Source organism: Gouania willdenowi, chromosome 22 (genome assembly GCF_900634775.1).
Source record: "Gouania willdenowi chromosome 22, fGouWil2.1, whole genome shotgun sequence".
Taxonomy (NCBI): Eukaryota; Metazoa; Chordata; class Actinopteri; order Blenniiformes; family Gobiesocidae; genus Gouania; species Gouania willdenowi.
This window is the reverse complement of record NC_041065.1, coordinates 15278717-15567074: the sequence shown is the minus strand read 5'-3', so window position 1 is coordinate 15567074 and position 288358 is coordinate 15278717. Positions and strand designations below refer to the sequence as shown.

The 288358-nt window shown below is 39.8% G+C and overlaps 11 protein-coding genes and 1 non-coding gene across 26 annotated transcripts in view; 7 read left to right on the top strand and 5 right to left on the bottom strand.

The window, feature by feature from the left end:
- ppp2r5eb (protein phosphatase 2, regulatory subunit B', epsilon isoform b) overlaps positions 1-20657 on the bottom strand; it is a 37903-nt gene extending 17246 nt beyond the window's left edge. The window contains exons 1-2 of one of the 7 annotated variants that reach the window (XM_028437712.1): positions 20157-20657; positions 8708-8871 (exon numbers count right to left, since the gene is read on the bottom strand). In XM_028437712.1, coding sequence (XP_028293513.1) covers positions 8708-8871; positions 20157-20185 — 193 coding nt within the window. In that variant the 5' untranslated portion in view covers positions 20186-20657. Of the gene's footprint in view, positions 1-2333; positions 2555-8707; positions 8872-15057; positions 15155-20156 lie in introns of those variants that run through there. The other 6 variants (XM_028437713.1, XM_028437715.1, XM_028437714.1 and 3 more) reach the window with 6 other exon arrangements.
- Positions 20658-21259: 602 nt separating this feature from the next.
- Positions 21260-26938, bottom strand: wdr89 (WD repeat domain 89). Its single transcript, XM_028438869.1, has 3 exons — positions 26866-26938; positions 23798-24297; positions 21260-22114 (listed from the first exon to the last, which is right to left on the bottom strand). Exons 2-3 carry the CDS (start codon positions 24284-24286, stop codon positions 21491-21493), a joined length of 1113 nt encoding a protein of 370 aa, XP_028294670.1. The 5' UTR covers positions 24287-24297; positions 26866-26938; the 3' UTR covers positions 21260-21490.
- Positions 26939-30052: 3114 nt separating this feature from the next.
- On the bottom strand, positions 30053-40203 carry sgpp1b (sphingosine-1-phosphate phosphatase 1b). Its single transcript, XM_028438868.1, has 3 exons — positions 39352-40203; positions 33731-33820; positions 30053-30915 (listed from the first exon to the last, which is right to left on the bottom strand). The coding sequence occupies exons 1-3, from the start codon at positions 39988-39990 to the stop codon at positions 30373-30375; spliced, it is 1272 nt and encodes a 423-aa protein (XP_028294669.1). The 5' UTR covers positions 39991-40203; the 3' UTR covers positions 30053-30372.
- Positions 40204-48634: 8431 nt separating this feature from the next.
- Positions 48635-68671, bottom strand: syt16 (synaptotagmin XVI). 5 transcript variants are annotated; one of them, XM_028438858.1, is made up of 7 exons: positions 68556-68671; positions 58148-58381; positions 56066-56275; positions 53849-54108; positions 51988-52434; positions 50922-51111; positions 48635-50444 (listed from the first exon to the last, which is right to left on the bottom strand). In XM_028438858.1, the coding sequence occupies exons 1-7, from the start codon at positions 68566-68568 to the stop codon at positions 50131-50133; spliced, it is 1668 nt and encodes a 555-aa protein (XP_028294659.1). In that variant the 5' UTR covers positions 68569-68671; the 3' UTR covers positions 48635-50130. The 5 variants fall into 5 exon arrangements, with proteins under 5 accessions (XP_028294659.1, XP_028294660.1, XP_028294661.1 ...); XM_028438859.1 differs by having other exon boundaries at positions 50131-50444; positions 53849-54084; XM_028438860.1 differs by having other exon boundaries at positions 50131-50444; positions 53849-54081.
- Positions 68672-71246: 2575 nt separating this feature from the next.
- On the top strand, positions 71247-73719 carry yipf6 (Yip1 domain family, member 6). The gene is made up of 2 exons (XM_028438174.1): positions 71247-71662; positions 72929-73719. Exons 1-2 carry the CDS (start codon positions 71330-71332, stop codon positions 73274-73276), a joined length of 681 nt encoding a protein of 226 aa, XP_028293975.1. The 5' UTR covers positions 71247-71329; the 3' UTR covers positions 73277-73719.
- Positions 73720-74940: 1221 nt separating this feature from the next.
- trnak-uuu (transfer RNA lysine (anticodon UUU)) lies at positions 74941-75013 on the top strand. Its single transcript has one exon. It is a non-coding gene; the product is annotated as a tRNA-Lys (tRNA).
- Positions 75014-75456: 443 nt separating this feature from the next.
- On the top strand, positions 75457-80107 carry LOC114456421 (uncharacterized). Its single transcript, XM_028438154.1, has 4 exons — positions 75457-76331; positions 77101-77304; positions 77373-77583; positions 78997-80107. Exons 1-4 carry the CDS (start codon positions 75626-75628, stop codon positions 79247-79249), a joined length of 1374 nt encoding a protein of 457 aa, XP_028293955.1. The 5' UTR covers positions 75457-75625; the 3' UTR covers positions 79250-80107.
- A 137-nt stretch (positions 80108-80244) lies between these two features.
- LOC114456786 (uncharacterized) lies at positions 80245-94768 on the bottom strand. The gene is made up of 19 exons (XM_028438769.1): positions 94506-94768; positions 93346-93469; positions 93073-93209; positions 92699-92868; positions 90522-90717; positions 90178-90428; positions 88738-88823; positions 88602-88663; positions 88133-88371; positions 87775-87964; positions 86326-86476; positions 85897-86038; positions 85671-85823; positions 84170-84260; positions 83783-84100; positions 82594-82781; positions 81703-81820; positions 81477-81546; positions 80245-80776 (listed from the first exon to the last, which is right to left on the bottom strand). The coding sequence occupies exons 2-19, from the start codon at positions 93467-93469 to the stop codon at positions 80448-80450; spliced, it is 3015 nt and encodes a 1004-aa protein (XP_028294570.1). The 5' UTR covers positions 94506-94768; the 3' UTR covers positions 80245-80447.
- A 15707-nt stretch (positions 94769-110475) lies between these two features.
- LOC114456568 (D-aminoacyl-tRNA deacylase 2-like) lies at positions 110476-115658 on the top strand. Of its 2 annotated transcripts, none has more exons than XM_028438426.1 (4): positions 110476-110942; positions 111808-111877; positions 114767-114879; positions 115382-115658. In XM_028438426.1, the coding sequence occupies exons 1-4, from the start codon at positions 110874-110876 to the stop codon at positions 115580-115582; spliced, it is 453 nt and encodes a 150-aa protein (XP_028294227.1). In that variant the 5' UTR covers positions 110476-110873; the 3' UTR covers positions 115583-115658. The 2 variants fall into 2 exon arrangements, with proteins under 2 accessions (XP_028294227.1, XP_028294226.1); XM_028438425.1 differs by having other exon boundaries at positions 110484-110984.
- Positions 115659-116771: 1113 nt separating this feature from the next.
- nubpl (nucleotide binding protein-like) lies at positions 116772-122979 on the top strand. Its single transcript, XM_028438261.1, has 11 exons — positions 116772-116915; positions 117660-117804; positions 119528-119562; positions 119648-119738; positions 119863-119902; positions 121282-121372; positions 121445-121538; positions 121740-121825; positions 121889-122009; positions 122086-122168; positions 122701-122979. Exons 1-11 carry the CDS (start codon positions 116790-116792, stop codon positions 122761-122763), a joined length of 975 nt encoding a protein of 324 aa, XP_028294062.1. The 5' UTR covers positions 116772-116789; the 3' UTR covers positions 122764-122979.
- Positions 122980-134190: 11211 nt separating this feature from the next.
- On the top strand, positions 134191-166567 carry arhgap5 (Rho GTPase activating protein 5). 3 transcript variants are annotated; one of them, XM_028438919.1, is made up of 7 exons: positions 134191-134430; positions 146745-150615; positions 152463-152613; positions 160519-160596; positions 161590-161721; positions 161826-161931; positions 162381-166567. In XM_028438919.1, exons 2-7 carry the CDS (start codon positions 146899-146901, stop codon positions 162697-162699), a joined length of 4503 nt encoding a protein of 1500 aa, XP_028294720.1. In that variant the 5' UTR covers positions 134191-134430; positions 146745-146898; the 3' UTR covers positions 162700-166567. The 3 variants fall into 3 exon arrangements, with proteins under 3 accessions (XP_028294720.1, XP_028294721.1, XP_028294722.1); XM_028438920.1 differs by having other exon boundaries at positions 134191-134666; XM_028438921.1 differs by lacking the exon at positions 134191-134430 and adding an exon at positions 136435-136680.
- A 4487-nt stretch (positions 166568-171054) lies between these two features.
- On the top strand, positions 171055-286831 carry akap6 (A kinase (PRKA) anchor protein 6). 2 transcript variants are annotated; one of them, XM_028438918.1, is made up of 23 exons: positions 171055-171169; positions 176571-176734; positions 177361-177532; positions 188120-188229; positions 188301-188442; positions 188834-189295; positions 191008-191316; positions 191435-191575; positions 191647-191775; positions 192145-192405; positions 199578-199700; positions 206721-206817; positions 207915-208105; positions 231759-231880; positions 234465-234585; positions 249257-249403; positions 254378-254602; positions 271442-271525; positions 271611-271763; positions 276021-278444; positions 279820-280728; positions 282836-282928; positions 284112-286831. In XM_028438918.1, exons 2-23 carry the CDS (start codon positions 176607-176609, stop codon positions 284154-284156), a joined length of 6588 nt encoding a protein of 2195 aa, XP_028294719.1. In that variant the 5' UTR covers positions 171055-171169; positions 176571-176606; the 3' UTR covers positions 284157-286831. The 2 variants fall into 2 exon arrangements, with proteins under 2 accessions (XP_028294719.1, XP_028294718.1); XM_028438917.1 differs by having other exon boundaries at positions 188831-189295.
- Positions 286832-288358: the final 1527 nt, after the last annotated feature.

Here is a 288358-nt window from a genome sequence, read left to right as displayed (position 1 = left end):
TCATCTTATTTACTTTGTATGTTAATAAAATGTTGAAGTAATCTCTAGTGTCTTTAGTTTTCAGTACAGATGCTTTAAAACTGGCAGTTTGAAAGCAAATTAAAAAAATCGTGATAATAGAGAAATCGGACGATATGAAAAAATAAATCGTGATAAATTTTTTCTCCATATCGCCCAGCCCTACTGTGTACTGTATTTTTTATTTCATATTACCTTTTTAATGGCTAAAAAATAACTAATTGGATGATTAAATTACACTAACAGTCACTAGTAAGAATTAATTCTAACCGTCAGATTCACTTAACAATATTGATCAGCAACTGATATGCGTTAACATATAATATTATGATTGCAGAATCCTATGAACAGCTTTGTAAGACACTTCCAACATGTTCAACTCAACAGCAAAATGTGCAAATTCTCTTAACTGCCTAATCATTTAATCAGTTCAAACATGGTTAGATTATTAGATTACTAAAGTAATTGTTTACTGCAGCCCAACACGGTAATACACCTTCACCCACATGTTTTGGGACAATATTAGGCATTTCCACACTATTTGTCACTGTAAAACAAGCAGCCTAATGTCTATAAAGTGCTATTTAATCTTGCGTCATTTCAACTTTTGCTTTTTTTGGCGCTCTTCGGCAGCATAGAAATATTAAACTAATAATGATAGTTAAAAAAATTTAACTCTTTTAGGCATGTTTGGCACGAGTTTCAGGAATTTAATAGCCAGTAATTACATGTAATTGTAGGGAAAGATGATGAAAAGGAAACAAAATGGAACTCTGAAAGAGAATTGTGGAAATTTTAAAACAGAAAATCAGAGGCTCTAGAACAGGAATAAATCTTTGATATTGGCTTTATGTTCTGTATAAGTACTATAGAGCAGAGTTACTTAAGAAACCTTAGGGAAGTCATGCAGCTGTCAATAAAACAAAGTCAGGTAATCGATTCAAACAGCTGAAATCAAGCAGTTTGAACCTGTTGTAAAACTGATCACACTATGGAAACACTGAAAGTGTCTTTACGCACAACTGACAACATTTACAGTACAGTTATTCTCTGTGTGTGTGTGTGTGTGTGTGTGTGTGTGTGTGTGTGTGTGTGTGTGTGTGTGTGTGTGTGTGTGTGTGTGTGTGTGTGTGTGTGTGTGTGTGATAAACATACAGTATTTGCACAGCAGCCAGATGTGCACTGATGCTCATGACAGCAAAGTTCATCCTAATTCGGGCAGCCAATGAAAAGACTTAGTGCTCAAAGGTTCAAATGATGCTTTTTTTCTTTTTTACATTCGAACCAAGTCAAACATGTTTCCACACAAACTAAATATATGAAAAAAAAAAAGCATTTTAATTATAGAAACTGCTTCAAATCCTACTTTTCTACAGATTGCTTTTATCCGTATATAAACTTTACACTAAAAGCATTTCCACTGCCCTCTACAGTGCAACAGGATGCCATTCTGATTAAAAATAAATAAACGCACAACATTTCTAGCTGCGTCTGTCCATGTCTTCAACAACACTACAATTTCATTTAGCAGACACTTTTATCCAACGCAACGTACAACACGGGTAGTTAGGGTTAAAGGGCTTGTTCAACAACATCACAATGATGACCCAGGTTGGATTTGAACCGGTGACCCTCGGATTACAAGCCCATTTCCTTAAATGTTAATCCACCACCGCCCATGAGCACCCTAAAGTAGATCGCAGACCTAGGAGTTAGGAGCCATTAAAGCCTATTTAGTGATTATAAATAATTGCTGTGTTACAGAATGATGCAACACTTCACTCTCTAACAGTTCACTTTGTGGATCTTAAAATTAGGATTTTGGTATTTATAGAGATTAAATGTTTCTTAATCAAAGGGGGAAAATATTGATCTCTGACAGACTCATAATAACAAAACAACTGATAATAAAGGGTTGTGACTCACTGAGGGGAAGCGAGTTTTGTCAACCAATCGATGAACCAGGACTTACTCTTCCTTGTGCTCGATGTGAGAAACAACACAGCCCAACAAACCCTCTGCGGAAGTGCAATGTAAAATAAAACCGAGCTGAATTGAGGTGTTAGAATGATCAGATTTCTGCCAAATCAAGACAAGTCCTGGAATGTCCCGGTCTGAAAGCCAACCAAACTTCTTTCCACACCAAATCCCAAAACCTTGAAGGGAATACGATGTTCTCCTTTCCACTGTGAACTTTCCATTCTCCTCTTCAGCTCGGGAAAAAAACTCGTCTTCTGTTACCAGTCCATTTTAAGTCCAGGGCCTGACAGCTAACTTTAACACACCACACTGCTGACAAAAAGGCCGTCACTCACTTGAGCTTCCTCTGGCTGCTGCCAACCCTCACTGACGGTCCGGGCCTGACATGAGGCCGAGGAGAAGGTCGCCGGAACCCACGCTGCTCCGTGTTTGTAGCGAGTGTGGCTGTAAAGTGTAAAGAGACACGCCGGGGGTCGGGTTTCTCCTGAGGGGAAGTCTGGGTGGCTTGTCGGTGGGCGTCGGAGAGCAATTGTACATCCACAAACTGTCTGTCTATTTTCTGCCCACAGAGGTCAGAGGGAGATCAGGCCAACCACACCAGGTGGAAGGAAGGGAAGAGCAATCGGTGCCAAACGCACAGAAACCTATAGGAATTCACTGACGAACCAAACTTCCCAAAATGTGACTGAACTACAGAAATCTTTTAACAAATCTTTTTCACACAAAGTATGAAAAAGTGAATGTGTTACTGGTAAATTCTATAATCAAACAAAATGCATTTCAGTCCCATTTATTGTTTTCCAATAGTTTTATTCTTTCTAAATTTCTTTCCAACACAGTTACCACTATGTGAGGTGGTGGTGGACCGATCAGCAATTTATTTATTTCTTAATAGTCTCCGATAGGCCTGGGTGATTCATCGATTTTTTAAGATAAATTTAGGGTTAAATTTTATAAAAAAAAAAATCCATAGTGTTCATTTTGTTACATTTGATAAAATAAAATCAAAACTTGTTTTGAGACATTGCTGTCATTTGTACATTTTGTCTTCTTTAAAAAGTAGGGGGAAAATTGGGAAAAATTGTAAATCAATTTTTTTTGTGAAAATCGTAAATTTAATTTTTAGGTCATATCACCCAGCCTAAATCTCCGACAACCAGATAAAAGACACTAGGCCAACCAGTACCACTACTACTGTGCTACTTTTATCATTTGAAATGAGAAAACAGCCCTACTAATGGCAGAATTATCTAGTGAATAAACATATGTATTAGACCAGCGATTCTAAACTGGTGGGTCGGGACCCAAAAGTGGGTCGAGGACTTGTACTAGGTGGGTCACGGACAGCTGGTCAAAAATGAATAAACAGCCTACTAATATCTCTCATATTGGACTTGTCTTTTATTTTGAAAAAAACTTTCCTTTTGACAGGCATGCTGTGAAAATGCATGTTGCACAGGAAAATATATAGATTTATGTTTTAAAAAAATATGATGTGTGTGTGTTTTCAACAGCTATTTTTGAAAAACTAAATTTGGTTGGTTGAATTCTCAAAAAAAAAAGAAAAAAAAAGTGGGTCGTGATTTAATGACTGTAGCCAAATGGGGTCCCAGGGTAAGAGCAGTTGAGAAACCCTGTATTAGACGTCCCTGTAAATGCATAGTGGCTTTTGCTGGTTGTGAGTAGAGCTTTGTGCATATTTAAATTAAAAAATAAATAAATAAATCACGGTACTGCTACAATGACATTACTCGATATACGAGTGTTCTTAAAAATGTCTTTTCCTTTCTTTCGTTTCAGATGTAAAAAGTATAGATACGTTCCAGTCAAACTGAAATGACTGAATGTACAAACTAGAACTAAATCATCCATAAAGGCACATCTGGGTGTGACATGCAGCTGTTTAAGTGGAAAATCAGATGCATTAGAATGACAAAGAAACTTCAAAATTATTATTCAAACAAAATAATACATTAATAATTAATCCTGTGATTTTTAATGTATGCCAATAAGCGGAGTATGGCATGTGACTTATAGGTTAGGCATTTATTATCTCAAACTAAGTGAAGTAGGGTAAATTTATGATTAGAAATCCAGTTCCATCGGCCCTCAGACCTACGTCATGCTCCGCTTAGTGAGTTTATATCAGTATCAGGCCTCATTCTGACCGCTGGTTGAAAATATTCCCCAAAGGCCTGAGCCTCAGGATGACATCAGAGCCCGTCGGCACTGCCTGGCTCGTGCACAGAGGTTACATAATGACGAGTAGCCAGAGTACGGGGATTAAAAAAATAAAAATACACATACGGGTGACAATGCAATCCTGCAGGCAAGAATATAAATATTCTATAGGCTCTTGTGCTTTATTTTGAAGGCGATTGTATACTATATTCAGCATTTACTACATGACACATCTACAGTATCTAATTATGAGATATCATTTTTCATCCTTAAAAATAATACAGTATACACTCTTTTTTTGGAGTTTGTGAATGACAATACTTTTAAAGGAATTAATTTCATCCGCAAATATCAACAAAAATAAAATTTTACAGCTTCTTCTAGCATGAGCAGTGATGTTATGATACATGGGTTATATATCCAACTAAACTCGTCATTCAACCATTCATTTTCTGACCTGCTCATTCCTGTTCAGGGCACCAGTCCATCACAGGACACACACACACACTTACATTTACACCTTAGTATTTGGATTCAACCTAACATGCAGTACATGTTTTTGGACGGTGGGAAGAATCTGGAGAAAATCCATGCACAAACTGGGATTGAACCATTACAGCACAGTGTTGCTAGAGGTTTCATTGTGTTCATTGTCTGTTAAATTTCTTTAATTAATTGAGCTTTCTGCTAAATCTGGTCATCCATACATGCGGACCTTTTAAAAAATAAATATATCCAGAGGCTGATCGAGTTCTGATGATTTAGTATATATATATATTATATGACATATTATATATATATAATATGAATGAAATGACCAAGCATGCTGCAAGGTATCAGTGATGAAATAAAGTTGAACTCATTCAAACCTTTAAAACCAGGAGACTCGTGTGCACGTGCAGCGCTCACTCTTATCACGATTACATCACCTGATTAACTCCAAGGTCACCTTCAGGAGCTCACTTATCTGCACCTCTGACCATCGTACACTCTTCCATCCAAATCTGTAGCTTTTCTCTGATAACTCAGAGCTGAGAATACCATAACTTTTAAAGAAACAAGAACTCACCATTACTAATGAGGAACACATTAGGACATAAAAGAAGGAAGAGATGTTCTTTCTTTTATCCAAAAGCTCAAACGTGCAACTATCCAACAAAGTATCCAACTGTTTTTAATATATAGAGATATTCACTATATTAGAGATATGCCTGTTTCTCTTAAATAGAAATCAGACAGTCCAGTTTTTATGGATAGTTTTATTTTGAAATCCTAGTTGTTAAAGCTACTACTTTCCCAGTTTTTCTTTCTTTCACCTTTCTGCCCCGCCTCGCTCCCTCTGAGCAAACTGCCCTACCCTCGCTCTCAGACAACAATGCACACAAATGGCAAGTGGTTGTCCAATGAGCAGCAGAAAAGTGCAATCTGTGTCTGTCATTTGTGTATTTTTGGCCATTACATTGTGTATTTTTGGCCATCATTTTATGTGTTTTTCGCCATTACTTCCAGTGTTTATATTTGTTATCCTCCCCAAAACACAATTTTGTTGTTATTTGTGGTCTGCAATGGAAATGGATGGTAAGTGTGTGAATGTGTGTCGGGAAAAAAAGTCACTGTGCAGGCAGAAAACGCTGAAAAGCAGTTCATCCTAAAGTCTGGAGCGCCTCTAATCTCTTCCAGCATTTCCATCAGCAGCAGAAGCTACAATATTGAGTGTGTTTCTACTACTTCTTGAAATTTCTTTCAACAGTGATTGGTAAAATACCAACCCAATACAAATATAACAGTTTTGCTTTCAATATGTTTCATATGTTATTATGTTTCCCCTTTCCATCAGGTTAAGAGTCTGGGTGAGCTCTAACTGGTCCAGAATTCAGCTGCCCATATCACCAAAACCCCCTCCATTCATCACTAGTGCAGCAGCTCCACTGGCTCCCCATCAAGATTATTTAGCTAATATTCAAAACCATTAGCAAACTTATTGTTGCTTAGCACCAAAATATACTTAGATTAAAGCTATAAAAAAAATGTAAGCTATATGGTAACCACTGATACGATAATCATAGAATAAAAGGTGGCAGATATGGCACAAAAAGAAAAGCAGCATCAAAAATAAAGATTTTTGAGGGAGCAAAAGTAGTATCGGTTCCAAATATCGTCTCAAGAAAATCGGCAGCCCGTATCGATCATCGGCTTGATGGAAAAAAAATGAAAAAAATAAAAAATAAAAAATCGGTATTGGCCCTAAAAAAACAAAAACAAAAAAAAAAAAACCATATCGTCTATCCCCAAACACCGCCTAAACTGCCAAAAAAACGACGAAAATCATCACTGACTTAAATATAGAGCCGACAAGTACCCGCTTATTTTGTTTCCTCACAGAAGTTAAAAATTAATATTTCTAAAAAAATTAAATAAAATTAATCTGGAAAACACAGAATTTCAGAAAAAATAAAACCCTAAGAAAGCATTTCAGCCGTCGTGTTAGCAGTGATGACACTTTGAGGAAGCCACAAACACGAAAGTCTGTGGAGTTCACAGTTCAACACAGTGCTTGAAGAAAACAGTTATTCCTTTCTTCTTGGATTATTTCAGCCCATGAACAGTATTAAAACAGGGTAAGACAGAGCTGGAGGTTAGGTTCCTGTCGAGCTGCATTCCTGTCATCACCGTCCAACCACAGCTGTATTTGCTCAGGCCAAGCACAAAGCAGAGCCTCATTGTGCAGAGTTACACCCAGCTGCATACCACCAATACCTGAAACACCCCGACCTGCTCCATGCAGGCAGGCCGTGATGTCTGCAAGGCTCACGGCACAGTATAAACCCTGCTGAACAGGGTTTAGTCTGTTAAAGACCTTTCAGAGGTGAGACACCGACCTTACTTAAGCATCATCTGTGACCCAAACAAAAGAATATGTCCAAATTGAACAATCAAACCTAAAAGAAAACGTCTACTATGTGCAGACAACCAGCTATAGGGATGCGCATCAATAACCGGTTTCGTTTGGGAACCGGTTCTTAGTCAAAAACCCTTTACGATTCTGCAATCAGTTGTTCCCGGGCTGCACCGCCAATGTAAACAAACGCACCCCACTCGCAAATTTACGATGACGTCACACACGCACACACACAAGCGGCTGCAGAGATGAGCCAAGCTGCCACATGCGATGCTGTAGAAAAGACCCCAAAGTTAAAGATAAATAAGTTCGGTTGTTTATGGAGGTCTCCTTTATCTATGTCCGATGTATGAGGAAAATGTTATTCACCGTTAACACCAGAGGTGAGTTTACTCACGTGAGATCAGATCAGTATGATTTCCAAATGGGTGTTACGCAGAAAGCTGTTGATGAGCTGACTAGTGGGCTTTGGCGGTGAAATGATAACTTAACTAGAAGTTATGTGTGCGTAAATGAAAACGTGATTACCCAGCTCTTATATAGTTTGTCATATTGTTGGTGTTACCTCATGTTGATGTAGCTTGGTTAGTTAATGTAAATGAAAGTGGTCATGATAGCGCACCTGACTCAGTACATACGTCATGTCTAGTTAAAAGCATGTTTCTTTATGCACTTATAACGTAGTGTTAAGATGGTTCATGTTTGAGCAGTAATTTGTAACGGTTAGTGTGAATTCAGTGTTGTCACTCAGGCTGCTATTCAGTTAAGCTTATTCGGTAACAGAATGTAGTAGCATACCTGTATATTTCACAATAAAAGCAGCCTGCTGGTTTCGGCAGTTAAGGGATTTATATACTGGCTAACGATGTGTGATAATGATAAAGATTAGGTAATTTATTATCCTAAGCCAATATCTACTTGACTTGTGGACTCATTTAGGTATTGTTTATTCTTAGTGGTGAATAATTAGGATTTATATTAATAAACCTGATATTTATTTTATTAAAGCAGGTTGTATTATTTTCTGTACTTATGCACAACTTGTTTTTCAGCCTATTTGGGAATCGATAAAAGCAGGAATCGATAAAAGCAGAAATCAATAAAGTATCGAAATCAATAAATCCTTATCAATATACATCGCTAACCAGCAAATGCTCTGAGTCACCAGTTACAATGAGGCACCACCAGATTTAAAACACCCCCGATCACCAGTTTCACCTCATTATCACAAAGTGTAACATTGATGTGCATCTTTGTGTAATTTTTTTTATACTTTGTCTTTTATGGGGGGTTTTTTTTAGGTGCATTTGTTGTTTCTTTGTTTGTGTTGATTATATTGTTTTTGTGACTTTCTCTGACGGTTTCAACTTGTTTCATAGTCGTGTGCAACAACAGACAAAAAAGTAGGAGTTGTGTGTTTGGTCATATGTGTAAAGCTGCTACCCCTGCACTGTTTCTGCTTCCTTCGGCTGTCTCGGTCATTTTCCCAACGGCACGGCACTATAAAATTCGCAAATATCAGCCCTGATTGCATCAGGACAGGCCCAAGAAAAATGCCACAAAGAATCCAGGGAACAATTTGAGCGACAGGAGACCTGGAGCCCGGGTTTCTGATGCTTCCCTCCTTACCTTTGAGCAGCGGCAGCGGCGTGAGCTCGATGGGCTTGTCCTGAGAGCGAAACTGGGACGAGCTCTGCGAGCGTTTCTGCTTGGCCTTCCTGACGGACTTCCGGGAGAATCCGTCCACTTTGTCCACGGATGGAGACGTGGTGGCTGCCGAGGACATAGCCCTGCTGGAAGAAGGTGGAGGTCAGGAAACAGTGATCTGTTTGTTCACTCAGAAAAAACACTATTTGTTTATTGACTTTTTCATTAATAGGATGAACAAAACAAGAACTCACAAAAACCCTCCCTCCCTCAGCAATATAAGATTATCGGTGATTATAGATAAGTAGAAATATATAGAAAATAAATACATGCAAAATACATGAAGAACAAAAATATTATAAGAAAGAAAAAACTCAACTAGAGGTAAAACAGCATATCACATGGATTCTATTTGAATGATGGTGGTGGCACCAGTCCTTGACTAGTCGCAGGCAATAACACGTTTAGGTCATCCATAAAGTACAAGAAATTCCACAGATTTGCCTCTGATTATACAAGTCAGTTTGTCTAATGCTAGATGGCATTTCTTTAATCCACTGACTGCAATTAGGTCCCTCAATATCTTTCCACTTTAAAGCAATCACATGTTGGGCTAGCAAGACAGAAATTGATAAGCAAAAACTAACTTACTTATTAATTGATAAGTTTGCATTTCTTTACATTTTCAGAGAGGCCTCCAGGGTCAATAAGAGAAAACATTTATTTTTTAAAAAGTTGACGAGGAGAGTTGCAGGAACAAAGGACAAAGTTTGACTGATCGACTTTTCACCAAAACACAGTTGATCGATAAACAAAGCGTGTGTGACACCTCTGATGTAATGAAAATGTTTGACTGACCTCTACGCCATAAACCTACACCACCACCCATGACATCAGTGCATCCTCCTCCTCCTGTGCACAACAAACCAGCACAGCTGAAGAAAATCACTGTGATTTCCCAGCACAGAGAACACGTTTGGACTCACATAAACATAAAAATTAGCCATAACAATGGAGCTACTCCAGCCTCAATGGGAGGAAGTGCAGGAAATGTTCACCCTGCAGCGTGTTCGATGCTGATAAGTCAATTTAAAGGCAATCAAATAAAAACTACAGAAGATTACAAGATTATTTTCATCCATGATGGCTAATTTCTTTTTTTTTTAATCTAAAATACAACACAATGAAGGCAAATTCACATAAATGCCTTAGAAATATGCAAAATAAAAACAAAAAACTACTTAAAAAAAATCTACCATCCCTCCTTGTATTCTCTCAGACTCAGACTATAAACAAAAATACACAAAAGGATGGATTGTCTACTAACTTTGACAGGATCAGGCCTAATTGTGCAGAGTCATGGTTACAGCATTGGTGTCTTGGAGGATTATGTCTAACACTGGTGTGAAAGTCACCTTGACTCAAATATTGTTTCACAGCAGGGAAACGAGCTGTAATCATTGCCAGAGAAGCAGTAATTTAATTATATCTGCACATTCCACGGCTTAATTTGCAGCAGAAATCTAACAATGGGGGACGGCTTTGTAAAAATCAAACACTAATCAAGACCCAGAACAAAAAGGATGGCAGGAGGAGACAGGAGTCACAGAGCTCGTTATATATTACGTAACTTGGCGCGAATGAGACGCTGCAGGCTGCATCTCTATCGCTCCGACAAAGTCACACAAGTATCTGTGCGCACAAAGACAACACACACACACGGACCACCAGAGAGACTAAAGGACACACACACACAGCTTTGTTATAAACACACGCATGTGCGCACAGCACGCTGCAGCCAGAGGACAAGGTCTACTCTGCACTGATGGCATTAAACACATACAGTGTCCATCTGTGGGGAAAACTTCAAGACCCACATTGACTTACAGTATGCAGCTACTTTTTAGTATCAACTACACAAATGAATTAACACTAGGGTTGTGAATCTTTGGGTGTCTCACAATTAGATTCCGATTCGATTCAAAATCGATTCTCGTTTTTAACCAATTGTCGATTCAAAAATTGATACAATGCATAGAGTTAAGGCAAATTATGCCATCAAAACAATACAGTTTATATAAGATATTTTTAAGTAAACTGATTCCAATGATATAACAAAGGCAAACTTAAGACAAAAGGCAACACTTATTCATGCTAAACAAATAAAAAAGTCTCAACTCTCAGTGACTACAAGAATAAGCTCAAGGTACACAGAACAAAACTTCTATTCATAGATAAAATTGCCTAAATAAAAGCCGAGGATCACTGAGGCCTTTTTCACCCAGAATTTACAAAAATAAATTCGACACAAATAACACAAATTGGTGTTTTGTGTGATTTTTTTCAAAATAGAAACTTTTTTTTTTAGTAAGTCTCAATTCTCAGTGACTACAAGAATAAGTTAAGGCATACAAAAAATAAAGCTTCTGTTCATAAATAAAATTGCCTAAATAAAAGCTTAGGCTGGCTCTCTCAAAAGGTGCCCATTTCAAAATACACAACAATGAAACTGGTGTTTTCTTTGATATTTCAAAAATAACACTGTACAGTCTCAGTCAGTAAAGCACATTTAAGACCCATCTGATCTAAATTTAAGACAATGTAATACTTTTTAAGGCCTAAAAAAAAAATTGTGGATGATTAGAAATGATAAATACTTTACCAGAGAAACACACAAGTGTAAAGACAGCAACCAAGATTTAAAAAAAAAAAAACAAGAGACACTTTGAGAAAATAATTTCAGGCTATGTTGTTTATACACCTAATAACACATGGGCCACATGTATGGAGCCAGAACCATGACTTTAATACTCGGCATCGAAAATGAAAACTTGGAATCAAACAGTGACTCAGGTTTATTACAAGCATCTTTGATGACAGGTTAGAAATTCTGTCAGAAAGTCCCACAGACCTCAAAAATAACAAAGACAAAGTTGGACACCACAAATCAGAACAAATGTAATGAATTCTTCCCAATCTCACAAAAATCAGGCACAGATTGGAAGAAAAAAAATAAATAAATGTAAAAAATTTTTTAGTTTTTAAGAGCTTTTTTTTACCTGGTTTTAAATATGTAGGTCTTCTGCTGCTTTAACATTAAGTTTGACTAGGGTAATTCGGGACTTACCTGAACGGGTAGAAAAAGGCTGATAATTGTAATACCTTCATTTGTTTGGGTTTGCATTGACACTTTCAAAGCAAAGAGCTGCTTGCTTTTTTACGTAGTGTATTGCAAATTGTAGAGTGTTGAAATGCTTTTCAGGAAAAACATTTAATAAGCAAAGGCAAAGCAAAACAGTAATCAGTGAGTCACTGACCTTTATTTGCTGTTGTTTTATAGCACTGTGTGACTCCACAGCTGCCTTCTGTCCGTTAAACGTGTTAAGATGCCGTGATGCAACAAAATTCATGCCACCAAAAACGTTCGGTCAAAAATGTCCCAAAAGTGCATTTTCTGTTTTCGGCCGATGCACTTTTCTCACCGAAAAATGCAGACTGAAACAGGATGTTCTAAAGACAAGAAACAGCGAGGTCTGGAAATGGTCCAACTTGTCCGCAGACTCGCGGAGCGGCTGTATTTCAAATTCAATACATCTGAGCACTTAAGTGTATTCTGAGTAGAATTGTTGGAGCAGTTGTATTTTATGTTTCTGTGTGACGGCGACACTAGAGGTCGACCGATATATGGACTTTTTTCAAGATCGGCAATCGGCCAAAAAAAATTATTTTAGCTATTTTATGCTATCTAATGCATGAGTGGGATCAGGTTAAACATTTTTATTTTTATATTGTGCATTGTTGGAATGTCAGTGCTAAATAAATATTTGATTTATTCTTTGAAGCACAAGTTTTATGTTTTAATTTTAGTGAAGTTTGTACACATTTGTACCCATAAATGCATTGGTAATAATAATTTGCGTCATTAATTCTTTTGGTGTTTAGGTTTTCGGCCTTGGTTTCTACATTTTTGGTTTTAATTTCGTTGCATTCCTATTCAGACGTTTACGCCACTGTTTGTAGGTTGTTACTCAAATGTCTAAATGAAATGTGAGTGAATAAGTTCAACGTTACTGTGAAAGCTTACAGCAAAGCAGATCTCGATCTCAAGACCACCGTCACTCAGTTTATCTGCAGCTTACATGATCAGCTCTGACGCCATCCTTCCCTCCTTGGACACCCTCAGGTTATATCGGCCTAAACACGTTAAACCCTCAACCCCTGATCTCCTTTAAGTGATCCAAACCTTTCTGTGCTTGATCTTTAGACGCTGCATCGCTGCCTCTGAGCAACAAGACCACATGCAGCTTCAAAACCATCCAAAACTCACAAAAAAAAATAATCACAAAATTAGATAAAATTATTATTTTTTAATTCACAAAAAAAATAAACTATTAAAAAGCACACACAAACAAAAATACACAAAAGGACAAAAGAAAAACAAAAGGACAGAAACTGTGAACAGTTCCTGTCAATCCATTGTTTATTTGACTTTTTACTTATTTAACTTAGTCTCTTTTTGTTGACAGCAAGGCCCTTGAATCAGAGGATCACATTTTTTTCAACATTTCAGTTGGTTGCTGTCTTTTTCAGACTTTTTTGCGTTCCGTCCTTGTGGGTTACCGTAGCACGATGTGAGCCCACCCCCTCTTTGTTTACGCCACAGTCATGTTTAATGTTTTACTCACACTACGCTGAGATTCTAAGGGAAGAGTTTGTCATTTTTTTTTAATTGTAATGTTATATGTTATAAAATGTATAATTATCTGATTATTTTTTTTTATCAGAAAATTGAAGCTACTGTGAAGTTGCTGTTGCACTTTTGCTTAAACATGGGTTAAAGCTTGAAATTGTTGAATGATAGTCTTATTTGCTTTTTATTTTGGGATTATTCTATGCATTTTAACTCTTGAGGACAATCACAGCATTAAAGTTGCACTTTTGACAATATATCTGATGTCTGCACTCATTTTTAAGTGCATTAAAAAAAATTTGACAATCGAATCGAAACTCAAAAATCAAGATTTTTTTTTTATTTAGGCAAAATCACCCAGCCCTAATTTGAATGGAAAAAGTTTTTGGTGTTTTTTTTTTTTTTTTTAGCAGATCCACTGGATAATTTTCACTCTAAAATTATTGTTTTATATGAATTAATATTTGAAATTAACAGCTACTTATGCATTTAATAGTGATGCTCGATACATGTGTTATATGTCAGTGCACCCCATTTTTATGCAACCACTAATCGGGCCGGGATGACGTAGACGCAAGAAATACGTCGTCGCAAAAACAAAGATGGCGGCCCTGGAGAATAACTGATGCTAGTGGCTCCTCCGAGTTTCAAAAGTGCAAGGCAGTGAAGTTTTTTTTTCCATTTTAGATATGTAAATCAACATGTATAAATTACTTTTAGTCAATTAAAGGTAGGGTAGGCGATTCTCAAAAGCTAGCATGATTTTGAATGTAACCTCGCCTCTGGCTCCGCCTTTACCCCCAGCAGTAAGTAAACAATAAACTTTACCATTATATATGTTAAAAAACATGACCAAAAACTCATGTTTTATCTCTGTCAGCGGTGACGCACTTTCAGTGTGAGCTTGTGAATGCTCACAAAAAAAAACGGTTCGTTATGTAAAGTTATTACAGATTTACAGCTGCTACAGTTGATGGATTTTCTTCATTTTTATTTTTCAGAGCACATAAGATCTTAATTTCTGTCAGGACATGAAGACAATTTCAACCAAAACCTTAAAAAGTGTATCTGGAGGAAATCGCCTACCCTAGCTTTAATGGGGAGATAATCGATAATCGAGTCGAATCGAACTGGAAAATGAATCGTTAGAATAATCGATGCATCAAAAAAATAATTGCTAGATTAATCGTTTATCCCAGCCCTAACCACTATGCACAAACATCATTAGGCATAAAAATAACTACCAGCAAAAAACCCAAATTAAACATCAAAACATTTGGAACATATTTGTTGACGCTAAAACCAATTTCTGTTGTCACAAATTTAGACCAAAACACACTTAATGCATTGCCCAGACTTAAATCTGGTCTAAAAGCAAAGTAAGTCAGAAACTGAGTGAGTAATTAAAAGATTTATTAAATAAAGAAGGATTTAGCAACAAGTGTAAATACTGGAGGCAAACAAAACAAGTTCTAAACAGGCAGACTGAGAATGACTCTCACTCATCTCATTCTGTGCAAACACCAAACCATCAACATCACTCACACTAGTCTGCATTCCTGCCTCAGCATCACTAAGTGTTCAGGATTGCTCGACTCGCTCTAACCGCACCCATAGGAGGCAGACTAATGAAGGCTCCTACCTGTGCGCAGAGGCACTGGAGTCCCCACGTACGACCATCAGTGCAAAGCCTCCGACGGCTCAACCGTAAAACCACCACCACACACACACACACACAACACACACACACACACACACACACAACACACACACACACACACACACACACACACACACACACACACACACACACACACACACACACACACACACACACACACACACACACACACACACACACACACACACACACACACACACACACACACACACACACACACACACACACACAAGAGCAGGGACTGCACTGGATGGTCGGGACAACGGCACCGTAGACGCTCCCACCTCCGTGAGCCTCTTACATAAGACAGTGGATGACATCCAAACGGGCTCGCTATTAAAAAGGACAAGGAGGGAGGAGGGAGGTCTGACGGGAAGTCGGCAAATATGCAGCGACGAGCAGGAGGAAGGGAGGATGAAGGCCAGCAGGGAAACGTTTGGAAAAAAGGTCACAGGAAGGAAATGCACAATAATGCAGCTGGAACATCTAAGTAAAAGAAGAAACCATCAAGCATCACCAAAAAGAATCTCTGAAATGCTGAATTTCAACATAACATCAGGATGACAGCCGAACATTAAGGAACGAAACCTTTGAATGAATAAATATAAAAGCCCAAAACAGGTTTTCCCGACACACCAACACCAGTTTGTCAACAATCAAATCCAGCTTTATCAATGTCATTCTGCTCACACATAAAGGTATTACAACACAACTAATAAACTAAATTAGATAACACTTCACAGCCACTCATTCAAACATGATTAAACAACAAAGGAACACTAGGCACTGTACATCATACTGAGTTTTTTTTGTACCAGTATATACATAAATATATATACAATTTTTGAATATTACAATCGTATTGTATTGAAGCATACCCATGAAACAATACAAACTTGAATGAATGAAAAGCTTAGAACATTGCTGTCCCAAATACTAAATGATATCAGTCCCTTCATTTTTTACGTTTTTAAAACAAGCAAAACTTTTGCAACAGCTTACTACGCAGGCGTGTTTGGAGCTCTTTGCAAAAAAAAAAAAAAAAAGCACACGGTAGTATTTTAGAAAATCACAAAGTTTGAGGTGGATGATAAAATAATCTAAGAAAACATCTTAAACTACCAATAAAGTGTCCTGGTTTTAGGTGTCCTTGTAGCGCAAAAAAAAAAAAAAAATGTCCAAATGCAGCAGCTTTGTGGTTTTTTTAATTGTAAAAAAAACTATTAAGCAACAGCTTATGGGATAAAAGCTTCTAAAAGTCAAATACACTACAAAAGAATTAAAAAATAAATGTGCAGCATGTGTAACATTTTCAAAAATCAACAGGTAATGAGTAGAATCAACATAGCACGTGTAAATTGTTCTCACGCTTACTGTATAGCAACAAATACACGATGGAAGTGAGGCCCTGCTCCTGGTAACAAAAGCCTTGTGTTTAACATGACGTTAGCTTGGCATTTTAACTACTTTCATTTTGTAAAATTAATACAAAAGCTTGTTTTCATTTACAAGTCCATCAAACCACCATAAAGTTCAAGTGAGAGCTGCAACAGTGACGCTAGGGCTGATCGATTATAGAAAAAATAATCACAATTGTTTTAGTCATAATTGAAATCACGATTATTTATTAGTCAACCAATAAGTTAATATTTTTTTGTACAAAACAATGTAAAATATATTCTTTATTTAAACATGAATAAAACTTGTACCACCGAATTAAACAACTTTGTTGGTATTATTAATCGGTGTGTGCCAAGCTTTATTACTTATAGATGTCCGAAATCTTCAAACTTTGTTTTAGTCAGCAAATAAAGTGTACGTAAAAAAAAAAAAAAGTAATATACTATTATTTTTAATAATAATTTTTTTCTCGATTGTTATTTTTGCAACTGTTGGGTGTAATAATTGAAATTGGAATCGTATTTTGATTAATTGCACAGCCCTAAGTGGCCTTTACAAAAGCCAAGGAGACACTTTTCCCGTCAAAGTACAGATGAGTATCACATAGAGTTGTGTTTTAATTCCAAGAAAAAAAAACACTACATAATTATAGTGAAGGGTTTTCATGTTGAGGAAATAATGAAACAAATGCAATGTTACAAAACAAACAGTTGGATGTTGTTATGATGTTGTTAAACTGAGAAATTTTGAGATTTTATTATTTAGCATTTATTACCACACAAAAACACTAAAAATTGATACAGTGGAGTACCAAGTACCAGTACAGTATCGATTCAAATATAAAAGCTACCCAACCCTATCCTCTAGTGATACTTTATCACACAAAGTGACTAACGAGGGAAGTCGCGACTTTTTCCAGTGTCATTGGGGACTTTTGCAGATGAAAACCAGGATTTTTTTTTTTTTTTTTTTTTAAAGCAGCGAAGACTGCTGTGATCCTTGCCCTCATCTCACAGAACTCACAGGTAGCTCAGTCCTGTCCTCGCTTAAAGTACAAGATTTTTGAATGGATTTTGGTGTGGATGTGAATGTCTTTCTACTATTTTCACTCCTTAGAAGTTAAGTTAATTTACTGCAATGTTTCTTCTCTAAATCATTTGAAAATCTGTTTAACACCCATCCATGCAAAAAAAAAAAAAAAAAAAAAGACTACCTCAAAGTGCTTGAACTTCAGCAACCTGATTAAAAAATATACCCAACACAAATATTAACAGGGAATTCTTCATTCGACAAATAGTACAAACAATACAGCAATGTCAGTAATGATATATTATGCAGCAGGTAAACATGTCCTCAAAGTTAGTGAAAAATAGACAGAAGTGGTCAACTAGGGGTGGGAACCTCTGGGTACCTCACGATACGATACGCAGCTCACGATAACGATTATCTCGCGATATGACGATACTAGCGATTATCGATATATTGGTCAGAAATCAATCTACGATAATCTATGACTTAACAAGAAAAAAAAAAATTTAAGTGAAAAAATACAATTTTTATTTTATATCTCTGAAAGACAATAAATTGAAAAAGCGTCCTATGAACAGTGACACTATTTTAGTTCAACATTTCTGAAAATAAGTGTCAACATACCAATATAAATGAATAAGTATCTCCAATAGCGCTTTCTGTAAACAACAAATAGGGTCTTTCTTACTAGTGACACCATTATAGTGTAATATTCCAGTAAACAATATATTGGTTCCTTCAACAAACAGTGACAAAATTTCTGTGAAGACGTACCTGCACATTTTAGTGAAAAAGCAGAAAAGGTTTTGGAAAAAAAAAAGTAAAAATGTATATATTTTTTTAAAATCGATACTTAGCGGGAGCATAGCGATAATCGATTGTGCGGAAAAAATATTGCGATATATCGCCATATCGAGATATCGTCACACTCCTAAGGTCAACATTGTGATGGTCCGAGCAAGCACGAGACTTTTTAGTTTCACACAAAAAGAGAAAAATGTTTCACTGGTTAAAAAAGAGATTTACTGAATAAAGAACGTCTGTTTGTAAACTGGAGGCCTGTAAATTGTCCCACCTATCATGTATGACATTAAATATGATAACAAGGACGGACTTTATGATGTATGTGATGACAAAAGCTATAAAACTCTACTGATTTCGTTACAGTAAAATATATTTTGCCATTTTATAAGCAAAGATTCAGTAATTCATTGTGAGCTTTCACGACCACAGGGCTGCTAAACCGCACCCAGAAATGCTGAAGATTAGTTATAAACATGTGTAGGTAGGTTGTACATAAATAAAATCATTATATTACATACTAACGCACACCCTTAGTGGTGGTAAAGTGGAATCAGCCAAATAACAACGCTGTGTTACACTGGAGCTGTGAGCGTCAAAGGTCAGCAAAGTTCATGAGACGAACATGAACTTTGGCTTTGTGTGAACTTTTCTTTTCTGAGATTGTTTGTGTGTCAACAGTTCTGAACATTCAGGTTCCTGCCCTGAAACCACAAACACAGCTAAATATTATAATGACACAATTAGTGGTAATAGTGGAATTATAACACAAAGCTCCGCGTGTCATTAAATGGAATATTTGAATCACAGTGTTTAAACTAACCTGAAGTCAGGAATTTTGAAGGGTAGTTTTCTCACATTAGGGCAAAGTAATGTGGTGCAACACATCGACAGGTTCTGCAGTTAAATGATGACTGACTTCCACTGGGTTGCCAATCATTATAGCGGGACAAAATGAATTTAAAAAATATGCTTTTAAGTGGTTTGAAATGTGATTATATTTAGGGATGAATAAAAAATAATTGAAATTAGGTTTCATACTGATTAATATCTTGTGTTTTACAGTCTATAACAGCACATATTTTATGTTAACTTAATACTCGTGGGAGAAACCAAATAAGTTTTAATCACTTAACAAAACATATTCTTTGAACTTGTATATTTAATATATACTATAGAGAGGTATCTCACACATTGAAGTGAAAAAAATTGCATTTTACATTACTTTAGCGAAAGACAATCATTTATTTATTTAATTTATTGTCCATGTTGTAAAATTTTGAATAGTTTTAAAAAATATTTCTATAATGACATTCCCAAGTATCACACAAATTGTGATTTAAAATGTGGTTTTAAAAATCTAACGATTTACATAATTAGACCTGTATTTAATATCTCATTCATTCGTTTATTTGTTTATATAAATATACACAGAGCTGTATAGACCTCTGTAGACTGACTTTAGATATACATTTGCAAACACTATTAAATGACACATATAATTAACTTACGTTTTGAGAGGCTCAATAACTTACAAACTGAACATGTTTCATTTATGCATGATAAATACTCAACATACATGAAAATGTCTGGATATAATGTATATTTTTCTTGTTTTCGTCCGCATGAACCACAGGAAGTCGGTCACCAGTTAACAAGGGAAACCAGCAGATTCATAACCAGCAGCTACCGCGGGTTAGCTGAAATCTAACATGTAGCATTTAGCTTAGCAATCACCACCAGCCAAATATTGGTGCTAAAAAGTCAAACAACAAAGCATGAGGAGAGTGTGTACGGGTAGAATAAAACCACAGGTGAGGTGACATTACCTGGGCGGGTTCGGGCGGTCACCCATCATCCCAGTTGTAAATACACGGGCAGTGCTAAATCTGCTACCGTTAGCCTAGTGCTCAGAGACCGGGGAAACACACAGTACGTCCCAAGCTGCGGCCGAACCGCTGCCTCCGACTGGGCCGATGGCACTACTTTACCTAGATCCTCTGCAGTTCGGCTCGGGGACGGCGGTGGAGGTTTTGTCCTATATTTGGGCGCTATCGGAAAGCTAAGGGTCCGGCTAACTCCGGCCTGCTTTTCTCTGCCACAAATCTGGGCCTGAAACCCACGAGTACCGGCACCTTCCAGCCGGGTAATCCTCACGCTACAGATAAAACGATGTTCACGGGACGATGCGGGTACATTCCCGTGGCAGAGCGGCTCACTTCGGGTCCCGGTTCGGCTCTGGATCGGCTCAGTTTCTCTTCACGCTATTGTCAACACTGCTGGGCTGGACTGGCAACACGGACAGCCTCTGTGTAGACACGACCGTTGATTGGCTGTCAGGAGACGAGCAACACTTCTGATTGGTAGTGAAGCGCTGTCACTCGTAACTTGTAACTATGAACTGCGAGACGCCCGCTGAGTTCGCGTTCCTGATTGGTTGAATTTTGCAGTCAATCATCAGTCGTAGGTAATGCTTTTGCTTCTGATTGGACAGAATAATTGCCAATCAACAACGAAACAGTATAAAAACGACGGTCGCGCAGAAATGAGGCCAAATTCGATTTTACACTAAATACTTGAAAAACATTCACCAAACACTTAGACAAAGAAATAAATATGAACGTTTTTGCTTTAGTTTACAATATTAAAAAAAAACAATGTTTAAACACAAAAAATCAATGTTTTTCTTTTAATTTTGCACATACATTTTATTACAATTGTGTTATGACAAAACACTACAGAAACTAAAAATTCAGAATTTCAAAAAATCACATAAAACCATTTACAAGAAAATGGGGAAAAGAAAAAAATATTTTAAACCAAAAATAAAAAAATAAAAAAATAGTCTTAACCTATATGTACATGATTTTTTTGATGTAAAATATCTAATTGTTATCTCTTGTGTTTTGTGATCTTAGTCTTAATTGGGAGTGTCTTTGTAGTGTCATAAAAATAATGTCATGTCATTATAACAATAACAATAATAATAACTAATAGATTATCATCATAATGTAATAAATATGTATCTAAAACACACAAACACACAGGTTTGAGACCTTTAGAAAAACATTCAAATTGCTTTAATTAATACCGTAAAACAAACTGTAAAAGTTACTTTTTTAAACAGATCACACACACATACATGCACGCACACACACACAGGTCAGCATTTCTTCTTCTCTCTCTGTAGTCCATGCTTTTTATGCAGCCTGGTCTTCAGTCGCAAAGCTGATTGGCTCTTAGAGGGTTCCCGTTTGTTGATAATAGGCTCCTCCCCTCCTTGTTGTTTCCATAGCAACAGTTGTCCATCCTCGCCCCCGGTAAATATGTCGTCAGTGTCCCACAGGAAGCAGCGCACCGTGGAGGTGTGGCCTCCACTCAGGCTCCTGATCAGCCTTAGTCCATCGCCGTCACATTCCATCAGCCGCAGATGGCCCTCCCCCCACCCGCCCACTACCATCAGACGGCGCTCCTCCTCCACCCACTGCGCACCCACTAGGTAGTCCACGTTTGCAAGGCCGCGAGCATCGGTGGCGCTGAAGAGCGCGAGCGGCTGGTCGGAGTCGAGGCGGCGTAGGTCCCAGAGGTGGACGCCGTGGTTGTGACTCAGGCACAGCAGGTGGGCGTGGCCATGGCCGCTCCAGCGCACATGGCTCACCGACGAGTCGTTGTTACATGTAGCGAGCAGCGCGTCGTCCTCGGAGCCACGGCTCAGGTCGAACACGTTCACCAGGCCGTCCATGGAGCCCGACGCCAGTCGGTCCTTATCGCTAGGGTGAAACCGCACCTGCGTTAAAGACAAATATTAAAACTCAGTTGGTAAAAAAATACCAGAAATGTTCCTTACTTTTATGATATTACTGTACGTTCTTCTTTATGTGAATGAGTGAACTTGTTTTCAACAGCACATTGAGGTATGATGTGAGCTCCTGAAACTGTCATTAACACATAAAACTTTAATACAACTGCATTTTCCACGTATGTTTTTACATTTGTGCACAAAGAGTTTTAGGCAATCATGTATTACCTTTACATCCAAACTTTTAAGTTGTATGCCAGTGCTTATTACCTTTCTTCTTCTTTCTTTCTTGGTTATTGGCGTGTTGCAATTAACCTGAATAGGTGCATATCACCAGCTACTGTACATGTTTTGTTTCATTATTACTTTAAAGCTCTTCTTGTTTCAGCACATAAAAGCCCCAGACAGCCATTCATTCCTTATTACCTTTACTTGCTAACATAACTTTTATGCAGTCGCATAATACCTAAAAACTTATTATGGATCCAGGCTTACTTTAAAACTCAAAGCCAGTGTGCGCTACCTTAATGGGTTCACTTTAAAGTTAAACCAAGTGCATAGAAGCTATACATGCTCACAGGTTTTACGATTGCACAACTTGCTTTTACATGCCCACCCTAATATTGTGTGTGTTTTTAGTATTTCTATATAAAACACAAACTAACAACTAAACCAGTGATTCTCAAACTTTTTTGGCTGAAGTACCCCCGTTCTCATATTACTGAATCCATGTACCCCCTTTTTTTTGTCTGACTACAACATTTTGCTCAGAATACTTTGAAAAAACAGCGATAGAGCAAAATGATGGAATGAATGAGTGATAAGACACATTTTACAGAAAAATGAAAAAAGTGGAATGAAACAGTATTTAGTGTTCACTGAATAGACTGACCTTGCATTTTCCATCAGCATTATTATGATTATTATCTTTAACTAATAAACATTATAAAATCCTATATTGTTGATGCTTTCATTTGTTAATTTTCTACTCTTAGGTACCCCCGTAGTGCCATTGCGTACCCGCACTTGACAAACACTGATTTAAACTAACATAAGTGTGTATCACTTTATTGTGCTCATTTGAAACTAGGCCGTGGCGATTCATACGGAAACGTATGAATAGGCTCCCTGTCTATTCATACGGAACGCCCCTCGTTGGCCAGTTTAGGTGACTTGATAGGTGCACCACTTGACTTAAAGTACCGTCAGTTTTATTCTAGCTCATATTTATTTTTCGCTACCCCGCTAACTCTTTTATTTTAGCCCTAACCCAGGAAATACCCTAAAATGTAAATGTTTTTTGTATATGTATTTTTAAAGGTAGAATTTGGGTTGTTAAATATGTTCAAAGGAAAAAAATATATATGACAAAAGCAGGATTCTAACCCAAGGCAGCGGAAGGAAGAATTCTTGAGTCAGGGGCCTTGACCACTCGGCTATCCTGACACGGTGATAACACAGGCACATTACTCTTATGTAGAAAAGATCCGGAAAAAGTACGTTTCCGCATCAATTGTTAAAACTTTCCTGGTGTCTGAGGACAGTAGGAAAGTTAACGTAGAGATATTACACTACTTGTGTCATATCTTGTGTAAAAGTTTCACATGAGAGATGTAAAACTCACAGATAAAAAAGTAAAGCTTTCAAAAAAGTGAAATATATAAACCACACCTGAGTGATGTCATCGCTGTGCGACTCGGAGTACACCCCAAGGGTGGCGCTTGGTTTCCGTGTGTCCCAGAAGACCAGGAAGCTGTCCTCTCCGTCCTCCTGCTCCGTCCCGGCGCAGAGCAGCATGTCGTCGCAGTTCAAGTCGAAGCTGCAGTAGCTGTGTGTGGGCTCGCTGCTGAACGTCTGCACTGAGCTGCGGCTCCGAACGTCCCACGCCCGTAACGTGCCGTCGGCCGAGCCCGAGTACAGCAGGTCGGCGGAGGCGTGAGCGAAGGCGACGCCGCAAAGCGGAGAGCTGTGACCGCCGAGTTCTCCCAGCATGCTCAGGGTCTCCCTGTGGTGGAGGCGCACTTTGTAGTCGGAGCAGGACGCGGCCACCAGGGCGGCGCTGCTCACCTGCAGCGACAGATCCAGCAGGTAAACGGCCTCCGCTGCACGACAGCGGCGTGCGATGGAGAGACCGCTGAGCGTCACCGCTAACACATCCATGGATGCTCCGCCTGGAGAAGAACAAGATAACATGATTACGAGTAGAACCAAAACAACAACGGGTAAAAGTGTCACAAGATAGCAGGGTTGGGTGTCAATTATAATTGCAATTGTGTAAATGATAATTAATTATAATAGGGGCGCAGTTATAATCGTAATTTTAAAAATATTTGTTGTAATCGTAATTTAATTTTAACTGAGTTTAGATAATTGGCGTTGTAATTGTAATAACCATGGAAATTCACTAAAACCTGTCAATTACAATTTCATTAGACCCAAAACAGGTCTATGGCTTACATGTATGTAGACATTAGATAACAAATATTAAAATATGTTTCATATTGTTTTCCAACTACCTGTCAGTTAGTGAATTTTCATTGAAGAGTTAGAGTTAGGATATAATTGAATTTATTCATAGGGACGATACAAAGTGTACCAATACTGTGAATGTAACTGATGTTTTAGCTATTGCTAAATTTGTACTCTTGGGCTTAGTTGAGCTTTTACAAAAGATATTATAATAAATACACTAAAATATAAATGTGAAGATGCATCACACACACTTTAAAAAATGCATACGATAATCACAACGCTATATGATCAAAAGTTAATAAAATTGTAATTGAACTCACGTAATTGAGAACCTAATTGTAATGAACTTTCAGGGGAAAAATAACAATTACAACTGATTCATGATTGGAAAAAAGAGGATGGTTATCGTAAGCGTAATTGATTTGTACTTGAACATGGATGCTTAAAGACGTAATTGTAATTGAAAAATGTAATTGACCCCAACCCTGCGAGATAGCATGATCTCAAGAGCTCAATGTGATCAAAGTTCAGAATTTTCCTGGTTAGAAAGATCAACAAGAAGAATAATACAATTATCACTTCAGCTGGTTATCATTATAATAAGCCTGAAACTGCGCATGCGCGACCTGGGGGGGGGGGTCATAGGTCGAGAGGGATTTTAGTGTTTATATTATTAATATTACGTATATTCACACTTTCGGCCGATCCGAGCGCTTTTAACAACCGATGGGAGTAGCAATGTGGAAGCACAAAAACACCAACTACAAGGGTCTCCAGCGGGTGGAATTTGGACTCTACCCGGGAACGGTGCACATGTCCGAGCACTTTTGTAAAACCAACCATTTCTGCCTTAGAGACTGATACCATGAATCTCTGTCAGACTCGGGCTGCGTCCGAATAGTCCCTCCTATCTCCTTTCCTATGCACTTTTCCTTAAACTTGTGGATGACGTCACGGGGTTAAGGAAAGGTGTTAGGAGAGGAGTTAGGAAAAGGCCATCACGTTTGCTTTGACAATCAGACGCACTTCAACTAGGTGACGTAATAATCTGGCGGCCGCGAAGGTTAGTGACGTCTGACGTGGTGAAAAAACTACACATTTCCAAAAATGGACTAAAATCACATTTATAACACTGCTGATATAATCTACGAAATCACACGGTTTGAATGTAAATCAAAGGAAAAGAGGTTACCAGGCTACGAGGATTGAAAATTGTTCAAGGCATATTATTGCATTAGTAACTTAGATGATCTTCGTTACTTATCGTGAGTTCCCGTAAGCGCTCGGGTGTGAGTGTCCCTTTAAATGTTGTCGCTGCAAGGAATTGTGGGTCAGCGTGACTTTGTCTCCTTTGGTAAAGGATACGTCAGTGTTTCCTCGGCTAAAGGAGGTAAAAAAAAAGGAAGCATTGAGCCTCTTTTCCTGAGCTTAAAGAGAACTCGGACGCTCTTTATCATGGCCACCACTTAAACACTTCCCAGGGTGAAGGAACGGTGGATAGGAAAGGAGATAGGAGGGACTTTATATCTCTTGGCCATTGAACTCTCGTACGATAACTGAACAAGAGCGAGATTTCCGAGAGGTTTCCGTGACGCTTTCATGCTGTCATAATTTTTACACAGATGACAATAAAACAAGAAAGTGCCTATTTGGACGTTTGCCGTACGGACAACTCCCAGTGCTATTGGTACGGTTACCGAAGTACACGCACGTAGCGTGTAGGGTTAGATTTAGGGTTAGATTAACCCAATATCGCAACATGTTTTATGGTTAGGGTTAGTCTTAGTCACGGGACCTAAACTGACCAATGACTGACCTATCACGTGACCTACTCTGGTCAAATAGGGGCGCTGCGTATGGATTGAATGTCGGTATATTGATACGTACGAATAGCCACTGCCATAAAACAATACACTTCAGGTGACAGCTACGCATTCATTAGTAGTTTTAACAACATCTGCTCTTAATTAGTCACAAGATAACATGACCACTAGTCAAACCATAACATCAACCGGTAAGAAAGATGTGTGATTAAAGGGTAGTCAAAGTGAATTTGGTGCAGCATTAAACATAATTTGTATTTGTTTGTAAACTTGGATGAAAACACCTATAGATGTAAGAAACAATCTGAGAAAATGTTTTGTAAATGGACTCTGGTGGTAAAGTTAGTTCCGTTATAAACATAAAGGGTTTGAGCTGCATTTACAGTCAGTTTTAGGGTGTTTAGCAGAACTCTGTAAAGTTTGTGAATGATGTTAAAAACTCACAGATTAACAGGCAGCGCCAAGATTTCCAACAACACGCAGGACTGACGGTGTGGACGCTGTTTACCGTCCGTATGGAAACACGTCCACCAGTGGAAGGTTCCGCTTGCGTTTAGTAATACCGAATAGAATCAGTCAGTGACCTGTGAATGTGATTAATTACATTTGAGAATATTATGTTAATCCGTTTTTTTTATTTATTTCCTTGATTCATTTTTGTCTGTATTTTCATTTCTTTAATTGGTTAGTTTGAGTCTCTTTGTGTGGTTATTTTTTTTCTTCTTCCTTTTATTTATTTATTTTTTTTTTTGGGGAGGGGGGGGATATTTATTATACATTTTTAAAGTATAGTTAGATTTTTACGGTGATAATTTGTGTCTGTTTTTCGGTTCAAAAGTTTTTGTTCGTTTCGTATTGAGACTGTAACGCCTGAAATGTCCAGCAGAGGGCAACACCAGCTCTGAAACCTGCATTAATCATTTTATAGCGTGATTCCATTTGTTGACTTCATGAAATTGTATTTATTACAATAAAAATAATTTAAATCAAGGATAAAATGTGAACAAGACAATCAAAGATCTAGATACCGGATGAATAAAATCTGAAGAAAAATATATTTTCTAAAAAAGTGCGATACAGAAAAATGCCTTTAATTATTCATGCCAGAAATGTGAGATGAAGCGAAAACACAGACCAACTGTTCAAAGTGGTTTTATTTCAGAATTGCAAAAATCCCCAGATCATTTTCAAAATGCCAGTTTATCAATGGAAACTCTAACCTAACTAGATAACTTAAGTCCCTTTAAGATTATTTAAGGCTACTTTAGTTAACTGAAGTCATCAAAAGGTAAATTATCTAAAAATAATTTAAGTCTTTTTAAGATTACGTGAGTCTTCATACATTTTTGAGATTAAGTCACAGTTAACCTATGATAATTTAAGTCAGTGTATGATAAATTTAGTCTCATTATGTTAAGATTTAAATGAGCTACTTTCGTTTGATAACTTACAGTAACATCAGTTGCCCAATAACTTAAATCAAATAAAGACTTAAGTTGCCTTATGAAGACTTAATAAACACTTAAGTTATCTAATGAGGACTTAAGTTATCTCGTTAGGTTTGGTAACTTAAGTTAACTTCGGTTGTCTCTGATAACTTAAGTCGAGTACAGCAACCGAAAGTTGAACTTGTGTTATCCTCAGAGGGGTGCAGTGCATTCTGGGAACAGTGCATTTGGTTCACAACAGTACCGTCAACACAACAAACAAACAAACAAATGAACAAGAGGGAAAGTCCCGTTTGTCCTGCGCTCACTGGGAGCACCTGAACACAGCACGAGCTGCCCAGAAGAATAAAGGCACCGACACATTCATGATACCTTGGAAATCAGAGTGTCTCTCTAGTAAGGCTTCAAACGATGAATTCAAGGACAAAAGTTGAAATGTGAACCTTAGGACCAATTTTCGTCTTCAGTGTTTTTGGATCTGCAGTCAAAGATAAAACATGAAAATAAAAACTTCAAAAATCTACTGAATGACAAGAAATATACAATGCAAATAATATTTCTATTACTAATGGGAAAAAAGGTAAATAACGGCAAAATAGATGAACTGAAACAAATTAAAATAAAACAAAAAAATAATAATTAAAATTCTTTTTTTTTAAATTTAAAATGCTGAAAAACAAAACAGAAACTAAACAAATATAACAAAAATAGAAGGGATTGAAAAATATTAAGAAAAACTTCAAATTAATCATAATCTAAAAATACAAACAAAATACATTATTTACTGAAATCAAAGAAAAATTACAAGAATTGAAATGAATGTTAAAAAAAAATCAAAAACAAAAATGGAATTTAAATGATTAGATTATGATTAAAAACAACAAAAGGAAGAGAAGTGAAAATTTTAAACAATGCCAAAAAACAATCTACAAAAGAGAAAGATGGATTAAATGGCATAACACAACAATGTATATATAGGTATCAATAATAAAGTAGATTTAAAATAAAGTGGTTTGCTTTTTGTTTACAGTGTTAATTCATAATCATCTTTAAATCAAGACCAAATGTTGGTCCAAAAACTTTTGGTCACTTGTGAATCATGAACAAAATAAAAAATTAAATTATAAAAGAATCCAAACAAAGAAACACAGGAATCTGAGCTTCACCTTTAAAAGTAAAGCCCCATTTTTTTTCTTCAAGAAGAAAGTGACGTTAAGGTGAACAAATGCTGACCTTTCACCTTAAAACTCTGTTTTTCAACACAGTGACAACATTTGACTGGTAAAAAAATACATTTACTTTGAAAAGACCAGATCAGGAAAGGTTACGGTTGAATAAAAGGTTCAACATTGAAATGTAATATTCAAACTACACGAAGAACAGTAGTGTATATAAATACGAAATGTCTTTTCCTTTGAAATACTGGCTTTTATTTTGAAAAAATACCATATTTGAAATGAATTTATAGTAGTTTGTTGCTTAAACCGTTAGTAAAAATTTAGCAACCTTACTTTTTTGAAACACCAGTGTGTGTATAACTGGTAAAGGTCTTTATTTTGAAATACTGACTTTTATTTTGAAAATACCATCTTGATACAAATATAATCAGTTTGTTGCTTAAAAGGCTTCTAAAAACTCAGCAACTGCTATTATTTTCTTCTTAAAAACAGGACAACTGTAAAGATCGTATAATATTAAGGCTTTTATGTAGGAAATACTATGTTTTGGTGACATGTACAAAACTATAAAGATCTGCCAAAGTATTAATAGTAATTATGTCCAGTTTATAGTTCATTGTCATACTGCCAACTTATTTTCAAATGGGGGCTTTTAATTTGAAATTACCTAGTAAACACACTGTAGTTACTGTACTTTTAAAAAAGTGTAATAGGTAATAGCTTTTCACTAAATGTAATTTTTTTTTGACAAATTAAAAACCAAAAAAGAAGAATTTAAAATATTGAGAAAGATTATTGAATCTTTATTTTATTTTTAGCAGATTAATGGAGCCAAAAATCAGACTTTTGATGGCGTTTATGAGTTTGTATTTGATTAGGGAGTTTTGTTCTTAGACTTTGCTTATATGTTCAGTCAGATTACAGATATATTTACTGTACAACAGATTAAGATTAGAGACATACTCAATACTAATGTCTGAGTTTGAGGTACAGTCAGTGTTTCTATTGATGGTCATTGAAAATCTAAGGTTTGGGTGCTTGAAGCTCTCATTAACAGTGGTTCATACAGGTTCTCCCTGAGGGTGAGGGTGTGTGTGTGTGTGTGTGTGTGTGTGTGTGTGTGTGTGTGTGTTTCCTTGTCTTTGTGTGTCTAATTTTCTGTCTGATTGTTCATTTCAGTCCGTTTACACATGTCTACGGGTTTTTGAATAAGTCTTTGTGTGTGTTTCTTTGTCTGGATGTGAAGTCTCTTTAATCTAATTCAGTCAAATGAACCCAAAGGTGGGCGGGGCTCTACACAGGTTGGACCAATGAGCATCCTAGAATCAGGAGATCTGGAGGATGCTGAAAATGAGCGGCACAAGGAAGAGCACGTTAAAGCCGACTGTCCCGTACACCACGTATCTGTACGTCAGCTCCACCTGCATGTGCTGCCGCGCCTTCCGCACATCCTCGCACGGCACGCCGAACACCCGGCACGCCAGCGGGATAGTGACGGCCTTCATCAACGCCCGTGTGCCCATTAGCACCAGCACGCCCAGAAGCAGCCGCAGCACGGCCATGGCCAGGAGGGCGGCGCTGAGCGTGGGCAGGATGAGAGGCAGCCCCTCTGGGTCAGGCAGCAGGCCCAGCTGACGGTTCACGTGCGACGCCAAGGCCACGCCGGCGCCGGTGGCCAGGATCTGAGCAGTGTCACCCCTGGAGGTGCTCCACGCGTCCAGCGTGAAGGAGAGCAGGGCGAGGCCCAGTGGCAGCGACACGATGAACAGAGGAGCGCTCCCACATGACAGGAAGTCATCCAGCACGTCCAGCGCCGGCAGGAAGAGCAGCAGTATGAGGACGCTGTACAGGAAGCCCACGATGACGTCCTGAGGGGCAAACAGGACATCGTTAATCCTAACACTTTACTTAAAGGTTTACTTGCTGTAAATTATAATTGTAATCGTGTAATTAATTACAATTCTGACAATTATAATTGGAAAGATCTATTGCTGTTGTAATAATTGATGATGATTGACTTTGTAATTGTGATTTTCATGAAAATTCTATAAAAACTGTCTATTTAATTAAACGCAAAACTAGTTCTATGGCTTAAACATATGTAATTAACAATTATTTACATTTGTTTAATATTAAGTTTACCTGTTGGTTTTCTTTCTCTCATTAAAGCATTTAAAAAATAAATAAATCTAAGGGTATACTGACATATAACAGGCTCAGACACCAACACCAAAAACATTAAAACCAATAATGATAGATGGATGAGGGGCGTGGTGGCCTAGTGGTTAAGGAAGCGGGCTTGTAATCGGAGGGTCACCAGTTTGAATCTCAGTGAATCTAGTGTATTTTACAGCTGATTTAAGACATAAGGCTCAGTAATTGTGACTCATTGTATATGCATTTTAGTAATTGAGAATGTAATTGTAATCGACTTCCAGGGGGGAAATAATAATAACTGTAATTTTAACTGTGTCCTATTATTATTATTACTGTTGCTGGCATGTGTTTTGTTTTTTGTTCCGTGCACCGACTACCAAGTCAAATTCCCTGTGTTTTTTTTTTTTAAAACTGTACTTGGCAAAATAAAGTTTTCTGATTCTGATAAAAATGTTGGTTAACGTAATCGTAGCTTTGTTGTGATTGAATATGAATAATTGACCACGTAATTGTAATTTAAAAATGTAATTGACCCCAACCCTGGTTAGGGTAACCAGCAACACTTAATGACAGACTTCATGACAACTTATTCATGCTCGTGACAAATGTCATGTCATAATAATGACAGTGTAGTGTTGTCAGCGTTATGGTTAAAACCACCAACACCAACAACTCACCCATAGGGACTAAACTACCAATAACAAGTATTCACTGCTTTCCCTTCATCATCCTCATTAAAAACTTGTGATTCTTTTTAAAATCCCAACAGTCTGTGCAGCGGCCGTTTCATATTCCTTCCAAACATGTTGTGTATATTTCCAGGTGAGGATAAGAAAACGAACAGACTGTAACCAGTGACCAGTCCATTCCAGTCAGATATTGGGTGATGATTATTGAGCCATAAAGTCATAAAGGTGACATAATCTGTGGCTTGGTGATGAATTAGGAGAAAAGCAGGACGGTGGCGTGTCATGACTATGTAACTCAGGCAGGAACAAGTGTAGGTGTGTGTGCGTGTGTGTGTGTCTTTTGTTTGGAGGCGGAGCTTCAGGTTTCACCTGAGAGGCTGAAATCTGAGCTCTGCTGACTCAGCAAACCACAGAGCCTTTCGCAGACGCATTAGGAGCTCCTCAGCAGCCAAGCCTCCATGATTCTTCACCACAGCCACTAAACTTTGAATTTGCTGGATCTTAAAAGATTATCCATCAAAGCCTTTGTTGATGTTCTTCTAGTAAACTAAATGCAGCAGAGCCATGATGCTGCCCCCACATGTAAAGTAAAGGTAGTATGTTTGGACCAAATACGACCCTTTAGATTGAGCATCAAATTTGGCCCGCTCGAGGAAGTAAAAATTATAGAAAAATTAGATTTTTTTTCGTAAAATACCAACTAATTCAGTTGTAGATATTTCAGCCCCTCAAAATATAAAAAAAATCAATCAAAGTCCATAATATTTGTAGAGCTCAGTTTTCCACTTCTTATATCACACGACAGCACTCATTTTAAGCTCAAATTGTTGAATGAACACTAAATGTTTCTAAAATCTGGCAAATTTTCCTCAAAGTATTTCACAAAATGTCCCTAAATTCCCTAAATAAGGAAAATTCTGATCCTGCAGGGACTGATGTACTTACATACTTCATTATTTATATGTGGAAGTAGGGCAGGGCAAAAAAATCGATTTAATCGATTTGTAGATAAAAACGATTTTTATTTTGCAAATTTGAGTTTAAAATTTTTTTTTTTCTTTTTCCCCCACCACAGTTTTTTCCAACTTTTTTCCGTTCCGTCCTTGTGGGTTACCGTAGCGCGATGTGAGCCAGCCCCTTCTTTGTTTACATGGGTTTACCCTTTGAGTAGCTACAGTATATGTCTGCCACAGGCATGTTTAATGTTTTATTCACACTATGCTGAGATGCTAAGGAAAGAGTTTATTATTTTTTTTTAATTGTAATGTTATATGTTATAAAATATGTAGTTTTCTGATTTCTTAATCAGAAAATTGAAGCTACTGTGAAGGCGCTGTTGCACTTTTGCTTAAACCTGGGTTAAAGCTTGAAATTGTTGAATGTCAGCCTCATTTACTTTTTATTTGGGATCGTTCTATGCATTTAACAATCACAGCAATAATGTTGCACTTTTGACAATATAGTATCTGATGTTTGCAGTCAATTGAAATGCATTGCAAAAAAAAATTGAAAATTGAATCGAAACTCAAAAAAAATCAGAGATTCTTTTTTAGGCAAAATCGCTCAGCCCTATGAGGAAGTGCAAACCAGGGCACATAAATGTGAAATTTATTAACCGTGTGGTTCTAGTTTTAATTGTGAGTCTGGTCGTGGCACCTTTTTTTTTTTTAAGTGGTTTTTGCCCAATAAAAAGGAAAGGCCTAATCAATTAATTAACAAATTTAAATTATTATATATGGCAGACTAGAACTCAGACCATCGCAGCGTCAGAGATTTACACGTTCTCACTGACCATGTTCAGGCGTGCGTGTGTGTGTGTGTGTGTGTGTCTGCTCACCAGGACCGAGTGCATTCCCATGTAAATCCGACTGGAACAAACCAGCAAACACCAGCAGAGAGCCAAGCACAATCCCACAGCAGGAGGATACTGACAGAGAGAAAGCACAGAAATAATCAGTTTTTTTTTTTTTTGATTTCTTTGTAATCAATTAATAACATTCTAAAATTACATTAATCACACAAGTCATTGATATTTTACTGACGTTTGTCACTAAAGTCATCGTTAGAAATAAAAAAAAAAAAAGAAAACACAGATTGGGTTTGAATAATGGTTCTGGATTTACTTCCTCGTCGGTTTTACAAGTTCAGTAAAACACGTCTTATTGGATTTGTTTTAAAAGTGTTTGAAAATGTTTGCTTTACACTTATTTCACGTGCGGTCATGTGACCAGGGTTTGGGTCAATTACATTTTTCCGTTACAATTAGGTTTTCAATTACCCACGTTCAATTACGATTACAGTGACCAGCATTTTTCCCCAATTACAATTAAATTACAATTATTTTCTAACCTCAGAAAGTCAATTACAATTACACTCTCAATTACTAGTTGAATTACTGAGCCTGAAATAAATAACCTAATAAAACTTAACCTTCCTCTTGTGTTAGCATCTCTTATGATAACAGGTCCTAAATTAGCTGGAAATGATCCATCATCTATTGATTACCTTGTTAGACAATGAAAATATGGATTTTAATATTTTTGGTGTGGGCGTCTGGGCCTTTTTTGTGTCAGTAATGTATAACCATCAATTTATTGATTTTTTTCTTGTGGTAAAATTTGGGAAAGCTTGATATGAAACATATTTTAATAACTGTTAACTACATATGTGTAGAACTGTACATAACATGGTTCCCCAGCTGTGCGTTAATCTATAATTGACCATATTTTTTTTTTTTTACAGAATTTCCATTACAATTACAGAGTCAATTACAATTGTCCCATGTCTTGAGTCAGCTCTAAAATACACTAAAAAAATGTTATACATCTTCCAATTTGTTTCTCATCTCTTGTTGCCTTGTTAGGCTTCCTTATTTATGAAAATATTGTTATTAATATTCTTGGTGTGGGAGTCTGAGCCTTTTTTCTGTCAGTATTTCCCTCAATTTATATAACTATACATACAGTATGTGTAAGCCATAGAACTGTAACATTTTGACATTTAATTAAATTGTAATTGACAGTTTTTAATTGATAAGTCAATTATCTGAACTCAATTAAAATCCAATTATGATTCAAATTACACCATAATTGTAATTAATTATTAATTACGCGATTACAATTAGAATTAACCCACAACCCTGGACGTGACTGAGGTCTGAGCACACAGAGGTTTTTCTTTGACTGGTCATTCGCTGTAACCCACATTGTATCGTGTTGTTATCGCACGCCGCCGCCCACACTCACAGGGCGTGGCATAAGGCTGAGGTTACTTCAGTGCAGGTGAGAACATGCTGTGGTGTCAGTGTGAGACTTACAGCTCAGTGTGTAACACAGTAACACAGTGACGTTAAACACAGCTGCAGAGGAATGGAACTCTAAACCTACAGCAGCATGACCACAGAGAGCCACCTGGGATCACAAGCTGTAACGTTCCCAGGAAACCTGATAACCATCAATGTCACAAAACAGGAATTTCCTTCACTAAAAAAATTAAATAATGAATGAGTTTAATCTGGACTCATGCAATCTTTTTGTAAAAATGTGTTAAGGTTTATTGTGGCCAATTTTCCCTTTTACCTAGGGCTGCACAATTAATTGAATTTTAATCGTGATCACGATTTTGGTTGCCACGATTAAATGAACCTGATCGTCTGCAATATTTACATCTAAAATACAAGCTCTGCACTCTGTAATAGTGTATTTAACCAGTTAGCTTTTGGTACATTTTTAATTCTTGGTTTCATTTTTTCTTATTATAATTTCATTTTGAAGCTTCATTTTGCACTGTAAACTGTACAACATGGTTTAAAAGCAATGCAATAAAAACAGATGTTTTCCTAATATGATGAATAATCGGAATTATAATTGTGATTACAATATTGACGCGTTCCCACTTTGATGATGAATTTGACGCAGCACTGAGCTGGAGAAGCCACGCCTCCAGGAAGCTCTCTGCCGTGAATGACATGTACACAGACACGCCCATAAAGTGAGCATGTCAGCGTCCTTCGTGCAGTGCTATGCATGTATTTTATACAGTCTATGTATGTACCGGCAAACACCCCGCCCCCACGCTCATGTCTCGTGTTTATAAAGTCAGCATGAGTTCTGCTACGGAGTGGGTGGGAGGAGAAAGTCAGTGTACCGTCTATAGACTCAAGAATATGCATAAGTAGGCCGCAAATCAGCCCGTTTGTGTAGAGTTGTTCAGAAAGTGACTTTTCAGAGGCTAAAACTCTGGAAAACAGGGGAGTTTGGGAAAATAAACTTCGAAAAATATGTTTTTGGAGAAATGGAGATGGGGGAAAAATAGCCTGATATGGGACCTTTAACTTTGGTGTTTTTGTTGTTTTTTGCTGCGTATATTTTGTCACCCACTCTTCTGTCCCACCCCCCTCTGAGTTAAAAAAAAAGTGTTTGAAGGAAGCAAAGACTTTGTCCTCCAGTGAAACCAGAACAGAAACTAACCCATAAACAGGCTTTGTGTAGAACTTCCTCCTTCCAGCGAACACTCTTCCGAGTGTCACTTCCGAATCTCAAACCCTCATTGGAAAATCCCAGCTCTCTCTCTTTTTTTTTTTTTTCTTCTCTGTCAAATGCCAGACCTTAATTAATTAAACCTGACTGTATGTTTGTGCTGTCGCCATCATACCCATTGTTGCCAGATTGGATATCCTGAAGTTCTGACTTGCAGATACAGAATGATTTGTGACAACTTTAGTGCTGGTCAACTTTAAAACACAGTGATAGTGACAGTTTGGGAGCTGGGAATGTTCAACTTTCTGTCTCAGTGACGAACCCAGTCAGGTTTGAACACCGTCTTTGTTTTCATCAGATTTTCTTTCCAGACGCAAGAAAATTTCCTCTGCCCGGTTGGTTCAGAAGCAGCCTAGCTACAAAACCATAACACAGTTTGAGTGGGAGTTATCTCACAAACGCAGTTTTATCTCCACCCGTGGCTCAGACAGCCGAGGAGGTGCAGGGTTGTAAATCAATCCCGCCTTGGCTTGGATTTGCAGTTTAGGACATCAGAGCCGTCACTTCTGAGTCTGAGATTCTACTCACAACAAACGCAAATGTTTTTCTGAATAATTAGTTTTTTTGCTTTATTTTTCGGGCTATTTTTTCATGTTTTTGGACACATTTTGTTTTTTGAAGTATTTTTTTCTGTTTTTTTATGCACATTTTTTTTTTTTCTCCCTGTTTTTTGGACTTTTTTTTGTTTTTTTAACTTAGAGGGCATTTGAAACAACAAATACATTTATTTGTTTATTGAGAGAAAACATGGCCGAGAGATATTTCTATCTTTAAGCCTTTCGCCATAGGATGGATGTCCTCGCGGGATTTCCAAGTAGTCCGAAAAAAAATTTTTGCACGAAAAACAGAAAAAATTACTTTGAAAAACAGAAAAAAGTGTAAGAAAACTGAAAAAAAAATAGCCCAAAAAATGAACCAAAGTGAATGCAATATGCTTTTCGTAGTACACTGCATTATACTGATGCAAATTCACAAAACCTTTTGATGAGTGACACAAGGAACAGCGGAACACGAATAACAAGCGTCGGCCCGTGCCTGCCTTTGATTACCTATCCAACTGGGGGAGTCCTTGAACTCTCTCAGGGGATCTCATCGAGAAAACACATTAGCCTATCTAACCTAATCCAATAAACAAATAAACATTTGAAATCAAAAATAAACAAATAAATTTATTTTGTTTTTATAGCAAAAATGAATTTTCCGGTAGTGCGCGCATGCGCATATACAATCTCAGCACAATGCGCACTCAGTACATGACATCGGAGTATCCGGTGTCACAGACTGAGTTTACCTCGTACTGAGATCGATTATGAGCGTGAACACTAACGGAAATTGAGTTTTTGCTAGTTCCGCTGTGATTTTTTCTACTTCCACCGTGCTGAGTGAGTGACAATCTCAGTCAACAAAATGTTTATTTTTTTTTAATTTTAATTACTTTATTAATCCCTGAAGGGAAATGAGTAAAGTAAGAGTGTCTCATGCATCTCAATACAAATAGGAATAGTTTATTCTGCAAAAAACACATGATCATAATATACAATGCAATAAATAACAGTTAACCTAACGTTACTTTACAATAATAAGCTGCTGTATTCATATCAATTAGAAATCTGATCATGACAATTGTATTTTTTTTTAGAAAGTGTCTAAAGATACGTTAAACGTAGCCATAGTCCCCGGGACTATGGCTTGGACCGATGATGTTGCCGGGGTATTTCCTCAGGGTTAGGATTAGGGATAGAGAAAGAGTTAGGGCTAAAATAAAAGGGTTAGCGGGGTAGCTAAAATTAAATATGAGCTAAAATAAAACTGACAAAACTTTAAGTCAGTGGTGCACCCAACACGTGACCTTAACTGGCTAATGAGGAGCACTGCGTAATGCTGCGTTCACACCGGATGCGTCACAAAAAGTCCGTATGTCCAGATTACATACAAAGTCAATGGATAGATGCATCGCAGATACTTCATCTTTCCAGTGCGGCAGTGCGGTGCGATGCGCACATCAAGTGCGTTGGCCGTGCGAGCGCGCTCCCGATTTTACGCATTTCCGCAAGAGTTGAAAATATTGAACTCCTGCGGCTTTGCATTGTTTGTTTCGCATGACGAAAGCCAATGACTTCAGGCCGACAACCACCTGGAGCTGTATGACACAGCCTTTATAACTGGGTCCAGACCAGGAAGGATTTGGTGTGGAGGGGAATCAGCGAGGAGGTGGTAGTTGCAGGTAAAAGTTCTCTCTGTAGTTTTCATCTTTGAAAGTTGGCAATGAGCTACGATAGAATTTGCTGCTAATCACACCAGCTTATTTCACTGGTGGTTTATGTTTGTGAGAAGAGAAAAAGGAGCACAGCTCCTCGCTTCAGCAGGCAGTGAAACTCACCTAGTTGGATGTGTCGCTGGTGGGCGGGGACGAATGGGAAAATGTTTTGATTCTCGCGGACCATGCCGCAGAAGACGCATTCAGTGTGAACGCAGCATAATGCGTATGCATAGAGTGGCAGTCTATGCCAGGCCATTTTTTGTAATCACTGGTTGATTTTTTTTTAGATGGTCAACTGATGTGATGCTTTATGCATTTTTTTTAAAATCAGTACAGCAATCTTTGTATGATTGCAAATGGCAATTCCAGCACGGGTGGAACCCATACAGCATGGGGAGAACATGCAAACTCCACACAGAAAGGACCCAATTGTCCCCACAGGGCTTGAACCTAGGACCTTCTTTTTGTGAGGCGAACATGCAAACCACTACAACACCTAGCAATACAATATAATCCATAATTTATATATATATTTTATAAATTATTATAAAATATATATATATATATCAACACAGATTATACACATAATATGACATCATGTAGATGCAACTCCCACAGTTCCCAGTTGTCCTGGGACTGCTGGTTCCGAACTGGTCTTACCTCCCAACGGCTGCAGGTCATGAGGAAGAGGGAGAACGGGACGGCGGTCCCGGACATGGCGTGGGTGGACGGCATGCTGTACTCAGAGTTGTAGAACATCTCCACTTTGACCACCGGAGGAGAGGCGGGCCGGGACCAGCCGACCAGGTCCTTGGTGCACTGACCCAGGTACATGACCCAGGCCCAGAACATGATCAGCCGGCGGCCCACAAAGGCGTCCAGGTTCCACAATATGAAGGGAAAGAAGGTGATGTAGAACAGCTCGTTGCCCAGTTCGGTTCCGAAGGTGAACAGGTAAAACAGAACCGGTCTTTGGATCACGAACTCCTGCCCGACGTCACCCGTAAGGGAGTTCCTACGGAGCGGCTTCAGGGTACCGGTTTCTGGGTTTTCGTACACCGATGAACAGTCACCGTCACCCTGGTGCCTTTTCCGTTCTCCAGCCTGGACCGTGAACCCACCTCCTGCTCCTGTAAAGGACGGAGTGTCCTCCTTGGTGACCCGGTGATGACGTGCGCCGTTGTTGAGCGCCTCCGAGCCGCTTGGGGAGAAAGTTGCCCGAACCCCGCAGAGGTGCTGGAACCGGGCAACGAGGTTCGGGTCCTGCAGGGCGCGGAGGAGCCGCCTGGCTTCCTCCATGTTTGACGGGTTAAGGTCTCCGCCGAGCCCAAGCTCTCTGCGTGCTAATGAACCGACATCCACACCGAGGACGGTGCTGGGAGTCCAGGGAGAACCGCGGAGGCCGGCCGGTGCCGTTAAAAAGGTCAGAGGATCTGTTTAACGGGCGGAGGGTCACCGCACTAACACACGGTGCTACTGGTGCGTTCAAGGTCTCGCTATGTGCTTCTGACAAGTTCGTGGACGGGAGCGCGCTTTAGTGATGTGTTTAAGTCCTGTTGGAGTTATTAAATTTAAAAGGAACTGCTGAATTATTTTCATCATTAACCACTTTTATCGAGTTAAACTTAAATTTAAATTGAACGTGTGAAATGAACTTTAAAAACTGGTATTAGGATTATCATTATTTTACATTTAAAGAAAAACATTCTCAAGTGTTATTAAAACAAATATCCAAAATATTATAAAAGCCAATTTTTGTGTACATTTTTCTCAAAATCAGGACAAAAAAACAATTATAGGCTCAGGTTGAGATTCACAAAATCCTGTTTTTTCTCATAAATGTGTTAATCTAAATGTAAACTCTGTTTTCTATAGAATTACTAATGTTTGCAGGAAGTATTCGAATCTGTTTAAAGTTTTTTTTTTTTTTTTCATTTACGCGAAATAAAATGTAACCAGTGACAATACATTTACATTTTTTTTAATTAAAAAAATATTGCTCAATGTTTGTAGATAGTGGTGCGTTCAGGGTCCCCAACCATATGTTCCATACTCTGTGACGGGAGCGCGCCGTTTTGATGCGTTCAAATGCTGTTTGAATTACAAATTAAGTGGAAAGAGAAAGTCATTATCATTAGTTACGTAAATATTGAATTTTGTTTCGCAAGCTTTTATCAGTAAGTGCAAAAGCGTTTTATTGTGACATAATGTGACGACTTATTATACTTATGTTAACCCATGACATGTCACAACATTAAACAGCAGTTAAAGTTGTTCTATGAAATAAATTAACATGTTAGAGAGTAGTTACGAACACTTCAATATATTGAATATACAGCTGTGAACTGTTTTTCAATATAGTGTTGTGTTGAAAATGTAATTTTAATATTACCAACATTAATGTTTACATAGTACAAATTGTAGGGTTTTACATAAGCTGCTTGAATTAGACAAAGTAACACGTTACAAGCATTAGGAAAACGTGTTTGGGGATATTAATAAAGCATAAAAAGTCTAATCGGGATTCAATCCCTTACCAGCAGATGGCAGAAAAGTATAAAAAATTTAAACAAGGTGGTCATGTTTTATTATTTTTTATTATTATTTTTTCATTCAAATTATCAATTCTAATAATATTGTAATCATATTATTATTATTATTATTATTATTATTATTATTATTATTATTATTATTATTAAGATGAATGCAGTTTAACAGTGACTGTAAATTCTGAAAAATATTAGTTTAGTGATTATATTCTTCCTATGATTACTGCATTGGACTTTCAATTAAATTCAGTTCAATTCAACTTTATTTATATAGCGCAAATTACAACAAAATCATCTCAAAGTGCTATCAAAACATGAAGTTCATAATAAGAAGGAAAAAACAAGATCCACATGAACAGTGGAAAGAAACAACTCCCAGGTTCAGAGGTGGCAGCCATCTGCCTCGACTGGTTGGGGTTAGTGGACAGGAAGAGGAGAACAGAACAGGATAGAGAGATAAAACATCAGAGTGTCCCAGACTAGTTGAGCCGTGAACCAGGAACTGTTGACTCCAGCTTTGCGACACCTGAAATAGAAAAGAGAGAGAGAATTGCGAGGAGAAGGCACTGACTGCAGAAAAACACGATACAGTATTAGCAGGTCTGCCTGCATGGAAACACCTGGTGCTAAACTAAGTATGAGTATGGAGTGGACAGCAGTGTAAATGGTTTGTAAGCAGTGTGAGCAATGTGATGGGTATACAACGAGGTTCAGAAGTAGGGGGTTGGCTGCAACCTGGTGTCACGTACTGTCATTGCATCGTACTGAGATTGTATCTGAGCATGCGCACTACCGGTGTCATGTACTGAGTTCACATTGTACTGAGATTGTATATGAGCATATATACGAAAAATTAATTTTTGCTAAAAAAAAATAATGCATTTTTGTTTTCAAAGTGAACGAACACGTGTTTTATTTGTACATTGAATTGGGTTAGGGTTAGGGTTATAATCTCAGTACGGAGGTAAACTCAGACCGTGACACCAGAAAATGAATTTTTGCTACTTCCGCTGTGCTGAGATTGTTCATTCAATTTCAAATTAAATGTTGAATGTTAATTTTTGGCATAAAATGCACTTCACTGACAAATAACTTGCTGAAATATTTAAAATACATTATTACACTTCTTAATACACAATATTAATGTGAATTACAACTAAGATATCATTGTAATTTCAGTATGACAATTTGGGCATGATAATTCCAGCACGGGTACAATCCCAGTACGTGTCTGCTGCATACTGGGATTGTCATAAAATCTCAGTACGGTTACAAACTCAGTATGTGACACCAGTGTCACGGACTGAGTTTACCTCCGTACTGAGATTGTCTTACAATTAACTGCTACATACTGAAATGTATCCGTGCTGGAATTGCCATGCGCAATGTCATACAGAGATTGCTGTACTGATTTTAAAAAATGCTTAAAACATCACATCAGTTGACCAACAATAAAAAATCGACCAACGATAAAAAAAAATATATGATTGTCATGATCAGATTGCTAATTTATAGGAATACAACTTATTATTGTAAAGCTACATTAGGTTAACTGTTATTCATTGCAATGTATATTATAATCATGTTTTTTAGGAAAATAAATGATTCTTTTTTTGTATTGAGTTTTATTATAATCATTTTTTTTTTTTGGAGAATAAACTATTCCTTTTCTTATTGAGATTGCTGCATGAGACACTATTAGTTTACTCAAGTTGTTGACCGAGATTGTCAGTCACTCAGCACGGCGGAAGTAGCAAAAATCAGAACGGAACTAGGAAAAATTAAATTTCCGGTAGTGTGAATGCTCATAATTGATCTCAGTACAAGGTAAACTCAGTCCGTGACTCCGGCACAACCTCTTCTGACTGGACTTCACCCACTGCAACCAATTAGAGCTATGTGTAGATGGTGGATTGTGTTTGAATATAGTGTTGGTGTTCTACTATATCATCTTAGTTTTAGTTCCTATTTTTAGGTTTAGGGCTTGGTTCCTAGTGGTTGGGTTAACACTATTATACGTTGTACGCTTTTGCAATTAAGTAGGTTTTGAGTTTAGCCTTGAAGGTGGAGAGAGTAGCAGCCTCCCGTACTAAGACTGAGAGCTGGTTCCAAAGGCGAGGAGTCTGGTAGCTGAATGCTCTGCCTCCTGTTCTATTTCTAGACACTTTTGGAACTTCCAGAAGACCAGCAAACTGAGAACAGAGTATTCTGCTCGGACGATAGAGCACTAACAGGTCTTTAAGGTATACAGGAGCTTGATCATGTAGAGCTTTGTAGGCTAAGAGGAGGATTTTAAACTCTATTCTAGATTTTACAGGAAGCCAATGAAGGGAAGCCAATACTGGAGAAATATGCTCTCTCCTGTTTGTACCTGTTAATATTCTAGCTGCAGCATTCTGAATTAACTGGAGAATTTTTAGTGAGTTATTGAGACATCCTGAGAGTAAAAAGTTACAATAAACTAGTCTAGATGTAACAAATGCATGGATTTGTTTTTCAGCATCACACTGGACCAAGATATTCCTGATTTTAGAGATATGACGGAGGTGGAAGAAGGCTGTCCTTGAGATTTGCTTAATAAGAAAATTAAAGGATGAGTCAGTATCAAAGACAGAGTAATACATCCAGAGACACTATTTGCTCTGATAATTTCTCTCTGAGGTGTTTTAGACCAAATAAAATCACTTCGGTTTTATCCTGGATAAGAAGGAGAAGTTACGTCTCATCCAGGATGTGATGTCTTTAAAAATCAGAATCAGAATCAGAAATGTTTTTAATGACCATGTACAGTTTTAAGGACAGTACAAGGAATTTGTCTTGGTAGTTGGTGCACAAAACAAACAACAAAAAATAAAAAATAAAAAAATAAAAAAAACAAAGAACAACCCAGCAACAATAATAATAATAATGATAAATATAAAGGATGAGGGATAAATAAAGGATGGATAGAGAATAAAGGATAAATATAAATATATATATATACAGTGCAGCAGATAATGTCATCATGGAGGTGGTGATCGGGTGGGGGCGTGGGGTTCAGTGGGTGACTTGGGGTGTGTTCATGTGGATGGTGACAGAGGGAAAGAAGCTGTTTTTGTGTCTGGAGGTTCTGGTCCTGATGGACCGAAACCTCCTTCCAGAAGGGAGAGATTGAAGCTTTTTTGATAAGGGAGCTGATGTTCAGCTCCCACTTGAGGTCCTGAGTGATGATGGTCCCCAGGAAGCAGAAGTACTCCACAGAGCTCACTGTAGAGTCTCCCAGGGTGAGGGGGGTGAGGGGGGCTGGGTTCTTCCTGAAGTCTGCTATCATCTCCACTGTCTTTAAAGCGTTGAGCTCCAGGTTGTTCTGGCTGCACCAGGACACCAGCCGGTCTGTCTCCCACCTGTAGTCAGACTCGTCTCCATCAGAGATGAGACCGATGATGGTCGTGTCATCTGCAAACTTCAGGAGTTTGACTGACTGGTGAGAGGAGGTGCAGCTGTTGGTGTACAGGGAGAAGAGCAGAGGAGAAAGAACAGCCCTGAGGAGATCCAGTGCTGATGGTCCGGGGAGCAGAGATGGTTTTTCCCAGCTTCACGTGCTGCTTCCTGTCAGACAGGAAGTCTGTGATCCACTTGCAGGTGGAGTCTGGCACATTCAGCTGGGAAAGCTTGTCCTGAAGGAGAGCTGGGATTATAGTGTTGAAAGCAGAGCTGAAGTCCACAAACAGGATCCTGGCGTAGGAGCCTGGGGAGTCCAGGTGCTGGAGGATGAAGTGGAGAGCCAGGTTTACAGCATCGTCTACAGACCTGTTGGATCTATAAGCAAACTGCAAGGGGTCCAGGTGGGGGTCGGTGATGTCCTTGATGTGGGAGAGCATGAGGCGTTCAAAGGACTTCATGACCACAGATGTCAGAGCGATGGGTCTGTAGTCATTAAGTCCTGTGATCCTCAGCTTTTTAGGGACAGGAACAATGGTGGAGGCCTTAAAACAGGCTGGTACGGTGCATGTCTCCAGTGAGGTGTTAAAAATGTCTGTGAACACTGGAGACAGCTGATCAGCACAGTGCTTTAAGGTGGAAGGAGAGACAGAGTCCGGTCCACAAGCCTTAAGGGGGTTTTGTCTCCTGAAAAGTCTATTTACATCTCTCTCTTTGATGGAGAAAGGTGTCTCTGTGGAAGGAGGGGAGGACGGGAGGAGGGGGGGGGAGATAGGGGAGAGAGCCTCTGTAAACAGCTGTGGTGAGACTGTAGCTTTGATGTGGGGGGTGAAGGTGTTGGAGTGAGGCTGGTCAGAGGTGTGAGGGGGGTTGGAGTCAGGTCTGTCCCATTGTCTGTCAAATCTACAATAGAAGTTATTCAGACTGTTGGCCAGGCAGAGGTCGTTAGCAGCAGCAGGGGCTCTGGGCTTGTAGTTTGTAATTTGCCTGAGCCCTCTCCAGACAGAAGCCGAGTCATTCGCAGAGAACTGATGTTGTAGCTTCTCTGACTACAAACGTTTGGCTTTTCTCACCCCCTTTCCAAAAGTGTACTTCGACTCTCTGTACCTGGCTCTGTCTCCACTCCTGAAAGCGTCCTCTTTGTCTGCCCTCAGCCCTCTGAGCTTAGCTGTGAACCAGGGTTTGTCATTGTTATAACTCACCCTGGTCTTTGATGGAATGCAGCTGTCCTCACAGAAGCTGATGTAGGACGTCAGAGAACTGTTCGCAGACCTGAAAAGCCTGGAGTTTTAATAACTGATGAGATTTCATCTGATTTCATTAACAAATAAAGCTGTGTATCATCTGCATAACAATGGAAATTTATATCATGTTCTCTGATAATCTTACCTCGTGGAAGCATATATAATGTAAAGAGTATTGGTCCAGAAACTGAAAATTGTGGAACTCCATGATTAACTCTGGCGAAAGTGGGTTCTGTCTGATAAATAGGATTTAAACCAACCTAACGCCGTTTCTTTAATCCCAAAAACACTTTCCAGTCTCTGTAGCAATAAATGATGATCCACTGTATCGAAGGCTGCACTGAGATCTAAGAGCACCAGAACTGAGACCAACCCTATCTGAGGCTAAGAGGAGATCATTGGTTACTTTTACTAAGGCAGTCTCTGTGCTGTGATGGGCTCTAAAGCCAGACTGAAAGCTCACGTATAAATTGTTGGGGCACTGGCTTTGTTTCTTATTGTTAGAATTTTATCAGTAAAGAAGCAGATGAAGTCATCACTGCTCAGGTTGACAGGAATAGAGGGTTCAACAGAACTCTGGCTTTTGGTGAGTAGTTCATCTTTCTTTTTAAGCTCATTAGAAAGGTGACGAATCTCTTCCCATCGTTTGGTAATTTTAGTAGTAAAATCTCTTTCTCTGACGGCAACTGAAGAGCAGCGTCTTTTTCACCGTTTATTTATTTATTTTTTTTTAAAAGGCGGTCTGTAATGTGCACGCAAGTATTTGAGATCAATTTATAAATTATATGTATTACAATAGGAAGTTTTGGTGTGTGAGCACTGAGCAGTTTTCCAAAATATCATCACAAGGCCAATTGCTAGACAAAACGTTTCTTTTTGCATCAATTTGTTTGAATTTTTGTAAGAATCTTGTGTATTTTGTGAATGGTCACTTTGTATCTTTATGGTGATTTTGTTTTTGAGGACATCCTGTGTTTATTCTCTTATTGGTTTTTTTCTCCATGTATATTCATTGTTAAACAAACGTGGGTTCTTGAAAGACGCTTTACGAATTTAAGTTAAGGTATTTGAAACATTTTGTGTATTTTTTTTTTATATTTTAATGGTTATGTTGCATTTTTGTTGTCATTTTGAGTTTTGTTGTCTTTTTGTACCAGACTAATTTTTGGTCATTGTGCTCATCTTTAATCTGTAGTCATTTTGTACCGTTGAATTGAAATGTATATATATTGTTTTGTGTTTAATCTGTTTTTTGTTTTGTTTGGTATTTTGTACCATTGTGTTATTGTGTTACTAAGCGTGTAACATGAAACATCTGACCAACAGGGATCTTCATGGTTTTATTTTCAGCCACAAAACTTCAAAATACAAAAAGTGCTTCAAGGAGCGACATGGCCCCGATTCCTGACCTTTGACACGAGATTCAGTCCATGTTTAGGCCTCCACTCACAGAAACGACAGAAAGGCTTCATGCACATTTATATTCATCTCTGTGTTTCTGTCCAAACGTTACAGGCACTTCATCAGTTTTACATCTGCAGCACAACAATGCATCGTCACACCTGTAATACCAACTGGGATCATGGACCGAGCATGCACATACCAGTGTTACAGAAAGCTCACTGCTGTTTCATTTCAAAAGCCTTATTACAATATATCAAACAAACAAATGAACTGTTTAAAAATATGTCTTCATACAATACTTTTACATTGGGTTGCTTTCAAGGCCTGGATATTTTTAAATTAAGAGCCTTTACTTAATCCCAAGTCTTAATTTATTTTTAATATTTACATATTTATGGCATGTTTCTGTGTGCAGCACAATCTTTTACTATGAACAGATGAAAATATCATATGGTTTATCTTCTCTGTGGTCTTTCCGAGGACCAGTGTTTGATTGTCTGATAACAGATTATAACAGTATAATTTAAGTCTTTGAAAAAGTTAAATCTTTCTGTTTTGGCTTATTAAGTATAAGGCGGCAAAACCACCAGTGATAATATCCCAGTGTTAGTCAGTGGTAATATCCCAGTGTCAAATTCCCAGCATTAATATCCCAGTATAAAAGTAGGTCAGTGTTACATTAACACATAATATATTCAGTAGGGATGTAACGATTCACTCAACTCCCGATACGATTCGATTCACGATACTGGGTTCACAATACGATTCTCTCACGATTTTTTTCATTTACAAAATGGGACTGTAGACAAATTTTTTTTTTTGGGAAAAAAACAAGAAAATACTGTATTATTTTCCTTTTATTTTTCATTGTCAAAAGAATTCCTTGATAAACTATTCAAAACAATGCAATTTAACTAAAAATAAATCTTGAATTAAATAAATAAAGGAATAATACAAATGAAAATGAAGCCTATTAATTTAAATTCGGGTTCTATAATAAACAATGCAAAACTGCATAATAGTTCTTTTTCTTCTAAAAGTGCAACTGAAAATGTATTATTTACGTCATATTTGTTTGGACCAGCAGAGGGCGCTGGTAACCCAGTGGTCGGTTGGCATGCAGATATCTTGCAGTGAAGAAGAAAAGCTATGCTAGCAGACAGAGCTAATAGAAAAACCTGACTTTTACAGATATTCAAGTAATATTACAGATATTCTTTTGATGCTTAAGGGGTAATGAATCATTTATTAACATATTTAAGAGTAGAAGGCAGCCAGAAAGAAAGTATTAGCAGACTCCGCCCGCCGCCAACACTTCCAGATAGCGCCCTCTGCTGGTTAAAAAAGTACTGCGATTCAATTGTCAGAAAATCGATATCAACCGTGATACCTATGAATCGATTTTTAACTGCCTTACGATTAATCATTACATCCCTAATATTCAGTGACCTGTACGGAGTAACTACAACGGTTATAGTCGTAACCAATTTACACTCCCAGCTAATAAAACTTCATCCTCTTGACAATGACACACATGTAAAGTAACAGTGAACAGTGTTAGAAAGCCTAATTAATAATGACACCGGTGTAGAGTACAATCAATTTATAAGAAGTGTTAGTCAGTATTAAAATAAGTTAAAGTTTTTAACACTTTCAAAAGTGCTAAAGTGACAGTGAAACCAGTTCCATATGCACACTTTTCAAGTTTAAAGCTGAAATCACTGTTGCTGTAAAACTAAGCACAGTTAAAGTGACTCATTCGGGAGTAAATTTCAATTGATTTTGTAACACCTACAGTGTTAAATTAACTCAGATTTGGTGTTATTTTTTTAAGTGTTAAAATAAATGTAATTGAACACTGAATAGTGTTTGTTGTGATTATTTTTAACAGTTGAAGTACAATTAACTAAAGGTTCGTTCTTAACACCTACAGGAATGAAGTAAGATAAATTAAGGTTTTTCAAAGTGTTAAACTGACACTAAAACAAGTGGTCACCCTTTAGGAGGTAACTTGTTTGTTACTCCTAACAGTGTTAAATTAGCTCAAATTCAGTAATAAACTAGTTAGAACTCGAAGCGTAAGTACATTTTTCAAATGTACATTAATTCAGTGTTAAACTTTTTACACTAACTAAAGTGTTAAAATGACCACTCCTGCAAAGTTCTGACACTGACACAAGTTAAAATTAACATTAAATACTGTTGTCGAAGCCTTAAAACACAATTACCTGTGTTCATTCTTAACACATACAAGTTTTTCACACTTTTCAAAGTGTTAAACTAAGACTAAATTGAGTAGTCGCATAGACACACTTTTCCAGTGTGTGCGTGTGTTCCAACCAAAAATGAAACCACACTGCTAATTTTAGCTATAAAGTACAATTGATCTGAGAGTTCACATTCACTGGAGTTAAACTGGTCGACCACCAGTGCTGTGCTATTAAATATGATGAATCTCATCGCATAAAGGAAATGTGATGGAGCTTTAACTGTAACTGTCTAGGGAAGTGAGATGTTAAATGATTATCAGCGTTCAGAGAGTTGAGAGACGTTTCTCTGGAGCAAACATTACTTAGAGATATAGAATATCTTATGGTCATGAAAACTTGCAGAATTTTGTCCTTGAGTCTGTGTGTTCTACACAAAGTGGTTTTATTTTGAAATCCTGCCTGCCCAGAGCGAGGAGTTGGTTTTCATGCAGACACAAACCTACAGATGTTTGTGGGGAAAGCTGTTGAATCTTCATGCAGGAAGCGTCAAACAGCAAATCTAGGCTGGTCCTTTGGTGGACTTCCCCATGGTGAGGAGAGAACAGTTCCCAGTTACGCCTCCAGCAGGACGTGCCAGCGACAGACCTGCTGTCCTCGGCTCTCCTTCATGTCCTGCCAGTGCAGCTGCTCTTCCTCTCCGCTGCTGTTCTGACCCAGGGCGATCCATCCCACCATCTCCTTACGCTTCATGCTGCGCCGGGTGTAGATGGAGACCAGCAGCGTGACGTCCGATAGCTGGAACAGCGCCACCTGGAAGACGAACGTCTCCTTGTAGACGGGATTGGGCTGACCGCGACGAACCGACGTCTTACAGCGGGAAATCTCCTGACCCATCGAGTTCAACAAGGACAGTCTGCCGTGTGTGTCTGCAGAGAATTCAACACAACAAGTCCATCTTTATACTAAGATCAGCACTTAGTGGGTGAGTCTAGTTATACTGTGTTTAGTAGGGATGTAACGATTAATCGTAAGGCAGTTAAAAATCGATTCATATGTATCACGGTTCACATCAATACTGTGAAAATTGAATCGCAGTACTTTTTATTTTATATATTTATCCTTCTCTTGTCCAGAAGTGTTGGCGGTAGGCGGAACCTGCTACGACTTGAAAAATAATTACATCATAATTGTAAATAATAATCAAGTACAATTACATTTATAATTGACCTCAACCCTGATTCAGTGTCTTGTCCAAGGACTCTTTAACACATACACAGGCACAGCACCCTTAAACTCTCAATCAGCAGACGGCCAATTCACCACATGAGTCATGGTTGCTAACAGTGTTAGCATTTTTTTGTAATGCTAACAGTGTGTTGTGTCTGTAACGGCATCTGACAGACCTGGAGGCCGGCTGAAGGACAGATTTCTGAAATGGCTTCCCTTCACCAGCTCCACCGCTAACCGTCCTGTGGTGGCGTTGTAGGCGAGGCCGACCAGCAGCTCAGGAACGCCGCCGTGCGTCAGAGACTGAGTGGAGGAGGTGCTGTCGCTCTGAGAGATGGTGGATAAACTCGGCTGTGAGCCCATGCTCTGAGACAGAGACGCAAAGTGTTTCAGCTCAAAGACACAAAAAATACTTAAAAAAACGAATAACAAATTATAATATCACAACAGTGCAGTACATCACAGACAGGAGTTCCTACAAACAGTATGTCATATTTAATACCATCAATATATATTAATTAATGATAGATATAATAACATCAGCAGGTCCCGCAGCATTACTGCTGTTCTGGTCAAACTGGTGACTTTAGTAACTGGTGACTGACTTGTGAGCACAACCAGCTAACACTCAGACTGTCACCAGTTACCATGACCACCAGTTTATTTAAAACACCAGTGGAGTCACTCATCGCAGGTTGTTTCACTGCAACATTACAGAGAGCGTGTTTCAGTGTTACAGTCAGCGACTGCAAACTAGTCAGTACTCAGCAGTGCTGCTGTGTGCGAGTCACTTTTTGAATGTTTTTTTTGCTTGTTGTCCTGTATCGTTGTTGTGTATCTTGTCTATTTTATTTTATTTTATTGTTGTATTGTGTGTTTTTTTTTTTTTTTTTTTTTTTGGGGGGGGGGGCATTGCGTCTTTACATTGCCATTTTGTGGGATTTTAGAATAGAATAGAATAGAAAGCTTTTATTGTCATTATACCCAAAAGGCAAAAAATAAAAACAAAGATAGATAAATGTATTTACAAGAGGAGCCACAAAGAGAATAGGTAAACAAATCAACAGTGAGAACAACAAGGATTATATTGTATTTTGGGCAAATATTTAATGAGTATTTCTTTTAAACTATTTAATAAGTTAATAAGGTAGTTCATAAGTTCTCCATTTAATTAAGATTCTGACCTTGTGGAATTCATTGACTATGTATGTAATTAGGTCATTTATTAATTTTCTGACTAACCTTGAGGTTACTCCGAGGCTCCAGCACCACCGAGGTCTCCATCGGCATCCCACCCTTCTCCAGTTCTGCCAGTCCTTCCAGTCTAAGCACCTTCTCTCCCATCATGCGTTCCCTGGACATGCGCCCGCCCAGCGCGTACAGCCTGAAGCGCAGGGCGGATGCCTGCAGCTCGGAGCGCTCCACCCGCAGGAAGCTGAATGTGTGGTTGAAGGTGGGCGGGGAGCCGCGCTGCACCGAAGTCCGGAAGCGCTGCTTCTTGGTGGGAAGCAGCACCACGTGCACCTGCCAGGCGTCCATCCCGCTGCGCGCCTTATCAGGGACGTCGTGCGCCGCCAACACAGTCACCAGCAGCTTCTCTGAATCAGAGCGGTACTCCAGGCTCAGGAGCAGGTCTGCACATTTAGAGATGGGCTGGGAGGTGGGGGGAGGGGCGGGAGACTCCGCCTGCTGAGGAAATAAATAAAAAAGCAAATAAAAATAGTTGATAGTACTTTACTTGAAGTTTTATACATAAGGCTGACATTAAACTGTCATGAGCATGAATAAGGTGTCATGAAGGCTGTCATTAAGTGTCGTTTGCTAAATTATGACACCTTTGGAGCTATGTTGGCATTTGTTGGATTAGCTGGAGGGATCGAGCGGGGTTAGGTAGGGATAGAAATATTATGGGCACATGCCACGTAAACCCCTTCTCCCTCCCTGTAAGAGTAAATTAATATAATAAAATGCATAAAAAAAGAAAAGCAATAAAAGAAAAAGGTAAAAAAACCTAAAAAAAAAAAAAAAACAGGTCCAGGACTCAATAAAAGAGGTAGAGGTCTGCAGCTTTCCATGGGTTAGTGGTTAGGGGTTAGGATAACAAATGGTTAGACAGCCTTCATGACACCTTATTTATGCTAATGACAGGTGTCATGTCATATTAATGACAGCGTAATGTCAGACTTATGTATAAAACTTCAAATAAAGTGATACCAAATAGTTTAATAAATAAATAAGACAATGCCTGCTGAGCGAAAAATAGATAAATCAGCATCAACAAACAACAATCAAATAAATAATAACTACACCTGTTGAGGAGATTAATAAAAATAATATAAAAAAACAAATAGATCGATAAATAAATAAATACTTATGGCTGCTGAGGGGGAAAAAGACAAATATGAGCAAACAAGCAATCAAATGTATTAGTTAAAAAAAATACTCCTTATTCTAAGGAAAATAATAACAAAACAACTGATTAAACAAATAAATAACAACCTCGCCTGCTGAGAAAATAAATAAATAAGGAAATAAATACATTTTCAAAACCAACCTGTTGAGGGAGGTATAATCATTAGAACATAAATAATAAATCCGCCTATTTTGGTCATGTGGTTGTTGATGTAATGTGTTTGTTGATGATTTAAAACGTTTTCACTGATGATTTTAAATATTTTCACTGAATGATTTTTACGTTTTCTGTCGCACTTTTTCATCATGTAAAGCTCATTGAGCTGCCTTGTGTATGAAATGCGCTACACAAATAAATTTGCCTTGCTTTGCCTCTATAAAATAATGAAAATGAATGTCTGCTGATGAGATAAATAAACATACAAACAGGTAAACAAGACCTCGCTCATTTAAGAAATAAAAAGATAAACAAATAAATCATGAAAGAAAAATGTAACCAAATGTTATTGATAAACAATAAAAGAAAAACACCTGCTGAGGGGGAGATATGTTAATATTTATGTGAATCTATAAATATTGATTCATTAGATGATAAATATATATATAGTTATAAGAAATAACTGAACATTTTTCAGAGAAACTCTGCTATCCTTTAGGAATCAAAGAGCGTATGTAAACTACGTTGCAGTACCTCTGGGCTCCATGTGGAGGTGTTGTCTGTGACCTGATTTTCCTCTGGACCCTGGGCCCTCTCCGTGTCCTCACTGCCGTCAGCGGCCTGTCGGCTCATGCTTGGCGTGGGACTGTCCCTGGCCTCCGGCGTCTCTGTGTGCTCGGCCGTTACAGACACGGACGCTTTATCGTGTTCCTCCGTCATTGCTGAGAGCGGGTCCTGGAGAATCTGCGGCTCCTCGCCCTCCATCTCTGCTGCAGGAGAGAGCGACAGGTGGGCTGTCAGCAGACAATGTTTGGGTTAGATACAGTACGTACAAACAAACTGACACTTTTTTTTTCTTTTTTGAGGGAATAAAACAGATGCTGTGATTGGATGGGAGGATTGTGTGTAGGCTGAACCAATACTCCCTTTAAAGGGGACATATCATGGTTTTAAATCCTTCCTTTTTACATATAAATCATACAGTTGTGGTCTATTTAAAGCGGAACTGCAATGCTTGGGTCTGAATTCCTCATTATTATAGCTCCACAGGCCCCTTTTCTACCCCTTTTCTGATGTGCTTCAAAGAGCAACTCGTTTTGGTGCTGTCTCTTTAAATGCAAATGAGACACTCCATACCCCGCCCCCTCTTCAGGAGACACTCGGTTCAACTCCACCCTGCTCGGCCATTTTTGTAGTTTGATAGAAGAGATACGGCTATGTAGCGGCGCATAAACTTTTTATTCAGAGGTTATTTACAAAATGTCAACAACAGAAGACTTGTCCATCCAGCCTTACATGTTCGAGCCAGAGTCGGACCCAGCGGAGCGAGATGAAAATGAAGATGATGAACCTGCAGAACCCTAACAAGTGAGCTAACACAAGCACCGAGCTAACGCTAGCGCCAAGCTAACGTCACGAAATGCATTTTAATACAGTCTTTTCAAAGACAAAAATGGCAAAATGAAATGACTAATGAAAACTTTAGACTTAAATTAAATCACGTAGGCCATATCATCAAGGATCTAAAACGAGCACACAGCGCTAACATATGAAGTCTGAAGACGGTGCAACTGCTAATGCTAACAAAACAATGACAGGGACGTCTTATCACACTTTTTAGTTATTTACAGCTTACCGAAGTGCTCTGTTCGTCGTCTCCAAAGATAGAAGGAATTGAACCCTCAATCAGACAAAGTGTTTCGGCAAATCCTTCTTTATACTGGTGGAGGTTGCAGAAGCAGTCATCCTTGAAGTGCTTCGCGCACACAAAAATGACCTTACCCACAGATGTGGGTAAATTTTTTCCGTGAAAAATAAAACTCAACCAGGCACTTTGAAAAGGTTCTGATGCTGGGAGACGGTGTAATGAAGCGTGTGGGTTACTACATCCAACAACCGAACATTTTGACTTATCCTCTCGTAACTTCGGCATCCTTGAGCTTGAACTACAAAATAAAAGCGAGAAATAAAAATGGCGGATTGCTCGAAGTGTTGGACCTGGAGTTGATGTACTAATTTGGCAGTTCCGCTGCAAATACTGTGATGTAATAGTTCAAAAAACTAATAGAGAATAGAAAAATCAAAACAGATTGAAAAATATGAGCAAAACAGAATATAAAGATATCTACGGAGCACCTGAAGAGACTAATTTGATTTTTTCTGTACTTCTAAGCACTCTAAATATACAACAAAATGCATTTAAGGGCTAAAAAAGTAGATTTAGCATGATATGTCCCCTTTAAACAAATCCAATACACTCATAGAGACTCAAGATTAGCCGCACACATCCCAACACGCCTGCTACAGTTACACAAAATGACATTTTTACATGACCAGCCAGCACCGAAAGTGTATTGTTTCAGTGTGTATTTGTGCGTGCACACACACACTCAAGCACACAATAGTTGGAAATGCACTAATAAAAATAAAAATGTAGATTTTAGTCAAACTTAAATGCAGTAAAATAACTATACATAAAATTTAACAAAAATCAAAATAATATTATTATTGTAATTTTTATTTAATCATCAAAATGTTGCATAATATTGGTAATATAAAATACATAAACAATTATATTGATGATAGAAGAATAAGAGGAAAAATAAAAAAATTTCATGAATTAAAATCAATTTAAAAAATACTTTATTAGAGATGTTTGTTATAATCAAACAATTGCTGGATCTTGACAAGTTGTAATGATAGCATACATTATACCTGTTCTACATGTGATTAGATGTAGAATGAAAATACCTTCACAGTCCGAAGGCTCAGAGCTCGGCTCCTTCTGCTCCGACAGCCGGCTGAACTTGTGCCGTCGACCCAGGTGTTGAGGATGTTTGTCTCCGCCGCTCCGGAAACTCTGCGAACGCGACACGGAAACCTCAAACTGCTTCAGGACTTCGTCCTCGCTGTCGGTGGAGGTTGTGTCCTCATCTTCGTCCTCGTCACCGTAGCTGCTCACTGAGGGTCAGGAAACACAGGGACAAGAGGGATAGACTGGGATTGGTTCAGACGGAAAGGACAAAAACCTAAGTGACTCACAGAAACCGAACCAAACTGTGTCAGCATAGGCCTAAAGTACAGATTACTAAATAGATATGATTCATCTGAGGCAGAAACTCAGAAACAAGAGCAGCAAAACAAATCAAACTTGTGTCTCTATGCTGACGATGTCACACTATTGTTCTCAAATAAACTGTCTTTTTGCCAAGAAAACAAACACACGCACACATATGTATAAATTGTGATTCATAAAAGGAGAAATGCTTGCAAAGCTTGTGCTTGAAACACCAGGACATAGGCCCAGAATTACAAAATCAAGGTGAACCAGGACCAAGCGATAGGAACGAGGATCTAGATCCTAAAAGATGATGACCTAAACCCAGAAAGACCAGGACCTGGGCCTACAAGCCCCAAGAACTGGACAGAAAATAACCATGGACTGGTTTCTGGAAACACACAGACCTGGATCCAAAATAATCAAAACTTTGAAACCAAATATACTAGGCCACCCATATCCAGAGCCAGGACCCAGACACACAGCTTTCTTACCTGGGACTGAAACCGATCCTTCCTACTGGTACAAAGACGTCTGAGTGACAAACAGAACAAACTATTTGCTCAGAAAACACACCTGAGAGCGACCACAGCTCAGGCTCCGCCCAGTGCTCAGGTTTGATCTTTGGGTTGATTTTATGTTATTGTCTGGTTAAGTTATGATGACCCTTAGGATTAGGTATTTTTTGTATAATTTTAGTTCATTTGAGATTAACATTAGTTTTATTTTAGATTTTTTTTTTTAGGTTCATCTCTGGTTGATTTTCAGTCCATTTGGAGGTTGATTTTTTTTGATCTTTGGATATCTTTAGGTGTTTGATTCATTTTTGTTGTTTTTATTTGGTGGATTTATAGTTGGTTTTAGTCTCTGCAATCGGCAGTTTATGTTTAGTTTAGTTTTTGACACACCTGTAATTATTCAAGTCAAGGATCTGCACCTGAAGGCTTTAGTTAGTTTGTGACGTCAGCGCTCACGTGAACTTTGCTCTGTTTGTGAACTGGGAGGGCGAAAAGTCTGACTGGGAGCTAAACTGTAAACTGCTTCTCTCTGCTTGGACCACACACTGACTGAGAACTTCATTATAAACACTGTGTAAACTGGGAGGTCATCTTCTTTTAACCTTTGTCACCTTTTAGATCAGCTTCTCAGTGGTTTACACATTTCTGTTGTCTCAATGGTCACAACTACTGAAAATGAACATGGAAAATGTTTTCAATTCAATTCATTTAATTGAATTAAAAACTGATATAATGCATGAAAGGTGGAACAATTATAGGTTCTCATATTCAGAATAATTATAGAGAATTTATATAGACCAAATGTCAGATTTTCTGACTTTTAATCTCATATTTACAAATTTCCAAAATTGAAAGAAAATTCTAAATAACCTCACTGTTTTCTGATCCTAGAAAGTCAGAATTCTCATTTTAATTTTGGGATTCTGCGGGGAAAAAACAACAATTTTGACTTAATTTTATTTTTTTAAAAAAACATAAATTGTGAACTCTGAGATTTTAAAATCAGAGCTTTGTGAGAAAAGAGGGAATTTGACCTAAATGTCAAACTGAAGAGTTAAGAGTTAGAAAGTTACGAGTTCAAAATTTCTAACCTCAGAATGTGGAATCTTGAGATCGCATTCTTAATCATACATAAGGGGGAAAAAAGAAGATAATTCTGTCATTACTCTCAGCAATCCCTTTCTTTTTGTGACCTTAAAGGTCGAGTGTATCACACTGAGTGAATATTAAAAATGCGGTCCCTCTGTCCTCACTTACCCAGTCCCTGCCAGCCTGTGAGTCCCTTGCGTTTGCGTGCGCCCTGCTGCAGACATGGCAGGCCGCCCACCTGAGAGAAGCACAGCTTCTTGTTGATGAAGAGGAAGAGGACGGTCAGCGCCACGATGAAGAAGCCCACGGCCGACAGGAAGCCCACGGCCTCCGGAGTGACTGAGGGCAGGACGGAGAATGGACACACAAGGACACACTGATCAGCCCACACAAACAGGCAGCCTACACACACACACACACACACACACACACACACACACACACACACACACACACACAGTACGCATGGCACGAGATACACAGAGAGAGTCAGACTTTAGTCAGTGTGACACTTTCATCAAAAGTGACACATCAAAAACCAGCGAGGCACCATAAACATCGCTCCCATCACTTAATTTCTCCAAAAACACACGAAACCTAAAAGGAAGCGTTAAAAAATAGACATAACGAAAAACTAAAAAAGCAACTTCAGAAAAAATAAATGAATACACAGAACGACTCCAAAACAACACAGTATTAAAAGAATTAAAGAACACAAAACTATGGAAAATACATAAAACACCAAAAAAAATGCATGAAGCAACTTATTAAAAAAACAGCAAAAATTATTCAGGAAAAACTAACAAAAATTAGACGAAAAGGGATTTGAAAAAGAAACACTAAAATATAAAGATAAACAAAAAGAAATACAAAAATAAAAACACAGCCCTGATGTAGTTTGAAGTGCTTACTGAAGCCAACAACATAGCCCCGCCCCTTTACTCTTTGACCCTACTCAGACAGTATGCTAAGAATGATAACTCAAACATGTGGGGCTGGTTGATGGTATAGAGTTCCTAACTTCCTTCCTAGTCTCAGAGAACGACAGCACATTTACTGTCTGCAACATGTGGAACGCAAAGAGTCATCTTCAAGTTTCCTTAGCCCTCACCTGGAAAGATACACAACTTTACACACAACACAACACACAACATTTCCTCATTTTGTGGGTGTGTCATGAAAACCAGTGCACACACTGTTTCCCTGGAAACATCCATTGTTTTTATTAAGAGGTTTTAAGCTGTTGTCATGTGAGAAGATTTCACATTACCATGGAGACGTGAGTCAGCCTTTGCTGCACGGCTGCGATGTTTAGAAACATCTCTGGATGATAACAATAATTGAAAAAGTAATAATGATTCTGAATGAACCAAAAAAACAAGCAAAAATAGCAAAAACTCAAACACAAATTATGCGAATTTTACACAAAAATGTCATTTTTCTATCCTAAATGATCATAATACTGTATGTTTCAACTGGAAGCAAAAAGAATAAAGTGTTTTTACTAAATAAACTCCTGCTAGTTTGATTGAGACAAGCTTTGATGTAAATTTTCTGTGTACAGAACAGGGGACGGGACTTGGATAAGCAAACTGATTCTCTCGTCTCCTTTTTCGGCATGTACAAAAAAAAAAAAGGAATAACAAAACTTCTGTGAATGCAACCATTTCGGAAATAAACTGAATAAATAAAAAAAAATGTAAAAAAATGATAAAGTACAACTATAACTGATAAACATCTATATATATAAATGCCAATAAATACACAATATATACATTTTCATTCTAAAAGTTAACAAATATTTGATAAGATTTACCACAAAACAACTGCAAGATGTCTGAACAACCTGCACAAAGCCACAGATATCTGACAAAAACAATACATTTAAGGGCTAAAACTGACCTAAAACCTAAACAAAGCAAATATTAGCAAAATATTGCTGATTTATGTCTGAAAAGTAAGACTTCAAAACTACACAAAAATGATGTAAATATACGACAAAAAGTTGCTCAACCGTGAAACATTAAAGTATTTAACATCATACACCAAAGAATCTATTATTCTTCAAGAATTTTCTGAACATCACTTAACTTTACACGAGCACATAAAGCTGGAGGGAGATGAGCAAGGCACAACGGGGAGAACAACTAAACCCAGATTTGTTCATCAAAATGACTAAAACAGAGAAAAGTTCTCTTCAAAGAGAATAAATCTGTTTCCAAACCTACTGATGGAGCCTCAGTGGTTCTTAAACGCTGCATCGTTTCTACTTCTTCCAGTGTTGATCCTAAACTCCCAAGTCAAGCTTGAATCTCTCCCTGGGCTAATGAACTTCCTAATTCCTGAATGGTGAGGCCGCCCGCCGCCCCTTCCTGAACATCAGAGAAACAAAACAAAGACACTGAAAGAGAAAAGCCTGCAGTGGTCCTAATGTTACGCCTCAGCACGGACCTAAGAACCTAAGCAACTAAGTGCTTCCTTAAGTTATTGGTGTAAGCCAGAGATGGGCAAAAAAAAAGTGATTGTCTGACCTGAGGGCCACGTTAACCACATTCATTTTTTTTTTTTTTTTTTTTTTTTTTTTTTTTTTTTTCTCTTGTCTGCACATTCTGTCGAAGGTTAACACTACAAGAAGTGCAATCTTTTAACAGCAATGCATATTTTGTTATTGCAATTAAATAAATTTATTTATTTCATTGCATAATTGTGACCATCACCAGCCCTCCCTAGGGAAGGGTAAGAAATACTTTATTAAAGGGAGGATGTAAAAAAAGAGAGGGCAGTGTTACACCAAGGTGAGGGGTTGGAGAGGGGTGGGGAAGTTAACAGGGAAGAGGAATACAAGATAGGAAATGGAATGGGTGGGGAGTAGTCGATAGATTTCAAGTGATGCGATGTGAAATTGTGGTTGTGTATATTGTGCTTATTGTTGAGTTATCAAGCCAGTTTGGTGACCTGTGTGCGGCTTAGGAATAATGGTGGTGGCTGTGAGCAGAGGAAGAAGTGAGTGGAAATTCCATAAAACAGGTATTTGGGAACAACGTGTCTGTGGTTGAGCCCAGTATGAGTGTTATCCCACAGCCCAAGGCCAGTGCATCCATGACAAATGTATTTCCAAGAACCGCCACTGCAAAACCCACGAGCCGCCCCCGGGCCCCGGAAGCAGCCAGGCCAGCAGCAAGAGCGGGCAACCCGGGGGCCCCCGGCGACCACCACACGGCCAAGCAGCCCCCCGAACGCCCCCAAGATCCCAAACCGAGAGGCAACCATCGCCCCCCCCCATACACACCCGAGAAAGCCCCAAGGAGCCAAGGACCCAGCGCACCACGCCACCAATCCAACCCCCAACCCCCAGACCCCCCACCCCATCCCCCCCCACCCCCCCCACACCCCCGCGCCCAACCCCCCGAGGGGAGGGCCCAGAGAGCTCCCCGCCCGAGACCCCAGCGGAGGAGCCGAAGCCCACGCCCAGCAGACGACCAGAGCCACGCCGAACGGGCAGCCGGCGGGCACCCGCCGCCGGGCCCAGAGCTAGCAGGGACCCGACCCCAGGCCAGAGGGACCCGGAATGAACGCAGCACCAGGAGCAGCCCGCCCAGGGAGGACGACCACACCCCAAGCCGCATAAGGCACCAGGGGGCCGCCGGGAGTCTCCCCGTCGGCCCCCAGGCACCCCAACCTAGCCCCCATGGCGCCCCAAATCACCTATTGTTGATGTCGCCCGCGCCACGGGCTTTATTTTTTTTTTTTTTTTTTTTTTTTTTTTTTTTTTAAAAGCCAGGGCCCCCTCCAAGGGCCAAGCCAGACCGCCTTGTGCATCCCCAGCACCCTGCCTCACGGGGCACTGCCCAAGCAGGGGCCGTACCATTAGGTATGCAAGGGCGCGGCACGCGGCACCCGCCCCGAAAGACCCCCGCCAGGACCGGCCCGGCCAGCCAGCCAATCACCCCGGGCCCCAGGAGCACCCCCCGGGACCAGGACCCCCCAAGGGCAAGTCCCCGGGCCAAGCCCCCCGGGACGCACCCCCCACCCCCGCCCAGGACCCGGCCACAGCCCAGCAGGACCGCACAGCCCCGGACAGCCCAAGGCCAGCAGCCCAGGGCCCGCCGCCCCCCGGGCAGCGCCAGCCACGGAGCAGCGCCACCCACCGGCCCGCGAGCAACCGGCGATCCCCACCGCGGGGACGGAGGCACCCCAAAGGTACACATCAAGTGCGGAACCGCAGCCCCGAGCCAAAGATGCCCCGGACCCACCCACCAGTCCGCAGATGGCAGGACAGACCCACCAGGCGGCCGACAGCAACCTCCACCACCGGAACAGCTAGCGCCGCCCCCCAGTAAACAGCATCGCTCCGAGGCACCTAGCAACCCCGCCCCAACCCCGGTGAGGACACCAGCACACCCCCAGCACACCCACCCCCCAAACCGGCGAGGCAGGCCGCCCCAGGCCCGCACACCGCGGGGCCCGCCCCCAAGGCCACCAGCCGACGAAACAAGCACCAAGCCCCACCCAAGGGGAGGAAGCGTCCCCGCGCTCCACCAGGCCGACACCGCCCGGAAAGACCCCGCAAGGAGAGACCCCAGCAAAGCCCCCCCGAGACCCACCGCCACGCCCGACCACACCATCCTGATGTATTTTCACTCTATGTAGTGGCCCAGCCACCAACAGAGGGGCCAGGCCCCCACCGGAGAGGCCCAAATATGTGAGCCAACCCACCACCCTGTTATGGTGCCTCTCCATTCCCCAATGGAGAGGCACTTCCCTATCCCCTGTGTGAGTGTGTGTGTTCAGTGAATGTATGGGGTGTAATTAAAAGAAGGGGGATGGAGGGGAGCGGTGCTCCCCATCCTACCTCTGTGGATATACGTGTATGTGGTGTAATAGGCCGGAGGGTGTAAGTGAGGGTACACCCTCCGGGGGGTGGCATGTTGAGGTGTGATTAAAATTGGAGGGATTAGTAGGGTAACTAGAGGTGGGAGTGCCGCCCCCACGCCACTACATAGTGACACAGGTGGCGGCCCCCTCCACCCCCAGTCCCACCATCCAGCCCCCCAAGGGTTGGGTATGGGTGTGTGGTGCATATTGTGAATCTAATCTAATCATGAATTGTTAACCACATTCATGTCAGCATTAGATTAATGACAAAACATTGAACAAAAAAGTCCTTTTATTGAAACTCAAAATCAAAGAAACAAAAACTAAAAACAAGGGGCAGGGAAGAACGCTACGGGATAGGAGTGGTAGAAAGTCACCGTACGAACACTCAGCTAAATAGTGAGGGAGGCTTGATTGGGAACGGGCCACACCCGAGTGCCAAACATGAGGACGCTAATCACTCACAACCCAAACACACCATAGACCCCTTAATGGCCCACGTCACGAGTGACGTCACAGCTCTAGCTGGAGGCAAAAACAGGAAACGCCGCTGGCTAAAGACTGTGGAGGCTAGTAATGTTACAGCTTTAGAACGTCGTCTTGTTGTGTGTTAGGGAGCCAGAATAGGAGGAATAACGATAGTGGACGTAAATTAAAGTTTTAGTGGATTCCAGCTGACACTCGTGCTCAGAAAAAATGAAGAAAATTGTGGTTTTGCCTCCAGGCTAAGCCCCGCCCAACAAAATATGTCACAATGTTTACAAACAATCAAAGGGTCTATTGGAGGTGGAGACATGAGCAGGAGTAGTTAACACAATGGATCAAAACAAGAACTAGAACCAAACAAGTTAACTAAGGCCTACTGAAAAACCTCAAACAGGACCCCAGAGAGCTAAAAAAGAAGAGAATAATACCAACCCTGACATTACCGACCCTTAAGGAGCGGGTTCCAAACTCTCAAAACATTTGCCGGGTGGGTGGACGAGGGAATATTCCAGCGGCTTGCGATGCAGAGGGCCGGACAGGAATGGAGAGAGTCGGTCGGGTGGTCTGCCGTGCAGTAGAGCTGGCTACATGGACGCCCCTGGCAGAGCAGGTGACGAGGATTATTCAGGTTGGAATGACGAGGATGATTCAGGCGAGATGGATGAGGACGACTAAGGCTGAACGGATGAGGAGAGATCTGGCGAGGATGTTGGCCTGGTGCGGGACACCGGAGTGCAGGGCAGTTTAATGATGCCGAGTCTGGCATCTCCTGTTGATGGGGGACTACTGGGGCCAGTTCTGGTACCTCCTGTTGATCTGGACTATCTGGGCCATTTCTGGCACCTCCTGCTGCTTGGGGACTATGGGGGCTATCCCAAAGCTCCAGACATGGTTCTTCATTACCAACAGATGTGCAGGTGTCCACAAGAAGAACCCAAGGAGGCTTAGACCATCTCCCCAAAGCTTGGACAGCAGGTCCCCCAAAGACCCTATGCTACACAGGTGCCAGCCTCCAGACCAACCCTACCACAGGCCGGACACCCACAGAAAAAAGACCCACGCCCCCAAGGAACCCAGGCAGAGAGCTCCAACAATCCCATCAGCCACAAGCATTCCAAGGAGCTGCCCCTGGGCAGCAGGCACCTCCAGGGTTGCTTCCCAGACTGAGCTCTCTCCACCCCTATCAACACCTCTGCTGGCCTGTCCACCCAGCATGACACTAGGAAGCCCCACAAAAAGGGCCGCAGGACCCCCATCAAGGCAAGGCAAGGCAAGGCAAATTTATTTATATAGCGCATTTCATACTCAAGGCAACTCAATTTAAATCAATAAGAACATTTAAAATCATCAGTAAAATCAATTAAAATCATCAGTAAAATCATCATTACATCAACAACATGACAAAAAATCTCTCTCTCAATCATATGCAGTAGAGAAAAAAAGTGCCTTTAACTTTGATTTAAAAATGTTCACATTAGATACTGACTTCAGCTCCGCTGGCAGTTTGTTCCACTTCTTTGCAGCATAACAACTAAAAGCAGCATCACCATGTTTACTGTGAACTCTGGGCTCCACTATCTGATCTGTGTCCATAGATCTGAGAGACCTGCTGGGTTCATACCTGACTAACATGTCACTGATGTATTCTGGACCAAACCCATTCACAGATTTATACACCAGCAGCAGAACTTTAAAGTCTATTCTGAGGCTGACTGGGAGCCAGTGTAAAGACTTTAAAACTGGAGTAATGTGCTCTGACCTCTTTGTTCTGGTTAAGACCCGAGCTGCAGCGTTCTGAACCAGCTGTAGCTGTTTGATGCTCTTTTGGGGGATTCCTGTCAGAAGACCATTACAATAGTCCAGTCTGCTGGAGATAAAAGCATGGACCAGTTTCTCCTGGTCTTTCTGAGCCATTAAACCTTTCACTCTGGAGATGTTCTTTAGGTGGTAGAAGGCTGTTTTTGTGATAGATTTGATCTGACTGCTGAATGTAAGATCTGAGTCAATCAGAACACCAAGGTTTTTGACTTGGTCTTTAGCTTTTAAAGATCGAGACTCAAGATAATTGCTGACAGCAGTCCTCTTTTCCTTGTTACCAAAGACAATCACCTCCGTCTTGTCATGGTTTAGTTGAAGGAAGTTTTCACTCATCCAGCAGTTTACTTTTTCTAAACAGTCACACAACACCTCAATGGGACCATGGTCATCTGGGTTCAGTGATAGATATAGTTGTGTGTCATCTGCGTAGCTCTGATAATCAACCTTACAGTTCTGTAAAATTTGTCCTAAAGGAAGCATGTAAAGGTTAAACAGAAGGGGTCCAAGAACAGATCCCTGAGGAACCCCACAGGACATTGGTAATCTGTCAGATTCAAAGTTTCCAATGCTTACAAAATAGCTTCGCTCCTCCAAGTATGACTTAAACCATTGCATTACTTTTCCATTTAGTCCAACCCATGTTTGCAATCTGTGCAACAAAATTGTATGATCTACAGTGTCAAATGCAGCACTTAGATCCAACAGAATGAGAACAGATACTTTTCCTGAATCAGTGTTCAACCTTATGTCATTGATCACTTTGATAAGAGCAGTTTCAGTGCTGTGATGAGAACGAAAACCTGACTGAAATTTATCAAATATTTTGTTGAATGTTAAGAATTGACTCAGTTGGTTGAAGACCACCTTCTCAATGATCTTGGCCATGAATGGAAGGTTGCTGATTGGTCTATAGTTAGCCAGTATAGAGGCATCCAGTGTTCTCTTTTTTAACAGCGGTTTCACAGCAGCTACTTTCAGGGATTTTGGTACGGTGCCTGATTGGAATGAGCAGTTAATTATCTGACACAAATCAGTGACAATTGACTTTACAACAGTTTTAAAGAAGTTTGAGGGTATTGTGTCAAGGCAACACGTTGATGGATTCAGCTGCTGAACAGTCTCCTCTATTGTTTTTGGGTTCACTGTAATAAACTCTAACATTGTAGTTGACTCATCCCTCAGTGGTTGAAGCTGTTCAAGCTTTTTGTGATTTTGCTGGTTTGTTCTGATGTTTGACCTTATTGATTGTATTTTTTCATTGAAATATACAGCAAATTCATTGCATTTTCCAGCTGACAGTAATTCAGGGGCTATCTGATCTGGGGGGGTTGTGAGCTTTTCAATTACAGAAAACAACGTGCGAGAGTTGTTGACATTTTTGGCAATAATTTCAGAAAAGTATTGCTGCCTTGCTTTGAACAAGCCATCATTGAATTTTCGCAGACTTATTTTGTACAGTTCTAGATGAATTTGGAGTTTTGTTGATCTCCATTTACGCTCAGCTCTTCTACAGTCAGATTTCAAATTCTGCATTATCTCAGTCCTCCTCCAAGGTGTTTTCTGTGTGTTTGGTTTTCTCTTAGTTTTGATTGGAGCCACCACATCTATGACATTACAGACGTTTCTATTATACTCATCCAGAAGATCATCAACTGTCTCAGCACTCAATGTTGGTGTCATTGCTATGGCTTCCATAAACTGTGCACTTGTGTTCTCATTTATGTATCTTTTCTTTAAACACACATAACTAGGGGGAACAGATGTTACAGTCTCTAGGTCAAAAAAGACACAGAAATGATCAGATAGAGCTAAGTCTCTTACATCAACAGCAGAGATATCAACACCTTTAGAGATAACCAGATCCAAAGTGTGACCTTGAGTGTGTGTCGGACCAGTCACATGTTGTGTAAGACCAAAAGTATCCATTAAAGCATACAGTTCTTTGGCAATATTATTGTCCATGTTATTGTCTACATGAATATTTAAGTCACCTGTTATTATTAAAAAGTTGTATTCAGTGCATACAACTGACAGCAGTTCAGCAAACTCATCCATGAATTCTCCAGAATATTTTGGGGGTCTATAAACGACTAAAAACAGAACTCTTGAATCACCCTTCAGTAAGAATGACATATATTCAAAGGAGATAAAATCACCAAATGTTATTTCTTTGCACTGAAATATTGATTTAAAAATGGCAGCAACTCCACCACCTTTCCTGCAAGTACGACACTTATTGAAATAAATAAAGTCTTGTGGTGCACTTTCATTGAGAATAGTATTACTGATACCATCATTCAACCATGTTTCATTGAGAAATAAAAAGTCCAAGTGATGTGTCAAAATAAAATCATTAATTATTAGTGACTTGTTAACAAGAGATCTAACATTAAGAAGAGCTAATTTTAAAGACTTTACTGGAGACACTGGTGGACTTTTTGGATGACATGTTATAGGAGTCAAATTTTTATCTCTATAAAGCTTTTTGCTTTTCTTTAATTTCACAATTTTACCTGTGTTACCTGTCACCACAGGAATTAAAGAAGCTGCATTAACTCCATAGGGCCCTGACTTTTTCTGGTTGTTCCTAAAAATAGAGCTATTGCAGTCTGGACCCAGCACACATCAGGCCTGTGTCGCTCTAAGTTGAACACAGCTGGCCTGAGGAGAATAGTGATCCTGGGCCTGGTATCGTCGAGGAGGGATGGGTGGTGCAGATTGACCATGGTGGGGTAAAGGGTGGGGTGTTAGTCTTGTGCCAGGCAGAACCAGCTCGTTCATCTGGGCAGTTAAATCCAAGAAGGCAGGGGTAGGAGAGAAGCTGGATGAGGTGGAAGTAGGTGAATTTTGGGGTGAAGCAGGTGGGTCAGCACCTTCAGTCCCCCCAGGAAGGGGCAGGAGTCCAAGACAGGCTCGAAAGGCAGGGGAGGGAAAGAGGGAGGCCCACAGACCTTCTGCCACATCTTTCATGCTCATCATTCTACAGACACACATGTGCAATTTACCCCCTCCCCCCAGTCCCTCGGCTGAGTCATGATTTGAACTCTACAATAATATTGCCGATTCATGGTTGAAAAAATTCATTTTGATGCATATTCAATAAAAATAAAATATAAAAAAAATCGTTAAATGATGCGTTTAGGGACTAATATGGCTCCTTTGGTTCACACCACAGTGAAATGACGTGTTAACACAAAAATAATAAACAAGTTTCTCTATCTGAAATAATTCAGACCTATTTTTTTTTACAGAATAAGATGTTCAGGCCTACTCATCCTGCGTTCATAAATACACCTGAACGCATCATCTTCATCGCCATCATCGCTACTTCAGTCACCACCACTAACACCATCATCATCATCACAGTAGAAATATCGTCGGCGGAACTCGGACTTACTGTCGGAGGCCATGGCGGAGGCTCTCCGTCTTCAGGGCGAGGACAGCAGCTTGTTTTGGGGCGGAGAGCAGCAGCTTCTCTCGCTGATCCCCGCAGGAGTGTCGAGAGACGTTCAGGTACCGCATGGAGGTCTGCCCTTCTCTTCAAGACATACTGTAGGTATACGGTTTCAAATTAAATTAAATCAAATTTAAATAAATAAAAAGTTAGAAAAGGGTGTTCATATGAAATTCAATTATAGTAAAATAAAATATGTACATAATGCATGAATAATATCAATTATTGTATTGTTTACTATATTGTATGCATCGTATAGAAATTATTTTTAAATATGTTGTTAGAAAATATATTATTCAATTGGTTTTATTTTGAACCGGTGGATAAAATTTGTAAAATAAACCGTAATACATTTATTTGAATTTCAAAAAGATACAGAATTTTATTTTAGAAACTTGAAATAATGCTTTCATTTTTATTTTTATTTTTAAACAAACAAATTCCAAATAAAAAACTGTAAATTTAAAATAATGAGCTTATACTTACTAATATATACATGTATATAACATTATTAGAATTCAAATTAGGTTAAAATAAAAAAACACAACATCAATTTTGCTTTAATTATGTTTATAAAACTACTTCAATCATATAATTGTATACATTGTTTTCAATTTATAAGAATATAATAAAACCTTTTAAAAGGAATTATTGTAAACTTTTAAAATAACCAAATTAAACCTAAAAACCTGAAATGTCAAAGTGTCAAAAATGGATAAAACTTATGAAGTAATTTAAAAACAATAATAATCAAATACTACATTATAAAATGGGAGTGCAAGTGGTTGTCTTTCTGTTTGTATGTTGACTAAAATGTCAAGAGTTGGACAAGAATCAATCATCAACACTAAATTCTGCTCAAATACATTTCTTTCCAGCAGCAAAAAAAAAGTTGTTTTGGTGTTTAATTACTCTATAAGCTTTCCTATGACCCACATTGTGCAACAACAAATCTTATACAACATAAATCCCCAGATATAGAATTAAGAATCTTGCTAACCATATGTAAAATAAACTGTCCTGTTTTCTTGGTGTTGCAGCGTCCCACAACATAACAAAGAAATACAGCTCTCAAAATTGAAATATAGCTATTCACTGATGAAAGCAAAAACAAATAAAGATTTTATAAGGGATTGTTGATTAAACGGTTGTTGGACTTTAATTCTGTTCAACTGCTGTCATTTGATTATTACCTGAGGTTGCCATCCGTCTCATAAAAGACAGTATCTTACGGTATTTGAACACAAACTACACCTCCTGTGAAAATCCAAAATAGATTGTTCAATCATCAAAAACCTCGTCATCATTTCCCACCAAATGTGTCGTTGCTTTAATTTAAATCTCTGTTCATATTTGCCCTATCTAAGAAGAAGAAAAAAAATCCAACAGTTCCCGAAAGCTATAGATGTTGCACTTTACAGTCAATACGATGTCATTACAGTCATTTTCTTCAGGGAAGCCTTTAAAGAAGTCACTTTGTGACACAATCAGAAAATTGAAAAAACACAGCAAGGTGAAGAAAAGAGAGCAAATAACAGATTATCATCAAAAATGTATTTTACTGAGGATAGCAATACATACTGTACATTTATAATACAACAGCTGTTCTCAACTTGACAGTGGAAGTTCAGTTTAACATAACTCATAATAAGAAAGGCTGATAATATATACTGCTGATAATATATTTCTATTTCTAAACTGGACTTTTTGTTTAGTCTATACAGAGATTTAAAATTACACTTGTTCTTTTTCTTAAACATAAATTTAGTAAAATGAGTGCTGACTGTTAAAAAGGAATGAAAGAAATTAAAATACAGAAAATGACAAGAAATCCAACAACAAACAGTAGAAAATAAAGTTGTATGAAAAATAGAAAAAAAACTACAAGGTAATAATACATTATTATAAAATATATTTAGTTAGTTAATTTAATGATAGAAAAAGAAATATAATAAAACTGCTGAATTTGTATTCTTTACATAGTTTTAGTTCGTATTAACTGGTCTTAGTAGGTATTGTCAGTCTAGTAAATGTACAAGAAAAAGGTACATTTATTTCCATATTTTAGGTAAAAACTTAATATCAAGCAATCTGAGCACGCAGCAGTCATGTACTGCGATTGTACCCGTGTTGGAATTGCCATGCGCAAATTGTCATACTGAGATTACAATGATATCTTAGTTGTGATTCACATTAATATTGTGTATTAGAATTGTAATATTGGATTTTGAATATTTCACCAAGATATTTGTCAGTAAAGTGCATTTTATGCCAAAAATTAGATCACACTGAGATTGCTGTACTGGTTTTGTCATACAGAGATTGCTGTACTGACTTTTAAAAATGTTTTAAAACATATGATTGTCATGACCAGATTGCTAATTTATATGAATACAACAGTTTCCGATTGTAAAGTATGTTCTTATTAATCAGCATCTGTTTTGAATTGGACATTATTATATTAGGTTAACTATTGTTTATTGCGATGTATATTATAATCATGTTTTTTTGGAAAATAAATGATTCCTTTTCGTATTTGAACATTAACTTTAAAACTGAATGAACGCTCTCAGCACAGCGGAAGTCGCGAAAATTCATTTTCTGGTAGTGCGCATGCGCATGCGCATACCCCAGTACGCCACACCGGAAGTAAACAATCCCGGGTGACGTGGATTAGCTCCGGTTGTTTTCGTCTTTTCTCCGGTACCGTGAGGACCATGGCGGATGACTCTAGCAGGCCGTTCGCCGGCCTGTCCGACGTCTCCATCTCGGAGGACGTCCCGGTCGAGGGGGACATATCCGTGCCTGTCGCGGCTTCAGTGACCGAGGACGGGTTTTCCACGTTGGATGAACCGGTGAAGGAAACCGTCCTCCGGGACCTCCGGGCCGTGGGCTCCAAGTTTGTCCACGTCCTGTACCCGCGGCGGAGCTCGGCGCTACTCCGGGACTGGGACCTGTGGGGCCCGCTGCTGCTCTGCGTCACCCTGGCTCTACTGCTCCAGGGCGGAGAGGCCGACAGCGAGGACAGGGGCGGACCGCAGTTTGCCGAGGTACCGCAGGGACCAGGGGTTTAGTACCACAACATCAAATACTTAGTCTGAGTTTTAGTCTGCTGATGAAAACTATCTTAGTCTGAGTCGGCTGCCTTTAGTTACTTATATTTGGGGAGGCCACAGATCAAGGGAACTGATCTAAGTGTGTTGACAAGAAACACCAGTTTAGTCTCAGTTTTAGTCCTCTGGTGAAAACTAGAGTTAGTCTGAGTTTTAGTCAAAATTCATTCTGACAGAATTTAACGAGTTGTAAATCAAGCCCAATAGGGTTTAAGTAAGTGAATTGTAAATAATTGTATTTTTGTTGCTTTAAAAGGCGAAACAGTACTCTCAAATCCCACCAAATGTCACTAGATCAAGTGCAAAGTAATGGATACGTGTGGTTATTTAGTGCAGGAAGTATATTTATCTCTTGCAAACACTTGTTACACATTTAACATCCCTTTTAAAGGGAAAAATCTAGTAAAACTGTGTAATAGTATATGTCAAATGGCTTTGAAGTTCTCAGGAAGTTTTTTGTGTTTTTTTGTTTTCCTGTTTTCTGCTAACTTGTAAAACTAGAGACCATGTGTTGCTATCATTGTCTTAAAGGGAAGGTCGCTACTATGCCAACAAAGTGTACCTTTCACTGAGACTAGGTAAACAATCTGGACTTTAGGTGTCTAATGTGCTCGGGCACGGTACAGATCGTCCCAGTGCGAATCAGCTTTTAGTCTCAGTTTTAGTCCACTTTTGAGAATTACATTAGTCTTGTGAGTAAAATAAAACATATCGACAGAATTCTAGCCTAGTGACAAAAACTATTAATTCAATTTCTTTTAATCTGCTCAGTTAAGTTCAGTCTGAATTTGGGGAGCAGGAAGACAAGGGAGTTAGTCTGTGTTTTGGTCTGCTAAACAGATTAGATTAAGTCTTAGTTTTAGGGCTTTCATGGCTCTTTCTGACCGTCTGTGCAGCGGCTGTTTCATATTCCTTCCAAAAGGTGTCATTTTGATGGTTTCTCTCTGGGTGAGGCATAAGGAAACTTGAAGATGAGTCTTTGCATTCCACAGATTGTAGACTTCTTCTGAGACTGTGAAGGAACTCCATATTAACGACCAGTCCACCATGTTTGGGTTAGCTTAGCATGTGGCAGAGCTGACTGAGCAGGGTTAAATAGTAAAGGGATGGTGCTATTAGGTTACATATGGGTTCACACAGCCGTATCTGACGGATACAAACACATGAATGAACGTTTCCTCATTGGCTGATACTTATTCCCAGGTCTTCGTCATCATCTGGTTCGGCTCCATCATCATCACTCTGAACTCCAAGCTACTGGGCGGCACCATCTCCTTCTTCCAGAGCCTGTGCGTACTGGGCTACTGCATCCTGCCGCTGACCGTGGCCATGGCCGTGTGCCGCCTGGTTCTGCTGGGGGGCTCCAGCACCGTCAGCTTCGCGGTGCGTCTTGTAGTGGTGTCGGCGTCATTCGGATGGTCCACCTTCGCCTCCACCGCCTTTCTGGCCGACAGCCAACCGCCCAACCGCAAAGCGCTGGTGGTGTACCCGGTGTTCCTCTTCTACTTTGTCATCGGATGGATGATCCTCACGTTCGCACCGTCGCAGTGACGGACCGCACTCTTAAGGAACTTTCTGGAATAATCCTGAACTCTGGGTGTGAAGAGCTGCAGGCCAGTGGGAAACAAATGAACTCCTGGTTTCTACTTCCTGGGCTGTGTGTGTTTGTTTCTGTGTATTTCTCTTTCCCTGGAGATAATTCATGTCTCTAATACAGACAAGATTTTGAGTTTAGCCCATCTTTTTTTTTTAACTCTTCTTCAAAAACCTTGGTTTCATTTAGGTTTGCTCCAAGTTCAACACTAAAATAGGAAACTTCAGGGTGACGGAGCTTGTGAAAACTGATTTATCCTTAAATCTTTGAATTTGAATTTTATTTGTAATAATTTTGATGCTGGTTTGAGTTTCTTTTTTTTTCCTGATTATTTTCCAATCTTTTCTTTGTGGTTTTCTCCAAGCTAAGCGATTAAAAACTGAAATTTAAACTACCTAAATACTGATTTATCCTGAAATCTTTGTTTTCTTGCTTTCTCTGGAGTTGATTTGTGTCTCCAATGTCAACGATATTTTGTATTTAATGCAAATCTCAGTTTTTCAACAAAACCTAAGGTTTTTTAGGTTTATTTTAAGTATAACAACAGGGTGGTCTAGACAACATAAATACTGATTTATTTGTAGTCCAGCACACACTGATTTAATCCCAGAAGTTAGCGCAATAAGAGGTCATCTAGATTCGTAACATACCCACTAAAACTGTAAGATCCTCTCACTGTTTGGGGACATTTTCTTTTGCCTCTCATGTAAGACATGTTTTGTGTTTAGCACTGCATTCTATCAGTTCTACAAAATGTGTATTTCTTTGATGTATATTCCATGTTAAATCTTTAAAATCCTTGGTTCCTCAGGTGAGGGAAACAATATAAATACTGATTTATTATTTAAACCTTCCTCGGATGAACTCCAGCTGCCCCTGATTAATGGATAAAGCTGTTTTTTGTTTGAAGCATCTGATAGAACTTGTTGACACATTTACACTGAATAATTTGATCAGATTCTTTGTAGAATGCTTTTGTGTTTTGAAAAAAAAAAAAACATTATTAAAGAAGTAGAAAAGGGTCCCATTCACATGTCAGCCCATTATAGATAAAGATGAAAGACAAATATATGTTTTTTTTTCTTTTTTTTTTCCGCACTAGCCAATTTGATTTTTTTTTTTTTTTTTTTTTTGAACATTTTCAAAAATACAAACTCTCAAGGATGCAAATCAACAGATATGGTGCAAATGGGCTCCCATATGAGTTGAGTATATAAAAATATATTTATAAATATAAAAATATAAATGGGAGCATAGGAACATTGGGAGGAGATCAGGCTTAAATATAGCTGGACACAAAAACTGATAGATCTGGAACGATGGAACATTTCAGTTAAAGTGTCTTTGTGAGCTTTGGCTGAGGAAGAAAAAAAAGACATTTAATTTATTTATTTAGCACACATAACATTTAAGGTGCAAAGAGGGAACGAAGCCCAAAGGGCTTGTAGAAAAGCTCCACCCCTTAAAAAAAACAATTACAACAAACAAAATGAAGGCTAACAAACAAACACAAAATCATGAGACAAAATGCACAATCAATCTTTGATATATGAGGAAAAATCATATATAGACAAAGTTCACAAAATGTATATCAAAAACATATGCATAAAGTAATTAGAGCGCCCGAATAGCTCAGTCGGTAGAGCATCAGACTTTTAATCTGAGGGTCCAGGGTTCAAGTCCCTGTTCGGGCGTAACGTTTTTGTTGGGGAGTGGTGGTTAAGGACGCTGGGCTTGTAATCGGAGGGTTGCCGGTTCAAGCCTCACCAGGGCCGTCACTGTGGGATGTTGAGCAAGTCCCTTAACCCCGAAATGCTCCCCAGGCGCCGCAATATGACTGCCCACTGCTCCTCAGGGATGGGTTAAGTACAGAGGACGAATTCCATTAATGTACTAACATTACATGGCCAATTAAAGGCGAAAGCCCTGATTTAATCTTAATGTAATATGCACATAAACACATCAAATATATTCATATATGCATACACAGGTCAACATAAACACACAATTAAATTTTAAACAATAAATTATTAGCAACATCTAAACATAACTTCCATGCAAATTAACTCGTCTGAAAAAAAATATCAACTGTGAGTTTAAAAAAAAAAAAAAAAAAATCACTTCCGTTTGACGTAATCAAAGTGCGCCGGGCTTTCGTGTGTGTTTTTGTTTTCGCCGGCGACAATATAAAGTAATGGTGATGTCGTTGACCCTTCGGTGTAGATGGTGGTAATGCACCTACTATTAAGTGCAAACCGCCAATAACCTCCAAAAAGAGATAGCTACTTTAGCTTAGCCTTAGCCTGATGGACGTGGCCTACGCGCTGCCCCCGGAGCTCTGGGTGCTCGTGCTAAGCTACCTGAACACAGAGGACAGACATGCGCTGCGCGCGTGCAGCCGCCGTTTGCGGACCCTGGCTGATCATCCGTCGCTGTGGCGGGACTCCACGGTGGTGCTGTCTGACCTCCGCCGCTACACCTTCGGCTTCTGGTCCACGTTGGAGGCTCGGAAGCTCACCCGGGTGGCGGTGCGTCACCTGCGGCGTAAAGAGTGGCGCCGCCTGCTGTGCTTTCTGCCGTCGCTCACCGCCGTGGTCTTCCTGGACGGATGCCGGCAGTACCGGGAGAGGTACCTGGAGAACCTGTGGCGCTTCGAGGGCCTCACCGAGCTCGGAGTGCGGAATGCCGCCTGGTCGGAGCCGCCGATCGGCCGCACATTGTCGGAGAAGATCAACGATCGTCTGACTCACCTCAGCGTGTGTTGCGTCAGGTTACCGTCCGCCACCGACTTTATCCGCACCGTGTCCGGTCTCTCCAACCTGCGCTTTTTGCTCTTCCACCCGGAGGAGGGCCGCTCCGGGATGGACCGGGTGAGGCCTGTGCCCGGACCCGTCTTTCACGGCCTTCTGCTCGGCCTCAAGAAGCTCCGCCACCTCTCCTGGGGGATGAAGCCAGAACCGTGGGAGCCTCTGCCTGAAGACTACTTTAGCCCGGCCGACCCGGAGCATCCTGGTGAGGGATTATTACACTATATACTATTATAATAGCAGTTTAAATGACCCTAGATTACATTATCTCAGTTTAAATAATTCCCACTATTACTATTCTTAATGATACCAATATTATATAATCCCAATTAAAATAATCCCCATATTGTATTATCTCAGTTCTAATAATCCCAGTTTTAAAATTCCCCCATGTGATCACAAATATTATAGTCCCTGTTAATCTCGATTTTATTTTTATTTTTTTTGTGTTATTAATCCATCTGTCCTTTGGTCATACAAAGGGTTTTGTTTAATTACCCATCATCAAATCTCAGAAAGAGTTCTTTTCTTCACAGCCACTGAAATTTCTCAACCATTTCATACTGTCATAAAGAATTATTTGCACCTCTAAACTGCCTAAAACATTCAGACTGTTTATCTCATTAAACCTTTCTAAAAACATATTGTGTAGTTTTAGTGGCTGTGGCGAGAGGAATTTTTGCCAAAATCTCCAATAATTGAATCCTTTAGTTATATACAGAAATGATCTATTTGCAGTTTATCTGTAAGCGCAGGTTATACATTCCTTGTTCTGTTTTATCTACACTTCAGATCAGTTAGATGTATCTAGTATAATCCTTGTTTTCATAATCTCGATTTCACTCATTTGTTTATAGCTGTGAGTGGTAACATTCCTTGTTTAGGCTTTTGTTCATAAACATTTGATGTGTTAAATGCTCTGCGTGTTCACCCCTAGCCTGAACTCTGACTTCATCCTCTCTGTTTCTTCTAAGAGTCGTTCCGCTACGGTGGTCCTGAGCTGACCAGCCTGGAGCTGGTGGATTACATCGAGTCCCTTCTGTCCAAAGACGCTCTGAAGTGCCTGAAGTCGCTCCGCTCGCTGAAAATCCACTACAGACACATCAGGAACGACGTGGAGTGTTGCCTGGGATACTGGCTGAATTCCCTGCCAAACCTAGAGTCCCTCAGCATCAACGGTTAGAGTCCTTCTCATTTCCAGGGTGGACAGTTTCTTGTTCTCTTACCTGCAAATCTTCCTTTCCAGGTGGAACGTCTCTCTCCAACTATGCTGACAACATCCCCCCCAGTGTGACGCGGCTCACCCTGCGGATGGCTTTCACCCTGAAGGACTTGCACCTCATCTCACCCAGAGTCCCACACCTGAAGCACCTCGACATCTGGCAGAACGGATCCAGGGGAAGTCTGTGCAAACGAATCCCCGCGTTATTCCCCGAACTCCGACTGATCCGGATACGGTTAGTGTCGTGTAAAAGTAACCTCAAGAGACGAGAGAAGTTCATGCACTTATTAGCGTATCAGTTCAACTGGTGATCATTATTACTGGTGACGCTTTAATGCTGTCATCCAGTGTTGACGTTATCCTGAACTTTCTGTTCTGCCACACAACCACATAAAACACACACTTCACATGACGGCTATGCTTTTATTTCGGTGAACGTTGGTCATATTGAGTGCTTGACCACTTGGTGTTATGGTGTGAATGATAATAATCATGCGACCCTGTGGCAGGTGTTGTACAAGCTGATAATGAATGCACAGCTGTCATTTAAAGCAGAGTTCTCAACCTTTGGGTCGAGACACTGGGAGGGATTTGCCAGATGCCTTTAAGGAACAATTTGAGCCAATTTTTGCTTTTTTTTGCCCATTTTCGACACCAAACTTGCCACATTTTACCCCACTTTAATCACTTTTTCTTGCCCTATTTTTGTTTTGTTTTTTTTTTCATTTTTGCTACAATACTTCCATTTCTGCAAATCTTTTTCACTTTCAAGAAGTTTTTGGCACTTATAAACCCTTTCCAACCTAATGTTGCATATGTTGACCCATATTGTCACTTTTAATCTCTTTTCACCATAATTCATGCTTATTTTTGCCAATTTAACAAGAGGGGTCCAGCTGCAGGAATTTAACCACAGTCACGATTTGTCATGCCCATTATTTGCCAGTTTAAACTAATTGTTCCTACTACTTGTTCCTATATTAACAATTTGGACCTTTTTTTTTTTTTTTTTTACCTCTTTTTTGCTCAGTTTTTGGCCACTGCAACTTTTAACCAATTTCTGTGGTTTTTAAAATCCCATTTCACCACCTTTTCTACTATTTTTGGTCATTTTTAACCCATTTTATTTTTTATTAAAACAGTGATTTACATCTTTAAGATGACTATATACTATGGCACAAATAATAATAAACTTCCTGGATAACAGTGGATATTATTCACATAAATAAATAAATGTGCTTATCACAGATTCATAGAACAATTGACCATCATTGTGCTGACTTTATGGATGGGCCCCAAAAAGATCTCCCCTTTAATCCCCCTTATAGATGGCCCTGTCTCCACATGACTGTTCTTCAATGTTCATGTCTGTGTTCAACCACCTTCAGGTACAGTGGGGGTCCCCGCGTTCTTGAACCTTTATTTTTTGGTTCGTGGGCAGATGTGAACCACTGATCTAAAGTCTGTTATTTTATTAAAACTGTAAAAAGTGGATGTGATTAATGTGAACACTGATAGTGATAAAGTGTCATTGTCATCAAGTTCATTGATCACCATCTGAAGTAATACACCTACAGCTGAAGTGGTCACAGCTGTATCTACAGACGTTTCCCACCTTGAGACCTAATTTTCACGCTCTGTGCTTCAGGTTTTTACGTCGGGAGCCAGAGAAGGATTTGTTGAACCTGGTCCGTCTGCCTCACCTGCAGCGTCTGGAGCTGCTGGTGGAGCGTTTCTTCATCGTCAGGGATTACCTGAATGGACACCACTGGCCCAGCGCACACGTCCAGGAGCTGATCGAGAAGCTCTGCGCGCTCTCGCACGACCGCATCACCGTGGTTACTGACATGCGCCGGAGGAACCTGCGACGGGAGTGCGACTGCCTGTGGGAAGGAGACTAGGGGGAAAGAAAACCTTCCCATTGGTGCTTAAATAACGGAATTATGGTTGGACGCTGCATCATGTCTAACCTCCTCTGAGGAAAGTCCTTTGTTTTGTTACAAGAAATTTGAGTTGAACACTGAAAAGTGATGCACTAATTATGTATTAATTTCAAGGACATAACCATTAATTTTGTCACAAAAATCATGTATTGCCATTCTGTTTCACAAAGGGCCAAGTATGAAAAAACAGTGAAGGAATGCTTTTTGAAGTAGATATGGATAGTTTTTTGCAATCAACTGGGAACTTATTTAAATAATCAGTATCTAAAAAGTCAAAGCTTGTGTTTTGAAGGTATTATTATGCTTTAATCTCATGTAATCAGCTGTTGGTCTTGTGTTTTAGTTCATTTTCCCCCTCGCTGGTGAAACAGCTTTGAGTTGTTTATGTATAGTGGTGTGCCACAGTGATTATTTTCAGAGAACCAGCTATTTTGACTCGGCTCCGTGAAAGGAATCTAAACACGAATAATTTATTACCAAATTATGTATTAAAAAAAAAGTTGCTTATGTTCATTATATTAAGTGTTTTTTTTATTTACAAGGTGTTATTTGTATATTTAACATCAAACAGAATGCTGGAATAATTAATTTTAAAGTCCAGTTTGTGCCACTGATGGATGGATTGTTCTGCTGTGTCCTGCAGTCCATGTGATGTGAATTTTTTTTTTTTGCTGACTCAGTCTAAACTCTGTCACATTTTATTGTGATGAACAATTCCTGAGCAAGCAAACACTCACTGTGCAAACCTTTACTCTGTGTTGTGTATGTCAGAATAATTAGCTCCAAGCTGTTTTTTTCTCCCTCGTGATTTTTGTATGGTGCTTAAATACAAGATATTGTTTAAAATGGGGTGTTGTGTGATTTATCTAAAATTTGCAACATTAAATTATTACTCATTGTTTTTTTTTTTTGTTGTTGTATACATGTATGAAGAGAAACAAAGTAGACACTTCAAAGGTAAGTAATGTTTTACTGACAGCAACAAAGGTTTATCTCTACATTAACACAGAGTCTCAGTAACATCTCAGCCTTTCAGAATAAGAAGCAGCCTTTCAGAGTACGATGTAGACCAGTTCAGAAATACTGAACCTTTCATAGTAAAATACAGAAGTCCAGGATGACTGCGTGGCCTCAGATCCTTCCAGAATAAACCCTGTCAGAACTCCATGAGGACGGTGAGCGGCTCGGCCGTGCTGAGCAGCAGCTCCTGCTTCTGTCCGACCACGCCGTGCTCCACGCTGGCCCCGGCCCGGACGCAGCGCAGGGACGCGGCCATCAGGTCCCTGCAGGCGGACACCAGCGTGGAGAAGAGCTGTGCGCCCCACCACAGCTCTGCGCCACCCCGGAAACGCAGCCTGCGTCCCGCTGACACCTCCCCCACCAGAGAGTCCTGGGGAAGCAGCAGAACGCTGGCAGGAAGGTCCAGCACCGACACGCAGTGACCACGTTCCTTACGGAACAGCTTGGTGGTCATCAGACTGTTCGCTTTAGGAGAAATCATATCAGGGGTGGGGTCAGTTACATTTTTCAATTACAATTAAGTTTTCAATTACAATTACATTGACCGGCATTTCTCCCAATTGCAATGATTTTTTTTTATCCTCGGAAAGTTGTTCTAAATTTCTAAAGTTCAATTACAATTAATTACTAAGCCTGAAATAAATAACCTAATGCAAGTTAACCTTCCTCTAGTGTTAGCATCTCTTATAACAGGTCCTAAATCAGCTGTAAAATACACTAAAAACAAATATCATCTAATTTATTTCCTATCTATGGGTTAACTTGTTAGGCTTCCTAATCAATGAAAATATAGGTTTTAATAAGATACAATGTTTTTAAAATGAAGAAAAACAAAAATGTATTTATTTATTTATAGGGGTGGGATGTCAGCTGGGTAGCTGAAGTATCAAAAATATATATTTATAATAAATAAATAAAATCAGATGGTTGGCTTGAAGATATTTGTATAAAAAAATAAAATGCAATGAATATATATCTATCAATATTGAAAATATATAAATCATCAGAGAATACCTGAGAGATATAAGGTATAATAATGTTTATAATAAATGATTAAAATCATGAGATCGTAAACAGGGAGAACAAAATGTATATTTTAATGGTGACTGATAAGATAAAAAAAAAAAGGATTTTAAATAAGAGCGATAGATTAATAATTATTCACCCATTTCATAGGCGACGTCCTCCGTAGCTCCGTCGTAGAAACAAACGGAGACGACCATCCCTTCCTGGATCTGAAATCACAAACTCAGAGTGAATCGGAGAGAAACACCAACGTGACGGTAAAACATCGGTACAGAAACCAGAGATCATCTCTCCACAGGGCTGGGTTTCAGGCTCCCTGTGTTTCCTGTTTTAAGTAGCTGAAACCAGTGAGTGGTCAATCCCACCTCAGCCCACTGGGCCTCCACGCCGTCCAGCGCCGGGCGGACCTTCACTTTAGCGCTGCAGCACTGCTGGATGACGGTTCGAGCCTGAATCTTTCCCGGCCTCCTAAACAGCACCGGGCTGCTCCAGTAAACACAACAATAACAACCGGTTACATAATGATATACAGGATACACATGCAGAAGCTCAGTGCTCAGCATCGCTGTTTGGCAATATAATATCTACAATTACATTTTTCAATCATCCATGTTCAATTGCAATTCAATTACGATTACAGTGACCGGTATTTTTTTAAATTACAATTAAAATCAAAAGTATTATTTTTCCCGGGAAAGTCAATTACAATTACATTCTCAATTAATTACTAACGTTAAATTACAATTACTGAGCCTTTAATAAATAAGCCCATAAAACCTAACCTTCCTCTAGTGTTAGCTTTCTGTTAGCATCTCTTATGATAGCCAGTCAGTGATGACCCATGTTTTAAATCAGCAGTAAAATACACTAAAAAATATTATCTATGCTCAATTTTTTTTCATCTCTTGGTTACCTTGTTCAGCTTCCTAATCAATGAAAATATTGGTATTAATATATTTGGTGTGGGCATCTGAGCCTTTTTTCTGTCACTATACCCCTAGATTTACATTTTATTTTTAAATTTTAAAATGATCCTGAAGAGAAGTGACAGGTAAACTTGATAGGAAACACATTTTAATAGCAGCAGATGTTTTCCAATTACCATTACTATTATAGTTACGTTGTAATTGTATTAATTGTCAATTACGCTATTACAATTATCATTGCCCCAGCCCTGTACCCTATCTAGATTATTTCTAATCACCCCATCCACATTATTTATTATCTATCAATAAATTAAGTCATTGTTCCCCTACCTGTCCACTAGAGGCAGAGTTTTGGGAGTCTGCATTGGGATCGCGGTGGTGATGGTGAAGACGGGCCATGGTTTGGTGCTGGGAGCCTCCACAGGCTCCACTCTTACACCGATGCTCTTGGTTGATGGCCCGGCGCTCGGCTCCAGATCCTTTTTCCTCTTCCTGTGAGAGGCGGAGCGACTCGGACTCTGACAGGAACGGAGGGGACAAACGCAGACCCTAAGTCAGCCTTAAATCATTAATTATATGTCAAATCAAGGACATGATTTTTACTTTAATTACTGAGTGACCCATGTGCAATGCAATTTTGTTCTCCAAAATGTAATGTCAGAATGCCAATAAAGTTCTCCATCTACCAGTATACAACACAACAATGATGTATAACATGTATCAAAGTTAGACATGGGCAACTGGCAGCCCAGCGGCCACATGTAGCAGTAAACACATAAAAGAAAGAAATACACAAAACAACAGCAACAACACACATTTGGTCAAAAAACAAACAAACAAAAAGTTATAACTAGAAATAGACAAATCGACAACAAAAATAGAGAGATTTACTCCACAAACACATCAGACTACACTACAAATATACACAAAAATACACAAAATGAATCCAAAATTACAAAAACAAATACACAAAATGACTCGCAACACAAAAAAACACAAAAAACAACAAAATGAGTAAAGAAAAAGACAATTTGACAATAAAAACAAACTGAACCGTTTGTTGTTCCCTGTATTAATGCTCACGCTGGGCTTTAATTCCAATAAAGACGTGAGTTTTGATATGTTGACCAGATTTTGGTGACCCCTGCTGATCTAAATGTAATGCTGAGCATTGCTGGGTGAGGTTTATCAGCTTGGCAGAGGTAAAAGCTCCTCATGAATCTCTAAAGCCTGAAATAACAAAGAATCATCATCAACCTCCCTTAATTCATGTCAGATTTACTGAGAATACCAGTTCAACCAGTATAATAATCAATGTCCCTGAGGAATACCAGTACAAACTAGAACAAACTGGTACAACCCAGTAAAGAAACAGTGTAACCCAGTCTGTGTTAACTGATGACTGACACTAAGGAGTCACTCATCACTATTCTAAGTTCTTACTGCAGTGTTACAGAGTAATCTGGAAACTATAAAATGCAGTTTTTCTACTCGTGTGCAGCGTGTGGCTCAGACTCACAGGTTCCGGTGTCTCCGGCCGAGTCTTGATCCGAGCCTTGATGCTGCGGCGGACTCTGCCGTTGTCTTTGAGCTCCGCCTGCTCTGGGGTGTCAGGGTTCAGTTCGGATTGATCCGGGTCACTGGATAAACCCTCCGACTGAGACGGAGCGACTGTCGAATCATCGGGAACGAGGGAGGTGACGACGGGGCCATTTGGGGCGATGGGCTCCAGGATTATGGGAGTTTTGGAGCCGAGGTGGGTCGGAGCTTTAAGACGCAGCAGGATGGGCTGACGGGCCGGAGGAAGAGCACGGAAGGTCAGCGGCGTGGAAGAGTCCTGGGAAACAAATCACTGGTATGAATTTTACACTAAAAGTTACTTAGAAGAACCGAAAGAGAAACTCACCACTGCTCTGAGCCTTCCTGCGTCTACATCAGTGACTCCCAATCTCAAACCGTCGTCAACACAGAACTCATTAATGTCCTCATCATGGCCGCTGCACAGGAAATGACATCAGAGAGAATCAGTGAAGGTAAGGAATGTTTACACCGGTCTACCTCTGATCGAATGCCTTCAGAGAAAAACATCAGAGGACATGTAAGCTCAGACAGTCCTCTCCCTGCTCCTCTGGGGGCTCTTCATGCTCTACTTTGAGCTTCTCACTTTATCGCTAAGGCTGAGCCTTACCAGCATCACTGCAGACCAGGGTTGGGGTCAATTACAATTATGTATTCAAATATCCATGTTCAATTACCACTCAATACGAATACGTTGACCGGCCTTTTTCCAGTTGCAATATTTTCATCACAACAATCACATATAACCTAAAAATGTATCCAAGTCAGACATGGCAACTAGCAAATCAACGGCCACAGATAAATACACAAAACAACAGCAACAACACACAAATTTGGTTGAAAAACAAACAAAAACAAAAAAAGAAATTGAATAAAAGGACAACTAAATACTGTATTCTATATTTTATCCAATTTTAGTAGATGTAATTAATAAATCTTGTTCCTTGTACATGGGCAGAGTGAATTGTAGAATTGTTTTTGATTGTTGCATACAGTTATGAAAGAAAGAAATCAGTTAACATTTTATCGGCACAGCCACCAATGAGAAGTAAGCAACTGTGTTGTTTTCATATGATGCTGCTATTGTTGAAAATAAAAGTTATGGTCTATTTAACTTGTTACAGCAATTATTATATTAATCATCATATCATCAAATGTGTGTTCATGTGTACAATTTTTCATGTGTTTATACACTTTTGAACAGAAATGTTGTTCCTTTGCTGAGTCATGTTCGATTAGATTACGTACTGGTCGTACAGACAGATTGTGCTGTACTCAGTGCCAGCAAAAACCAGTCTCTACTCAAGGTCTCATAACAAAGCTCTGATAAGCAGAGCTCTGTAGAAGCAGTAATTTTCCATCAAAATTCTTCCTCCCTTCACACCCTCCCTCTCCTTCCTCAGCTATAAAATATATATTGCTTTACTCTTTCAGGGTTCAGCGCGTCACTCCTGCGGAAGAGGGTCGTTGTATTTATCCTTTGCTCTTTTCTTTATTAAATATGTTTTTTCAAACATTCCCATCTCAGCGTGGACTTCATCAATGCAGAGCAACTGTTGTGGGTCTAAATCAGAGTACAGCTGAAATGTTGCCTTTACAAACTGTATCTGAAACATTCACTTATTTTGTTCCTTACTAAAAAACAATCATTGAGCAACTTACAGTTATCTTAATGTTGTTTAGTGTTTTCAGGAAATGTGTTCATTAAGGTTGCGGTTTTAAAAGGTTCGTAGGCCGGTAAAAAAATACTTCTAATTCTAATTTTATACCCTGCCTGTATACCGTACATAAAAATGTTGTTTAGAAGCCGATGGTAAACATGTTCCCACCTGTCTGAGTCATAGTCTGGAGGCGGATGCATTGGTCTCCTTGGTCTCCCGCCTTCTGCCTGGTTCTCCGGCCTCTTGCCTTTCTTCCTGCTGCACTGGGAGCAGTTGTTGATCCACTGGATCACATCGGGCCTCATGGTTTTCCAGAAGAACCTGTTCACAAGGTTCGGGAGTAAAGCGGGCGTTGCAAAAAGATGCCGTGCTTAAACCGGGACCAGGCACCGACCTTTCGTTGAGCAGCCGCAGACACTTGTTAACGTCGAGGTGGTTCAACTCGTCATGGTAATCCGTCAGCGTCGACTCCACCTGCTGTCGGGTCCTCAGAACCAAACGCACCCGGTTTCCTCTCATCATGTGCAGTTCGCCCTCTGAGAACCAGGAACCACATAATGGATCAGAGGCCACAAAAAGCTCCATAGAGGGAGACGGTTAACCATCAGTGAACTGGATCTGAACCCCTTTGTTCATCACAACACAATAAGAACACCAGTTAAACCATAACACCAACTGGTGCGAGTGTTCAATCTGTCCAAAACAAATATTGTAACAACATGAATACTAGTTGAATCATAACACCAATCATTATGAACACTAGATACTGTAAGTCAGAGACCAGCGACATTTCCATTACTAACTGGTATGCCTTGACATCAACCTTTGATGATGAACTTCTTGCAGAACCTCCTGAAGGTGTTTTTCTCCACGTAGTTCAGTCCTGGAGGATACGTGTGTCGGCTCAGGTAAAGCTCCACCGCGTCATACTTGGCAAAGAAAACTTCCTCTCCGTTCGTCGCCTGTGGCTGATTCTGTAGAGGAAACAACAACGTTAGAGACATTCGCTCACACGCTTCCAAATGTTAACTACGTTTGTTTTTAGCCACTATAACAGATTATTTTGTTCTTTAGTTTGAGCAAATGTTAACTAAATTGATACATTTTAAATAACAGAATTATATTAAATACAATTAAATAAATAAATATGAAGTAGTAATGAGTTATTCAAAAATTACAGTGTGGGAGTGTTCGGGGTTGAAGAAATATTGGTGTGATTTACATCCGAACTCAACTCTGACACTCCGGAGCAGGCAGAGCTCAAAGACAACGCCGCAGCATCAAGACTTGGATCAAGCCCACTTCAAAACTTTTCTCTTGGGAAGAGTTGACTCCCTCATGGGGAATCTGAATAAATAATTATTTAAAATAATTGTAACGGTAGCAAAGAACATCACGAAGAAGATAGACAAACCCTGAACTTACACAACAAGTGAATGGATAAACACAGTGAATGAAACATCAAATAGAAAAAAAACAAAAAGTTATTCACTTAATTTATAAATGGATGCATTTACAAGGAGGTGTATAAAATTGGTCTCCTTTACGGATAAGATGAAAAATATTGGGAATAGGACTGACTGAGGACCAGGTTGTAAAAAAACAGTGAGCTTGATTCGGAATGGTAACGCCATCAAAGTATCAGAACGCCTCTCTGTAATTTTTTAATTTTTATTTCTTATTTTGATCTTACAAATCCCAATTTTGAAAAAAAGAAAAGACAAAAAGAACAGTTTTGAGGTTGTGTTGCATTTAAAATTGCTTAATTTTGTTATGACTGTTGTACGACCAAGATGTACAGCAACAAACACAGATGTGAAATGCATATATGTATGCTATAGAATACTCTGAAAATGAATAAATAAATTATAGTATACAATATTATTGTTATAGTGTACAATATTATATAGAATACACAATCTACAAGCTGCTAGTGTTGTACCGTATTTTGCGAGCTTCGGATAATGTGGGGAAAGGTAAAGCTCTCACAGGTTTAATAACAGGACGGATGCGTCATGGTCCGTACACGCAGAAATATACGGAAACCTCCATTAACAGGAATAGAGCAGCCCACCTTCCTGCCTGTTCTGATTGGCCGAGTCATTTGAAGGGGATCCTCATTAGCCAATAGAGTGTGGCCTATGTCACAGTGCGGCCATTACGTGGATTGTTCTTGGAAAATTGCTATATTATTGGAATGTGGCCAATACAGCGGTTTGTTCAACAGCCCCGAAAATACGGTATTTAGACATAACGAAGTGCCAGTTCCTACCGATGCCTCAGTGCTGAGCATAAGCGTAGGAATGGCGTCCGGGCGTAGCACCAGCTTGTCTCCGCTGCGGTCGAAGCAGTCCTCAGTGAAATGTGTGGAGCAGACAGAGGACCACAGCCGAGGGTGCCAGTTGGGACGCCCTATGGTCCGCAGCCACTGAGCCAGCAGGGGTGGGTTCTGCAGCGGGAACCTGAGGAGAGAACATTCATCAAATGAAAAACTCTGCATTGTTTAGTGTGCTTTGACCACGCCGAGGTTCGATTCCTTTTAGTCATGCAAAACACTCCTTTTTCGCTCACACAGGACTATGCACATGGTAATCTTTGCTTGTGCAGAAACGTGTCACAACGTCACGTACTTATGGAAGGTGAGCCCGAGGCCGCGCTCCACTGGCCCGCAGCAGTTGGAGCAGTTGTAGACGCTGCAGCGGAGCCACTTCCTCTTGGTTCTGTTGACGCAGGTGTGACAGCCGGAGATCCAGCGGGCCAGGTCCCGGGTCATGCTGCCCCAGTAGAAGTGCTTGGCGATCTCTCGCTGACACATGCCCTGTCCGTAGTGACCCTGGTTATCGTGGAACTGCTGCAGGATAGAGTTCACCTGCAGAGCAGACGGTGAACAAAAAAAAAAATACACCGGTAGTGATTTAATAATATAGTGGCCCCTGCTCCTCAGGGATGGGTTAAATGCAGAGGACGAATTCCATTAATGTACTAATTAAAGGGCCAATTAAAGGTGATCTTAATCTTAATCCTCCAACATTAAAGCAGCCATTTGCACTGGGACAAAGGCTCACACTAGATGATTTAAATGTTGGATTAAGCATTTACCTCCTCTCTGCTGCGAGGGACTCTGAGCGGAGGAGACACTCGAGTGTACATCAGCACTCCGTCTGTAGCAAAAGAACAACATTCAGGGAGTTTCAGTAGAAATCAACAGCTGGCGATAGAACGCAGGTTTAGTTACCCATCAGGCCGAAGCGCTTCGCCATCCGCTTGAAGGCACCGGTGCTCTTTTTTGTGTGTGTGGGTAAAATCCTGTGACTCAGATACCTGCACACACACAACATAAAGTTATTTTTTTGTTTAACTTAAATACTGAGAAAAGTAAGGGCTGAGTGTTATCTTGATAAAATCTTTAAAATTGGATTAAATCCAAGCAGGGCTTTTGTCTTTCATATTTCTATTCACATTTTCTGATCTGTTTCATTGTCTATTGTAGCTTGGTGTGTAGGAATCAATTAGATTATTAACGGTATTTGTTATTCTAATATCAGGGACAGGGGTGCACATAACATTTTCAGTCTGGTCCTCAGGGGACCACGAGAGTCATTGCTTGCTCCTTGGATCATTCTGTTATTTTACAGAATGTCATCACTCTCATTTTGACCGTTTTCCTCTTTTTCAAAAACAGAAGTAGTAGTGAATGCACAAGAGCTACTTCTTTCTCCGTGGCTCGGCCTTTGTATTTCTTGCTCTGCTCCTCTCTGTAATTAGCATGCTAATCAAAAGCTAGATGACTTACCGGTATGTTTTTAGTACCTGCTTTTGTTTGCCAGAGTGTGATAATGTTTAGAGATGGAAACACCAAAGTACAAGAATGCTTCATTGAGCTTCTCACAATTTGGCAAAAAAAGAAAAACTGAGCACTGCAGTCAATCTTTGTGTTTATTGATTAGTAATTGGAGATTCAGCTCCTTAAAAATAGCGTTTTTTTTCCCCTTCAGATTACGACATGCTGTTTCTCACTACCCTCCATTGTTCTTTGAGTAGACGAGATATATTCAGCACATGTCTCTAGTAAAAACACACCCACCCCCCGCCACCCCGTTATGTTTTAATGTTGCTAGTTATTGTTCTACTCATAAAATACTGAGTCAACGGGACCCTTCTATCACTGGCCAATCACCGAGTCAAATGTTGTTGATTAAACTTTTCATCTTTTCATTATTAGGTACCATTTTATTTTCATCTTTTTTTTTTTTAACAATAGCTCACTAAGAAATAGTGCTCCATGACTAATTAATGACTCTTTTAATCTATAATGGGACCAGTGATCAATGATCAATCTTTTAAAAAAAAAAACAAAAAAAAAAACACCTGATCTAAGCACACCTAGTTTTATTGTATTCATTGCTTTTCGTCGAGTTTCTTTTTTAATTAATTGTTTATTCAATTCTGCGTTTTTTTTCAGGATTTTCTTTTAAAGTTTTCCTTTTGTAGTGAGGAATTAATATATATATATATATATATATATAATTGTCAGTTTATTTTTATGACTTTATGCCTTTCTCGCTCCTGTTTATTTTTCTTCTTTTTTGAGTTTTTTTCCCCCAGTTTTTTTCATCCCTTTAAAACAATTTATTTTCTTATTTATTGTGTTTTTTTCTCTGTTTCTTGAGCTCACCTGGCAATGTGGTTGTAAACGGCAAAGGTGGGTTCTATAACAGTCTTCCTCCTCTTGAAGCTCACGTCCTGGATTTCCTCAGAGTCCGGGTCGGAGGTCCGCAGCGAGTACTGGTGCTCCTGCAGCTCAGCCGGCGCCTCAGAGGTGTCAAAGGTCAGCTCTGTGGTGTCGACAGTCTCTGAGGCGGCAGTGGACAGAAGGTCGTCCAGAGCGTTGGTCTGCAGGAAGTCCTCGTCTGAAGGAACGGTCACCTGCAACGCCATAGTCACAATGTTATTAATAGAACATACTCCAGGTGTTTACGCGTGGGACAGTAAGAGAACGTCCGTGTTCCTGCAGTTCACCTCCTCCTCCTTCACCGGCTCAGAGATGATGGTCGGCACAGCATCAGCCGACAGCAGCAGCTGACCGTCGTCGCTCAGCACGAAGCAGGTCGGCTCGAAGTGTCGAGAGCAGAGGAAGGAGTTCATCCTCAGAGAGCCTTCGTCACGCTGAGCCACCACCAGCCACTGCCGCCGCCGCTCCTTATCCTTTGGAAACCTGGTGCACAAACAGAGTGTGTGCTATACAACAAAGCGCTGTCCTCGGCACCTTCTTATTCCTAAATGTTGCTTTTCCATTAATACAGACCAGGGATGTCCCGACGTGACCACGGCCTTATTATTATATACAGTCAAGCCACAATAATGTTATAATTAAAACCAAAAATAATTATCATTCAAAACCAAACAAAACCAAGACAAAACCCTGTTTATTTTTTTTACATAAATTTAAATAAACAAAACAAAAACAAGTATATCATGAGAGGAGTTAAGGCAGTGGTTCCCAACCTTTATCAGATCGTGACCCCATTTTTATATCACAAATGTCTGGCAACCCAAGACACATTCCTAGTTTGTGAATCTGTTCTCAAACCATGCCAATAAAACTTATTCTGATTCTCTAGAATTTGTTTTTGACCATGTTTGTTATAATTGTGTTACAAATACAGAGTAGTAAGGATTAGTTCACATGATTAGTTATATTTGGAAAAAGTGAAAGTATAGAATACTTTTGTTTAAGGTTGTGTAGGTGGGGGCGGTGTTTAGCTCAGTGGGTAGTGGGTTGAGCGCCCGCCCCATGTACAGAGGCTATAGTTCCTCACCTGCAGCGGGTCCAGGTTCGATTCCCGGCCTGGGACCCCTTCCTGCGTGTCATTCCCTGCTCTCTCTGACCCCTTTCCTGTCAAGCAACTGTCATATAAAGGCCACTAGAGCCAAAAAAAATCCTTTAAAAAAAAAAAAAAAAAAAAAAAAAAAAAAAAGGTTGTGTAGGTGGTAAAGAATAAAAACTTAATAATACTAATAAAAAATACACAATATAATTATTATAATTTAATCTAGTAATTGATTAATTTTTATAAATTACTTGACATTTCAGGTGACCCCTTTTAATTCCAGCCAAACCCACATGGGGTCACGACCCCAAGGTTGAAAAACAACAACTTTTCTTTTAAAGAACAAAAATAAAAACAAGTAAAAATAATGTTAATTAATGTTTTCATTATATACAAAAAATATACATGCTAATATAAAACAAAATGTCCCTCTCAGTTTTTGTTTTTTTTTTTTTAAATCCAGCCATTAATAGAATTTTTTGGTAAACAAATATATAAAGATTTCAAAAAGTCATTTTGATAATCTGTTCAAATAAACTGAGATGAGAGATTTTTAACTGTGGCAAATACTTTAAACTTTGGCACATTTGGTGCGATGGTCAGGCTGAGAGACGAGACTCTGTCTCTGAAAGTTGAGTAAGAGACTTACATGTTTGATAAAAAGGAATCCATTCACACAGTTGGAGACCTGCCTTTTTCCCTCTCCTTACCTCATGTTTTTCCACTTCTCTAAGATACGGGGCGCTGCCTTAATGGCTTGCGACCCACAGTACTTCCGCTACTGTACTCCCATGTTATATGTAATTGTCTTTTCATGTTTCTTGGACGCAATGCAACTGAAACCAATTTTCCCATCGGGGATGAATAAAGTATTCTGAATCTGAAGCATACATCTGTCTATCAGACATTACATGATTACAGCACATTAACAAGTGGTGACCAAAAACAAAACACATACAGGGGTTGGATCTAGAATGGGGGTCGCCTATTGAATACCACTGCCAACACCCTTTTCCTAAAACCCTTACTTTGTAAAAACAAAAGCCATATTTAATCCCCTTGCATTTTCTAACACCCTTCTTCCTACACCATCACACTGTAACGCCTTTTTCCAACACATGATATATACTAATGCCCTTACATTTTTAAGCCCCTTTAATCACGGAATTTTCCCAACCCCCCGTATTCTTTCCAATTGCCCTTTCCTTAACGCGTTTTTCCCAACACCTTTATTCCCCCCATGCAGTTTCCCAGTGGCTTTTTCCCAAGGCCCTTATACTTTCCCACTGCTGCAAGAGCAGGTGAAGCAGGACATCACTTTTCTATCGCCCTTCTGTAGCGCAGATATTTAACGCCCTTTTCTACCTGTGGAAGCTAAGGTCGGGGCAGGTAAAGCTGGACGTCTCACAGCCATAAGCCAAGCAGTACTGGATCGGCGGAGCGGGTGGCTCAGTCGGGGCTCGGCTTTGACACACCGAACAGGCTTTGATCCAGTTCTTCACCGCCTCCGTCACTCCCACCCAGTAGTACATCAGCTGCATTGGTAAATATCAGACATAATCATAAAGCAACATGATGCATAACTAACTATGAATATACGTAATCATCCCAAAATATCATAGTTGATAAACAATAAATAAAATCTACTTTATTGTGAACAAATATATTCCATCTGAATAAATATATTACTGTGACCAATCCAACGGTTATTGATTGATAAACTAAATCCCCGAACTCACCATGATCTCCTTCACTGCTCGCACTCGGCCGGCGTGGTTGTTGTTGTCATGGTAACGCGTCAAGATCTCCCGGATTTCTTCTTCGCTCCGGACGACTCGCAGTAGGCGACCGCGGTAGCTTCTCCATAGTCTGCCGCCTGTAGGCCAAACCAGCAAATAACATCAGTTTTATTCAATGCTTCCATATGAATAATATTATATCCTCATTTTGTCAGAGACAACATCCGACTAGGGCTGAAATTAAAAGCGTCCGTTCTGAATGGTGAAAAGTACCTTTGAAGATGAAGTGTTTGCTGGCAGCCCAGGTCACTTTCTTTGCACTTTTCGTTGCGTCTGGAGGCAACTTCCCCGTCCGGAGGAAAACCTCCAAGTTATCAAGAAAAGTAAAGGTAGGCATCTGTGAACAGAGACGACAGAAGGACAGAACATCAGGAACGACAACGTTGTAACCAGAATATATCCAGTTCATCAAGATCAACAATCAAATGTGGGAATTTTAACTTTAAAAGCCACAACAAATCTATTTTGTTAATGTTTATGTTTTTGTGTCTATTGTTATTCTGAAAACTACAACAACAACAAAGGTCTATTAATGTTAAACTATGAGTGTTAGGACTAGGGAACTTATTTTAAGGTAAATGATCAATTTTACAGACAAAATGTAAAAATATTCAAGTTAAAAATGACTGAGGAACGGATAACTTGATTTAATATTGAATTGTTATGTCTTAAAAACACAAAATGTAAATGTTTAAGCTCAGTCTTGAGATGAGATAACTTGAGTGTTTGTTAAGTTTAAAGTGTTACAGATAAGGAAACGTACATGTTTTTAGTAAAAATAATAATAATAATAATAAGTTAAAAGTCTCTAGAGGAGAAAACTTAAATAAGCACATATAGATTCATGAGTGTAGGAACAGGATTAAAAAAAAAAAAAGTGTTTCTCGTAATTTACGAGTCTTAAGAACAGAAAATGAATGTTTCCTCTATATAATGAATTAAGATTAGGAAACTTAATGTCTCTCTCAATGAGAAACCTACCAAACAATTAATGAATGCAATGTGAGGTGGTCCTAATCATAACGCTACTTTATTGGCTTATGATATAGTATTATTAGCTTATAAACAACACTCCAATTCAGGTATTATCTTATTTTGTAGTTTTAAGTAAAACTACAAAACAAAATAGAGCTAAAATACAAACTACACTGATCTTACGCAATAAATGTAGAGGAAAACAAGACCCTTCAAGCTCATCTCAATAGTAATTTGAAGCTGTTTTTGAACACATAACGTTTGTTTTCACACACAAAAAAAATTCCAGCCAAATAATTATTTACGTCTTTAAAAATGGTTTTTAATGATTAACAGCACATAAAAACGTAGTTAGCAAAGCCTCAAACAGCGAAGTTGCCACAGAAACCACCGCTCACCGTTTAGCACATCTTTCGACGGGTCGACACAAATCGTCGTAACACCGCGATCTGCTCCCAAGAACCACTGCAACCTCGGCCCGGTAATTTTCAGCCACACGTGTCGATAAAATGTCAGCACGTCTCTTCGGTCAGTTGAATACGAGCTAAGTTTCTCAAAACTCGGAGAATTTTGGCCGAAAGAGATGCTAAAACTAGCGTTTGGTTCGCTGTAGATTTCCGTTAACAATGGCAAACTGCTAACTTCCGGTGGTCGTAATTTCAAATTAAAGCATTGGAGTCTAAAAAATAGGCTACAAATAAAATAGAAATCTTTCATATTCATTTTGCATTTACAAAACATTAATCCAACACAAATGCATAAATTTAAAACAAGATATAAGAACAAACAAAGAAAATTATATCTATCTATCTATCTATCTATCTATCTATCTATCTATCTATCTATCTATCTATCTATCTATCTATCCATCCATCCATCCATCCATCTATCCCTAACGCAATGCTTTTATTGCAAAAAAAAAAAAAAAAGAAAAGAAAAAGAAAAAGTAAAGAACGTCGAGACAGAAAATGTAAAAAGTGTCTTTTCACATGTTTTGCAGGCGGAGATCTGTTTCCGTGGCTCAGCGCCACCTGTTGGTCTGGAGGACACTTTAATTATACAATATCTTCTCTGATTAATCCCTGGCTGCTTCCGATTATTCCCTCCTATCTCCTTTCCTATCCACTTTTCCATAACCCCGTGGATGACGTCACGGGGTTATGGAAGGAGTAAGGAAAGAAGAAAACAATAGAGGCGGTTACAGAGTTGTAGTGACGTGTTTATTGTAGATGTTTATAAAGGATATTGATTCTTTATTAGTATAATGTTTGGCAGAGATTATATAATTGTTTTTTTTCGGCTAAGAATACTTTTGTTATGGGTGTTGACTTTGAGAATTTTGCTTTGTGTATATGGTATTTTCCAATCAGAATAAACATGTTGGTTAGTATTTCTATTTTTCTATTTTGATGAGTGAAGTGAGTGATGATGTTTTACATTTTTAGCTATATTATGAGTTTTTTTTTTTTGTGTGAAATAATGTTCTCTTGAATTCCAGAATGTGAGAGTTATTGGACTTTGAAAAAACAGGTGAGGAATATTTTCAGGATATAAATGATGGAATGTACAGTTTATGTCAACTTCCAAAAATCTTGATAAATAGTTGTTTTAAAGTGGGTTTCACGTATTTTACTGTTGATTAAAGGTGCAGTCTGCATCTCTTATAAAAGTGACTTTTTGTCATATGTGCTAAAGCTGTCACTATGTAAGGACAGCTTTACATCAAACTAGTAGTTTGTGTGAAAAAAAACACGCTCATTGAGTCCCTCTTGCTGCTCCTGCTGCTCCTGCTGCTCCTGCTGCCTTTGGCAGATTGCCAGAATGCACCACGACTGAGCAAAAAGAACAAATCAGAGCCAGGATTGTGTTTGATGGACTGTCTGACAGCTGTTGCTCACAGTCCCCGCCCCTTTCCCGGGGCTGAAGCGCCGTCTTTTTTACAGTGTATGGTCTGGAGGAGTAGAACATGGAATTAGCGACTTTTCTGCTTGAAAGGTAATTACTGCTGCTTGATTTACATTATGTTTGATTTGTAATTTTTACACTAGAACTCTGTAGTGCATGTGTTGTTCATGTGTGTGCGCAGCAGCCTCTGTGTGGGCTGCTGTAAGTGACACTGTGTTGTTGCTGCTGCTGCTGCTGAGGTGTGTGCACATTGAGAGAGAGAAGCGCTGCAGTAATATGCTTTTAACAGTGCATGTTAATATATTACTGTGATGGTGCTGTCTGGCTAACGTTAGCTTGTCAGCTCCTCTTAGGGAGGGACTTTGGAAAGTTTGGAGGCAGGGCAAGAGAGCAGCGGGGAGGGAGGGGGAGAGAGGGATCTGAGAGTCGCTGACTGCACCTTTAGGAATTGAAAAGATGTCATCCATGTTCTTTTCCAGTTAATATATGAGAATTGAGAAGTCCAGTGATGTTTACAAAGAGGTTGGGTTTGTTTTGTGATCTGAATACAGTTTCGGATGTGTTTGTTGTTGCATTTTTTTTACTGAAGAAATCTATCCCTTCAACAAAGATTGTGTAGTCCAGCCCTTTTGTAACTCTTTGACAGCCCTTTATTAACTGTAGTAAATTACTAGGTGTACATTTGAAGACAGATTGATAGTCTTTGAAGGGAATAAGGAACTGGTGTTTTACCATGAACTGTTCATAACTTAAAGATTGTCCAGAGTTATCCAGAAGATCTGAAACAAAAATTATGTTTTTATCAATCCAATTTTGATAAAACAGGGATATTTCTTTTACTTTTAACTACTGTGTATACTTATTATTCCAAATGATGCAGTAGTGTATGGGGTGCCAAGTGTGAAAATTTAGTATAAAAGTTTTAGCTAACACATTTTCATTATTTATCTCACTTTTCTCATATTTAGCACATTTTCCTACATTTAACACAACATTTAACCACATATATAGGGGTAAAAAAAAAACAAAACACTAAATCTAAATCTAAATGGTATATGTTATATCTAAATGTTAAATCTAAATCTAAATGTAATATGTTATATCTATATGTTAAATCTAAGTCTAAATATTAAATCTTATATTTAAATGTTAAATCTAAATGTTTAAATCTAAATCTAAATGTTATATATCATATCTAAATGCTTAATCTTATATCTAAATGTTAAATGTTAAATCTAAATCTAAATGTTGAACTTAAATGTTTCGCACATATGCTATTTGACCCCGCCTTTTGTAACCTCAACCAATACACAAGCAGAGACACACAAAACTCCTCCCACCCACCTCTTCACCAATGCTTGCCTGGGTGATATGTATGGCTGGTTCTCTCCGTGCGGCGGAGATTGAGCGCGTGGCCATGGCAGGTGGACGAGCTGTCCTTCAGATTACACTCCCAACACAACAGTGCAACACATTTAAGTTAAACATTTAAATTTAGATTTAACATTTAAATTTAGATTTAACATTTAGATTTAACATTTGACATTTAGATATAAGATTAAGCAGTTAGATATGATATATTACATTTAGATTTAGATTTAACATTTAGATTTAACATTTAGATTTAACATTTAGATTTAACATTTAGATGTAATGCTTTTTAACCTCTATATATGTGGTTAAATGTTGTGTTAAATGTAGGAAAATGTGCTAAATATGAGAAAAGTGAGATAAATAATGATATAGTGTTAGCTACAACTTTTATACTAAATTTTTACACTTGGCACTCCATAGTAGTGTGGGGTGAAATTGTGCTTGTAGCACCATGCAGTACCATGCTGTTATAGCCTGTTGATGGAAATCTGCTAATTTAATAGGTAGTTTGTTAAATTGTAGTGGCATTTTAGGGTACCACCCACCAATTTTTCTTGAAAATATTATAAGGGATAAATTACCATAGAGAATCTCTTCTACTAATGCATTCTTGAAGCCATTTGATTTTAAAGTTATAATTTAGGTTTAGGTTTGTAAATACAGTTTGTAGATCTGTAAATATTTCTGTAAAAAGAGATAAAAGCAAAGGTATAGTGATGTCATAGCAGAGTTATAAGAAATTATACCATTTTGTTTTACATATTTAAAAAAAGGACCAGTATTGATAGTATGTAAACGATATTCAATTCAATTACTATTAACACAGAACAACAACAAACACATTAAAAGTTGATCACAAAAGTTTATAGGGCTCAGATATGAGCTGTGCACAATGACCTCACATCCCGGGGTGAAACAAAGGTTCTGTGGTGGTTCAGTTAAATCAATAAGGTGAGACTTATTGACCAGCTGTTACAGTTACCGGTGACACCAACTGGACGTTGCTGGGAGAAGGAAGTGGCATCAGCGCATCTGCCATTTGGAACACCAAGTCCAAGTTTACAGTACGTCACCATTCTCCCGCTGTGAGTTTTATCTTGGGGTGGAAGCCATGGTGGATTCCTCCAATCCAGACTGGAACAAACAATGTCGCCTGATAAAACCAGTCTGAGAGATCGACGGAGGACAATATTTAATTACACTGCCATCTCTTCGCCCACTTGAGAGACATGGGGAGGCAGAGCTGCATTGATCCATACTCATTGTGTTCTTCAGAGGGACTGGAGATACACTGCCTTCACCACCGTCAAGAAACTTCTCGTTTTTGAGTGGAAGCAGATGAGTCTTCTGGTGGGCCGCATCCTTGAGCCTGGTTTTGACTGTGTCCCTTTTCAGCAGGTGAACAAGTTCAGGGTATCCCTTTTTGAAGTTGGGATTGTAGAAGTGTCTATATCCCATCGTAATGCCACGTCCAAAAACACATTTGAAGCCATACACGTTGAGCTGGCGGTGGAAGGAATGGAAGGGATCTGAGCAATGATGCCCTTGCGACAGGACCTCCTTCTCAAAGAGGAACTGGTCAATGATGACTTCCTCACCCCTGCTGTCCCAGCAGATAGAAGTGATGGCTGGGTCGTTCACCAGTCCCCACAGTTTGGCTGGGAATTTCTTCATTTTAATGCTGTGTGGGAGAGACTGTTGAGAAGGAGGGTCTGAGTCCATATTCCATACACTGATTCCGGAGAACATTCTGTAAAAATAATGGCTTCAAGAAGTTGTGTAGTTTTGGAGAGTTTGTTTGCCTGTGCAGTAGAACCACTAGAGATGAAAAAATGAAGCAGTTCTAATTTAGCAGCTTCTATATGACTCTCAACAAATGGTTACCAAGGCGATTGATATATGTGTTCTATGATGTCAGCAAAGCTTCTATGACCTCACAATTCTATTTCTACAGTCACCAGCCAATCAGTGGCCAGTAGAGTGGGTAGAAATGGGAGTCGTGGGTAGGGGGGTTTATTGGTGGGTATTGGGTGAGATGTTCATGGATACATTTCTATACACTGTTTTAGTATCTGTTTTATAGATATATAGGCATAGTAGCTTTACATTAAAAATGGCGGCCATTCTAAAATTTAAATCTGTTGAATGGTGATGGTTGGTGATTTGTCAGAATTAAACTAATTATATCAAATACTTTTCAAAGGTAGCTGAAGTCACAGATATTTGATGGTTTTTAGTGCATTATGAGGTTTTTCCTTGAAGTCTGAAGATACATCAGTTATGGGGGGGAAATTAGGGTTGCCACCCGTTCTTTAAAATACTGAATCCTTCCTTATTTGGCTATTAAATGATGGCTCCCGTACTGAGCCAAAACAGAACGATGTTTGTTCCGTATTTGTACAAATGACCAGAACACGAGACATTTCCGTCAGACCATCACAAAGTAACACGCAGTAAATGCCAAGGCCAGCAACATTGTCGTGGTGGGATCTACGTATCGCGGTGAAGTTGGTTTCACAATGGATGTTGGATATTCCCTTCCAACACCAACAGCGGTAACTTCACTTAAATGCGTGCCACCCGCTCTGTCATGATTCAGGGAGGAACATGCTGAAAGATGTACGTTGGAATTTAGGGACCGTCATTGAATTACTGTCTTTATGACAATTGTTTTTTCACATTTTTCAATACCGTTGGTGTCAATTTGTGTGTGCACAGCAGTCTCCGTGTGGGCTGCTGTAAGTGACACTGTGTTGTTGCTGCTGCTGCTGAGGTGTGTGCACATTGAGAGAGAGAAGCGCTGCAGTAATATGCTTTTAACAGTGCATGTTAATATATTACTGTGATGTTGCTGTCTGGCTAACGTTAGCTTGTCAGCTCCTCTTAGGGAGGGACTTTGGAAAGTTTGGAGGCAAGGCAAGAGAGCAGCGGGGAGGGAGGGGGAGAGAGGGATCTGAGAGTCGCTGACTGCACCTTTAAGAATTGAAAAGATGTCATCCATGTTCTTTTCCAGTTAATATATGAGAATTGAGAAGTCCAGTGATGTTTACAAAGAGGTTGGGTTTGTTTTGTGATCTGAATACAGTTTCGGATGTGTTTGTTGTTGCATTTTTTTACTGAAGAAATCTATCCCTTCAACAAAGATTGTTGAAGGGATAACATGTGCTAAATATGAGAAAAGTGAGATAAATAATGATATAGTGTTAGCTACAACTTTTATACTAAATTTTTACACTTGGCACCCCATAGTAGTGTGGGGTGAAATTGTGCTTGTAGCACCATGCAGTACCATGCTGTTATAGCCTGTTGATGGAAATCTGCTAATTTAATAGGTAGTTTGTTAAATTGTAGTGGCATTTTAGGGTACCACCCACCAATTTTTCTTGAAAATATTATAAGGGATAAATTACCATAGAGAATCTCTTCTACTAATGCATTCTTGAAGCCATTTGATTTTAAAGTTATAATTTAGGTTTAGGTTTGTAAATACAGTTTGTAGATCTGTAAATATTTCTGTAAAAAGAGATAAAAGCAAAGGTATAGTGATGTCATAGCAGAGTTATAAGAAATTATACCATTTTGTTTTACATATTTAAAAAAATGACCAGTATTGATAGTATGTAAACTATATTCAATTCAATTACTATTAACACAGAACAACAACAAACACATTAAAAGTTGATCACAAAAGTTTATAGGGCTCAGATATGAGCTGTGCACAATGACCTCACATCCCGGGGTGAAACAAAGGTTCTGTGGTGGTTCAGTTAAATCAATAAGGTGAGACTTATTGACCAGCTGTTACAGTTACCGGTGACACCGACTGGACGTTGCTGGGAGAAGGAAGTGGCATCAGCGCATCTGCCATTTGGAACACCAAGTCCAAGTTTACAGTACGTCACCATTCTCCCGCTGTGAGTTTTATCTTGGGGTGGAAGCCATGGTGGATTCCTCCAATCCAGACTGGAACAAACAATGTCGCCTGATAAAACCAGTCTGAGAGATCGACGGAGGACAATATTTAATTACACTGCCATCTCTTCGCCCACTTGAGAGACATGGGGAGGCAGAGCTGCATTGATCCATACTCATTGTGTTCTTCAGAGGGACTGGAGATACACTGCCTTCACCACCGTCAAGAAACTTCTCGTTTTTGAGTGGAAGCAGATGAGTCTTCTGGTGGGCCGCATCCTTGAGCCTGGTTTTGACTGTGTCCCTTTTCAGCAGGTGAACAAGTTCAGGGTATCCCTTTTTGAAGTTGGGATTGTAGAAGTGTCTATATCCCATCGTAATGCCACGTCCAAAAACACATTTGAAGCCATACACGTTGAGCTGGCGGTGGAAGGAATGGAAGGGATCTGAGCAATGATGCCCTTGCGACAGGACCTCCTTCTCAAAGAGGAACTGGTCAATGATGACTTCCTCACCCCTGCTGTCCCAGCAGATAGAAGTGATGGCTGGGTCGTTCACCAGTCCCCACAGTTTGGCTGGGAATTTCTTCATATTAATGCTGTGTGGGAGAGACTGTCGAGAAGGAGGGTCTGAGTCCATATTCCATACACTGATTCTGGAGAACATTCTGTAAAAATAATGGCTTCAAGAAGTTGTGTAGTTTTGGAGAGTTTGTTTGCCTGTGCAGTAGAACCACTAGAGATGAAAAAATGAAGTAGTTCTAATTTAGCAGCTTCTATATAACTGTCAAAATATGGTTACCAAGGCGATTGATATATGTGTTCTATGATGTCAGCAAAGCTTCTATGACGTCACAATTCTATTTCTACAGTCACCAGCCAATCAGTGGCCAGTAGAGTGGGTAGAAATGGGAGTCGTGGGTAGGGGGGTTCATTGGTGGGTATTGGGTGAGATGTTCATGGATACATTTCTATACACTGTTTTAGTATCTGTTTTATAGATATATAGGCATAGTAGCTTTACATTAAAAATGGCGGCCATTCTAAAATTTAAATCTGTTGAATGGTGATGGTTGGTGATTTGTCAGAATTAAACTAATTATATCAAATACTTTTCAAAGGTAGCTGAAGTCACAGATATTTGATGGTTTTTAGTGCATTATGAGGTTTTTCCTTGAAGTCTGAAGATACATCAGTTATGGGGGGGAAATTAGGGTTGCCACCCGTTCTTTAAAATACTGAATCCTTCCTTATTTGGCTATTAAATGATGGCTCACGTACTGAGCCAAAACAGAACGATGTTTGTTCCGTATTTGTACAAATGACCAGAACACGAGACATTTCCGTCAGACCATCACAAAGTAACACGCAGTAAATGCCAAGGCCAGCAACATCGTCGTGGTGGGATCTACGTATCGCGGTGAAGTTGGTTTCACAATGGATGTTGGATATTCCCTTCCAACACCAACAGCGGTAACTTCACTTAAATGCGTGCCACCCGCTCTGTCATGATTCAGGGAGGAACATGCTGAAAGATGTACGTTGGAATTTAGGGACCGTCATTGAATTACTGTCTTTATGACAATTGTTTTTTCACATTTTTCAATACCGTTGGTGTCAATTTGTGTGTGCACAGCAGCCTCCGTGTGGGCTGCTGTAAGTGACACTGTGTTGTTGCTGCTGCTGCTGAGGTGTGTGCACATTGAGAGAGAGAAGCGCTGCAGTAATATGCTTTTAACAGTGCATGTTAATATATTACTGTGATGTTGCTGTCTGGCTAACGTTAGCTTGTCAGCTCCTCTTAGGGAGGGACTTTGGAAAGTTTGGAGGCAAGGCAAGAGAGCAGCGGGGAGGGAGGGGGAGAGAGGGATCTGAGAGTCGCTGACTGCACCTTTAAGAATTGAAAAGATGTCATCCATGTTCTTTTCCAGTTAATATATGAGAATTGAGAAGTCCAGTGATGTTTACAAAGAGGTTGGGTTTGTTTTGTGATCTGAATACAGTTTCGGATGTGTTTGTTGTTGCATTTTTTTACTGAAGAAATCTATCCCTTCAACAAAGATTGTTGAAGGGATAACATGTGCTAAATATGAGAAAAGTGAGATAAATAATGAAAAAGTGTTAGCTACAACTTTTATACTAAATTTTTACACTTGGCACTCCATAGTAGTGTGGGGTGAAATTGTGCTTGTAGCACCATGCAGTACCATGCTGTTATAGCCTGTTGATGGAAATCTGCTAATTTAATAGGTAGTTTGTTAAATTGTAGTGGCATTTTAGGGTACCACCCACCAATTTTTCTTGAAAATATTATAAGGGATAAATTACCATAGAGAATCTCTTCTACTAATGCATTCTTGAAGCCATTTGATTTTAAAGTTATAATTTAGGTTTAGGTTTGTAAATACAGTTTGTAGATCTGTAAATATTTCTGTAAAAAGAGATAAAAGCAAAGGTATAGTGATGTCATAGCAGAGTTATAAGAAATTATACCATTTTGTTTTACATATTTAAAAAAATGACCAGTATTGATAGTATGTAAACTATATTCAATTCAATTACTATTAACACAGAACAACAACAAACACATTAAAAGTTGATCACAAAAGTTTATAGGGCTCAGATATGAGCTGTGCACAATGACCTCACATCCCGGGGTGAAACAAAGGTTCTGTGGTGGTTCAGTTAAATCAATAAGGTGAGACTTATTGACCAGCTGTTACAGTTACCGGTGACACCGACTGGACGTTGCTGGGAGAAGGAAGTGGCATCAGCGCATCTGCCATTTGGAACACCAAGTCCAAGTTTACAGTACGTCACCATTCTCCCGCTGTGAGTTTTATCTTGGGGTGGAAGCCATGGTGGATTCCTCCAATCCAGACTGGAACAAACAATGTCGCCTGATAAAACCAGTCTGAGAGATCGACGGAGGACAATATTTAATTACACTGCCATCTCTTCGCCCACTTGAGAGACATGGGGAGGCAGAGCTGCATTGATCCATACTCATTGTGTTCTTCAGAGGGACTGGAGATACACTGCCTTCACCACCGTCAAGAAACTTCTCGTTTTTGAGTGGAAGCAGATGAGTCTTCTGGTGGGCCGCATCCTTGAGCCTGGTTTTGACTGTGTTCCTTTTCAGCAGGTGAACAAGTTCAGGGTATCCCTTTTTGAAGTTGGGATTGTAGAAGTGTCTATATCCCATCGTAATGCCACGTCCAAAAACACATTTGAAGCCATACACGTTGAGCTGGCGGTGGAAGGAATGGAAGGGATCTGAGCAATGATGCCCTTGCGACAGGACCTCCTTCTCAAAGAGGAACTGGTCAATGATGACTTCCTCACCCCTGCTGTCCCAGCAGATAGAAGTGATGGCTGGGTCGTTCACCAGTCCCCACAGTTTGGCTGGGAATTTCTTCATATTAATGCCGTGTGGGAGAGACTGTTGAGAAGGTGGGTCTGAGTCCATATTCCATACACTGATTCTGGAGAACATTCTGTAAAAATAATGGCTTCAAGAAGTTGTGTAGTTTTGGAGAGTTTGTTTGCCTGTGCAGTAGAACCACTAGAGATGAAAAAATGAAGTAGTTCTAATTTAGCAGCTTCTATATAACTGTCAAAAAATGGTTACCAAGGCGATTGATATATGTGTTCTATGATGTCAGCAAAGCTTCTATGACGTCACAATTCTATTTCTACAGTCACCAGCCAATCAGTGGCCAGTAGAGTGGGTAGAAATGGGAGTCGTGGGTAGGGGGGTTCATTGGTGGGTATTGGGTGAGATGTTCATGGATACATTTCTATACACTGTTTTAGTATCTGTTTTATAGATATATAGGCATAGTAGCTTTACATTAAAAATGGCGGCCATTCTAAAATTTAAATCTGTTGAATGGTGATGGTTGGTGATTTGTCAGAATTAAACTAATTATATCAAATACTTTTCAAAGGTAGCTGAAGTCACAGATATTTGATGGTTTTTAGTGCATTATGAGGTTTTTCCTTGAAGTCTGAAGATACATCAGTTATGGGGGGGAAATTAGGGTTGCCACCCGTTCCTTAAAATACTGAATCCTTCCTTATTTGGCTATTAAATGATGGCTCACGTACTGAGCCAAAACAGAACGATGTTTGTTCCGTATTTGTACAAATGACCAGAACACGAGACATTTCCGTCAGACCATCACAAAGTAACACGCAGTAAATGCCAAGGCCAGCAACATCGTCGTGGTGGGATCTACGTATCGCGGTGAAGTTGGTTTCACAATGGATGTTGGATATTCCCTTCCAACACCAACAGCGGTAACTTCACTTAAATGCGTGCCACCCGCTCTGTCATGATTCAGGGAGGAACATGCTGAAAGATGTACGTTGGAATTTAGGGACCGTCATTGAATTACTGTCTTTATGACAATTGTTTTTTCACATTTTTCAATACCGTTGGTGTCAATTTGTGTGTGCACAGCAGCCTCCGTGTGGGCTGCTGTAAGTGACACTGTGTTGTTGCTGCTGCTGCTGAGGTGTGTGCACATTGAGAGAGAGAAGCGCTGCAGTAATATGCTTTTAACAGTGCATGTTAATATATTACTGTGATGTTGCTGTCTGGCTAACGTTAGCTTGTCAGCTCCTCTTAGGGAGGGACTTTGGAAAGTTTGGAGGCAAGGCAAGAGAGCAGCGGGGAGGGAGGGGGAGAGAGGGATCTGAGAGTCGCTGACTGCACCTTTAAGAATTGAAAAGATGTCATCCATGTTCTTTTCCAGTTAATATATGAGAATTGAGAAGTCCAGTGATGTTTACAAAGAGGTTGGGTTTGTTTTGTGATCTGAATACAGTTTCGGATGTGTTTGTTGTTGCATTTTTTTACTGAAGAAATCTATCCCTTCAACAAAGATTGTTGAAGGGATAACATGTGCTAAATATGAGAAAAGTGAGATAAATAATGATATAGTGTTAGCTACAACTTTTATACTAAATTTTTACACTTGGCACTCCATAGTAGTGTGGGGTGAAATTGTGCTTGTAGCACCATGCAGTACCATGCTGTTATAGCCTGTTGATGGAAATCTGCTAATTTAATAGGTAGTTTGTTAAATTGTAGTGGCATTTTAGGGTACCACCCACCAATTTTTCTTGAAAATATTATAAGGGATAAATTACCATAGAGAATCTCTTCTACTAATGCATTCTTGAAGCCATTTGATTTTAAAGTTATAATTTAGGTTTAGGTTTGTAAATACAGTTTGTAGATCAGTAAATATTTCTGTAAAAAGAGATAAAAGCAAAGGTATTGTGATGTCATAGCAGAGTTATAAGAAATTATACCATTTTGTTTTACATATTAAAAAAAAAGACCAGTATTGATAGTATGTAAACTATATTCAATTCAATTACTATTAACACAGAACAACAACAAACACATTAAAAGTTGATCACAAAAGTTTATAGGGCTCAGATATGAGCTGTGCACAGTGACCTCACATCCCGGGGTGAAACAAAGGTTCTGTGGTGGTTCAGTTAAATCAATAAGGTGAGACTTATTGACCAGCTGTTACAGTTACCGGTGACACCGACTGGACGTTGCTGGGAGAAGGAAGTGGCATCAGCGCATCTGCCATTTGGAACACCAAGTCCAAGTTTACAGTACGTCACCATTCTCCCACTGTGAGTTTTATCTTGGGGTGGAAGCCATGGTGGATTCCTCCAATCCAGACTGGAACAAACAATGTCGCCTGATAAAACCAGTCTGAGAGATCGACGGAGGACAATATTTAATTACACTGCCATCTCTTCGCCCACTTGAGAGACATGGGGAGGCAGAGCTGCATTGATCCATACTCATTGTGTTCTTCAGAGGGACTGGAGATACACTGCCTTCACCACCGTCAAGAAACTTCTCGTTTTTGAGTGGAAGCAGATGAGTCTTCTGGTGGGCCGCATCCTTGAGCCTTGTTTTGACTGTGTCCCTTTTCAGCAGGTGAACAAGTTCAGGGTATCCCTTTTTGAAGTTGGGATTGTAGAAGTGTTTATATCCCATCGTATTGCCACGTCCAAAAACACATTTGAAGCCATACACGTTGAGCTGGCGGTGGAAGGAATGGAAGGGATCTGAGCAATGATGCCCTTGCGACAGGACCTCCTTCTCAAAGAGGAACTGGTCAATGATGACTTCCTCACCCCTGCTGTCCCAGCAGATAGAAGTGATGGCTGGGTCGTTCACCATTCCCCACAGTTTGGCTGGGAATTTCTTCATATTAATGCTGTGTGGGAGAGACTGTTGAGAAGGAGGGTCTGAGTCCATATTCCATACACTGATTCTGGAGAACATTCTGTAAAAATAATGGCTTCAAGAAGTTGTGTAGTTTTGGAGAGTTTGTTTGCCTGTGCAGTAGAACCACTAGAGATGAAAAAATGAAGCAGTTCTAATTTAGCAGCTTCTATATGACTCTCAACAAATGGTTACCAAGGCGATTGATATATGTGTTCTATGATGTCAGCAAAGCTTCTATGACCTCACAATTCTATTTCTACAGTCACCAGCCAATCAGTGGCCAGTAGAGTGGGTAGAAATGGGAGTCGTGGGTAGGGGGGTTCATTGGTGGGTATTGGGTGAGATGTTCATGGATACATTTCTATACACTGTTTTAGTATCTGTTTTATAGATATATAGGCATAGTAGCTTTACATTAAAAATGGCGGCCATTCTAAAATTTAAATCTGTTGAATGGTGATGGTTGGTGATTTGTCAGAATTAAACTAATTATATCAAATACTTTTCAAAGGTAGCTGAAGTCACAGATATTTGATGGTTTTTAGTGCATTATGAGGTTTTTCCTTGAAGTCTGAAGATACATCAGTTATGGGGGGAAATTAGGGTTGCCACCCGTTCTTTAAAATACTGAATCCTTCCTTATTTGGCTATTAAATGATGGCTCACGTACTGAGCCAAAACAGAACGATGTTTGTTCCGTATTTGTACAAATGACCAGAACACGAGACATTTCCGTCAGACCATCACAAAGTAACACGCAGTAAATGGAAAGGCCAGCATCATCGTCGTGGTGGGATCTACGTATCGCGGTGAAGTTGGTTTCACAATGGATGTTGGATATTCCCTTCCAACACCAACAGCGGTAACTTCACTTAAATGCGTGCCACCCGCTCTGTAATGATTCAGGGAGGAACATGCTGAAAGATGTACGTTGGAATTTAGGGACCGTCAATGAATTACTGTCTTTATGACAATTGTTTTTTCACATTTTTCAATACCGTTGGTGTCATGTCACCCAATGACCTCAATCCAATTTATAATTGTAGTGCTAGTCCTAGGCTATCACAAACATCTCTTTTTTTCCTGATTTGAGCTATTGAAATTTTTGAAAAATAATAATGTAGGGAAATCCAGGAAAATTTATGAATATTTTTAATAGCTTTGAGGTCATGTGACCCAGTGACCATCTTTTTGTTTCTCAGATTTGAGCTATTGAAATTTTTGAAAAATATTAATGTGGGGAAATGCAAGAAAATCCAGGATTTTTTTCAATAGCTTTGAGGTCATGTGACCCAGTGACCTCAAACCAATTTATAATAGTAGTCCTAGTCCTAGGCTATCACACACAACATTTTGCTTTCCTGTTTTAAGGTTTAAAAAAAAATTAAAAATCATAAGACTGGCACAATTTATTCATTTTTAAATCAATTTTCTGAATTTTTTTATTTAAATCCGTTTTCCAAAAAAAACATTTTTAATCCGTTTTTCAAAATATTTTTTTTAAAAAAAAAACGTTGTCTGATTTATTATTATCATTTTAATCCGTTCTCCAAATTATTATTTTTTTTTTAAAAGATCTGTTTAGTAGAACATGGACTCCGAGGAGGAGCAGTATGCGGAAAATGAATCCGGGTTTATCACTCCAAAGCAAAAGGAAACGAAAAAAAAAAAAAGAAAACAGTTTAGGGAGTTACTTTCTTCTGATGGAACAGAAAGTGAGACAGGGCAGGATCAAATATGCAAATGTGATGACTTTAAAATTTTCTTTAAGGTATTAGAGGAGGGAAGTTCTTTTAGAGACGCTAGTCCCAGATAGCTGACAAAAGCGATAAAGGAAGCTATTGGAGAGGTCAAAACAGCCAAAATACTGAGAAATGGATCAATACTAGTGAGTTGTGAAAGTCGTGAGCAGATGCTAAAGGCACTGAAGGTGGAAAGGTTTGGGAGGAAGAAGGTACCAATATCGGAAGAGTGGGGTAGAAACTTCCAGCGGGGAGTAGGTGTTGGGAATTCCTACTAAAGTGTCCATAGATGAGATAATGTGGGAAATGTTTGGGGTGGAGATCTTGGAGGTGAAACGATTGAAGACTGGTCGTTTTGGAGAAAGATGTGACAGTTTATTTGTAATGATAAAGTTTCAGGGAGCTATCATGCCTACTTAAGTGTATATGGGCTACCTGAGCTATAACATGAGGCCTTGTGACCCCCAACCCCCCCCTCACCCCCACCACCACTGAGGTGCTATAAGTGCCAAAGGTTTGGTCATACAGCTGCAGTGTGCAGAGGAAAGCAGCGATGTGGGAAATGCGTTGGAGAGCATGAATATAGAATGTGTGAGGATGGGGTAAAACCCAAGTGTGTGAACTGTGGTGGTGAGAATAGCTCAGCATGGAAGCAGTGAAGTCAGTAAAAGAGAAGCAGAGGTTCAGAAGGTCCAATGTAATATGCCAAAGCTGTTAGAAAAGTAAGAGGAGATACAGGAAAACTTACAAGTGAAACAGTGAGGAAAGTGGAGGAGTGCAAAAGGTTGCAAACAGATAAAGGAAGAAATATTAATTGTGGATAAGAACAATTTCATTCTATTTATGGTAGATGTAATAAACTGAAACTGAAAAGATCAAAATCATCATAAAGTCAGCAGAAAAATTCCTGGGAATTAAGAGTTTAGGGTGGCAAGAAATAGGGGTGTTATTACAGTGATGAGTGACCAGTCAGCACTCATTCAGAATCAGAATTCCTTTATTAATCCCAGGGGGAAATTGCTTTCGTTGCAACCACTTAAGAAAAAAAAACACAAATAAATGAATAAAATGTTTAACAAAGACAAAGAATAAACGTTAAATAAGTGTATCATTAAGTAAAAGACTGTCAAAAATATAAAGATCAGATACACACACATTACAGTAATAAAAAATAAAGTAAGATTATTTTTATTATTATAATAATAATAATAATAATAATAATAATAATAATAATAATAATAATAATAATATACAAATATGATACAGATATTTACAACAATCATTGTTAGCATAGTTAAACATAAGGCACAGAACTGGAGGAGCAAAGGGTAAATTTATGGAGCTATTATTTTAAACTGAACACAGATATGGATTACATGTGGGGAAACACACAACCTGTGGAGGGCAGCAATACGCCTCCGATGCGTCTGGTCTGCCGGAAATTCTGAAGAAGAAGAAGTTTCAAGATGACGGAAGAGGTCACGTGACTTTCTCTTCACCGGCAATGACTGAAGTAGAAACTTGTTCGTCGCTCTTTCGATTCGGTTTTTGTTCGGTGAGGCAGATATGACGGACCGGACCGAAGCTCCGGTGGCTCGGACGGTTCTCCAGCAGTGTGTCCGAGCAAAGCTGCAGGTGAGGCCGGCAGAGGAGGGAGCGGAGGCTCGGTACGTCCAGGTGAGCCCCGGATACGTGACGTCACAAATGTCCTAAACTTATTAAGGAAATGAAAATGCTGTTGTGTTATTACCGCTCTGAGATATGAAAGCTGTGTGCATGCACAACCATAGTTTTCTAACCACCTGCATCATATTCTGTAAACACAAATCCTGATGCTTTTATTTTGAAAGGGAATTTGTTTGAACACATCTCACCGCTAACACTAGAGGGCAGTAACTGGTTACTTTTATTCATATCGAAGTGTTTTCACGGTTTACTGTAGCCATAAGAAAAAGGTCATCTTGTAAAATGATGTCTATTTTTAGAAACACAAATTAGGTTTGAACAAAATGAATTGATAAAAACGCACTAAAAGTGTGCATAGGTCAGTGTAAAAAAACACAATTTTAGCCTGAAAAGTACCTTTCAGGTATAAACAATTCGTTTAACAAATAGGAAGCTGTTGTAAAAATCAGAATTGGTTCTATTCATATTTATTTGTACAGTTAATTATTAGATATTTTGATGTTTGAAATAAAAAATAAAATTACTGCACATTATTGGATTTTAATTCGTTTGTGATACTGTCATCACAATCAATGTAGTTGTTTTTAAGGCAGTTATTCATTTGTAAGGTGTTTTTTTTTTTTTTTTTTTAAGGATTTTATTTCGGCAAGATACAAACAACTCATGGGGTCTTATTTTTCAAAATTTTGTTATAAATTACTGTTGCTGTTTTTAAATGTGAGGCAATCTGAAGCTTCACATGATTAATATTTTTCATTTACTCTGCAGATCTTGTTCAGGGGCTGAAGATGCAAATAAAATGTTTTGTTTTCAGATCGAGCGAGGAATGGTGATCTACATCTGCTTTTTTAAAGGAGCCACAGAAGAAATCCTTCCAAAGATGGGTGAGTGGCAACAGGTGACCTTTGACCTTCTGATCCAGACCACAAGCCAGGTCGCCTGAACAAACAAATACAGACTTAAGTCTCTATTAATGTCAGATTAACTGCGGAATACCAGTATAAACCAATATAATATTAAAACAGTTGAAATGATCACCGATTTAATTTAATCTTCAAACAGAAAACAAAATATCTGAATTTAAAAATGTAGTTTGTGGAATACCACAGGGTTCTGTGATTGGTCCTAAGTTATTTACAATTTTTATTAATGATTTTTGTGATGCATCAAACCATTTCACATTTTTTATGTTTGCAGGTGGATGGATGGTTCTGGAAAAAAATTAAATGAACTTTTGGTGAAAATAAATAAATAAATAAATTACAGTGCTTAAAAGCTGGTTTGACATTAACAAATTTTCACTTAACATTGGAAAAACGAAATTTATGATATTTGGAACCAAAAATGAGGTATTTGAAGAATTAAAACTTGAATTAAATGGAGATAAAATTCAGCATGTCTTTGATGCCAAGTTCTTGGGAGTCATAATTGACTACAAATTATCTTGGAGACAACACATTAATTATATAAAGACAAAAATCTCAAAAGCACTTGGTGTGTTATATGAAACAAAAGATTTACTTAGTCATAATTTATTGACATTTTTTAATTTAAAAAAGAAAATGTCACAATATATTTTAGTTTATGTGAAGCAGGAGATTTATATTTGTGTTTTTTTTTTTAAATGTTGTCTTTAAAAGAAAGTATGTGTGTATATACAGTGGGGCAAAAAAAGTATTTAGTCAGCCACCAATTGTGCAAGTTCTCCCACTTAAAATGATGACAGAGGTCTGTAATTTTCATCATAGGTACACTTCAACTGTGAGAGACAGAATGTGAAGAAAAAAAAATCCAGGAATTCACATTGTAGGATTTTTAAAGAATTTATTTGTAAATTATGGTGGAAAATAAGTATTTGGTCAATAACAAAAATTCAACTCAATACTTTGTAATATAACCTTTGTTGGCAATAACAGAGGTCAAACGATTACTATAGGTCTTTACCAGGTTTGCACACAGTAGCTGGTATTTTGGCCCATTCCTCCATGCAGATCTTCTCGAGAGCAGTGATGTTTTGGGGCTGTCGCCGAGCAACACGGACTTTCAACTCCCTCCACAGATTTTCTATGGGGTTGAGGTCTGGAGACTGGCTAGGCCACTCCAGGACTTTCAAATGCTTCTTACGGAGCCACTCCTTCGTTGCCCGGGCGGTGTGTTTGGGATCATTGTCATGCTGGAAGACTCAGCCACGTTTCATCTTCAAAGCTGTCACTGATGGAAGGAGGTTTTGGCTCAAAATCTCACGATACATGGCCCCATTCATTCTTTCCTTAACACGGATCAGTCGTCCTGTCCCCTTAGCAGAAAAACAGTCCCAAAGCATGATGTTTCCACCCCCATGCTTCACAGTAGGTATGGTGTTCTTGGGATGCAACTCAGTATTCTTCTTCCTCCAAACACGACGAGTTGAGTTTATACCAAAAAGTTCTATTTTGTTTTCATCTGACCACATGACATTCTCCCAATCCTCTGCTGTATCATCCATGTGCTCTCTGGCAAACTTCAGACGGGCCTGGACATGCACTGGCTTAAGCAGGGGGACACGTCTGGCACTGCAGGATTTGATTCCCTGTCGGCGTAGTGTGTTACTGATGGTAACCTTTGTTACTTTGGTCCCAGCTCTCTGCAGGTCATTCACCACGTCCCCCCGTGTGGTTCTGGGATTTTTGCTCACCGTTCTCATGATCATTTTGACCCCACGGGATGAGATCTTGCGTGGAGCCCCAGATCGAGGGAGATTATCAGTGGTCTTGTATGTCTTCCATTTTCTGATAATTGCTCCCACAGTTGATTTTTTTCACACCAAGCTGCTTGCCTATTGTAGATTCAGTCTTCCCAGTCTGGTGCAGGTCTACAATTCTTTTCCTGGTGTCCTTCGACAGCTCTTTGGTCTTGGCCATAGTGGAGTTTGGAGTCTGACTGTTTGAGGTTGTGGACAGGTGTCTTTTATACAGATAACCAGTTCAAACAGGTGCCATTAATACAGGTAACGAGTGGAGGACAGAAGAGCTTCTTAAAGAAGAAGTTACAGGTCTGTGAGAGCCAGAGATCTTTCTTGTGTGAAGTGACCAAATACTTATTTTCCACCATAATTTACAAATAAATTCTTTAAAAATCCTACAATGTGAATTCCTTTTTTCACATTCTGTCTCTCACAGTTGAAGTGTACCTATGATGAAAATTACAGACCTCTGTCATCATTTTAAGTGGGAGAACTTGCACAATTGGTGGCTGACTAAATACTTTTTTGCCCCACTGTATATGTAATTATGTATTTATATATTTTGCATTTTTTGAAAATAGGCAACTCAAATGTAATTGTTGTATGCTTGCATATCGTTTGTATGTATTATTGAAAATGGTAACTTACTTGAATGTTATTTATTTTGGGCATATAAGTATTTTGCTTCTGCCTGTTTCAGTCTTGTTATATATATTTTGAAATTGTGATTTATGTTTGAATAATTTGTTAGACTGAAACAAATAAACTGAAACTGAAGTTCCATTCACTGCACACAGGCACCAACTCACTGCACACATTTCTCAAAAACAGGACTTTGATGTCAGAACCTTGAACACAATTCATGCATAATTGTTTTAATACTTAATACAGTGTGTTTTGTATTTAGCAATGCAGTGTGCTACTTTTGCCCTGTGTGCTAATTTTGAAGTCAGTACTCAACGACAGGAGTGCAACTGCTCTCTCCATGTTTTTGTGTGGTTGTTTGTTGTATTTTTCCTTGCGTTGAGCCTGCAGTGTTTCCCTCCCTCAGTGTCGGCTTTGCTGAACATTCGACTGTGTGAGTCGGACTCGGGAAAACTTGTGTCCGTGTTGGAACTTCCTGGGAATCTGCTGATCGTCCCTCAGGCCACGCTCGGAGGGAAGGTATCTAGCTCTACATCGACTAGGGATGTCCCGATGCAACTTTTTCATCTTTTATATGATACCGATATTGCAGCCGTGCGTATCAGCCGCTACCGATATTGATCTGATAGCAGCATTTATTTTCTTCTTTAATAAAAAAAAATAATAATTACTTGTTTAATAATGTGGAATGTTAGAAAAGGCTTGATCAAGTGATGTTACTCAAACAGAGAACAATAGTCAGCAACAGTAGGTATGAGAAAAACTGACCAATTTATTATTAATCAATTGGTTACATGAATTTTAATATCTACAGTTTTCTACAATTGAATGAAATAAATAAAAAATGAATTGGAAAAAAAAAAAATCGGAAATTTGAATTCGATATTCGTTTTCAGGCTGATATCAGACTGATATCCGATATTGATATCGGATCGGGACACCCCTAACGTCTACCTCTATCTAGCTCGATACATTTTTATTATTATTTTTATCTACATCTTCATCTCTTTCACTCTTTAAGGTCAAAGGTCGGGCCATGCAGTACCACGCCAACATCGGTAAGGAGGACGGACTTCGTCTCTATAACGGCTTCACTGATCTGTGTGAGAAGGAGATGAAAAGCGCTGTAGCGACGCTGGAAGTCCAACACGGGACCTACGGGAACAGACAAGTTCTTCAGCTGGACACCAACGGACCGTACACACACCTGATGGAGTTCTGACACACACACACTCACACAACTCAAATTGTGTCATCATAGACACACTCTATTAAAGCTCTTTGATATAAAACATCAACCTGACTCATATCTGTTAGTTTTTTCCATACTTTTATTTAAAACACAAAAATAATCCACAGGTAAATCAAAGCATTAGCTATTCCTGATCAGTTCATTTCTTATTTATCTACTGTTTGGTTGAATTATACATTTATATAATGTGTGATTGTCTAATTTTAGTTAATGTAATATGACTTTATGAAATATAGAATCATTATCTGATGTGGGATAATCTAATAGTTTATCAGAACTAATTTTCTCTAGACTACCTGCTGTGGGATTATCTCATTTTAGTTAAATTAATCCTAGTTTATATATCTGAACTGGTTTATTCTTTGTTAAAATGTTGGAATAGCTAATCCTTGTTCCTATCATCTTTGCATCTACATTTTCAGTTAATCTATTTTTGGATAAACTTGTTTTAGTTTATCTAATCCTAGATTGTACAATATTGAATAACCTCAATTGGTTTCCTAAACCATCTACATTAGTATGATATAATCGCAGTTTGTCTGAAATGGTTTATTTGTAGTTTACCTCATGTGATTACCATATTTTAATTTTGAATTAAAAATGTTTTCTCTAAAATTGTTTATTCCTAGTTTATCTGATTTTAGATTATCTAATGCTGTAGGATTTTTTTCTTATTCTACTCTTAATTTGTTAATTTTTAGTTTATCTATTCTCAGATTTAAATTGAGTTTTTCCAGTTCCTGTTTTTATAATTTTATATGGATTCTTCATTGGTTTATTCTTTGTTATCTCTGTTAGATTATCTAATCTGAATCATCTAATATCTGATTTATGTCAACCCAGATTATCTAATTTGGACTGTTATTACTGTAGTTTTTCTTCTGTTGGGTATGTTCTGAATCATCCTATGGCTTCTATTTTTTTGTTTTTATTTAAAGTATGTATGACGCAGATGATCTAAATTGGCTTATTTTCTAGTTAATCTATTGTTCGGCTGATGAGTTGATCTGAATTGGTGTATTCCTAGTTTTTTTTTAAAAAAAAATTATTGTGTATTTTGGTTATTTCATCCCAGTTTATGTCTTAAAAAAAAAAAAAAGAAAAAAAATGTTGATATTAAACGGCGCTACCATGCGCATGCGCAACAGGGTCTCTGCGGTCTGCGCAGAATCCAAACATGGCGCATATTCAGAATAGTTTTTTCCGTTTTCTGAGATTATCTGTCAATAAATGTTCTCCGCTTCGACCCGGGACTGACGTCAGTCCAGGAACTCCGAGGTGTGTGCTGATAAAACACCGACAGGTGAGATTTATGTCCGTTTTTTGTGCAGTCCAGGAAGGCACCGTAGTGTTTTCACCGAGGTTAAAGGAATTTCAAAATAAAATAACCTTCTAATACAAACAGGCTTGAGGAGAATCATCTTGATCAGCCTTTTTGAATCCCGTTGTTCGGCAGCTTGGATTTTATTTAAGATAATTAAAACTGTTACTATAAACCTAAATAATTTCATGTATAGTGCTGAACTTTTATTTTGTTAGATCCCACAGGAAACTATTTGAAGTGTTTAATTCATTTAGATTTTAATGACACAGATCAGCCATATTTCTTTGTTGTCCTCGTTGTTCATTGTTGTTGTTATTAATTAGCTTCATTATTTTTTGTTGTAGTCAATCTTTTTCCTTTTTAATTTCCACTGTGTTTTTGTTGTAAATCTTTATTTTAATGTCATTTAGTTTTTATTGTTCATTTTAAACAATTTCAATGTTTGTTTTTGCCCTTTTATAAATTTGTTTCCATTTTTCCTGTTTTTAAATTGTTATTTTTTTTGTTTATTGTTTTTTAATTTGAGGTTTTTACTATCTGTTTTTAATTTAATATATAGTTCATCTTGGTTGTCGTAGTGGTTTTGTTTTTTGTTGTTGTTTTTTATTGTTCATTGCTGTCGTTGTTCATCATAATTATTGTATTCATGTTGTTGTTTGCTTTCATAATCGTTGATGTTGTTGTTTACTATTGCATTTGTTTATTGTCATTGTCCTTTGTCAGACAACAGTGGACACTGCGGTTCTGAAGGAGCGTCAGCGGCAGCTGATGTCCAAAAGTCTCCCCAAACAGAAGCCCATCCAAGGAGTCAAACAGGTCATTGTTGTGGCGTCGGGGAAAGGCGGAGTGGGAAAGTCCACCACAGCCGGTAAAATGCAGCGAAACTAAATACAACAATTTCACTGATGAAAAATCAGCTTCAAACTTTAAAATGAGTAAACAACTTTTAATGGCAAATTTATTCACATTTTATTTGAATAAATCCAACCAACACTTCGGTTTAAATGAAAAGGATGTTAACTTTTCTGCTCTCATTTTCAATACTCAATCCTTTTTCAATAAAAATACATATTAGATTTACCTGACTCTTCTGCTTGTTTTTCAAACATACATATAATACAATATTAAAGGGCCCATGTTACGCTACATCGACTTTTCTGTGCTTTAAACATCATAAAGTGTTATTTGGGTTTCATACACATGCCCAAAGTGTTTTTTTCATTGATTCCCTCAATCGTTAGTTAGAGGGTGATTTGCTCCTTTCTTACTACAGGGTGAGCCCAAACATCTCGCTCCTATTTAATGACGCGTTCCCACTTTGATGACAAAGTTGACGCAGCACTGAGCTGGAGAAGCCACGCCTCCAGGAGGCTTTCTGCCATGATTGACATGTAAACAGACACGCCCATGAAGGTGGGCATTTCAGCGTCCTTCGCGCAGTGCTATGTATGTATTTTCTACAGTCTATGTATGTATCGGCGAACGTCCCGCCCCCATGCTCTGTCTCATGTTTATAAAGCAGCGTGAGCTCGGCTACGGAGTGGGTGGGAGGAGGGCGGGCCGTCCTCTGGCCTTCGTCACCATGGGGAGGATGAAATCGGTGTCCCACCTATAGACACGCCCACTCATATGCTTAAGTAGGCCGGAAATCAACCTGTTTGTGTAGAGTTGCTCATGGCCGACCCCTCCCACCCCGGTCATAAACTGTTTCAATCTCTCCCTTCTGGTAGGAGGTTTCGGTCCATCAGGACCAGAACCTCCAGACACAAAAACAGCTTCTTTCCCTCTGCCACCATCCACATGAACACACCCCAAGTCACCCACTGAACCCCCACTGAACCCCCCCCCCCCCCCACCCGATCACCACCTCCACCAGCTTGATATCTGCTGCACTGTATATATATATTTATATTTATCCTATTTATCCTTTATTTATCCCTCATCCTTTATATTTATCATTATTATTATTATTATTATTGCTGGGTTGTTCTTTGTTGTTTTGTTTTTATTTCTTTTTGTTGTTTGTTTTGTGCACCAACCACCAAGTCAAATTCCTTGTACTGTCCTTAAAACTGTACATGGCCAATAAAACATTTCTGATTCTGATTCTGATTCTGATGAAGTGACTTTTCACGCACACTGAGGGCGACATTGTACAAAACAACAAAAATTCACTGAACAAGAACAAAAATACACAAATTGGCTCCAAAAACACACGAAAGTACAGTAAACACATACAAAATGACAACAAAACAAACAAAACATTATGACAAAATTACACAAAATAAGAACAGAAGCACAAAACGCAACAAAAATCCACAAATCCACAAAAGGATGCCTAAACATACAAAACAACAAAGCGACTCTAAAAACGTACTATATAACTCCAGAAAGACACAAAAAAAACACATTGATTGCATATTTCTGCTGCATGTGGGACGGATGTGTGTGAGAGGCAAAGAGTTAAGGAGGAAACCTTTAACAACCGTAGTGTCTGATATTGTATCGTGTGTAAGCAATCCTCGGTGTGTATGTGTGTGCATATGTGGCTAAGCACTGTGATGCTGACCTTTGAACCCTCCTCCATGCAGTGAACCTGGCTCTGGGGCTGATGGCCAATGATCAGGTAGGAACTCTTTCTAAACGCTCTGTAGAGAAACAGATCAGTGAGCGACGACAACGCTTCATACAACGTCTGTTTTGTCCTTCAGTCCAAGTCCGTAGGTCTGTTGGACGCCGACGTGTTTGGACCGTCCATCCCTAAGATGATGAACCTGAGAGGACAACCTGAGCTCGGTCCCCGTACGTCTCTTAGAACATTTGTTTTAGTAGGAAGAAGAGCTCTTGGTTTTTATTCTTTGTCGGTTTAAAAGGTGGAAAATGATCAGTTATCTTTAACTCCTTCCTGTTCTGCTTCCTTTGGCAGATAATCTGATGATCCCCCTCACAAACTATGGCCTTCCCTGGTGAGATACACACCGTAGTCCCTTCATCCTTTCCATTACTTCCTCTCCGTTGTTTCTTTTTCCCTTTACTCATACGCTTCTTTATCTCTACGTCTCCATTGAACTCTTTTGTCATCTTGTTTAATTCTGCTTCTTCATTTTTTTCTATTGTGTTTTCTTGTCTCCGTCCTCACTTTGGCCCTCATTTATCAACCGTTGGGACTTTCTGGTCTGAGCGGATGATGTGCGTTCGACCATATTCACACAAGCTTCAGTGTTTATCAAGTCTGACGTGAGCGTACGCTACGATCTGATCTCACATCAGCTCTGACCTCGTGTACGAAAATCTGAGCGTGTGATTTTGTGGTTCAGCACAGGAAAATGTGACCGAGACTAGGGATGTCCCGATGCAACTTTTTCAATTCCGATACGATACTGACATTGCAGCCTTGCGTATTGGCCGATACCGATATCGATCTTATACGATATAAGCACGAATCATACATAAATAAAAAATGATTTAAAAAAAGAATAATAATTACTTATTTTGTAGTGTGGAATGTTAGACAAGGCTTGATCAAGTGATGTCACTCAAACAGAGAACAATAGTCAACAGTAGGTACGAGGAAAAACATTTATTATTAACCAATTGGTTACATACATTTTAACCTTCAACATAATATCTACACAGTATTCTACAATTGAATAAATATAATATATATATCGGATATTTTAGATGCAGTCCGATAAAATCCGATATTTGTATTCTGGCTGATATCAGACCTATATCCGATATCAATATCGGCTCGGGACACCCCTAACTGAGACTGAAAATGGCTATGGATGAGTGAAATTGCATTTAATCCATAATTAGCCATTATTGAGAATTGATATCAAACCTCAGTCAATACAGAAACACTGTCCAGTGCCTCCGTTATTCTCGTTTAAAATTAGCTCCTTAAATTCCAGTTTCCACACAACCGAAAAGCACATGTTTGTTTCTCTTTACCTCAGCTGTGAAGATACGGATTTCCACCTCAGAAACATTTATTTCCTGCAATGTTTGTTTGCCCTCAGTGGGCGGGGCCTCCAAACCAGGAAATTTGAGGACGTAACATGTTAATGACGATCGAATTCAGCCGAAGCATTTATTAACACCCAATTAGTTGTACGCTGGGATTGGTCGAATACGAATGTGTCATTAATCACACGTTGGTACGACCAAATGTGGACTCAGATTTGCACGTAAGGTTTATAAATGAGGGCCTTTGTGTCTACCTCCCCATTGTCCTATCATCTCCTCTTCTTTTTCCCTTCTTTCCTTTTATCTATTTGTCCCTTCATCTCCTTTGTTGTTTCCTTGTCCTCGTGCGCTCTCTAACTCCGCCTCCTTCTGTCAGCATGTCCATGGGTTTCCTAGTAGAGGACGCATCCCCCATTGTGTGGCGAGGACTGATGGTGATGTCGGCCATCGAAAAGCTGCTCCGACAGGTGAGGGGGCGGAGCCTGGAGCGAAGCATGTGATTGGTGCTGACTGAGCAGCTGACGCAGTCATGTTTTTAGGTGGAGTGGAGGTCGTTGGACTACCTGGTGGTGGACATGCCTCCAGGGACAGGCGACGTCCAGCTGTCCATCACGCAGAACGTCCCCATCGCAGGTCAGGCCTTCCGTGTCTCTATCCTCTTCTTTTGTGTTTTTATTTTAGTTTTATGTGTTTTTTCACTTTTTGTGTATCTTTGTTTACATTTTGTTTGGTTTCATTAATATTTTGTGTACTTTTGTTCTTGTTTTTTGTGTATTTGTGTAGTCATCTTTTGTATTGTGTTTTGCGTGTCATAATGTGCGTTTTTGTGCTCAGGCGCCGTTATTGTGTCGACGCCGCAGGACATCGCCCTGCTAGACGCTCGTCGAGGAGCCGAGATGTTCAAGAAGGTCAACGTCCCGGTAATTAACCTTTGGAGGAGACGGTGAGGTGAGGACAGACTGACGGCTCTGCGTGTGTTGCAGGTTCTCGGTTTGGTTCAGAACATGAGCGTCTTCCACTGTCCCAAGTGTCTCCATCAGACGCACATCTTTGGCTCAGACGGTGCACGGCAGCTCGCTGACACGCTGGGAGTCCCCGTTTTAGGTCCGAGCTAGGCTTGTGTGTTTTTAGTAATATTATTTATTCAATATTCTGAAATCTGTCCTCACGTGTCCTTCAGGGGACGTCCCGCTGCACCTGAACATCAGAGAGACGTCGGACGTGGGACAGCCGGTTGTCGTCTCGTTTCCAGACAGTCCCGAGGTATATGTGATGAAGTTATCCATTCATTGTTTCCACGATATTCATTTGATAAACTAAATATATTATTTATTCATCACTTATTTGATGCATGTATTTAATGGCTCATTCCAATCTGTTGTTTTAATATTCATTCATAAATATTTTATCAAAGTTTTAAAAATCCAAATATTTGAGGAATGTGTTGTTTTTGTGTTGTATTTCTTGAAGGATTAAACTAACTTTAAGTTAAGATGTTAAAGTTTTAGAATTTAGAATTAAATATTTGTTTTATTTTGTGTTTTTTAGTGCCGTTTTTGTTGTTAGTTTGTATATTTTTTTGGTGATGTTTTGTGCTATTTTTGTGTCGTTGTTTTTGTGCTGATTAAAGTTAAAAAAAGTTATTATTTGTTGAAATTAGCTTTTGTGCAGTTTTTTTGTGTTATTTTTAGGAAAATTGACATTTGTGTTGTTGCATTTTTGTGTGTTAAAATTACGAGTATGCAAAAATGTGTTTTAAAAAGTTTAAAAATGGTTCTTGTGTTATTTTGTACAGGCACAGTCATATAGAAACATTGCGTCTGCTGTTGTTCAGAGGCTGAACAAAGTCGGCTCGTGACCAACAAAGACTCGGTCGCACAGTGCATCGTAACGCAACGTAAAACAACATTGCAACGCAACGCATGACCTGTGAAGACGCACAAATAATGCACCAACTGCTGATATGAACTCTGAATGGAGATGAGACTCGACTCAGCAGGACTTTGTCTGCTTGTTGTGAATATATTTAAACTGCATTTCCCAGAATTCCAGTAGAGCTTTAATAAACTACTGAAGCCACGTCCTGTTTGTGCTGATTTTTGAACATTTAATTTCTTCTAATGTAATGAATTTCTTTTTATTCTTATACGTTATTTTGGTTTTGACATATAGTTATTTCTTTCTAGTAGAATAATGAAGTGTAATGACAAAGCAATGTTTTTTTTTTACCTTGTTACATAATAACTATGAACTAGTTCACAGATCCCTCTGTCCTTTAAAGTTTGTGTCTCTACGCATTGTATTTTTTAATTAATTAGTGGAATATATAACTATTATAAACAATGACTCAGCAGTTTTCTTCTTTATGCATGTCTTCCTTCGTTATCCGAAGCAATAAGTAAGTCTAAAGACCCTTCCGTGCATTTTTTAGTTTTCGTCTCTTTTGCACGAAGAAAACGGAAACTCTGACCCCGCTGACCTTGACCCCTCCCCCTAGCGTTGCCATAGCGACGCAGCTGCATTGCTTGTGGCCAAATAAACAGCAGCAGCTGTTTCCAATTGTGCTGTGTCACCGTGTGTGAGAGAAAGGGACACACACTCCTTCACTCATTGGTCTTCCTCTGCTATGAGGAGGTAAGAGACTCATGGGAAAGTAGTAAATAAAAGGTTGGAAAATGAGTTTATGTTTACCATCTCAGATAATAAAAAAAAAAAAAAAACGAAAAGCAGTTTCAGATGTTTAGAATGCAAAAATACAAATCTCACTACCTCCAATCATTATGATTATAACCCACTGTGAAATACAATGGAGGTTTTTTGGGCTACCTACTGCCACTTACTGGCTTGGAGGGGGTGATTAAATTACTTGGATGCTAACTGTTATTTTGGGTCTTTTTTTGTTTTTTTCAACAGCTTTTGTATGAAGAACATTTCTGTTTCAAACTGGACATATCTCCTAAAAATTGCTTCTTCTACATCACGTTCGCTTAAAGCAGAACTAAGTAACTTGCGCTTAGCGCTCTCCCTAAAGTCGTAAAAACTCTGCACCCTCCGCCACCTGCCCCATCCCACAGCTACATGCGCACATTTGCTCTCCCAAGACTGATAGCCACCGATCACTGAAAAATCCTAATACAACAGTGATACAAAGGGTGCTTTCACACATATAGTCCCATGTGACCATGTGAAGAGTATGAGGAAGAGAGACAAGTAAGATAAATGAATGATGTGGGAGTAATACGGAGTAATGTGGAAATGTGTTTGATGCAACATGTGCTGACAAAGCGGCTCTGAAAATGTATGGATGGATGGACAGATCGATAGATGGATGGATATTTGTGTGTGTGCTGCCTGATGGAGCGCTGGGCTGCGTGTGTGTGTGCGTGCCTGTTGCTGTGACGACAGTGTGTGTGTTGCTGCTGGGCTGTCACTGCATGTAGTTGCTACGTTCCTCTGACAAAGGTCTTCTCTGCCTTTTCTTTTTGCTGGCTCCGCCATAATATACAGTAAGTTTGAGAAAAGTTAATTTGTAGACAACCATGTCCAGCCACGGTGCTGGTGATAGCCTAGCTTAAAAACTTGTATTACCTGCACAGGGACTACGAGAAGGATTTATTGAGGTGAAAAGGTTACTTAGTTCTGCTTTAAAACATGATGTAGACCATTGTGTTTGTTGTTGTTTAGTGTGTTTTTGTTGTAATGTTTTGTCGTCGTAATGATTTTTTTGTTGTTATTTTGTGCATTGTGTGTTATCGTGTATAGGGTTGTTTGTCATTTTTTGTTTCTCATCGTTTAGTTGTGTGTCTTGTAGTGTCTTGTGTATCAAGGGGGGTATTTCGTAAAACTTAGATTAGGGATTTAGTCAGGCTAATCCTGACAGTTGTTCTGAGATGTAACTGGAACACTCGTTTTACCAAAGAGCATTTTATGTAGATTGCGATTTATTCTGTGCAGCTATAGCGTGCTGCTGATCAGGCTAAAATGCAGGCTTAGCTTACTCTGGTGCTCATTGCGTAGGGTTTGTATCTAATCTCACCAAAGATTTTACAGATATTTTTAATAAAAACACTTTGTTATGTAAGAAATAATGTTACAGGACCCAAAGACATTTTAGATTATCATTCATTAATCTCTGATTTCTCAGAGAAGGCCATGCAGGTTGCAAAGATGTTGCAAAAATCTCAATGCCTGTGTGGTCAGAGAAGATTTAGTTAAATCAGGCATCAACCTGTTCTCGTGGATGTTTTACTTCCACTTTGGTGAAATACCCCTCAGTTGTGTATTGTGTGTCTTGTAGTAGATTTTACCAGACTAGGAATGAGACATTTAAATATGAGTCTTTATGTGCCCTGTATGTCAGACAGTTAATGTGCTGTCTTCTGTGAGATTGTTTAGGAACTCCCTATACCTGCAACCAGTCCCACATGGTTGGGTTAGCTTAGCCTGTAGCCTCATGGCTAAGAAGGGTCAAAGGGTGAAGGAGCCAGGTTATGTTATCAGGTTCACTTTTTGGGTTATCATTTGATATATTATTGTGCATCACTAGTCTTGATCTACTGTTGTCATAAAGACACACACACGAAGAACACAAAGGACAGGCTTCAATCTATTCTAGGAGGAGCCAACATCCGTGTGTGTGCGTGCATGCGTGTGTGTGTGCCAGAGAGCGAAAATGAAAGGGATGCAGACTGGCCTCAGGCTCCAATTAAAAAGAGGCAGTGGTTGCTATGGTAACACAGGTGAACCAGTTTCCAAGAGGTTGTTTTCTTCTTTTACTGGTCATTTGACCGTCTGCCTCGTGCTTCTTACAGCTTTCATTTGGATTTGGTTTGTCACTGTAGCAACATCATGGATGTAAACATGTTTGCACAAAAAACACGACGGAACCTCGACAAACTTGGCTGCATACTATATGCTTCTTACATGTTCACCTTGAGGGCGATGGTGCAGGGGGTGGAGGTGGGGTGCAATGGGGAGTCTTTATGAAGGAGGTATAGCGTGTAGGCACACCTCCTGTGGGACAAAGGCCAGGCGTGACCCCAGGGCCACATTGTGCGTTTGAAGCATCAAAGATTAATGTGTCCTGCAGTTTACGTTAGTTCTTGCTGCTTTCCGAGTGATCCACCGCAAAGGGCTTCAGAGCTTTGAGCTCTTTGAGAAAGGAGGACAGCAACGATCACCCATCCATCTGTGGGAACTGTCAAAATGCCATGGATGAAATGAATGGAAAGTAGAAGAAAGTGACATAGGAAAGCTGATTGGCTGTCATTTCCAAAAAGACAATGCCCACGTATAAAGAGATAAAAATGGAGCGTTTCCATAGGTGATATAAACCATTTTCAAACTTCCGCATTTTAAACCGGAAGTGGTGCACAACATCTTCTTATGGCTATAACTTTAGTGTTAGACAGTGACAAAAATGGCTCAGTCTCGGCGTGGTTGTTTTTTTTTTTGTGCCTGGTTGCTCTTGTGGGGCAAAAAAAACATACCTGTCTTACCACGCTTTTCCGACAGACGTGGACCAAAGGAGGCAGTGTATCCAAACAGTTAGGAGGGTTGAGGGTCCAGAATTCTGTATGAAGCCAGGGAGCACTTTTGTATGCAACCGGTGTAGTGTAAAATAACCCTACCGTGAAAGTTTCCTACGGTCGACAATGGGCTTGCGCACCTGGCGAACTGCGCATCCGAGTGCGTCATGTTGAAAAAATGTAAGAATCTTTCCTTTAATTTTTAGGGTTAGGGTTAGAATTAGGGTTTATAATAGTAGGAACATTTAAGGTAGCAAAATATTGTACGTATACGTGTAAATATTTACTTACGTGTAGGATTATTTTACACAACACCGCCACTTCACTGAAGAGGATTTTGTCAGGGAATTCACCATCAGCCGCCTTAAAAGTAGAGCTGTTCCATCTCTCTTTCCCTGGAATAATTTTACGGCACCTTAGAAGAAGTACTCTGCCTTCGAGAGGGCTCAGAAACGGTAGCTTGTCCTCTCACAGTAAGCTAGCAAGGCTGAAGCTGCTACTGCGAACCACGATTATGTGGCGCATCCACCCACTGGTAAATATCTAAGATGGTAATTTGTATAAATTTGTCATGGTAAATTGTATATATTTGTCATAAAAGAGAATTTTAATCAAATATAGCCATTACTACATTTGTGGGATGCGATACAGCACCAGTGTGTAGTCATATACCACCATCTAGTGTACCACCATCTAGTGTAGCTAGCGGTTAGTTCACGAAGCTACTTCTTTTCTTACCTTGATAGTTCTGGATATATTCTTCATGGAAGAACTTATGCCCCTTATTAAGTTTATTTGTTCGGGTATTCGCCCCTGCGTTTGCCTCTGCATCAGCGAACAAAAAAGCTGGCGAGTTGAGCAACGCTGTTGAAAAACAAGAGCCATTTTCCCTTAGACCCACAAAAACAGGAAGTGACTCGGCACCAGAAGGCGCTACATGAAAAAGGTCTATAGATAGATTCGCGTGACGTCACACATCTGGGACATTTGACCTATTAACTCACCCCACCATTTTGTGGGGTGCCAACATCTACATAGTTACTACTACTGAAAGCGTAACACGAGGTCTCGCATTTCTCTACCTTTTTGAGCCTCGTACAACGTTTATCATGCCTAAAGGTGTGCTGCTTTTGGATGCGGCAACCACTCGCTGCAAGGCGGGAAGGTATTGTTTTTCTTGTTCCCAACAGAGTCCAAAAAACGATTGCAATGGGCACAAGCTTTGAGTAGAGTCAACACTGATGGAACTCGATTTGAAATGACTTACATATGCGTCAATAGCAGTGAATGAGTTAAAAATAGCCATGGCTTTTAGTCTTATCTCAAAAAAGATGTATGCCTAAGACTTTTGCACGTTCGCATTTTCTCTTTTGTGAACACACCAGGTATTCGTAAATAGCCGGCCACTCCAGATCAGGCCAACCAGTTGGGTTGTCTTTCCACAAACCATGAGGAATTTGGTACGAACAACACTCCAAACCGAGCAAGGAGAGCTTCTTTTCATACTTCAGTCTTTCTGGGGGATCTAATCCCAGTCTATATATTTCACCAGACTCGAGTGTACGTTGCTAGCTTGTTTGTTGGCACCTCTCAAAATGGGGGGGGCGCGTTACTAGGCCAAGTGTCCCGAATGATAACGTCACCGCAAACGGTTCTATTGGCTGTACATGGCGCTGCACTCCTTGCTTTCGGGACCCGATAATGAATTTCTGCAGCATTTCCATTGAGCACCAATCTGACACGCAAAACTGCCAGACTTCATGAATCGCACTTTTTTACTGCCATCCTCACAAGATCGCAAACAAAAATCAATGGTGGCCAAATGCTTCCTCTCTGTGTGTGAGTTGATGACTCATGCTGTAATGATTCTCAGACCCAATCAGTGTCTACTTTGTGCCTACGTCACATTTTCAGACCAGGGCAGCTTTTTTTTAACCTCTACAAAGAAGGTACTTTTTCCCAGTGAAAAGAGGGAAAAAGGAGAGTAGAGCCGAGCCCAGTAGAGCCTATACTGCCAGTGGAAACGCACCATTGTGTTCTAGGGTAGAAATTGAGATAAATGACCCCGAAGAGCTTTCTGACATAGATTAGTAGCAAAGTTGTATTCTTATGGTATCGCTTTAATGCGTGTAGTTTTAGTTAGCAGCAACAATCTGAACATGGGAATAGTTGTAGTTGAATAAACCTTGAGTCTGCAACAATAGTCAAGCAGCAGCAGTAGCCTGATTGGTTGATCAAAGGAAGGCTGGATGGTTATCCATGTTCCAAAGCAAAGGTTAGTTATCCTAAACTATTGAAATCATTGTGATATTGGATTTTCCTGAATCTCTACAGCTGTGCTGGAGTTTAAGGTCGACTGAGGAATAATGATAGTGGGAAATCAACACAGTGAAGTCACCAGTAACGGAACCACTGACGGTTTGTTGGTTCTCCAGCTGCTGGAGGACAAAAACTCAGTGAGTCACTCCACTTATGAGAACAGTCTGAATTGGTCTGAGTGTGAGGAGGAAACAGCCTCACATTAGAGAAAAGAGGCAGTAATGAATCAGGTTTCACTGAAAGAGCAGCAGCGTTTGGTTTGTTTCTTTACTGTAATGACTGACCCACAGCTGCACAGTTACAATTGTGCCACAATTCTGCATAAACAGCAGTGATGTATTAAATATGCATTTAAAGCTCTTTGAAACAAATTTATTTAACTATTAGGTACAAGAATTGAACTATTGTGTATTTTATATGTATTTTATCAGAAGCTGACATTATAATATAACATAAAATACTGCCATGCTTTAGTTTATATATATATATATATATATATATATATAAATGTAATGTATATAAATAATAAATGATTTGACTATATCGGTCCCTGCAGAATGTTCACTTAAATCTCTCTGATTTGGGGAATTTATGGAAATTTCTTGGAATAATTTGAGGAAAATTTGCCAGATTTTGGAAAAATTGAGAGTTCTTTTTACAATTTTAAATTAAAAATGACTGCCATCATGTGATATAAGAAGTGGAAAACTGAGCCCCGCAATTATTGTGGATTTTAATTGAATTGTTGCATTTGGAGGGTCTGAGATATTAGTTAGTATTTAACAAAATGTTTCATGTTTTTTCTATCATTTTTACTTTCTCGAGCGGGCTGAATTTGATGCTCTAGTCTAAAGGGCTGGATTTGGCCCCGGGGCCTTGAGTTTTACACGTGATCTAAACATTCTACATGTAAACCAATCATATCTCCTAAGCGTTATTCGCTGACAGTGCCCCATGCTGAGGGGGAGATTCACTCAATTCAAAAGTAAACAACTGACTACTGCTGTTTAGTTCTAACAGTTGAGGTAAACAAGGGTGTGAGTCCGTCTCAAATAATGGGTCACACGTCTTAACACGGCTCTTGTCAAACACGTCTGCTACTGCTATGGTTAAACAAAAATGCACGGCATTAATACCTGATGCAGCCAACAGGTGGTTTATATCAGCCAGTAGATTATTTCACAGGATGATTTATTTTCAGTGGTTTATTCCACTGCAGGAGCAATAAACCACTGACAAAAGTAAAGATGAAGTTGATAAAGACGCTTGGATGAAAGGTGATAACCGCGCCTAGGGAACCCAGTTACCTTAATTGTACCTACGTTTCCATTACCCTTGGAAATGCACAACAACTAAATAGCACAATAAGGACTGGTAATGGAAACACCTTAATTTCAAAAGAACACTCAAATGAATCAAAAAGTTGTCATGTTTTCATGAGGAGGTTTTTCAGAAGTTTCAATATTTAAATGTAACACTTTAGTAACTTTTTTCCTCAATTACACATCACAGAACATGATCTACCTGGTCACATGACCACTTCTCTCCAAAAAAACATGGTGCGGTGCGTATAGACAGAAGAGGTGACCTATACATTTCTTAGCTTATACTTGAAATCATTACTGTCATATTAGGCGTGAAACAACAAAGGAATGCGGTGTTATAAGGAGGTTAGGAGCATCCAACTTCCTGTAGCGAAAACAATCATCAGTGGAAACATAGTCAAAGCGCAATTGCACTTTGTCGAAACTCTAGAGATATCACTTTTATTTGGTGAAAAACTGCAATGGAAACAGTTAACATCACTATCATCAAACTGAGTAAGATAAATGACGAAGTAGAAAGAGAGAGAAGTCACGAGTTAAAGTTAAACAGAAAACAGGCTGATTATGGAGAAAGAGTGTTGCCTCAGCTCAGCGGTTTGTAATTAGAACAACTGAGCCAGACACACTGTTACCTGTCCTGAATATAAAGTTTTTGTGTGTCTAAATAGAACAAACCGAGCACAAACCTCGGACAGAGGAGGAGGTGTGACTCTGCATAAAGAAAAGACGATGGACATGGAAGGAACATTAAAGTCACGCTCGTCTCATTAGTCCAGTGTCTTGTCTACTACTTCTTCTTCTTCTTCTTCTTGACGTTGAGAGGAGAAGCAGAATCGAAGTGTTCCATCAGGACTTCACCAAGCAGAGAGTTGTGAAGCATGAAAGTGGGAAATGTGAGCAGTCTGCTGCAAATAACGCAGCGCCCGCAGGACGACATCAAACAGGCAAGTATTCACACAAACATACACAGGACTTCTCTTCATTTCATGAAACATTCCCAACAATGTGTCTCTATCAAACTGGACTGCAGACTGGAAATTAAAAGCAAGTTGCAGTACTATTTCCTGATGTGGGGATGCCGGTGGGCCTAAAGACTAAAAACATCAAGCTAACTTCAAGTGATTATTCAAAGTGTCGCAAGCATTTATTTATGAAAGTGTCTATTTGTACGGACAACCCCCGGTGCTATTGGTACGGTTACCAAAGCACACGTACGTAGCGTCTTAGGGTTAGGTTTAATCTTAGTCACGCGACCTAAACTGGCCAATGACTGACCTATCACGTGACCTAAACTGGACAAATAGGGGCGCTGCATACGGATAGAATGTCGGTATATTGATACGGCAACGGTACAGATAGCCACTGCCTTTATTTATCATAACTGACGATTTTGTCATTTGTGTTGAGATTTTTGTCGTACTTTTTAAAAAGTGGGTCATTGATATTAAAAAGTCATTTTAATGCACTTAAAGACTAAATAAACCCCCAAACTACTTTTTTCCCGCTGAATACAATGCATGTGGGTATGAAGTAGTGCTGTTGATTAATCCTGGTCCAAGTCTCAACGTTTTTGTCAAAGTATTTCAATTTAGCATATTTTGTTGTAAAATGTAAGTGTGACTGCCCTCTATGGTTTGAAATACAATTTAATTTGCTATTGGCTGAGAATGACATTCTATGACGTCATTGGACCATCGTGCATCACAAACTGATACTGTTGGCTCCGCCCCTCCTATAAAAACTATCATCTGAGGACTCTGCAGTCTGTGGGAGTAGGTTGGATTGAGATAATTGTGAATAGAGAGGTGTATTATTATTAAGCAACTAGTTAGCATAGCATATATTTTTCTTTGGATAATTTATAGTATAGAGTGGGTGTGTCATTACTGCTCCAGGAGCCCCACCCATAATCAAGGCATGTTTTTGAATTTCCCTCCTAGTGGCAGGTCAGCAAAAACATGGGGGTTTAGTTCAGTGGGCGTGCACTGTCGCTGTTCCCACTCAACATTCTTGAAGACAAATTACAGCACTTAGGGGCGCTGCCATCTTGCAAATTTGACGTAATTTGGAGCCAGAGTCTGCGAAGGAGGAGCCTTGGTAACACGCCCCGCCCATTTAGCATTCTGCCCAATCATCGGCTGTCAATCATCCTCATATATGACGTCAAATCCCATTTTTCAAAATTATGTAACAAGTATTTTAACTTTGCAGTTTGACCCACATCCCATCCGTTATCATTGAGGAGGCGGGGTTTATGACCTATACTGCAGCCAGTCAGCAGGGGGAGCTCTAAAAACCAAAGGCTTCACTTCCACGATGGCTTTTTTAGTCTATGGTTAAGTTACTCTTAGATGCTCTTTCACTATGTTTCGGATTTGTTTCCATTTTTATCTTTTTCTACACACGGCGTTACACTAAGTTTGAAATTATGTGGCGCCTCTTACACATTTAAGACATAGCAATAAACAAACATGAGAATGCACACACACACGGGCCATTGGCGTCTAATGAGGTCATCTGGCCACGCCCTGCTGCACCCTGAGACTCATTAACACCAACACTCTCCTTCAGGGAATCCACTGCTCATATTGATCTCTGGCCCAGATCAAGTGAAATATGAATGAAGGATACTCGCCGCCCCCCAGCACACACACATTGCTTCTTTTAATCGCTGTCAACCGAGGTCTGGAGATCACTGACTAAAACTATATCATATTAATGTTAGATGTCTAAGACTAATGCTCAGAATAAAGCAGTAATTGGTGTCAGAATGACCACTTTTATGGTGTAAGACTGCAACCCGGGGTCAGGGGTGTGGCCAGAGGGGCAATGACAAATGCCATTATCAGAAACTAATTGTCCAACCCTAGTGCAGACCCAGCTCTTAAATATAGTTGATCAAGTCAGTCAACCTGGTGTGAGTTTGATAAAACAGCATTGAGTTGCTTTTATGGGTACCTGTACTTTTTTGAGTATATTTCTTAAGTACGTTTTAAAGGAAGTAAAGTAATTCATCACATTTCTACACCCAATCGTTACTGAGTAAATTACTTTATTTTATTTATTTTTTGTTTCAATATGATCAACAGACATTGTGAAACCACAAAAAATGAAATGACCAGACAACAATCCAATGCATCACGTCATAGCAGACCAACCAGATTAAACGTAATGTACGGCTCCAAACAGCATTGAATGGAGGTTATTTTCTCAGTTTTAGAGTTCATAAATCTAGCTATATATACTGTACTTAGATCCTGAGAATTTATTTTTTTTAAAATTTTGAATTGAATTCATTAGTGTTATTGTATTAAAAAAAAAAAGAAAAAAAAAAAAGTACATTTTGACAAACCCTGCCTTTGTAGAAAATAAATTAAGTTCCAATTGTGCAAGATTTGGTCTCTTCCTGTTTATACATGAGATGTTTACTGTATGCAACCGTGGCAAGATTTATTACCAAAAATAAATGCGTTGGGTGAAAGTAACTAATAACTTTTCCTTTGAGTACTATTTAATTGAGCTGATACTTTTTACGTGTACTTGAGTATTTTATGTATGACTTACTTGTACTTGTGTACATTTTCAAGAATCCAGTAACAGTACTTCTGAGTAGGATATACCAGTAGCCTACCCTTTACACCTTTACCGCTGACTAACTTTCATTTTTGTTGTTTTGTCTTATCACACATATTTATCGCATTCTGCATATTTCTGCCATCCTGTCATTTTTATCAAAACTATTTTATGTTGTACCAGATATATATATATATATATTTATCACAACCAATACTTTTGTAATAACCTTGTTTTATTTTGAACATTTTTGAACAATTCTCTCATAACGCACATTCTTGCTGGGATTGAAAACCACTGACTAAAATTTATTGGAATTTTTGGCAGACGAACCTAAACTAAATCACATTTTAGTCAGAAACTACAAAACTAAGATTAAAATTTAAAAAAAAGTTGGCATCAGAAATAAAACTGTTGGTGTGGGACTGCGACCCATGGGTTGGAAACCACTGACTGAAACTCATTTCAGTTACTACTTGTTTACTAATGAACAGTTTAGAGGATTTAAAGTAAAGTGATGAAATTAAAACTGGGATTGAGGTGGAAAATCCCGCAGAGGAGTGCTGGATTACGGAGGGAGGATAAAGGGGGTGAGGAAGAGGAGGAGGAAGAGTCGCCATTACTGCCGTGGAGCCACTCGGAGCTCGTCCAGGACCAGAACCCTCCAGACCTGGACCGACCCGGACCCTGACCGGAAGCCTGAACCTTGACCGGGCCGTGTGTGGATTGTAACCCGGATTTTGCGGCTGTGGGTGCGGGAATGCTTCGCTCCGCTCCTCGGTATGTGGATCTGGGAGCGACCATGTTACGGGTTTGTAGGGGAATGTCCTGGACCCGGCTCGGATAGCACGACCCATTCGAATTATCACGTTCCCCGGGTCGACCCACTTTGGTTTGGATCGGGTTCGGATGTGTGACATATTTAACCCCGGTTTGGATATTTTCCTTTAACCCGATTTCTTTCCCACGGTGCTGAAGTTGGCCTCACATTGGATGCTTCCTAGTCCGCAGTTAAGGTAAAAGATGAGGGAAAACCTCAATTTAAGGGGCGAATGTACACATTATTTTTACATTCTGATTTAAAACATCGTAAATTCATTATTATTCATGAAATAAAAACTATAGTAAAATCTAAGTTTAGAATTATTATAACAACGCTTTTAAGGTTACATCAACTTGGACACTAAGTTATTACAGTATTATAATATCACCTGCTTCTGCCTGTCAGTGAATGGGCAGAGTAAAAAGAAAGGAAAATAACAAATACAAACCCTATTCCAGGTTATTCAAAAGTAGTGTCACATAATAAATGTTTATTATTAAGTCCCGTGTGTGTGCACACTGGACGAACTGCGTGATCTGACACACGCTCATCAAAACATCTGAAAGTGCTGAAATAGTTCTATTGTGTCCCCTTGTCCTTGTCCTGTGTCTTTGGGAGCTAGTGAAATACACAACTTTAATCACACTGAGTTCTCAGACCAGTATGGGTCATGATTCAACTGGTAAGCATGATTTGTTGCGACTGGTTTCTGGCACATTGGGGCTCTCAGACCAGTTGGTGTTACGGTTCAAATGGTAATCATGTCATTTAAACACTAAAGTGTTGCACAACTACATATAGGTTTAGTCAAGTTAGCTGTAGTTAATATAGAAATCATTCTTAAGATAACATAACTAGTTGAATCAAAACACCAACTTTAGCATTAAGCTTTAGCATTGAGGGTATATTCAATTTCACATTGCATTTACCACTTGATTTAAAAAAAAAAAATTATATATATCTATATATATATAGGATTAAAATAATAATAATAATACACAATAGGGCTGGGTCAAATGATTATTTTTAAAACGTTTGATCTAGCGATTACTTTATCGACGCATCGATTAATCTAACGTTTAATGTTAGTGTGTGTGTTGTCTTTTAGGAAGTTTAAGGGAAAAATAAAAGGTCAGACTGCAAAGGAAAAACTCCAATAGATGCCTGTGTGAACAGCAAACATACATTGTGTTTAATTTACAAATCAGGACGGACTACTAGGGTATCACAGTGGTATGTAAATGTGTTCTTTCATCGCGTGTGTTGCTGCTGCCACTGATGTCACGGCTGGTGTTTCGTCCTTGTCGCATCGATGCGCTGCTGTTTGGTCACACCCGGGATAAAGGACGAGGGTTACGGGGAACAGCTACCCTCTGCCTTGCACTTTTGAAACTCGGAGGAGCCACTCCCGATAGTTATTCTCCGGCACCGCCATCTTTGTTTTGGTCGGACGACGCATCGGCGCGCGCATTTTGCGTCGACGTGTTTTTCGCGTCGACGTCATCGCTGACGTTGACGCGTTGTCCCTTCCCTAATACAAAATATTGCCATTTACATTTCAGGATGTAAATTCTGTTTTTCTGTCCATTTTTTGCTATCACAGAAAATCAGCCCCTAAACAACAGTGTCATGCATTGTTGTTGTAGTTTCAGTGACTATCTGTCATTATACATTATACACACCAATCACACAATTTTCTGATAACTCCTCACATCATAACTCCAACTTTGATTTGAACTATACCAAATGTTGTTTTTTTTTTTTTTGTATGTTATTTTATTATCAAAAAATCATAATTCTTCAGGGATTTCCTGCTATTTTGTCCCACTAATGTCCTCCCTTGTGGGAATTACTCCATTACACAACTCTACTTAGTTTGAGATCCCTTAAAATTTCCCTTAAACTCAGCACTCCAACTACAGACGGACTTCACTGCCGCTGCTCACCAGCTTTAGCACACGGGCATGCTAGGCTAGCGTTAGCTGGCCCAGGTTAGGTGTAAATGTTGATTTGTTTAGCTTTCTGGGTTTAGACTAACTAGACCGGGTTGTCCCTGCTCCTCTCCACTGGGCGGAGAGCGCGTTGCCCGGGTAGAACGGCTGGAAGCCCCCAGTGTACTGACGCATTAAGTTACCGAGTTACTGTGAGCTTCACCGGAGGGAGACTTTATCTGCTCTGCAACACCACTATTAAAACTTCAATAACTGGTATGTATTAAATACATATTACGTCAAAACACATAGGGTCAGAAACCAAATGAGGGTCTCATTCCAGTTATAGTGGGTCATTTCATCTTAAGGTGAAACATTTTTCCAGGGAAATTATTTCTAATGGTCCCTATTTTAAGAAATCTTTCCCAAATGACCCCAACATGAATGTTTTCGGCCTGAAAGAGAGAAAATTAATGTGTGTACATTTTGTACACACATTTTCATTGTAGCACAGACGGTACAAAGCATTTTCCCTAATGTATGACACGCCTTTTAAGCCCCAAACTTAAATTTTCAAAGTCGGTTGCTTTAAAAGTACATTTTTGAAAATGTGTTTTACGTCCGCAAAATGACACTGCTTTGTGTTTCAGTTTGGCCTTTAGATGAACATACTGCTTGCCTTTTATCATCATCTCTTATTAAATACATTCCAGAATTAAAAAAAAAAAAAAAAATCTGAGTATAATTTGATTTAGTTGTGTTTTAATCGTCAGGATTCTTGTTGGCGTCACTCTGCTTTAGTCTAATTTAAGATGACTTAGTGGAGTTGTTTAAATGGCAGTGGCTATCCGTACGGTTGCCATATCAATATACCGACATTCAATCCATATGCAGCACCCCTCACTGCACAGTTTATGTCACGTGACAAAGACTAAACCTAACCCTAACCCTAAAAATTGTCACGATATTGGGTTATAACCTAACTTAACCCTAACCCTAAGACACTTCGTACGTGTACTTCGGTACATGTACCAATAGCACCGGGAGTTGTTCGTACAAATAGACACTTTCTTATTTAAATGGCAGTGGCTATCCGTACGGTTGTCGTATCAATATACCGACATCCTATCCGTACACATTGGCCAGTTTAGGTCACGTGACTAAGATTAAACCTAACCGTAAACCTAATCCTATCCCTAAAAATTGTTGCGATATAGGGTTATAACCTCACCCTCAACCTAACCTTAAGACGCTGCGTACGTGTTCTTCGGTAGACGTACCAATAGCACCGTGGGCTGTCCGTACGGCAACCGTACGAATAGACACTTTCTATTTGAATAAAGTGACTAGTAGCTTTAATGTGCGTTGAATAGTTTTTGTCTATTTTTTTTGGATAGTTCTATATAGGTATGTAGGTATATTGAATTATAGACATATATAGATATATAACTAAATATACACATCTTTGCAGCGGCCGTTTACAATTCCTTCCAAACATGTGTTTTATCTATTTAGGTGAGGGATAAGGAAACTTGAAGATGAATCTTCTCATATTGCCGACAGTAAATGTGTTGTCGTCCTCCGAGACTGGGAAGGAACCCCATACCAGCAACTAATCCCACACGTTTGTACTGGTGACAGGTTTTGGTGTGTGGTCCAGGTGACTTTAGTTTCTTTTTATTGTTATTATTACACTTGGTTTTGGAGGACTTCCTACACACTTTTGGCACTTAGTGAAATAGTTTCAGTTCCTTATGGTTGTTGCGCGTCACGCTTAGTTGTATTTTGCTGTTTTGTCGCCATGGTTTCAGATAAAGTTGGTGGTTTTATTGTCGGTGTCAGAATTGAATCTCCGATGTTGGTTTAATTATTTACAAGCTCACTTTCTGTCTGGAACCTGCGGTTTGAATACCTGATGTAACTGATGCCTTCCCACCCTCGGGGCCTTAGATCGTGCCACAGTGAAACCTTTACCTGAGAACGAGCAGTGGCGTACTGTTCTCCTTTAAAAGTATGAATTATCATTGGGTATCTAGTAGTGCTGTTTGAATAATAACAATATTAATAATCAATTGTTTGGTCTGTTGGCATGTTGACTGAATTGGACAGTGGGAATGTTCTGTCATTCAAACACAAAATGTGCTGAGGTTGCAACCTCAAAAGAGCCGCTTCAGCCACAAATCATTGATTAATTGATTAAATTATATCAAATGTGTAAATTATGTATAAATTAGAATTTTTTTTGTCCTCAGAAATCCAATTACAATTATGTTCTCAATTACTGAAGTTCACTTACAATTAATCACATCTACTGAGCCATAAATAAATAACCTAATCAAAGTTAACCCTCCTCTTGTGTTTGCTTTCTGTTAGCATCTCTAATGATAACGGGTCTTAAATCAGCTGTAAAATACACTAAAAACAATTATCTATTATTTTATTTCTTTCCTATCTGTTGGTTACCTTGTTAGGATTCCTAATCAATGAGAATCTAGGTTTTAATATTTTTGGTGTGGGATCTGTTGTTAACTACATACAGTATGTGTAGAACTGTTCATTGGACTAACATGGTTCCCCAGTTTTGTGTTAAATTACAATTAATTAAGTAATAACAGTATTTATTGAATGCTATGTACATACATGACAATAGTTGTAGATGGATGTATATGTGACAGAGAAAGATGGATAAAGATATAGAATATATATCATTACTTATGTATCATTATTGCATTCTAAATAAACTCATCATGAATCACTGAAGCTTTAAATATCAAATTCAGCTACAACTTTATTACACTGTCACCACGTGATCACTGATTTACTCAGGAATGTATAAACCAATATGAAAATTAGATTATTAGATTTAAAGTGATATGTACTGTACATATTCTCGTCTTTCCTCCACGGTTTTATTGGCGTGTGGTGTAAAGGCTGTAAATCCTGTGGGTGGGGGGGTCAGCGAGCGGACACGTCTGGACGGTGGAGTGCCGCTCTCACAGCGTCAGCGGGTGCTTTGTGTCGTTTGCAGGGAATCAGCAGCGTCTTCGTCTGAAGCCTGTTTTTTTTTTCAATGTCAGTGAGCACGGGAACGCCACGCTCCTCTGACCATATGGGGTCCGTGACTGAAGTTACAAGACTGGTTCAGCAGAACAAATGTTATTTTATATAGGCTAGAAAACACACAAATCACCTTCAATAAGACATTGTGTCTCCTGCCGTTGAGCAGGGTTGAGGTCAATTACATTTTTCAGTTACAATTACATTTTCAATTACCCATGTTCGTTACAATCCAATGATGATTACAGTGACCAGCATTTCTTCACTATTTTTCATCCTCACAAAGTCATAAACAATTACGTTCTCAATTTCTAAAGTTGTGTTTTGTAGTCATTTCTATCATTTTTAGTTTAGTTTATTTTTTTGCAGTTTACATTCTTCATTTTTTTTTTCTAACATTCACATTATTCAGCTATAGAAGCCGAGTAGGCTGAAGTTCAATTACAATTAATCACAATTACTGAGCCTGAAATAAATAGCTAATCAAAGTTAACCTTCCTCTTGTGTTAGCTTTCTGTTAGCATCTCTAATGATAACGGGTCCTAAATCAGCTGCAAAATACGCTAAAAACAATTATCTATCTCAACAAGTTTCTTTCCTATCTGTTGGTTTCCTTGTTAGGATTCCTAATCAATGATAATATAGGTTTTAATATTTTTGGTGTGGATGTCTGAGCCTTTTTTTGTGTCGATTTAAAAAAGATTTTAGATTTTAAATTAGAAAGAGTGGAAAATCTTGATATAAAACACACTTTAATAATTGTTAATTACATATGTGTAGAACTGTAACATGGTTTCTCAGTTTTGCGTTAAGTTACGAATTTGCCATTAAAATTCGATAGAAATTGTCATTACAATTACAAAGTCAATTATCTAAACTCAGTTATAATCTAACTACGATTATGAGAGCAACATGTTTTTGAAATTACAATTATAATTATGGCATAATTGTAATTAATTATCAATTGCGCAATTGCAATTATAATTGACCCGAATTACTGCTGACGCTGACGGAACAGTGTGGCATTGCCGTATAATTGTTAAGTAACTCTACTGGTGTTTCAAACCAACTGGTGATCAAGTTAACTGGTGACTGAGTCTCAGTGTCAGCTGGTTGTGATCGTAGACTGTAAAAAAGATGGATGGGACATCCTGAAAAGGAAGTGAAGCTTTTATTTTTAGAGCTCTGATTGGCTGCAGTATAGGTCATAAACCCCGCCTCCTCAATGATAACGGATGGGATGTGAGTCAAACTGTAAAGTTAAAATACTCATCACATAATTTTTTTTCCAAATCTAAACTCTGCTGTGATCATTAGTTTTTATCGCCCTACATTGGGTTAAAGTGCTAATTTTTCTGTGAATTTTGTTTTTAAATAAGTTATTTGAGGTTGAGAAACAGGATTTGACGCCATATATTACGATGATTGACAGCCGTGGGTCTTGCGTTGCTCTCTTTGTGAATAGCAGTTATGTCATGAAGGAAAGCAGATGTCATTAAACTTTTCAGTTTTTTTGTCTTTTTTTTAGATACTAATACTAACCTCTATGATCTGATCATCTGAACAAGATGTTGGTAGTGTTTCTAGTGGGAAAGATACTTAAGTTCCTGGCGTAGCTGGGCTGCGTACCTCATCAGGGCAGTACGCTAAATGGGTGGGGCATGTTACCAGGGCTCCTCCCGCCTGACCCTACTGCGCAGACTCTGGCTCCAAATAACATCAAATTTGCAAGATGGCAGCGCCCCTAAGCGCTGTATTTTGGCTTCTGGAACGTTGAGTGGGATTCGAACAGCTTCAGTGCATGCCAGTTTGAGCAGAACAGCAGTGAAACTTTGACCTGCTCTTGGTATTTGACACAGTGTAGGATTGGCCCTCCTTTAAACAATGCTTCAAGTCTATATTCTGGTTTATACTGGTTTAAACTGCATTCATCAGTAAATATGACAGTATGAAACATCCCTTACTTTGGATCCTCAGGTCCTGTGATACATTTCCAGCTATGAGCAAACAAAAGCTTTGTGTATTTTTGTTGTCTTTTTGTGTGTTTTGGTTTGTTGTTTCGTGCTGGTACTAGGCCTATAAAAACCCGACCTTTAACACGACTTCCGCTTGGAGCACATGTGCAGTTGCAGCCATCCATCTCCCAGAATGCTCCGCTGTATCAGGCGTGGCTCTTTAAGAACTACTCGTGAGTGTTTATGGTGTTTACACACCTGACGGACCGGCCGAGCGACTTTTTCTCCCAGTACGATGATCTCATGCTGTTTGAGCGGAGGCCGAGGTCCCTGATCAGAGCTCAGTGTCTCTTTGGTTGTGGCTTCACTGCCTGTTTATATTAAATGCTGAAAAAGCATTTTTTACTATTACTCACACACACACACGCGCTCACACACACCAGAGGATGAAACTAATGTTTCACAATGCTCTCCTACCCTATCAGTAACTTTTTATGACACACATCAGACAGAAACTGGCCGTCCGTGTCTGACGTCAATAAATATACAGAAACTACACAAAAACACATAAAATGACATGAAAGATACACAAAACATTGTCAAAAATATAACAAACCTACACGAATGATGAAAACATCACACAAAGTAATGACAGATATACACAAATTGGTCCCAAAACACAAAAAATAAAACAAAAATGCAACAAAATTTGTCAAAAATATACAAAAATACTACAAAATCAGTAATACATGAAACAACAACACAACCTTCCAAAACGCAAACAAATACACAAAATAAGATTGACTTTTTCTTCTGCACGTGGACACACTTGCCACATGTGGGTGTCCATGTTGTCTGTGTAGAGCTGTGGCGGGGCAGTTTGCTCTGAGAGAGAGAGGCGGGGCATGTCAGGAGAGGAGATTCTGTCAGAGGGAGACACTGAGGAAGCAGTTTAGAATAAAACCTGTCCATAAAAAGCAGAGTGATTCTATGTGGGCGTATGAGTTTACATTTTGTGTCACTGACCTGTAAAGATGGATTTTCTTCCGGAGATGTTGGTCTTTGAGCTGATTAACACGGGTCATCGCAATCGTCCCACAGAGATGGTGAAAAAGCTGAAATTCTATCACAGGTTTGGGCAGCTTTGATCACAGTGGGGCCACAAAACTGTGACTGTATCAGATCTGAGGGTCACATGATCAACATTCATGTCAGCAGCATTTAGAAAAACGATTGATCTAACTTTATGTTTTGTTGTCATTATGTGTTTTTAGAGTCATTTTGTGTTTTTTTATTCTGTGGAGTTTTTTTTAGATTTGTAGGGTGTTTTTGTTGTTGTTTTGTACACTTTAGTTGTTGTTGTTGAGTGCTTCTTGTGTTTTCTGTTGCTTGTGTCTGCCATGTGTTGTCAAACAAATTTTTCACCTTTGGTAAATGTTGAGGGAGTGAAGCTTAATCCTCGACTGTTTGTTTGTGTTCAATAATTGAGCTGAATCAGTTAACTCTGATAATCAGTGGAGCTAATCAGCTAATGCTAATCCCGGGTGGTCGTCGGCTCTAATCACGGAAAATCTGTGACCCGCTGCATCCTCGTCGCTCATGGTTTGTAGGTCAGCGGTGAGAGTCTCAGGCTGTTTTCATCCTTCCTGCACTAATTGGTTCAAAGCCGGTTTTTTATTTTGAAAAGCTCTTTTCGTGGGAAGAATTGAGAGGACGTCGATTGAGTTACTTGTCTTTCAAAAACAGTTTGATTGAATGTTTACTGTGAGGACTGCAGAGGGGTATTTCATTAAATCCAGCTCAGGGTTAAGTCAAGGTTTAACCTGAGAGTCCTGCTCCATTAAGCCGGGTTCTAACTGAAACGGCGGTTTCATCAACGAGAAAACACCTTAGTTACCATAGTAACACAGTCCGTGTCGCAAACCTGCTCCCGACGAGGTTTAAGCAGCAGGTTTGGCTTAAGCTGCAGACGCACTCATTTCAAAATGATGATGTGGTTTCATATGAGTCATTTAGTGATGGTTTAAAACACAAGATCTACCAAAGGAAAAAGAAATAAAAAAGACTTATTTTATACTTTATTTAAAAATACTGCTTTAATGCAATATTTTAAAAGGAAATTAAACAGAATATCATGGTAAATGATTAAATATGATTTTAAATCGATACATATGATGATAGAATCATTATCTTATTAGGTGTTTAATGTGTCCTGTACTTTTTAATGAGATAATCAGTCTCCATGCGTTTAAAACTATCAGTAATAATGTCTATATAAGGATACGTGCGTATCCATCGCTTCGGTTTACCGCATGGTATAAATGTCCATTCATTGATCAGAGATTAATAATGAGAATGCTCTGAATATACAGAGAGGGAGGGGTTGTTCAGGGACAGTCACAGGGCAGAGCAATAAGGCTCCCCAATGACAAAAATACACTATTGCTTTTCGGGATGCTGCGTTCACTGCACGCAACTCCCCTACGAGCTGCTCACCTGCACCTGCAGCGTCTACAGTGTTGGAGGTGACATCCAGCGGCGCACACAACACCGCTGAACTGCTCCCTCTCTTCATTTGAATTTAATGTTTAGTGATGAGTTAATCAAACACTCACTAGTTTCATCAATTACATATTATTTAATTGTGAGTTACAGCATCGTCTTTTATTAAACGCAGACAGGTGTTAAAAAAAAACTTCTCAAACACATGATCAGTGTGTGATCACATGCTTAAGTTGTTTTCTATGATACATTGACTAAATAACACCAACTTTAACCCTTTCCTACTTTTAAAATGTTCTCAAACGTGTCCGTCCTTTATTCTCACTGCTCAGTAACAGATGACATCATGTCTTGTTGGTCTCAAAAAAAAAAAAAGCTGCAGCGCCTGCGCCCTCAACTCTCTAATCATTACATCTGTGATCGATCTCGTGGGTCTTATGAAGGCATGCACTTAAGCTAAACACTGTCAGCTGGCTTGGCTCAGCTGGGGAGCTCCAAACTGAGAAGAGTTTGATGGAATAAGAAAACCCAGTGTGGTCACAGACCACACTGGGTTTTCTTACGGTTTTCTTACGGTCTAAACCAGGTTTAGACCGTAGACCTGGCTCTATTAAGACTAAAAAGACTTTGATGAAATACCTTCTACATCTTTACTGTGAAGTTATGTAACAGCATCATGTATTGATGTTGCATTGTGTCTTATTTTGCCAAAATGTAATTAGCGCTCACATGATTTTATATAACAATCAACATTATGTAATAAACAAACTATAGGTATGGGAACTTTTTGGTTAGCAACAAAAAGAAGGAAAAACTGACCAAAAAAACTCAAACAGGATTAAATATGACCAATATGAGACTTACCAGTGAACACAGATTAAAATAACTAGAAAGCAGACTAAAATGAAAAAAGTAAATCTAAAACCTGAAATTATATTACAAATAACAAAGTAAGACTAAAAGGATAAATAATCAAACCATCAAAAAGTCAAACTCAAAAGATAGACAAGATAGACAAAAAACCGACCGAAGAAATAAACATAAGCAAAAAAATAACTAAGCAAAAGGTCTACAAACAAATAAAAGTACCTACAAAGGACCAAAAACAAACAAAAAGGACAAAGTACAAACAATACGACCATTAACGGCCTTAAAGCAGACAAAAAGGACCCAAAAACAAACTAAAAAAGACTACAAACCAATATCAAAGGTTTGTAGTCTAGAAGGCAAAAAAGTCAAAGTAAAAACAGACAAACTAAACAAAAATCTGACACAGACTACACTGGACTAAAAACTGACTAAAAACAAACAAAAAGACACACACAATATCAGACTAAAAAACTGACATTAATGATTTCAAATACATAAAATGGTCCAAAAATAATGAAAAGAAAAAAAAGAAAGACTGGCCAGATATCCAAAAACTAATATTAAAATTGTCAAAGAACCGTGGCCCCTGATTTAGACTTGAAAATTATGTTTTACTGTTTTGTGGAGTATTTTTTTAAAGTGTTTTTGATATTTTCAGAGCACTTCAGTGTTAGTTTTAAGTTCCCTTTTTGAGCGAGTGTTCAGCTACTTGTCCCTCATTTTAGAGCTTATCCGTACAAGAGAGGTGCTTTTAAACGTGTTGCACAGATGAAGGATTATTAAACCTGGGCTCATGGAATAATGCGCACAGAAACATGTCTGAGTTGCACTCAGGTCTGAGCTTGTCCCAGAGAGACAAGCAGAGCAACAGAAAGCTAATTATATGATAATCGCCATCATCATCATCAGTTTCCCTGTTTGAATTTTTTTTCGTTTTCCTGATTGGGATTCCCCAGAGGAGGGAAAACATCTCCTTGTTTCCTAATCCGTGATGGCGTTTGGAAGGAATATGAAATAGCCGCAACATAGACTGTCAGAGAAAAATATAGAAAATAAAAAATATTACTACAATAATAAAAAAAAAACAAGAGAGAAATAAAAGAAAAAGTGCAATACAGTATCAGAAAATGACACGAATCTTGTAAAAAAACAAAACACAAATCAGCAACAAATATACCCCCAAGAAAACAAAACAATACCAAAAGTATACAAAACAACCTCAAAAGTACTGAAGAATGACACAACTATGATGAAAATGCACAGAGTTACTCTAAAAACAAATGACACTCGAAATACACAACACAAGAACAAAAACAAAGAAAATGATAACACATGAGTAAAATGACTCCCATAATATCCAAATGACAAATAAAATGCACTAAATGACAATGAAAATGCACAAGAGGATAACAAAAAAAGATTTAAAGAGGAAGAAAAAGAAAGTCAATGCCCTTGAAAGATATGGAGGAGCTGTTTTCTGTTTCATATTTGTCATTCTGTAGGGCGACCGTTGCTCAGGTGGTGGAGGGTCGTCCTCTGATTGAGAGGTTGGGGGTTCGATCCCAGTACCTGACTATGTGTCGAAGTGTCCTTGGGCAAGACACTGAACCCTAAGTTGCTCCCAATGGTCGACTAGAGCCTTGCATGGCAGTCCTGTCCCATTGGTGTGTGAATGTGAGAGTGATTGGGTGAATGAGCTGATATGTAAAACACTTTGGGACTGCTTCAGTGTGGTTATAAGGCGCTATATAAATCTAATCCATTTACCATTTACCACATTCTTTGCAGTATTTAAAAGTGAAGATTGTAATGGTTTGATCAACGTTGGTTAATATTGTAATAGCCACTCCTCATGAACGCATGTACTTTTTTTCAGGGACAGTAAAAGATGCTAAAGTTGTGATTTTTTTTTTTAGTCTTGTCACTCTCCTGATTGTAATGTTTTGTGTCTTGCAGGCAGCTGATCCTCGGCGAGGCCAGCCTCCATCTCCCACTTCAAAGCAGTTACAGGAACTAAGCAGCAGGATGAAAGTGTGTCTCTGAGGACCAGAACTGGAATGATATCCTGACTTTGTTTCATGACTGAGTTAGCGATGAGTGGGACGACATAATGGCCAAAAACAAGGATGCGCGTCCCCCGATATTTGCCATCAGCGTGGTCGGCCTCTCGGGGACGGAGAAGGAAAAGGGAAACTGCGGTGTGGGGAAGTCCTGCCTATGCAACCGCTATGTGCGCCCCGATGCGGACAACTATTACTCGGAGCACACCTCAGTGCTCAGCACCATAGATTTCGGCGGACGTGTGGTCAACAATGACCACTTCTTATACTGGGGGGACGTGTCCCACCGAGGGGATGAAGGCCTGGAGTGTAAAATCCAAATAATTGAGCAAACGGAGTTCATCGATGACCAGACGTTCCTACCGCATCGGAGCACCAACCTGCAGCCGTACACCAAGCGGGCGGCGGCGACCAAGCTCCAGTCCGCAGAGAAGCTCATGTACATCTGCACAGACCAGCTGGGCCTGGAGCAGGACTTCGACCAGAAGCAGATGCCTGATGGGAAGCTGAACATCGATGGCTTCATGCTTTGTATTGATGTCAGCAAGGGCTGCAATCGCAGGTTTGATGACCAAATGAAGTTTGTTAACAGCCTCTACTCTCACATCGCCAAGTCCAAGAAGCCCATCGTTGTCGCCGCCACAAAATGTGACGAGTATGTGGACCAGCACCTGAGGGACTTGCAGTCCTACGTTGCCAGCAAGAAAAATCTGGTCTTGATCGAGACCTCGGCGCGCACCAACGTCAATGTAGAGCTCTGCTTCAACACACTCATCCAGCATCTGGACAAAACCCGAGGGAAGCCAAAGATTGTGTCTTTCCTGGAGGCCTTTAAAGTGCAACAACAGCAAGTCATCTCTGTCACAGAGAGATTTGAGAGGCTGATTGTGCACACAGTGAGAGATTACCACAACACATGGAAAACGGTTATAAACACCATGAAAGGGCAGCCGGACTATGAAGAGTTCATCACTCTGGAAGGCTCCAAGAAGGCACGCAACATGTTCACAAAGCACATCACGCAGCTGAGGCAGGAGCACATCAGGCGGAGGAGGGAGGAGTACCTGACCACACTGCCCAAAACCCTCAACAACATCCTTAACAACCTGGACGAGGTTGAACACCTTACCTGGCCCGAGGCGCAGACTGTGATCAGAAACCGCACCGACTTCCAGTACTGGTTTGTGATACTGGAGCAGACACCATGGGACGAGACAGACCATGTGGACAACAGCGATCGCAGGATACCGTTCGACCTGCTCAACACACCAGACGGTGAGCGGATCTACCACAACCATGTGCAGCATCTGCGGTCAGAGAAGCGGAGAGTGGAGATGAAGGAGAGGTTTAGGAAGACTTTGGACAGGGTGCATTTCATCAGCCCCGGGCAGCCGTGGGAGGAGGTCATGTGCTTTGTGATGGAGGACGAGGCCTACAAGTACATCACAGAATCAGATAGAAGGGATGTTTACTGTAAACACCAGCAGGAAATCGTTGAGAGGGCTAAGGAGGATTTTCAGGAAATGCTTTTTGAACACGCAGAGCTTTTTTATGATTTGGACCTGAATGCAACTCCCAGCTGTGACAAGATGACAGAGATCCACTGCGTTCTGAGCGAGGAGCCAAGATATCGTGCACTTCAGAAACTAGCCCCGGACCGGGAGTCCCTCCTGCTCAAACACATTGGCTTTGTTTATCATCCCACCAAGGAGACGTGCCTCAGTGGGCCTAACTGCGTGGATCTGAAGGTTGAGCAGGTTTTAGCCAACAGGCTTGTGCAGCTGGACCACGGCCGCTCCAGTTTCTACTACAACAGTGCCAACGTTGATAAGATCAACCTGTGCCTCCTGGGAAAGGAGGGCCTCTCGCAGGAACTGGCCAATGAAATTAGAGCTCAGTCCACAGATGATGAATACACGGTTGATGGTAAAATCTATGAACTGGAGCTCCTCCCCGTGGACGTGAACTCTACTCTGCTCTTCAGCCACACGTGGGTCAACACTTTCAAGCCGCATGGCTGCTTCTGCGTCTTCAACTCCATTGAGTCACTCAACTGCATCGGTGATTGTATTGGCCGGATTCGAGCGGAGGTGGCACAGAGTCGGCGGGATCGGTTTGCCCAGCCCTTGCCATTTATCCTCATTTTGGCCAATCAGAGAGACAACATCTGTAAGAACATCCCCATCCTGAGACACCAGGGGCAGCAACTGGCAAATAAGCTGCAGTGCACCTTTGTCGATATTCCCTCTGGAGCATTTCCGCGTAAATTTACAGAGTTTCAGATCAAACAGGGACTTAGGGCAGTGCTAGATTGCCTCAAGCATAACTTTGATGTCTTGGCGCCTCTGCCCTGCATCAAAGACATGTCAGAGACAGACCTGAGGATAGTCATGTGTGCCATGTGCTGGGATCCCTTCAGTGTGGACCTCATACTCTCGCCGTTCCTGGACTCTCACTGCTGCAGCGCTGGGCAGCCGGGTCAGAGCAACACTCTCATTCTGGACAAGATTATCGGTGACACACGGCGGCGAATACAGGTCACCATCCTCTCTTACCACTCAGCCATTGGTGTGCGTAAAGACGAACTGGTGCACGGATACATTCTGGTGTACTCCGCCAAACGTAAGGCCTCCATGGCCACTCTGCGAGCATTCCTGGCCGAAGTCCATGACGTCATCCCTGTCCAGATGGTTGCTATCACAGACAGCCAGGCAGACTTTTTTGAAAATGACTCCATCAAGGAGTTGATGACTGAGGGAGAGCACATTGCCACGGAGATCACTGCCAAATTCACAGCGCTCTACTCACTGTCACAGTACCACCGCCAAACTGAGGTTTTTACACCATTCTTTAACGAAGTGTTGGACAAGAAACCCAACATTGAGAGCTCGTTCTTGTTGGACACATCATCACGTGAGTGCACCACAGGCGCCAGCGAAGATATATTTCCCACCTCACCGCACAGGCATTCCCCGGCCTACAACACCTACTACCCAGAGTCCGACGATGATAACGAGGCGCCGCCTCCCTACAGTCCGATCGGGGACGACGTTCAGCTACTGCCAACGCCCAGCGAGAGAGCGAAGTATCGGATTGACCTGGAAGGGAACGAGTACCCGGTCCATAGCACGCCTATTGGAGACCATGAACGCAACCACAAAGTGCCTCCACCAGTCCGGCCCAAACCAGTGCTGCCAAAGCCAAACATAAAGAAGCTAGACCCTAACTTACTCCGAACCATTGAAGCCGGGATGCGGAGCAACCGTCGGCTGCCTCGGGGAACGATGACACACTCTGAAGATGTGGAGGCATCAGAAAACTATGCAGACCCCTTAGACACTTTGCATCGATCCAGAGGTTTTCTTAATGACGATACTTACGCAATTCCTGATGACCCGCACAGTCGTCTGGTGAAGATACGAAACTACCATCACGGAGGAGGTGAGGAGGAGAACGGCTATGACAGGAAGTTGCAGACTGCAAGGCAGCCATCAAAGTACAAGCATCGCTCGAAGATTCTGTTCAGCAAGACGAAAGCCTACCAGAGACGCTTTCACTCTGACAGCGATGGCGAGGAATCAGGCCCTGCTATGCAGAAGAAGAAAAAGGGGCGAGCGCATCGAGGCAGTGAGGAGGACCCACTACTGTCGCCCGCCGACCCCTGGAAGGGCGGAATTGATAACCCAGCCATCACCTCTGACCCAGAGCAAGAAGACAAGAAGATAAAGAAGAAGAAGACTCCAAAGACGCCAAAAGAGTCAAAGAAGGTGAGTTTACCCCTGGCTCTTCTTATTATCTCATTATTTTCAAACTTTTTAATCTATATTTTCTATGTATTTTTTAAATTTTATTTATTATTTAATATAATGTTTTTTACATATTGTATTAATTATTTATCTATAACATGTTTTATGTTTTATGACCATAATACCTATTTTTATATTTTATTGTTATTATCATTAATATTATATTATGATTATTCTTTACATGATTTAAATATTTCTCTTTAATTAGAATGACCAAAGACTTATTTTTGACATTTTTAAATATTTTGTATTACATTTATTCCTTACTTTCAGTTCTTAGAACAATAAGAGCATACATTTGAACCTTAATGCAAAAGTCAAGCAGTTTTATTAAATCGATGTCAAAAGCAATATTGTTTTTTATGCATTGGGTAAACAGCAGCTATTCATCCTTAAAATAGTTTCTGGGAATTCAAAGCCAACACCAGGTTACCCTAACATAGTGAATATATTATTTTGTCTTCTTCTTCTTCTGCTGTATGTTTCCCAAATAACATCTATTTTTGTATACTCTAGTAATAGTAAATGTGTTCAATTACTGACTTATTAAGTGCAATAGTGGATGTTTAAACTTAAACTGTGATCCCATGAGTGCTCAAACAAAGACAGCATTTAAATATGTTCTACATTACCTTTGCTAATTTTACCCTTAATTACTAATCATCAGAATCAGAAAAAACTTTAATCATCCCTGTGGGACAATGAGCACAGTTTCATCCCGTCCAAGAACAAGATGAAAGACAATCAAATATAACATGGGAGGACAGGGCCAAACATCTGCACTTGTTGCTCACCTCCACATATGTTAGCATGTCTGCTAATAATGCTATTATCATGTGGCTTTGAAAACAGTTCACAGACTTAATCTGAGTGAGTATGGTACTTTCTCCAAGGACCTACGTGTCAATCTGCTCTGTGTTGCCAGTTAATGCTCTTGATTCTTCACAGAAACCATCAAAAATCTACTAAAATGTCCCTAACGACTCTTTCTCAGACCCACTGAAACCCAAACTGGCAACGCAGCTTCTGTGTCGTTTGTCCTTCCTTTCTCCTCTCCGTGTTGTTACATCGTATCGCCTCAGTCAAGTTAAAGAAAGTAATGAGGCAGTTTTCCCACTAGTGAGGAGTAGGAAGTGCAGATATTTTTATTTTCAGAATATCCTCCCTGATTTCACTTCTCCTTTCCCTCTAAAGCCACATTTTACCGTCCGAATGTACATTAGACGCTGCATTTTAAATATTCGCTGATTATTATTTTTATTTTTTCCAAGCGGGACAACCCTTGCGCTGTTTCAACCACACAGTTGTGCCTTTATTTCACTATAGAATAACATCAGTGCCACTAAAGATAAACTAAACTAAAATAAACTAAAGATAATCGGTAGGTTAACACAGCTCAGTTACACTGGTTACTGATTTTTTAAATCTCATTTTGTTTATTTTTGTTGTTTTTTTGTGTGTTTTTGGAGTTGTTTTGTGCGTCTCTGAGGTTGATTTCATTTGTGTGTGTTTGTAGTGGTTTTCATTTCTTTATTTTTTTTGTCATTTTGAGTTTTTTATGTGTAATGTTATGTATTCTTGTCATCTTATGTTTTTTCGTTGTGTTTTTTGTGTTTTTTTTTTTAATATTTTTGTATATTGTTATTTTATCAGGTTCACTTATTAGTTTAAATTGTGTTCTCGAGCCAGTAGCCATTATCATTACACACTGTTATTCTTCTGCATCACTTTAAGGCTTCTAAGTCTCACTACTGGTCCCAGTTTGGACCAGCGCTCACTGTGTTCCTCTGGTTTTCTCCTCCCATCAGAGATCCTCCAAACCTCCCAAACCTCTGTATCCACCCACACGGAGAAACTGGGACAGCAACTACTTTGGCGTTCCCCTGCAGAACCTCGTGAGCGCGGACCGGCCCATCCCTCTCTTCATCGAGAAGTGTGTGGACTACATCGAGCGCACGGGTGAGTGCGATTTCCTGACACATCTGTCTGTCTGTCTGTCTGTTCCAGTCCATACGAGTGGATTTCCATTCAGTAAGCTTTGTGTTTGATGTGCTGCTGATTACAATGTGAGATTACTGGGATCAGAGATGTGATTAGGGAGAGATTTACAGCAGAGGCTGAAAAGGAGAGAGATGTTTACTTGCGACTGTTTAGATGAACCTGTGCAAGAAAAAAAGGGGAGGGTAATTATGGGGAGGGAAACGCTGTTGTGCACATTAAACATTGACAACTGAGGGGTGTTTTAGCTCCTCCCCTGAAGCTCAGAGACCAATCACACAGTGTCTTTCTAACCCCCAAGTACATCATCTTTCAACACAATGATTAACATCCATCCATCCATCCATCCATCCATCCATTTTCAGACCCGCTTTGTCAGCACACAAACAAACACATCACACACATTTCACCACACTCCCTTCCGTATTACTCCCACATCATTCATTTCCTCATCTCTTTTCCTCATTCTGTTCACATGGTCACATGGGACTATATGTGTGAAAGCATCCTTAGTGTCACTGTTGTATTAGGATTTTTCAGTGATCGGTTGCCACCATCTTGGGAGAGCAAAGGTGCGCATATAGCTGTAGGGTGGGGCAAGCGGTGGGGGGTGCAGAGTGTTTATGACATTGACATAACCAAAAGGGACCTTTAGGGGAGCGCTGAGCGCAAGTTACTTAGTTCTTCTTCAACCATGTGAGAAAGCAACCAGGACCAAACATAGGACTTTACATTGCAGCACAATTGTAATGGAGCAACTCCATCTGCTGTTGCTGCTGCGTGCTTGCCGTCACGGTAACAAATACGAGCACACACTCCCAACCCAGTGCTCCAGCAGTAACACACACAAATATCCATTCATCCATCCATCCGTCCGTCCATCAGTCCATCCATCCATCCATTTTCAGAGTCGCTTTGTCAGGACACAAACACGTCACATTTCCTCACTCTCTTCCGTATTTCTCCCACATCATTCATTTATTTCACTCATCTCTGTTTTCCCAAAGTGTTCACATGATCAGCGATGGCTGCACATTTGGCTACTCTGTTTTATAGCATATATATTCTCATATCTTCACATATTGTACATCTTTACCAGTAAGTTACCGGTAACATGACAGCTCTGAGCACTGACACATGGAGACGGAGTGGTCTCTGTGTTTATGTAGAACATTAGCGCAGGTTGTGGCATCGTGTGATTATGGGTTATTTAGTATTATTATTAATGACTTTTCTGCAGGGATTGTTTTAGGATCTCCTTTGGAGAACATTGGAAGATAAACCAAATATAGGACGTGACGGCGCAACTGTCAGTAGTGACAAGGAAAGGACTATATGTGTGAAAGCACCCTTAATGTTGATGAGTTCATGTGTTAAAATGATGTTGACGTGTCAGCATGAATCCCTGAGCAGTGTTTACATCAAGACCAACCGTGTGCTTTTAACACCCTCTTTGCCCTGAACACCAGCCGTCATTAAACTCCTGTTGTTGTGTGAGAGGTTGTTTTCTCTGAGGTTTCTCACCATCCAATCGTTCTTTAACAGCATATTTCAGTTTACAGCCGCGGGGCGGGGTCACACTGGGAATGTCTGTGGGTGGGAAATGAGTTGGATCCCCTGTAGATCTGCACTGATCCGCCCCCGTTTCTGACACTCATCCTATTCCTCACTTTAATACCAGTGACACTATGCATGTTAGAGCACTTTAAGGGTGCTGCTGCACAGCTTTGTGACCAAGTTTGAAAACGTTTGAAAAACGTTTCTGCTTGTGCCACCTATTGCAGGTGATCAATTTGCTGAAGAACATCTACTCAACATCTTTCTCAGCTTTTTTTTTTTTTTTCATGCTCTGTGTGATAGCCTTTTCGTATTCCTCTGTTTTGAAGGCCTCTTTTTCACATGGTTGATAAAGAAACTCGAAGATGGTTTCTAGATGAAATAAATCAACATATTAAAAGATATTTGCTTGGGCAAATTCTTGCAACCCACCAGAGTAAACGGGTTTGGGACTCACTTTTGGGTCTTGACCTACAAGTTAAGAACCAATAGTAGTCAGTTCATTTTGGCTTTATTTAGTTTTTGGTTATTTTTTTAATATATTTATTTATATTTATATATTATTAACATGTTTTTATGTTATTATCAATCAATAATATTAAACTAATATTTCATCTAAATATAACAAAATATTACATAATTTAATAATAGATTAGATAAATAAATATATGAATTTATTTAATATGAATAACTAATAATAGTATATCCATAAATAATGGAGACAGTTTGATTCCCTGAAAAAGTCTCATACTGATTGTAAGAGAAACCAGGAAACACAGATGAAGAAATAAAGCTAATGTGCTCAGAGCTCTTAATGCTAACACAGAACAAGACTAAAGACTTTGTCTGATGTCCATGGAGTCACCAGAGCACGTCTGAAAGAATAAACTCTGTCCCTGATGCTTCTCTTTGATGTCCGTGGACAGTTAAAACCACCCAGTTCTTCTCTGGGTTTGTCCAAAGATGCTGACGTCTTGCTCAACAGGCTCCAGGCTGCTGAGATGCAGTGATTCCCACCTCTCTGGGAGTGAAACCTGAGCATGTGTCATCAGACTCTCGGGGGAACATTCCTGCAGCCAGAGTGTAAGAGGACACGAGAACCTTTATCTCCTCGCTCAGGTCGGTCCCACACTGACGGATGTGGGAGCAGAGGCTGGCCGCTCTCTCCACACTCGATTAGAGAAGTTTTATTAAATGCTTTCCGCTCCCCCGGGACACGAGATGGTATTTGGCTCGGTGGGGATGATTAAATGGCTTTTTGATGCTGATGCATGTGGAAGTCCCATTGCTTGTTATCTTCCCCGGCACTTTACGAGGGGGGAGAGTCTCTATTCTGCTTCATACCAGCTCCATTAAAACAGGCGGGTGGGTACCGAGCCTTTTCCTCGGGCTTATGTCAGCCCTGACTCTTCTCAGTAAATAACAAAAACCATGGGCAATCAAGTGAAACACTTTTCTAGTTAACATGACCTTTTCCTTGCAGACGTTAGGGTTAGTCCTATTAGTCTGCTTTAGGTCCTGTTTTCTTTTGTTTAGTTTTTTGGCGTTATTTGTCTCATTAGCATGTTTTTAGTCCTTTTTTGTTTCTTTTTAGTCTGTTTCTGGTCTTTTTCTTTTTTTAAACCATTAGCCTGTTTTTTGGCCTTTTATAAAGTCTGATTTTTCAAAGTCTAACTTTGGTTGCATCTGTTTGTTTGTGGTAATTTGTCTGTTTTTTTAAGTACGTTTGGTTGATTTTTCCTTTTATTTACTGGTATTTGGTTTTAAGTCAGATATTGGTCATATTTATCTGTTTTTGGTCCTTTTTTGTTTGTTTTGGTTCTTTTCTTTTTCAGTCATTTTTAAATCTGTTTTAGCCTGTTTTAAGTCTATTTATTGTATTTGGTCTTTTACTGTGGTGTTACACTCCCAAGTGATCGTGGTTAACCACAAATGCTTTCACAACAGAGTCTAACAATTGCTGAAAATATTCACATTTATCGATATTACAGCTCCAAATGGATTACTAAATTGAACCCAGTGATTGTAGCTGTTTTCCATTGTTTGGAGCGTCAATGGGCGTCTGTTAGCTGTGCAGCAGTGCCAGCTTCAGCCTGACACCATCTGCTGTGGCTGTGGAGGAAGCGAAAAGGAAAACCCAGCGCGGGTCTGTTTTTAAACACTGCGGCAGAATTATTCAGTGTCACCCAGGCTTCACACAAAGCTGATTATTGGAGGCTTTGAAGTCGGAGCTGCTCGCCCAACTAGTGGGATTTTCACTGCAGTCGAGCTGATTTTAAGGAAATAAGTCCCAGTTTTCCTCCGAGGCTTCGTTTCAGAGGCCGATCAGAGAATTATGACAGGAAACATGAGCAGGTTTTAAAGATGTGGGTGGTGGGCACACCCACCGTCATTAATGCTTTTACCTTAATGCCATATTTACTGAGGAATATCAGTGTAAACCAGACAAAGACTACTGGTGGCCCGGGGGCCACATGTGGCCCTCAGTCAAAATTTTTGCGGCCCCCAAAGCAAGTCCCCAAAAATATACAAAAAGGCAGCAAAATGCACAAAGTACACAAAATGATTCATAAAACATAAAATGACAACAAAGACAGACACAAGAACCCCTTAAACAAACACAATTACTACATAAATACACAACACAACAACAACAACGTTACAGAATAGCTTCAAAGACACACAAACTGTTAATAAAATTGGGCAAAATTACAGGAAAATACAGAAAACAACAACAAAAATACAGAAAGTGACCGCAAAAACGCACGAATCGACAACAAAAATGCAGAAAATGACAGAAAAATACATGAAAATAAAACAAAAACACAAAAAATAACAAAAACACTCATAAAAACTAAAAACTGAGAAAACATCAAAACCACAAAGACAAAAAAGAGACAAAACTCTTTTTTTCCCCAGTGTATTATTGCTCAGATGAGTAATTATTCTAAATGCTGACATAAATGATAACCATGTGGCCCTCTTATCAGATACGATCACATTTTTGTGGCCCTCGCTGTGATAGTTGCCCATCCCTGGTGTAAACCATTACAAACCAGCACACACACTGGGAGAGTTCTTTGAAGGTGGGACAATACTTTGCTATGACAAACACCAGCAGGGCCCAGCTTTACTGCTAATTTGGTCTAACTGATGGAAAACTTAACAGTCACCAGTTAAACATGATCATCAGTTCATTTAAAACACTCCAAGGGTCACCCATCAGCAATTTATCTGCAACATATGTAGACACAAACTAGTCAGTACTCAATGGTAGGAAATTTTTTTCAATACTTTGAGTGTTTTTTAGTGTATTTTTGTAGTTTTTTGCATGTTGCTAGTGTGTTCTTTTGCCTTTTTGTTGTTTTGGTGTCTTTTTGTTTTTGTGTTAATGTGCTCATCTTCACTTTTATTAATCGGTGATACACACCATGTATGTATTTGAATATGTCTGTCATTGAGAGTTCACATTGATCTGACCCTGTTACTGTGTGTGACGCGATGTCCAATGGAAACAGTTGTATAGAGACTGACCCGAGGGCTCGTAGTGTCCGACTGAACCTGTTAGACGTCACAGAACTGGGCTTGTATGTATTTTATCGTAAGCGCATCGTTTTATCCATTAGTGTCATGAGATGATGTTGTTGAATTTGGCAAGGTTATTATTAAAATGATCAATGTGATGTTCAGGTGGATATTAATCATGAAAGATACTGAGTGGAAGCATGATTTAGAGTGTGTTACTTCATTTAGCACAACAAATGCTGACTCAGGGACTTTAATGCTGATTTCTGAGAAATCTGTGTTTATGTATGGTTCTTTTGAAATGCGAAAAAATACCTAACTATTCTTTTTCTATTGTCTGCTGCCGGTGGTCATTCATATACGTCAATGTATATAAGTCCTGCCTTCGTGCTATAGACCCCTATAGAAATTGAAACGAGCGCGGTGATCTCCCAGCCAATAGGCTTTGACTTCCTGTTTTTGAGTCTGTCAATCAAAGTGAATGCGGAACTGTGCACGGAAACAAGGCCGCGCGTCACAACAGCAAACAGGTAAATATGATTTTGGCTCTTACCTGACCCATAGACCTATGTCTATGCAACCTTGTTATGTCAGAAAAGTAGAGGCGCGGCTTTTGGTAGATTGGCAGAGGCAATAGGAGGAAGTGGAGCGGCTTAGGGCGTGTATTTTTTAGTGTGATTAGTGAGCACTCTGCTCTCCATTACACCGCCTTAAAAGCTTCTGATGTTGCTCTCTGGGACATTTCCTTTACAGTCTCTACTTTCTTTAGCATTTTGAGTCACAAAGGCAAACATGTGATGGGTTTGTGAAAAAGAAGTACACACACACACACGATTCCATTCACTAATTGATAAAGATATTCTGATTCTCATCTAAAGAAACACACTCAGTCTTTGTGTTAGAAAGCTTCATTTGAGTGTAAATACTTAAATTCTAGTCTTTCAGGCATTGGATTAAATATTTCACAGAAACCTTACAGCTGTTTGTGCTGAGAGCTTGTGCAGCTTTAAGTGAATTTAAAGTCCTAAAAACTTTAAACTGCAAACAGTAGATACAGCTAGGGCTGGGCGATTTTTTTTTTTTTTCTCAAAATAGCAATATACGATATAAATCTTGATATTTTTAGCTGAAAACAGTTTTAACAGGAAGACAATTCTAGGTCACACAGGAACAGGCTTTTTCTCCTATATCATCAAAATGGAAAACTCGATATACAGTATATATTATACTTGATATAATGCCCAGGCCTAGATAGATACGCCATGTAAGCCACACACAAGTGGTGTGTTCTGTGTTTTTGGAGTCATTTGGGTGGTGGTCTAGTGGTTAAGGAAGTGGGCTTGTAATCTGAGAGTCACTGGTTTGAATAAAGGTGATTTATCACCCCTGCTTATCTTTTAGTGTGGTTTTGTTTTTGTGCGGTTTTCTTGTTATTTTGTGTGTTTTTGGAGGCCTTTTTGTGTGTTGTTGGTGTCATTTTTTCCGTTTTGTCATTTTACGTGTTCTGGTTTTGTGTATTTATCTTGTTAATTTGTTGTTTTTATGTCCTTACCTGTACCCATGTTGTTGTTTTGTGTGTTTCAGTCAGTTCTATGTGGGTGTGTCACACTGTACCTCACAGGATTTTGCCTATTGTAACTCTGACATAATAACCTGAATGTATTCTTAGTGTGAATGTATTTCACTTTATAACCATGTCATATAAGCTGTGGTTCTGTGTCATTGTGTCTCAGAGATGTGTGTGTGTGCGTGTGTGCTCACCTCAGGTCATTACTCTCTCTCTCTCTCACACACACACACAGAATGAGTTCCAGACCGACCGCCTCAGCTCATTTCTCTGCTTCCAGCGTTGTGAGAAACGCTGTGTTCGTGTCCTGTGGGAAAATCGGGCACTGCCTGCTCGTTCGTCTTCATGTTGGTGCGTTGTGTCGCTCTCTGTAGGAGCATGATGAGGAGCGGATGTCCTGGATTTGAGAAAGTGGAGCATTCGATGCACCATCATCTCTCTGTTGCTCTGTGCAACTGAGATCACTGTTATAAAGAATAACCATTCATTTCTAGTTGTGTGTTTGTGTAGATTATCGTACTTCGATATGTCATATATGGTTTCTATCTTGGGTTAGGGTAAGGTGACTTAGGTGGTGACTATTTCCTACTTCCTTTAGCATCATTGCTGTAGCAACTAACTTAACAGTTGATTACTTGTGTATACTTAGGTGTGTGCGTGTGTCATCTTCACAAAAGGAACATTTCAAATGAAGGGATTTACATTCTGTAAACTGCTCCTCTGATGATTTTACTCATGCAAACATGAACGCTCACTGATGCTCACACACACCATGTGTGAATATATATTTATATATGCCTGTAATTACATAAAACTCCCCCCCATAAACACGCTGTCACGGTTTACATGATTTACTTGATTTCATTAAAACTGAATTTACATAATACAGCTTAACGCCTCTGTACACACGCACACGCACACAGGAACATATGCTGCAGTGACGATGACCTTGCAGCAGCAGCCACAGAGCATTGCTGTGTGTGATGAGCTTTTATACATAAATTGATAGCAATACATTTTATTAATCATCTCATATTTGCAAGTTTTATATTTGATGTAAGATTTATTTAATCATGATTATTATTTTCTTTGACCCGCTTTTTGCTCTAAATGTGACAAATGAAGATGTCCGTGTCTGCATGTAGTCACGTGACACCCGTGGGCTGCTGCCATTGGTCCGTGTGCTTTAAACGTGTTCTGTGTGTGTGTGTTCACAGGTTTGACCACGGAGGGTTTATATCGTGTCAGCGGGAACAAGACGGACCAGGACAACATCCAGAAACAGTTTGACCAAGGTAACCACAGCAAACCAGTTACTGCTAAGAAAAGTGCAGTGCTTAACTGGTATGACTTTGAGACTCGAAAACCTTTCTTTATTCACAAGCTGCGACCCAAAGCCAAATTTGCTGAGTCATACTTTAAGCACATGAGCGCCCATACATTTATTTTGAAATTTTATTATTTTTGTGACTCTGCTGATTAAAAGAATCTTCTCAGATGGCATGCTTGGGAGCTTAGGGTTGGGAGTTCAAATCTAAGCTCAGTCATACTCCTTCTTTTTTGGACTGACGACTACATTACAATAAAAATCAATATAAATGAGATGTTACCTTTGCTCAATTGATGACGGCTTTTTATCACGCTCATGCACATAAGTAACCCAAGGTTTACATACTCAGAGTTGATTGACCCACTTCATACCAGCTATAATAGAATTAGGTACCCAGAGTTTCCCATTGCGTGGTATGTTGACCCAGAGTTTATGGATAGACTGTTGATAGTTTGTTGAACCTCCTTTCTGGAATACACCTCAGATGTGCGGTCTGCCAAACAAGCCACAAGAATTCTCCGCTCCGAGTAGTAGTAATGCTGTCACTGGTTCAGCACCGTAGACAGTTGCCAGAACATGAAGCGGCAGTGTGCACGGCAGAACAAACAAAAAACAATATCCACAAGGAACGATTCTAATCAGTTCCATAACTCAAAGTATATTTTTCCTCAATGAAAAAATGAAGATCAGTTAGGCTTTACAGCAGAGGATGGTAACAGCGGACAGAAACACAGATTAATACAGCCCAGCAAATCTTAAAAAATATAGAATTTTCATGGCAATTACATTTTCTTAACTCAATTACAATTTCATTACGATTACGGCAGCAAAAGGTTTTTAAAATTACGATTATAATTACTCCATAATTGTAATGAATGATCAATTATGCGATTACAATCATCAATGCCCCCAACACTGATCAGAGTCGATGACCTTTTCCCTTTCTCTCCTCCCTCAGATCAAAACATAGACTTTGTAGCCATGGACGTGGCGGTAAACGCCGCCGCTGGAGCGCTCAAGGCTTTCTTTGCTGACCTTCCCGAGCCGCTGATCCCATACAGCTTTCATCCAGAGCTGGTGGAGGCAGCGAGTAAGACATGGACGCAACGCACGCAGTGTTCCTTTGTACTTTAGTGTGTATTATTTCGAAGTCTTACCTTCTTTTGCGCATGTTTTTGTTTGTGTGTGTGTTAGAAATCATGGACTACATCGAGCGTCTACAGACGTTGCGTGAGATCATCAAGAAGTTTCCGCCGGTAAACTTTCAGGTTTTCAAATACATCATCACTCACCTGAACAGGTAAGACGTTCATATGTGTTTAAATACAATTAAAAAAAAAAAAAGCTAAATATTACACATGATATAACAAAATAGAGGTTTCTCAATAATTGAACCTATTAACTACCCTTGTTGGTAATATGTTTTAGTCCCATTAAACCCTGTAATGACAAGGGAAACATGAGTAAATTAAATTTTCAGAAAACAACAATTTAAAATCCTAAAAAATTAAATGTTAAACATTATGAATAAAAATATAACAAATTTTCAACTTCACTTTATTGCACTGTTGTAAATGTTACCCGTAAACATGTATCTAAAGAGATTCTTATTGAATCTGGTCTACCATTGTTCTGTTACGTGATCTAAAAGCGTTATTTTCCCCAGAATGGCATTGATCGGCTCTTGCAAATTAACTCTTCATATGTATAATTATTTATTGATAATATTTATTATTGATGTGTTCTCAGGGTGAGTCAGCACAGTAAAACCACGCTGATGACGGCTGATAATCTCTCCATCTGTTTCTGGCCAACGTTGATGCGTCCGGACTTTGAGAACAAGGACACGCTGTCGACCACCAAACTGAACCAGGCGGTCATCGAGAGCTTCATCCTGCAGAGCAACTTCTTCTTCTATGGCGGGGAGCCGGCCGAGAGCTCGGGCAGCGACGGCACGCCGCCGCCGCGCTGCCAGAACATGGTGGAGGCGCTGCTGCCGCTACAACTGCCGCCGCCACTGCAGCCTACGCAGATCCAGCATTCAGTAGCACCAGAGCCACTAATTTAGACCAGAACTGCTCATTTAGCGCAAGAAATGTTAATTTAACGTCAGAAACGCTAATTTAATAACGAAGAAGCTCATTTATACCAGAACAGCTAATCTAACATAAGAAACGCTAATTTAGGAGCAGAACTGCAAATGTAAGACCTGAACTGTTAATATAATGCTAGAACCGCTAATCTAATGCTAGAGCAGCTGATTCAATACCATAATTGCTTATTTAATGCTGGAAACACTACATTAGACCAGAACCGCTAATCTAACACCAAAACCACTAATTTAAGACAAGACCTGCTCATTTAGACCAGAAATGTACTTCAGATTTCCATCCTCAGTCCCCCATTCAACACAAGAACTGCTCATTTAACCGTAACTGGTGATCTAAACCAGTACTGTTAACAACAACTGCTAAATCAGACAAGGAACCATAAAATGAACCAGAAGCGCTGATTATAAGAAGTGGTAATTTAACACTAGATTGAAACACTAGGTTTATACCAATAAGGCTAATCATAGCCAGAGACGCTAATTCAATACCAGAAAAACTTAATTTCAACCACAACCACAAATGTAACTAGAATTGCAAACTTACACTACAACCATGAATCTAAACAAAACCGTGCCAACCTGGAATCTGGGTCTGGAAATCTGTTTAGAACTAAAACCAAATCACAATCATCACCTTCTGGAATCGAAGACTGAAGGTGGTTTTACTTTTTGGCACATCGCGACAACACCAATCGTAAATTGTTTGATGACATAGCACATGTTTGCAAAACATTTCCCTATAGACTTGGCCTCCTTTCAAGCCCTGCTCATCTTTTCCCCAAAATTCAGTCCTCTAGAACGACGAGTCTTCCTGCCGATTGACAGGAAAACGTTCCTTCTATGGACTCTTAAGTTTCCGAGAGTTCTAGAACCCTCTGGATTGCCAAGTTTTTCTGTAGAGTCTTTGCACAGGAACAACGTTCTTTCTGTTCTGTTAACGTCTGACTTTGGAGCTAGCCAAGAATTTGCAAGAAATCAAAAAGATTTCGTTAAGGATTTGGAAGCTCAATCATCTGGAACAACTTGTCCAAAAGATCCATGCACAGGGAAACGTTCCCTCTGTTCTAACTTTGACACTAGCTGAACGTTTGCAAAGTTTGTGAAAATCTTCGGAATAATTTTGTTGTGCTGGAATCCTGTGGAACGAGGAGTTTTCCTAATGGTTCCTTGCACAGTAAAAACTTTCCTAATGTTTTGTTGATGTCCTATTTTGGAGCTAGCTAAAGATTTCCAAAGTTCGTGAAGATCTTTGGAAGACTTTCGTTAAGGATCTGGACGTTCCAGCCTCTGGATTAATGAGATTTCCTTTGATTCCTGCACAGGTGAACCTTCCTATTATTGACTTTGAAGCTAGACGTGTGTTCCTGAGATTTGTAAAAATCTTCGGAATACTTTCGTTGAGGATCGGAAAGCTCAATCCTCTGGAACGAACAGTCTTCCTACAGATTTCTGTCGAATTCTGACTTTGATGCCCGCCGAGAATTCCTCGGAGTTCGTGAAAAGCTTTCATCAAGAGTTCGGCTGTTGGCACATCAATGGTCCATGTGCAAATTTCACGTCATCTCTGTTTTACCGTCTTTTTTATTTTTTTGTATTTTCGGTGACGGCCCGTGTGTGTGTTTGTTCTTGTGTGTGTGTGTGTGTGTGTGTGTGTACAGTATGTGTGTGGAAACTGACCTGTGGAGCCAGTTTTAAGGGAAATAAACAAAACGCAGACTTTACTGTCGGAAAGGAACCGAACTTTGTTCTCCGACCCGTGGACTGACGGCACATGAGTTTGAAACCACTACGTTCGGTCCCTCCCAGGAGGACAAGGCTTCTTTTCCTTCGTTCTCACTTAACATTTTTTTTCCCCCATTGATTTGTTGGAATTGGAAAAACTTGCATGTATCTCTTTCTCTCCCTCTTTCTAACTTCCGCTCCCTCTCTTTCTAGTAATGATAAAAAAAACAAACAACTTTCTGGTTCAAATCTTGGGATCTTTTTTCACTTTTTTTTTTTAACCATCGAGAAGAAACTGACTCCTATCATTTTTTTGGTTCAATGTTGAATAGTTTTTCCAAAATAAAGGACAGAAGTATATATATAATTATATATAAGAATATATATAAGAATTCAGCTGAAGATGCTGATTTGGTAACTACCACGGGGTACTCTACTATAATCTGTCAGAAGCTATTGTGTGTGTGTGTGTGTGTGTGTGTGTGTGTGTGTTCCTCCTCTTTGGTCCATTAAATCAAGCGTGGCATCCAAATTCCACCTGCAGTTTGGTTTTCTGCACTCCATGAGCAAAGCTGTTGCTAATTTACATGTATGTGATGCGGTGGCTGTTTGGAAGATTGTCAATTGGGTTTCAGAAGTTTAAAAAGTTGGTCTGATAGAGAATTCAGTGGCTAATAATTCAGACTGACGTGGAGGTTTTAGTCAAATATAACAGGGCTGGTGTTAAATTACTTATCAGGTATTTAGCCTAAGTCATCTTTTTAAGTGACCAAATCTAAATGATTGATAAATGACCCACATATTCCCCATTTAACTATCTGTTTAGGTAAAAATAGTGATGCTGGTGTCAAATTACACCAAGCTGTAAAACAGTGGGATAAAATTAAGTCGTAAGAATGGATGTTTAGGATTTTTTTTTTTTCAAAATAAAGTGCTGAAAATATTGGTGTGAACTTTATGTAGACACTGATACAATAGATGAAATGTGTATTAATGTAATTGAAAACAAAATGAAATGGGATTTCACCATCAAATATTTTTCAAAAGCAACAAATTCAATAAAAACACAAGCTGTGAGTTACTTTATTCTCTTAGAATTCTCAACAACTTATCCAAAACCTGAGCTCAGATTGAAGATATTCTATTTTTATACAGGTTTGGTTATTTCCACATTTTTGTATGCCAAAGTAATGCAAAATAACCTTTGTTTAACTGAAAACTCAAAATATTAGGGACTTTAATCAACAAATAAACTATTGTTGGTCTTTTTAGCCTCTGACATCCAAGAGCAGAGGAGCTTTTTCAAAATAAAGTGCAGAAACAATGTACAAGACATTGAGTTTCCTAAAGACATGCACATCATGATGCTGGTGTCAAATTACTGAGCATTCAAAAAGCGGGATAGAAGAAGTTGATTTAAAAAGAGTAGTGGATAATGAAGCTGGTGTCAAATTACACTGAGCTATACAACAATAGGGATTTTAAAAAGCTTGTTTTAGGTGTAATTTTTTTTTTAAGAATAAACAGGTTGAAAAATGTGTTCTAGCGTGTCAAATTGATTAAAAAATGCACAAGAGAATAATAAAGCTGGTGTCAAATTACACCAAGCCTAAGACAGCAGGGGGGAAAAAAGCATTTTTCTTTTTTTGTTTTAAACTCAAAAAGTTGGGATGGGGCTTTTTTCAAAATAAAGTGCTTAATGAGAAATGACGTAGACAAGAATGAATGACAGTTTGGACTTTGATTTTGAAGGCTTGCTGACGCACAAAGCAGTTTGATGGTGAGAAAAGTTAAAGGAACAAAGGAGTGTTTGAAGTGAGACGAGCCACTGCAGTTTTGTGGGTGAAGAGGAGGAGTGATTGAATGTGGAGTGAAAGAATCTGAACTTCTTTGGTGTGTGAAGGCTCTGCAGCTGCTACATGGAATTACTCTCACAGACCTGCTCCCATCATGCCCCGGTGTACAAACCAGCCTCTCATCAGCCCTCTCTCATAGCCAATAAAACACAATCTCACAAACTGGACATAAAGACTCTTCAGTACGTTTTCCACTTGTTTATTTTCTCTCCATAATGTTTCAGAATAAAGTTTGTTTTTTCCAAAAATGACTGACCTCTTACTTTGTAAAAATGATGAGATTTCTCAGTTCTGTATGGAGGTAGAATTGTCTTCATTTAAAAAAAAAAAAAAACTGCTTTTCAATTAAAGAGAAAAGCTTTTTTTTTTTGTTTTTTTTTTTTGATTGAAGTCAATATTTGATATAAATCATCTTTTTTTGTATTTGAGCCATATTATGGATTGGCCATTTTTGGTTTTATTGTTCAATCCCAATAAGTATAGCTTTAATCAAACAATGTTTTTAATAAAGAATAAATTTACATTTTCAATCAAAGAAAAAAAAGGTAAATTTTGGGAGTCAAATATTTATTTTAATTTTTTAATCTATGTTTATTATTATTATTATAATTATTGAATAATAAAGACATAAATCTACCTCCATCATTTATTCTCCACTTTAGATCAAATATTTAAACTTGCCTTTGACTCCAAACGTGATGAGGGTAGTGTAGAGGCGCAAGTCTGACCTCTAGTGGCGAGAATAAATAACCGCATAAGAAACTGCATAATAGTTTGAAGAAATCTAAGTAAAAATAAAAACCCCGAAGGAACCAGTGTTAGGACCCTGTAGTTTTATTTTGAAGGAGTTCCCAGCCACACTTCATATCCTTCATGAGTTAAGTCTGTTCACAAGGTGTGAGCAGTTGTGTAGATTGTCCTATGTCATTTACATGGGTGTAGATAAAAGTTCGTTTCAAAAGTTAGAAGTTAGAAAACCACAACAAATGCAGGGCTATATACAAACGTAAACAAAAACAAACAAATTGACATTTTTATGCAGAAACGTATGTGACTTAAAGTTCCGTCAGTTTTATTTTAGCTCATTAATTTTTTTTACCTACCCCGCTAACCCTTTTATTTTAGCCCTAACCCAGGAAACACCCTAAAATGTTTAATTTTTTTTGTATATGTATTTTTAAAGGTGGAATTTGCCGTGTTAAATGTTAAAATGAAAAAATATATATGAAAAAAGTGGGGTTCGAACCCACATTAGCGGAAGGAAGAATCCTTGAGTGTGGCGCCTTCTGTCCGAAACGTGTTTGGTGTGAACGTACCATACCACTCGGCCATCTTCGGAAAACGTACCATAGTGACAGAGGCTATTGATACATTTCAGTATCAATAGACACTTCGTTAAAAAAAAGGCCTACACAAAATGAACATGAGGAATTCACAAGACGTAAAATACCAAGGTTGGGGTCCATTCACATTTTTCAATTACATCTTCAATTATCCATGTTCAATTACAACTCAATTACAATTACAGTGACCAGCATTTTTTCTATGGAGTGCCAAGTGTAAAAATTCAGTATAAAAGTTGTAGCTAACACATTCTTATTATTTATCTCACTTTTCTCATATTTAGCACATTTTCCTACATTTAACCACATATATAGAGGTTAAAAAAAGCATTAAATCTAAATATTCAAATCTAAATGGTATGTTTTATGTTATATCAAAATGTTAAATCTATATCTAAATATTTAATCTAAATTTTAAATCTAAATGTTATAGCAAATTGTTAAATCTAAGTCTAAATATTTCATTTAAATGTTATATGTTATATCTAAATGTTAAATCTAAATATTAAATCTAAATGTAAATATTATATGTTAAATCGAAATGTTATATATCATATCTAAATGCTTGATCTTATATCTAAATGTGAAATCTAAATGTTGAACCTAAATGTTTTGCACATATGCTAATTGACCCCGCCCCTTGTAGCCTCAACCAATACACAAGCAGAGACACACACAGCCGATCCCGCCCACCTCATCACCATTGCCTACCTGGGTGATATGTATGGCTGGTTCTCTCCCGGCGGCAGAGATCGAGCGTGCGGTCATGGCAGGTGTACAAGCTGCACTTCACAGTACACGCCAAGTCAATTATCTGAACTCAATTACAATTCAATTATGATTACAGTAGCGACAGTTTTTTAAATGACACTTATAACTGTAATTATACGATTACAATTATAATCGACCCCAACCCTGTACAATACACTACCAGATTCCATAACATATATAGCGTAATACATACAAAAACACAAAATATGAAAATACACAAAATGACTTCACAAATAGCACCAAGTCCCAAATTCACACAAAATCGCTAGAGAAATAAACTAAGTGACTCACAAAAAAAAAAAAAAAAAAAAAAGTAAATATGCAAACTGACTAAAAATAACCAACAAAAAAACAAGCAAGCCACAAAACCACCACAATTCTATACAAATCCTCAACTCCAACAATCACATGTTTGTGGCCCTGCTGCACGTGATAACCATTATTTTACCCGCTGAGAGGCCAAAGTTCGTGTTAAGGAAACACATCAGCAGGATTTTCTTATCCTCAGTAAAAAACGGAAGAATTTCTGTGTTTTCCTTCAGTCATTAATTGAAAATGACGTCACCAAGAGTGATTGGCCGCAGCTGTTCATGATTCAGTTCAGGTGTTTCGATCAGAGCCAAAGTTGGGTCACACTAAGCACCAGTCATGCGGTCTCCATAAGTGATGATAAACAGAACCCAAAATTACATTATTTCTTATCTTTAAATAAAACAATTACATTAAATATACTGAAATAAAACAATTTTAAAAAAGTCTAAAAAAAAAAATTTGTGTCAAAAAATTCGACTACAGTCCAAAACAACAACCAAGGAAAAGCAATAGATCCCCTCCTCAATTATCCAACGTCCAGCCAATCGAGTTACAGCTCCATTGGTCATGTGACACCGACGCGGGAAGAGAAGGTTACGATGTCGGCCAACGGGAACGGTGGAGTGTCGGTAAGATTGTTTACTTCTTTTACCAGAGTTAGCGATAAATGTTACCTGACACCTGAAATACCTGCTCGTGAACATGTTTTATTAAATAGTATATATATATATATATATACACTGAACTTTTTTGACACTGGATTTTTTTGCAAGTACATTTTTAGTTATTTAATCACTAGCGTTTGTAAACTTTGTGAAATTACTTCTGTGATTTTTTTTTTTTTTTTACCCCCACGTCATGGTTAAATTTAAAGGTTCCACTCATGCTCTTTCTGTAAACTCGTGTAATACTCTGTAGTGCAGTCTATTGTTTGTCCACTGGGTGGCAGCAGCCTCTTCTCTACAGCTTCCTTTGCCTCCTTTGCACTGAGAAAACACCCATAGACATTAAACGTAGACGCTGCATCGACTGTATCCCACTAGAGCGGTGCGTCAATAGGGCGGCCATCTTGGAACGGTGGCAATCGCTCCTACAGTGCATTACATCTATAGAGGAATGACGTGCTTACATTGCTTACATACTTAAGTTGTCATAAATCACTCAATTGTCAAGAAATTTTCACGGGGTTTGTTTGTAATAAACGTCGGACATGATAGACAGACAGATGGATAGAATGATAGATAGATACACATAAATAGAACAAAAGGAACCAAGAAAATGTTCAGATGTGCGCAGGTTTTTATTGACAACATTGCTTAAGGCTATACATTGCATTTGACAGTTATTATTATTGTATAATTGCACTACTACTGCATTATTGTTAATGCTATTCTTATAATTCTCATTATATTCTCATAATATTATTTTTTATTGTTCATATTTTACATTATAGTGACTAATATTTTCATTGTATTATTATTGTTATTGCTGTTTTTATTATTGCTATATTATTATTTTGTATTCTTATATGACCTTATTATTATTTAATATTGTTTATTATGAATATTATTGTTTTTATTATTGTATTGTAGTTACTGGATTCTTATATTATTTTGTTATTGCTATTATTACTATTATTACTGTCACTATTAATATTATATCCCTATCATCATCATCTTTATTACTATTGTAGTCAAGGAACAAAAACATAAACAATCCTCAGAAAACTATCTACAAGAGTCATTTGACTTCCTGTTTCAGTTGGACAATTTGTCCTGTCCTTTCAAAGTCATCACTGCAGAGCATGGACTTCTCAGTTACCACAAAATCTTCCCGTTTCACTGCCTCCCTAAACTACCGCTTTTGGGAAACCTTAAATGTAGCCAGAGATAACAACAAAAATAATCATTAATTAGGCCTATTATTAGCTCTAATAGATGCTGTATTCTTTCTAAACCATCAATTACTGCAGTAATAGTCTGTTTATATCTGTGTAACAGGCTGTTGTTAGGAATCCAAGATTCATAACATTGATGGTTCTGTTTGTCCTGTCGGTGTTTATTTCACTATAGCTATAACAACCTTTAGTTACATGTCCATGCACTGCTGCCTCCACCAGCACTGGTCCAAGATGGCGGCGCTGTAGACGCTTCCCTCCACAGTCGATGCGGCGTCTACGTATATAATGTCAATGAAAGCAGCAGCCTTCATCCTCCTCCTCCTCCCAGAGAGGGAAGCACCACACCCCATCAGCCAATCAGAGCTCAGCCCCACCCTCTCCATCACATCCTCCCAGTTCCCATGGTGACTGAGCTCCTCCTGTTTCCTCCCTGAAAGCTGCCGCATCATCATCCTCCTCATCCTCCTCCGTCAGTCTCTGCAGTGACACCACGACACTCCCTGATCCGAGGAGGAGGACATGTGGTAGGTGCTGCTCACACTCTGTGTGTGTGTGTGTGTGTGTGTGTGTGTCTGTGGGTGGGTGGGTGTGTGTGTGTGTGTGTGTGAATGTTTGTGTTTCTGGGAGCTTTTGTTGAGGCCTACGGTGTAAAGAAGCAGGTTGTCGCCTCCTCTGTTCGTGGCCTGTGTGCTGCTCTGGCTCTGCAGAGCCACTGCTGCTCCTCACACACCGTCTGGTTTGGTTGTTTATTGTTGCCTCAAACACACACACAGCAGCCTGGATTTCGCTCTAATCCACAGTGTGAGTTTCTAATCCACACAGAAAGTTGTTTATTGTCTGAGTCTCTGTCAGTGATTGGATTAAGCAGGAAACACACCAGTCAACATTTGATTAAATAGACTTTTAAATCCATTTCAAGATATTGGGTTTTTTTTTTAGGCCAATGTCTGAATCATGTTTTTTTACAGTCTGTGCAGAGGCCGTTTCATATTCCCTACAAGCAACAGCAGGTTGATGGTGTATTTTCTGGAAAGGAAAAGGAAACTGGAAGATATTATTTTCTTTTCTGTTGTCGATTTGTGTTTTTTGGTTTCATTATGTGTATTTTTGTTTTGTGTTTTGTTTTTTGTTTTTTGTCATTTTGAAAATCGTGTTGTGTCTTTTACTGACAGTCTGTGTAGCAGTGCATCAAAACAACCCTTGTGTTTATATCATTTTGTGTGTTGCATTATGTGCCGTGTTGTGTATCTTTTCAGGTAAGGGGAAAGGAAAGTTGGAAATTAATCTTTGCGTTCCACGTGTTGCTGACAGTAAATGTGCTCCATACCAGGCACCAGTTCCATATGTTTAGGCTAGCTTAGCATGTAGCGACGCTGACTAAGTAGGGTCAGAAGTTAGAAAGGGTGTGTGATGTTAAGTCTTTTTTTGCTCCTTTTCCAGTTGTTCCACATCAGATTAAACACAGATCTCTATTCTAACCATACGTGTGACCAACTAAATACATTTTACTCCCACGGTTTTGAGTAGAGGGTGAAATGGTCCGCCCACAGCATTCCAGTCTCAGTATTCTGTTATTCTGCATTAAGGACCCCAAAATGTGACCCATTTGGTGTCTACATACATACACACACACACAATGACAGAGCTGTATTGTGTGTGAGCATCCATACATGAGCTTTAATTATCCACACACACATTCACACATTAGGCTATAGGTTCATTAAAACATTCTCATAATATTTTCTGGTTTAATTTGGTAGTTTATAGCTCCATCTTCTCAGAATACTGTGACCAACTGCTCACATCACCTGATTACAGGAAGCTTTAATCCCATAATGCATCAGTAACTGGAGAAGCGGCCCAGTTTAAACGCCTCTGGAGGGGCTTGCATCACATCCTGTGGAGTGGAAGAGGATGCGGCTCCTGCGCCTGAACAGCCTGCTGACCTTCATCAGCAATAAGAATATCCTCCATGGAGGTTTATATCTGTTAGTGTTGTTTGAGTGTTTTTATTGTTATGTTTTATATTTTTGTTTTTTCATTTATTTTTATTTCCACTGCCATTTTGTGTATTTGTGTTCTCATTGTCGTTGTGTGTGATTGTATTGCTGTTTGGTGAGTTTGTGTTGTCCGTCTGTGACAAACATTAACCCTCATATGGTGTAACTTCCCCTGTCCTTTGACGTTGTTGTGACGAATTGGTCCTGGTTACTCACAGAATGATGAGTCAGCGCTCTGTGATGGTATCCTGACCACTGATTTTAAACACACTAATGGTTGGGTCCAGTCCCAAGGGGAGAAGAGTGATGGAAAGGAAAGTGTAGATGTGTTGGAAAGGTGCTGCGTTGGAGCAGTGGTGTGCAGGAGCATGTCTACTCACTGTCCAGGCCATTTTTACTTTACGGTCAAGGGGGAGGTGGGGTTATTTTGTATGTTTTGTTTGAGAACAAACCATTACGCAAAATATGGGGCAATTAAAATAATATGACATGTCTCATAACATCTCTGTTCATCACAGGAGCCAGTCAGCTGCTACTGTTGTCGTCGTGTTGTTGATTTGTGTTTGCTAAACATCTTGTGTGTGTATTTAGGTAAACACACACACGCAGCAATAGCTACATTACTGGAAGTTGGTCAGAAGTGACGTTGGTCACCACTTAAACCAGTGGTTACCAACCTTTTTCAGGTTGTGACCCCATTTTGATATCACACATTTCTGGTGACCCCAGAAACATTTTTTGGTAACACTTTACTTGAAGTTTTATACATAAGGGCGGCTGACATTATGCCGTCATTATTATGACATGACGCCTGTCATTAGCGTGAATAAGGTGACATGATGCCTGTCATTAGCGTGAATAAGGTGACATGACGCCTGTCAATAAGTGTTATTCATTACCCTAACCCTTCGTTACCCTAATCCTAACCCCTAACCCCACGAGATCCCTTTACCTAACTTAAAAAATGTCAACATACTGTAGCTCCACAGGTGTCTATTTAGCTAACAACATTTGATGACAGCCTTCATGACATCTTATTTATGCTAACAACAGCGTAATGTCAGCCTTATGTGTAAAACTTTAAGTAAAGTTCTGTAGTTTTTGATCATGTTTGTTATGCTGTTACACTTACAAAGTAGCCATAATTAGTGCACAAAGTGACAAGATGCACCAGCTCAGATATTCTATTTGAACTAGATTTAGTATATTTTAGAAATGGAAAGTATAGATACAATACAGGTTTTTGAGATTGTGTGTGGTGTTATAATCTGAAAAAGAATTTTTGTTGTTGTTTTTAAATGTGATTTTAATCAATCACTTTTTATTAATTACTAAACATTTCAGGTGACCCCTTTTTAATTGCAGGTGATCCCACATGGGGTCATGACCCCAAGGTTGAAAAATCCTGACTTAAACCATAACGTTAAGTTGTGTTCACACGTGTTACACATCAATGGACAACTGTTGACCCCCAGCTGTGACTGTGTTCATCTGAGGATCACTTTGTGTTCTCCAACTTTATTTAAATAGTGATGAAACCCCTGGTTTTGCTGACCTGCCACGAGGGGGAAATTGAAAAAATGCCTTGATTATGGGCGGGGCTTCTGGAGCAGTTAACACATACCCAGTCTAGAACAGGAATGCCAGGGTGAAATTGGTCAGGGGGCCAGATTTTTTTCAAGTGAGACCTCAGGGGGCCGAATTACATTTTCTGCCTGAAAGACCATACACTGACTCAACACATGGATATGCTGATTGAAATTTATCATGAAGGCGTACTCATCAACAATAAATTGCATTGGCACCTCACAATGAGGCCTACAATTACATAGCAGCCTAAAGCTCTAAAAACGTAACATTGTCCTATCCATGCAAGTAGTCTACATTTATAAATTGGAAACGCAACTAAATAGACAAAACACATTTCCTATAAATAACACAAGTGTTAACTGTAAATTACTTTGATCATAATTATTGAAGGCTTGCACATGAAAACCTGCCAATTAAAAGAAGGCCAGGCCCAGTAGATCTAAACCAGTCACAGAAAGTAAGTGCCAGAATAAAGTAATCCAACAATAGGCCAAGTGACTGAATATTCAGTAGGAATTAGTAAAACAAAAAGGCTCTTGAAAAAATAGCCAAATATGGCCTATCTTAAAACATTACATTGGCTCAATAACAGATGGCACATTAACTTTGCCAGTCATCACCAGTAAACTCCAACCCACTTTTCTACACACCCATGCCTATGGCACTAGCCTACTGTGCAGCCTACATCAGTCAACCCCAACCCCTTTTATTCCCTCCTACCCATATCACACAGGGTTATGTTAAATGGGGAGACCAGCCTGCTTCAGCTACTTGTCAAAGCCAGACTTTTAACTTTCACCAGTTTAGGGGCGGGCAGCACCAACAGACCAACTGACGGATTCGACCAAAATTAAAGGAGACATATTATGCTATTTTTTAACCAACTTCATTTGTTCTAAGAACCCAAACAATATTTAAGTTTTATTTTCCCAAACCCGCCAGTTTTTTAGAGTTTTAGCCTCTGAAAAATGACTTTCTCACCAATTCTAAAATCGGGCTGTTTGAGTGGGCGTGCCAAAAAAAAAAAACCCTGCACTTTACGGTAAAACACATGGATATTTAAGCGGATATTGTGATTGTGAGTCAGAAAAACCCTTTTTTATGAAGTGTATGCGCCATGCAGCAACAACAGCTTCAACAGCAAAAACGGCTGTTTCAGCTGCTTCAAACACTTACAGGAGCTGCTACGTTGCTTTATTGTCATCATCTCATGTAGAGATTACAGGAATAGTCCTATCAAGGTGATAGTCCGAACCGCCGTGTCACATTGTGTCACAAACAGTGTTGCCAGATTCGTGGTTTGTGTTTAGGCTGTTCTAATATGTGATTGGGCTGGTAATTGTCCATCTGATCTGGCAACACTGATTCCCGATGTCACGTGTGACATCACAAATGTAGAAAATTTGAAATGGAGCAATTTCCTCTGTGTTCTAAAACTTACACAGACCGCAAACAAACAACTGGATGATTTTATTTCACATTTTGTGTACTGGTGGACACAAAAAAAAAAAAAAAGAAATTAAAAAATGCTCTCCCATATCAACCACGGGCCGGATGTAATGTACAATCGGGCTGAGTCCGGCCCATGGGCGTAAACTTGGCATTCGTGGTCTAGACCAAAAAAACTCCAATAATCAATCTATGCTATGCTAACTAGCTACTCAATAGTCACTACATATCTCTACTCACAATTACTTCAATCCAACCTATTCACCACAGATTGTAGAGTCCACAGGTGTTAGTTTTTATAGGAGGGTCGGGGCCAATAGTTTTTGTTAGTGACATAAGAAGCCTCCAAAACGTCACAAACCTCCATTCTCAGCCAATACCTACGTTTGTTTGTTTCAACCCATAGAGGGCTGCCACGATTACATTTTAGAACAAAATATGCCAAACGTTATCACTTTGACTAAAATGTCAAGTGTTGGACTAGGATCAAATAACAGCACTGCTTTATACTCATATATATTTGTTTTCAGCAGTAAAAAGTGGTTTTGAGGTTTAGTTACTCCTTAAAACCTCAACAAGTGTGTTTACAGCTGCTGACACTGCATTCTCACCACCAAAAGAGTCTGTCGAAGCAGTTTGAGGTTTCATATGAAGGAGGGGAGTGAACATAAGCTGGTAAAATCCCACCAGTCCCCTAGAAACTGAAGCTCATCCACCTTCCATTCAATTCCTTACACTATTAGTAATTAGTGATGACAGGTTAAAATGTGTCTGTCATTGTCTCTTATCATGACGACTCTGAAAGTGTCTTTTAATCCCAGATTTCATTTGTCATCTTCTCATTTGGATCTAATTAACATCCCCAGTTCTCTCTTCTTTCCCCCAGTTTGAACCAATAAAGGCGACCGTGCAGATTTCCACCATGAACGTTATAAGTCCAACGTCTCCGATGCTCACCTCGGTCTCTCCGACCCTGGATCAACGCGATCTGCCTCAGTCTGGATCAGCTGATCCTCCTCAGAGATCTGAGCTGAGCAGTGGAACCGAAAGGTAAAGGAACAAAGAGCCCCCACCCCCCACCATCCTCATCCCTCGTGTTTATTTGATTCCGGTTCAAAAATCATTCGGTCCAAGACAAACAATCCACTTGAACACTTTTTAGCGCCTGGTTTTTGACACACTGAGCCCTCAGACCAGTTTGTGTAACAGTTCAAATAGAAATCATGTTATCTTGTGACTGGTTTGTGTTACAATGAAGATTCATGCTATCAGTGTTACAGTTAAACTCGTGCAGATATTATCTTGTGACTGGTTTGTAACACATTAAGTGTCCATACTAGTTGAAGTTATGATTTGACTAGTGATCACGTTATCTTGTGACTGATTATAAAGGTCACATGGTGTAAAACCTGAAAATAAATGCCTAGCTGTCATCTGAAGTGTTTTTATTGTTCAGGATGATGTGGACACTGAGTAAAGGTATCACCAGTTACAAATATGACCAGTTGAAGTGATGCACCTATAGGCAAACTGCATGTGTTCTCTAAGTGTGTATAATCTCACAGCCCTCAATAACCTTGTTCTGGTTGTTCCCACCTTGAGAGCCAGAACAAAGTGTGTAGACAGTGTCTTTGTGTTCATAGTGTTCAGCTGATGACGTTTCTGTTTGTCCTCAGGTCCCAGAAACCTCCTCCTCTTCACACTGGAGCTGACTGGAAGGTTGTTCTTCACCTGCCAGAGATCGAGAAGTGGCTGAGGGCGACCAGCGGTCGAGTCGCACAGCTCACACACTCTGTGGGACAAGACGGACAGGACAGACATGTGGACGCTCACCTGGTACAGCTAAAGGTAAGATAAGACCAGACAACTAAAACAAAGCAAGAAAAGGTATTTAATAAGATAAGGTAATATATGAGAAGATGAAAAAATAGGAGAGTTTAAATAAGACCAATACATTTAAAGGAGCTTAGGGCAGGATTGGATAAAAAATAAAAATCTATTTTAAGTTTTTTTTAATGCTAATGGGTGGTGAAGCGCTCTAAACCAAAGAGAATGAGTCCACACATATTTCTACCTATTGCCTTGAAAAGATTGTGTGATACATTTTGTACAGCTTTTTGGAGTTTGATTTTCCCGCCCAGTTCTGCAGACGTGGCATCAAATGGCGCTGATGATGACGTCACATGACGCTGGTGCGCGTTCACGACGGCTTGGAGAGCCGTCCCAATACCGGAAATAAAAAAGAATGAGAAAAAGACGGTTTGGCTCCACAGATGCACACAGAAGCATGTGCACAGGTCTTGCAGTAAAGAGTCAATGAACGGAGAGTAAATAAATAACCGTGTCACAGAGTGTGGATGGGGCCGCAGTTTCTCGTCCGAGTCCGACCCGATAGTGGAAAACTAATTTTTTTCTCTCAAAGAAATTACATATGTAAGTTTTTTTTTTAGTGGTAAGCACTAAAGATAGACCAATATGGGTTTTTTAGGGCCGATGCCGATACAGATCAGCCTTAGCCGATGACCGATACGGACTGCAGATATTTTTGAGCCAATACTACTTTTGCTCCCTCAACTTATATCATAAAAATTACACAATGATGGTACGAGACTCAAATTTTAAAAAAGGAACATTTATTGAAATTATTAAAGGTGAGAGAGAACGACAATAGAGTTTAGATTAGGCCCAAAAAATCCAGTCCGACTCGACCCGGGCCCGCGGGCATACACCCCGACCCTGACCCGAGCCATTAACTTAAATTGTAGGCCCAAGCCCGAAGAAAAACCCGGCGTAAATTATTACTTTATTGACCGTATTGCAGCCAGTAAATTGGCAGTGCGGTGCCTCGCACAGTGAGTGAGGAGCGAGGGGGGGTGCACACACACCGCAGCCCAAAAGGTATTGTAATGACGTGACTCGAGCCGTTATCACAGTTTTACAAGCTTTAATGGAGGTCGTACTAACACGCCAAAAATAAACAATCAAACACACAAAGAACCGTCTTACACCGTCATACACAAAGAAATCGGGAACGGAATTGTTCACTTTTTTTCCCCGCTTACGCCCACCCTTTCCACAGCCTCCCAGCCAATCAACACTCAGAACACATGTAAACATAGACACACATTGGCAGAGAAAGCTGTATACACACAAGTGGAACATAACCAGAACATAGAACCCAGTCCGTTACAGTATGCAGACCAGACCGGGTGGCCCGTGCGTGGACCGCAGACCTGACTTAAGCACGCAGTCATATTTGTTCCGTGAGCTCCAGCAGCAAGTGAGGAATGAGCAAAATCAGCAAATAATATTCAGTGAATGTGAACGCTGAACAACAAAACGCAACACAACGCCGTCAATATCCCGTCCCAATAGCAGAAATCACAACAATATAGAAGTGTTTTTGTGTTTATTAAAAAAAAAAAAAAACAAGAGTTAAAAATGAAGCCCCGGTCCGGCCCGACAGCTGAGGGGGAAAATGAGGCCAAGAATCTAAACTCTGAACAACAACAAGTAAAAAAATATTTAACAAATATTAATAACGGGTGATGTAGAACAAGATCAAGTAAATATATATGTATATTTCTGTTCTCTGTAAATAATGCGGATCGGCGAACGCAGCAGCCCGCATCGGCCAATGCCAAAACACGTAAAAACACAAAAATTGGCAGATGTATTGGTCTATCACTAGTAAGCACCAATTTTATTAACAAACAACTGTTAATGTCAACATCATATCAACGCACAGGTAACAAGCAAAAGTGAAAAACAAACAGGGGCGCAGTGCACACAAGAGACCCATGGGATCTATTTCCATATTCCATGTATCAAAGATAAAGATAATTCATGTTATTACACAGTAAAAGGAATGTTTCAATGGTGTATTCCTTTAAAAACTGTCCTCTGCTCCAAGACTTGCAAGTTAAGACAAGACAAAATAAGACGAGGTAGGACTCAATATGATATAACGAAGACACGATGGGACAAACCAGACCTGATTCTATGCCACAAAGACCAGACTCGATGTGATACCACAAGACAGGACACAATACAACACAGGACACTATAGGACGGGGCTTTACTTCACACAGTGGACACACAGTGGTCTTTGGTCATGTTTTGTCATGTGTGAGGAGGATTGAAGGAGGACATGTTGGTCGTCTCACTCCTGTGTGTCTGAGTCACAATACAGCATTGTTGTAAGCTTGACTGATGTCATTTTCTCTCTGTGTGTGTGTGTGTGTGTGTGTGTGTGTGTGTGTGTTCAGTAACAACCCGACTTTTGTCCAAAACTAGAAACAAAACAACGAATCCCTTCATTTCATTTCCACTGTTGTTTTATATTATTATTAAAGTCTAATAACTTAAATCCATTACTTAAAATGTAAGTCTTTATTTATTTACGGTGAGTAGTGGTTAGTACATCCGCCTCACAGCAAGAAGGTTCTGGGTTCAAACCCTTGGGTCCTTTCTGAGTGGAGTTTACATATTCTCACCATAATAACTTGGGTTTCCTCTACTCCAGTCACACCTCCCACCATCCAAAAACACAAAAACATGTATGTCAGCTTAACCGGAGTCTGTGTGTCTGTCTGTCTGTATTTGCCCTGTGATGGACAGGCGGCCTGTCCAGGTTGTGTGTGTCTCCCCGCCCCCACCTCACACACACACACACGCACACACTCACTCAACAATGTTCTTCCGATAAAATGAAAATATTAATATATATTTTCCCAGCATCCTAATTCATTAGTTTATTTGTTCATGAAGAAAATCTTGGTTTGTTCCCATCACTATTTGTCATTAATCATTATAAATCTACATTCTTAATGATACATGTTATGTGTTTAATTAATCTATATGTTGTGCAAATTCATATTCTCATGAAAAGCACAGCTGCGCCCTCTGGTGGCCATAATTGACTATGCAGTATTCAATCATTAAATAAATAAATAAAAATGTACTTGCTTCCCAAAAATGTTGGAAGTATTAACAAATAAAAAAGTGAATAAAAAGTATTATGAATAAAAGAGAAATTAATAAAACACATTTACTGAATATGAGTCATAAACAAATATGATTTCATTCACAGAACAGCCATAGAATATGAAACTGAAACTGTTTGCTGTCATCACACACACTGTATGACAAGTGGAATAGATTTAAATTATTATTTTTTTTTTTTTTTTACAAAGTGCAGAGGTTTTTTATTTTCTATTTGTTTAATTTATTTTAGTAGTTTTTCAAATTATTATTTTTATTTACTTTTCAGTTTTGCATTTCTAAATAATAGCACAATACTCTTTACACATTTTTTTTCATTCTTAAAAATGAACCCGACTTACTGGGAACAGATCCACAATCCCCACTTTTGGGTCCCAAACTAGAGCTGGTGGCTTTATGGGTCCATCTGGTTTTAAGAATGGAGTCTTTGTACTGATTCATGGATCCTCTGAGTCCTCTAAGATGCTGCTGCTATGATCACAAAAGACAAAAAGTCAGCAAACTCACCAAAGGTTCAGATTAATCAAATCAATGACAACATTTTGGAAACACCAATAACCACGGAGAACATGCAGGACTGGAATTATGGAAACTGTCAGGTTTCAAACAATAATTATAATAATAATAAATAAATAAATAGTGTGAGCAGTGAATGATTCAGATAACCGTCTTAGATAGATCCATTAAATAAATCAAATGTACCAGGTTGGGTCCCTATCCCCTGGTTGAGAAGCTCTACTTTATTAAATGGATGTGTTTTGGATCACGTAGGACAGATTGTATTTTAAAATTGGGTTTGAATGGAACAGAACATTAATAGTCTATGAGATCAAGTTCTTGGGCGTCATCATTAGATCATGAGCTTTGCTGGACGTCGCGCATAGAACATATTAGAAAATAAATATCTAAAACGAATGTCATTGTACATAAAACTAAAAGTATATTAAATAGAGACTGTCTGAAGTTGCTTTATTCATCTCTTATATTGCCTTACATGGCCTATTGCTCAGAAAGCTACGCTAATACATGTAAAACATACGGAGAGCCATTAATCAAATTATTAAAGAGAGCATTAAGAATTATACATAAAGTGAAATTCCAGACATCTACTAACGAACCGTTAAAAAAAAAAAATAAAAAATAGAACAATAAAACTTATTCTAATGTTCAAACATTTTTTAAAAATAAAATGTTTTGCAATTATTGAAACACAAGTTGATAAGCTGATGAATATTGCTGGCAGTTGTGTTTTTATATAATGCTGTCTGGGGATGGGCTACGATAAGCAGTTACTGCTTCAACCTATTCCATTTTTGGTTATTAAAATGAATGTTTATTCTTTGTGTTGTTTTGTGTTGTTTTGTGTTGTATGTTTGAAGACAGTCAAACACAGATAAACAGAGAAACACCAAAGGCTCAGACAGTTTGGTCTGTGTGAGGATCAGTTTTGTCTCCCAGCTGTCGGGATATTCCCGTCCTCGCATTTCACCGCACTGGGAATGCTGGGAGCAGCATGAGGACAGATTATTCTGTAGCACAAGCTGCTGTTCCTAAAGTGTCCTCTAGGGGTCACACTGTTTCATTAAATGTAACATAGAAAACCAAACTAAAGCCTGAACTGGCCAGCAGAGGGCAGCAAACATCACTAATCACCCAAACGACTATTTTGTGTGTGTGTGTGTGTGTGTGTGTGTGTGTGTGTGTGTGTGTGTGTGTGTGTGTGTGTGTGTGTGTGTGTGTGTGTGTGTGTGTGTGTGTGTGTGTGTGTGTGTGTGTGTCATTGGGGTAGGTCATTCCCAAAATAACTTTCCCAACTGTTGTTACCCCTCCTCCATCCCACACTAACACCCCACACCAGAACCATGACGCCCCCAACACACACACACATGGTTGTCACAGCAGTGCTTCTGACACCATACAGAAATATTTTCAAACTTCTCTGACTTTCTTAAAGCCACGGATGTTGAAACCTGTGCTCTGAGGACAGAAAGGTGAGAACCTGCAACTGCATCAGTTTAGTTTCCTACAGGGACTGAAATTCAAAGCTTCGGTGTGTTCATTAGTTGTAGAGTTTAATATTTGTTCATAGGGTTACAAATCAGAATAAAGTGCATGCTACTCTACAGTGTATATAACATATAGATGTTTAACATGCTGAATCAGTTTACAGATCGTGTTAAGGTTGTTTCAATCTCAATTTTTGTTACATTTCTGGTGTTTTCTCATCGCGTGAACTCTGTTTTTCATGTTTCCATTGCTTTAGCTGCTTTCTACCTCCACTGTTGCAGTGCTTTGTCAGTTTAAGCAGGATTTTAACTCCCTTTTTGTGATGTTTGCCGTTTTATCAGCCTTTCAGCTCTGTCTATGATGTTTTGGCATGATGTTTTTTTTTTTTTTTTGACAGATTTGTAGCAGTGCTTTAACAATTCATTCTATTTTGACTGTTTTTTAATGCATGCTTTTTATAATGTGTGGACTTTAACCCCATTGTTATTAAGTTTTATCAGCACTGAGAGCTTGTTTGTTATTGGATACTGTCTGTTTTCATGTACAGTACAAGGCCTGTTTTATTTGAATTTTACCTTTACTTTCTGCTATGTTTGGACTATTTTAGCAGCATTTGAACTCTTTTAAAAAAAATATTATTATTTACAATGTTTGGCAGTTTTATCTGCTTTTTAAATGCACTTTGGTGACATTTGAGGTATTTAAATGGCGTTTCAACTCGTAACGTTTCTCTTGATTTTGCAGCTTGATGATAATTGTAGCAGCTTTCAAACTTCACTTTTGTTTTATTTTCCAGCGTATCAGCTTTTGTCACAGGTTTAAAGTTGTTGTCTTTTATTCTTTACATCTTCTACGGCCCTTTGTTGTAATGTTTGAGTTCTATGAACTGCTTTGAAAACATGTTTTTGCAGTATTTGAACTGTTCTCCTGGTGTTAATTCAGATTGGATGAGGTTCTGCCTATTTTACTAGTGTTTTAACGCTGTAATGGTAAGAACTCAATGATATATTGGCCTGAATTTGCAGCACCTTATCTCTGATTTGCTATTGTTGGCTTTTTAAGAAGCAAACTGGGATCATTTGGTCATTACTATTGTGATTGTACATTCTACATGTTTTTGTGCACGTTACAGGAGGGATAAAGTCCCTAAAGTCATAACTTTATCACAGGAAAAGGTGCTTGGAGGGGATATCCAAAGCCAACTCTTTTAAAACCAACTGTAACGAGTTTTTGTGGTGAGCCGAGGGTCGTCTTTGAAGATGCCTGATTTAAATACCCCGGGCGGGGGCAGTATTTGATCTCCAAGGTAAAACATACAGCGCTGATGGGCTGCAGCGAAGCAGTTGAAGGTTATTGGATGGAATGGAGCGGGCGAGGCCGAGCTGTCGCTGTGGGTTTGAGGGAAGCTGCTCTGAGGCGCTTGATGTCGGCTGGGATGAGGGCGAGCTGCGATTAGAGCCGAAGTCCAAGCCGACTCGCCTCCGATTGATTTAAGGCAATTAGAGACTGGGCTGGACGGGAGGACGCTATGATTGGCAGCTTGTGTCTCGGCTCGACGTGAGCGGAGTGCGAGAGCGAGCGTTTGAACGAGGAAAGAAGGTGTGAACGCTGGAAACATCAACGTGTTTTAATGCTCGGAAAGCCAGCTTCAACACAAGCTCAATGTGAATTCACTAAAAGAAAGTGAGGAAGTGATGTGACGATGTCACCATAAACACACTCGTTTGTCAGACTATAAAACACAACTGGTACACACTCAACTCCACGTCTATGGTCCTGATTCCCTCAAAAAACACAGTTGTATGAGACAACTGTTGAGAAACAGTGTTTCAGGGTGAAATCAACTCGTTTGCAATGTTCTGAATTTCCACTAAAATACACTCGTCTTTAAAGGCCTGAGACAATAAGGTCAGTGTAGGTTTTGGTCATTAGATTTTCCCTTCAGAAAAAGATATTTAAAAAAAAAAAAAAAAAATTACTACATTTTTAAAATTAAAAAATTAAGATTGAATTTTAAGGTATTTTTCTTGGTAAGGGTCAAGAAGAGACTAAATAAATGGTTGATTTTCATTTTCTTTTTCTAAAAACAAAAGAAGTTCAATGTTAAAAGACAGAAACAAAAAACCCCGTTTTTTTTTTATATATTGTGCGACCGGAAGTTGCTTTTTCTAAAATAAGTGTGTTGAAGGATGGTGCTGTCTAGAAGGTGATGGACTAGGATCAGTACAATGTTTTTCGAAAAAATAAAGTGTGTCTCAAGGAAGAGGATATGGTCCACCCCCACTTTGGTGTGATATGCCAGCAGCGATTTTGGCAGATGACGTGTCTTGTTTTGCCATGTGAAAATTACGTCAGGGTAAGGTTCCGAAGATATTTTAGCCTGGGCTAGGGAAACCACAAGCAGAAGTCATTTGGTGCTCTTGCACGTCCTCACAGCAACTTCCGGTTGCACCAAATGGTTTCTTTCTTCCAACATTTCAGTTTTTCTTTTTAGACAGAAAATGGAAATCAACTGGTTTTTAAACTCTTTTTTGTCCTTCTTCACCCTTGACATGATTGTTAAAAAACAGTGTTTTTGTGAGTGATTGTGTTGAGGACTTTCCCACATAAACACACTAATTCTGAAACAAAATGGTGACACAATGTTTTTGTGTGTGATAATAATGTGAGGACGTCCCCATAAACCCACTTGTTTGTCAGACTCTGAAACAACATGAAGACACAATCGACTATCTACATTTTCTGAATGGCTCAGTTTTTGTTTCCATGACATTTGAAGAACTTTTTAATACACAACTAAAAGATAAAGACATTTTTTATATATTTTCCCCAATCACTTTGCAACTTCTACTAATTACTTCCAGAACAAAAGTCTTTAATGTCTCTATTCTTCACTAATTCACAAAATATGTTTTGATTTTGTCCCCTAGTGCGTAATTGTTTCAATCACATCATGTACTAAATCATGCTTAACTCCAAATTCTGTGTCCTTTGGGTTCCAATTTCACCGTAACCTGAAATGTCAGTGTTACATCATTGCCCTCATAAACCACTTAAACCACAGTTTTTTTTCAAGTGGCATTAAAATCAGGCTCCTCCAAAACATGAAAATCTGCACAGTAAAATGTATCTGTGGGATTGTGGGTAAGAAATCCTCTCAATCTGATATTTCCTGTGTGTTTGAAATGTGTGTGAATAATTAAAGACAAAGTGACATTTTCACCACTGTTTTATCGTGCTGTGACAGTGCTTTGATGATGAAACTCCTCTTTGTGTGTGAGAGAGATCTGCAGCTTCAAATATAATCCTCTCATTTCTCTCAGTGTTGGTTTGAATTTTTTTTTAAAAAAGGACAAAACTCTGATAATTAAATTTTTAACTCACTAAAAATGAAAATTTTCTGTATGGACAAAATAACATGATTTTTGAAAACTCCTTCTTTATAACCAAACACACAAATACTTCTCTCATCTTTACTGAACAGACCAAAAGTAATCAGTCGACTGACCTCGTGCTGATCTTACAGGACCAGTGTTTAGACTGGCTCAGTGCTACAGGTGACAGCAACAGTAACTGGTTTATTCCTGGACCGACTTTCAGTCGTGGAGACGCTGACCGAGCTGGCAGCGTGTGTGACCTACATTCTTACATGTTTGAATCGGGCTGCAGTGGAAGCGTTGCTGAGTCGGTGTCACAGAGGTGTAAAGTATCATCACTGGGTCAAAGTAAGGTCAACTGATGCATGTAAAAGTCACGCAACTTTAGACGATGCTGAGTTTTCATGGTGATGATCAAGGGAAGAACCTTTGGAGCAGGAAAATGCTATACTTTGATCACACAGAGCGCTTGGACCAGCCTGTGTTCCACTTCAACTGGTCATCATGTCATCTGAATCAGAGTCTACTTTAATGATCCCAGGTGGAAATTACGCTCTCACAGTGGCTCAAAAGAAACTATTACAAAGTGAAAAGAAGAAACACTAACAAATGAACATGCATTATTGTGCAAGTGCAAATATATTGTAGATATAATACAAATAAATACAGTGGGGCAAAACATTTTCATCATAGATATTCTTCAACTGTGAGAGACAGAATTTGAAAAGAGATCCAGGAAATCACATTTGTATGATTTTTTTTTTTTTTAAAGAATGTATTTGTATAATGGTGCAGAAAATACATTTGGTCAATAAGAAAAGTTCAACTCAATACTTTGTAACATAATCTTGGTAGGCAATGACAGAGGGCTGTCACTGGGCAACACAGACTTTCAACTCCCTCCACAGATTTTTTATTGGGTTGAGGTCTGGAGACTGGCGAGGCCACTCCTGGACCTTGAAATGCTTTTTACGTAGCCTCTCCTTTGTTGCCCGGGCGGTGTGTTTGTGATCATTGTCATGCTGGAAGATCCATCCATGTTTCATCTTCAGTGCTCCCACTGATGGAAGGAGGAAAATCTCATGACACATGTATTTCTTCCATTTTTTAACAATAGCTCCAACAGTTGATCTCTTCTTACCAAGCTGCTTGCCTATTGTAGATTATCTCATCCCAGTCCTGTGCAGGTCTACAATTTTGTCTCTGGTGTCTTTAGATAGCTCTCTGATCTTGGCCATGGTGGAGGTTGGAGTCTGACTGTTTGAAGGTGGTGACAGGTGTCTTTTATACAGATAACGAGTGGAGGATAGAAGAGCTTCTTAAAGAAGAAGCAACAGGTCTGTGAGAGCCAGAATTCTTGCTTGTTTGTAGGTGCCAAACACTTATTTTACGCAATAATTTACAAATGATTTCTTTTAAAATCATACAATGTGATTTCCTGGATTTTATTTTTCACATTCTGTCTCTCACAGTGGAAGTGTACCAAAGATAAAAAAAAAAAAAGATCTATCTTTTAAGTGGGATAACTTGCACAATCGATGGCTGCCAAATACTTTTTTGCCCCACTTTACAAGTGTAGTGATCATCTAAACTACACTATATAATCAAGAAAGGTTAAAATGAAGTGTTTCTAAAGACAGATGTTGTAAAAACTAAACAAATAAAGTAAACTCTGAGTAACAGCTTTGAAGAGTCACCAGTTAAAATGATCACCAGTTAAAGTGATACACTAACAGGCCAATCACAGAGTACTCAGACCTAGTGTTACAGTTCAACAAGTGATCATGTTATCTTGGGACTGGTTTCTGATACATTGATAGCTCGTACCAGTCGATGTTCTGTTTAGAATGGTTGTCATGTTATCTAGTGACTGGTTTCTCTCTCTTTCTCCTCTTTTTGTTGTCACACACTAACCTTAGGATGTTCCCAAGCACATGAAGTTGACTCACATATAAATGTGGAAACGTCCTCGGCACTTCTCCTTTCTCCACCCTACGCCACTCAGACGTCTCTATTTATGCCTCTGTGTGTCTCGGTTTCTCCTCAGGACATCTGCGAGGACATCTCGGACCATGTGGAACAGATTCACGCGCTGCTGGAAACTGAGTTCTCCTTAAAGCTGCTTTCCTACTCTGTCAATATTATCGTGGACATCAGGTGAGTCCGATCCATTTGTGCTGTGGAGTTTTTAACTGACGTTCCCTGATAATCCCGATGTGGTTTTTCAGGACAGTGCAGATACTTTGGCACCAGCTCAGAGTGTCCGTGCTGGTCCTGAAGGAGCGTCTGCTGCAGAGTTTGCAGGACTCCAACGGGAACTTCACCCGTCAGACCGACATCCTGCAGGCTTTCAGCCAGGAGCAGCACCAGGTCTGTTTCATACCTGCACCTTGGTATCTAAAAACAATAAGAATCCATCTCATCGTGACATCAGACAAGCCCTGGGAACCAGAATCACACAGCCTGGCTTGTTGCCAGGGGAGACACTGGGACTGTTTCTGTCAAACAAAACCAGTCCAAACATAATGTATTCAGATTGAAAACCAGCCACATTTACAAGAAACTTTTACGCTCATGCATAATATGCACGAAAAGGTATAATACAAGTGCATAACATGGTCGCCGAAGCATGTGGGATTTAAAGAACATGTTAACCTGGTCACATGCCACACATTTGACACCCCATACCATGAAAAGTTCAGTCTTGTTTTGTTCTGTAAAAAACAAAAATGGTTTCCACTGTATATGTCTTCTTCAGCAGACCCGTTTGGACGCTCTGACCGAGGTGGACGACTGCGGTCAGCTGACCATCCGCTGCAGTCAGGATTACTTCTCTCTGGATTGTGGCATCACCGCCTTCGAGCTAAGCGACTACAGTCCTGGAGAAGAGCCCGAGAACTGCAACACAGAAGACCCGACCCAGGAGATGGATCAGGAAGAGCCTCGGCCGTCAAACCTCCCAGAGATGCAATGCAACCAGAACGAGAACGCAAAGCGCTCCCTGCAGGGCGTGAGCCGTAGCACCGATGTGTCGCCCACCCAGCCTTCGCTCCCAAAGAAGGCCGCCATGTTTGCAAAGGCGCGGGTTTTAAGGAAAACCAACCAGACGGAGCTGAGCCGGAGCGTCCCCACGCTAGTGGATTTACCGGACCGCTCCAGGTTCTGGTTGGACCTAGATTCAGTTTATCCAGAGCAAGTTTCACAGTCCTGTGAGAGCCTGCAGGTTAGGACACTTTAATGATCTGCTTTTTAAAAACTACCAGGGTTACACCCTATGTTTGTGCTGCTCTAGAGCATGTTTACTGTCATGCTGCAAAAGAATCACTCTAGGGTGTGTTTGCATCTGTAAGCACCAGATTGGATAGAACTGAATGAAAGGAGAAGACATACGCAGGAAGCAAACTAACTAGATGACTGTTTTGAGTTTGATCTTAGAATGATTCCACACACTTTCTCCAAAACACTGTTTCGTGCATTTTATAGTCGGAAACCCTCCAGTCTTAGTGTTTTCACACCAGAATTCTCTCAGAAACAGTGGCATGAGGGATTACAACCTTACATTCAGGATGGGGGTGTAAATAATGTAAATAATTCCTGGCTTGGTGCCAAAAGATCAATTCAGGAGGCCAAAATCACAAAAACTACAATGGTTACAGATGCCCAATTGTCTTCAGTTTGAGTTAGTTTAGGTGGAGCAGAGATTCCTTCTTTGATCTGCTTTGGACACTTTCACAACAAAGAAAACTAACTGAGGCTCATTAAAGAGGATCTAAAAAGGCTGGGTTTAAAAGCACATGTGAAACAAACCTATGACCTTGAAACACATAGGCTGATAATGGAAACTCATATAAACCCAAAAGATGTAAAAAAAAGACTCAAAATGAACCATTATTGAAACTTAACTCAAAACCAAGACCCAACTTACAGCTAAAGCGATAGAAAGAATAACCAAAGAATAACCTGATAAAAAAGAGTGGGGTGCTCTTACACCTTTTTTTGTTTGCTTTCACACTGCACTCGATTACTCAGTTAATCAATTAAAAGTTTCACATTTTGCAGTGTAAAAACTTCATGAGATTATTCCTTAAATATATAGTGCAAAAACCTTTAGATTTTTTTGGAAAGTAGAATAGAAATGAAACAGTTCTGACTAGGGACACGGAAATTGAATCCGATATTCATTTTCAGTTCAGGCTAAAATCGGATCGGAACACCGCTAAAAGCACCCAATGCTACCATGTTTAGGGAGCTTTAGCTTCAGTTGCATTGCATTATTTCTCCCGGTACAAAAAGAAAATCATCGGTCAGGGAGGTCTTTATTGTCATATTTAACACAAAAGTACATCCACATGCCAAAAATGGATCCACAAATGAAATTGTGGCATTGCAGACTGCTCATTCTGCTGTTTCTTTGTTCAATAGTACCAAATAGATTTTGACCAATTTTTAAATCAGTTTTGAAAATCGAAAAATTCATCATTGGCGAAATTTCCAAAAATTATATCTTGGTTCGTAATTGACTGTTTTTTTTTAATATTATGTTCGATTGGTTCTTCAATTACCAAGTTTCATCCAGATCGGATCCTGGTTGCACATTTCATTGCAGCTTTTTGAAAAAAACGGGCTGCCCATACATTTCCAAGTGTGAATGATCATGGTACCATGATCAGGATCATTGATCCAGAAAACTACCAACATCTGGCAATTTGGTGCTTGGTGGGGCTTTGCCCTCTCTGAATGCTTTTGTTACTCATGTTGGAGCTGGTACCTTAACCGCTCTCCCCTGTCCCCTCACAAACTGAGCAAACCTACACCACACAGCTTACTTTGGCTTGTCTTTACCTTTTTCCTAAAAATGTCTGGCATTGTTAGATTGATGTTACTTTTGTGTTTAGTACGAATGATTTTCAATTCAGTCTTTTATGACCCACCCAGGTCATGAACGAGCGAAACCACCACAGAAATCAAGTGAGCTCCCGACACAAGTGGAGCCCTCATAGGCCCAACCATGTGGGCTCACCTGGAGCTGCTCAGACCTCTGATGACTCTGCAGATGAAACGTTAAAACGACCGAAAAGAAGACAAATAACACACAGTGAGGAGGACTCGGACTCCCCCCTGCCTTCGCCCATAATGGACCGGCCCTTCTCATCCTCAGACGTGGACGCATCTGGAGAGGAATCGGACCCTAGACCGCCAGCCGGCAGGAAGTCCATTTGGAATGTAAAGCAACACGAACAGAAGGTGATTTCCTATGAACTCTTTTGTGGCCTTAAAGCCAGACCATCTTGAATGTTTAGAAGATAGTAGACATCAGGTGGAGTCTTATTCTGAAACTGTCAACTGTTTCTGTTTCCTGCAGGGGACATTGGTCGAGTCCAAACTCGGCACAGACCGGGAGCACTGGTACGGCTCAGAGGAGTTCCTGGCTCTGCCCTCTCACCTCCAGAAAACAGAGACACTTGCCATGAAATTGGAGAGTCTGACCCAGTCCATCTCACAGGTGATTCTCAATCTGTTAAATCGGCCTGGAGAAACTAAAACAGGGACTGAACCAAACCTCTGATACCACAGGGACCCCAGAGCTCTACCCAGGATGCTTTGCAGGACGTTGATGACTGGGATCTGACTGATCTCAACCAGGACTGGGAAGGAGGAGCCAATGCAAGCAGCGACGAGTTTTCCTCACCTCCACCGTCAGTGGTAAGACTACATGGAATTATCAGTCAAGAGTTCTCAAAGTAAGACACTTATAATCCAGAGTTTGTAAAAGTCCAGAGTCCATGAAGTCTGTGAAGTCCAGAGTCCGTGAAGTTTGGCGTCTTTGAAGTCAAAAGTGTGTTCAAATCTAAAGTCCATAAATGCCCAGGGTCTGTAAATGTCTAGACTCTGTGAAGTTTAGAGTCTGGGATTTTTCGAGTCAGAAAAAGTCTGGAGTCAATGAAGTCCATGATCTGGACTTTTACAGCCTCTTTAGTTTAAGTCTTTCAAAAGTCTGGAGTCCCTGAAGCCCAGAGTCCGTTAAGTGTAAAGGTCCAGTGTCTTTAAAACTGAGACATTTCCTTCTCTCAGTTCACTCACAGGCAAATCTCAGCTGGCCGCTTTAGCCCCGCCTCCTCCAGCGATATCGCCCCCTCATTGGACGAAAGCATCGAGTCGGGCGAGCTGAGCAACCTCCTATCAGAGGATGATGAGGGTCAGCGGTCAGCGGATCCCATCGGGCAGCAGACGGCGCCCCCAGTGGACGGCAGCGGATGTGCTTCTCTGGTTGAGAAGCTTCTGGAACAAATCCAGAGTCAGGGCGGAGAATCACAGATCTGGGACAAAATTGAGGTAATGTTTCTTTTAAGACAGTTCTTTTATTTCTCTGCATCTGTTTTCGTTTTTTCTCATCTTTTATTACCCAATCATGCATTAAGATCTTTTACATTCTTGCTTTTATCAGAACTTTTTAGCTCTCATAGTATGTTGTCACTGCGTGTTCAGACCGATGAATGAATGCAGTCGGAGCTTGAAATTCAGATTGGGTTCTGATGGTGTGAATATCGGGTCCTTGGCGGTGAACGGCGTCTTTCTCTCTGATTGGTGATGAATTGAAATCAAAGGGTGGGACTGATGGATGGGATGGTCTCTGATAATCCATCACCTCTGTGATAAAGGTCACCTTTGATTGGCAGCAGATTATCGACGAGGTGAACTAATCACTCATATCTGTCATATCCAATCTGCTGACACGTCAATATTTCTCACCTTTAATTAGAGCTTTACTGAAGCACACATTTGTTTCTCTCCTCTTTGAAAACAGAAACATCATTAGACGTTGGGATTAGCGAGGATGGAGACTTTAGGATCGATCGCTGAAAGTTCAGAGATTTTTATCTGCACCCTAGCACTGTCGGAAAAGTATTCAAAAAATCTATCAAAGTTGAAAATATTATATAATATTTATAATTGGACATTATGAAAAATACAAATAATCATAAACACACACACACAGAGTAAAGTAAAAGATGTTGGGGTAAGTCATGTGATCACGTCTAGGTTGGCGGCAGCCTCAGTGTGAGTCGTCTCTAGCTGTGGCTGCCAGCCTATCAGAGCGCAGTGGGGGACGGACGCGCCACAGACTCACATCAACAACCGTCTGATTGGCTCAGTGGGGGGGCTCAGGGACGCCCATCGGCATGATGGGAAAACATAGGGGGGAGGAGGGGGAGGATTGCTACGACACCATACCTCTGTGTCTGTGTGGGAAAGCAGGAAGAAGACCAGACGACATGTGTAGAGATGTTGACATCATTATATGTTTAATTGATATGTGCATACATACATAATATGATCTATAACCTACACATGTACATAAGTGTAGTGCTGAGCATTGCTGGGTGCTGCTTCTAAGCCTGCTGGGTGTAAAAGCTCATCATGAAACCTGAAATAACAAATACAGCTACAACTTTCTTACACTTTCATCATCCTTCCTTTATTAATATCAGATTTATTGAGGAATACCAGTACAAACCAGTATAAAAACACCATCAGCAGGTCCCAGCCTCATTTTGCTATTCTACCATATTGGTTCAGACTTCTGAGCACAGCCATCTAACACTACATCACAAATTAACATGATCACCGTCTGATTTAAAACTAAGCTGGAATCACAGCAACATCACATTGTGTCTGAAAGTTTAGGGGTATTAAAACGTGTGCAAACGTCATGAGGAGAACTAATAGGAGTACAAACTCCAGCGAATCAGGACTGTGCGTCTTCAGCACGTCAGAATGTGCCTTTAATCCATTTAGCGTGTTTCCCTCTGAGGAATATGTAAACTAGGCGGATATCTTAAGGGGTGCAAAAAATTGTTTTAGAATCGGAAAATAGTACGACTGATAAGCAGGTGCAAACACACACGCAGGCCCCAGTTAACCAGTGAGATAGAGAAAAAGCTGCACACCTGCGGCGGTGGGTGTGTGGAGTTTGGTGACGCTGCGTTAGAGAGAGGATGCAACGCTTCAGTGATGTTTTGACCATCAAACTCTGATGTCGCGTTGATGGAAGGAGCATCATGCCAGAATCAGCTGATCAGATGCGTAATTTACGCAGTGATATTTTCACATATGAGAGTGTGGTGACACAGCGCTACTGGAGCTCAGACCTGCTTGATGATGGGCAGTAGATCATCTTCAAATGGTGCAGACTGATTGACAGACTGTGTTGCTGAATAAGCCTTTTCACACTCTGGAACTGGGCATGCGCGACCTGGGGGGGTCATAAGTCGAGAGGTATAAAAACATAAACAAGCTTGTTCACTCTGTTGATATTTCCAACCTAACAGCGTTTGTAATTTTATTCTAGAGATTGTTAGTGTTTTATATTATTAACATATCCGAGTTCTTTTGTAAAACCGATTAAAGAAGCTTTTTTTTTTTTTTTTTTTTTACTTTTGTCGTTGTTTTAAAAACTGTAAAGTGTTTTTGAGTTTTTGAAAAGTACTTATGCATAAAATGTATTGTTATATTGATAGTAAAGCGAGATTTCCGTGTGGGAAAAGGACAGTATGAGTTCTCACTTTGAAAAGGTAAAATTACGAGTTACACCATTCACTAACCAGATCCATGATCATTTTTATTAAGCTATTATTTTACAAATTTAAAGAAAGTGCACAAGATGGACAGGCCGATAAGTGAAACAGTACTGTTTAGTTGATTGATCACTGTTGAAAAGCTAGGAAAACGTGAATTTTTAGCTTGTGTGCAGCATTAGCTTTAGCAGGTAACTCAGCATTTCTACTGATACCACATTTCCACAGTTTTTTTTTTTCAAAGAATCAATGTTCCAGCGGGGAAAAATTATCTAAATCTTTGTCAGACTCGCTGTTTACACCGACAGCTATGGTGAGTTTATACCTCTTGACCTTTGACCTCATGCGCGAGAACTGAACCAGTGAGACTGTGAAAAGGCTTATTAACTCAGATCAATAGGACGGTTTCTGTCCAAATCTGCCTATTTTTCATGGACTGATCAGAGTAAAGTTACAAGACCTGACAGAGCAGCTACATTCAATTAGGGGGAAAAAATATTATTAGGTTTTAAAGTTTTTCATTTATTTTTTATTTTTCTATAAAACATTTTTATTTTTTTATTTAGTTTTCTACAATTTAACTTCCTCAAATGTCATTGTGTGCTTCTGTGCACTCATGTCATCACATCGAACGAGCAAGGTGCGCATTTAAATAGGGCGGTCTCCCCCACTTCTGCACGTGCACTAATCATTGTTGCAATCTTAGTGAATTCCTCGCAGCAGGTGAGGAAACTGCATCACAGAAGCATTTAGGTTTGCCACCTTTTATTTCAGATCTTAATAAATCCGTCCCTCAGAGTGAACCAGCAACTGCAAACTAGTCAGCGCTCAATGGCAGACCATCCAGAACCATGTTGGTCTGAAAGCGTCATGTCGTCGTTTAGTCTCATGCTTCTGCAAAGACTCCCAAGTTTCACCGCTTCCTTTCACGTGTTAATCATCCAAAGCCGACGCCGTGTGCTGGGAGTCGGAGTCTGAACCAATCAGAAGCCTCCGTTTGCTGAGCGCTAATTATCCCTCGCACAGAGGCTAAGCATCAGAGCGTCCATCCACAAGCAGGAAGATCACACCAGGAGTTTGGTTTTTACAGCTGGAGACTCGCTGACTTCAAGACATCAAAGGAGCTCTAAGAGGCCCGGTGTGCGCACACACATAACCACACACTTCTTACATGCTTACGTTTTCACACATACTAGGTTTGGCTCACGTTTGCAGACCCTTTTTTTTTACGTTTTCACTTTATGTATTTCATGTTTTCACCAATTTTTTAATTTTAATTTAAAAACATCATTTTAAAGTTTTTTCAACTTGTTTCCTCACGTTGCATTTTTCTTACGTTTTAACCACTTTTTTGTCCCATTTATTTTTGTATTTACTCATATGTCTTCCATTTTTACACATATTTGCGGGTTCCTTACGTTTCCGTCTTTTTGCGTTTGTCACATTTTCATACTTTCAATCTGTTTTCCTTTTTTTCTTTTCATTGTCCTTTTGTTTTAATGTTTTTCTTACAATTTCATGAGATTCGGTCATGTTGTGAACCATTTTCTTAAATTTGTATCATTTTATCCAACCTTTGTACGCTCGTTACATTTTCGCTCATCATTTTTCACGGTTCTAAATTTTTATTTATTTTTTCTTTGTTTCATTCACCTTTTCCAGGTTTCCTGATGTTTTCACTCGTATTTTTTAATTTGTAATTCTTTTTTGTCTCTTTTGTAATCGTTTTTGTGTGACCGGTATTTTCTATGTTTTTACCAGGGATGGTTGATATTAGAGTTTTTTTTGCTGATGTCAATACTCTCCACATTATATCAAACAATACCAATATACACAGGCTTATTTATCCTCCTGGATCTAAATCCAAGAGTTATTGTATACATTTTTCAACATTGGCCAAAAACCTGATATTAGACTATTTTGATATGAGTAGGCCAATGGTATCGTCAATTCCTACGATCCATGGACTTTGTTTTTGAATCATCTACTGCTTTTTCTGTGTTTGTACGTTGGTCCGTCACCATGTTGGATTATCATTTCCTTGCTCCTCTTATTTCCTTTCCTTCCTCCTCTCCTTCCCATCAATATGTTGGATTTTCATTTCCCCGCTGTAACGAGCGGTGCAGAGACAGACAGAATCGTATCGACGTTTGAGTTTTCAATTACTTTTTTTAAGGGTCATGGTTGTTATTACATACTGCCACTCAATCAGTAAACACGCACACATGCACAGGTTTGAAGAGTGGATAAACTTGATATTCAGCTGTGATGTTGGTGCTCTGACAGGATGAATAAATGTTATATTCACAGCGTGTGTGTTCGGTGTGTGTTCAGTGTATTTCCAGTTTTATGGAAATTTGTTTCCTCTCCGCGTCGGTCGGTGCGGCTGCAGTTTCACGTCCAGACTTCACAAACACTCGGTCAGGGCTTCTTGCTAACCTTTGTGTAGGAGGCTCCTCTATGGACGCTCTGCTGCCTGCAAACAGAGAAAGTGTCTTTAAAAAGCCAACTTTTACTGTTTCATTTGTTCTTTTCATCTATTCTATTTCTGTATTTCACACTTTTTTCTTACATTTGTACTTGTTTTTTTCATGTTTTTACATATCTGTTTTTCTGACATTTTCTAAGGTTTTTCTTTCTTTTTTTTTGGTCTTGGCCCTCAAGGTGGGAACGTGCAGCTAGCTGTCTTTACGCCGCTCTACACAACAGATTTAAAATGAATGAAATCCTACAAAATAGGTTTTAGTACATAAAAAAATCTTCTTGTAGTGACACTCGGCTCGTGTTCATTTCTTGTATCACCGCGTAAACCGAATCTTTAACACCACGTTTTGGAAGCGAGCAACGAGACATGACAACCTCCTTCTGCCTTTAAACTTTTTAGTTGCATAAATAAAACAAAGTTACAATGTCTGAAGCACGGTCAAAAGATTATGTTGCTTCCATCACATATTCGGCTGAAAACAAATACGATTGATGTACGCTACATAGTCAGCAAATATGAACCATTTTTAACATCCTTAAATTATGCATTTTATACAAATATACAACATAAAAATTATGATAAACTTAAACTTAACATTCTGAAAAATCCTAATATTTAAACACAAATATTACTATTATTAAAATAGTATCTTTATGGCCCTTACACTTCTTTCTGTGTGTGTGTTTGCCTCTGGTATTATTAATCATGATATTGATATATACTTCATATGTAAAGGACTGGTATGAAGAATATTTTATACAGTATTTATTTATATATGATATCAATCTATTATTTATTTGTGCTATTTATTTTTCTTTCATATATTTTTATGTCCTTTTATATGTGTATTAGATATTTCTCCTTTCAAAGCTCTGCTATCCTTTTCCTCCACTTTAAACTCCTCCTTTGATCCGTCTGCAGCGAGGTGGACTCGGTGTAAGAATCAATGCAGGATCAGAAGGATTCTCACTGTTTCTAACACACTCTGATCTTCTGTGATCAGCTGTTCTTCTGTCTGTCAGTAGGTGGCAGTGTTTCTCCACTTCTCTTCATACTGAGGGAAGGAGTGCAGTTTGACTTCATCACTGTTCTCTTTCTTCAACACATTCACTGTTCGCTCTGTCCTTTTTCATTTGTGTCTCCACCTTTTTTTTTTTTTTTTTTTTTTTTGTGCACTGTTTTATTTACACTTGATTTTAACCCTCTGGGGTGTAAGGACAGAGTCTCTGTTTGATCTCGACTCAAATATAAACTTAAGATGTCAAACAGCCTACCAGTTACTAAATGGTAGTAATAATCAATGTAAAACAGTTTATGTGATAAATAAAGTTTTGTTTTTAAATCTCGCTGTCGCAATGCGGAGCAGAAAAATTGGTTTGGAAAAAGCTGCCTGCAAAAGAACACCAACAAATCTTTTCTTTTGGGGTCGAATAACATTAGAAATAAATAAAAAATAATAATAAATGATAAATCATGATGCACTGCATTTAGTCATTTTAACCTGATAGCTGTATAGACGCCTAATGCATTTCCTGCATTGTAATGTAAATAAATGTAAACATGTATTTATATCAGTATCAGTATATCAGTATTTAAAAATCATGCGCTTCTATTTTTTAGTGAGCAAAATATTTTTTGTTCTACTCTAATCTACTATATATCGTGTTGTGTGCATTGACTTTTTAAAATGTATTATAACACCAATCCATTTTCCAACCCGCTTGCTCATTTGCAGGGCGGCAGGAAATACACACTTTTTTATTGAAATTAATTTTTCAAAATAAAACATTAACATCAAACTGAAATAGCTGAACAATTATTTGTGATACTGAAAAGAGAAACCTGTAACGTCTAAGGTTATCTCCCTCATTTTGATGTAAATAACTGTACAAGCATTTGCTTCTTGCAATTATTTGCAATTAATAAACGGCATTTGTATTTTAAAGTGATAAAAAATGTTTTGTTGACAAGGTAGTTTAGTTTGCATTTCACAATAAAACAACCTTTATTTGATTTGGATTTTATATTTTTTGTGTGGTTTTTGGTCAAAAATATATTAATGTAGTGCATTAAAATGTAAAGACAACCGTACAATCTGACACATGAAGCTCTGCTGAAAAGAATGATACTAATGATGGCAAGAAAAGCAGTTTTCAGGGAGAATTATGAGGATGAAATCATTTTTAAAAAGTGTAATTATGAGCAACATACCCTGAGGAATGCCCTCCCAGACCTCTTTTAGTCCTGTCTTTTAATATATGTTGTGTTTTATTTATTTATTTATTTATTTTTAATCCTGTAGCACTTTGACATTTGGTATCAAATGTAAAGTGCATTACAAATAAAATGTATTATTACTATTATTAGGTCCCCTAAAGGTTAAAAACCAGAGCATTTTGTGTATGAGTCTATCTAATAGTGTGCGTTTTTTCTTGTGTTTCCAGTGTTTTGTGCAACAGCTGGACAGTTTCATCCTGTGGCTGCAGGAGGCGCTGCAGAGCACAGAGAACTGGACTCAACCCAGACAAGAGGTGGACAGTCTGAGGATGTACCTAGATACACACCTGGTTAGAACACACACACACACACACATTCCTTGGGACTTTTTCTGACAGTCTGTGCAGCGGCCGTTTCATATTTCCTCCGAACACCGTCATGTTGTTGGTGTTTTTTCAGGTGACAGATAAGGAGACTTGGAGATGTTTCCCTCCCACTGGGAATCTTTGCGTTCCATGTATTGCAGATGGTAAATGTGCCATTAGATAAACGTCTCCTTCACATCTTTCAGGGCCTTTTTAGACAGTCTGTGCAGCACACGTTTCATATGTTATCTAAACACGCCATTTTTGGCAACCTTTTATTAACCAGATAGGAAATATGCCATTGTCGGCCCCGTAATCATCGAGCATCCCAAGTTTTCAGGCAATGTTTTTTTTTTTTTTTCACGCTCGCTCTCTCACTCTCTCTTCTTCTCCTCCTTGATTGGTTTATTTTCTGACCATCTGCCCGGCCGTGCTCTCGGTTCGTCCCTGCTTTGTTTTTATCTCTCTCACTTTGCAACAGTCTGTCTTTGTCTTCTTTTGTTCATTTAATCAAACACAAGAGAAACACTGTGTGTGTGTGTGTGTGTGTGTGTGTGTGTGTGTGTGTGTGTGTGTGTGTGTGTGTGTGTGTGTGTGTGTGTGTGTGTGTGTGTGTGTGTGTGTGTGTGTGTGTGTGTGTGTGTGTGTGTGCAGTATCTCTCTGAAGAAACACACGCACACAATTGAGAAGCACTTTGACAATTACCCACACGGTTTATGGCAAACATATGGGCTTCACACACACACACACACACACGGCTCACAAAAGCACTCACATGTCGGTCCGTGTATCGCTATTTGCATACAAGCTTACATTTTCAGCTCATACAAGCAACGGCATGTGTTTTGGCGCAGACACACACGTACACACACGCGCACACACACAGTAGTATTATTTGCATACATTTGCATGTTCCTCGACAGCTTTCAAAATCAGTATCTTCATATCCATCCCTGCAGAATCCTAACTGCTCTGTGCGATTGTGTGTGTATGTGTGTGCGTTTGTTTGTTTACACTTGTCGACTTTGTTGTTGTGGCCAGCAGCACTGATGTTAGCCACGGTTAGCTTCAATTAGAAATTGCGGAGCCTTAATTGGCACGTCTCGTTAAATAAAGTAAAAGAAGGATGAAAAGGCATTGGTAATAAGACTTTGAACCGATGTGTGTGCACGTGCCTTTGTGTGTGTGTGCTTTAGGTTTTTGCCAAAACATTATGACCCCCTTGCCTGATACAGCGTAGTTTCTCCTTTTCAAAAAATAATCGTCATGTTTCAGTCTGTGCAGCGGCTGTTTTATATTCCTTTTAAATGCTCCTTCATTGTTTTTGTTGTTTTGTGTGTTTGTGTAGTCATGTTGTGTGTCATGTTTTGAATTTTTACAAGTTCGGGACAAGGATATTTGAAGATTAATCTTTTTGTTCCTCGTGTTGCAGACATTAAAATGTCACTGATAAAAGAAATTAAGAAATGTGTCGTTATCGGCCAATTAATTGTCAGACCAAAATTTATCGTTTATCAGCAGTGTGGCTTTTTAACATACGCGTGCACACACACACACACGCGCGCACACAGCTCCAGGGGTAGCAGTATGTGAGTGAAAGTGTGTGTGTTTTAAGGCACGTGGAACGAATAAACACAGATCCTTCCGGAACCCGAGGGACATTAGTGAGGCCAGCACACAAACATGCTCACACACACACACAGGCTGCTCTTTGTAAGGCATTGAGAGATGGCGGCCTATGAAAGGCCTATTGATTGGCTCTGATGGGCGATCCAGGCCTTTGAATCCCATTAACAGCAGCTACTGCTGGTAAACAGGGAGGGGGGGGGTAATAGTGAATCGGGGGTAATAATAACAGCGAGTGGGGGGTGAGAGTGCAGGCAGGCGGGGCTTATAGACTTAAAGAGGTGTAATATCAAGTGAGAGATCGCCACACCGACATCCACTGATCTTCAGCTGTGACTGGAAACATTTCACTTTACATCATTCACCAGTTTTTACTAATTACTAGTCTTACTTAAAACTACACGACTTGTAAAAAAGCATTCTATCGTGTCATCATTGCAAGGCCATTTTTTGTCTATTGTATCATAAACTATATATATATATATATATATAAATAAATTGGATTTAAGCACAACAGACATCTAATGTTTTAAAAGCTCTTTTAGTCATGAGATGTTACTGTCTGTGACGTCACACCGTGCGCATCAGCAAGCAAAAACTTGATAAATCCACCTTTGGGCTCCAGTGTGTGAACCTAATATATGTTTTTTATTGAAAACATAATGAGTGTCGAAAATGAGAGCAGAAAAGTTAACATTCTATTACTTTAAACTGAAGTGTTGGTTGTACTTCATTCAAATAAAATGTGAATACATTTGACAATAAATAGTGTTTACTTGTTTGTTTATGTCTATAATACATATATAGACGATTCTCTTTTAAACATCAGGAATCTATGAAAGCTCACATGTACTCTCCAGTATCGAGGTATTTATTCCACTCACACTGGTTGAATTATTATTTTGGCTAAAAAGTTACTGAATTAATTTAAGTCACGGAATTGTTTTGATTGAATCGTTCAAAATTAACCAATGTCATCCTTCAATCAAATCGGCAACAGCAAATCACAATTTGGATAGAATTGTTGATAAATTAATCGTTACACCCTTCCTTTGCATCTGTGACAAATCTATTTTTTATAGGTCTGTGACAAAAGACATCAGATATCAGCCGTAGAAGTAAGATGTGTTGGTTATTGGTTTAGTTGGAATAAAGTTAAACCCATATTGGTGCATTACTGGTTAATATTGTATGATGAAGATGGGAAGTGAAGAAGAGGAGAAAGTGTAAAATATGTTGGAATGACGGTCACATTTTACTGTTTCTCTCTCTGAAGATAACGGAAGACAATTAGATAATCATTATTACAAAGACTGATCGGATCGTGTGTGTGTATAGTTGTGTGTGTTCAGACAGTGTCAATGTCAAACCTCAATGTCAGGCGGGCGTCTGCGCTGGTAAAAAGCTAAACGACATTAGTTCCTCTTCTGACGGGTCTGACGCGGTGCTCCGGGCTAATATGCTAATGCTAACAGCTAATGTGATCAGGTGAGCTTTGAAGCGGCTCGACTCTCGACCCGCTTTGCCATGCTATGCTAATGTGAGCAAGGAGCTCCAACATTTAAGCTCACCAAAAATAAACCTTTGAATGTTGCACTTAGTCATTCATCCAAACCTTGGTTCGACCTCAAATAACGTTTATATTTTCCAGAAAATTATTAATAGAAAAACTAACAAAACTACAACAAGTATTAGTATTTACATGAGTATTTCACCGTGTTTACATGAATCTGAACCTTGTCAGAAACCAGTCACAAAACAACATGGTCACTAGATGAACATATACAGTACACCAACTTGTACAAACACTTATTGTCTGAAATGAGTCACACAATAACATGATCACTAGTCTCCTTAAAAATAAATTCTATATAGCTATATAAATCCAAGCCATTATTATTGTTATTATAAAAGATGACATAATTGTGATTCAAACCATGACACAGTTGGTCTGGACGCTTAGTGTGATCAAAGTTTGGCAAAGTCCCCCTAAAGATAAAGGAGAAGGACGGGGGAGACATTTGAACTGTTTTAGGATGTTTCAGTGGTTTAGATGAACGTTTGTGTTGGATCACACCGCTCACTCAGCGAGCACACACAAGATGCTGATTGACACAAAGCACATACACACCTTGTGGTACACACTGACTGTGGCTGCTGTGAGTCTCTCTCTCAGATATAAATACATCCGTGCAGCGTCTTATTACGGCCTGCTCGTCTTATCACGCTGTGATTGATGCTCGGCTGTTCTGCTCTTATCGATTCTGCGCTCTGCGTGTATTAAAGGGAGGAAACCGAGCCCGATGGCTGCAGAAATACGATCGCTCCGTGATAGCCTGGCTAATCTGCACTGCCTAATTCAGGCTAACGCATGCAGTCACAGCGTGTTTTCCGCAGCGCTGATAGATGTATTTTATGTTTATTAGCTGTGAGGCGTCGCAGCAGCTTATCGGGAGATGAAGTGCTGCAGAACGGCCTCCGAGTCTGTAAAACCACTCAATCAGCGCTGAGATTGGGAGTCGTTTAGGGCGGGTAATGACTGCGGCGCAGACGGCCTGGGTTTGATTTGGATAATGTGGATGTATGATTGTGTTTACAAAGTGATCCTTTATTGTTTATCTGAAATCAAACACACTCTTTCCTCCAGCTCAAAGCAGAACCCATCAAATATTGAAAGCTGTGTATTATTATTATTATTATTTTACTTTATTTATTCAGCGTCCTCCTCCAATCATAAAGTCAGCAGTTTCTGAATATTTTAATTAAATAAAACCACTTTGGACGAACACGTTACTTTTACGTACTGTTCCGTTGTCTGACCCTTATCATGATTGATCTGGGTCTCAGGTAGGCCTGGGCCGAAAACAGATTTTGCTGGACGATATATTGTCCCACAAATTATTGCGATATTATTGTGGACATTTTTTTTTAGACCAAACTAACCACTAATGTAATGATAACATATCATAAAAATGCAAGTACACCCTTTAAAATGCAAACAATTGTGTGTATTTTTCATTAGTATTTTTTACCATTGTAATTAGAATGTCAAGAACTAACAAACAATTAAAATAAAATGGACTCTAAGTCTCTGTTAGCAAAAAAATGTACTTTAATAAATATCACAAACAAAAACTGAAAAATTGACACTTTCTGTTAAGAAACAAAAAGGCGTCAAATGCAAAACCACACACAACCAAAGCAATAAATAACATGGTTTATCAAGTCTCTTCCATAAAACAAAATTGCACTTGCAATAAATATTCAACATTGAGGCACAGAGGTATATAGTTGTACATTCCTTAACAGGTAACACTTCCAATCCAGTTAGAACTTTTGTAAACAAAAATGCTAGCTGCCCCGCCTCCCCCGTTTCATTTTGTTCTGTTTTTATTCAGTCTTAGCCCCGCTTGGCATCCCTGCTTCTGCTTCCGATCACACTGCTTCTGTCTCCTCCGCTGGCGGACATCGCTGGTACAAGGCTCCGCTGCTCCACAGGCCGCTGGGTGTAGCTGGCGTAGCAATATGAAGCTACTTAGTAGGTCCAGAGTTACCGCATCTACCGGACTATAACTGTTTGATTTACCTAAATCTAAGATTGCCTGGCGGTGGAATACTATTTTAGCTGCAGATTCACTGCAAAATTATTAGAACTGACTGAGTTATCTGCTGTTTAATATCTGTTGCTAACACTAGCCCCTGCAGCCGACAGGCGCGCCGCCAAATACGCATGCATATGGCAATATATAGAGGCCGACAAACTTACAGAGTTAATTTTCATTTACCGTCCAGTTAATTGATTTATCGATTATCGGCCCAGGCCTAGTCTCAGGTACCAGATCCACAGTAGAGAGGCACAGATGATTTTGTTGCCACTTCCACCTGCTCCTCTGGTAGGATCTCAAGGGATTTCCAGGCCAGTCAAGAGATACTGTATAATCTTAGCAGCGTATCCGAGACGGTGCTCGACGTATCCTCCCAGCTGGACATCCCTAGCACACCTCCCTAGGGAATCACATCAGCAACAACTCTACTCTGTGGTTCTCTGGGATGACAGAGCCTTCACCTTACCTCCCGGCTGAGCCTGGCCACCCTGCGGAGAAAACTCAGTTCAGCTGCTTGTAACCATGATCCAAAGTTCATAACAGAGAGCTTAGCCTTCAGGCTTAGCTCTCTCTTCACCAGCATGGACTCCTTAAGCGTCCGCATAACAGCAGATGCCGCTCTGATTTGCTGCTCTATCCTATTCTCACTCATGAGTAAGACCCTGAAATACTTAAACTTCTCCACTTGGGGCAAGACCTCTATCTTAACCATTGCCTTAGACTTCAAGGTGCTGATCTTCATGCCATCCACTTCACACTTGGCTACAAACTGTCCCAGCAAGAGCCAAAGGTCATTGTTCAATGGAGCCAATTGGACATAATCTTCAAAACACCTGAATGACCATTAGTAAAGGGCCATTTGCCCCAAATTGCTGTAGCACCCCTACAGGATGTTTTTAGAGACACGGTTACAAGCCAAATTAACTAAACACACGTGGACTGGTTGGGCAAACTCCCTTGCTACCCTTCCCAGGGTGATGGGGATAAGGAGCTGGTCCACAGTTCCATGACCAGGATGAAAACCATTGCTTCTCCTTAAACAAGATTTGACTCGACTGGACTTTCCTCTCCAGTGCCTTGGAGTATACCTTACCAGAGGCTGGGAAATGTGATCCCCTCGTAGTTGGAACATATCCTCTCGACCTCCTTCTTAATAATGGGGAGTCCCACCCCTGGTTTGCCACTCCACAGGGACGTGTGGGCCATGAGAGCCCTACAATAAGCAAAGTTCAGCGATTTCTGCCCCAAAGTTTGGACAACCCTACCCCAGACGTCAGTGCTCTGGTTCTCTAACAGAATACTTGTTGGTGAGAAGTTTTCCTTCTACTGACAAAATAAATCTCCAGTGGATGTCAGCAGCTCCCCATCTTTACCTTAGGAACTGGAAGCACACTATTAGAGAATCAGATCAACCATGCTCTGGAGGCCACTTTTTCCACCTGGTGACTCCTTTCACCTTTGGTACCCAACAGCGGGTTCAGGGATTACCGCTTGGTTTTGGTTTCCTGTCTGTCTGTTGGTCATAGATTCCTGTTTGTTTCAAATCACCCCATCATTTTTTTCTCAGTGAGTACCTTTGGTTTTGGGTAACCTTTGATTCGTACTTTGTTTGTTTCGATCTTTATTTTTTTGAATGGATTTGAGTTAGAGCCAACTCCAGCTCTGCTTCATCTCTTGACTCTAACTTTCACTGACCCCTGACAGAAAACAGACCAATACAAAATAAACAAACACTGAAGTGAGCTGATTCTCGTGCGTTTCCTCTTGTTTCAGAGCTTTAAGTTAAACGTGGAGAGTCACGGCACTCTGAAGGAAAATATCATGGAGGAAGGAAAAGAGCTGCTGGCTGCCATCGGCTCCCAACACTCTGGTACACACACACACACACACACTGAAAAACACACACACACTGAAACACACACAATAAAGATCCTTCGTGCGCCATTAATTTTTAATGTTTGGATTAGCAGAGTGACCTTCAGAGAGGAAAACCTGTGAATGAAGGAGAAACAGCACAAAGAACTGAAAAAACATGATTTTAAACATTTACAGTTAAAAACTGATCCCAAGCTGAGATCAAACCCACCTACAGTAGACATCACTGCTCCAAACAGCTCCAAGTTTGTGTAAAATGGGTTTAAATCAGGGTGCTAACATTTGATCTACATTCAAAACATGAGTTCACCAGAATATCTTTGTACTTGATGAGATTTAGCCAATCACCAAAATATGCAGTTATGGTAAATAACACAGTATAGGCTGCAGTTTTGATCCAAAATCTTAGAACATTTGAACAATCAGGCAAAAAAGGAACTAAAAACAACCATAAAACATCTGCAAAATGTACAAATAACCAAACAAAAAGATCTATGAGAAATAAGCCAGAAATGTGAGAAAAAGAAAATAAATCATATTAAAAAAACAAACACTAAAAATGAGAGAAAAAGTGCAAAAAATATTTAAAGAAACCAGATGAAAGACAAATGGAAAACAAAGAAATCTAACAAAAATGAAAACATACAAAAAAAATGAAATATACAAAAAAGTACAAAAGTCTGAAAAAAAGAAAAACATTAAAAAAAAAAAAACACTTGTTAAAAGAGAGGCAAGTAGAGAAAGAGTGTGAAAAACCTACAAAAAAAACAGTAAAGAACTAACTGAAGAAAATAGATGTTTTATCCTAGTAGTAAAAACCTTAAAAGTCAATCAGATTTAAATTAGTAAACACATAGAATAGATGCCCACTACACATCTCTAAAACTATACAGCCTTCAACTTAACCAATCCATCAAAACAGAACTCCGACTCACTTTCAGATCCCAACCCAGGAGTTAAGAACCTCTGTTGTGAATGCTGTATTCCTCTCATTGATTTGTCACTTTTGTGAAAGCATTTTCGCCTGCAAGGACCTTCACTTTTTTCTCGGTTTGACCTTCTGAACCATCACGTCTCCTCTGCATGTTGCAGGTTTGAAGGAAATCCTACTCATGGTTTCCAGCCAGTGGGATCAGCTGCAGAGGCAGATCCGCCGCCAGCACGCCTGGATGCTCCGCGCCCTGCGCTGCATCCAGGCCCGCCTCTTCTACACCAGCCAGTCGCACCAGTTCTTCAAACCACAGAGCGAGCCGTCAGCCAATTGCCAGCCAGAAAACCTCAAGGTAAGAAAAACAGACGGTTTCTTAATCTCCGCTTGGAGATTACTGAGAATCTTCATATTCCTCAATTACCTCTGTGAGGATTCATGTTTATTGGTTACACACACACACACACACACACACACACACACACACACACACACACACACATACACACACACACACACACACACACGCACACACGTTCAAAGTCCTGCAAAATTTCAAGAAAAACAAATTAAGTAAAACAAGTACAAAGTCAAAAAACTAAAATAAATAAGCAATCACACAAGCAAAATACTAATAACAGTAAAAAGAGAGAATCATTCACTTAATGTACGAATTAACTTAAGAATAAAAAAAGAAACAACAAATAAAGACAAACCACAGAAGAGACAAACTCACCAATGAACCAAAAACAGACAAATGATAGAACAAAAACAACTGACTACTAAATAAATAAAGAGATGAAAAAATTGACGAGTAAACAAAAGAACAAAATAATGAAAGAACAGACGAACAAAAGAATAAAAAGACAGATGGAATGAACAAAAACAAAACAATGAATGAATGAAAGGAGGTACAACCAATAGAAGACATAAAATCATTTAAAAGCATGAGTAATTTAATATAGAAATATACTAAAAATCAGAAACATCATTGACAAACAAGTTAACAGGGAACAAAAGGAGTACTGAATGTACAGAAATGACCAAACGAAAGCTTGAAAAAAACAGCCTATAGGAGATAAAATATAGGATGAACAATTTACAAGACATTTGTAGTTCTAAACTATCAACGATCAAAGATATGATCCAGAACAAACTGAGAGAGAACTTTAAAGGAGAACTTTGCAATTGCTTTTGCCGAGTTTACCTGAACTCTCTTGAAGTTTGTCTTTTTTAGATTCATTGTTCGTCCGTATGAATTAGACATGACGTGAATAATTGAAAACCTCACAGATGTGGGAGAAACGCGCTGTTTGTGTGTGTTTGTGTTGTTGAGCCACCGACAGCAATAATTCAGCAGGTTCACACCTCAGCCTGTTGTTTGGAGGCTTCACGGATCAAAGCTTTAAGTGCAGACGCAGATTCACACGGATAATGAAGGGACTGTTAATGTGCTGCGGCCAAGCAGCTAATGGACACACACGCACGCATACACACACACACACACACACACACACACACACACACACACACACACACACACACACACACACACACACACAAATACACGCTCACTCTGAGGCCTTCGCAGGAACAACACACACACAGAGGTGGTTGGCGGTTAATGGCTGTCACCGTTGACTGATCACAGTGATCAGGCTGCTGCAGCGCTAATTACAGCTAAACAATGTGAAAACAACTCCAGTCAGGTCTGCAAAGGAGGAAAACAAGATGAACGCGAGCAGTTGGAAACAAGACACAAGCAAAGTGAAAGAAAAGCAACGAATGAAAGGATGAAGTCATGTTAAAGGACTTTAAACTTTACATCAAGTGTAAATCTTTACATGTAGTGTAAAACAAGCTGTAACGTTTACATTAAGGGCCTGTACTACGAACCTGGATACATATTTTTGGGATATCTCTTTGTTAGCGGGCTTCACTTAACCCAGTGCTTTTCAAAGTGTGTGGAGTGGGACAGGTGGGGTCGAGACAAACGGAAGGATCGTCTTAAAAAACTTTCTTCATTGACATCAAAGATCATTAAGACTACTAAACGCCTTCACACAAGGAAAATAATAATGAGAAGCCTAAACATGTAGCAGAAATTAAAAGAGTATTAAATTGTTTTACTGCATTAGATATGCAACCTGGGAAAAAAATGTAAGGTGGAACTACAGCGCAAAAATAATGTCGGCATGTGAAGTGGAGCGGAACAATAAACAAACGTTCATCCGCTGACAAATATGGATACATTTGTGACAAGGGTTACAAAAGTTTGTGTGCCAGCGCCCTCACACAGGATAGACAGGCCGGGTCATCAAAAAGCAAACCACAAAGAAAATATGAAAGCTATCTTTGTCCTGGAATCCCGGCGTCAGTGTTTTCAAGCATTTTAGCACAGATTGCAAACAATGTTTAATTATTTCCTGTATTTTGGACTACTGCACTTTTACATTTGTTTTTTATGGAGGTAAATAGTTTGATTTAGTTCATAATATTTGATTTATTGATGATGTTACTTATTCCCTGTTGGTTCATTACATTTAAAAATGTGTTATTTGTCAGGATTAATTGGGGGGCAAGGGCGCAGTTGGGGCTTGAAAGTTCACCTTTGTTCAAAGTGGAAAATACTCAAAAAAGTTTGAGAACCATTAACTTAACCAAACATCCTCAATCCCAGAGTCGCTGTACTACATCTGTACAGAGTGTGTCCTCGCTGACATGAATAAATGAATGAATGAATGAATTAATTAGTGCGCGGCTACAGAGGGCGTCCCAAGCAGCCTCCATCAGCTGACAAAATCTATACCTTTCCTATAAGATGTCATTGAGGAAATGAAAAGATTGCATCTATCCATAAAAATACTCTCTGTTCTAAGCATAACTGTAAGATTCGTGCACCAACCAGGATCTTCTAAGAATGGGCTGGTCATTTTCAAAGTGAACTGATTGGTCAGGAGGCAGGACTTAACTGCTTGCTCAGATCTTAGATTCAACTTAACCTGGTCCTGACCAGGTTAGCCATTTAGCATAGGACAGCACACAGAATAATTCCTGAAAGTTAGTGCGATAAGAGGAAATCTACCTTCGTAGTACAGGCTCCAAGTGTAAAACAAGCTGTAAACTTTACATCTAGTGTAAAACAATCTTAAACAAGAGTACTCTGAGGGGCAGATTCACTAAGATCTAAAATGAAGGGTGGTCAGCCAGTTATGTCCCTAAATCCTTTGGTGACGAAGTTTCCTCACCTGCTGCAAGGAATTCACTAAGATTGCAGCAATAATTAATGCACGTGCAGAAGTGGTGGAGACCGTCCTATTTAAACGAGCATTATGCTGTTTCAATGTGGAGACGTGAGTGCACAGAACCACACAATGACATTTGAGGAAGTTAAATTGGAGACATATGGGCTTCTCTGTCTGCTGCACAAACACTTAATAATGGAGAAAACTAAATAAACAAATAAAGATGTTTAAAAAACAAAACAACTTTAAAACTTAATTATATTTAGTATATTTTTTCCCCCTAATTTAATGTGGCTGCTCCATCAGGTCCTGTAACTTTGCACTAATCAGTCCATGAAAAATAGGCAAATTTGGACAGAAACTGTCCCATTGATCTGCCATTGATTTGAGTTAATGCAGCAACACAGTCTGTCAATCAGTCTGCACCATTTGAAGATGAGCTACTGACCATCATCCATCAGGTCTGAGTTCCAGTAGCGCTATGCATCACACTCTCATATGTGAACACTGTGCCATCACTGCGTAAATTACTCATCAGATCAGCTGATTCTGGCCTGATGCTCCTTCCATCAACGCAACATCAGAGTTTGACGTCAAAACTTCCCTGGAGCGTTGCGTCACCGCAAACAGTTCCAAGTTTGATCAGTTGCATTGCGCCCACTGCATTAATTTATTTGCATTATTTATTTTGCACCCCTTAAAAGATCTGAAAGACATATTCATCAGAGGGAAACGTGCTAAATGGATTGAGGGTGCATTCTGACGCGCTGAAGACACGCAGACCTGATTCCCTGGAGTTTGTACTCCTTAGTAGCGCGTGGAGTGACGTTTGCACACGTTTTAATACCCCTAAACCTTTAGTGAATCCGCCCCAGAGAGCGCAAAGCTCTGCCCAGTTTAGAGACGCAAAGTTACCAGCAGGTGGTGCTGTAGAAGGGTTAGTTCTGGATACTGTATCCACAAACCAAACTCTTTCTTCATTTTAACATATCGGCACACCAAATTTCATTTAATTTGTTTAGAACTTTTTTGAGATGTCCAGCTAACAAATATCAACAATAACAGACGGAGGGACGGACAGACAAACACCGGTGGAAGCATTACTTCCTTGGTGGATGTAAATATGCAGTTTTAAGTTTGTTTTACACCCTGCACGCTAAAAAAGAAAAAAGTTGTGAAAAGTGGAGGAAATGTTTACAAAATGTCAAAAATCCACAAAATAAGTCCAAAATAAAAATACCAAAAATCAAACAATGACAGCCAAATTACTTACAAAAAATACTAAAAAGATACAAAAAGACAGAAAAATGACTACAAAACCAGAAAAATAATAGCAATAATATAAAAACGACTTAAAAAACAAAGAAAACTACATCAATCATTAAACAATACTTTTAAAAGACAATATGAATAGAATTACACAGAAAAGCAAAAGAACTTATAAAATACACAAAACAATCACAAAAATGACTTAAAAAAACTTCAAAAAGCCACAAAAGGACAAAAAAGATGCACAAAAATAGTGAAGTGTAAATGTAGCTTTGAACCTTGTTTTGTCAACGATCTGACGGCCTGATGGTGTTCTGTGGGAATTAGGAATTATTTGTAGCGTAAAAGTGTTTCTTTCCTGGCTGATCATTATCAACTGTAGCTCGTTAATGACCGTCAGGCGTAATTACTGACACACACAAACACACACACGCACACACACACAGAATGTGGGAGTTTGAGGTCAGACAAGGTCGTTGTATGTGTGAGGCGGTCAGAAGAAAATGTATGTGTGTGTGTGTGTGTGTGTGTGCAGCAGTGCTCATGTGTGTATGTGCGCACGCGTGAACATATCCAACCTTGACTAAAGGGCAAAATAAAAGGGCAAATTGGAATAAATTTATCAAATTATGAAGCCTCGTGCAATATTTATAAGCCGCTATTCATTAGCAGAGATTAAATACCAACTTGTATCAATAATTCATCTCCTTGATCCTTGTTTTCAGCGCAATTAAGAGCCGACTCCACGTATTTCACGTGGTTGGCAGTTGGCCGTTGTCTGCTCGGACACGTTCACCTGCAGCCACTCTCAGCTCTGCTTTTTAAAGATGTGCATAAGATCCTCTCTCAGCCAATCAGAGAGCTCTACGGGTTGTCCAAACCTCCTTCAGGAGCGACATTAGGGATTACATGTTTTTGAGAGTTTTGTTATTTTAAAGAAATACTGTAGTATGTCTTTTATTATCAAAGATCATCAATTCACTATTAACTGAAATGAAACCAAGTATTTACAGTAATACTGAAAAACTGTCTCTACCACATCATTCAGACCTTTTACTTTTAGTTTATGCAGTGGCCGTTTATTATTCCGTGTGTCTGATGCAGTTTTTTGTGCTTTTGTGTCTTTATGTTGTTGTTTTTTTGGTCCTTTTTTGTCTTTAAAACACTCCTATTATACATTACACATTTTACACTTGGGGTCGTTCTGACCCCAGGGATATTTGCCTCCAGAAAATTATTTTCAGAAAATTTCAGGCACTTTGTTTATTTGTTGAATACATAAATAACTGTTTGATATTGAAACCGTGACCTGTTCTCTAGCGCCCCCATCCGGCCAAACCTTTGAATTAGAATTCATTTTATTTGAATAGTTTTCATCCAAATCTCCTCAAATTTACTACAACCTTAATGACCACAAGAGTATGAACCCTATTGGTTGTGGTGATGATATGACTTTTCCTGCAGGTCAAACTTTCAGTTTTAGAGTTAGTGTATCTTGAAACTCTTTCATCTAAATATTTTCTAATTTAGATATCAGTTCTACTTTGGCAGATATGAGTAGTAGGTCACACACACACACACACACACACACACACACACACATATTCATGCCCATGATGTGGGAAAGTTCTCATGAGAATATTGTGTTTTGTGTTTTTCCGTGTACGGTATAACTTTGTTGCCAATCCACATCTCTCAGGGCTGTTTCAGACAGTCTGTGCAATGGCCTTTTCACACACTTTCCAAACGCTGCAAGTTATAGAGCTTCTCTTCAAGTGAGGGATGAATTGAGGAAACATGAAGATCACTGAAAGCAAATAAAAACTGATGAGCATCATTCTTCACACTAACAGTCCATACAGGCCTGTTGTTTTCATCCCACAGAAACTGACCAACTCATTTCATCGGCCTTCTCACGCCTTCGCTTTAAATCCTAGTGGACCTTTACGTTCTCTTCTCTGTCTTCCCGCGTTCTTCCATTCATCACGCCTTCCTCGGCTCTTCATCTGGAGAGCTGCGATTCATATAAATGTCAGGAAATATCAGAGCGGAGGTGCCGGGATTAGGAGATACACTGATACCAGCAAATACAAGGCTCTGACCATACAAGCCACACCGAGGATTAACACACACACACACACACACACATACACACACACACACCTCCATGTTAGAGGGGTTTCCAACATATGAGAGCAACATATGTGTGACTCGTGTCGCTGCATTTTAAAAGATTCGTCTTGCATGTGTGAGTAGGGCTTTGTTGCATATCCAGGACGAGGTGAAGGCAAACCAATGTTTGTGTGTTTTCTCAACATACACACACACAACACAGACGACACACACGCTCACACACTGACTGATAAAGACAGAGAGCGACAGTGGTAGAAAGGTGTTTAATATGAGTGTGAATGCAGTGGAATATTCAGCAGCTTAGCAGGATTTGTCTGTCACATCACAAACGCACACACACGCACAGACACCCAGACACACACACAGACGACATGGAGAAATCGCTCGTTCCACCACAGATTTGTCATACACGCTGCATCAGGAACACTGTTTCATCAAATCTGGCAATAGTAGATAATAAAAGTTTCAGCCACACAATTTTATCCCATAAAATGTATTTTCAAGCCACATTTCTTACCAAACAGATTTTAACATGTACCTATTAAGATCCATAAATCATTAAGGCAGATTATCATTTTTAAATGTAAAATAATGTATAACTATACAGAACATATTGATATAATATTTTCTTTGCATTCAGTTTGTAATCCAGTCCATAATCAAATCTTTAATCAAGTCTGTAATTTAGAGCAAGAATGTGACACAAAAGGTTCAGTGTCTTCTTATATCATAAAGTTAGTGTGAAAAAGATTTACAGAATGTGTCTGACTGGGTGGAGCCCAGTTATTTAAATCTTCTGCTTTGGACTGGTTCCTGACAGCCTTGAAACTGGATTGTGGTCATCCTGTAGTAAAAACTGTGAGATGAGTTGTCACTGACTGTAGATCAGATGGAGCAGCTGGCGGCCTGGGGGCCACAAGTGGCCACATTGGTCTCATTTGAGCGACCCTCAAAGTAAATGCAACGAAATGAGATGAACCTACCACAAAAATACACAAAATTGAATCCAAAAACACAATACAACCAGAACAGACAGAATGACTGAAATATATACAAAATGCACACAGACATACAGAAAATAATGACAAAAACACACTAAATTATAGAACAAAATACAAAATGACTCAAAAAACACTCATACAGAAATATAAAAAAAACTGAGAAATATGAAACTACCACAGAAATGCACAAAAATGAATCCAAAAACACGATATAATAAAAAATACACAGAATGACAACAAAAATACACAAAACAACACACAACTTGTTCTTTCCTATATTGATGTTCATACTGTTCATTTTTCTAAATGGTGGCATTAGTGTCACATTTTTGTTTAATAAAGGTTTTCCATCGCTGCTGTAGATGTTGGCATCAGTTGGTCATAATTTTATGGCTGACCAGCGTTAGTATTAGACTAACTGTTTAATAAGTATATATTAACAAACATTCTGACATCGTCTGTATAGAGGGAAACCTTTTCTTGGTTTTTGAGCTCTCTTTCTGCTCCTTTTTCAGATTTTTCGGATATTGTTCGCTTTTGAAGTTTGTGTATTTTCCATCAGCCTTGAGGACTACACACACACACACACACTCACACACACACAGCAGGGATCATAATGTAATGGCTGATGAGTGTATACAGAGGTCTTTACACAAAGCTTAGTGTTCCTCATCGTCATGTTTTCTCTTTTGCCGTCACATCAGAGCACACACACACGGACACAAGCGCACACACACACACACACATACACCTTTCTGTTTCAGGAGAGTGGAACGCACCAATTTCCCCTGAGGGCGAGAGGAGGGCGAGGTGATGGACTGAGATTAGGCCGAACCGTGTCCAACGGGACCAGCCGTTGGATACAAATCCTATTAGAAAGCTCGTGCAAACAACACACACACATGCACAAACACACCCACGCACACACACACCGGGTCAGGTGTGCATCGTGTCACACGGTGAACTTAACACTTCAAAGAACACACAACACAAAAAACGTGCAGCCCATGCATTAATTTTTAAATCTGAAACCCAAAAAGTGTGTGCGGGTGTGTGTGCGTGCGTGTGTGTGTGTGTGTGTGTGTGTGTGTCTGTGTCTGTCTGTCTTATCACTGTAGCTGGTGGAGACAGCTTGATGGCCTGGGGCCTGTGTTTCACCTTCAGACCACACAGAGGAGGAGGAGGAGGAGGAGGTGCTCTCCTTTTTCCTCTTCATTTTTTTTCTCTGATGAAAAACTCAAACCCCGTTACTTCAACCCTCCGGACTGAGGAGTCACATGACTGCGTTATGATGATGTCTTTATTTTAACTGAACTCAAAGATAAAAACTTTGTGTTTTTTAAACCGTGTGATTATTCCAGGTGAAACAGAGGGATGACTCTTGGGAAAGTACAGGTTACTGCTCTAGAGCTGCTCATATTTATCACTGATTTCTCTGCTTACTAATGAATGTATAAAACTAAAAAAAAAATCCTGCATAACAACAATATTTATTTTCCATTAAATTTCATTTAAAACTAGCTTTCATAGTAATTCTGTTTTAAACTGTCTGCATTTATATGTACATTTATTTGACCTAGTATTAGATCTAATCATAGGCATTTAATTATTTAACCACTTATTATTATTATTTGACCAAAGCTTTCCTTAATAGATTTTCATGCATTTTGTAATTTAGTTTTCATATTTTTGCACTTCTTATTTATTTATTTTTAATTTCTCTCTCTCTCTCTCTCTCTCTCTCACACACACACACACATGCACTTTGTTTCTATAATGTAGTTTCACATTTTTATCTTTTGCTTTTAACAAATTATGAATGTTTTTTTTTTTTTTGTTTTTTTCCAACCAGTTTTTTGTTTTCAAGCATATACAGTTTCTGTTTTGTACCTAAAATTAAATCTAAAAATATTATAATTCACACAACAAGGCAGCCCTCCTTCCCTATGGAGCGGACGATTTTCATAACGTTGCCCAACTTGAGCAGAACTGGAGTGGAGAGAACTTTTCTGCTGCCGTGTGACACAAACACCTTCCAGCTTGGAGAGTTATCATGTCCCAGGCGACCTGGAAAAGCAGCCTTGCAGATCCTAAACCGAGGATTAGCACCGACATCTTGATAAAGAGTCACGGATGCGGTTAGACGAATTCCACAAACTTCCTATTTAAGGGGAATTTATGCACAGGAGCTGCTCTGATTGGCTCCATCAGGTATCAGGCAAGAATCCAAGTCTGATTTATAGAGCTGGAAATATCCCGGAGTCATTATTTAAATCAGCCAGACAAGCCACTCTGCATGTTCAGGAGGCTCATGTTCTCCCCAGATTCCTGTTTGGACCTTATCCTCCTCTACTTATGTGCGCCCCCTACAGGACCCTCAGTGTTTGGCTATAAAAATATAAACATACACCATAGTAATGAGGGTTTTTGGAAAATGTTTATTATGTCTTCATATTATGGTTCATGTTCATCAAAAACACACAAAAGTAAAGTAAATTGGACAAAATGACTCTGAAAACACACAAAAGGCAAAGAAAATAAAAACAGCAAAAACAAATATACACAAAATAACCCCGAAATGACAAAAATAAAAACCACTAAACACTAGATACACAAAATGGCAAACAACTCAAAAATATTACCAAAAACCCAATAGAAGCACAAAATCAAACTGTCCAGTGGATGTTTCATATTCCTTCCAAACACTGTCATGTTTTGTCATCTCATCAGTGATGTGTGAATTTTTATGTTGACTGGGTTGATTTTGGAGATCCTTACCGTGTAAATGAGATGTTAATTGAAGCTTTTCTGTTCAACAAAGTTGAGCAGGACAAAGTTCTTCAGTTACAGACGGTGTGTGTTTTGCGTGACATGGAAAGCTAATGTCGTTAATTATCACCAATAATCTGTGAAACGACTAAATTAACAGCTCCGCCATCACTCTCGGTCAGCGGCTCTGTAGCCGTCTCCTCTCCTCCTTCCCACCTGCAACACCTTTAACGGCTAAATGAAATATGCTAATAGCTGCTGCCGATCCCAATAAGAAATAATTAACGCTGTCTGCTCTGCAGGTATTAGCATGCCAAAGCAGTCCCAAATGTAATTCATAAAGGGACTTTTTAAAAAAGGCAGCCGGCTCTTTCTGTGTCTTTGCCGGCGGCAAACAGACACGGAGCGGGAGAACTGTTAGCAGAAACGTCGCGCTTTTAATTTTTCCTTCTTGATATTCCTCAAATATTTAATTACAGGCAAAGTGTGTGAAGTGTTTTCAGAGGCTGCAGATGGTTTTATGTTAAACATGATCACTACGAGAAGGTAATGAGAAAAGAGTTATTTGGAAGAATGTTTCAGTAGAAATTTAGGTTTCATCACAAACACTGAAAGCACAAAGTTAACCTTGTGGGGACCTTCTTTTACCTTTTAATAGTGAATGAAGATGTGGATGGATGATGGATATGGGATGGTTAATGGATGGATGGAAGGATGTAGGATGGATTGATGATGAAGCATGATCGATGGATGTACACTACCTTGCAGTCAAAAGTTTGGACAAACATTCTCAATTATTAGAAATGAAAAGGTGGTTGTGTATGAATGGGTATCCAATGTATGATGGATGAATGATGATGAATGATGGACAATAGATGGTGGATGGATGCTGGATGGATGCTGTGATGGATGGATGACAAAGTAGTCTCTCTCTCTTTCTCTCTCTCTCTCTCTTAGTGAGCAGTGAATCAGTAAATCAGTGAATCACAAATCAGGTCATTGTGGTGCAGCTCGTACATCATGAAGCTTCAGACACTTTTATGGTGAGCAGATTGGCTTTAAGGCTGCTGATGACTGTGTGTGTGTGTGTGTGTGTGTGTGTGTGTGTGTGTGTGTGTGTGTGTGTGTGTGTGTGTGTGTGTGTGTGTGTGTGTGTGTGTGTGTGTGTGTGTGTGTGTGTGTGTGTGTGTGTGTGTGTGTGTGTGCGCGAGCGACTAAAGAGTTGCACCAAAGCAGTGGAAGCCAGGAGAATAAGCATGGTGTTCTCCACTGAACCTCATTTTGGAGAACATCCTGTTCTTTCAGTGGGAAGGGAATAAAAGCAAATCAGAGTCACCTCCAGCTGAGGTGTTAACATACTGGAAAGGCATATGGCATGCCTGATTGACTAGTGGACCTACGAGTTCATTGCAGCAACCTCCCTGAACAAGAGCCAGTAACCATCTGAATTTGACATTAGGGAACGAGTGTCAAAGATGAATAGCTGAACAACACCAGGACCTGAAATGATCCATCCATACTGGCAAAAAAAGCTAACTGCACTCCGGGAAGTACTAGCAGCGCACCCCAACCAGCTGTTGAGGAATGGGACTAACCAAGAATTGCTGACTCAAGAGAGGACAGTGATGATCCAAACAACCACTGGCCAATAACCTGGAAGAACATGGGTGCTCCTGTCTGGCACATCAGTCAGTACATTAGCGAGTCAAAGAAATTAATTGGCAGTAGCACCAGGGGAGCCAAACACCAGCTACTGGTGGGCAGAGCAAAAGCTTCAGATTGCAAGTGTTGGAAGAACAACCTGTGCACTGTCTGGGTTGACTACAAGAAAGCTAATGACTCATTGTCACACACATGGATACTGGAGTGTTCGGAACTGTACATGATCAAAAGCACAATAACTGCCTCATAAATAACTCCATCGGAATGTGGAAGACTACCCAAGAGGCAAACCCAAAGCCTATTGCCCAGGTCAAAAACAAGTGTGGCATGTACCACTGCTGTTCTGCATAGTCCTTAACTCCCTCAGTCAGATCATCAAGGAGATTGGCTATGGATTCTAATTCCTCAGTCACTTGCTCCACATGGCTGACATCAAGTTGTATTCTAATAATAAGCTGTTCAAAGAGGTCTTCTGAAATGGTGCAGAACATAGTGACAGGGTATAAGGTACAGGGAGGATCAGCCTACATGGAGAGGACAACCAAATGGCTGGGATGGTGTACAAGAACATCTGTACCCAGTATGGACTAGAAGCTACCTCTGGTAGTTGAGAACATCAGGGCTAAGATCATGTCAGACTTCAGCTTCCAAACTGACAAACAGCTGCTGGCTAACCAAGCAGATATAGTGGTTCTTGACGAGCAGAGGGCAGTGGTCTTAGATGTGGAGATACCAGCTGACTGCAACATCAGGAAGAAGGAACACAAGAGAGTGGAACAGTACCAAGGGCTCAAAAAACAGCTGGAGTGGATGTGGAAGCTCAAAGCCCCTATGTTCCCTGTAGTTGTAGGCACACTTCAGAGGTGACCCCCAAACTGGGAGAGTTGCTCCAATAGATTCCAAGAATAACATCTGAAGCCCAGTAGTGTGCACTGCTAGAAATGGCTAAGATACTGCACAGAACCCTCAAACTTCCAGGCCTCTGGTAGGGGGTTGTGCTTGGGGAAGACAAGCACACCACCCCAAGAGGGTGAGATAATTTATTTTTACTATATATAGATATATTACACACATATGTTTTAGTAGCCAATTTCCCCAACACTGGACGTGGTCCTTGCTAACCCAGTCTACGTCTAAGCCGGTAATACTCATTATCTTTCAAATCTGAGGTAGTATTAAGGGTCTTGCCTAAGAACCCTTACTGAATGATGGTCGCCCCAGCCTGGCTGAACCTTGGCCCACCGTATGTAGGTCCAACATCCTACCGCTGTCCTATCTTATCAACAAAAGGACATCACCACCTCTGATTGGACATTAATCTGCCAATCGACTTCTGTTCCAGTGCTCTAATTGGTGGAGAGCAATGGAAGTTGAGAAAATGATGAAATCAAAAAGATTGTTTAGGGATCCTCAGAAGGGCATAAAGATGTTTGATCCAAATATCCCTCACTGTTCAGAACTTCTACTTGTTCTCACAAAATTTCAAACTCCTCGCTCAGGATTTGCAGCACAAATTTAACGCCATATCCCACAGCTCATAAAACATCACACCTCCAACCTCCCAGGCTTCCTCTGAGTGTGTGTAACTCACACACAGCAGAGCAGAGAGCAGCATCCACGGTTAATTACAGTTTCATGACCCCCCCTCACAGTAAATCCAGTCCTCTGGGCTTAGAGGCGGAGCCTGAGAGGGGTTGGGGGGTAGATGAGAAGGCACTGAGAAATGGCGGCGGCATGTGGTGCGTTCGTGTGCACGCAGCGAAAGTGGAGAGTGTTTATTTAGTATTTATTCTGCACTTCATCATCTCTCCTCCGCTAATCCACAGGATGCTGTACGCATCGCTAACCACGACGTATCGCTAACCTCAGCCCTGATCACAGAGTGTGTGTGTGTGTGAGACTGTGTGTGTTTGTGTGACTGTGTGTGAGTGAGAGAATGATGTCTATCCCACCATCTGAAACCTTGTTAAATATTCATTGACAATTATTCCGCTTTGACCAAGGAGTTGGATGAATCTGCTGCAGAGAATGTGTGTGTGTCTGTGCGGGAGTGTGTGTCTGCCTCCGTGTGTGTGGAAAGATGAAAGTGTAGGAAAATAGAGGTCTGTCTTTGTAAAATTATGATAAATGACTTGCGTGTAAAGTCTTCAAATGACAAACCACCGATTGGCAGACAACACACACACACACTCGCACACCCCACACACATGTTCATTGAGCATGCCTCGGTGAGTGTATTAAATATTAATGCACAATTAATAACATCCCAATAAGACTATTCAAACCTTTAAGTGGACCTGATAACTTAGCCCCGCCCCCTTATTTCTTGACCCTGCACAGCCAGTACCGCTACCTGCTAAGCTAACCCAAACATGTGGGAATGCCCGCATGGATAAGGAAACTGGAAGACAAATCTTTGAGTTTGACGCACATTTACTGTCTGAATGCGTCAAACTCAAAGATTTGTCTTCCAGTTTCCTTATCCTCACCTGGACAGATATACAACAAAAATGTCTCTTCCATTTGGGTGACCATATATTGATTTCCAAAAAAGAGGATACTCGGGCCGACCTCAGCATACTCAAAAGCGTCGTTTTCTTGACTATACCTTGTAACAGCAAAATACACTATAGTAGATAAATAAGTTGTTATTCTCCAGAAGGTTTAAAAATGTGTTTCTCTCTTCATACCAAAGACTTAAGAAAAATCAGAAGTCCACAGCAATTATGCAATTCAACAAAAGATTATTATGCATTGTAACAACCTGTCCTTGACAAATCTCATTTATAACTTCTTAAAATTTCTCAATCATTGAAACAATATGAGAAACATTGCCTCCTAGAAATTAAAACTTTCACAAAAAAAAACTTAAGGCTTACAGAACATTTAAAAGATCCTCATTCCTAAGTGTACTGTATATACACTTCAGTAAATAACTGCTGACTTTGTTTGTTGTTTGTGGAGGTGGCGAGGTGTTGAAGTGTAGACCAGATGATTGGAAACCGTGGAGAGCAGGGCTGTTTGCCCCTGAGTGGTGTCTGTAAGGCTGTGTGTGAGCTTCATGTCGTGATTATGTGTGCCTGTGGTTGTATTAACACATCTCAGCTTATAAGTGTGTGTGTACAGAAACATCATTGTGTGTATTACCGTCTGTCTCTGCGCACAGCGGTGTGGGCTGACTGAGTGGGCGTGTCTTACTGTTACAGCAGTAACGTCCATAATCAAGCGATTTTTTTAAATTTCCCTCCTAGTGGCAGGTCAGAAGAAAACAGGGGTTACTCTTTAATTGACCTTTTCTCTGAACCTCCATGGAGGTTTTATGATCCAGAAAGGTCTTCCTGCTGACATTTTTCAATTCAATTCACCGGTATTTGGTCTCTTTTAATCCTTCTTCGACTTTAGTCCTCATTCTCTCTGCTGCGTGTCTGACAATTTTGTCAAAACAATGCAGCATCTTTAATGATTCCGTCATGTTTGAGTAAAATTAACGAGTTCACCGTGAATTTGTAAACTCTGCCGTGAAGGTCCGACCAATATGTCTGGGTAAAACTGGGTGCATGGTCACCGTACCCTCCATAAATTACTGTTTAGGTAAAAGATGAACAAAGCAACTTCACCTCTGTTTTTTTTAGTGTTAGGAATTAGTCCAAGCCCACTTTGTCCTCAACACTAAAACCCAGCATCAGCCGCTTCAATATCATTTTCCCCTCATTTTTGGCTAACGAGGCGCTGAATAGATGAGAATCTGCTGCAAGGAGAGGGTTAACTGTTCCTCAGACTTTTATTTTGCCCTCCGAGCGGTTCCCGTGTCGTCCTGCCAACCATAATAACTGGGGAAGAGGCCCCTCGGGGGCCGTGCAGCCGTATTGTGGCAGATGTCAACAGCTGTAAAGCATCTTGCTGTCAGAGCAATGGAGGTCGGCCTGCTTCGTACCTTCTTCCTGTCCTTTCTTCTGCTCATGTTGCAGGTTTTATTTCTTGTATCTAATGCACTTTGTCCTAACAAACCATGTTACCCCTGCTGAGACAACCAGAGGGTTTCACTTACACATCATGTTTGTCGGCCCTTCGCTATGATGTATTTTTTTAGCCTCTCTTGTTTCATCGTTTCTCATTCCATCATGTCTTTTCTGCTCTTGACTTGTCTTGGCTTTCTAGATCTTTTCTTATCTTAACCTGTCCTGTGTTGTCATGTCTTGTCTGCTCTTGTACTTTTTGTTTTCGTTTTTTATCCTATCTTGTTTGGTTTTGTCTGTTGTTGTCTTATCTTCTTCTTTCTTGTCCCATCTTTTATTTTCTTCTAATTTTTGTTTTCATATGATCTTTTCTTGTTTATGTCTCATTGTTTTCTTGCCTAGTATTTTTTTACATATCCTAGTTTGTATTGTCTTTTTAGAACTTGTCTCGTCTTATCTGGTCATATTTCTAACTGCCTTTTTGTATTTGTATTGTATTTTCTTTTCTTTCCTTGTTCTCGCTTAACTATGGAAGCGCAAAAGAATCATAATTAAATAAATAAAAACAACATTTTGAAATAAATACCATTTTCATAAGACAAATGTATAATATGGCCATTAAATTGTAAAATAGGGTCATATTATTATGAAATATGTTTGATTATTCTTTAATATCTAAATATTATTTTATTATAATTAAATATTTCATAAATATTATTTTAACAATGTCATACTTTTTAAAAATATTGACTTTTTATTTATTTTCCAAGATTTTATAAAATAAAAAAAAACTTTTTTATAAAGTCCAGTTTTATTTCATGATGTGCTTTTCCACAATGTCATTTTTCAGCAGAATGACATGGTCTGTCAGTCAAAGCACATAAGGCGGAGCCAGTTAAGTGATTGGCTGACACATCTCACAGCTCTTTTCTTGCTTTATTTATTTTTTTTAATTATTAATACTTTTATGCATGTTCCTTCCTATTTGTGTTCCTAAGCCTTGTTTATACCACTGTGTTGGTCAGAGAACGTCCATGACCAGTGTCCAGGAAAACTAATCGATCTTAGAGGATCAAGCAGAGATCCAACCCACTAGCTTTGACTGACAGACCAAGTCCTTCTGCTGAAAATCGACATCATGAAATAAAAAGGCCATTGTGGAAAAGGACATTATGGAATAAAAATTTACTTTATGAAGAACGTTTTTCATTTTACAAAATCTTGGAAAATAAAGAAAAAGTCATTTAAAAAAAAAGTATGACATTGTTAAAATAATCATTATCAAGCATTTAATTCTAATTAAATAATAATAAATAGATATTAAAGAATATTCAAAATGTTGTTTTTATTTAATTAATTATGAATCTTTTGGGCTTTCATACTTAATGTGTCTTAGAGTTTTAGATTGTTTTTTGTCTTATCCTTTCTTGTCCTGCCCTTTTCAGTCTGTCTTCTGCTTTTTGATTGCATACTATCTTAGCCTGTCTTTTGTGTCTCTAATTCTTTTTGGTCTAATCATGTCTTTTTAGATCTGGTTTTGTCTTCTTTGTCTTGTCAATTCTTGCTAATGCTTTCTTATTGCCTCATCTTGTTCCTTCTGATCTTGTTCTTGTCTGGTCTGTGGATAGTGACTCCCTTTTTTAGTGTTTAGTCTTCCTTCCTTCCTTCCTTCTTTTACCCTCCAGTATTTGGAGCTCTCCTGCTTCTCCTAGTTTTGATTTATGATACTTGTTTGTGATAGGAAATAGGTGGAAGTCCGTCCTTGAACGAAGCCTGAGCGGGAGACGGATGAGGAGTAGGTGCACAATGACCGGAATAAATAGAGGAGGAGAGAGAAACCTCTCAGTTCGAAAACGTTGTTGAGAATGGAGCAGATTGAACTTATTAAACCATTATCACCTGTAATTTGACCTCGTCCACTACAAACCTGGACCAGGAGTCTCATAGTCCGGTATAAAGTACTAGAAAGCTATGGTAGAGTAGTCACCAGAGTGTTACTTCAGCAAAAGTCTAATGTCGTGGTTATGTATGTATAAAAAAAAAGGAATACAGAGGTAAACAGTTTCCTGCTTGTTATTAACAAAAACTGTGACTTTCTTGGGTCACTGTTGTGTAACTGTTACATTAACTGGCTCATATAACACTGCGGTGGTGGCAAGGGGGGATTCGGTGGCTGTGTTGTGCTTTGTGTCCGTGCCTCCCACACTGCATTAACTAAGTTCAGGGGGAAAGTTCTAATAAACTGCCACCGGGTTGATGGACTCGAAAGGGGCGGCCATTGATGTGGCCAATAATATTCTGGGGATGGCCCTTTAACAAATATAACTGAAGCAAAACACACACTCACTTTGTGTGTGTGTGTGTGTGTTACTCACTCACTGGCAGCTGGATTAAAACATTAATTATGTTTTAAATGATATTTTAATTGAATATGGATGCAGGCCCAAATGGACAAGCACCAAAACATCAAACAGTTATTTAACACTGAAGAACTTAAAGAAAGTTTTTTGTGTGTGAACTACACATCGCTATGGTTTCCACAAACTTCAGATTTAAACTGACATTGTTCTAGACGTTCTGTCTTGAGATACCCACACTTGGTCATGTCTTCGTCATCTTTTCTTGGCTTCGTTCCCACTTTTGGGCAGGGCTTAGTTGCTAGGGGTTCAGGTTTTCTGTTTTCCGTAGTAAACTCTCTGCCTTTGTCAGCTTCGGGGTGTGAAGTTACCATGTTTTGCATCTGCATACATGTCCACCTATCTAGTTTACTTGTATTGAGGGCATTTCCAGTGAGGATAAAAAATCTAAATACTACTGTGCTTTAAACTGGTGATGCAGTGCTCAATTGTTACAGTAGAAAAACATAAGGAGGTAGGAGGTGTTCTTCCCATGATAAGGGAGGATTCTTAGCCCTGGTAAATCTCACCAGGATTCATTTCAAAATCCAAAATGGGCAAAATCCTAACCTATTATAAAAGTGGACAAAATTCTCAATTTTTTGATGTCAACCCGTAACCATAAATAAAACTAGAACCTCTTTGGATTTTGTTCTTTGCAATTTTGCCTATAGTAATTAGATTTTTCCATGGGGATTTTGCTTGTTGTGTTTTTGTTAGATGGGATTTACTCTTTTAGGTTTTTGCCAAGGGGGATTTCATACGCTGGGATTTGGTCCGTGGGGATTTTGTTCGCTTTAATTTTGTCCGTTGGGAATTTGTTCACTGAGATTTGGTCCGCTGCCTATTGGGATTTTGTCATGTCACTAAAATTTACACCCATGGTTCTAGCATTTAAAACACAGCTAGTCATGGGGGAATGTTGCTGTGGTGTGAATGGACCTCTTGTCAGCTTCACATGTAGTTTTCACATCTGTGGAAACCCAAAAACCTTTTCCCGTATTCACAAAGCATCCTAAGGCTAAAAGTAGCTCTTAGTGATGTCACTCTTAGAAAAATCTTAGAATTCATTGAATTTTACAATTTTTCTTAGAATTTTTCCTTGTTAGGTTAAAAGTAATTCCCAAAGCATCTTAGACCCAAGAGAGCTCCTAAGAAAAACTGTTAGGAAAAGTGAGGAGGACTTTTAAGAAGCCTAAAAGTGTCTTAAACAGACAGAAACAGAGAGTGACAGTGATTTAATAAGATGCTACCAGCTTATTATTATTATTATTATTATTGTTTCTGTTTTGTTGTGGTTTTTTCACACCATCCACCATGTTGTATTGTTTTAAATTCTAACTGGCAAAAAAACTATTCTGATCCTGACTTTTCTCACACAGTGTAACATAATAGCAGCCTTGTATTACTGCGTGATTTTTTTGCTCCCTTGCTTGTATGCTGTAATCTCCGCCCTCGCTTTGATTGCAGCAGGTAACAGCGCTTCACACTGGTATCTTGTGCACACAGAGGGACGACGCATTGATTAGCAGGGCCAGCAATCACAGTAATCACTGACAGCTGTGTCTGCATCAACCATTAATATCAATTACATTAAGCTGTGAAATTACCATCGTGGACAGTTGACAACAATAAGTAAATGAATATAATAATCGGCACATGAATGAGGTTCAAACATTTTAAGCTATGTACAAATTAATTTTGCTGAATTAAATTAATTTCATGATTTTACATTTCTTAATACAGTCCAAGTATGATCAGTTGATTTTATTCTCCATTCATTACTAGGAGCACAGAGCATATTTTTCCTTTCTCTAACAACCAATCACAGCTGTTAACAGACTGCATCATACCCAGCAACAGGGTCAACCACACCTCCTCACTAAGATAAAAATGTCTGTCAACAGAGTTGCTCTCAGAAACTTCCAGAATCCCTTTTAAGCTAAGATTCCTTGCTAGGAATTTTAAGGCTAAGTTTGGAGCTCTCTGATGGGACTCTGAGAAGCTTCCTGATTATGGGCACTGGACTTTTAGATACACTTTATTCTTGCCTTTGGGTTGGTTCCCTCAGGTTCCTTCTGTGATCTGACCCAAACCAACAGAATCCCTTTGTGAGAACAATGCTCTTGTTTCCTCGGCCGTGGTCTCTGTGTGTCGCTGGAGTTTAAAGGACGACAGAGGAAGAATGGAGGAGATGATGGAGGCGATCGATATTTGCAGCGGTCTAATTAAAGCTCTCATTGGAATAAATCCATGTAATTATCAGTCAATGAAACACAAGGTCACTGCACCTGACGAGGACCGAGCGTCACAGAAATGAGAAATAATCTGTAGTGCCACAACATTATGACCACTGACCTTCCTCTGTCTACTCCTTCAAAATAAAAGCTAGTTTGCTAGTTTAGCAAATGGAGAGACGTCAAATCTTGTCTATTAGTTTCACGTTACACCTAAACCTGAAATATCAGTATGTTAGTTAATTGTGTCCATAAGTCACATGAAACAAATGTCCTCATAAGTGCATTAGAATCTGGCTTCTCCAAAATATTGTGTGCGTGTGTGTGTGTGTGTGTGTGTGTGTGTGTGTGTGTTAGAGACACCTGACTGTGGTTGGAGATGAAGACATTTGGAGGGTTCAGGTGCTACAGTGGCGTGTGCTAATATTGCTAATTAACAACTATCCTAATTAACACGGCACCTAATGAGGAAATAATGACCTGGCTTGTAAGATAGTCTGAGAGTAATGAGAGAATGAGAGATGACAGACGAGAGAACAGAGGGCGTCGAAGCGGAGAGCAGAGCATTGTGGGAACTCCAGGCTTAACCTACCTCTCAATGGCTTTATTGGAACAAAAGGTCTTTGAACTTTGGTTGTTGATCACAGGTTATTGTTGCTGCTTCTTCTGGTTTTCATCAGTTCAGAAAGTCCAGTCTGGTCCAGTTTAGTGTTTTATCCCAGATGAGTCCGGTTGAAGGTTCAAGTCCAGCCTGGTCTGGAAGTTCATAAAGTTGTTACTTTGAAGAAGAGCTTTTTTATGTATGACGACAAGAAAAGGTCAGAGGAGAGTTGGGAGTTTGTTGTTTTAGCTTTAGATGGTCTCAGTAGAAGCATCTGGAGACCAGACACAAATTGACTTAAAGCTTTCATACTTGTGAAGAACCAAAAACTTTGTTCTTACTTAACTTAACCACACTGTTGGCCCAGGGGTGGGAGAATAACAACACAAACCACGCCTCCATTAGATTTTTGTTAGTAAATGATCTGTTCAGTTTACAGATGAGACAAATCGTTTTTACGTAGTGCTGATTAATCCTGTTTACAGAGCTAATGCTAATGCAGATGCTAATGCAGCCCTATTTATGATTGATCCGTTTGTGGGTTTTGATCTTGTATTTGTTTTACTGAATCACATCAAAGAGCCAAACGTGAGGTTTCACATGCTGCAGTGCTTTTACATCGTCAGGCTGCAGCAACAGTGATTGGCAGTCATAGCCCCGGGATACACACACACACACACACACACACACACACACACACACACACACACACACACACACACACACACACACACACACACACACACACACACACACACAGAGAGAGAGAGAGAGAAACAGACACAGAAGAACACACACACACACTGAGACTTAAACATGCGCGCACACAGACACAGAAGAAAACACACACACACAAGCAGAGATATGCTCTAGTGGGAGTTTCAACCAATGCTGAATAAATTTGTTCTGACATGTAAACAAAAAGCCTCAAAATGCCTCGATTCAGTGCATGACAGAAACACACACGCACGCACACACACACATACTCACGTACACGCAAAAAAAGATCTAATGTGTGTGTGTGTCAGGGGAAGGTCTATATATTCATCAAATGAGATGGATTCCCATTGATTTCAGTGTCTTTGTGCAGCAATGAGACTGGTAATATCACACATGCACACACACACACACACACACAATTTGTAATTCTTTTTTGTTTTTATCTTTAATTTCTTTACGATTAGGCACACAGGGGTTTTCGTTGTTTTTCACGATGAAAAGCACAAGCTTTTGTCAGTGGAATATTTGTGGATAAAAGCACTCATACAGAGATCAGCTTAGCTCTTAGCGTATCACTTCAACTGGTGATCATCGTAAGCATGTGTCAGGAGAAGAAAGGCATTAATGCTGACACTCAGTGTTTAAATTTTTCTGAAGGTCATCTTAATGTCATGCATAGTAGCTATATTTTGTCACCATCTGTTGTTATTATCAGCTTTGCTGTCACAAGATAACACGATCACTAAGTGATGTGTAACCCCTAACTGACACAAACACTCAATGTCTCTGAAACCAGTCACTTTGTAACAGGGTCACTACCCGAACCGTAACACCAGCTGGTACAGAAAGCATTGTGCACCAACTACCAAGACAAATTCCTTGTACTGTCCTTAAAACTGTACATGGCCATTAAAAACATTTCTGATTTCTGATTCTGATTCTGAAAAGACAACATGATTACAGGTCAAACTCTGACACCAAAAGTAGGAGTGCTTAGTGTATCAAAGTGACAGTCACAAGATAACATGATCACCAGTCAAACTATAAAATATGCTCGTCTGATGGCATTTTGATCAAAGGTCAGCATCTTCCTCCTAAAGTTGCAGGAGAAGGAAAAAGGGACACATTAAAACTGTTTCAGGATGTCCTTTTGATGAACGTGTGCCTCAGATCACGCCATTCGCTCAGCGCGCTCACACATTGATTGTCCCATGGAAGAAACAGTAAAAGACACACTGAAGCTGTTTTTGTTCTTGATGTGTGAGAGAACAAAGAAGCTTATACTTCCCGATCACCTGTCACACACACTGTTGTTGTTGTTATTATTGTTGTGTTGATGTTGCTGCTGATTGTGTATTGCTGGTTTATTTATTAGTTTGCTGATTGAGCCGCTCCACATCGCACGGATTGGATGACCTTTGCAGATCCTCCCGCTGAGGCTGCTAAGTAGATCGGACGCAGAACGCCACGTCTCAACACTTTATTCAGATTGTTCCTGAATGAGGAGAAACTAGCGGTCATACGTGTGAATGTGTGTGTGCGTGCATGTATTTGTACACCCTCGCTCAGCCTTTATTGGTTCAATTGAAGCCTCATCTCCATATGGTTTGAATGCAATTACATCTGCGCAGCGCACTGAGTGCCTCTATATGATTGTGTGAGTGTGTCGAGTATGTTTCTAGTGGCTCGTTGGCCGCTTGCTGGGCTTTAAAGGACACGTCCGTCAAAGCCAGTCTCGTTCATCTGCAATAAATGGCTGAAGATGATCGCACACACACACACACACAAACATACACATACACTTACTAACACAGACTCAGCTGTCTTCCAGAGGACGATAAAGTCATTGTATCATGTTTGTTTTTTATTCTGCTTTTCATAAAGTTGAAGCTTTTTTCAGATTACTGACCAAACACATCTAGAGTGCCATATTTTTCACTGTATTTGATTCCATAAAAATGTAGTCTTAGTTTTAGTCATCAGAATCCGGTATTTAGAAAAGTTCTTCTTGCCTTCCAGGTGGAGCTGTTGTCCGGACAGTGTGAGAGCCAGCGAGCTGCTTTGGAGCAGATGTCCATCAAACTGAACGACCTGCAGTATCCATCACCCACCAGCAGCACGCAGCTGCTCAGAAACAACAGGTGAACAAACGCAGCGTCAACACGTTTGCAGACGATCCTCTCGTCTATAGCAGAAAACACACAAAACAAGAAAGCAACAAAACAGAAAACTACAACGAAAAACTCCAAAACAACTCCAACAGCACACAGAACAAACAAATAACAGAACGCACAATATGATTGTGAAGTATTAGAAAGGAGGAAGCAGTGAAGTAAACTCTGTGTTTTGAGGTTAAACAGGGTGACAACAACACAATGTTTGACACGTTCAGCAGCAAAAAACAGAAAGAGGGAGAAGAAAGAGACCGTGTCATAAAGAGCGACACACATTAAAACACACAAATACACACATTGAAACCGAAATGCACACATTAGCCTCGCTTGTTAGCAGCAGTAATCTGTGCTGCCCAGGCCTTCGTCTGTCACTTTATCACTGAGAGGCAGGAAAGACACACATACACACACACACACACACACACACACACAAACTTCATTTGTTTGTGTTTTTTTCATCCTTTGTGGCCATCACCCTTCACAAAATATTTCAGTGATACACGCTAGATTCATGTTGGCTGCTACTGTGTGAGTCTGTGCATTTGCACGTGTGTGCTTGTCCTTGTGTGTTTGTGCCTGTTTATCTGAGTGTGTGTGTACACTTGTGTTTTTAAACTAATGTTTTTAACCTTGTTTAATGTCGTACTCCGCTTGGTCACATGATGTGTCCTCCAGTAGAATCCATTGAGTTGTTTTCTCTTGTGACTGATTGTCATACCCACTCGCTCGCTGACGGAGAGAAACTCAACACGTCAAACGTTTCCCGCACGTCCATCGTTCCTCGCACTCATCGGTTCTGCTTCTCTTCACTGAGCTGTTGTTCTACAGTTTATTTCATGTCTGAAACAAACTCCGCCTCCTGAAACAGAGTGATCCTTCGCACTCGCTCTAAAATCTATTAGCGGTCGGATTCTGTGACCAACAAGGGGGCAACATTTTACCACATCAGTGTGTACATAGTCATATTTATTAATAATATTTAGTCACATACAAATTCATTGTGTGCCCGTTGGCTTCACATGTCGTCAAAATCTAAAAAATCTGTGTCACTGCACCGTGGTCCTATAAAGTCACATAAATCTGACAATGTTCTCACAAGTAGCAATAAAATCAGGCTTAACAAAATATCACCATAGCTGAACTCTTGTCATCGGTACCTGCTTATCCTTTACAGCAGTAGTTCTCAACATTTTTTGGCTTAAGTACCTCCTTTCTTTTATTTCTGAATCCAATCCCACCCTTTGTCAGACTACAACATTTTGCTCAGGATACTATAAAAAACATTTCCATAATGATGGAATTATAAAGTGATAACACACCTTATAAAGAATCCAATTGTGTAAATAAGTAGAATGAAACTGTATTTAGTGGCTCCTAAACAGATTTATTTCTGTAGTTTTTATCATTTCTGATCATCTCCCACCTGGTGTGGTACCAAGACTCTTCTAATGAAGACCATTTCAATCATCATTATTCTGATTATCATTTTAAATTAAAAATAAACATTATAAAACCCCACATTTTTTATGCTTTCTGTTTTCTCTCTCTCTCTCTCTCTCTCTCTCTCTCTCTCGCTCTCAACTAACCCCTGTAGTGCCATCACATTCCCCCATTTGAGAAACACTGCTTACAGGGTCACAGGGGATCCTTGAGCATTTCCCAGCAGACATTGGGCGTCCTATCTATCGCAGGGACCTGCAGGATTTGAACCCACGATCTCTGCACTGAGAGGCAGCAATGCTCAGTGTGTGTTACAGAGTTACTTACCTCAGCTGAAATCTGAACAGATAAATGTGCGTGCGTGTGAGACAGAGCTGTCAAACAGTTGTCGGCGGCGATTCAGAGGATTCAAAACAATTTCACCGCTAATGTTGGGAAACATGTCGGCGTTTCCCACTGAGGCTGGAAAACTAGCGAATGTATAAATAATACACACGCACGTACGCACGTGCACAAACACACACACACACACTGGCCCTGACAAAACTGCTGAAAGGAACGCGTGTCGGAGCTGCTGCAGTATAAATATTTGATGCGACTGTGAGGAGGAAGGAATAATGTGGGAATAAAGAGCTCTATTATATCCATTTTCTACAATCTCTGATCCAATCAGGGTCAGGGGGAGGAGCCTAGCCCACCTGTTTAAGTTAGAAAGCATAACCACCATAGATAAGTGTGCACGAGTGGAAGACACTCATGTAATGGACATTGAGTATAGAATGGGAAAGTAATGAAATAAAAAAGAAGAAGACGGGTGTGCACTAACAGACTAACATAAAAGAGAGGTTTTTTAAATTTTCAATAATTTGCTAAAAACATCAAACAAAATTTTGATTAAATATTTTCATTATTTAATTATTTTATTTTAGTGTTTAGTATTTTATTGTTGTTATTTCTGCATAACTGTATTATTATTTGAGGTTTTTATTATTATTAACAAACAACCCTCTGAATGGTATAACACACACATAAGCACAAAATAAAAGCTAAACAAACATCACTGATGTGTATAACGACAGAGGATGTAATAGTTTATCCTACTTCTTCACAGTTTACAAGAATATGAGGCCGAGTACCAGGAGCTCTACAATTGGCTGATGGACATGGACGCCATGGTAACGGACAGCCATCAGCTTATGATGTCAGAGGAGCAAAGACGTCAGCTGTTCAAGGTAAGATTACTCTGTGAATTTGAGAAAAACCTGGACACAACTGAGCATGTGTCAAACTCAAGAACCGGGGGCCAAATTCGGCCTTTTAGAGCATCCAAAAATGTTGTCAGTTCCTTCAAATCCAATGAAATCTAATTTTTTCTAAAATCCTGCAATTTCTTTCAAAATTTGTTACAAAAAATGTAAACAAAAATTTTGAAGTGAATGTCTTTCAGGGACTGATATCTATCATTTATTGTTTGGATATTGGTGGTGACTTATGTACTCTATACATAAGTTTTGCGTGGAAGTGAAAATGTTTTTTTTTTCTTGCCCAAAACCTGTGGCTAACCAGTGTCAACATTTTGTTTGTTTTCTATAATGTGTCAAACGGCTCCATCAGCCGACAAACAGGCTGATTTGAGTGAGTGGGCGTGTCTATAGACAGGACACTGACGTCCTCCTCCCCGCACGGTGACGTAGGGCCAGAGGACGGCCCACCCTCATCCCACCCACTTTGTAGCCGAGCTAATGCTGCTTTCTAAACACCGCCGATACATAGACTGTAGAAAATACATACATAGCACTGCTCGAAGGATGCTGAAATGCTCACCTTCGGGGGCGTGTTTGTTTACATGTCAATCACGGCAGAGAGCTTCCTGGAGGTGCGGCTTCTCCAGCTCAGTGTCAAATTTGTCATCAAAGTGTGGGAACGCGTCATCAAATTGGAGCGAGGTGTTTGTGCTCACCCTGCAGTAAGAAAGTAGCAAATCACCCTCTAACTAATGATTGAGGGAATCAATGAAAAAAAACACTTTGGCATGTGTATGAAGCCCAAATAACACTTTTATGATATTTAAAGCACAGAAAAGTTGACTTAGCTTAACATGGGCCCTTTAAATACAGGAGGAGAATAGCATGCAGCCAAAAAGAGACTCACCAGGTAGCCTTGTAGCATTTTCTACGCCCCCAAAAAACAACACAAAACTACAGAAAATGCAAGGTAAAAAAAACAAACAACCCGTTTTATAATTTTTTTTTTGGTCAAACCAGCATTGTCTATCATACTTGTAATTCTCTGTAATACTACAATGATGTGACTAAATCAGGCTTTTGTGCAAAGAGGTTTTTGGACTAACAGGATATATTCTTACCTATTTCCTGGATGTTTCAGAGACTTTGGGGATGAGTGCGTAACTCTGAGCTTGTTGTGTCGCTCCCTCTTCTGAAACTTTATGTTTTCCTGCAAGATCATTTATTTATGTGCGATGAGCCTCACCTGGCCTGCCCGTTATGGATCGGTGTAAAGATGAACTTAATTCCTCCACAGGAGTCGAGCTTAAATATTCATTGGCGTATGAATATTCATGGCGGCGATGATGCGTGCATGAATTTTAGATGAGTGAGGAATCGCCGGCCATTCTCCTCCTTTCATTTCTTTTTTTTTTTTTTGATGTGTCAACTCTGCTGCTGAAATATTGATGTGGAGCTCGGCAGCGTCTCCTGCTCCATCCAAGGTCGCCTCCTTCTGTCTCCACCTCAGGAGCAATGGAACGGTCTCTTCTCTGCTCTGCAGCTGAACACAATCCTCACCTTCACAAGATTTACTCTCATTTTTCTTCCTACTAACATGTTTTACATTTTTGTTTAAATCTTAAAGTTTCATAAGGTTTAGGAGGAATGTCAAATGGATGCTGCACAGACTGTGGAGGAAAACCTTTGCAGCACATTTACCGTCTGTAGTGCATGGAACACTGATATTCATCTTCACCTGAAAAGATACTGTACACAACCTGGCAAACAACACAGTATACAGCATGACAGACAACACAGACACAAAATGACTAAAAAACAAAAAACCCAGAGGATGGATACTTTTTAAGGTTTTTTTTTATTATTGTTAATATTATTGATAATATGACAATGACTTGGCGAGAGTGGGATTTGAACCAACCCTTCGGTTATTGGACGATTATTGGTCGTCAATAGCCCTGAAAGATGTGGAGGACGTTTAATTTTTTTTTTTTTGTTTCAAAAATATCATTTGTTGCTGCACAAAATAGAACCAATTAAGCCATTGAGACAGTGGTTCTCAACTAATGGGTTGTGAAGCAAATTTCAGCAAGTCCTGAGCATTTTCCGCGTGATTGTCAGAGTGTCGAATGTGGGGTTTGAACCCAGAGACATTTTGTGGGTGTTTTTTCACTTTGTGAAAAACAACTAACACACAATTTAAAACCTAGCCCCGTTTCACGAGACAAGTTTAAAAAAAAAAATCAAGACTTTAACCTTAAACTCAGCTCAGTGTTGGGCATCAAGAGTTTAATCAGCTCGTTACTGTGTGTGTGCTTGTTTGTTTTTGTGGGTTTTTTCCCCCTCTATGTGACCAAACATCCTCGCTGTGATTCCTAAAGTCCTGGGGGGACTCGACTTGATCACCATGGCGACACGGGGCCTAAATAAAAGTGGTCCTTTGCTGGCAGTCCAAGGCTCTACTGTTCATTGTGGTGTGTTATTTGTGTGCATCGGCACACAGAGGAGTGTTTGTTTGTGCGGCGCTCCACTGAACTCTGAGCTGAAAGACTAAATAAAACAGTCTCTGAAATGTTATCAAAATCACGCTTCTCTTCCACATCTTTCAGGTTTCTCTCCGACAGTCTGTGCAGCGGCTGTTTTTTATTCCTGATATGGAAAGCTTGAAAATGAATCTTTGCGTTCCATGTATATCAGCCAGCTGATGTGCTGTCTTCCTCTTGGACCTGGAAGGAACGCCAGAGACCAGTCCTTCATGCTTGGATTAGCTTAGCACGTAGCCACACTGACTGAACAGGGTCAGAGTTCAAACGGGCAGATAATTATTTTCCGTTCATTGTTACTCATTTGATGATTTTTTGTTGTGGATTTCAGGAGTTTACATGAAGTGATGATAATTAATGAATATGTATAAAGTTTTGTTTTATCGTGACTGTGACTCACATATTTCCACATTAAAGTAAAATAAATGATTAAAAATTAATGCAAAGCAAAGCCTAGTAATAATTGAACAGAAACGTGGGAAATAATTTGTTTTACCTGCTGGAAAACTGCAACCTGCAGTGATTTTAGGGCTTGGAACCGGCACTCCTGCTGCTCTCAGAGGGAGGAAGGAGGGATGGGAGAGGAGTAGGAGGGGGAGATAAAGGGAGGCAGAATCTTTAATTAGAGACAGATGACTTTGCCACGCCTCAGAAGGCTGGAATTACACTGCGGGCTATGAGGCGAGGCTAATTTCACGTGTAATTGTCGCTGCAATCCTCGCTGTGCCGCCGACGCGCCGAAACGGTAGGAGAGACCAAAGGAAAGGAACCACCGCGGGAAGAAGGAGAGGAAAGTAATTTCTTGGCAGAGACGTCTCTGTAGCGCAAATATTTTCAGAGCAAGAAATAAAAGAGGATTAAATAAAAACGGTGAAAATTAACAAGTGAAGAAGAAACAGACACACGGGATAGAAGATGGAAGAATGAAGTCCGAGAGAAAAGTTTGGGAGGGAACCATGGTAATATGACAAATAATCTGAAGGTTTTCAGTCGACAAATGAAAAAGAAAAATATACATCTGCTTCCTTCAGGGTGCTAATAGACGATCACCGATCACATGATCAATTAAATATTATTTCTCACCACTGAGGACTATTTCACACATAATTAAATAAAGGTCCAAATGAAAAGATGAGAAGGTTTCAATAATTACTAACTCTCACACACACACGCCTAGTTATCGGTACTTACTTTGATTGTGACTTATTTACTTACTTAATTAGTTACCTATTTGCTTAGTTACTTAGATAATTACTTAGTTACTCGCTGACTTACTTAGTTATTAAGATACCTACTTAGTTACGTGTTTACTTGGATACATATTTAATTACTTGATATGTTACTTGGTTACTTATTTACCTACTCCCTATTTTAACATACTAACTATGCTACTTATTTACATAGTTACCTATCTACCTAGTTACTCACACTCGATCACTTACTTAGTTCTTTAGTTACTTTGGCAGTGTTTATTATTGCTGAGATTAGTAATCACATGATCAACAGTTTGAGTCATTAGTTAGTCCGGGAAGCAGAATTTCTCAGTGAACTATTGTAACAACATTGTTACCACTGTAAAATGAAAAGATTAGAAAGTTTAAATAATGACCAAATACATGTGACTCTCAAACAGCCAGTGATCTGTGACATATTATTGAGTTTGGACACCTTCTTTGGTCGTTAGTTGACGTTTGGTGTCAAAAACCAAAATATTAGGTTTTCTTTACAATAAATCACACAGCTCTCTGAGAGCCTTAGAAGAACCTTTACAAGAAAGTAAGACTGGAGGAAACCTAAAGCCTAAAAAATCATTTTAAAACTCTTAAACCGTCGAAAATCTACCCTTAGCCCATAGGAGGAAGTCAGGAAAATCTCTCACACACACACAAACACACACATCTTTTTTTTTGGTAGATTGATATTCCCCTTTTGTTTCCCTCGAGACCTGTAGAGCTCTGCTGCTACCGCAATGTGTGTTTGTGCGTGTGGTTGTGGGTCTGTGCACGTGTGTGTGTGTGTGTGCATGTAGATGTGTGTGTGTGTACTCAGTATTTATAAGGTTTTAAAGCAGAGTCCACAGTCTTTCACATGTTCCCGAGTGTGTTAAAGTGTGTGGTTTCCCCTCAGACTCGTGTGTGTGTGTGTGTGTGTGTGTGTGTGTGTGTGTGTGTGTGTGTGTGTGTGTGTGTGTGTGTGTGTGTGTGTGTGTGTGTGTGTGTGTGTGTGTGTGTGTGTGTGTGTGTGTGTGTGTGTGTGTGTGTGTGGATTAAGTATCCCGGGGGAGCCTGTTTCCGTGCGTTTGTTCTGTCAGTCTTGATAAAGTCGGGGATAAATCTGCTTTAGAACAAAGAGAAACAACTCAGCAGCTTCTCGCTAACTTTCCTCGCTCGCCGTATCTCGTCTCTCCCGAGAGTTCCTCGTCTTGCCGGGAACGCCGTCTGATTGAAAGCTGACACTGACTGGAACACGCAGAGAGCAGAGCGGGAATCTGACGGAGAACTGAGAGTAGTGTGAGGGAATGTCGGGCCAAGGTTGAGCTTCCCTCAAAAACCCAGCAGGTGTAAAGAGAGCTGTCTGACTTTTATTTTGAAGGGCTTTCTTTCACACACATATAGTGATATTTGCTCCCCCTGAATTTCCCTCTTCTTTTTCTAATGCAACACAAAGACAAAGAGTAATAAAATTCAGTTTGTGTGCGTGCCTATGTTTGTGTGTGTGCGCGTGTGTCCAGCCATGTAGCCTAAACGACAGACAATCTCTATTGTAATGAAAAGGGTGCCAAGGTCAAACGGAGATTCGGGTGATGAATGGGGAACACACAAACACATATGCACACACACATTATTGTGCAGCAAATGTTGCCGTCAGCCTCTCTTCAACATTATGTATTTGTCTTTTAATTATTTTCTGTGATTTCCTGCATTTAACATCCAGCTTTAGTTTGTGACTGGATTCCTTTACTGATAACAAGAAAAGTCAAGTCAAGTAAAGATAATAATACTTAATGAAACCGACTTGGTCTGTACTTGAAATCATGTTCCGTTGTTTTATGATGACGATAATATCCATCAAGATCCGTATTGGGGCTACTTCTGGACCCAGATCTAGCACATGTCCTGACTGTTGATGACCAATGCAAAAGAGTATGAATATAGATTTATTTAAAGAAGAAGAACCAGGTGTGGATTTGACTAATACATGCCATCTCTAAACTGAAACAAAGTGAAAAATGTGAGAAAATAATCTAATATAACACTTCATTACTCCCACAATGTGAAAAATTCTCTTAATAATACCAAATTAACAGTTATTTAACATTTCTCTGCTGCACATTACTACTTTATTTCAGATAAAATGGCCCTATTAGTCATAATATGTCATCTGATAAACATCAAACGTGTTAACCTCAGACTCCCTAATCCGATGTCTGTGCTTACGCTTCATATGTAGCTCATATCACTCTTTTATCAGGTCCGTCAGCTCGGCGGGAATAAAAGGAAGAAGCACAGAAACAACAACAGCTGAGTGCATTAAAGCCCGAGCGGCCGCTCTCTGTCTGGGCATAAAGAGCGTCTTTGTTCACTGCCTGAATGCTGCGATGCATCATGGCTTCCTATGGGTCCACGCACACACACCTGCACACATCCAAACACGCACACTTGTATGGCTGTAAAGATGTGAGTTGATGTAGTGAGGACATGAGTGCAGCTGAAAATGGAGAAGCTGAAGTAAACTTTTAGTATAATATTGGAAAAAAAAAACCACCCCTAAAAATATTCAGAGTGAAGCCCTTTGAGGACAGGACAGAGGCAGAAGAAGCCGAAAACATGGGAGAAAAGAACACGTTAAAATAAAATGAGTGAAAATGAATGAAAACAGGTAAAAAGAAAGGAAAATGTCTCAAAGAACTGTCGAACAAAACCAGGGATAAACATGATGAAAAAAATGTGAAATAAAGGGGTGAAAATGTAAGATAATTGGAAAAAACATTGTAGAAAAAAGGTGTGAAAACAAGTAAAACATAGTTTAAAACTCAAACAAAAATAGATAGAAATGTAATAAATATGGTTAAAAATATAAGAAAGCTGTGCGATAGTGTAAGCAAATTCTTCGAAAATGTAATAGTAGCAAATGAGAACAGGTGAAAATGAAAGAAAGAAACATGCCATAATGTGAGAAAAGGGGAGAAAATGTATGAAAAATATGTTAAAAATTAAGAAACATGAATATATTTGTACTGAAATGAGATAAAAGCGTGAAAAAAACATGCATAAAATGCACTGAAACAGTGAGAATAAACACCGTAAGAACATGACGTCTATGAAGAATGGATGGAGACGCAGGAAAAAATTGTCAAAACGTTAAATAAATGTGTGAAAATGTAGGAAAAATGGCTGATTAAACAAAAACCTGTAAAAAGTAACTGCAAAAGATGTGACATGTTGATTAGATATATTAAAACGTGCACAAAAAGGTGTGAAAACATGAAAAGGCTGTAGGAAAATGGGGGGGAAAAAAAATGAGTGAATTTTATAGATGAACAAGTGAAACTGAGAGAAAAAGATGAATTGAAAAAAGCGAATACCTGACACAGGGACCAAAGAAGGCAAGGGGGCTCACAGCAGGCCCCCCAATCCCCACATCACTACATGATGGCATGAATGTCAAACATCACTCCCCTGCCCTGCCACCCAGGCCCTCAAGTAAAAAGCTGGGAGTGAAAGTTACATGCCCTCCTGTCCCCATGCCCCTCCAGTCAAAAAGAAAACTTTTATTCTGAAAATCCCTAAGACATTTTTTATTCATGTATTTCTATTTAATAATTTCTGTGTATTATTTTAGTAAACAATTTACAAACAAAGATCTTAAGAAGAAGAAAGAAAAATATATTTAACAAAATAAAATAAGATTTAAACTTAAATAATAGTATTTAACCACCAAAGAGTCAACACACACACACACTACATGGGCATGGACTTAACACACACAAAAAAGACACACTTTAACGTTTCCATATTTCCTTTAAAAAATCTTCTTAGACCATAAGCCTGAAAGGTCCCATCTTATACTGCTTTTCATTCCATTTCACAGACAGTACGTGGGTCTCAGACGCCCAACGAAATAGTATTTGAAGTGTATTGCCCCAAATGCATCATTCGTCCCCATTTTCAGCGGTGTAAAAAGTCATTTCATGAAGAAAAGTGTGTAAAGTGTCGTGACTGTAGCTGAATGTGGAACCTCACACACTTTCTGTGAAGTCACTCCAGGCATTTGTGTTACACTGTGGTCCTCAAGAGTCACATATGAATGTCCTCACAAGTTGCATTAAAATCAGGCTAAAATATCATTGCTGAGGCTGAACTCAGAACAGATAAATGCTCAGATAGTGTGTGTGTGTGTGTGTGTGTGTGTGTGTGTGTGTGTGTGTGTGTGTGTGTGTGTGTGTGTGTGTGTGTGTGTGTGTGCGTGTGTGCGTGCGTGCGTGCGTGCGTGTGTGTGTGTGTGTGAATGCAAAGTGCTGTGTTATAAATGGGTGTCACAGAGCCACTTCCTGCCCTTTCAGCAAGAGGAACATCCATCTGAGTCACACACACCACACACACACATGCACACACACTTATCCGCTGCCGGTGACGGTGAGCTTGTGTTTAAGCTGTGAAGAGCTCATTGGGGATGGATTTATTCTATAATATGAATTAAATATAGATGCTAAAAGCTCTTTTCAATGAGGAAAATTATTTGGACAATGTTGATGATGTCGATGGCTCCTGCATCCATGAGGTTTCTATGGTACGGAGCTCCTGCATTGCTCTGCTCAGACCACGTCCAAATGTACTTTTTAAACTAAATGTAACCCCAATATGACTACAACAACCAGTTTGACTCCAAAACCCCAGATTTTCGAAAAATCCAGCATCTGTGGATGTGCTGCTGAAAAAAGTCAGATCAAAGTCCCTGGGCTTTAAGGTTCTGCTTACACACACAGGTTCTACTTACACACACACAGACGCAAGACATTTTCAGATTCGTGATGTTATGGCCAAGAGTAAAGATACTGCGATCGATCAGGAATAAATTGCGAATGATTATTGAGGGAAGAGATGGGAAGATGAAAAGATGTACAATCAAAATGTAGGGAAAAAAAATGGAAATGTAACAAAAATGGCTAAAAATATGAGAGAATGAATGAAAACAGAAAATGGTATAAAAACAACAACATTGTGAGATTGAGTGAAAACGCATGAAAAACAATTGAAAACGTGAAGATTTTGTAAAAACTTGAGAAATACCTTGATACGTAAGATTATTGAGTGAAAATAGGAGAAACATGAAAATTTAACAAAAACAAGTGAAAATAATAAAAATGTATGAAAAACAAGTAAAAAAAAAGGACAAAAAAAAGTGAGATTGAGTAAAAGCACACAAAGAACAAGTGAAATCGCAAAGTTAAACTGACAACAATAAAGAAAAATGTATTAAAAAAAAAAAAGAGAGAGATAACATAAGAAACCTGCCAGAAACATAAGATTGAGTTAAAAAATGTGAAAAATTAATAACGAATAACAAATATTTCACAGCCATGACTTCCTCAGTTTAAAATGTACGATTTTCCCAGCTTTCCATCCAATCCAGCCACTGTGGATGTTCTGGAAAAGCCGTGGCCCTGAAGAATCTCCTCATTAGTGGGAGGCAGGGTTGGGATTTTGTGGCCTGGAAATGTGGAGCTGACAGAGCCCGTTCTGAGGGAAAAGTCAGTAAAAGTCGGATGTGGAGGCAGAGGAGGGTAAAAGATGGAGCCGCATTCCTTATCACTTCCCTCGAACTTTGAGCTGCGTGCCGACAGAAATCGTTCCGTTACACAGCCTCCGACATGCTGCTCTCATTTGGCGCACGGATGGGAAAAGGCTGATGTTGGGAATGCATTAAATGTTTTTCATGTATGGCTGCATTTCTGCTGACATTTCAGCTGCTGCTCATTAATATGGAGACCAAATTAAACTTATGATTGCTTGTTGATTCTCTCCTCCTCCTGCTGCTGCTCCCTCCCTTCCTTCTCTCATCTGTTTTGTGAAGCGATTATTCCTCTTTTCTGTCGGAGCTTTGGGAAAACTGTCCTTTTTGTCCCGTTTACCTTCATCCAATAAGACACAGCATGCCTCGTCTCTGCAAGGAAAGGCATTTGTCTGTTTGTAGGATGATGATGATACGCTCAAACTAGAATGATCTATCCTAAAATGTCTGAAAGTTGTTGGATGGCCACGACCCTGTAACATAAGTCAAAATGAGACAGTTTATGCACTTTTTAGCTGTTTGTCTTGTACACCTCAGAGTTCATCCATCTCTAAAAATGTCAAATAAATGTTTGTGAAAGTTTTTGTTCATGTTTTTGTGATGAGAGACAAGTCAAGTCAGCACGAATACAAGGCTAAGGCGAGATGAGTCAGGTTAATAAAGAGGATAAAATGAGTCTAAATTAAGACATGATAAAGACACGACAAAGATGAGACCAATAAAAGACAAAAACTAGATGAAGATGAAGCAGTGGAGCAGAGTTGACAAGTTGAGATGAATCAAGAGAAAACCAGGACAAGAAGTGGAAGACAAGGGTAAGACGAAACAAGTCAAGATGAGCCTATACACGACAAGACAAGATGAAGTCTCTAGACAAGGAGAGTCAAGACAAGTTAAAACAAATAAGACAAGTCAGCGACAAGACGAAATAAAGTAAGATAAAATCTTGACGGAGACACAACAAAGACAAGGTGAAGAGGAGACAAGTGGAGCGAAGTTGCCAAGACAAGATGAAGACAAGAACAAGACAAGTCAAAATAAGAGAAGACGAGACGGACAAGACAAGACACACTTTTAGACCAGAAAAAGATTAATTGAGTCAAGACATAGACACGATGAAGTCATGACAAAGACAAGGCATGTTGAGACAAGTGAGGTTAAGACAAAGACTATACAGAGACAAGATTAAGAAAAGACAAGGACAAGTAAAAACACGAAAGACAGAATGAAGACAAGTGGAACAGGGGAGAGTCAAAAATTGTCATGATAAGACAAGTCAAAACAAAAACAAAAAAGGAAATAAATGTTTAGGGGGAAAAAAAATAGACAAAAAAAAGATGACAAAAAACAAAACAAAATAAGACCAAGACAAGGTAAAGAAAAGCCAAATCAAGACAAGAAAGACGAGACACTATGAGTTATTCCTGATCCCAAAGACAAGAATAAAGTCTGTCAGAAAGCGGATTAGACATTCTCTGTCTTTATAATGGAGACAATCTCATCGTGGACACACAGTAAGCACATCTAAAAACCTGAGGAGCTGCGTTGGAGACAGTCCAACTCGTGTCTGATAAAGTGTCTCGTCACTGTTGTGTTCTGTCCTGGAGCTGCAGAGACGGTCCTTGAGGCATTGGTCTGACTCTCAGAGCGCAGAATGAACATATGGTGGTGAAGCAACTGGCAATTAGTTTAAATCAGTAGTAAACAAACACGTATACGCTCCCAGTGTAGGAAGTGTTAATGGTTTCAGCAGCAAAACTAAAGTTTTCAACCACAAACCCATTGAAAAGACCAACACTAATCTTTAGGGTTTGTCAAACTTCAAACTGGCAGTTGCAAAGATTCCCAGAGGAGAAAAAACAAGTTAATAACATAAAGATGACACTAAACACATTCAGTTGTAGAACGTCAGAAAAAACATGAAAAGTTCTGTAACCATGACGATTCCCTCTCCTTTTTAAGGAGATCTGTAAATGCTGGTTTGATGATGTTTTTTCCCTCAAAATAATTATTTTATGTGTTTTGTATTTTTACAAGTTGTTTTTGTAATTTTGGGAGAGTTTTGCTAATTTTTAGTTGCATTTAGGTGAAGTGTACCAAAAGTACAGTTTTGGTACACTTCACCTAGTACTTCACCCAGTATTGTAACGCAGGTTTTCCCATGATGTTGTTTAAGAACATTCTAACATAGGTCTGACAGCAGTGAGGTGAGGTGTGCTGCCGGTGTGACTCCTTTTTTGCTGTTGATAGAGATACATAACCATTAGCCTCAGAGGAGCAGTGGCTGGTTCTCCGCGTACCTCGCCTCCTCCGTCCGCAGGCCTTTGCAACCATCGTTGCATTAAAAGTGACTTGCGGCGTGAATACATCACAGCTAGCCATGCATTCCCCCCTCTCAGATTCCTCTCTCAGCACTTATCTCAGAGTTCGGATCTCATGCATTTTAATGAACATGTCTGTCTCCCCCTCCCTCATCTTTCCTTTTCTCTGACTTTGGATGGTCGGCATCCTTCACAAAAACAACAACATCAACAACCCCTCCTTCCCTTTCCCATTGTAGAATCAATATTTGCCATCAGCGGGTAAATCGTATAATTTCCCCACCGTTAGAGGAGTGCGACGCCGACATATTTACCTTCTACTCGTCTGTTTCCCGCCGTCAATCCCTCGCTCCCACCGCCGCGGCTATTAGCTAAGTGAAGGGGATGGATGGCTGTGAAGCATCGAACAATGGCGTCTCCATCAGGATCGTCGACGTTGAAAAATGGTGGCCGCCTCTGTGATGACAGAGCAGAGAAACAAACCCCCCCCCACACACACACACACACACGGTGGAAGAAGAGACATTTAAATATTCAAATGGGAGCGAGCGGTAATGATAAACGACACGGGAAAAGTAGAATCAAGTCGCTATCGATGCAGAAAATGAAAAGAGGAGACAGAAAAGAGGAGGAGGGAAATTAGGCAAAGACGGAGAGTTTCAGAAGAAAAGATGGATGAACAAACAAATACAGTCGGAGAAGTGAGAGAATCAACAGACGGAGCAATGGATAGTAATGAAATGAAGAAAAGAAAAGCGGTTAGTCACAAACTCTTCAACTACAGTGGTTCACAAGCAGGGGTACGCGTCCCCTTGGGGGGCACTCGAGCACATTGCAGGTGGTACAGGGAAATATTCATCTCCTAATTTCCAGTAAGTAGATAAATATTTTTTGTAGAACTCTCTGAGAATTCATCAATTCATTAGGTACTTCAAGAAGGTCCTGGGTTCAAGACTCGTGATGGTCCCTTTCTGTGTGGAGTTTGCATGTTCTTCCTGTGCTTGTATGAGTTTTCTCTGGGTACTCCGGGTGTTAGGTTAGTTGGAGTCTTTAAATAATCACTAGGAGTAAATTGGAACGTGAAAGTGGTTGTCTGTCTGTCTGTCTGTGTGTTTGCCCTTAATGGACTGGTGCCTTGTCCAGGGTGTACCTCGGCTTAGCACCAATGAGAGCTGGAGATAGGTACCAGCAGACCAAATGAGTCAGAAGATGAACTGCTCTTAACAGTATCTTAAAGTGTTCCTGTAGTGAATTTTACACAGCACTATCAGAGATGGTGTATGATACTTGAGGTTCAGTCATGTAACGTTGGTCATCAGTCCATGTGAAGCAGCCACAGGTATTCAGTAACTTCAACAAGGTGGTAGAAATCAGTTTCCTTCTTGGAATCACTAGAATCCTCTGTCTATCCACTCTCTGACTTTGAAGAATGGAACTTACAAGCTTTTCTAAGTCATTAATGAGTCATTTATAAGTAAACTGGAGTAACTTTACTCTGCTCGCTCAGAAAACTGATTCTCAGGTATGTTAAAACCTTGTCTCCCTTTCGGACCGTTTTTCTAACCTTCTTTTCTAGCAAGCAGCTCACACATGCCGGTGTGATAAAAGCAGGAGCATCTCCTTTCTTTGCTCTAATCCTCTGCTCTTCCCGGCGATCGTGGCGGCGGCGCCGCGGTCGGGGCGGCACTGGCTCTCTATCCTAGTTTGTAGAAGTCAAACGTTTCATATTTCATGCCATCTTTTTACAAACAGACTTTTAGGAGTAGAAGAACGCTACAGCTCCTTCGTTTCCCGCTCTGCAAGTCTCAGCGACAAATCGGAGCTTCTCTTTGAAACATGCTGTCGAAGGGTTCTTCTGCCGTCAAGCGCCGCCGCTGCCGAGCGGCAGTTTCCTCTTTAAATTGGTCAAAGCGTGCCAGACAGCGAGTGATAAACTCCCGCGACTCTTTCAAAGGCTTTTGTTGTGAGAAGAGCTGAAAATGGTGAGGATGAAGCCTACGGTCGTAGGAAAACTCGCCGTGTTCGACTTCTCTGATGTGCTCAGGAGCTGCGAGACTTTCCTTCACCTCGACTCTTCACTCAGTTTTCCTCCTTTTAAAAAAATTCCTGTCAACAAATTGTCTTTGATCCTAACCTAACGCACAAATTCTGCTCCATTTGTCCCGATAAGGAGGACATTTTAAGAAAAATGAGGCAAAATCTCAGATGAACATGGAATTCCAACTTTTCTTGTCTGAAAATGAACAAAACTGGATCGTTTTTAGTCCTTGCTGTCTCTGGCGAGTCCATGACTGAGGTCTTTAAACCAGACCGTTTGAGGCCTGAATGTTTTGGAAAAGTCTATTACCTGGATCATTTAAGTCCCAACCAGTCTATGACCTAAGTTTTTAACATGGGTTGTTTGATTCCTTGTTGTTTTTGTTAATCCTGTGACTCGGGGCCTTTGTGTTCTGTCAGCGATTCGATTCAATTGAATCCTTTAAACCTGCCGTGTTTATGAAGTTTGCTGACTTTATGTCCTTTGTGGACTCAACAGCAGACTCAGAGGATCTGTACAAAGGCTGCAAGTTTCACCTTTGGCTGTACTTCATAATCGCACAATATTATAACAATGAGACATTTCAATCTCCACACATAAGAGTTTTCTAAATGTTGAACATGTGTTTACTGTAAAGTTTAAAGATACACAATTAGACACCACAGTGCTCGGGAAAGTTCACAGTCATCCTTTTATTACCAACGTTTTTGCTTTAAATTGCAATTTGCCTTAAGCCTGCAATCTCTCGCGTTTATGTACATAAAATTCCACCAAATAAAAACAGGGAGGATGAATCCAGAGAGTTCTTCTCCTGTTGAAACATTTCTGCAAACACAATGTCTCTGATCCAAAAGAACCACACTAATCCTGCTTTGTTTGTGCTGAAACAGGAAGTTTTAAAGAAACGTGAACATGTTCCTCTGATCTTTTGAATGAATCTCACACTTCCTGTCATCCCTTTTTAGAGTAGCCATGTGGAGCTGATGATGATGGAGGCAAGGAAGAGCATCCTGCTGGGCCGAGCCGAGTCTCTGAAGAGGAGCGGAACCGAACTGCCCGCGAACTTCAACAGCAGAATACACAACCTGACACAAACGTGGGGACAGCTGGAGGTAACAAATATCCCAAAATTAGAAAATAACAACAACAAAAAAAACAAATATTGCAATATAAATATGCAATTTTACAAAAATACACAGGACAAAGAGGAAAAATATTTAAGTTCCCTTCTCTATCACTTGAAAAGACCAGCAACTTGTTTGGAAGTAAAATGAAACAGCTGCTGTACAGACTGTCAATAAAAAGACCTGAAAGATATGAAGGAGACAGTTTTCATCTTTCCAAATAAACAACAGATAAGCTACATGTTATTATGCCTTTATTTGGTTCTAGTTTTTACATTTAGTCATTTCACTTTATCAGCAACATATCTATCCTTTATATATCTATAACAAAGGACAGGAACATACTGTATATATTCTTTATGTCTATAACAAAGGACAAGAACAGAGCTATTCTTTATACATCCGTGACAAAGGACAGGAACAAATCTATTCTTTATACGTCTGTAACAAAGGACAAGAACAGATCTATAGTATACAAACCTTGCTTAGCTTTGTTCACAGGGAAAAAGGTTGTTTCTGTGCGTGCTGATTGGATGAGCCTCTGACAGCTGTCTGTGGCTCATCAGACGTTGAGGTCGACGATCCCGCGTTTGTTTCTCCTCGGAAACAAACTGTCTCAGGTGGAGCGATCGACGCACTGAGACACATATTGCCATCTGTGTGTTTGTGTCTGTGTGTTATTTTGTCACACACACACTGACGTGTTGTTGAATGTGTGCATTAACATTTGTATCAGCCTGGCTGGGCTCAGTTTTATAAATTAAACTCTTTCAGAGCGTGTTCACGCCACAGTGACCAGATTAAAACCAGGGAGCTCATCAGTGTGTGTGTGTGTGTGTGTGTGTGTGCGCGTGTCTGCTCATCGTTTTCATCAGTTCTTGTACTTACTGCACACATCGATGCAGTGTGTAACATACATAAATATCACACACACATGCTACCATGCACAGTTTCTGTCACACGTGCATGGTGTGACCTTGAACATGACGAGCAGCTGCCAAAAGCTACACAATAGAGAGGAGAGCTAATTTACAAGCCCTTCATTGTCCTGTGTGTGTGTGTGTGTGTGTGTGTGTGTGTGTGTGTGTGTGTGTGTGTGTGTGTGTGTGTGTGTGTGCGTGCGTGCGTGCGTGTGTGTGTGTGCGTGAGAGATAAATTCTTCATAAGGCCATCGTAGTTCAGAGGCGACACCATTCCAGGACATCAATTCCAGTTAATTCCCAATTTGTGTCAGAGTGGCAGATGCCAACTCTAGCAGCCATTGGTCGACACGTGCTGGAGAGGCGGGGCCAAGCCTTAGGGCAAGACTGTGTGTGATGACTTGAATGACGACGTGGCTGTGAAAGGACTACAAAGTTCCCAAAAAATAATGAAAATGACAGATTTTGAAATCCTTCATTTATTTTCCCCACCTTATCCTGGAACCATTGATATAAGCCATTTGATTATGTTCATACCAGAATCCGAGCTAGCAATGCTCAGGTTGACCCATGTTCGAACCATGACTCAGCAGTTAATATAGCAGGGTTCATAACATGACTTGGCAACAATACTCAATTTACTGAATTAAACCTGAAGCTTAACCTATCAGCCTGTGACAAGGAAAGAGTGATGTAGCAAAGAGAAAAGTAAATAAAGTCCCAGAGGTAAATAAAGCAAAAATGCAGAAAACAAGGAACACAAACCTGACTTGGAACCTGCAGAAATAAAATGATAAACAAAAACAGGTCCAGATATTTAATAAGCAAACCACAGAGCCTTGGGTTACAGCAGGTGTTGGCTGCTGACAGATAAGAGCTGCTTCTAAACAAGTGAAATCCTAACAAATATGTTGTTTTTAATAAAGTTCAGGGAAATATTTTGACACTTTAAGGCGATACAGGGGTAAAAGAAATCCTACTCGTCTCGTAATTTCTCCAAGAATTCCTGGAAGCTTATGAAGAACGTCGTAATAAATCATTGTTTTCTGAGGAACGGCGCTCCAAACACGAGCTAATTTAGATCCAAAACAAAGCTCCATATCTTAGTCTGATGGGAATGTGTGTGCGCGTGCGTGTGTTTAGCTCAGCACAGTGATTTCTAACCCCTGTTTATCACACAGTCAGAAACAACGGCCGCTGAGAGACTATTCCCTTCTTGCAGTGTTTTTTCTTTTCTTTTTTTTCTGGTGTTTGTGTGTGTTCACTCTTCTCTTATCAACACAAAAAAAACAAACTTGTGACGACCTTGGTTCTCCTGGCAGAGCTTCAGGTAGCAGTGAATGTATGTGTGTGTGTGTGTGTGTGTGTGTGTGTTCGACTGGGAATACAAACATCTGGCAGACACTGGGCCGATTGCATCCATAGAAACATGTCAGTACAGGACTCACAAGCTCCTAAAGACCCACAGTAGGAAACTAATTGTGTTCATAAGGGGTTTTAAATGGGTCGTCTGGAGCCCAAAGTGGCTTGTGCTCTTGTCTTTGTAATGGGTCGAATGGGTTTGCTTGGGTGAAAAAGGTAGAGTGAGTTGTAGTTTTATTTTTGTCTTAAGTTACTCGTATTTACCTTCTTTGGGCCTGATTTCCCATAGATGTTTGTGCGTAATAAAAAATACTTGCACTGACTTGAGAGCACGTGCAAACGCATTGATCTACTAACCCGGCGCACCAAGGATCATGTGTATTTATTTAGTGCATTTGAGAGGCAGGTGGTAAATGTCACAGCTTTACTCACAGATGGCTGCAGTTATGGTTGGAAGAGGAGACGTAGGCAAAACCAAAGGAGTCGGAGGGTTGACGGCTTTTTTGCTAAGTCAGCAACTATTCTTCATGTTTTCACCCACAGCACTAACTTTGTCATGGACAGGCATCAATCTGGTGTTTCTCCTGCTGACATTCACATTTATTTCAACATTTACATTTGTTTTCCCATATTCTCCATGATAAAACCATAATTTCAATAGTTTACTTGTGTGTCGGTTATCATCTGCACAATCTTAGTAAATCACCTGCAACAGGTGAACACAGAGCGTGCAATCTATTAGCCTGATTTTGTGAACCCAGTTCAGCACTTTAGTATTTAGTAAATCAGGCAGAGTGTGTAAGAACGGTTAAACTGTGACCTATCAGTGTGTGGAAAAAGTAAGTGAACAGCAAACGTTGCTCACACATGGACTTATTAAAGAGTGAGGCCCTGTTTACATGACGTTTTGCTTCCGTTTCTATTTTTTCAGCGACGTTTCCAAAGAGACCGCGGGGAGTATAAAAAAAACAATGTAATATACATGGCAGGCCAATAGATGGTGGTAGGATTTTGCAATGAACTAAAATAAGCAAACACAAGTAAGAGTGTTCGTGTGAACTCTTTAGAATTTTATTGAAATTTGGATCAGCGGAGGCATATTTCATGCCTGAACCAGATTCTGATGACAATTACAGTGCTTTACTCCTACTGAGAGCTATTAAACCAAACCCGGGGTTGGGCTTAATTTCTATCTTTTAAACAAAGAAATTGGACTCTGGTTGGACTCTGCTGGGTCGGTCAGGTGATGTGTTTCAGTAAGCGAGATGACGCACAAATGTTTGATGAGGAGGTGAATGGAGGCTGTCCTCTAGTATATTAATAAATAATGTTATAAAATCCATAAATGACTCGTTCTTGACTTGTGTTGCTGTGCGTTGTAGCATCACATGACGCTGCTTGTCATTGTTTATAGTTGTATGGAGAGCAAGTGGCAAATAGATAAAGCTGAGTTATTAAAGAATCTTGCCTACATGTGTGCGCCACTCACAGATGTGAATAGTGTCGGCAGCAATGAGTTCAGACTTGAAGAGAGAACGGCTTTATTTGGGTTCAGGCTGTATTTTGATGGCTTCGGGCTGGGTCAGGTCTAACTTTATAGTTCTGATTAAAGCTAGTTTCTAAAGCACTGCAGCCTCAGTGTGCATGCCTGTGACACAGAAGCTTTTGTTTCCCTGTTTACATGGACACAGAGAGGGATGCGTTTTCAAAAACTTCCACTCTGGAGCCTGTTTTTAAAATACCAGATAGCCAGATAGAAAAATAATAGGTGACACGTAGGAGGTAGCAGGGACTTTGGATGAGAGATCATCCATGCTCAGCGGAGCTCAGAAGGTGAGAGGAAAGGAGTTTATGAGACAGAAAATGGCGCTACATACAGAGTTCATGTTCCCAGCAGCGCACACTCGACTAGAGCATGTGTGGAACTCATGGATAGTGTGACGATGGTGAGATAAAACGATAAAAAAATGGGGAAAGCAGTGACACTCTGCATGTCGGGGAGGAAGAGGAAGTTGCGTGTGTGCAGACTGACAGGAGAGAAAGTTGGAGGAACGCTAAAATACAGTAAGAAATCTATTAAACTCTGAACCAGATAGATAAATAATAATAATTTTGCCATCAAAAGCCCAGTCTCAGTGTTTTTGTTTTATATAAGGAAACAATGTTCAGATGTTAGAGTTGTCACTTAAGCACTTAAGTTGTCACTGACAGGGTTTTTTTTACAAAAAGGCTTTTTTCTCATCTTCTTGCTCTGAAACTGAAGATTTGTGTAAAACTCTATTCAACAGCTCATTACAAAAGAATGAAACGAGCCAGAAATGCTTAATGAAAGTAGAGGCTTCAATCTTTCAGAATCGAGTTTCAGATTTCAGATAGTCATAGTAGAAAATATTCTGTGGGTCTTTAAAATCAGTCAAAATGCTCAAAAATGGCTGGCACTGAGGGGGGTAGAAAAACTGAAAATGGCTGGCACTGAATGAGTTAAGCACCAAAACGCTTTTGTCGTGTAGATGCACTGCCAAAATACAACAAAACTTTTGCATTTTCACTAGAAAACGTTGTTAAAACAGGGCCAAAACCAGTGTTGTATGGTAGGAGACACGTGTAAGTGAAAACAATAAAATGTGATGTTTAATGCCTAACTCTGTCCTCACACTGACGCTTCTCTTGTCTCCGTCAGAGAATCCTCTCCGAACACTGCGAGCTCAGCTCATCCCAGCAGAAGCTGCCACTCGGCGAGGCGAGATCTCGCTCGGCTCTGTCGCCGCTCACCAACTCGCTCCTGGAGCAGCTGGAGGCACGCATCAAAGAGCTGAAGGCCTGGCTGAGAGACACCGAGCTCCTGATCTTCAACTCGTGCCTCCGCCGGGACAAAGACGCCAGCCAGCAGCTCGCCAGCTTCAAGGTAGGAGCGGCCCTGTCAACCATTGGTTATATAACTGAACTCAGTGACAGTCTGTATTACCTAAGTTCAGTTTGACAACTCCACAAACTTCAGCTAATCAACAGTTAGCGTGCTAACGTGTGTGTATTTTTGTGTGCGCGCGCTGTTGCCGAGCGGAGTCGTCAGTGGGCCTAACGAGGCCAAATGAAGGCGGGAACAGCGGTTAGCTTCCAGAGCCACGGGACGCTAACAGGAAATTAATCAGCACACATCACACAGCGAACAGCTAGCTGCGCTGATTAGCCTAGCCCTGCCGTGTGACTGACAGGCGGGCACGCGCACACACGCACTCACACACACACACAGGTACAATAATTCATGTACGTATGGATACCTACAGGCCCACATGCTGAGCTCACATATGCAAATGAGGGACACTTAAAGAAATGATGTGGGAAATCTTTAAGATGACAAACATTTGCACACACACACACACAAGCAAACCAGCATTAAATTGTTTATCGTCAGAAACCAGAGACCACATTAATAAAACATTGCAGATGATCCATATTAAAAGTGTGCATGCATGACAATGCACCGTACCAAAAATTCCAATGTACGTATAAAACCGTTCATGCACACAATTGCAAGCATTTACTGCTTTATAAATCACAATCCACCCTAAAGTTTGCACAGGTGAATTCATTTTACATCCTGCCCTCGACATATAAACGGTCAATACAAACAACCTTGTGTTCGTTTCATTCATTCAATCCTGCTGACCAATGGCATTTCCCGTTCAATCGTGGCAGAAAATCAAATAAAAGGGAATTTCAGAACCAAGTAAAGGTTCTTGTCGGTGATTGAGGCCAGAAAAGTAAATCATATATTTGGTGATCACATCTAATGGCATCACTAATGAATGAAAAGCAACTTTCTCTTTTTTCATGTTAATAAATATGTATCGTATGCACGTCTTTACAGTTCACTTAGGCCTATATGCATTCAGTTTCACTCAGAGCCTTACTATGAACAGCTAATGGCTTACCAAAGGAACACATCTATAACACTGCAGGCTTAGGTATTTATAATTACGTGGATCTGTAAGTCTCATATGTGAGGACATTAAATGCATGAGATTCACTACCTCACCCCCAGTTCTGTCATTTCTCCACGTCTCCAAAATGTTTGTGCGCGAAGGTCTAAGTGAACGTATCTCTGCAAACAATCTCACGCTACGTTTATTCTTGTAAATCACAAACTTTGCGTGGAAAGTGTTGTGAGGATTTTTCCAGCCCCGTTTTGTGCGTATGCAATGGTTATGAACGAGGTCCCTGATCAGCGTATTGTTTTCCAACCTCTCTTTCCCTTGGAGCTCCTCCTACTGGTGTTTGGTGGATTTGCACAAATTACCATCAATTATAGCTTTTGTGTCATAATAAGTCACTCAATATTGGTAACTGGACTCATACAGTATATTTGTTTACCTTACTCTTTTATAATTTCATATTCAAGATGCCAAAGATAACTTTGATGACTTCAAAGCTAAAGATCAGGAACTGCCTGAGGATTCTGGCACCTCCTGGTGGTGGGTGTGGACACAAGGTTTTCAATCTACAGCTCCAGATTATCAATCTTGGCCCATTGGATGATTTAGAGCAGGGGTGCCCAAATTATTTTCATTAAAGGGCCAAAAATTAATGGCGGTGGAGGGCAGCAAGCCAAAACTAATCATTCATGTTGCAGTGCATGAAATTAAATATGCCAATAACATCACTGTGCAAAAAAGATGTTTAAAGTAGTTTTTAAAATTGAAGAACACATTTCTTTATTGTGTTTCATGGCAAATTATTTAACATCATGTCTTCAAAGACATTTAGTACAATATAAATTCAACAAAATGTGACACAACATGCCTATACAATCAAAACTACACAAGAAAAATAATGTAATTGAATCAGTTTTAGATTTTTTTTCTTCTTATAAATCACTGTACTGTTTCGATTTTGGTTGAAATTACCTATAGAGAGAAGAACATGCTCCAAAGTGACTGAAAAAGATGAGGAAAAATCTTGACATTTGGTCCATAGAGAAACATGGAATACAAAATGACTTTTATGGGACAAAATGTTACATCTATCTCTACAGGAAGCAACCATTTCATATAATCCTCAGTGCACATGCAGAAGGTCTTTAAGTTGGAGACATAAAACCTGTCCCTGGTTTTTAAAAGTTTCTCACTATCAGGCTCCAACTGACTCAATGACAAAGTGAGAATGTTGAGCAAGTGAGAGTCAGACAGTAACACCTTGAGAGTGTAGATGTTGCATCCGTAGAAGTCCTGTAAGCCTTAAGGAGAGCTCTCTGAACTTGCCATGGAGGTTTGAATCAGACTGAAGTTCCAGCAGTTCCATTTAAAGCTCCACATGTACAGAAAAGGGCTGCCCAAACAACTCGAATGCTGTTTGTTTTTCTAGAAAAAGTTGTCCTTGTGTTCCCAACTAATTTGATACTTTCTGTTATCAGTGCGCCACTGCTTTACGCGCTCCATCACAGTTCTGACCCCAACATCCTCTCCCGCACTGGTCATATGTTACAAATCTGAGCTGACGGGAGCTCAACAGCGCCCCCTACTCCTAATGTAAAACAATTTCAATTTGTGGTGATGGCAGGAAGTACAACAAAAATACATTCAGACTGCTGGAAACGGGAAAAATATGAAAAAAACAACAATTTTAATTATGGGCAACGGGTCAAAACCAATCGCTCGGGGGCCAGCTTTGGCCCGTGGCCCCGAATTGGACGGTCCTGATTTAGAGGACGTTAAAACATAGTGACAGACATACTGAGACACCTTGACACAATGATACATGTTCTCCAACTAATATTGAACCTGCGTTATACAGTTTTTGCAGATTGACTGGAAGCTACGACGGGCTCATTTAATGTTTGACATCTGTGCATTAGTTGTTTTGTAAATCACCATTAAGCTCAGCTAGCTTTCTTGTTTATTTTACTCCTTAAGAAATTAAAAGTGGTAGTGTTAAACCTAAGGTGCAAAAAAGTTAAAAAAGTTAACCATTTTGGCTAAAACAAAGCCAGGATTTTTTTTTTTGCCTCAGCCCACTGGAGAACGACGTGTGTGGTTCCCTGAAATGAAATAAGTTGGATATTCGGTGCAAAAAAAGAAAATATCCTGTGCTTTTATTTTGAAGGACAATTTATCCATCCATTCATCCATCCACAACTCCTTTTCAGGGTTGTGGGTCTCTGCTGGTGCCTATCAAAGCTGTATGAATCATGAACATACTAATTGTATTATTTAGTATTTAATGTTAACTAATATTGCAGCACTAGTACTTATTTTCTTCAAAGCAAAATATATAACTTTCTATTTGTATCTTTTGTTTTTTAAAGTTAGTGATGAAGAAATCAGAAAAAAAATGTAATCAGTGATTAACTTACCAGATCACGTAATACTGTTCACTAACCAAGCCTTCCATATCATATCGTAGAGCTGTAATCCATATCTCTAAGATAGATCAGACCTGTCTCTCTATGCAGACAACATTAAGGTATGTTTAACACTCGGGTAATGTTAAAAAGTATTTGTCTTATGGAGGTATTATATTTATGCGACACGTTTAGTTTTTGTTAAAGAAAAATCTGCAGCTCAACCCGTTCTTTGTTCCATGTCGTCTGGAATCAAAAAGTTCCTCAAATCAGACAAATATTCACACCTCAGTCTGAGATCTAATCACAAATAATCCAGTCTGACGACACTGATTCACAATTGCTGACAGAGACGCTCAAATGTTGCCACAGTGATGAAACCCAGCAGAAATGAGACTTTATCTGAAGAAAGTCAGCCTCTTACTTTTGATCCCTGTCGTGGCTCTCGGTGGGAATCCATCGATTTCTGTCAGAAGGCGGCGAGCTTCTGCGGGAACGAAGATTGGAAATATTGATAGGAGTCATTTGTATGGAGAGAGACTGTTGTGGGACACTCAGACTTACAAACAGGAGCACGCTCATGTGTTACGTGCTGCTTTAAAACAGGAATCAACAAAAGATCTGTTAATAACCACCAACCGAAAACAAAGATATCGGTCAAGAAAGGAGAAAACGGTTAGTTGCATAATTAGAGGAGAAGAGAAAACTAATTCAAGCTTTAAGCCTTAACCACAGAGCAGAGCGTTGATCTAGTCTGTTCTGCTGAAAGCTCAGACCAACCTACTGCTTTCACCTTATTATTGTGATGTGCCTAAGATGTGAGTTTTATAAATATTACAGCAATTTTATAAAGTAGAAAGCCGTTGAACTTTAAGCTTTCATGGATAAGGTCGTGTAAGCCACCAAACGTCAGCACGTAGCACAACCACACTCTAATACAGTGGTTCCCAACCTTTTTTGGATCTTGGCCCCATTTTGATATCAAAAATTTCTGGGGACCCAAAAGACATTTTTTATTTCTAGCGTTAGTTTTTGATTATGTTTATTATACTGTATCACAAATACAGAGTAGTGAGGATTAGTGACAAGTTGTGCCAGCTCAGGTCGTTTTTTTTTTTACTGCATTTTAGTTGAACTAGATTTATATTTGACAAAGTCAAAGTATAGAATACAGTCATTAATGATTGTGTGTTGTTTTAATTTCAAAAAGAATAATGATTAAAAAATAAATGAAAAAAAACATTTCTGGCTGACCCATTTAAACTCCAGATGACCCCACACGTGGTTCCGACCCCAAGGTTGAAAAACACTGCTCTAATAGGATGTAATTTGTTTGATTGTGTGCAGCCGGACAGTTTCCAATATATGGAGTGTGTTGTTGTTTATAAGATAAGGTTACATTTTGGAAAAGCCTGGATTTCTAGGTACTTGAGGGGACACTGTCAGGTTTAAGTGACCACGGTGTAACACACTGATACTACAGTAACAAATGGACACACATTTCAGGTAAACATGACTTATGGGAAGTGTGAATACCTGTGGTGACTTCATGGAAAGTGTAATAAGTGTGTGAGGTTCCACACTTGCCCAAAATCCAAGAAGCGCCAAAACGCACTTCACATACCGTATTTTTTGGACTATAAGGCGCACCGGATTATAAGGCACACTATCAATGAATGGGTCTGACCGGGTCTATTTTATACATAAGGCGCACTGGACTATAAGGCGCACCGGTTTGTTGTTATTATTATTATTATTATTATTATTATTATTATTATTAGGACGCATTAAGCGAAACTAAATAGTCAGATAAGTCAAACTTTATTCAACTCATTAACAATAACTCTCAACATTGTTCAGGTTTAACACATAAAATACAGAACAATACACTCACTTTTTCAGTTCAGTATGTTGAAGCACAGTACAGGTACATATCACTCCGCGAGGCGCCTGACTACGGTAGCCCTAAAACGCCAAAAATCCATCAAGCAGTGCAGCTTCATAGTTTACCAAAGTTGTACTAAAAATTTCATACAAAAGGCGCACTGTCGATTTTTGAGAAAATGAAAGGATTTTAAGTGCGCCTTATAGTCCGAAAAATACGGTACTTTTATAAAATCATGTTGTGTTGGGGACATTAAAGACTTCAGTAGGTTGAGTGGAACACTAGCTGCAAAATGCGAAATGTGCAAAATCTAAAATAGTGCAACTAAAACTGGTAATAAAAACACTTTCGACGAAACACTTATAAATGTTTAAAAAGTTTGTACGCTTTCATGAGGAGGTTTTTTAGACATCTGGATATTGAAATGTATCGCAAACGTGCTATGGAAGCACTTTTTCCATAATTACATGTCACAGGACTTGACGTACCTGGTCACATGACCACTTCTCTCCGAGAAAACATGGTGCGGTACGTGTAGACAAAAGAGGAGACCAAGACATTTTTTAACATTATACTTAAAAATTATTAGTGCAACATTAGACAGCAAACAGAAAAGGAATGCAGAGTGTTATAAGTGGGTTTGGATCATCCATTTTCCTGCAGTGAAGTCTCGGGGGTTGAGATTTCACAGGAATTACGAGGCTCCTGGCCAAAATAACCGTCGAACTGTCGAAACTTTAGAAATATCGCTTCTTTTTGCGAAAAACTGCAATGGAAACAGCCACTGGGGGCAGCAAAAACCTTTTCCCCTCATTTTGTAGGTTTATTTTCATAAAAAAGCCCCCTAATGACACACACACACACACACGCACGCACGCACACACACGCACACACACACACACACACACACACACACACACACACACACACACACACACACACACACACACACACACACACACACACACACACACACACACACACACACACAAAGGAAAACAAGACATTTATCTTCCGGGGATGAAGAACTTCTCTCAGAGTTACGTGTTCTCTTTACTTGAGTAAAAAAAATTGTGATTACTGAAGGCCGGGGTGTTTTGTGTGATTGCTAAAATGAGGTAAAAGATACAGAGCAACGCTGGAGTCCACGGAGCTACAGCGCAGCAGTGGACTGAGAGGAAAGGTCTGAGTTTGAGGATGGAATGTGCTCCACACTCTGCCCTGAAGCTGCTTCTTAATTGAATTACCGCTCCTTAAAGATACGACAGCAGCAGACGCTCCTCCGGCAGGCCCTGGGCCTCCGGTGACTCCCATTGTGGTGGAAACGCTCCGAGGGCCAGACACACTGAAAATTAATAGACTGAACCCCGCACACACACGCGCACACACACACACACACACACACACACACACACACACACACACACACACACACACACACACACACACGTGGTTACGGGGAAAACGAGTCCCTCTCTCTGTCTCCCTGCAGAAGGTTAAGCGAAACTCACTGATGGGTTTCTCACATCTTTTTGGCCTCGTCTCCTCAGTTGTAATTTGCGCTGTCGCATCAAACCAAACACACACGTCAGGGAATCAATAGAGATTCCCTCTGAAGACGCCGTAATATGGATGGATCATGAGATGAGAGTCTGTGTGTGTGTGTGTGTGTGTGTGTGTGTGTGTGTGTGTGTGTGTGTGTGTGTGTGTGTGTGTGTGTGTGTGTGTGTGTGTGTGTGTGTGTGTGTGTGTGTGTGTGTGTGTGTGTGTGTGTGCGTGCGTGCGTGCGTGCGTGCGTGCGTGCGTGCGTGCGTGCGTGCGTGCGTGCGTGCGTGCGTGCGTGCGTGCGTGTGTGTGTGTGTGGAAAGCACTGTTGATAGCTGTGAGAGGAGAGAGCAAGTGTTCCCTTTTGATTCTTCAATTTTATACCAAATAAATGTGCGACAGACGGACGAATTACCAGTTAAATAATAACACTTAAATCACTCTGTGGGTGAGAATAGCAAATACAAAATCAAAGAGCCAATGATTGAGATGAAGGATATCTCATTAATTCTCCCTCCTTATATAAAACTGTGTGTGGTAACATAGTGACTCTCTCAGACAAACACTATCTATGCTGTTAAAGTGATAGGACTCATTATTAGGAAAAAAGTAGATACCAAAGAATACTGGATCTAACATTGAAGCAAATACTGACAATACTGGCTCTTTACTACAGTATATTTAGCTGGCTTATCAAGAAATTTACTATTTTCCTAGAAGAATCACATTTTATATAGATTTTTTGGCACAAATGGTCACTACAGAATAGATAAGTCACATGTTCGATTGCGGGGCTGCTTCATGTAGTCTTGGTGCATTGCTGATTGACATGTTTTTTAGCCAATATCGTGCTTTTTTCCTATGAGGTATTCTATTGGTTGAAGAATGTCACAATTTTTGATTCAGCCAATCGAAGCATGCCTGAGGAAAGGCCCCAGCGCTGATTGTATCGCCTGTGGTACAAACACCTTCTTTCCCTTGGTGCTTGACTGCATATCAGTTCATTGTTTACTGGAATCGTGCTGCTGTTAGCCTGCTACGCTAACTGTCCGTCAGCTGTACGTTATCAGGTAGAAACCAGAGTCAGCATTTTTGATCCACCGCAGAGCATAATCAGACATGAACAACTAGAGTTGTCGCAATACCTAAACGATATTTTACCAGACAAAGTATCACAGTTCCGGGTAATTAAACCTTTATTTTTAATTATTATTATTTTTATGAACTGCAATGTATTTGCACAAGTTAGAAATACTTATTATTTACTTATAGTTTTGTTTGGTGCATGATAAGAGTACATGAACAAAAGCACATAAGCAATAAAAAAAACTAATAAATGAAGTTAGAATTTACATGGTTGGAATTTAAAAAATTATCATTCAATATATAAATATCATCAATTTATGTTTAACTAATATAAATAATCAACTTAGGATAACAAATCCACTGTCTTTAAAAAAGAAAAAAAAACTATCCTCTTCTCCAACATAATAAACCATAGATAATAAAATACAATAAACAGGAACTGGTTCATTGAGTTAACTATATTTGTATGCATTTTCTGAGTGACGTCACTGGTGTTTATGAGATTGGATGTGATCCCTCTTTAATCTGTAAATATTGTTTGTACATTGTAAATATCTCTGTAAATAAAAAAAATTAAAATAAAAAAAAGATCGCTCTGAATCCGTGCAGAAAAAAAAACAAAAAAAAGTGTTCCTCCTTTGGCTTCTATAGCTTGGTGACAGCGCCTGCACAGTGAATCTCCTATTGCTTTACCATCTCTGCCTCATTTAAAGCCAAAATAGTTCCAAATGGGACTTTTGGAGTTTGGTTTTGAGTCGTCACTGACGACGACGGCACCGCGGCAGACTCGCCGCTCGGGCCAGGTGCTTCTTCCATGTGTTGTCTCGTGTTTGTGACTGTAAGCCGTGCACGCGTCCAGGCGAGGCAGAACTTCAGCTTGTTGTTTGTTTTGAAGCGAGTTTCCGTTGAAGCGGAGCTGTCTTCATGGAGTTTGTTCTTGCCGTTGTAGTAAACACGAACAGCCAATCAGCTAACAGACGGGCGGACCCAGCGTGCGGAAACAGCATATCATATCTCCTGACGTCACCAGTAAAAGGCAAACAGCCAATCATGCTGTGGAGTTTGGTTGCAGTGGCTTCCATGTTGGTGTGTTTTTAAGTGAATAGCGTGCAGTGAGCTTACACTGTGCAGTGAGAAGCTGGGAGGAGAGTAGAGGCAGCCGTTATGTGGAAACTGGCACCAGTAGTATCGTAATCCACGGTAGTACCGTCGTGTAGAATTTCTAATATAGTAGGAACCGTTACAATGTGGCACCGCAGGGTACCGTTGGTATCCTGCAACTATATGAAAAACCTTGTTATGGTGGTTGGGATACTTCATGCTAGGCTGCAGACTGAAAATTCTACAGATAGGTCACTCTGCCGTATAAGTCAAGTCCTCAATTTTAAATGAAAAACTTAGGCTTATACCAGGGAAATACAGTATTTGAATCCTGGGTTATCCCACTTTTGCTATGGGTCCTGTTATGGCATGTGCCTTCTGTAAATAAGACTTTTGCTTCTGTGGGTGAGTGGATGAACTCTGGGTGTGACGGCCCTTTGTGGGGTTGACCCAGCGTCCTGCTGTCTTTTCTTCAATTTTGCTAGTTATTCATCACACAGAAAATAATTAGAACTATATCTCAGCTAAAATATACTGTATCTACACATCTATATATATCTTCTAAACATTTACAAGGTATTTTGAGAAAAATACTCCTACATCACCTGCATAGAGAGACACATTGCGTGTGTTTGGTTCAACGCCTCACGTTTGTGTGTTTTCTATCCACAGCGTCCCCCTGTGGACTCTGCCTTTCCTGTTCTTTGTTCTCCCTCTGTCCCTCTGCATCCTTCTGGTTCTCAGTCCTTCAGGCTTTTCAGGACTCCTGACCTGGTCAGGGTTACACTGTGTTAGAGTTACACTGTGTTAGATGCTCTCACTGATACACATCTTAGTCAGGAAGCCGTCAACTGTCTCAGACGAGCAGAGACAACAGAATGAAGCCCAACAGATGAAGTGTAGTGGTATTACTGTGCTGTCCTCACAGTGTGACTCCTGATGTAAACAAATGGATCGCAATGATTGAAATATAGTCATTGTTTTAATCCATTAGTTAATTAATCAATTCAGCTCTAGCCGTCTGTCGTCCTGACCTTCAACTGCTGTGGGGACTGTTATTCCTCTATGCACTAATGTAAATCTAACACACACACACACACACACAGGCAAACAAGACAGCAAGGCTCTGATGCTGCTGCATGCGCGCGGGTGTGTGTGTGTGTGTGTGTCTGTGTTTTGAAGGTGTTTTCTTGTTAAGAGTCCTCGTTAGGGCCTCAGAGCCGAGCAAACAAGTGAGGCGTTGCCGCAGTTACGGTGTCAACAAACATCTCAGACTTTCATCTCGTGGTCGTCGTCCAGAGGAGAAGAGAAACACTTTCATCAGCCGAAGGAAAGGAATGCGCAAATCCAACCTGAGTTTAGGAGTGTTCTTAGAGATGAAACACAGAGTTGGAAAATACAACACTTTGTTTTCTCTCTGTCCTCATCTCACCTTTACCCCGCGTCATGGTTCCAACTATTACATCACCACCTTCATGTATACACTCAGAAGTAACATTAGCAGCTTGTTAGGTTAAAGGAAGCGTGGCCTGTCCATTGAATTTTGCATATTTAGTGTAAAAATCCACAGTGAAATTCTAGGCTGAATGCTAGGCTATACTATAAACATTTACGTACATTTTAGCATTACAGCTCTCTGTTTGTAATCTAAATGCACACAAAGCTGCACTTACAGCCAAGACACGAGCCACTCTACATTAACAAGGACATGAAATATACACGTTTACGCACTAGTTGGTGCTGCAGGCATAAAAATACACACGTCGCTCTAGTCAACAAGTCACTTCATCAGTTTTGAATGAAAAAAGTAGCGCCTTTTAGTTCAGCAAATACGGTAAACATGTTTTATCATGGATAAAAGCGCTACACGCAACTACACAATTTAGCTTAGTAGGAGGCATGGTTAATACCAATGAGGGGGCGTCTTTCATAACACTTTAAAACCAATTCACTTTGTACTCTTTAGAGGGCTCTGCTGGCTGGAAAACCTTGTTGTATAAGTCGCTCCCTCAGTTTTAATTTTTTTAACAGTCAGGTTGTCACCTACGTCACGTTCTGGGTAGTAACCCGGATGCGTGGCCAAATTGGAGGCACTCGAAGGTAAATGCTGCGATGGATAAATGTCTGAAACCACAGAAAAGCTCCTCAAAATGCGTTCTAGATGGCATACAGGAAAGGACTTGGCCACGATATTTGGGAAAGTTAGGGTTTATTGGTGGTACGGATCCGTATGAGTTGGCTCCCTCGTCTTGGATCGATGACGACCCAAAGAGTCTTCCGTCTACTGCGTATCCTGATATGGTCATCTACCTGGTTTTAACTTTAACCCAATCTGGCTCATCCTTTAGATAACGGTCAGACCTTTTACCTGCAATACAATTAGAAATACAGCACAATTTAGCTCTACATTTTAACAACTGTGTTGCTACTGTAGCAGGCTATTATATGTGATTATATTAAGTCAATAATGGCACATGCAGTAGCTTGATATGAATAATATTCTTATCATCGCACTAGAAAATTAATTAAGAGCCGCTGCTATTAACAATTCACTTACCTGACAAGAAATGGGCCGAATAAATTTGGAGGTACAGATTTTTGCCTCGTAGATCCTGATTTAGCTTTGCTAACCACAAGCGCCTCCTTTCCTCTGATAACTTTTGACATTTTTCTCCCTGTTTTGTTATAACTTTTGGCAGTCTAAAAAACTCCAAATGTTTTTCACGGTCTAATCAATTGGTACAGCCAAGAACACTGCAATAATACACAATTTATTTTTTGTTCTACGTTTGCGATCTGCTTTGTTTACCTGCTGAGTACCTCCAATATGGCGACTTCTGGTTTGATGACACGGTGATGACGTGTCATAAAATCCCTCTATATCTGTATACATTTTAGTAGTCTTGTTTTTCTCCATTTTTTGGTCTTTGTAGATTTTTTTCTTAATTTTCAGTCCTATTTAGGTCCGTTTGATCTGTTTTTTGTTTCTTCAGTAATTTTTTTGGCTGTTTTTGGTCCTTTTGGTCTGATTTTTGTCTGTTTCTAATAGTTTTAGTCTGGTTTGAGTCTAGTTTTTGGTCTGTTTATAGACAGTTTTCCGACGGTGTTTTCCAGCGAATTGTCGCATCAGAGTAAAGGTCCCTTCTGATGAAACTTACGATCCTCACAAATAAGTCTCACCTAAGTCAAGTCTCAGTTAATGATAAGGTTTGGATACTTCATGCCGGGTCAATTATTTTTAGACATTGCAATCGCTCTATCATTACAAGCAAGACCCTCAATCCTGAAATCCTTCTTGGGGGCCCCATTGTAGCAGCTCACTGCTCCCCCTAGGGGGAATGGGTCAACGTGCAGAGAAGAGTTTCATTGTAAAGTGACTAATAAAGTGTGAACGTGTCTAAATGATGACTCCTCAAAGCTGCTGTTTATCTTTGGAGAAGTTAAATAAGAGCAGAAGGAAAGAAAGAAATAAGGGAAGTGGGGTTCGTTCCCGCACAGGGAAAGACGTTGGAAACAATTTGCCAACAGGATTTCATTAGGCTTGTTGTGCGATAACGAGTGCTTGTGGTTTTAATTGCCTTAATCAACAAATAGAATTAATCAGAGATTTCTAATTAATGGTAATTGATTGAAATTTCCACTGTGTCACATTCTCCCCTCGCTGCATCGCTCCCTTTCTCTTTAATGTTTTACAGTTTGTCCTTGTCCACTCTTTTCTTTATTTCCTGGAAAGAACTGTTTAACTTTTTCTTACTTTGTCTCCTCTATGGATATTTTGGCCTGCACTTTTATTTTGAAGGAGATTTTTAGCAGTAGGAGGCAGTGGTGTGGTACTTTTTCAGCTTTTAACACTGTAATATTAAATAACACTGATACGTTTTAATCCACAGCTAATTTGAACAGAGACAAACCTCAAATTCATAAAACCAAGACATTTGCATGTTCTCTGGATGGTTTTAAGAACAGCATCAATCAGTCTCACATCATATGCATAGATACTTTCTTTCTTTCTTTTTTATGCTTTTTCTGGTACTTTATCCAGATTTCCCTCCTCATATCAAATAATTTAAGAATTTAGTTTGTAATCAAGGACAGTTTTGTATAGATGACCTCTGAACTGCTGGAACTTCCACATTCGCTACAGTTTTTTGATATATTCTCAGCTCACCTTCTAGTTCTCACAATGTAAATACTGGTTCAACATAAAACAGCCTGAATGTTGTAGTTTTACCCAGATTAGCTGTCGTATAATATGAACTCAGGTTTGCGTTGTATTAAACTGGACCAACGTGCGTGTGTGTGTGTGTGTGTGTGTGCTTGACCTTGAACGCTGAGTTGAAGGTGAAGTGTTCAGTCTTGTCTTGGAGTTGATTTCAAGCTCTGATCTCACGCGTGGTCTCGACTCTCCACTGGTGCATTTCAAATGTTAATCTTCTCATCTTCTCAGCGAGCGCGTGTGCGTCTCATCATCGTTTGCGAGCGCCGTACAGCCATAAAAAGCACTGACATAGCAACAGCGCTAACAACCTCTCCCTCCCTCCTTCCATCGCTCTCTTCACGGCAGGTCTCGGTAATTAGATTTTGCAGATGAGGAGGCGGAGGAGACCTAAGAGGATTTTGTGTTTAGAAGAGGGAGATTTAAGAATGAGAGAGATACGAGGGGGAGATGGAGGTCTGAGAGGAAGGAAGGATGAAGAGGGATTTAGGGGAGGTGAAGAGTATAGATCCTCCTCTTTTTTGTTTATCCCCACTCTCTCGGCCTTTTCCTCAAGTGACAAACGAGGAGATAAAGATTCACTTGTGGCGATACTGTTTCATGTTCTCCATACATGAGAGTCTCCTCAGACCCACAGCGAGACAAATGAAGTAAATCTGTTCATCCTTCACGTTCTTCTCCATCTTTGAGTGACCTTCCTCTGATCTGAGACGAGAAACCGGACACTCACTGACACTCATGGACTCCACAGTGACGGAAAAATAGACGGACGAAACAAAAGACCTGGTGACAGACAAATGGATGAATGAACAGACAGATAAATGGACAGATAAGGCAAAAGAAAAAAGACGGACAAAATAACTGATGCGTGGACACATGTAACGAGAGATGAAACAACAGGCATAGTGACAGACGAATAGAAAAACAAAATAACAGGCAAAAGACCGACAAAACAAGAGACAAAACTTCAAAAAAGTAAATGGTCAAATGAATGACAGACGCAGTGACAGACAAATACACTAACAGAACGACAAACATGATGCTAAAAGCACTGCTGAGAAATATTTGTTGGAAGAAGAACTTCATCTGTTGGTGTATCGGTTCAACTGGTGATCACTAAAAGTGGTGACGCTTTGAACAGACACAACCAGTGATTTTTAACTAGTCTTTTTCTGATCTGCCCTCCGTTTCATCAAACACATTTTAGACCATAACTTAGTTTCAAAATTTCAAAACAAGATAAACAAAAAATGTGATAAAAGTGGTAAAAGTGCAGGACTTTTTAGGCTCCCGGACTCAAAACGCCACTCACTTTGTTGTTGTTCTCGTTGTTGTTGTTGTTGTGTACATGTTATTCATGAACGGATCAGGCTGAAATTTGGTAGGTATAATCTATGGATGTGTACGCATCGACGCTAGGAACCCAATTTTCGATTAGGGGCCTCAAAAGAAAAAAGATTACAATTATGCCTCACAAAATTCAATTATGGGCATGAGGGGCCTTTTTTCGACAATTTCCGTTGAATTTGTTTTCTCATTTATTTGTGAGTCAAATATTGCAACAGTTGGTGGTACCGCATCATTGACCCATACCAATATACGAATGGGGCCCATTACTCCGTATGTGCCACGGGGGTACTCCGTTAATGCTCTTTGAATCGGGCTGTAATTTGACATGGACATTCTATGAGTGGATGTCAAGAGCCTCTCTGAGACTTTTTTTTTAACTCTGTGGAACCGAGTCATTTGATTTAATTCTCGGGAACGTGATATGTGCTATTCGGGACGGAGACGTTCCGCGGGCTCAAACTTGTTTTCTCTACTTTTTTTGTCATCACAAATGACCCCTACCCACTATTTGAGAAGATCCCACACTAAATCCAACCTGGCAACTATGGCATTCTCTTACCTTCAACTTATTTCTTTCGTAGAGTGATAGAAGGAGACAGTTTTTAAAGCTTAGGAAGTCCAAAGTGTAGATATTGGTACAAATGTAGGGTGTGAAAGTTTAAAAAGAATAACGTGTAGAGGATTGATTAACCAGGTGTTACTTGGTTACTTCCTCCACCTGGGTTTTCTGGTGAGTGCCGCTGTCCGGAGGACTGAAAGAGGAGGTTTGAGTGCTGTTATTTTTAAGATTATGTAAATAAGTTGGACTCATTCCCAGTAGTATAGAACCGACGTGTGATCTCACTTCCTTTCCTTTTAATAGTTTCATCTGGAACCTTCCATTTGCCTCTGGTTTGTGCTGATCTTTCTTCTCTCACCTGTTTTTCTCTCGATCTATCGCTCCATCCTTCCATGGTTTCTCTGCTGCCTCTCCACAGTGTCTCGTGTATTTTGGAGGAAAAGCTTTTCAGCAAATATTTGTCTCTGCAGTGGCAGCTCGGTTCAGTCGATATGGGCCGAGCTGGGCTTGGGCGACCCGGAGGAGGTAGAGAGAGGTAGAGAGAGAGAGAGAGAGAGAGAGAGAGAGAGAGAGAGAGATGGAAAAGCCAGCAGGGCAGAAATAATCGAGACTCAGGACTTTAAAGTAAGAAGCTAACAAACACAACAAGTTACAGCAGGATTTTTCCTATTTGTGTGTGTACGTGTGCTTGTGGGTATGTGTGTGTGCACGGACCAAACCCGCCGAACCCTGTTTTCTTTAAATGTTTTCAATAAATATTAAAAACACACGCACACGCGAGTAAACAGTCAAACATGCAAACACACACGCTGACCTTTGAGCGCGAAAACTCATCAGCATTTAGTGATTTTGGGAAAGTCGATGTCGTTATTCCTACCGTCATTCATCCTCCTCTTCATCATCCTCCTCCTCGTCCTCCTTCAGCTGCCGTTGTCTCTCTAATGCTTGTTTGTGCTGATTTAGGACGTGTGAGCTGAATTTCAGCTCGTGTCATTAACACTGTAACAAATAAGCAGAGATCCAGCTCGCTGAGCTCAGAAATTCAAATTTAAACAACTTTATTTGCCCCCATGGGGCAGAGCAGCCGAAGCTGCCGCTACAAACAACAAACAGGACAACAAATACAATGTTAGCATCAGACAACACCGTGTTCAACAAACAAGTCATCACGTAAGTCAAATAAGCTAAAGATATAAAAATATAAGGTCAAAATAGAAACAAGAAAGATTAGTAAATATATAAGAACATTTTTTTTGTGAAAATCTAATAAAATCTAAAATATTGAAAAAATGTATTAAAATTAAATTGAAAATAAAGAGAACAGATGATAAAATATAAAGTTTAATAAGAAGATTAAGTAATAGTACAATTGTAAGTAAAATATAATACAGTATAAGGTTTAGTGCAAGTAATATTGAATAAGGAATAAAGTGTAAATGAGTCTAAAATATTATATTATAGGGTGGTTGCTGTAATAATCAAAGGATGATTTAACTTGTCAAATGTATATAATGGTAGATCGAGGCACAGCATGAGTCACGCAAGTGGTTTGAATCTCAAGTTTATAACGTCTCTAAAATCTGTGTACAGTTTACTTTTTTAGGTTCTGTGGTTTTATTTCTACACTTGGGATTTCATTAATTTCCTATTTGTGTCCGTCTCCAGTCGCTGTGCTCGGAGATCCGAGCTCGCCGTCGAGGCGTCGTGTCCGTCCTGAAGCTCTGCCAGAAGCTGCTGCAACAGAGTCAGGTGATGATGGATGGATGGATGGATGGATGGATGGATGATGGTGTTCGTCTTCATCCAGCCATGCCATATTTCCTATTTCTCACAGTGTGGTCCCATGGCGGAGCTGTGCCCTGATGCAGAGCAGCACCGTGAGGCCCTGCAGCTGCTGTCTATCAACCTGGAGCGGAGGTGGGAGGCCATCGTCATGCAGGCTCTGCAGTGGCAGAACAGACTGAAGAGACAGCTCGGAGAGCAGCAGGTCAGAGACGCACACACTCACTCATTTACTTTCAGTCATTTTTGGTCACATTATTGTGTTTTTGGTCACATAACCATACTTTTTGTCATGTGGTAGTTTTTTGGTCAAGTAATTGTTTTTTGTCATTTTATTGTGTTTTTTGGTCATGCAATCATGTTTTTTTTTATCATGCGATTGTGTTTTTTGGTAACTTTATCAGTTTTTGGTCATGTGATTGAGTTTTCTTGTCATGTGATTGAGTTTTCTTGTCATGTGATTGTGTCTTTTGTCATGTGATTGTGTCTTTTGTCATGTGATTGCGTTTTCTTGTCATGTGATTGTGTCTTTTGTCATGTGATTGAGTTTTCTTGTCATGTGATTGTGTCTTTTGTCATGTGATTGTGTTTTTTATCATGTGATTGCGTTTTTTGTCAAGTGATTGTGTTTTTTGGTCACTTGATTGTGTTGTTTTGGTCTAGTGATCATGTTTTTACTGAAGAAACAGCTCGGAGAGCAGCAGGTCAGAGACACACGCACACACTCATATTTACTTTCAGTCATTTTTGGTCACATTATTGTGTTTTTGGTCACATGACCATATTTTTGTCATGTGATTGTCATATTTTTTGTCATGTGATTGTGTTTTTTGGTCATGTAATCATATTTTTGGTCATGTGATTGTGTTTTTTTGTGATGTGATTGTGTTTTTTGGTGACTTGATCATGGTTTTTGGTCATGTGATTGAGTTATCTTGTCATGTGATTGTATATTTTGTCATGTGATTGCGTTTTTTGTCATGTAATTGTGTTTTTTGGTCATATGATCATATTTTTGTAATGTGATTTTGTTTTTTGGTCATGTGATCATTTTTTTGGTCATTTAATTGTGTTTTTCATCATGTGGTTGTGTTTTTTGGTCACTTGATTGCGTTTTTTTGGTCATGTGATCATGTTTTTGTCATGTGATTGTGTGTTTTTGGTCATGCGATTGAGTTTTTTGTCATGTGATTGTGTTTTTTTGGTCTCGTGATCATGTTTTTGGTCATGTGATTGAGTTTTTTTTGATGTGATTGTGTTTTTTGGTCATCTGATCATGTTTTTTGGTCAGATGATAATGTTTTTGGTCATGTGATTGTGGGTTCTTTTGTTATGTGACTGCATGTTTTGGTGTTCTGAATGTGGTATTTTATTGGCCATGTGATCATCTCTGTAGGGTCATGTTATTTGGGTTTTTTTGATCATGTGATTGTGTTTAGTTTTTCATGTGATTTTTCTTTATTTATCTGTGTATTTTGGTGACGTAGGCATGATGAAAGGTGATTACTGATTTTTTTTTTATGTAACAGCACATTATCGAGCATTATTGTTAGATTTTCTAGTCTTTTCCTAAACATGTTTTTCATCTTATGAATTTAAAGTTGTATCCATAACCCATCAGAGCTCAGTAAAAAATTATCATCCTAAAAAACTATTTAGTTTGGCATGTGGAGATACACACTAACAAATACATACACAGATACAACAAACACACACACACTAAGAGGAGAAGACAGATAACTGAGGGTGGACACACTGACCTCGCTGCAGAGTAATTTCAGTGCAGCAGCCGACGGAAGAGGAATGAAGAGGGAGAGCGGCCTGGATGTGTGGGTTCGCTTTATGGATGAACACTGGGGCCCCGTGATAGAACGACTGTCCCCTGAATGTGTGTGTGTTTGTGGGGTTGTGGGTGGATGTGTGTGTGTGTGTGTGTGTGTGTGTGTGTGTGTGTGTGTGTGTGTGTGTGTGTGTGTGTGTGTGTGTGTGTGTGTGTGTGTGTGTGTGTGTGTGTGTGAAAGCAATGCTCTCGACACAGTGTGCATTTCATTGTGTGTATGTGTGCAGGAGTTCTTACTTTAACAGTGTGTGTGTTCTTTGCTGGTGGGCGTGCATGCGTGTGAGTGTTTGAGATATTCTCTATATTGTGTGTGCGCGCGTGTGTGTGTGTGTGTGCGCGCGCGTGTGTGTGTGTGCGCGCGTGTGTGGGTTCCTGTATGTATCTTTCTGTGTGTGTTGTGCCTTACTTTGACACTGCGTGAATGTGTGTTTTGTGTGTGTTTCCGTGCAAACTCCATGCATTTTTTTTTTTACACTAAATGCTTTGGTTTGCTCAGAATCAAATGTCATTGTTACAAAGCTGCTTCTCAAGTGTTTTAATTATGATCTCATTCTTGAGTTTGCTTTTGCATTTTAAACTACCAAATTTTTAATGTTCTAAACCATTTGTACTACGTTAAAAGCTGAAACAACAACTATGCAGACTTGATCCAAAATCGAACAACAGAACATCTTTAGATTAGCAGCTTGTTTCAAGATGCCAAATGTAGTTATTTTTTTACATATGGCAAAAATGAACTGTTACGATGCTGTAGTGATGATTATTTACAAATAAATATTCATTAAGATTTCCTAAAAGCATTTATTCCTATAATTGCTGTCTGTGTTACACCAAGTACAGAGATGAGGAGATTGCGCTTGTACCGCCTTTTGATCTCTAGATATCAATGCAAGATTATTTAATCTGTAAACACAGTATCTTTCTAACTCAATACAACTCATGACTGCAGCCCAGTACCAAATAATCCATGGACCGATACCGGTCCATAACACAGTAGTTGTTCTTGCGAAATGGCTGAATGAGCTTTTACTGAGGATAACTGCCGGCTCCTGAAGGGAGACGGGAAAAGTCCAGTCTTCCATCAGGCAACTTTATCTTACTGAACCCTGGCCCTGAATAATGAGAAAGTTTGATCCAGCTGAATGAAGTGGGTGCAATCCTGTCCAGTTCTGTCCAAACTCCAAATCGGGAGCATAGACTTCCAGAGGAGGGAAAACATCTTCAAGTTTCCTGCATCCATCACCTGGAAGGAGGCCATCCTAATGACAGAGTTCGGAGAGAATAAGAAAACTGTCGCTGCACAGACTGTCCTAAAGAGCTCTTAAAGATGTGGAGGAGATCGTTTTTTGTTTTGTTTTATTGATTTTACTGCTTTTTTGTCTGTTCTTGGACTTCTTTGGACATTTCATGAGATACTGTATACCGGTTTGATGTTAAACAGTCTGATCCAAAGCTTGTGTGAGACCTTCCTCAGCTTTAGAAATGATTTTGCAGGGAAAGTCCTGAACATTATGGAGGGTTTACGTTCTCCTGATGTTCAGTTGGTGTTCTGCTCCTGGTGGTGATTTATTTATTTACCTGGGTTCAGAGTCAGAGCTCAGACAGCAGCAGCAGGAGAACATGAATAATCACCTACAATCTCTTCAAAGCCTGCAGCACATGCTAAGCTAACAAATGGGAGCAGTCAAAGTAGAGCGGAGGGAATACACACACGCACACACACACACGCACACACACACACACACACACATACACACGCACACACACACACACACACACCTCAGCATGTTCAACCACGATCTGTGGCCACATCCCGTGGAGAAGTAGAGGAATCACAGACATAAATAATGGACAAGGTGTTCCCGGGTCATCGAAATGGATTTGATTGAGTTGGTCTGATTGATCGGCTCGAGTCTCGGTGCTAAATTTGTGGTTGAAAGCAGCAAAACCCCGCTCAGTCATTACCACCACTCCCGCATAGGCATGAGGGGAATAAACACAAATCTAATAGAAATTCATTACTCTGATACACACACACACACACACTAGTTTATTAGATTAATAGGCTATGAATGGCTAATACGAATTACCCTCCTCTCCTGTTAACGAGACGCGGAGCAATTTGTATAATTATGTGCGAGGAAAGGCAGAATTCCTGGTTCTAAGCATGTTTTCAGACAGCAAAGCCTCTGATTACGTATTTACTCTGAGGTTTTCCCTCCTCTCTGAAGTCGTGGGTGAATTATTCATCGCTTTGTTCCTGAGTGGAATAATTTGTGTTGAGATTTATGAGCTCCGAGGCGGCCTGCCCCTCACCGTGTTTTGTCTTTTTCAATGATCGCACACCATGAGACCGTCAGAGTCAAACACACGACCGGTCATTCCCACTGCGAGGGTTCTGGTTTTTATGGAAACATTGGTAATATCAGGCCTGGAAATCTCCAGAGGAAATGCTTTAACACAGAATGTCTTTTTATGCTACAGTTCAAACAAATAAATTACAACATAAAAGTTTATTTTAACAGAATGAAAAGGATAGATAGGATGGATAGATGGATCTCATCTGAATATGAAGTATGAACTCTCATCAGTGTGGCTTCCTCTGCTTTCTCTTATCTGCAGGTTCCGGGGAACTTTCTTGATGCTGGTTTGACTGATCTCTACCAGATGAGCCTGGTGTCCAGCGAATTGCCTGCTCCCGCTCCAGATGACTCCTGGGAATGGGACGAGACAGATATGACCATCACTGAGACAGAGCCAGACCTGACACACAACCTTCCCACCAAAGCCAACCAGGCGACAACCAAGACACCCCCAACAGAGTCTCAGGATTCCCAATCTGTCGCTCCCAACCACAACAGCGTCTTCCAGGTCTACAGCCTCCATCACGTGGAGCTGTATTGCCAGCCACAGTTTCATCCCCCGTCCTCTTCACTGCACAAACCAGGATGCCAAAAACCCCTGCTGAAGAATAAAGATTCCTTCTTCTCCTCCACCGAGTCGCTCCCTGACTTGTTGGGAGGTTTGACATCAAAAAGTCGGCGAACGAACAAGAATAAAAACTGGGAATGGGAGAACGAGAGCAACAGAGGCAGCAGACTGTCGGTAACCGGACGTCGGTCGGAGAGTGAGAGCGGAATAGTGAGCGATATGGGAGACACTGAGACGGCGACAACTACGTCGGAAAACCCAGGAGAGGAAGAGGAGGATAGCTCTACCTACTTTAGAGCAGAGAAAGGATGGAGGAGGGAGGAACTTAATAAGAACCAGGAAAGTGAGAAAAGGAGAAGTTGTGGGAGACCAAGAAGTGAAGCTCTAGAGATCCTGATTAACGGACATGGAACTGTAACGCCCCCAGGTTCAGAATCGGATCCTGAGACGAGTGTCCTTCACGTGGGATTGGAGAACCATCCCAGCCAAGTATTGAGTACAGTTGTATCTCCAGGATCCTCCTTGGAGTCCCTTCTGGCATTGGGCGTGGAGTTGTTCCCTCTGAAGGATCCATTACAACGCAGTGCTTCCCTGGAAAGCTGTGTGATCCACAGCCCTGAACTCGCGCACAGTCCTGAAGTCTCAGATGTGAGTCAAAGGCGAGGAAGTGAAACAGGTGAGCCATCTGCTGGGGAACTGAGTCGTAGAACCCTCGACCTCCTCAAACGTCTAGAGAACATCCAGAGCCCCATGGAGGGAAAGATGACGCGCAGCGTCTCCGATATGATTCTCCCGAGTGGCTTCCAACAGCAGAATAATCTCCGCTCATCGCCCTCGCTCGGTGGATGTCGCACTGCGCGGTCAGAGATTTTCGGACTGTCATCCCTAATTAATCCCTCAACCACCTCGCTGACGGATCTGAGCAGTGCTGAGGACACGTCTCAGTGCTCAGACGAATTCAGAAATCAGAAGCTGCTTCTCCTCGATCCTGCTGCTGCCTCAAATGGTAACTCTGGTTTCAACAAGAGGCGCTGCCTTGGTAACAGGTTGGGTGTGGACGAATGGGAGGCGGCAAGCCTAAGCATGGTGGTGAATGTTTCAGCATGCACTGATGATGATGAAGACAACAGCGACCTGCTGTCCTCGTCTACACTGACGCTCACTGAGGAGGAGTTCGGCGTGCGGGACGAGGAGGACAGAGAGGAGGAGCAGTTAGACAGAGCCTCCTCCTGGAGCGAAGAGAATGACCATGAAGAAGACATGGACGATTCTTACCTTCTAGGAGTTGACTACATGAAGAAGGGGCTACAGAGCTGGATCCGACCTGCTCGCACCTTCTCCTCTAAAACAGAGATGAGCCTCCGGGACGAGCTGCAGTGTGGGACCCGTCCACCTTCCATGCTGAACATGGAGCAGCGCAGCTTCTCAAGTTGCCCTGCTAGAAGGTTCCTGGAGAGTAACAGTTGTGAGAACACAGCGCAAATATTGGCGGAGAACAAAAAGAAGGCCACCAGGAACTACATTAGCCAGCTGGTCGACGACGTGGAGAATGGAAATGTGGATCTCAGGACAGAAGATCATGACGACCAGCTCCTGCGGGAGGAGGCCAGCGTTTTCACAAAGAAGGGAGCGACTGCGCCACATGCGTACGAAACGCTGCAAGACATTGCCAACCAAAGACCCAAAACACAACCACACAGCTCCTCATTGGTGGGGGAACTCAAGGGGGAGCTGCCCTGCCAAAGCTATGTCCTTCCTTCGTCTCCTTCCCTCTCGCCTGTTGAGGATCCGCTGGAGAACGACAGGAGGATAAGAAAGGCCATCACTATTCAGGAGAAGTGCAAGTTCTCCTCATTTGTAACAGAAGAGACCAGGAAGGAGGTCCGGGTCAAACACTCCTCCCTGCCTCCCAGGAAGTCACACCGTTCCCACTCCTGCTGTAGCCACCAACCCTCGACATCCCCCCCACAGAGGAAGGAGAACGTGCACGACTTTGTGATGAAGATCATTGACATGACGTCACTGGCCCTGCGGAGTAAAGACACTGAATCTCAGGAGCTCCATGGCAGCGAGTCAACAACAGAGCAGACTCCAGCATCGCAGCTCAGAGACAAGGTGATGTCCTAACACTCAAACACACACTCTACGTTACACAGAACCCTCAGTACAACCACAGACATAAAAACACAAAACATCAAGAAGAACCACACAAGAACAGACCATGGATACACACACGGAAATTAGGCGCCAGTGAGGAAGGAGGGCCGCCCACCCCAAGGGCAGGCAAACTCATCCTTGGGTTGGAGGGCCAGCACCCTTCCAGCACCAAGAAGGGCTTGCACTCCCAGTAATGAAAATAATGATAACATTAGTAATAATAATAATAAAACCTTACCCTATTTAGATACTGGCTATTAAATTTACCTAAATCATACCAAACATGCCTAATAGGGGTTAATAGAGTCGACTATATTCACACACTCAAGTCATGTGTGGTTACGTCAGGAGACCTATCCGTTCTCTTCAATTTCCCCCCTCAGCAACCCATTTTAAAGGATTAATATCAATGGAAATGCGTGATATGGTCCCAAAAACATGTTTTGTGAATTACTAACAACCAACAAACCATTCTCACGTTTTGCACGAAATTGTGCACAGTCGTGTAATATAATGAGTTTTAATGCTTTGACCATGACATGTCACCAGTTTAAACAATCACCTAAACTAATACACCAATATCTAAACCTAAAACACACTTCAAATGAAGCTCTGGACATTTTCAGTCACAGGGCAACATGATTACTATTCCAGTCCTAACACGAGATTTTGAACAAGATTATGCACAAAATTGGACATATTTATCCATTTTTTACACTTGCTAGACATTCAGTCACCCGTATTCAGGGGAAAGATAAATGTATGAATGAATGATATTATCCCAAAACATACAATGGGATATTTCTATGTCATATTGGGACCAAATTTTCCATGATTACAAAAAAATCGGCGTACCTAATTTAGCAACAAAAAACCCACCAAAACTTCCCATCAGCTGCACAACAGGAAAAGTCACTGGAGGCTTTGAAATGATGCCACAAAAGCTGATTAAGAGTTCAACACCACCCACCCAGCATCACTAATCATTTTATTTTCCCATACTATTCCGGCTCCGGCTCTGCACGATTAATAAGCGGTCAGGTGATGCTTTTTGATTCGTGCGAAAAAGATGCACAGAAGGTTGCTGAGGAGGTGAATCGAAGGCTGGTCCCTGGCAAATGAATAAATGATGCTAAAAAACGACTCGTTCATTAGTCGTTCTTGAGCTGTTTGCCTGCACAGATTTCAATAGTGTCAGGCTGTGTCAGGTTGAACTTTTGAAGCCTGATTACAACTCTTGAATCCAGATAAAAAATGTCTACATTTTAATCTCCATTCTGGTGAGAACAAGCAACAGGAAGTGGTCACTAACCTCTTTTTCCTCTTCCTGTAGGTGCTGGAACATTCCCACAGGCCTCTAAACCTCCGTAAGGTCGACTTCTACTCCTACCTGTCGCTTTCTTCCCACGACAGTGACTGCGGTGAGGTCTCCCAGTGCGCCGAGGACAAGAGCTCCACGCCTGCGCCTGATGCTACGTCTACGCCACGCTTTACCCCAGAGCCGGCCAGCCCCACCTCTTCACCTCCACCAAGCCCAGACATCCGTGATGAGGAGATGCTGTTTGAGGCGTGCACAGAGGAAGTCTATCTTGGACCACCGCTATGCTACAGCATGGTGCTCACCAGGAAACCACGACAGAAGGAGAACCCGGAGTCCTCCCCTGCATTTTACAGTCTTCCATACATTTCCTGCTCCGATGGAAACCCAGAATATCCCAACTCCTATGGTCCCAGTTACCTGTCAGTGCGGGGTTCCACCCCAGACACTGCGGGATCCCCTTGTCCTCAGATAGAGTCATCTTATATCTCCAAAGACGAGCCTTCGCCTCGTCTTCCTCCTCAAGGGGAGAACTCCCACTTCTGTGATGCTGCTGGGGAAAGTGCTGCCGGTGTCAGCGCAGCGCTACAGGAGAGGAGTGGTAATGAGGGCCCTCCTTATCTTAATCCCTGTGCACGTGTCGGCCTGATAGACTCTCTCGCTGCCGCCAAATGTTTGGCCGATACTAAAGCGTTCAAATCCAATATGGATCCCGTAATGACCAAGATAAGTGTCTGCGGCTCTGCTACAAATCCCTCAAAAGAGCCAGCTGCCACTAATCCCAAAATTAACCGCCGGCCGATGAGAGAGGCAGATAGGAAGACTGAGGAGCGACAAGGAGGAACAGCGGCGATGCAGGGCGAGGAGGAGAGGAAGAGGAAGGGCCGGAGCGGCTCAGAAGGGAAGCCTACGGCTGTAAAGCAGGTGAGTGTGGAGTGTGACACGTACTGATAGCCCATTCACAGCAATACCTGAAACAGACATGTTTCCTGAATAAATTAAACTTCAACTTAACATACAGTTGAACCCAGATTGTTTGCATGTGAAAAAGAAGCAATTTTGTCTTTATTGGGCCTGAAATTGCACTTTCACATGTAAAAGATGAGTAAAAGTACATCAGTCTCTTACAGAGGCTTCCCAACCAGAGGTATGCACAAAACTAGGGGTACAGGAGAACTTTGCAGAAGGTACACATTTAGAAGTTAAAATAATATCAAAACATTCCTACTTCCTTATTTAGGACAGTTTCGGGAGAGTGTTTACATGCACATTATATACAGTATACAGTATATGTATATATATAAAGCAATGTATGTATATATTAGGCCTGGGCCGATAACAGATTTTGCTGGACGATATATTGTCCAACAAATTATTGCCGATAAACGATATTATTGTCGCAATCAACTTGTATTTCTCATTAGTATTTTTTACCATTGTAATTGGAATGTCAAGATAAAATAAAACAAACAATTAGAATAAAATGGACTCAGTCTCTGTTAGCAAAAAATGCACTTTACTAAATATTACAAACAAAAACAACAAAATAGATCCTGTCTCTGTTACGAAACAAAAAGGCGTCAAATGCAAAACCACACACAACCAAAGCAATAAATAACATGGTTGATCAAGTCTCTTGCACTTGCAATAAATATTAAACATTGAGCCACAGAGGTATATAGTTGTACATTCCTTAACAGGTAACACTTGCAATCCAGTTAGAACTTTTGTAAACAAAAATGCTAGCGGCCCGCCCCCCCTGTTTCATTCTGTTACATTTTCATTCAGTCTTAAACCATACAGAATGGACCAAATAGTTTCTAGTTTACTGTGTGAACTCCGCTATGGAAAGACGAGGAAAATAAAATACTTAGACTTAGCTCGGTTGCTAGCCCCACTTGGCATCCCCGCTTCTGCTTCTGATCACACCGCTTATGTCTCATCCTCTGGCAGACACCTCTGGTATGAGGCTCCACAGGCCACGAGGTGTAGCCGGCGTAGCAATCCGAAGCTACGTAGTAGGTCTAGAGTTGCCGCATTTACCGGACTATAACTGTTTGATTTACCTAAATCTAAGATTGCCTGGCGGTGGAATAACCTATTTTAGAGTACTTACGCTGCAGATTCACTGAGAAATGATTAGAACTGACAGAGTTATCTGCTATTTAAAATCTGTTGCTAACACTAGCCTCTGCAGCCGACAGGCGTGTCGCCTAATCCGCATGAATATGGCAGTATACCGAGGACGGAAAACTTACCGAGTTCATTTTATTTACTGTCCGGTTAATTGATTTAGCAATTATCGGCCCAGGCCTAGTATGTATACACACTTGTGTTTTGCAATTTTCTTTAGTATTTTGTTGTGCATTTGTATAACAGGTAACAATAAGGATCCAGGCCATAGACCAAGCTGAGTCACTTGAAATAACGAGAGCGTTCCCTCCTCTCATCTGTTTTCCATTCCTGCATCTTTAACCAAACAAAGCGTTAGTTTCCTGTTATGTAGTCCGAACACGGGATCATACCACTTCTCCTCTCGCTTTCTGTGTGAGAAGGTTCAGGTCCAAAGAACAGCATCAGCATAATGTTCCACAGTCAGATGAGGATTCCTCAGCCAAGCGCGGCACCGTTCGACTCATTTCATCGCTGAATTAACGCCTTTGTGCTCCCTCTAACTTCCTCCATTTCCTCATGCAAATGAACGTCTCCTCAGCTGCTGTTTGATCTGTTTGTCGACTTCTTCTGTCGTGAAGGAGACACAGGAAGCATTTCTTTCCAATTGTTGTACTTTAGTTCAAGAAGCACTCAAGGTCATAACATTATGATCCCCGTTTGAACCCAGAATCTCAGCGTGATGATCAGTGTGTCTGTCAAAGGGTAAAAACACAATGAAAACATTCAGGATTAGCAATATAAAGTGATTAGGGGTGCAAGGAGAAATGGAGAATAATTGTTCTGATGATTAATGTTTCGGACAAAAAGAGAAATATTTTTTTAATGTATCTATTTAATCCCATCTTTGTCTTCTCAGGTATCCTCAGCTGACAAGCAGCCAATCAGGGTGACCAGTGGGAGGAGCCAGGGTTCATTGAGACCACCCACTTCAAGGCCAGGAAACGTAAAAGTAAAGAAACAAGTTACATCAGCTTTTTTATTGTCACCCAGGAGGAACTTAGTGACGCGCCCATATTCCTTTTGTTGTTGTGTGGTTTTCTTTTCTTTTCATTGTCTTTTTTCATTGTCTTTTTTGTTCTGACAGCCTGTGCTTCAGTCGTTTCATATTGTGTATCTGTCCAGGTGAGGCTAAGGAAACTGTTTGGGTTAGCTTAGCATGCTAACCCAAACAGGGATAGCCCTGCCCCCATGTTAAAGGGGGCAGGGCTATGTTACCAGGTCTACCTATTGGTGTAAATCGTCTCATTTGTCACTGAGTACTGCAGACACACATCACTGTCACAGCTAGTTTGATTTTTACATGTTTTTAATGTTTAATGTTGAGCAAAGCAGCCTGTGTGAGACAACAAAGGTATGTGTGTGTGGGTGTGTGAGTGTGTCACGGCCGCCCTGTGGGCACCTCCAGGGCTGAGCTAAACCTACTGCCCTCTTTACTACAAACACACACACCCCCGAGGGCAGAGCACGAGAGTCCAGGAATACTCTGACAGTTCGACAGCTGCAGGTTAGACACATGCACACACGCACACACACACACACACACACACACACACACACACACACACACACCATATCAGTGATGCATACAGCTGGTTCTAACCCCAATGTCACGGCCTAGTCTGGCCCACCTGTTCACGCATTCTGACACACACACACACAAATACATAAACACACAAACACACCTTGGTGCAATTAAAACAATCCTGAATGCGGCTCATGATGTGCTCTGTGACCCAGACAGCAGAAGGTCTGTGTGTGTGTGTGTGTGTGTGTGTGTGTGTGTGTGTGTGTGTGTGTGTGTGTGTGTGTGTGTGTGTGTGTGTGTGTGTGTGTGTGTGTGTGTGTGTGTGTGTGTGTGTGTGTGTGTGTATTTTATGCTCCTGCTTACAGAGATATAGAGGTAAATTTGATTATTCCCGCTCTCGCAAATATCTGTAACCATTGCATGTTTAATTGTCACAATTAAGAAACAAGATTTCTGAAACAATTTGTTCATATGCAGTAACTGTCTCCCGTGGGTCTGGTGTATAGTTTGGATTTGCACTTTGTGGGATGTTAGTTTGCCCGTCACTGAGCCTGTTTTGGTGCCTTGTTGGACGTGTGATTAAAACCTTCTCTATGTCTCCTCTCAGAGAGTCCCTTTCCTTGGAGCGGGAGCCTCCAGAGTCCAGCTGTGAGAAGAAAAGTTCCTGTCTCTTCCCACTCTATCCATCTCCTACCTTTCTGCTTCTGGATATTCCCATATCTCTACTTTCCCCCGGCTGCACCTGAAGTGACCTCCTGAGTGAACTCTGGAAAGTGTCTCCACGAACTGTCCGTGACACCATGCAACCTTTATTTATGTTTTTGTAGCAGCATTTGTTGGATTTCTGCCATTCTAAAGTCTGCGGGTTTCACTCAGAGGAACATTTCCTCTTCAAATACCATCTCTAACTATCAACCACACAACTAACGGCCGATGTTTAAACTGGTTCAAGGTGAAAGAAGACATACAACATGACTCAGACTTTCCTGTTAGCAGTGACCCAGATCGGACTTGGTCTCATGTGTTCATGCTTTATTATCACGGCTCAGGTTAAAACAAGGTCGGATAGCATTAACTATAGTCATCTACTCGTTAAAACATGTTAAAAGGTTGTTTGCACAAAGAGGAATCAAACGACAACCGGGTTTTTAAGGGATACCACATCTCATGAATTTGGCTAGTTTGACACGTCAACTATTGGGATCATTGGTGCACATCTAAGTGATTATCGCAAAAAGTTGCAGAGAAAACAGATTTTTGATATTTCTTTCAAAGATGATGAAATATGGGCGACTACTCCTTTGCAGGTGCACATTTCCACTGTCTTTGAGGTCATGGTTGGATGTCAGCACCCTCTACTGGACCATTTAGGTTTGGTTTTTGGCGGCTAAAGCAGAACTACGCATGGATCGACCACTAGAGGGCAGCGCGTGCACACATCAGGTGAATATTTGCTGAAACAATTTTAAGTTTATCCAAAGCAAAGGTTTTGCCAAATCGAGCTACCTCTTGTTGCGTTTGCATGTTTCTTTTTGCTAACACTCACTCATACAGCGCGCACACTGAAAATGCTACAACGTCGTAGGGCACGTATAGTAGTTATAGTTGCCAGCACTTTATTCAAACCTTCTGATGAAAGTGAAAGTATGTCAGAGTAACCCATCGGTCAAAAATGACTCCATAAAACACAAATTGGGATAAGAAAAAAAAAAATTATGAAAAACGCAATCAAAACATCAAAAAACTAAAAATAAAACAATACTAAATAGACTCCAAACAAACAAAACAACATTTTAGTCTCAAAAAATGACCACAATTGCAGAAGAAAAACACCCAAAATACCTAACATGGAGCTTATGTGTTTGCAATATCTGCGTTAAAATCCTAAATTGTGAAAAAACAAAGCAGTTTAATCCAAAATGATTAACATTTATTAAAATACAGACTCGTTTTCAAACTAAAATGTCCTCCAGGAGTTTTCAGCCGCGAAGAAAAAACTAAAACTGAAAGAAGAACTGTTGAAATGTGACTTTTTATGATAATTAACAGAAATACTATAGAAAATTATGGAAAGACTGTTTTTACCTTTACGTCCCAAAATAAAAGCACAGTATAATTTGGTGGTTTTGGCCCGAACAAATTCCCATTATTCACTGCAATTTTTTGTCCCGACCTAAGAGTGAAGAACCTGTGATAGATAGCATGTGATAGATATGAGAGCAGCAGTCATGGATTTGGTTTATAAAGCAAGTCAAGTGTGAATGTTTGTCTAAGGGAAGTAATGGCCAGTTTGCTAAAGTGATAGATAAGAGCTTTAAGGGCGGGTACGAGTGGCAGCGAAGCATTAAAGCTTTCACTTTTTGTTTGTTAATGAAGAACCTGACCTTTGTCCTGTCAGCATTTAAGATTTCAGTTGGGATTTAATTATATATCATATATCAGGCTGAGTTGACTGTGAGGATGAAATAGAAATGACTGTGTCATCGGTGTATAGCTTGATATGAGAGAAGCCATTGAAGTAGTTTTCCTTTGGAGGCGTTTCAGGTCTCATCTGTATCGTTTCTCCAGGGTTCAGGTGTTGACTGTTAAGAGATGAGGATTCATTTGGGGTAGTCTTTGACCAAGGTGTGTGGCTAGGCGAGGTCTTTGTTTGATCCTAAGCTAAAAGATCCAGAAGGAAAAGTTCAGATTGTGAAACAGAAGAAGAAAGGTATGCAGGTCGGGACAGAAAACTAAAATTATTACCTAGTCAGATACAATAAACTCACTTTAGGTACATTCCCAGACTGTTTGAAGTATCTGGCATTGCTCACTTCTACGCATGTATATGCATTAAAACTGAGGTGACGTAAAGGTATCCTCATGTCCAGTTGGGTTCAGAGATGGATCTTAAGGGTTTAAAGACTCGAAGTCCTGGCCGTTTTTGGCTTTGTGCTTCTTTGGGGACAGCTTTAAAAGCAAGTCAAAGTGTTTATCCAAAAATTTCAAGAACAGGAGCACCAAGAATTACAATGTTCAGATTCGTGCAAAAACCACCTTGTATTACTTGATTGCTTCAAATATCTGCTATAAAGAACCAGAACACACGTACGGGACACTAATTGCTTGTGGGCAACGTACAAAATGACTCCAAAAACACACAAAACTTAATGAAATACAAACAAAATGACATAACAACATTGCTCAAAATATGAACAAATAGACAGAAAATGACTTATAAATACAGAAAATTACTTAAAAATACACAAAATGACTCCAATAATACTCAACAATCCGGTGTCACGGTCTGAGTTTACATTGTACTGAGTTCCTCTTAAAATCTCAGTACGTGACTGCTACGTACTGAGATGTACCCGTACTGGGTCATACTGATTTTAAAAAATAAAGTTACATTAGATTAACTGTTTTTTACTGCAACGTATATTATAATCATGTTTTTTTGGAAAATAAATTATTTGTTTTTGTATGGAGTTTTATTATAAACAGTTCCTGAGCTCCTTCTTGTCGGTGTCTGCTGATGGCGTGCCCTTCACCATGAAGAAGATAAACTTGTCTATCATTTCTTTGTTTGCGTTGGAACCTCTCCTGCCTCGTATATTGAGCAGTTGTACATTTTTGAACAAGAAAAGGAGCCATTCAGCACTCGTCAAATAACATTAGTTTTGAAATAAATTTTTTTTTATCTCAGCACGGAAGTAGAAAAAAGCTAAGCGGTAGTAACATAAATTCATTTTACGGTAGTGCGCATGCTCCTAACCGATCTCAGACCGATATGAACTCAGACTGTGACACCGGATCCAATCTGGATGAAACCCGATGAGGTAATTGACAAACCAAGCCGAAATAACCAAGCCAAGTTTCATAAAGATCGGTCATTTACAAACCGAGATATACATTTTTAAAATTTTTGCCAATGATGAAAGATCGGGATTTTTTGATTTTTCAAACTGATCCTGAATCACTATATTTATCCGGATCCCCTCCAAAATTTTCTGAAATGTTCCATGGTGTAAAGTCTAAAATCCATGACGTACTTTTGACATATTCCTAATAGACAAACAAACAACGAGGTAAATGCCTGTGGAAAATATTACCTCCCGGTCGAGGTAATGATTCCAAAAACACATAAAATGACAAAAAACATACAAAATGACACAAAAAAAACCACAATGTAATATGACTTTCAAAAAGCACAAAAATAACAAAAGAAATATACAAATGCAAAATGACAGAATAATGCACAAAATTACCACAAAACGTCACGTTTTATGAAACAATAATATATAATATTGGGACACGAGAGGACACTTTGAAAAGCTGACACCATGCAAAGTCTACAAAGAAATGTACCTCAGGTCCAAGACCTACCAACATAACACCTTATCGCAATAGATTATCCCTGGAATGCACTTACATTGATGTGCTGAACCACAGGGAACCTGTACAGAAGCAGTTACATGTTCTCTCATTCAAGCTGCTGCTGAGAAACACGGCTACTTTTGATTTGTTTTGCTTTTTGTTACTTGGGCAAGACAAAATCAGATTGTAGATTGTGGCCAAACGTAGCTTCTTTGGTGCCCGCTAGTGGTCTTTTATTAAGGTAAATGTACTTTATGGTGGCAAATTTCCAGGTCTGAGTAAGAGCTCAACCAAGTCTAAACGTGCACCTCTTTCATATTGGGTTTTTCAGAAAATAGTTCTCCATTATCATGTGAGCTGCTCTGAAACCCCTAATCGGAGCAGTCCATTATCAAAACCAACGGCTGAAGCCAACGTAATCCTTTCACAGACTTGTGGTTAAAATCTACATTTAAAAAGACACCGTGAGCATAAAACCATCCTGAACATTGTATG

Excerpts from the sequence above, each read along its gene's own strand:
- yipf6 (XM_028438174.1), top strand. The coding sequence starts at position 71,330 with ATGGCGGATGACTCTAGCAGGCCGTTCGCCGGCCTGTCCGACGTCTCC. Across the intron at positions 71,663-72,928 it reads GCGGACCGCAGTTTGCCGAG|GTCTTCGTCATCATCTGGTT; the intron begins GTACCGCAGGGA and ends ACTTATTCCCAG.
- sgpp1b (XM_028438868.1), bottom strand. The coding sequence starts at position 39,990 with ATGGAGGAAGCCAGGCGGCTCCTCCGCGCCCTGCAGGACCCGAACCTC. Across the intron at positions 33,821-39,351 it reads TGACCTGCAGCCGTTGGGAG|TATCCTCCTGCTGTGGGATT; the intron begins GTAAGACCAGTT and ends TCTCTCTGTCAG. Across the intron at positions 30,916-33,730 it reads TGGGAATGCACTCGGTCCTG|GACGTCATCGTGGGCTTCCT; the intron begins GTGAGCAGACAC and ends TTTGCCCCTCAG.
- LOC114456568 (XM_028438425.1), top strand. The coding sequence starts at position 110,874 with ATGACGGACCGGACCGAAGCTCCGGTGGCTCGGACGGTTCTCCAGCAG. Across the intron at positions 110,985-111,807 it reads CGGAGGCTCGGTACGTCCAG|ATCGAGCGAGGAATGGTGAT; the intron begins GTGAGCCCCGGA and ends TTTTGTTTTCAG. Across the intron at positions 114,880-115,381 it reads AGGCCACGCTCGGAGGGAAG|GTCAAAGGTCGGGCCATGCA; the intron begins GTATCTAGCTCT and ends TCACTCTTTAAG.
- arhgap5 (XM_028438919.1), top strand. The coding sequence starts at position 146,899 with ATGGCCAAAAACAAGGATGCGCGTCCCCCGATATTTGCCATCAGCGTG. Across the intron at positions 150,616-152,462 it reads CGCCAAAAGAGTCAAAGAAG|AGATCCTCCAAACCTCCCAA; the intron begins GTGAGTTTACCC and ends TCCTCCCATCAG. Across the intron at positions 160,597-161,589 it reads CCAGAAACAGTTTGACCAAG|ATCAAAACATAGACTTTGTA; the intron begins GTAACCACAGCA and ends CTCCTCCCTCAG.
- akap6 (XM_028438917.1), top strand. The coding sequence starts at position 176,607 with ATGAACGTTATAAGTCCAACGTCTCCGATGCTCACCTCGGTCTCTCCG. Across the intron at positions 188,443-188,830 it reads TCAGCCAGGAGCAGCACCAG|CAGACCCGTTTGGACGCTCT; the intron begins GTCTGTTTCATA and ends TGTCTTCTTCAG. Across the intron at positions 282,929-284,111 it reads CAAGGCCAGGAAACGTAAAA|AGAGTCCCTTTCCTTGGAGC; the intron begins GTAAAGAAACAA and ends GTCTCCTCTCAG.
- syt16 (XM_028438858.1), bottom strand. Across the intron at positions 52,435-53,848 it reads CCTCCACATGGAGCCCAGAG|CAGGCGGAGTCTCCCGCCCC; the intron begins GTACTGCAACGT and ends TTATTTCCTCAG. Across the intron at positions 50,445-50,921 it reads GTCCTTCAGCCGGCCTCCAG|ACACACACGGCAGACTGTCC; the intron begins GTCTGTCAGATG and ends AATTCTCTGCAG.
- LOC114456786 (XM_028438769.1), bottom strand. The coding sequence starts at position 93,469 with ATGCCTACCTTTACTTTTCTTGATAACTTGGAGGTTTTCCTCCGGACG. Across the intron at positions 85,824-85,896 it reads CTGCGGCTGCTCAACGAAAG|GTTCTTCTGGAAAACCATGA; the intron begins GTCGGTGCCTGG and ends CCTTGTGAACAG. Across the intron at positions 81,821-82,593 it reads ACTCTGCCTCTAGTGGACAG|CCCGGTGCTGTTTAGGAGGC; the intron begins GTAGGGGAACAA and ends TTACTGGAGCAG.
- wdr89 (XM_028438869.1), bottom strand. The coding sequence starts at position 24,286 with ATGGATGTGTTAGCGGTGACGCTCAGCGGTCTCTCCATCGCACGCCGC. Across the intron at positions 22,115-23,797 it reads ACAGCGATGACATCACTCAG|GTGCGGTTTCACCCTAGCGA; the intron begins GTGTGGTTTATA and ends TCTTTAACGCAG.
- nubpl (XM_028438261.1), top strand. The coding sequence starts at position 116,790 with ATGGCGCATATTCAGAATAGTTTTTTCCGTTTTCTGAGATTATCTGTC. Across the intron at positions 117,805-119,527 it reads GGGAAAGTCCACCACAGCCG|TGAACCTGGCTCTGGGGCTG; the intron begins GTAAAATGCAGC and ends TCCTCCATGCAG. Across the intron at positions 121,539-121,739 it reads GCAGAACGTCCCCATCGCAG|GCGCCGTTATTGTGTCGACG; the intron begins GTCAGGCCTTCC and ends TTTTGTGCTCAG.
- LOC114456421 (XM_028438154.1), top strand. The coding sequence starts at position 75,626 with ATGGACGTGGCCTACGCGCTGCCCCCGGAGCTCTGGGTGCTCGTGCTA. Across the intron at positions 77,305-77,372 it reads AGAGTCCCTCAGCATCAACG|GTGGAACGTCTCTCTCCAAC; the intron begins GTTAGAGTCCTT and ends CTTCCTTTCCAG. Across the intron at positions 77,584-78,996 it reads CTCCGACTGATCCGGATACG|GTTTTTACGTCGGGAGCCAG; the intron begins GTTAGTGTCGTG and ends TCTGTGCTTCAG.